This window comes from Nomascus leucogenys, chromosome 18 (genome assembly GCF_006542625.1).
Source record: "Nomascus leucogenys isolate Asia chromosome 18, Asia_NLE_v1, whole genome shotgun sequence".
Classification (NCBI taxonomy): Eukaryota; Metazoa; Chordata; class Mammalia; order Primates; family Hylobatidae; genus Nomascus; species Nomascus leucogenys.
The window spans coordinates 10853593-11141950 of record NC_044398.1 but is presented as its reverse complement, the minus strand read 5'-3'; the positions used below and the strand labels follow the sequence as shown (position 1 = coordinate 11141950).

General features: G+C 39.5%; 1 protein-coding gene and 1 pseudogene across 3 annotated transcripts; both read left to right on the top strand.

Annotated features, from left to right (window-relative positions):
- The first annotated feature begins 103435 nt into the window (after positions 1 to 103435).
- Positions 103436 to 219704, top strand: RHOBTB1 (Rho related BTB domain containing 1). Of its 3 annotated transcripts, none has more exons than XM_030798502.1 (11): positions 103436 to 103541; positions 147634 to 147684; positions 177679 to 177880; positions 178242 to 178345; positions 196141 to 196326; positions 199945 to 200918; positions 202896 to 203014; positions 211048 to 211198; positions 214068 to 214156; positions 216833 to 216938; positions 217472 to 219704. In XM_030798502.1, exons 3-11 carry the CDS (start codon positions 177689 to 177691, stop codon positions 217639 to 217641), a joined length of 2091 nt encoding a protein of 696 aa, XP_030654362.1. In that variant the 5' UTR covers positions 103436 to 103541; positions 147634 to 147684; positions 177679 to 177688; the 3' UTR covers positions 217642 to 219704. The 3 variants fall into 3 exon arrangements, with proteins under 3 accessions (XP_030654362.1, XP_030654363.1, XP_003258282.1); XM_030798503.1 differs by lacking the exon at positions 103436 to 103541 and adding an exon at positions 144725 to 144837; XM_003258234.3 differs by lacking the exon at positions 103436 to 103541 and adding an exon at positions 145302 to 145516.
- LOC115831394 lies at positions 176356 to 176515 on the top strand (annotated as a pseudogene).
- Positions 219705 to 288358: the final 68654 nt, after the last annotated feature.

Here is a 288358-nt window from a genome sequence, read left to right as displayed (position 1 = left end):
TGCATTTATATAACTTTGGGGTAAATAATGAAATTAACTCAGAAATAAAAATTTATTTGGAACTAATGAGAACAAGGATACAACATACCAGACTCTCTGGGTCACAGCTAAGGCAATGTTAAGGGGAAAATTTATAACACCAAATGCTTATCTCAAAAAGTTAGAATGATCTCAAATTAACAACCTAACATCACAACTTAAAGAATAGGGAAGCAAGAGCAAATCAACTCTGAAACTAGCAGAAGACAAGAAATAATGAAAATCACAGCTGAAATGAAAGAGATTGGGACATGAAAAGCCATTCAAAAAATCGATGAATGGCTTTTTGAAAAAAATTAATAAGATCAATAGGTCACTAGCTAGATTAATAAAGAAGAAAAGAAAGAAGATCAAAATATGCACAATCAGAAATGACAGAGGATATGTTACCACTAACCCCACAAAAATACAAATAACCATCAGAGACTACTACAAACAGCTTTAAGCACACAAACTAGAAAACCAAGAAGAGACAGATAAATTCCTGGACACATACACCCTCCCAAGACTGAGCTAGGAAGAAATTAAATCCCTGAATAGACAAATAACAAGCTCCAAAATTGAATAAGTAATAAAGAGTCTACCAGCCAAAAAAAGCCCAGGACCAGACGGATTCATAGTCAAATTCTACCAGATGTACAAAGAAGAGCTGGTACTATTCCTACTGAAACTATTCCCAAAAATTGAGGAGGAGGGACTTCTCCCCAGTTCATTCTATGAGGCCAGCATCATCTTGATACCAAAACCTGGCAGAGGCACAACAAAAACAGAACTTAAGGCCAATATCCTTGATGAACATTGTTGCAAAGCTCCTCAACAAAATACTTGCAAACTGAATCCAGCAAGTATGCTTTATCCCTGGAATGCAAGGTTGGTTCAACATACGCAAATCAATAAATGTGATTCATCACAGAAACAGAACTAAAGACAAAAATCACATGATTATTTCAATAGATGCAGAAAAGGCTTTCAATAAAGTTCAACACCCTTTTATGTTAAAAATTCTCAAGAAACTAGGTATTGAAGAAACATATCTCAATATAATAAGAGCCATCTATGACAAACCCACAGCCAACATGGTACTGAATGGGCAAAAGCTGGAAGCATTCCCCTCAAAAACTGGCACAAGACAAAGATGCTCTGTTGCACCACTCCTATTTAACATAGTAGCAGAAGTTCTGGGCAGAGAAATCAGGCAAAAGAAGAAATAAATGGCATCCAAATGGGAAGGGAGAATGTCAAATTATCGCTGTTTGCAGATGACATGATTCTATAACTAGAAAACCCCACAGTGTTAGCCCAAAGCCTCCCTCAGCTGATAAACAGCTTTAGCAAAGTTTCAGGATACAAAATCAATGTACAAAAATCACTAGCATTCCAATGCACCACCAACAGTCAAGCTGAGAGCCAAATCAGAAAAGCTCCCCATTCACAATTGCCATAAATAGAATAAAATACCTCAGAATACAGCCAACCAGGGAGGTGAAAGGTCTGTACAATGAGAATTACAAAATACTGCTCAAAGAAATCAGAAATGACACAAACAAATGAAAAAAAAAATTCCATGCTCATTGACAGAATCAATATCATTAAAATGGCCATATCGACCAAAGCAATTTACAGATTCCATGCTATTCCTGTCAAACTACTAATGACATTCTTCACAGAACTGGAAGAAAACTATTTTAAAATTCATGTGGAATAGCTAAGGCAATGCTAAGCAAAAAGAACAAAGCTGGAGGCATCACATTACTCGACTTCAAACTGTATTACAAGGCTACAGTAACCAAAACAGCATGGTATGCTATAAAAACAGACACATAGACCAATGGAAAAAATAGAGAGCTCAGAAATAGGACTGCACACCTACAACCATCTGATCTTTGATAAAGCTGACAAAAACAAGCAATGGGGGAAGTACTCTGTATTCAATAAATGGTAGTGGGATAATTGGCTAGCCATATGCAGAAGATTGAAGCTGGACCCCTTCCTTACACCATATACAAAAATCAACTCAAGATGGATTAAAGACTTATATGTGAAGCCCCAAATTATAAAAACTCTGGAAGGCAACCTAGGCAATTCCCTTCTGGACATAGGAATTGGAAAAGATTTCATGACGAAGACATCAAAAGCAATCACAACAAAAGCAAAAATTGACAAATGGGATCTAATTAAACTTAAGAGCTTCTGCACAGAAAAGGAAACTATCAACAGAATAATAAATAAAATGAGAGAAAATATTTGCAAACTATGCATCTGACAAAGGTCTAATATCCCACATCTATAAGGAACTTAAACAAATTTACAAGAAAAAAACAATCTCAATAAGAAGTGGGCAAAGAACATGAACAAACACTTTTTAAAATAAGACATACATATGTCCAAAAAACATATGAAAAAATGTTCAACATCACTAATCATTAGAGAACTGTTAATCAAAATCACAATGAGATATCATCTCTCACCAGTCAGAATAGCTATTTTTATTTTTATTTTATTTTATTTTATTTTATTATTATACTTTAGGTTTTAGGGTACATGTGCACAATGTGCAGGTTTGTTACATATGTATCCATGTGCCATGTTGTTTTGCTGCACCCATTAACTTGTCATTTAGCATTAGGTATATCTCCTAATGCTGTCCCTTCCCCCTCCCCCCTCCCCCCACCCCACAACAGTCCCCCGAGTGTGATGTTCCCCTTCCTGTGTCCATGAGTTCTCATTGTTCAGTTCCCACCTATGAGTAACAAAATAACAGATGCTTGGCAAGGTTGCAGAGAAAAGGGAACACTTATACACTGTTGGTGGGAGTGTAAGTTTCAGCCATGTGGAAAGAAGCGTGGTGATTTCTCAAAGAGATAAAAAAAGAACTACCATTTGACCCAGCAATCCCATTAGTGGGTATATACCCTAAGGAATAGATATCATTCTACCATAAAGACATGTGCACACACATGTTCACTGAAGCTCTATTCACAATAGCAAAGACATGGAATCAACCTAAATGCTCATCAGTGGAAGACAGGATTTAAAAAATGTGGTACCTATACACCATGGAATACTATGCAGCCATAAAAAAGAAGGAGATTATGTCCTTTTCCAGAACATGGATGGAGCTGGAAGCCATCATCCTTAGCAAACTAATGCAGTAACAGAAAACCAAATACTGCATATTCTCCCACTTATAAGTGGGAGCTAAATGATGAGAATACATGGACACAAAGAGGGGAACAACAGATACTGGAGCCTACTTGAGGTTGGAAGGCGGGAGGAGGGAGAGGATCAGAAAAAATAATTATTGAGTACTGGGCTTAGTACCTGGATGACAAAATAATCTATACAACAATCCACCATGACATGAGTTTACCTATATAACAAACCTGTTCATGTACCCCTGAGCCTAAAATAAAAGTTAAAAAAAAAAAGAAAATCTGTGGGGATATGATTAAGTACAGAAATAGAGGAATTGGTATTGAAGAAGTGGAGTAATATTTTGTCTTCTGAAATGGAAAGAAAAAAGATTAAACATTGCTATTGGGCTATATTCAGAGTTGTAGAGGAAGGAAGTTGATGAGTTTTTATCAATAATCAACTAAAATTTTCAGTTAAAATGTAAAGTAAATTTTTTGTTGGAAGAAAACAAAAGATTTGCTCTTGTAGCATTTTGAGATCTATAAAATAAAGTACCAGAAGTAAATATATCAAAATATTTGCACTGGACTTTGGGTAATGAGATTACGAGTGATTTTGTTGTTTAGCCTTTGCAGAATTTATCACACTTTCTTCAATAATCACATATTATTTCTTAACTTAAATTTGTCAGCACTTAAAATAAAAAATATAAACATTAGTATGTGTAGTATATATGATGTCAGCCAATCTATTTCCACATTTAACTTCCCCTTTTGTCTTAATCTAACCTGCCCATGGATCTTTGATTACATTAATTCTGCCTCAACCCAACTCAATCTCTATCCAGCCATTGGTAATTGGACCAGCAAACAGCTGTTTACCCAGGGAAACCAATTCATAGCCTTAGCTCAGCCAATCCAGTTCTCTAGAATGAGATATAGAGACTGTCATCCATAGTTTGTAGGTTCTGAGAGCTAAAAAGTCATGTATGTAGAGCAGCATTACCTAGAAATAGAGGAAGCCAGTCTGCAGAGAGAAATGGAGGGGTGTTTCTAGAAAGGCAGAAACACAGGACCATGTGGCTTCTGAAAGACACAGAGACAGATACTACAGTTCCCAATTTCTGGTTCTCAGGCCTGTCCCCATGAGCCCTAGGGGTAATTTCTTTCCAGTCATACATAATGTTTATGAGACAGCCAGTTGTATCCTTACTTCCACCCCCAAAAATTACATATATATACATACATTACATATATATGTAATTACATATATATATATACTTGAGTTTTGGAACCACAGACTGCTCACTTGAACAACATATGACCACTGACTTCATAAGAAGTTTGGTGTAATACTGACATTCTAAACCGAAAGGTGCAAACCTCCATCATTTTCTGCTTGGTCATATCATGTTTTTATGAATCTGGACAAGCATTTATATATGAGGAGATTTTACATAAGACCTGGATCCTCATCTTTTTTGAAAAAATGTCTTGGATGGAGCATCATTGAGCCCACATTTCTGCATGACCTAAATTGGGCTCTTTTTGAGCAGTTGCTGACCCTTTGGGGTATAACAAGTCACCTTCAGTTCACATCCTGCACCACCCAGGTGGTACTTGCTTAGTTATTTTCCCTGCCCAGCTGTGTTCCTGTCCTTTACCTTTTAGGCCTCTATAGGAGTTAAGTTGCCCACCCTCTCTTCCAAAAGATCTACTCTGAATTTTTTCCTTCTCCTTCGAGTGCTTCTAAAGGTCGGATTCCTGGGTTCTTCATAAGAAATTACAGGCAATCTCGCTCTATCGCCTGCATTTTCTCCAGAGCATCACTTTTTAACTGAAGTTAATGGCTTGTCATTAAAAGGTGATGTTGGTGCGCCCGAGTAACAAGGCATTTCATCTGCCTCAGCGGTATATCCATGGCAAAAGATAAAAGCTAGAAAAATCAAACACTTCCTCATTTCTCCAAAAAACCTTTCTTTTACTAAATTAAAAATACCTCCTTTGGAATATCTTTTATTTTTTCTGCAGAGTGAATCTTTGTCACCACATTATTATCCCAAATCCCAAACACAAGCCATGAGGTTGGAGGTTCTAATGAAGGATCCGATCTGAACATTAAAAGTACTAAACCTCAGTTATGAAATTGCCTGGCTTAAAGAACTAATGAGATATGCATTTTTTTTTTGGCCCTGAGAACCTGTTTTAAAGAAGCAAACAATGTGTCATGATTTTCCCTGCTTCAGATGGGAGCGGTGCATTCTGGCCTTGAGCATTGGCTGGCCCGAAGCCCTCTTCACGCTTTAATGTCCTTGGAATAAACCAAGGGTGATATGGATTAATGAGGAGAACTCACAGGAGATCTTAATCTCCAAAGTCTTGAAAATCTGAAGTCTTGGCATCTATTAAACCACAGAGGAAAATTTTTTGGTAATAATGGATACTTTTTGAAGACTATGTGTAAAGAAGCAGATTATTTCTTTTACTCTCAAGTTTTTGAAAGCTTTTGATCTGAACCATTAACATCTTTCTTAAGGAGCCCAATCCTTGGCCAACTAGCACATTTGGGAGGATAGTCTTTTCTCTTAAGATCTGAGTGAACTTCTCTAGCTTACCACTTGAGAGCAGGAGATCAAACCCAGAAATGAACATAGTTCAGGGTAGTGAAGAATGTCCCACCTTCGGCCGGGTGCGGTGGCTCACGCCTGTAATCCCATCACTTTGGGAAGCTGAGGCGGACGGATCACAAGGTCAGGAGATCGAGACCATCCTGGCTGACATGGTGAAACTCGTCTCTACTAAAAATGCAAAAAAAAAAAAAAAAATTAGCCCGGCATGGTGGCACATGCCTGTGGTCCCAGCTACTTGGGAGGCTGAGGCAGGATAATTGCTTGAACCTGGGAGGCGGAGGTTGCAGTGAGCCAAGATCGCACCACTGCACTCCAGCCTGGGCAACACAGTGACACTCCATCTCAAAAAAGAAAAAAAAAAAAGAAAAAGAAAGAAAGAAAAGAAAAAAAAAAAGAATGTCCCACCTTCTATCTATAAAGCCACACTTCTATGAAGTAGGAGGAAAAGGTGTCCGCTATGCCACCGCCTTCCATTAGTCAAGGTAACATATTTCTTGGCAGAAATATTCATAGTTGTGAATTTCAAACACAGTCCAAGTAGAGGTTCAGCCCAGGCTTACCTGTAGTCAATATTACCCATCCTGTAATCAGGTTTTTTTAATATTTTGTTAACAATAAAAATAACATGGATTGTGTATATTTATCCAATTCACCATTTTGAATCTCAAGCGGACACAAGGAAAGATTGGCGAACTGATCCAGCAACGCACTCCCTCAACAAGAATATTAGATGTTAACATACCTGACTTGAAGCTATAATTAAATGTACATCTGAAAGCCACTGCACAAGAATCTGGAGGGAATCAGACCCTTTCATTCTTTACTGACACCTTAGCATTCTACATTGAATATGGAATATCTCTGCTTGTATTCATCACTATCGAGATTTGCACAGAGCTTTAAATTATAACTTCATTTGCATAACCATAGGCTTGTTGCTAGGTATTTGTCTCATTTTTAGCAAAGTGAGAAATTAGGGACTCCAGTAGATAAAGAAGAAATAGCCGAGAGCCCCCTAGGATATAGCCCTGTGATTTCTGCCTGGTAACAACCATGGACACCCAAGACAACTGGATACTGCTTAGGTCTCCACTGAAGTTCAAACCTCAGAATTCCAGCTTCACCCCACAAAGAAAGAAGTTTCCATTTTTAGGAAGGGACATTTATAATGAAATGTGAAGCATGTTTTATTAGCAGTAAAGACCTCAGTGATAAGTAGTTGATTAAGTCAGTTTCTGATTTGCTGGTTTGCTAGAAAACAATGTTAACTAACAAAATAGAAAACAGATATTTAAAAAATGTATATGTACCACTGTTTCTTCCCTAGGCATACTCCTTCCTTCATGAAACATTAGATATTGGGGGAGATTAAATCATAAAATGCCATAATGTCTCACTTAACAGAAACAGAATAGTAAGTTACAGGTAAATGAATTTTCGAAATAACTGAAATTTACCGCATTAAGTATCAACTTCTTAAAAATACATCAGATAGAGAAATAAATTTTAAATTACATGTATTACAAAAATATAAATTACAACTTTATAAGGTTAATACATGTTATATAATTATAAACATACAAATCACAAATACATGACTTATTTTTTGCCATTTAAAGCAGAAGGTATTGACTGTGGCTACTTCTTGATAACACGGGCTCCCTAATCAGGAACATGTATCTCTGTGGCACTCTCAGTATCCTAATATTTTCATTCATTCATTTTGATTTGACTTTTTATAGTTCTTTACTTTCCTTTTTATTTTCGGCTGTTCAGCATCATTTCAGTCTGATGGTTCTAAGAATCTTTCTCAGCCACCCCAAATGCTCTTGTTCTGAATTCTTAGTTTTTGAATCCTGTTCTGAATCCTTAGTTCTATCTAATCTGCTATGTACAAGTAGACTAAATGTTAGGGAGTATGTGTGTGTGTGTGTGTGTATCATAGGATTGTAAATCAGCCTTTAAGGACTCTTCCAAGAGTAAAGTCAGGAGTTTTAGTGACTGGGCGTGATAGCCACACTTTTGATGGCTCAGAGTTCCCTTTCTTTCCCCTGGCTCTTAGCTAAGCTCCCAATAGTTGATGTGGCTGATTAAGTGGCATTCTGATAAATGAGGTATCAATGGGCCATGATGGTATATAAATTCTTTTCAACTGAAGCTTTAAGTACACAATTCAACCTTCAAGACCAGCTCATTTCCATCCCCACATTGTGCAACCTTGATGTGTGATGTAAATAAAATATTATTGAGCATAAACATCATTTAACACATAAAGAGCAAAGTATTAATTTTAGGATCATAAATGTTTGGAAAGAGAAAAAAAAGCAGCATATTAGCAAACACTCTTCTGATGAATCCTCAAAGAATTATACCAGTCACATGCTTCAGAGTCCCGGGTGGAGCTTGTTGGCTTGTTCACACGTGTCTGTGGGCCCCAGCTGGAGACTGTTTCTGAAGGTCAAGGAGAAACAGTGCCTCCCTGAGTTTTTTAATTTTCACAGTTAATTCTGACCATTGTAAACCACAAGAAATGAACCCTCCACATTTTCACCCCAGGTACTCCTTGTCTCTCTGTATGCTATTATTTTTCTCCTTTCTCTCCTCTTCATCTCCAACTCTGTTGTCTATTTCATCCCCTTTCTATTATATTTCTTGTTCCTTCTGCCCTTGCAGATAGCAGAGGCTCCCATGCTCTCTTCAAGAGCTGTGAGATCTTTTGGTTTACTAAGGCACTGATCTATGTTCTAAACTTTTTTTTGCTCAAAATTAATATATTCTAACATTCCTTGCCTTCACCACCCACACTGCTCTTTAATAATTATTTCCTCCTGCTTTTTGTTATAATGAATGATTTTTTCCTGTCAATATCCCCACTACATTTAAATTCACTGAGAACAAGCATTATTTCTTACTCACATTGGTATCTTCCATAACACCTACTAAACAGTAGTCATTAGATCTATATACATATACATGTAAATATAAACATATATATTTAATTAAATTGATGCTATTAATATACAGTAATAATAATTATATTAATATACTATATTTATGTGTTGTTTCCAAAGCACTTCAATATTCATTATCTTAAGTGTATAGTAAGCCAATGGATTTAATGGAACCAAAATGGACATTTATTATTTTGCTTGCCCAGCATTCATTTACTTTTCTTCTGACACCAATACTCTGATTTTCTCTGAAAAATAATCTCTACCCTACTTTTATTCCAAGTGTTAGACGTGGCACTAACTCCTGCCCTGAATCCAGAAACAGTCAAGTGTTGGATGTCTGACCTATCAGAGCACTGCATTCCCTGGACTGTAGTGATTGTTTCAGGAATGAACATCAGGTCCAATAAAGAAACAAAGGGATTAAATTCTGGGACTTTTGTAAAACTGTCAGTAACACAAAATAGCTCATTTCTAATTGGTGTTACTGTGATTTTTAGAATGTAAGCCAACTTGGCAGTGTAAAGAAAGAACCAACAGGGAGAACAGCAGAACTGAGGGAAGGAGAAAATACAATTGACTCTTGATGACATCATTTGAACCCCATGATCCAGCCATACCTAAAGCCTGCATAGAAGATTCATTGTTTTATGAAAACCAATACATTTCCTTTCACTACAAAGCCTTTTGAATAGGTTTTCTCCACTTAAAAAAGGAGTCCTGACTAATCCAAAACTAATATCCCTGAAGATTAAAATTGTCCCAAGATCCATCTAAAATCATATAATTAGTCCTCTCAGGATCAGAATCAGTTCTTAACTAGTGTTTTTTCTGATACCCTTCTCTCATTCATGGACTTTAAACTGCAAAATGTTTTGAGGACCATGCTAGATTTTTCGTCTTCTCCAATGCACCCCATATTATTACTTCTCTTTGACATAGTGTTAAAAAATACCAACCTCCCTTGGCAACATTCAAGGAGAGTCAGAAAACAACTTTCAAAATAAGTTAGTCAGTGGAGTTTTGAAAAAGTCAATTTCTTTGTATATAACCAGACTTGAGACTGCTAGATAGTATGGTAGTTCTTTATCTGCATTCCCATGTTTATTGCAGCAATATTCATGATAGCCAAGAAACGGACTCAACCTATGTGTCCATCAACAGATGAATAAAGAAAATGTGTCATATATACACAATGAAATACTGTTCAGCCATAAAAAAGAATGCAATCCTGTAATTCACAGCAACATGGGTAAGCCTGGGAACATTATGTTAAGTGAAATTAGCCAGACACAGAAAGATGAATACCATATGTTCTCACTCATATGTGGAAGCTAAAAAAGTTGACCTCATAGAAGTAGAGAATAGAATAGTGGTTACTAGAGGCTGAGAAGGGTAGGAGGAAGTGAGCATAGGAAAGTGTTGGTTAACGGATACAAAATTACAGCTAGATAAGAGGAAGAAGTGCTAGGGTTCTATGGCACTACAGGGTGACTATAGTTAACAATAACTTAACTATGTTTTCACATAGCTAGAAGAGAGGATATTGAATATTTTCAACACAAAGAAATGATAAATGTTTGAGGCAGTCATAATGCTAATAATCCTGATCTGATCATTACACATTGTATACACATATTGAAATATCATACTGTACCCCATAAATATGAACAATTATTATGTGTCAATTAAAAATAAATTTTAGGCCAGATGAAGTGACTCATGCCTATAATCCCAGGACTTTGGGAGGCCGAGGCAGGAGGATCAACTTGAGGCCAGGAGTTCAAGACCAGCCTGGGCAACATAGTGAGACCCCCCTGACCCTGATCTATACAAAAATAAAAAATAAAATAATAATTTTTTTAAAGTCCACTGTTGCCACAAATTTATTTTACACAGTTAAAATCAGTCTACCAAATATTGACAGCTTTCACAATTTTACTTATCCATAGTATGGGTGAATACAATCAGCCATGTTTCTTTCCATAGTTTCCTCCTGATCCCACATGTTAACACATGATTTGGTCTTTCCCTCCAGATCCAGGTAAGTCACTGTACCACGTGACAAGAATAGAAATTATTCAAGCAGAATAGATTTTTTAAAATGTCATGAACTGGGACAAAGAAATGAAATTGATCAAACCCTGCCTATGTGGCATGACTAAATAATTCAACAGCAGATGGTTCTGGCAATTCGGGCAGCTCACAGTAGTTAGAGTTTAACATCTCTGCCCCAGGCAGAAAGAGGCTTGCTTCGGCTGCTTCAACAATGCCTACCTGATATCAGCCCAAAATATTGGTCACTGTGTACTCACCTGTCTTCTTTCATAAAACAGAACCTACTGAAACAAGGAGAAAGGAAAACAAACCTGGAGGCTCCTGTGACATGTTGGCTGCCATAGCTGATAGGAATAGGAACTGTCCTTCCACTGGGTAAAAGGTCAAGGTCAAGGTCAAGCTTGTCAGTCTTTATGTACCTGTGAAGCTGAAGATGTAATCAATCTTGGGAGATTACTTTTGTTTGCTGTTTGCCCATAGTATACACACACACACACACACACACACACACAGAGGAAATCCTCATTATTGGTGGATTTACAGATTTTGTATTTGTAAATTTGCCGATGTGATAAAATCTGTCACTCCAAAATCAATACCTGTGATGTTTTCATAGACATAAGCAGAGTGACAAAAAATTTTAGTTGCCTATGCAGTCCCAACTGAGGTGAACAAGGCCACAACACTTTGCCTTCTTGTTTCAGCTCTCATACTGCTACCAAGCGTCCTTTCCACAGTCTATTCAGTGCCATGTTTTTCTCATTTTTTTGTGCTTTTTGGTGGTGATTTCACTGTTTAATATGGCCCCCAACTGTAGTGCTGAAGTGCTGTCTACTGTTCCTGAGTGCAAGAAGGCTGTGATGTTCCTGACAGAGAAAACATGTGTGTTAGATAAACTTCCTTTAAACATGAGTTATAGTGCTGTTGGCTGTGAGTTCAAGGCAAATGAATCAAAATATATATTAAATAAATAATCACATAAAGCAAGGTTACATATTGAGCAGTTGGTAAGAATGAATATTGTGAGCCCACAGGGAATCTAACTGTATACTCTTCCTAGAAGTAATGGTTCAGTATTTCATACTGAGTATTTACAGTGACCATACAGAATGTAACTACTTTGAATAAAGAGACTTGACCTTACAAACATATATAATATGCGTATGTGAATGTATATACACATTATTTCTTTTCTTATGTATTTATTTACTTGACAGATAAAAATGGTTTATACTTGGCTGTGCACAGTGGCTTATGCCCATAATCCCAGCACTTTGGAAGGCCAAGGCAGGAGGATCCCTCGAGTCCAGTAGTTAGAGACCAACCTGGACAGCATAGTGAGACACTCTCTCTACTGAAAAAAAAATTAGCTAGGCATGGTGTTGTGCGTTTGTAGTCCCAGCCACTCAGAAGGCTGAGGTGGGAGGATCACTTGAGCCCGGGAAGTTGAGGCTGCAGTGAGCCGTGGTCACGTCACTGCACTCCAGCTTGGGTGGCAGAGTAAGAGACTGTCTCAAAAAGTAAAAAAGAGATTTTGAAAAATTGTATATAATTATCATGTATAACATGTTGTTTTGAAATGTGTATACATTGTGGAATGGCTAAATTGAGCTAATTAACATATGCATTACCTCACATATCTATTATTTTTTGTGGTGAAAACACTTAAAATCTACCTTCAAGATTACAGTAAATTATTATTAACTATAGTCACCATATATACATAGATCTTTAATTGGCATCACATACAGGCAGACTTTCATTCAAATTGCCATTTCTTAGGAGAAAAGCTACACTATCCTTTCTGTATTTAACATGACATTCCAAAAATAGAGCTGTGGTCAGAAAACTCAGGGTCTATTCCATCCAGTGCCAGCAGATAAGAGGTTATAAAATACTCAGTGTGGGACAACCTTGATGAGGGTATGCAAAAGGAAAGACCTGACTTTGAGCCAGTCAATCACTGCTTCTGTTATTTGTCCCAGTAATGATAATTCACTGGGGAACCACGGAAACTGTTTATCTGAGAAATAACAAGAAGGTACAAGTTCTACCATGCTCCCTTTCTCTGGACCTGATCCTAACCTCTGAATCTCCTTCACCACATGTGGCAATTATGGTGGGATCTTTTTGCCTGCTCCCTACCTCCCAAGTTTAAGTGAGGCATTGATTTTTCTATCAAATCTAAGAGATTATAGTCATATTGACCAGAGTTTTATTGTCAGCCTCATAACCACAAACCCATATGGCACACCTGCCAGGGAATGTGTGATGCAAGGCAGTTTGAGGCAATACAGAGAAGTTCAACATAGGGTTAGTATTTTCAGAAATAATACAATGATCACAGGAAAAAAGCTGAGATAAAATTCCAGTTTTAAACTTTTAAGGACCTTAATTAATTTGATGTTTATGTGAGCTAATTCAGAGTTCCCATTAAAATAATTGAAAGAGCAGTAGCAGATCCAATGTCATGACTCAGGCAGAAAGTAGAGTCATGCGCCGATTAGCAATGTTTTGGTTAATGACAGACTGGGTATTCAATGAGAGTTCCACAAGATTATAATGGAGCTGAAATATTCATATTGTCTAGTGATATCATAGTCATCCTCACATCATCATAGAGCAACAAATTACTCATGCATTTGTGGTGCTGCTGGTGTGAATGAAACTGCAGTGCCAGTCCTATACAAGTCTACATACATACAGTTATTTTTTATTTTATTCTGCTTTAAGTTCTGGGATACAAGTGCAGAACATGTAGGTTTGTTACATAGGTATACATGTGCCATGGTGGTTTTCTGCATCTATCAACCTATCATCTAGGTTTTAATGCTCTCCCTCCCCTTGCCCCCATCCCCCAACAGGCCCCGGTGTGTGATGTTCCCCTCCCTGTGTTCATGTGTTCTCATTGTTCAACTCTCACTTATGAGTGAGAACATGCAGTGTTCAGTTTTCTGTTCCTGTGATAGTTTAGCACATACAATTGTGTATATTATGTAATAGTTGATAATGATAACAAACAACTATATTACCGGTTTATGTATTTGCTATACTTTTTAATCATTATCTTAGAGTGTACTCTTTCTCCAAAAAAAAAAAAATGTTAACTGTAAACCAGCCTCAGGCAGGTCCTCGAGGAGATATTCCAGAAGAAGGCATTGTTATCATAGGAGATGACAACTCCGTGAGTGTTATTGTCCCTGAAGACCTTCCAGTGGGACAAGATGTGGAGGTGGAAGACAGTGATATGGGTAATCCTGACCTGGGTAGCCCTAGGTTAATGTGTGAATTCGTGTCTTAGCTTTTAACAAAAACATTTAAAAAGTTAAAAAATAAATAATTTTTAAAATAGAGAAAAGCTCAGAGCATGAGGACATAAAGAAAATATTTTTGTGCAGCTGTACAGTGTGTCTGTGGAGTTTTTTGTTTTGTTTTGTTTTTTTGAGATGGAGTCTCACTCTGTCGCCAGGTTGGAGTGCAGTGGCGTGATTTTGGCTCACCACAACCTCCACCTCCCAGGTTTCAGCAATTCTCCTGCCTCAGCATCCTGAGTAGCTGGGACTACAGGTGTGCACCACCATGCCCAACCAATTTTTGTATTTTTAGTACAGACGGGGTTTCATCATGTTGGCCAGGATGGTATCGATCTCTTGACCTCATGATCCGCCCACTTCGGGCTTCCAAAGTGCTGGGATTACAGGTGTGAGCCACCGTGCCCGCCCTGTGTTTGTGTTTTAAGTCAAGTGTTATTACAAAAGAGTCAAAAAGTTTAACAAAATTTAAAAGCTTATAAAGTAAAAAAAAAGTTACAGTAACTAAGATTAACTTATGATTGAAGAAAGAAAAGATTTTATAAATTTAGTGTAGACTAAATGGTTAGAAAGCCTACAGTAATGAACAGTAATGTTCTAAACCTTCAATTTCACTCACCACTCACTCACTGACCCAGAGCAACTTCCAGTCCTGCAAACTCCATTCAAGGTATGTGTCCTGTGTAGGTGTACCCTTTTTTTTTTAATTTTTTATATCATATTTTTACCATACCTTTTCTTTGTTTAGATGTGTTTATAAACACAAACACTTACCATTGTGTTACAATTATCTGCAATATTCAGTACAGTAACATGTTGTATGGTTTTATAGTCTAGGAGCAATAGGCTATACTATATAGCCTAGGTCAGTAGTAGACTGCACACTATCTAGGTTTGTCTAAGTACTCTCTATGATGTCCACACAATGGTGAAATTGCCTAAGGATGCATTTACCTGAATGTAATTTCATCATTAAGTGATGCATGACTATATTAGCATGTAAGCATTGTGAGATAGAGTGTACTATTTTATTTTTTATTTTTTTTTTGTTTTTTTTTTTTTGAGACGGAGTCTTTCTCTGTCCCCCAGGCTGGAGTGCCGTGGCGCGATCTCGGCTCACTGCAAGCTCCGCCTCCCGGGTTCACGCCATTCTCCTGCCTCAGCCTCCCGAGTAGCTGGGACTACAGGTGCCCGCCACCACGCCCGGCTAATTTTTTGTATTTTTAGTAGAGACGGGGTTTCACCGTGTTAGCCAGGATGGTCTCGATCTCCTGGCCTCGTGATCCGCCTGCCTCGGCCTCCCAAAGTGCTGGGATTACAGGCTTGAGCCACCGCGCCCGGCCTTTTTATTTGTTTACTTTTCTTTCAGTGGTAATTATGTGGAATGCTAACAACGGGAGCACAATACATTGTTGTTGAATTAAATGGAAGGTGTCTGATATTGGCAGTTATAAATCTTTTTTTTTTTTTTTTTTTTTTTTGAGACGGAGTCTCACTCTGTCACCCAGGCTGGAGAGCAGTGGCAAGATCTCAGCTCACTGCAACCTCCGCCTCCCAGGTTCAAGCTGTTCTGTCTCAGCCTCCTGAGTAGCTGGGTTTACAGGCGCCCGCCGCCATGCCCGGCTAATTTTTTTGTATTTTAGTAGAGGCGGGCTTTCACCATGTTCCCTAGGCTGGTCTCAAACTCCTGAACTCAGGCAATCCACCTGCCTTGGCCTCCCAAAGCGCTAGGATTAAAGGGGTGAGCCACCGCTCCCAGCCTTAAATCCATACTGCTTTTTTCCAAATTGCTTGAAATGCTTAAGAAAAACAAATCTCTAATCCCAGCACTTTGGGAGGCCAAGGCGGGCGGATCACGAGATCAGGAGATCGAGGAGATCGAGACCATCCTGGCTAACACGGTGAAATCCCGTCTCTACTAAAAATACAAAAAATTAGCCAGGTGTGGTGGCGCCTGTAGTCCCAGCTACTGGGGAAGCTGAGGCAGGAGAATGGCGTGAACCCGGGAGGCGGAGCTTGCAGTGAGCCGAGATTGCGCCACCGCACTCCAGCCTGGGGGGACAGAGTGAGACTCCGTCTCAAAAAAAAAAAAAGAAAAAGAAAAAGAAAAACAACTCTACAGCACAAGTGTCCCCTGAACATGATATGAATATGATAGAAGGAATGAACACAGACAAGGAAGGAGAGAGAGAGATAGGATATTGGTAAAGGGAGGCAAGTTGGAAGACAAGCACCAAAGCTTTATTAGGCTCTGGTAATGTTGAAGCTAGTTTAGAGTATACCAGCCAGAACATCCAGCTAAACATTATGGATTGAACACGTGCATTTATTTTCATTTTTCTCCCCAAATCTATTATAAATAATTATAGACACACGAACCTAGCAGTTCACAAGTTTTTCTTCCTTGCTCATAAACTTTAAAAACTTTTTTTAGTTCCTCATTCCTTATCAGTAAGAGAAAAATTAGAATTACCAAGTAAATAAGAAAGTTCTCTAACATAAAAAGAGGGTGGAAAATACATTAAAAATGACCATCAAAGATGAAAAGATACAAAAATATTATCATAAGAAAACTTAGAAAATTATCATTATAGCATTAGAGAAAAGAGTAGATATTGAAACTGAAAGAAAGGAAAGACCACAGGAAAAAAAATAGAAGGTAGAAAATTATTAAATTAATAATTTGTAGCAAATTCCTAGAACTGAAAGACAAAAGTTTCCAGATTTGTTGGACTAACCTAGTACCCAGTATAATGAAAAAGACCAATTGAAGACCCATCACCAGTACACAAGCAATAAAAACTGCTAGAATGAAAAACTGTCATACAGAAGGAATCAGGAGACAAACCAGTATCAGACATTTTAATGCCAACACTAGAAGCTAAAACCCAAAGACACAGTATCTTCAAAATTCAGAGATCAGAGTGATTTCCAAAATTTTGTACTGCTATGGTTTAGATATGGTGTGTTTGCCCCTACTAAGTCTCATGTTGAAATTTGATCCCCAGTGTTGGAGATGGGGCCTAAAGGGAGGTGTGTGGGGTCATGCAGGAGGATGCCTCATGGATGTCCTGGTGCCATTCTTGCTGTGATGGGTGTGTTCTCACCCTATTAGTTCCCAGGAGAGCTGCTTGTTAAAAAGAGCCTGGCATGTCCTCCACCCTTTTGCTTCCATTCTTGCCATGTGATCTCTGCACACACCTGCCATGAGTGGAAGCAGCCTGAGTGCCCCACTTGAAGCAGACGCTGGCACTGCACTTCTTGTACAGCCTGCAGAACCATGAGCCAAATTAACTGTTTTTCTTTATAAATTACTCAGCCTCAGGTATGCCTTTATAGCAACACAAATGGACTACGACATTGACATGGTTTTGCTGTGTCCCCTCCCAAATCTCATCTGAATTGCAGCTTCCATAATTCCCATGTGTCATGGGGGAGACCTGGTGGGAGGTAATTGAATCATGGGGACAGGTTTTTCCCATGTTCTTGTGATAGTGAGTAAGTCTCATGAGATCTGATGGTTTTATAAAAGGAGGTTTCTTACACAAGCTCTCTCTTGCCTGCCAGTTTGTAATATGTGCCTTTCGCCTTCCTCCATGATTGTGAGGCCTCCCCAGCCATGTGGAACTATGAGTCAATTAAACCTCTTTTCTTTATAAATTACCGAGTCTTAGGTACGTCTTTATTAGCAGTGTGAGGACAGACTAATACAGACAAATATTTAGCCAAGTTATCAATAAGTGTGGAGATAAAGACTTTGTAAGCATGGGAGACCTCAAAACCTTTATCATCTATGCCCCCATACTCTAAAAGATGCAGGACAATGTTCTCCACCAAAAGGAATATATAAACCAAAAAAGAGAAAGACATAGAAAGAAGGAAACTCAGGATCCCACATAAGAGAGAGGCAAAGCAAGTCCTAAGATGGTAATGAAGTCCCAGTGTGACCCCTGTGCCCAGGCTCAGAAAGCACAAATCTAGACTGGAGCATGAGCAAAGAAGGCTCCCCAGAAGTTCCTTCTCCAAAAAAATAAATTAAAACAGATATATCACCTCATATGTTCCAATGTATTCAGAGTTATTTAAATGTGACAGAGACTGGAATACATTTTTTCATCCATAAAATTAAGGATTGGACTAGCAGATCTCTAAGTCTTTTTCACCTCAAACAACCTATGATCTATAGCCCGTGACCCTACATTCTTGCAAGATAAAAATTCATATTTTAGAGCCAAGGTCAAAGATGTAAGGTTCATGCACTTACCCAGGAAAAGAGCCAAACAATAATATTAAGAAAAACATTTTATTTATATCAGGATTTTAAAAGTGAGCTATTTAGCCATATAAGCTCTGCTTCCTCCAGTCAAACCACAGCCCATTTCCCCACCTTCTTTCATGCACAGATTCTTTTTCAAGGAGTTTTATCATATGTACTAATCAGGGTTCCCAGAAAGAGGGCTGTAAATAGGCAACAAGAAATACCTTTACTAATATTGGCATCTCCCATGGACAGACACACTGGTCTGCAGACTAAGAGAATCTAAGGATTAAGAAGCCACTTAAGTATAAGACTCTCATTAGCTAATTTATCCTTCCATTTGCTAATGACCAAAAATAAAACTTTAGATCTGTGTGAAGGGTTCTAAGTAACTAGAAATATGTCTATTTCCTTAGAAATCATTTTTTTCTCTTCAGCTTCCATATAATCCCAGGTATGAAGATTGGTTCACACATTTTATATCTAGTAGAAATGAATGCCCGACCTTAGCAGTAAGTATAAAAACAGACAAGAAAACTCTTCTTTCTTTTCACTTTCCACTCATTTCTAGTTTCACTTCCACTCTAGTTGTTGTCCTTAGCTGTACCTTTCCTGTGGCAGCCTTGGCCTGATCCTACTTGCCACAGTTTCTCCAACCTCCCCACTATCTTTAGTCTGTCTTTGTCCTCAGATCCCCTCTCCTTCCGGGATGATCTCCAACCCTGCTGCTCCTTATGCCAAACCACTGGGGAAGCACCATCCACAAGTCTTAGTGACAAGGACATTGGTCAAGGGCAACCTGTTCAGACATTTCAGGAAATCAGGACAAAAACCGAGTTAATCCTGGGGTTCCCTTCATACTTCAATACCGTCACCAGGAAAACACAATGCAAATTGCATGTAATCTGAAGAATCAGGAAACCCAGGAATGCACAGGGCACTCAAAAGGTAAATGACCACATATGCCTTGGGTTTAGGGAGATATTCATCTGAAGATGTATTTGCAAGATGTCACGTCTGCGTTAAAGCTGTAAATTCTTAAATCTGTCTAAACTGGGATTCTTAATGTCAGGGGGAGTCACCTTCTGCTTTGAGTGTTTGCAGTAGATTAAGGTACAACACAACAGCCTGAAAGTGTTCATGCAGACAGCAGAAGGAACAACTCATTACACTGGAAGAACCTAATCCTTCTAGATAAGTATACCTTTGTATACAAAACTTACATTTAAAAAAAAAAAAAGTTAAAGTCCAGGAGAGGAATTGCAAATTCACCTGCTTACGGGTAATTTGTCAGGAGGTAACAGAACTGACTGGCCGTAGGCACGTGTTATGGATGGGAATAGGGAACCATAGGGTATTAGAGGGGAAAGTTCCTATATAGGAGCAGTTGCTGCTTAGCTCCAGCCATTTGCTGTCATGCAATAACATAAGCCTAGTATCCACCTCTGTTTCACTCTTTAATTGTAAAATTTCCCAGATTTTAAAATGCTACAAAGGAAAAAAATATCTGTAAACTTACACCAATGTAACCTGTTACGTTATAGAGAGTCATGCAAATTTTTATCTTTCCCAGCCAAATGGCTCAACAAATGAGCGGCATCAGTAAGGTTTAGATAACCCTCTTGGCAACATTTTCAAATTTCAAATACTTCAAACGTGACCTCTGGCTCTTTACACATGCCTTTCTCTCTCATCGACGTCAGCAGGAGTTAAGAATTTATCAGATCAATTATATCAAGATTTTCAAATGTCGGATCTTCTTTTCATCTACCCTATAGCAAACACATTTATTTCATAATCCTTTGAAATATGGGATTTCAGCCTAAACAAAGAACATTGAATTGTTTCTATTTAAGAAAATATTTGTATTAATCGGAGGCCAAAAGAGACTTATGTGAGTTGACAAAAGATCAGTTCTCTGTGAGTTGCATTAAAAACGTTTGACATCAAATTAGGTAAAAGTGTCAAGAAGTATTCTTAAAGCTTGGCTGCTCAGGAAGGATTTAGGGATGTGAGTGTTCAGTTGAGCACTAGGACGTTATTGGTGTTTTTCCCCAGCAAGTGTTTGGCAGATACTGGTTCCTCAGGATATGATTGTCCAATTCCTTCTTTAAAATTAAGCTAGTATTTTTATTAGGGCACATGGATTAGAGAAGATCCATGTGCCCTAATAAAAAGAGAAATTGCTTGGCAAAAGATAAAATTCAAACACTAAGCAACATCTTAAATTGAATTGCCTTGAAATAACCTTACGACAAGGTTATAAAAGTTTAAAACATTTTAAGGGTCAAAAGCTCTGAATCCCATGGCATTTCTAATTAGCAAAATTCAGTTCATAGAGGGGAACTAAGCTCTCAAAATTAAATCCAGCTGACGCTCCCAACGCTCCTAACTAGTACACCTGACTGAGCCATGGTCTCCGTTTTCTCTGTAAGACATTTGACTGATGTTACAATGAACAATTACACTTCGTAAGTTATTTTCTAGAATGTCTACACGCGGGTTTTATGCTTACAATGAGTTGCTTACATTTTTCTCAAGTCTGTTTATGCCAGTTTACTTAGTATTAGAATTACACAATTAAATACACACAGACTGAGGAAATATGAATGTGGAAAGAGAGACTTTGGTTTCTATAAAAACCTAGTTGAGTAATTTAGAAAGAGTTCATAAAAGCAAGTTTGAAAGAAAATTAATCAACAAGATGTGGGTGAGATATCCATGAAAGAGTAGGATACATCTGTAAAAATTTAGACAGATTCTGCTTTCAGACAGCTTTACAATGGTGTTTAACTTCAAGCTCTGCTTTTAGTAAATGGAAACGAGTAGAAACGGTAGACAATGTATTGTGGGTATAATTTATACAAGAAAGATGAGTGAGCATTCCAATCAGTGCACCTACACTCAAAGGGAAGGCACTGGCTTTTCATCAAAAAAATATTGACAAATAACATAAATGCTTAAAATATGTATATATTATTTTCACGAATCTCTTTTCATTTACTGACAAATTTATCTGCCAATGGCAATCATATTAGATAATAGAGCTGCTACTATGGACATTTCAAATAAACCTTATGTTTAGTCTAAACAAGGTAATATTTCTAACAAATGTATGATGTTTTAAACCCTTGTCAACATAGAAATTATCTCCTCAACATACATTCATGTCAACCTATGGCAAAGTTTACATCGCAGTGGACTAAAATTAAGGTAATGCCTACGGAAAACTCTCCATTGTGAGGTGGCTTTTTACTCCATGATCTCATGAAAACTTTTATGTTTACAACTAATATAAACTGATTAAATGACTTTATATTTCTAAAGTAACTCTGTTATAGAAATCTCTGAAATACTAACAATTAGGGCAAAATTTCAAGATTTGGTCATCATTAGTAATATTATGTACCAGACACTTTGCTAAACACTATCCATGTTTGTACGTTTGTTTTGCACAGCACTTATTTTATACAAGAGAAAATTAAGTTCCAGAGATAACAAAAAGTTGTTCATGGTCACTGTGTGTGATGTATGGGGCAGAGCCAGAGCTTGGCCTCCAGTCTCTTGAGCTCTAAAGCTGGTGCTTATTATCGTTATGATGTTATCAGGAGTTCCACAGAATATGCCTCTTTGATGTTACTCAACTAAAGTTCCCTAGATTCTTTAGGCTATCCAGATTTTATCTTTAAAAGTTACCGCATACAGTTTTGAAATCACTGGTTGTAATGTGTAATTACATAATTTTAAAATACTAGATACTTCTTCACCAAATTTCTTCAGAACACAAAGGTATTCATTCTCATTATTAATAAGAAGTACTTCCAAGGAAGGATATAAAGGGAATAATTCTGGGATTTTATTTTAATTCGTTTATCCACACATCTACTCTGGGCCTTATGCTCAGCACCGAGAACACAAAGGTGTCTAAGACATTGTCACTGGATTTAAGAAACACATGGTCTGAGTGAGGAAGAGACAATGAAGTAGTTGTAACATAATCTGACAGCAGTTCTAACAGAGCTTCCATAGTAAATGCAGTAGAAACATGGAGGTAGTGAATTTGCAGGAGGGTCACCTAGGCAGGGGTAGCTGACACCTCCCACAGAGAGGAGTCTTTTGTCACTGACATTCTTTCAATTGCTGGTACCTGATTCTAATAAGAAGCAAATGATTTTACTCAATTTTGATATTAACTTTCTACAGAGTGCATTTACTACTTGCCATCTCTACAGAATGAATTCACTACTGCCCGCACCCAGGTGGAGCATTCCCACCACACTGCCCTCTCTACCCTAGGGCGCCACTGTGAATTTGAAGTAGGTCTTGCCAAATAGCAAAAATGGGGACAGTCATTTTAGGCAGAGAGAGAAGTCCTATATTTGAACAGGCATGGTAGTATGAAAAAACAACTAGGTAGGGCAAGACATTTGTTATACTAAGCACAGGATACAAGGAACCAAGTTACTGTAAAGATAACCTAAAGTCAAGCCTGAATCTGAGCAGACTGGCTCAAGAATCTGGATTTTATCCTATAGGCAATGGGCAGACTGGGTGGTCTGATGTCTGCAGAGTCCTGAGTTTAGCTCTTGGCTCTGCCATTTAGCTACCACACAATCTCAACCTGTGAACCTATTGAACCAAGGAAATGACATAAGGCCTACCTCATAGTGTGGTTATGTGGATTAAGGGAGATGATGAATGCTGAATACCCTGTTTGGTACTTGGAAATGAGTGGACAACACACGTGAGCTTATTGAAGGAGTTTAAACAAAAGAATGATGTAATTGGATCGGTGACTTAGGGAAAAAAGCCACTCTGGCAAGAGTGTGGAGTCAGGAAGATAAATAAGAGATTTATTTTTGCAAAACTACAAGTAAGGAATGGGGAACATCTGAATTCTAGGGAACATTAGTGGTACTTGAAGCAGGCAATAGGTTCTAGGGATATTTGGGGCAGAAAATGTGGACTAAGTACGAGGGAGGGAAGAGCTATTTTATTAGCAAACTGATAATCAAAATGATTCACATAATGTGTGTGTGTGTGTGTGTGTGTGTGTGTATAAATGATTTCTTCTACATTAAACTCATTTATTTTTACATCTGGGTTGGGAATCAACTATACCAAATCCAGTTCTGATTCAGCCCTAGCTGGCTCTATGACCTGTGCCTCAATTTCTTCATTCATAAATATGAACAAAATGTTCATTCTACCCAAACATAGGATTTTGAGAAGAATGAGGAATTGTATTAACAGTAATATTGCAAGTTCTGTAATAGGTATCGAATTAATAAGAGTGCAATTGTCCATGGTTATATACAGTGTTTTGGAGGAAAAAGTTAATAGGAGCTTTATGCTATTTTTTGCAACTTTTCTTTAAGTCTGAGATTATTTTGAAATAAAAAGTTAAAACAATGATAAAGGTGTGAATACATCTGAAACCCATGTGTGAATCTTAATAGCTGTCATCAGACATGCGGTTTGCGGAGAAATGGGCCTATCCAAGCTGAGTTTAAATGATGTTCCCCTGGTGGATTGAACGACTGCCCAGTGACACACTGACTCTTGGAAGCTCCCTTTTGGCAGCCTGCTGAAATTTGCTCTTGCCAAACATTTCTTTCTTTTCATGTAAGAATGACAGTAAACAGCCAATTCAAACAAGAACTGTTTGGCTTGTTTTAAAGAAGCCTTTGGAAAACTGCTTTGAGTTGCCATTTGTCATTGCCACCAAATCCTGGGGAAGTGGGGGGAGAAACTGCAGTGTCATTCCTCAGTCCATCTCCAGGAGCTTTTCTTATTTGTTCTTTCACACAGATCAGAAGGTCCATGTGGAATCTTTTTGGAACCAAAATCGCCGGCGCAAGAAGGGCAGATGAACATTTTTTAATTGAAAAGTAATACTGTTTAGCAGCTTCCATTTCCCTTTGAACAGAAGACTTTATTGAAGTTTTGATTAATAGGGCACATTAGTCAGAAAATAAGATTTATGTGTGTGTTCTACCATGCTGAGGTTACAGGTATGAGCACAGAAAAAAAATAAAAATAGTTGCTGCCTATTGCATGTTTATAATATGCCAGCAACTGGGCTATGGATTTTCCACATACAGTATTGCTTTGTTTCTTTCTAATAAACAAACAGGCAAACAAAAACACTTTACTAAAAAGTAAACAGGAGTTTAGCATGAAGCAACTTACTAAGAGTCTCTACTTTTAAACTCTTAGACTGAGTAGACTCTTTTATTTCAGAACAGTCATTCTTATCTAACACGATATACGGCAACTAGTCAGGGGTAGATCTGAGTTGTACTTAAAGTAAGAAAATAAATACATACAAACAGCCTTCATCGAAGTCATCTATCATTGCTGTGAAACTACTTCAGATGAGCCCATCTTAAAATCACCCACTCCCCCATCCAGCGACAGGAAAAATATTGTAAGGCACCAGCACTGACTGAAGCAGAGCCTCTCCCAACAACATAATCACTGGATTACAATTCTCCTCACACACATGTGCAAAGGAAGGTCTTTCGAATAGAGCAAATACTCCATTAAATACTCAATTAAAGCCATTTCCAGAACGTAAAAGAATGTGATTTAGGTCACACACATGATGTCAGAAGTATGGGTTGAATCTCATCAATGCAATGAAGCAGAAGAAAATAAGATTGAAACCCATTGTTTGGCTTCATGCAGCTAAAACAACTGCCTGATTAACTAAATTTTTCTCTTTCAAACCCATTGTCATGGTACTGTGCAGAGAGAATCTTAGACAGAGCCTGCAGAAAACAAAAAATTTGTGACATCTTGCCCTGACCCTTATTTTGCAATTATATTAGGGCTGTCATTCTGGGATGACGTAAAATCGCTACAGTCTCTTAAAAAATCTCAGAAATTCAGGAGAAAATAGTCAAGGCATCAGTTGAAGGCCATATTTTAAATTATTTTAAAGATGGCTTTATTATTTTCAAATATTGTGTACATTCAAAACTCAGATATATGTGAGTACTAAAAATAAATCCAATTAAGAAAATGAAAAAATGACAAAAGGCCTCTATTACAAAGTAATATATCAAAAATATACAGTTATTTCAGTACCCAGACATTGATTGCTTTACTCTGGGATAAAGGAACTACAGGTCAGGCACAATGGCTCGTGCCTGTAATACTAGCACTTAGGGAGGCCAAGGTGGGAAGATTGTTTGAGCCCAGGATTTGGAGACCAGCTTGGGCAACATAGCAAGACTCTGTCTCTATGAAAAATTTAAAAATTAGCCAGATGTGGTGGCAGGTGCTTTTAGTCCTATTTACTCAGGAGGCTGAGGTGGGAGGATCACTTGAGCCCAGAAATTGGAGGTTACAGTGAACTATAATCACACCACTGTGTCCCAGCTTAGGCCACAGAGTGAGACCATGTCTCAAAAAAAAAAAAGAAGACACTTTTACTCAAACAAAATTACAGTAATGATGATAGTCATTAATGTTTATTGGACATTTAGAGTATAACAGAAGTTTTACATGTATTTTCTCACTTAATCTCACCATAGCAATTTGAGATAGGGTCTAAGGTGATGATATTTTACAAACGAAGAAGCTGAGATTGAAGAGAGTAAGACTCCTGTCGAAGATCACACAGCTAGCAGCGATGGGGCCCCTGTCCACCAGACATTATGGCCCAAAGCCTTAACTCCACCCCAAACCACCTCTGAATGAGCACACTCTAAACTGATGGGTGTCATGGATATAGAGAGGGGAACGATAGACAATGGAGACTAGGAAGGGTGAGGAGGTGGGAGGGGGGTGGATGATAAGACATTATTTAATGAGTACCCTGTATGTTATTCGGGTGATGGATATTCTAAAAGCCTTGAGTTGATCACTACACAATCTATGCATGTAACAAAATTGCACTTGTATCCTGTAGATTTATATAAATAAAAATAAATAAACTAGTGGGTATCCTGAGCTGATTCTTCTCAGTTAAGTTTCTCATCCATCTTCAGCCCCTCTTTCCAATCTTACTAAAACTAGAGGGCTCTTTTCAAATAAAGACTCAATGAATGATAATCAATTAATAAGTTTAAAATGTAAAAGCAAAGCTCGAAATTTAAAGCAGCTAAGCTGAAATGCCTAACTCAAAATAAAGGCATTTTACTTCAGCAAAACCATTCAGGATTTTAATCTGCTTTCTCCATTGTTAAGAGACACATTTTTTCCTTGTTTACTGAAAGTATTAAAGTGAAGTATTTGGGTGATGGGCACACTAGAAGCCTAAACCTCACCATTACGCAATATATCCATGTAACAAACCTGCACATATACACCCTGAATCTATAAAAATAAAAAAATACTTCATAAAAATCTTGTTTAAAAGACAGGAAAAAAGAACACAGTTAATAATTTCTCTACATCTTGTTTTCTTATTTTGTAGAATGGTAACAATAAAACATAATTTTTTATAAAAAAAGAAGTCTTTAATGAATAGAATTCTTTTTGTTGTTGCTTTATACAGAAAATTTCTAGAAAACTTCACCTTTCGTTGTTCTCTGGGTTACATTATTATAGAGACCATAAGCATGCGTTTATGAGGGTGACAACCTTTCTTACAAAAGAATGGAGCAGCAAGTCTGTGGGAAATATTGGAAAACATAACTACTTAAACTCAAAAAGAATAACAAAGAATAATTTTTCTCTAAGCCAAGAAAATTCTCATTCTTAGGATCCACATTCAACTTGATACTTTCTGTAATATATTTTAGCGAGTGCCTTGGAGATGTGGGTAGCGACTGTGGAAGTCTCTCTTTAGTCTCCTTCCCCAGACCCTGCACAGCGAAGATGGCAGTAATCCCATGCCCTCCCATGCTCTGAAGATGCAAATAGACACCAAAAGAGAATTAAATCAGAACACACACTGCAGCCCAGGAACTGTGTTGTTTGCCCCCAGAGGTTCAAAAGTGGAAGATTGACAAAATATGCACCGTGTTTCCGTTGGCAGAAGTGACAACTCATTATTTTAGAACACAATTCCTAATGTTCATAACTTAACATTAAAAGGAAACGGGCAATAATTCCTCATCTGTAATGTGTTTGATAGACCATGGCTCTGATTTCCCCTCCCCACTGGATTATTAAGCAGAAAGTCAATATGAATATGCAATAGAGTTGTATCCTTTCTTTTTCTTTTTTTTTTTTTTTTTTTTTGGCAAACTGGTCTTTGCTCCTAATTCCCAGCAGTATCAATTAGCAACGCATAATTTTATAATAGAATGGTTGAAAGTACCGGGTTGGTGCTGTAAAAATTAATTGTCTTGAGTCGATTTCCTGTAGACACCATTAATCAATATTATGCCACCTCACAAGCAGCTGCTTGCCTTCTTCCCAGTGATTCAAGAGAGGAAGGAACGTGAATAAGGTGGTCACATGGTCTACAGGTGTGTGGGTGACATTTGAATTCTTAACATCTTGGAATATACAATCCTAGCAAGAAAGTGAATATTTTGGTTTTTAAAGCTGTTAGCTAAAGTTCTTAAGAAGTTCTCAGAGTGGACCAGGCGCGGTGGCTCACGCCTGTAATCCCAGTACTTTGGGAGGCCGAGGTGGGTGGATCACGAGGTCAGGAGTTTGAGACCAGCCTGGTCAACAAAGAGAAATCCCGTCTCTACTAAAAATACAAAATTAGCTGGGCGTGGTGGTGCATGCCTGTAATCTCAGCTACTCGGGAGGCTGAGGCAGGAGAATCGCTTGAACCCCAGAGGTGGAGGTTGTGGTGAGCCGAGATCATCACGTCATTGCTCTCCAGCCTGGGCAGCAAGAGTCAAACTCCATCTCAAAACACAACAACAACAACAACAACAACAACAACAAGTTCTCAGAGTGATCTAGATTAAATGACCGAATTAAACAAGGTATGAAGAAAGACTTCTCATAACAATGGGAACTAAAATTCGGTCATTTGTTGATGCCAAACTCTGGAAGTTATGCACAAATATGTCAAGAAGTGCTATATACAATCATTTGGTATATTCAGAAATAAAATGATGCAGTATATATCACAGAGGATTTCTTTAAATCTCTATATCAGCATGAGTATTTGAAAAGGGCATTCACTATAGAATGAGAAAACAAATTCCACGGCCCTGCCACCTTCTACGGGGCCACCTACATTCCATAAGACAATGTAGAAACTAATGTTGCCCCTTTCTGGATGAAGATTTTCTCATCTATATTCAGATGGAAGACGGGGGTAATCTCTAAAGCTCTAATTCCTTGATTTGAAAACAAAGGGTTTAGAGTGATTCACACAAGCTGGGTCTCAACCAAATCTTTTCACACATATTTGCCTAGAAAATATGGAATACCTGGGCATGCTAGTTTTCCAGGCCTGTGCTGCACAGTGCTGCAACCATGACACACATGTTACTATTGAGATGTGCTGTGTCAAATACACATCAGACTGCAGTCAGTATATTAAAAAAGAATGCACAATATCTCCATAATTTTATATTGGTAACATGTGGATATGCTATTATTCGAGATACATGATTAAACAAAATGTGTCATCAAAATGCATTTTCCTTGTTTTCTTCACTGTTTGTAATGATTCTTCTGCTATTGGACAGCCCTGATCTAGCTCCCTGCTGCTTAGCAGCAAGTGAAACAGACAAGCCCTCTCTCTTAAAGAGCTTGCACTTGAATGGAAGGAGAAAAGAATAAACAAGCAAGTAAATAATTAATTTTAGATAGCAGTGTATGAAGATTACAAAATATTAAATAGTTCCAGAATACTTATCTTTAGATAGAACAGTCAGGATAGATCTTTCGCCAGGTGACATTTAAGCTGAGACCTGAATGATAAGTCATGGCAGCTCTACGGAGATCTGGGAAAAGAATGCCCCAGAAGGCAAGAAAAGTAAGCCCAGAAGCCTTGAGGTGGGAGCAGACTTAGGATGTTTGTTTTTACTGGGCCATTAAATGCTTACATTTGTAACACAACCTTTACCAGAAGAATTATTTAGACTCCATAAGGTATTTATGGGGAAGTAAGAATTGTTTTAGAAACTCTCATATATATTACCTCTTCATGACTCTTTCTATATATAAAATTGTGGTGACCATTATACAGATGAATAAATTAAAGCTCAGAGCCACTGAGGGACCTGTCCAAGGATGTCCAACATGGAAGACAAGTGGAGATTGAAGCCCCCATCATCACCCCTTGGATCCAGGGCTCTTTCCTTCTGGCTGCCCTCTTTTATCTTCACCCGAAGTATACAGAGTACATAAAAAAGATCTCCCAGCAAATGGGTGATATCTTTGCCATTCTTTTCCTGGCCTGTTGTTTATTGCTCAGTGGCTCACAGAAGGAGAAGTGGGTTTGGAAAAATACAATCACCACCATCAAATACTTGACAAATTGGGGACGCATATTTGCCCTCAGGTCACACAATTATTACAACACTGTTCATTTGTAGAAATGAAGGAAGAAACTCTTAGTCCCTTTTCTCTTTCCTCTCCTTTTAATTATTGAACGTGAATCTTATCCATTACACTTGTTAGATGCCATAGCAAGCTTTGTCATTTGTGGTTCAAGATGGCCTTAGAGAGAAAGCTGATCGGTGCAGATCCGAAAAACAAAGAAACCTGGGTTTGAGTCATCTCAGCACCACCACTTACAGCCTGTATGAGCTCAAACTACATAACCTTGACAATGTAAGTCTCTGTTTCTTCAGCTGTAAAAAGGCCACGAAAGTACCTGCCCATAGGGTAGTTGCGAGGATTAAATTAGAGGATCTGGAGAAAGTACCCAGCCCAGAAGCCCATGGCAACCCCTCAATAAATAAATGCTGCTCAATTCTAAGTATGAACATACTTCCAAGGCTGCTTTTTGGAAGCAGGTAGGTTGTCCTTAAGGCTGTATATGAGGTTCAAGGGAGCTTTAGTATCTCCTTCCCCGAGTTACCTCCTTGCCTTCTTTACTGATGTGTCAGAATGGAGGCGAGAAGGCAATTTTTCCAATTTCTTCTTCTGGAATTCTGCAAACTCTTCTGGAAAACCCTTAAGCATCATCTTAGCTCTAGTGCACAGATCTGGGATCCCAAACTTACAAAGGACTCCAGAAATCTAGTACAGCATCCTGTTATGCACAAGTATGTCCTTAAGATAGCCTTTTCTCATGGAGTGACAGAGATTGCAGGGAGTGTGCTGGAAGGCCCATTTGCTTCTCAGTGGATATCTGTTTAGCTCTGAGGAGCATACACAAACTCCAGTTTGCTTAGAATTTGGACCTTATATTTTAAGTAGAATATCTAGCCTGAATTTCCAGTTTGCAACTTTGACATCAAAGACATGGAACTATCATTTCTTCTGAAGGCAGTTGCTTTTCTGGTTTGTGTGTCCATTTTTTTCATTTATCTTTCCCTCTACTGCCTCCACACAATTGGCCCCAAGATGAGTCATATCACTGAGAGCTCATTTAGCTAAAGGCTCCTATCAGAGTTATTTCTTAAAAGGTGGAGTTCTGGAATACTTAGGAGGTGCTCAATGGGCCTGACTTGGACCATTAACCCTTCCAGTCTTCCTGCTAGCCAACTAAGAGTTTTCTGCCATTCTTCATCTTTATGTCTAGATAAAGTACCTTAAAATGATTTGCAAGGACATCCAAAAGACGGCATGGATGGCAAAGAGAAGATAGGATGGAATTTAGAACAAGAATGGATCTTAGGTTCATCTACTCCAACTTCAGCATTTGTCTGTGAAGGAAATGAGACCCAGACAGATGATGACTTGTCCAGTAACACTCCACTCACAGCTCAGGAGCACGCCGCAAATCCCATGACTTCCAAGCTAATGTTCTTTTCCACTATCCAATTTACCAGCCCCAGGAATAGCTCAGACTCTTATCCTAAGACTATTCTCCAGCTGTCGGTGTCACAAAAATTTGGAAGCCTCAGCACTGTGAACTGAAAGGACCACTGCCCTTAGTGTGAGGAGATGAAGAGTCAAATCGAGCAGTGTCATCCCAGGAAGTAACCAGCAACCTCTCTGAGCTCCTGTTTTCCTATCAGTCAACTGGGGCTTATACCTACCTTTGTTGCTTCTCTGAATTGTTATGAAAATCAAATGCTACAAGGAATGTGAACTTGCTGTGAGAAGTGTTAAGTATACTTATTCTCAAATTCCACTGACCTAAAAGACAGAGAGCTCTGGATGCCTGAAGGGAAGGGATAGAGCATCTGCCAAGAATGTCACCATCCTAACAGATATGGAGCTAAGGCAAATGGCAGCTTTCGGGAGGGAGAAACACCAGGAGGGGGAAAGAAGAAGGAAAAGGCCTATGATACATGGTGTTATTAGGGTGACTAACTATCCCAGTTATCCTGGTTTCAGCACTGAAAGCCCCATGTCCCAGGAAACTCCTCAGTTCCAAGCAAACCAGGATGGTTGGTCACCGTAAAATAAAATACTATGTAAGGCCCTACAGTTTCACTCACTTGGTCATTATAATCACTTACAGGACATTAAAAATATTTTAACTTAAGAATTATTCAATAGCTGTGAACTTTACATTACTCCCTCTTCTCTGAGTTCAAGAATGTGAGGCAAACCTAGGTTAAGGTTTTTTAATACATTTTTCTGCATCTGATGGCCACTGGTTTATCTCCCACCTGATAGAACACTGTAAACAGCAGCAAAACAACAGCAAGGTAGAATGAGGAAGTAAAGAGCAGGGTAAGAAGATTAGAAAACATCAAAGAATACTATGATAGTCATTCTGTTCTACCGAACCAACTACCACCTTGCATCATGGTTGTCTGTGTACAAAGGTTAAGAAGCTTGTCAAAGCTCAACATCCAACATGTTATTTAATCTTACATTCCCTTCCCTCTCTACTCTTCTAAAGCCCACCAAGATTCGCAGTCTCGGAGTCCCAAAAACACAGAATATCTCTAACATCTATTGTTAAGTGTGCACTTTCAAAATGAAAGGCAGTAAAAGGTATTGTTTCAACTCTATTTATTCCAATTGGCTTTTCTGGTCAAGGCCCTTAGCGTATGATTTCTCTTGGCCAAGACTGGAAAGAGTGTCATATTCAATATTCTAAACTATTCATCCCAAGTTCTGAATTAGGAACGGGCAGTCTGCCTGAATATATACCAATTCTAAAATCTATTCCAAAGAGGTAATTTTGCAGTGGGAAGAATAACTTTTTTAGAACTGTGTGCAGAAAGCATACCAAGAAAACTGAAGGGCTTTGGAAAACTTCTGGTGTGCAACCACATTTCTAATTTTCACCAAAATATTTATTCTGGTTCCTCTTCTCTCTAGAGCAGATTTTTGAACATATGGCTTGAGGACATTTTCTCTATCTTTCTGTCTCCCTTACCACCTTGTATTTCAGTTTTGTAAGTAGAGACATATATGAAAATGATGTGTGCTTTTTTTCCTTCAAAATATGGGAAAAATTAGAAAATAAAATACACTAACAAGTGGCATTCCTAAAGAACCTATATAAAATGCTTGCAATGAATGCTGTTGCCATACAAGCTATAGGGAGCATTTTAGATTTTGGCCGATGTTATTCTCACCATGATTTTTTAAGATCATATACAATTATGCCCATGTGGAACTAAAAATAGGTTTAAATTCTGATGAGGTACAAAAGCAGGATAAAATGACAGGCATGGTACACTTACTAAAATAATCAATAGTACCCCATAGTTCTCAACTTTCAAATGTCCTTGAGAAAAAATGTTCTGTATATGTCAGAGTGAATTATTGGGGGGGATGACTAAGGGGATCAAAGAGGGCCCTATTTGCCTATATAAACATCTGATGAATTCAAAATACCACAAAAAAGACATCATTCATCTTTAAAAATAAATCCAGAAATTTGTGCACTACACATTCCATCATGAGGCGTTAGTTTGTGATGTGCCTTGAAAAAAAGGTGTTCTACTATATTTTATCTTTTTTAATACCTTATTTGTGACTGATTTCTCTGAAGTTCTATACACAGTCTGGGCTTGTGTATCTCTCTGTCTCTCTCTTTGCAACCTCGTATTAACAGCACTGGCTATGTAATGAGAGTATTTACTACATAAAAAGTCTTAAGGATTCTGCAAATATTAACTTAATAAATTAAGTTAATGTCAAGAATAGTTGATACTATTCTTATCCCCATTATACAGAAGAGGAAATCAAGCCCTGAGAAGTTAAGGGACTTGCCCAAGATCACAGACTGAATGCCAGAACCATGATTCAAACCCAGATATTTGCTGCTCATACTCCAGATACCCTCTTGTTTTCCAGTCCTTTGATCCCTTAGAGGCTTTCGCCAGCCTGGTGACTTTGTACACGGTCTCTTTGCCTGCAGAACCCTTCCCTGCTGGTATCTTCTCATCTTTTTGCTCAGAGCCTAAATGTTCCCTCCTTAGGAGGCATTCCTTTTACCCTATCTAAAGTTAAGCATCTCTTCCCTGTCATTCTCTCTCTCTGTTCCTTACTTGTACCTTTCACATAAAATACAGCAAAATTTGTAATTATTTTTTACCTTAGTCAGCTTGTTTGTTTCTCTCAGACTCCTGCACTAGAATATTCTCTTTTTTTAAATTTTGTTTTCTTGAGACAGGGTCTTGCTCTGTTATCCAGGCTGGTGTGCAGTGGCATGATCATGGCTCACTGCAGCCTCGAATTCCCTGGCTCAAGCAATCCTCCCACCTCAGCCACCTGAGTAGCTGAGACTGCAAATGCACACCACCACTCCTGGCTAATTTTTTTTAAAAAAATTTTTGTAGAGACTGGGTCTCACTATGTTGCCTAGGCTGGCCTCAAATTCCTGGGCTCAAGCAATCCTCCTACCTTGGATTCCCAAAGTGCTGGGATTGTAGGTGTGAGCCACCACACCTGGCAGAATATTCTTTCCACAGGTACATTGCCTGCCTTGCTCACTGCATTATCCCCAGCACTGAGTGCAGTACCTGGCTTATAATAGGAGTCCACTTATATTGAATGAATGAATGAGTATCAAAGAACTCTCTACATAGTCTGGACAGATCACCTACTTGAGGCAACTATCATCCTAAACTGAAGCTGTGTTCAGATTTTGGTTCAGGAAATGAGGTTCTGGATCAGGGTTATTTAGAAAACATGACTCCAGCATATTCCATGAAGCTGGGTCCAATCTCAAGATTTTGTAGATATCCATCTTCCTGCAAATGGCAATAGTCATGTTACAGTACCCTGCATCAAATGCCAAATGCTGCCTGGACATGCACCAAGCAACTGGTAAATTCAAACCTAGAAGTAACAAGGCTGGGCTGGAAGGGAGCCAGTCTTGCAGCCCCTGTCTTCTTGTGATGCCTGCAGATATATGTTTCTGCCTCCAATTCTAATTTTTATATAAAGCCCACCTAAAAGTTTGGTAGTGTACAGGCAGTTAGGTCCTCAACTATTCCCCTCAACCTCAGAATGAAGGTAAGACTAAGAAGTCTTACTTTTGAAAGCATTATCGCATAATTATCTTATCTGTGCTTCCAAATGGAATAGCGACTAGTCCAAAGACTTATGCTGGGCAGAAATTACTGTCTCTAATTATTGGCAATGTAGACCTTGTCTAAGATCAGAGGTTCCTTTACCTGGCTTCCCATCCAGCATGAAGAGGAAAAGTGTCCTCAAGTGAAAGCTCTGTTTGCTCTCACAGCATCCTCCAAAGCCATGCCATCACTTTGCCTGGGCAAAAGCCAGTTTAATCCCAAAGCGACATTGATCAACCAGTGACTGTCTCAGCCAGGGGTCTGACAGGAAACAGATGGGACTCTCAAACTGGGTAAATTGAAGAGAAGTTAATAAAGGAATTGTTTATAAAATTGTGGGCAGAATCTAAGGAAACAAAAGAAGAGATATTGCAGTATTACAGGCCCAGCAATAACGGAAAGCTATTACCACCCCTAGAAATGAAAAGACAAGAGGAACTGGTGGTTACCAGAACCAGAATCCGGGGTAATTAGCTGTGGGGAGTAGCTGCATGAAGATGACCATCTACAAGGAGTTGTGGCCCTCAGAAGAGGGATGTGACAGCTTCTGGCAGCAGTGGCAAGGGGGAAGCAGGAGAATAAATACCCTCACCTCTTCCTAATAATACCACCCATGATCCAGCTCATCTGGAATCCAAAGGGTAAGGGATCCCTTTTGGGAAACAGAACAGGGTAGAAAAAGGTGAAGAGAGGATCTAGGGGGTGAGGAAGCAATAGGAAGTTATTTAGCACAGTGACTCCTCAAGATACTGGGTGAGTAGCCTAGTGGGGGTGACCAACTAATCCTGGTTTGCCCTAGATTCTACTGGTTTAGCATTGAAAACCTTATACACCAAAAACCTTCTCAGTTGTGGGCAAAATGAGAAGACTCCTAATCGTAAGCATAGCTCAGTTGATTCCTCCAACATGGATTGGGATTGCCAGTTGGCCAGCCCACTGTGGCTCCCCACTAGACCTGGAAGAAGCCAAGCGGCAGGAAGAAGCTGTGTAAACATAAGTCACTGACGTGAGTCACCCCACTACGAGAGGCCTCCATAGATTCTCTCTGCATGCACAGAGTAAAGCAGTGAGAACCTTGGGCCAGAAATTGGGGAACAAGGCTCCCAAGGCTGCCTCTGCCAGGTATTAGTGTGTTACCCGAGCCTCTGCTCCTCTGCTGAGTCTTCAGCTGCAAAATGAAAGGGTGTAACTGGATCAGCATTTACAAAAGTACCTGCTACAAAGCACACAAATTGACAAAAGAATTCCTTGTTTAAATACCTATAAAGAAGTCTGCATACTGTCTCCTCTTGGAGACACTCAGAGGGCATTGACATCCTATGGTTTTTGAAAAGTCATGTGGTAAAGAAAAGTCATGTGGTTTAAATTAGCTGAACCCCATGATGTGACCAGAAATCTTTGCGCTGCAAAGTCACACCTCATAGCATTACACAGAAGTGGTGTTCCACAGAATGGGCTTTGGAAAATGCTGGAGAAGGTGACCCCTGTTGTCTCTTCCAGCTCTGGTATTTTGTGACTCTGTGACCAATAGTAAGTTGGAAAGTGTAGGATATATGTGACGAAAAGTCAAGTAATGGCATTATCATCTTGTGTTAACTGACACTACTTATATAATGACAGCAAGACCCACAATTCATGATGGACTTCTTGGCTGCTGGATTAACAACCATAGAGAGTGGGGAAAAAGTCTTTTTGGATAAAATAGCTGAAATTCCTCCAAATTTCTTTTTTAAATTAGGCTGGAGGTTACTGAGAACTCACAAGAACCTATTAATTGCCTTCCCAGAATCATGATTGTGACAAGAGGTTCATACCAGATGCTCCTAAATATAATGAGACTAATTTGTAAATGTTCCCATAACGCACTAATTCTGAAGGAGCTCGCTGTCAGGGAAAAGTTTCTCCTGACCTCAGTTAATGACCTCCTTACATCGTGAAGCATAAAGATTGATAGATCTTGTAATTTTATCCCTGTTAATTTAACTGCAGATGCTATTCTTGGGCAACCTGGTGATCACAAGATTTGAAATATTGATAAGAGTCTATAGGACAGCAGTAAAGAAATAGCGGTTTTTAACAGACTGTGAAGGAACGTACAGCTTGTTAAAGAAAACTGGCTGTAGCTCAAAAATGAATGGGAAACTGACAGAGTGGGAAGCATTTAAGATAGAGTCAAGGAAGTAAACCATAAAATTTATATTTATGAAGCCAGGAATGCCAAATGAGCAACAGGAACCGATGAGGCTGAGTGTGGAAGAGAAGACATAGACAGCAGCAGGGAAGCAAGGAATATTAGAAAAATAAAAATCACGTGTTTACTGTAATATTTCACCACCTCCAAATGTGCAGTTCAGAATTGTTGACAATATTCCCGACTTGGAGGCAGCTCTGCCTGGGAGAGTGATAGACTACACGGCACCCAAGCCACCCAAGCACCTGGGAAGGGTATTTACTGGTGGTCCCTACATTACCTCTGGACCAGCTCCCCTCATTCTGCCAACATCCTGGCTCCCGGGACATCTGTATATTGGAACACCCAGCTGTCACATTAGGAAATTCAACTGCACAACCTTCTGAGCTGTGATAGATAAACAGCCTTTGTGAGAAGAAAGCCTCAGAGTATAAGGAAATGCACTTTCTGTACAGAATACATTTCTTTTAAGTGTTGTCAGGTGATGTTGTTGTTCTCTTTAAGCTGTAACTTGCCCCTGAAATAGAGAGGGACTGCAGCTGACTGGCCAAGAAAGGAAATACCTAACAATCATCGGTTAAATTATCTGCCCCTCTGCTGAGAGGTACAGTATTATCTCTGTCTCAGAGATGAGGACACCAAAACAGACAGGCAAAGCCTGAGGACCAGGCAGTGAGCTATAGGGAGTCATCGTTGTAGCCAAGAGGGAGAGAATCTGTAAGTTTGCATGATTTCCTCTGAAGTCTTTATCCCTAGAACTTGAAAAAGGGAAGAAATAAATAAAAAATGGTACATTGAGCTCTTCTTCCATCTTACGTTACCTGTTTCTTGTGAATATGGGAAGGAAATGTGAGGAAAGAAAAGTGGAAGAGGACTTATAAACAAATTTGGAGGAGAAGGGGAAGAGACAGTTGGTATAAAAATCGAATGGTCAAACTGGTGGAAGATCCCTGTCATTGGAACTCTTTAGAAAAAGGCAAGAAACTCTGAAGTAGTGGAGATCTGCTCAGAAATGAAGACATAGAATGGCGTCTGCAATTAGGCACCATAACACCAAAGGGCAAAAATATTGGACTGAAAGTCCAGGGAGCCTGAATTCTAATCTCAATCCTGCTCCCCTCAAGAGCTGCATGATCATAGCATATCTCTGAGGTTGTTTGCCAAGGAATGGACGTTCGCTCCTTCTTCCGTCTCTGACCTCAACCTCTGTTCATAGCTAAAATATATTTAAGCCAAATGGTCAAACAGAACTGAGCTTCTCCAAAGTCTCCCTTCAGGCTGGACACAGTGGCTTATGCCTGTAATCCTAGCACTTTGGGAGGCCGAGGCAGATGGATCACTTGAGCCCAGGAGTTTGAGACCAGCCTGGGCAACATGGCGAAATCCTGTCTGTACTAAAAATACAAAAACTGAGGTGGGAGGATCACCTGAGCCTGGGGAGGTCAAGGCTACAGTGAGCCGTGATTGCGCCAGTGCACTCCAGCCTGGGCAACGTAGTGACACCGCTTCTCAAAAAACAAAAACAATGAAAGTCTTCCTTCAGATAGCTGACAAATCAGCTTCCTATGGCTTCTGCTAGCCAGCAGCTATACTCAGCAGTATGATAAGCCCCCTGGATCTTAACTGATGTTCTTCATTTTCCCAGGTTCTCTGAAATAACTGAGTTCCTGCCTGTCTGCTATGCCTTTAGGGACACAAGTTGCCTGAGAATGACCCAGGGTGAGAGTGCTCACACAGCTTCAAGAATCAAGACCAGGATGCCACAACATCCACCACTCCTATAATGGAGTCCAAACATCCACTCCATGTACCAGAACTAACAATAAATAAAATTGATAGACTGTTTTTGTCAATCTGTTTTCTTTGAGTTATAAATGTCTTGGATTCAATATTAGAGGTTTCCTTTGTTCGTTTGTAAAAGACATTGCCTGACAAGCACAGAGAAAAGTATAGTGACATGTTTTTATAGAACTTATCACCAAAGCCTTATTATGAAGCTTGAAGCATTAAGTTTTTGAATATATATTTTAAATAAATAGAAAAGTAATGATGGGCTCCCAACAATTGTAAAATTAGAGGTTCCAACATTATTCTAACAGATGGCATCCTGCTTTGTGCTATCGTGTTTGAGTTAGCAACAGCCTTCATTATACAGAGATATTCTTCATTGTATGATCTTCATAATAGGGATTAAGGAAAGGATATAAATGCAGTAATTTCGCAGATCTTATTGTTGGAAAGTGCTCATTTACTTCTAACTTGCAGCATGACTCTGTTGCTTAAAAAATGTTTTCCTGCTGTTTTTTAGCAGCAGGGAGAATACAACACATTGTTGTTAAGGTTGTTGATTCTAACCAGCTTTAATTAGGTATAAAAACCCATAAAGAATCAATAAATACTTTGTGTTTTTCTAAAGTGCATTCAAGGGTGGGTGCTGTTAATGTGTTCATTGTGTCCACACAGTATTAGCCCGAAAGAAATAATGAGGAAAAACATGACTAGAAAATGGAAAATACTCTATGTTAGTAACACTTTCCATGCAATAAAGCATTTCAAGTCAATAATTGCTTACTACTTACAGGCTGGCACAATATTTTTAAAATTCCCTTACGTAACTAGCCATCGATGTTTAATAAGATTTTCTGCACGAATATTATATAGTTCCTAATAGAACTATTAGCTGTTCATGGCAACTGTCCACCCTGATGCTATTCCTGTCAACTAGCCTTATCCACCCCATACCCATTCCCTCATTTAAAAAAAAATGCTACCAGGCAGGCACAGTGGCTCACACTGGTAATCCTAGCACTTTGGAAGGCCAAGGAGGGAGGATCACTTGAATCTGGGAGTTTGAGACTAGCCTGGGCAACATAGTGAGACCCCATCTCTATTTAATTTTTTTTTTAATGTTATAGCTTCTTCAGATCTATCTCAAGATTCCACATTGACCCTACAAGGGCTAGCGCAATGCAATGACCATGTTAGGTTTTCAATAAATGCTTCTTGTCTAGAAATAAATTCTCTCAAATTGTTTGTAGTGAAGCTGGATTCTTAGAAATGTTATCTGTGGATACTGGACCAAGACAATAAATAATATTTTTTAAATCCTTTTTATTAAATTTTTTGTAGAGGCAGGTCCTCACTCTGTTGCCCAGGCTGGTCTTGAACTCCTGGCCTCCAGTGATCCTCCTGCCTTGGCCTCCCAAAGTACTAGGATTACAGGTGTGAGGCACTACTCCCAGCCCAAAAGAATCATTTTTAGTGTTACAGATTCTTTTGCAAATTTGATGAAAGTAATGAACTCTCTTCCCAGAAAAATCTACATGTACACATACACATTTGATATTACATCAATTTTAGGTAATACACCTTTTAAAGTACTTCATTCCAGATTAAGAATTCCTGTACTTCCAAAGCAATAAAATGATCATGGAAATGTTGGTGATACACATGACATCAATTTTAGTGATATATACTAGACTGGATCTGAGCAAACAATGACGAAATTCTTTACAGTGTTTGACAAAGATTCTCTCCTTGACCAAACTTCAGCCAGGCTCCTCTGAGGTCTCTTCTGAACTAGGCTTCAACCTTTGCCAAAAAAGACTTCAACACACTCTAGTATCATTTCTAACAGCTCAAGGCCACATCCGTTAATGACCCCAGGGATGACCCTAGCCCTGCTTAAAGCGCCTGCCTGAGAAAACTCAAGACTGCCCAACGCATTTACTGTTTTTTCCAGCCACCATGTAGATACAAGTCCCGTCTCCAAAGTCTCTGGGGTGGAGAAGCAGGGAAAGGACTGTAGCTTGGATAAGCTACAATTTCTGAGCCCAAAGGGAATGAACATGGACCAACCTCATGCTGCTTTTTATAATTTTTCACTTCCCTCCCTACTCCCTCATTCTCCCTTTAAAATCCCCAGTCACCTCTGTACAAATTGAAATTGAGTTCAATTCAGGCTGGGTACTTTTCCCTGTTATAATAGCTATTGCTGATAAATATCTATACTTACCACTTTAAGTAGTTATCCAGTCTTGTTTATTTTTGACAGTTATGTAATTCAATTTTTAAAAACATCCAATATATGTATATTACAGAGCATTTGCATGTGAGGGCTGATTATTTGCTTCTCAAAAGACTTTTTCAATCTACCAAAGACAGTAAACATCTTGAAGACAGGAAGTCACTGTCTTTGAATCCACAGCCCCTGCCACATAGTTGGCATTCAGTGCTTGTTATGTTTGTTGGATGAATATATGGTTTTCTTGCAGTTTCTGAAAATAGTTATGCTTCATTTAAGGGTTTGCTTTTAGGTCATTAAATGCTTGCACAGAAGTGCAAAAAGTCTTTGTCAATAGGAGATTACTCAGAAAAGAAGATAAAGAGTCTCTCAAGTTGTAACGTGAGTCAATGGGAAAAGTGATTTACTTTACAAAAATGAAATTTACACAAAACTAGAGCATAAATCAAGATCTTCTCTCTCTCATGAATAATTTGAGTCACCTAGGAAAATTTATAGCCTTTGTCATGAAACCAATTTAAAGCCCTATTCCAATTGAGTATATATCCTCTGTTGAAGCTAGCACAAAGCCTGATGCAGAAAACTTGTTTGAATTGCAGAAAATTTTTTCTGGAGTAAGGGACACAAACTCTTTAAATATCAAGGATTTTTTGTTTTGCTTTGTTTTTTAGCCCTTTGCTGAGGCAAATTTTGATATTTGCTAGATCACTGTCACAAACAATTCTCTTTATGTGAAGGTAATACATAGCTAATAGTCTTTCCAACTAAAAAAGCAAGTGGCATATTGAGGAGGGTTCCTTCACTCTTCTGGAAATAGCAGCAAATTCCAACCTTCTGATTAGGGGAAAATATCCATAAGGGAGAATTTTACTTACTCCAAGCAGTAACACCTTATTAGGGTACAATCCCTTTACTGACAAACCCCTCAGCTTTTAGGTGCCAAACTGATTATCCAGGAATTTAGCATATTCGTTTGTTAGCGCTGCCATAACAAAATACCTCTGACTGGGTGGCTTAAACAACAGAAATTTATTTTTCAGAGTTCTCGAAGCTGAACATCCAAGATCAAGGCATTAGCGGGTTTGGTTTCTCCTGTGGTCTCTCTGCTTGGCTTGCGGATGGCTGCCCTCTTTCTGCCTCTTCACAGTCACCCTTTCGTGCACCCACATCCCTGGTGTCTCTCTATGCATCCTAATCTCCTATTCTTAAAAGGACACCCGGCTGGGCGCAGTGGCTCATGCCTGCAATCCCAATGTGTCCGGAATTGGTGGGTTCTTGGTCTCACTGACTTCAAGAATGAAGCTGCAGACCCTGGCGGTGAGTGTTACAGCTCTTAAATGCGGCGTGTCCGGAGTTTGTTCCTTCTGATATTCGGATGTGTTCAAAGTTTCTTCTGTCTGGTGGGTTTATGGTCTCGCTGGCTTCAGGAGTGAAGCTGCAGACCTTCGTGGTGAGTGTTACAGCTCTTAGGGCAGCGCCTCTGGAGTTGTTCGTTCCTCCCATCCAGAGTTGTTCATTCCTCCCAGTGGGTTCGTGGTCTCGCTGGCCTCAGCAGTGAAGCTGCAGACCTTCGTGGTGAGTGTTACAGTTCATAAAGGCAGTGTGGACCCAAAGAGTGAGCAGTAGCAACATTTATTGCAAAGAGTGAAAGAGCAAAGCTCCCAGTGGTAAAGGGTACCCCAGCGGGTTGCCACTGCTAGCTTGGGCAAGCCTGCTTTTATTCTCTTATCTGGCCCTACCCACATCCTGCTGATTGGTCCATTTTACAGAGAGCCAATTGGTCTGTTTCACAGAGAGCTGATTGGTCCACTTTGATAGGGTGCTGATTGGTGCGTTTATAATCCCTGAGCTAGACAGAAAAGTTCTCCACGTCTCCACTAGATTAACTAGATACAGAGTGTCCATTGGTGCATTCACAAACCCTGAGCAAGACACAGGGTGCTGATTAGTGTGTTTACAAACCTTGAGCTAGATACAGAGTGCTGATTGATGTATTTACAATCCCTTAGCTAGACATAAAGATTCTCCAAGTCCCCACCAGACCCAGGAGCCCAGCTGGCTTCACCCAGTGGATCTGGCACCAGGGCTGCAGGTGGAGCTGCCTGCTAGTCCAGCACTGTGCACCCACACTCCTCGGCCCTTGGGCGGTCAATGGGACTGGGCTCCATGGAGCAGCGGTTGGTGCTCGTAGGGGAGGCTCCGACGGTGAAGGAGCCCATGGTGGGCGGGGTGGGGGGAGCTCAGGCATAGCAGGCTGCAGGTCCAGAGCCCTGCCCGCTGGGGAGGCAGCTAAGGCCCAGCGAGAAATCAAGCACAGTAGCTGCTGGCCCAGGTGCTAAGCCCCTCCCTGCCCAGGGCCGGCGAGGCCGGCCGGCCACTCTGAGTGCGGGCCCACGGAGCCCATGCCCACCCAGAATTCTAGCTGGCCCTCAAGTGCCGCTCACAGCCCCAGTTCCCACCTGTGCCTCTCCCTCCACACCTCCCCTCAGGCTGAGGGAGCCGGCTCCAGCCTCGGCCATCCCAAGAAGGGGCTCCCACAGTGCAACGGCAGGCTGAAGGGCTCCTCAAGCACAGCCAGAGTGGGCACGGAGGCCAAGGATGCTCCAAGAGCCAGCGAGGGCTGTGAGGGCTGCCAGCATGCTGTCACCTCTCACCAGTGCTTTGGGAGGCTGAGGTATCACGAAGTCAGGAGTTCGAGACCAGCCTGGCCAAGATGGTGAAACCTCATCTCTACTAAAAATACAAAATTAGCCAGGTGCAGTGGTGGGCACCCGTAATCCCAGCTATTCAGGAGGCTGAGGCAGGAGAATCACTCGAACCCGGGAGGCAGAGGTTGCAATGAGCTGAGATTGTGCCACTGCACTCCAGCCTGGGCAACAGAGCAAGACTCCATCTCAAAAAAAAAAAAAAAAATAATGACACCCATCTGGTTGTATTAGGGCCCCACTGTAACATTCTCATTTTAACTCAATGACCTCTTTAAGGACCTTATCTCCAAATACAGTTATGTTCTGAGTTACTGCGCGTTAGAAGTTCAACATTATGAATTGTGGTTGGGGTTTGGGGCACAATTCATTCCACAACACTTAGAAATCCAGGAATTTGAGTTTGCCTTCTCATGTTCCTGTCAGCACTGACACCTCTGGCTAAATCTATTCTCCTAAGGTCAGGCTTAGACTCCCATGACTTCTCTGTAGCTTCTCTGATCCCATGGCCCATGCTGTCTGTGATGACATTGTGAGAGACAGGACCAGTTGGATTTCCTAGACTGACTAAGAATTCCTAAGCCTAGCTGGGGAAGGTGACCGTGCACCCACCTTTAAACACGGGCCTTGTAACTAATCTCTAGTGCGGCAGACATTTGCTAACTTGCATGCTAGAAGGACTAAGGAAAACTAAGAGGAAGCCTATGAATTATTCAATGATGTCCACTATAACACAGGGAAAGGAAGAAAATCCTACTGCCTGTCTGGATAGACTAAGGGAGGCATTGAGGAAGAATACCTCTCTGTCACCTGACTCTATTGAAGGCCAAGTAATTTTAAAGGATAAGTTTATCACTCAGTCAGCTGCAGACATTAAAAAAAAACTTCAAAAGTCCACCTTAGGCCCAGAGCAAAACTTAAAAACCCTATTGAACTTGGCAACCTCTGTTTTTTATAATAGAGATCAGGAGGAGCAAGTGGAACAGGACAAACGAGGTAAGAAAAAGGCCACCAATTTAGTCATGACCCTCAGGCAAGTGGACTTTGGAGGCTCTGGAACATGGAAAGGCTGGGCAAATCGAATGCCTAATAGGGATTGCTTCCAGTGCAGTCTCCAAGGACACTTGAGAAACGATTGTCCCAATAGAAATAAGCCGCCCCCTCATCCATGCCCCTTATGTCAAGGGAATCACTGGAAGGCCCACTGCCCCAGGGGATGAAGGTCCTCTAAGTCAGAAGCCACTAACCAAATGATCCAGCAGCAGGACTGAGGATGCCTGGGGCAAGCGCCAGCCCATGCCATCACCCTCACAGAGCCCCAGTTATGCTTGACTATTGAAGGCCAGGAGGTTAACTGTCTCCTGGTCACTGGCGTGGCCTTCTTAGTCTTACTCTCCTGTCCCAGACAACTGTCCTCCAGATCTGTCACTATCTGAGGAGTCCTAGGACAGCCAGTCACTAGATACTTCTCCCAACCACTAAGTTGTGACTGGGGAACTTTACTCTTTTCACATGCTTTTCTAATTATGCCTGAAAGCCCCACTCCCTTGTTAGGGAGAGACATTCTAGCAAAAGCAGGGGCCATTATACACCTGAACACAGGAAAAGGAACACCCATTTATTGTTCCCTGCTTGAGGAAGGAATTAATCCTGAAGTCTGGGCAACAGAAGGACAATATGGACAAGCAAAGAATGCCCGTCCTGTTCAAGTTAAACTAAAGGATTCCGCCTCCTTTCCCTACCAAAGGCAGTACCCCCTTAGACCCGAGGCCCAACAAGGACTCCAAAGGATTGTTAAGAACCTAAAAGCCCAAGACCTAGTAAAACCATGCAGTAGCCCCTATGATACTGCAATTTTAGAAGTACAGAAACCTAATGGACAGTGGAGGTTAGTGCAAGATCTCAGGATTATCAGTGAGGCCGTTGTTCCTCTATACCAAGCTGTACCTAACCCTTACACTCTGCTTTCCTAAATACCAGAGGAAGGAGAGTGGTTTATAGTCCTGGACCTTAAGCATGACTTTTTCTGCATCCTGTACATCCTGACTCTCAATTCTTGTTTGCCTTTGAAGATCCTTCGAACCCAACATCTCAACTCACCTGGTTCAGGGACAGCCCCCATCTATTTGTCCAGGCATTAGCCCAAGACTTGAGCCAGTTCTCATACCTGGACACTCTTGTCCTTTGGTACATGGATGATTTACTTTTAGCCACCCGTTCAGAAACCTTGTGCCATCAAGCCACCCAAGAGCTCTTAAATTTCCTTGCCACCTGTGGCTACAAGATTTCCAAAACAGAGGTTCAGCTCTGCTCACAGCAGGTTAAATACTTAGGGCTAAAATTATCCAAAGGCACCAGGGCCCTCAGTAAGGAATGTATCCAGCCTATACTGGCTTATCCTTACCCCAAAACCTTAAAACAACCAAGAGGGTTCCTTGGCATAACAGGCTTCTGCCAAATATGTATTCCCAGGTATGGCGAAATAGCCAGGCCATTGTATACACTAATTAAGGGAACTCAGAAAGCCAATACCCATTTAGTAAGATGGACACCTGAAGCAGAAGCAGCTTTCCAGGCCCTAAAGAAGGCCCTAACCCAAGCCCCAGTGTTAAGCTTGCCGACGGGGCAAGACTTTTCTTTGTTTGTCACAGAAAAAAAACAGGAATAGCTCTAGGAGTCCTTACACAGGTCCAAGAGACCAGCTTGCAACCTGTGGCATACCTAAGCAAGGAAAATGATGTAACGGCAAAGGGTTGGCCTCATTGTTTACGGGTAGTGGCAGCAGTAGCGGTCTTAGTATCTGAAGCAGTTAAAATAATACAGGGAAGAGATCTTACTGTGTGGACATCTCATGATGTAAACAGCGTACTCACTTCTAAAGGAGACTTGTGGCTGTCAGGCAACCGTTTGCTTAAATATCAGGCTCTATTACTTAAAGGGCCAGTGCTGTGACCGCACACTTGTGCAACTCTTAACCCAGCCACATTTCTTCCAAACAATAAAGAAAAGATAGAACATAACTGTCGACAGGTGATTGCTCAAACCTATGCTGCTCGAGGGAACCTTCTAGAAGTTCCCTTGACTGATCCCAACCTCAGCTTGTATACTAATGGAAGTTCCTTTGTAGAAAAAGGACTTTGAAAAGCAGGGTATGCAGTGGTCAGTAATAATGGAATACTTGAAAGTAATCCCCTCACTCCAGGAACTAGCACTCAGCTGGCAGAACTAATAGCCCTCACTAGGGCACTAGAATTAGGAGAAGAAAAAAGGGTAAATACATATACAGACTCTAAGTATGCTTACCTAGTTCTCCATGACCACGCAGCAACATGGAGAGAAAGGGAATTCCTAATTTCAGAGGGAACACCTATCAAACATCGGGAAACCATTAGGAGATTATTCTTGGCTGTACAGAAACCGAAAGAGATGGCAGTCTTACAAAGGAACTACCAAGCGGATATTGAAGCCAAAAGAGCCGCAAGGTGGGACCCTCCATTAGAAATGCTTATAGAAAGACCCCTAGTATAGAGTAATCCCCTCAAGGAAACCAAGCACCAGTACCCAACAGAAGAAATAGATTGGGGAACCTCACAAGGACATAGTTTCCTCCTCTCAGGATGGCTAGCCACCAAAGAAGGAAAAGTAGTTTTGCCTGCAGCTAACCAATGGAAATTAGGTAAAACCCTCCACCAAACCTTTCACTCACTGCACCTTCTCCATGCCGCTGTACTACCAGCAGCTCCCCTTACCAAGAGCTTCTATGGAGAATGTGGCTTCCCAGAAATATTGATGCCCCACTGTATAGGAGTTTTTCTAAAGGAAACCCCACCTTCACTGCCCACACTCATATGCCCCTGCACTTCAGGCCATACATTTCAATCCCTGTATCTTTAACCTCCTTGTTAAGTTTGTCTCTTCCAGAATAGAAGCTGTAAAACTACAAATGGTTCTTCAAATGGAGCCCCAGATGCAGTCCATGACTAAGATCTACTGCAGACCCCTGGACTGGCCTGCTAGCCCATGCTCCAATATTATTGACATGGAAAGCACCCCTTCCGAGGAAATCTCAACTGCACAACCCCTACTACGCCCCAATTCAGCAGGAAGCTCTTAAGAGTGGTCGTTGGCCAACCTCCCCAACAGCAGTTGGGTTTTCCTGTTGAGAGGGGGGACTGAGAGACAGGACTAGCTGGATTTCCTAGGCTGACTAAGAATTCCTAAGCCTAGCTGGGGAAGGTGACCACACCCACTTTTAAACAGGGGGCTTGTAATTCAGCTAACACCCAACCAATCAGGTAGTAAAGAGGGCTCACGAAAATACAAATTAGGCTAAAGCAGGAAGTAAAGAAATAGTCAAGTCATATATCACCTGAGAGCACAGGGGGAAGGACAGAGATCAGGATGTAAACCCAGGCATTCCAGCAGGAAGTGGCAACCCCCTTTGGGTCCCCTCCCATTTTATGGGAGCTCTGTTTTTACTCTATTAAATCTTGCAACTGCACACTCTTCTGGTTCATGTTACAGATCAAGCTGAGGTTTCACTCGCCATCCACCACTGCTGTTTGCCGCCATCGCAGACACGCCACTGACTTCCACCCCTCCGGACCTGGATCTGGCAGGGTGTCTGCTGTGCTCCTGATCCAGTGAAGCGCCCACTGCTGCTCCCAATCGGGCTAAAGGCTCGCCACTGTTCCTGCATGGCTAAGTGCCTGGGTTCTCCTAATCAAGCTGAACACTAGTCCCTGGGTTCCACGGTTCTCTTCTGTGACCCACGGCTTCTAATAGAGCTATAACACTCACTGCATGGCCCAAGGTTCCATTCCTTGGAATCCGTGAGGCCAAGAACCCCAGGTCAGAGAACAAGAGGCCTGCTGCCATCTTGGGAGCTCTAAGAACAAGGACCCCCCCCAGTAACAATTGCATAGTTACTTCTGCCAAAGTAATCAAGGTCCAAGAAAGGGTATTCTATACAGAATTCTGAGTGACTTGCTTGTCACTTTTGAGTGTGTGTGTACTCTTCTTGATATGGAAAACAAGCCTCCAGTCCCTTGTTTGAATTTAAACATCAATAAATTAATGACAATAATTCCACTTACATTTGTGTAGAGCTCTACAGCTCTTTAAAGAGAACTATGGAAGAAAGTTGAGCAAAAGATACTAAGAAAGAACAGCCAGGCAGAAAGTAAGAGAACACTAAGAGAATGATGTCAAAAGAAAAATGAGGAAGGAGAATCAAACATTGCATAGATGGCTTTAGGGATGTGGACCAATAAAAGGTTACAGAGTTTGGAAATTAAGAAATCATTGATGATCTTAAGAACTATTTCAGTGGAGGGGAGTGAAATGTTGGATGCCAAATACATTTGGTGGAGAATTTAATGAGTAGCTAATCAGAATAATAAGTATTAGACTATATCTTCAAAGCATAAAAAGATACAGAGAGAAATAAAATAGTAAATAGCTTGAAGGGTGACCACTGGAGCATAGGGTGGAAAGAAATTAGTTGAAAGGATGGGTGAACATTGAATGAGGTCATAGGCCTAGGATGAGGAGGAAATATAAAGAAATTTACTGAGAATTAGATAAGAAAGAATATGAAAAATGAAGCAAAGTTTGGGAAGAAGAAAGGCCATCCAAGGGATAAAGCACATATAAGAAAATCCTGGAATGCAGTATTGAAGACAATAAGGAAGAAAACCCACACCCTTTCTTAATAGGGTCTCTGTCAGGGAAGAATGATTGTCAGCATAGCTAAAAGGAAACATATCTAAGGCTCTCCTGGGGTGGGTAACACCCGGCCATTTTAGCAGTTCCCATTCAATGCCCATTTGAGATGATACATGACATGTTTCAGAAGGCAGCTTGGAAAAGGAGGCCTTTTGGGAACTAAGCAAGTTTTTAAAAATCATTTTGCTGAAAAATCAATTAAGCAAAGAATCAATTCACCAAATTTATCAATTCATTAAAAATGTTTTTCTCTTAACTATTTACAAGTTTACAGCAATTAGTATTGAATGAGATTCAGCTGATTTTTGAAGATTGGGGGGAGGTTTTGGTTGACTAATTATTTTTTGTTCTTCACACTACCATTTTAAGGAATATTTACTCTGTTAAAAACTAAGTATATTATGTCATGCTTTATGTATACTTCAATACCAGTAATCAAAATTTCAATGCTTCCCATGGAGTTTTTATTATACTGACTCAAATATACACTGAATAAAGCATATAATATCAGATTATACTGATTCAAATATATTTTACTTATTTTTTTGCCTTGCTCACCCTTTGCTATATTTAAGACCCTTTTGCCAATATATCAAGTGGAATAACCCAGTAATATTGTTATTATAGCAATTAGTGGCCAAAATTTAACTTATGTACATCCCTTAGCTGTGTCACTTGGGCTGTTTGTGACTGTGGAAGAGGCAAGTTTGAGATTTGCTGCAAGAGTACCTGGGGCAGCATCAGCTATTGGGAGACCTGCCCCGATAATCACGTAGGTTCTTTTCTCTTTTCCTAAGTGTCGGCTGGCTTGAGAAATAAAGAGACAGAATACAAAAGAGAGAAATTTTAAAGCTGGGCGTCCGGGGGAGACATCACACATTGGTAGGATCCGTGATGCCCCATAAGCCACAAAAACCAGCAAGTTTTTATTAGGGATTTTTGAAATGGGAGGGAGTGTGCGAATAGGTGTGGGTGACAGACATCAAGTACTTAACAGGGTAGTAGAACGTCACAAGGCAAGTGGAGGCAGGGCGAGATCACAAGACCACAGGACCCAGGCGAAATTAAAATTGCTAGTGAAGTTTCGGGCACCATTGTCATTGGTAACATCTTATCAGGAGACAGGGTTTTGAGATCAACTGGTCTGACCAAAATTTATTAGGCAGGAATTTCCTCTTCCTAATAAGCCTGGGAGCACCACGGGAGACTGGAGTTTATTTCACCTCCGCAATCTCGACCATAAGAGACAGTACGCCCCAGGGGACCAGTTCAGAGACCTACCCCTAGGTGGGCATTCTCTTTCTCAGGGACGTTCCATGCTGAGAAAAAGAATTCAGCGATATTTCTCCCATTTGCTTTTGGAAGAAGAGAAATATGGCTCTGTTCTGCCCGGCTCACTGGCGGTCAGAGTTTAAGGTTATCTCTCTTATCCCTGAACAATTGCTGTTATCCTGTTATTTTTTCAGGGTGCCCACATTTCATATTGCTCAAACACACATGCTGTACAATTTTTGTAGTTAATGCAATTCTTACAGTGTCCTGGAATGATATACATCCTCCTCAACTGACAGGATTAAGAGATTAAAGTAAAGACAGGCATAGGAAATCACAAGGGTATTGACTGAGGAAGTGATATGTGTCCATGAAATCTTTACAATTTATGTTTAGAGATTGCAGTAAAGACAGGCGTAAGAAATTACAAAAGTATTAATTTGGGGAACTAATAAATGTCCATAAAATCTTCACAATCCACGTTCTTCTGCCATGGCTTCAGCCGGTCCCTGCGTTTGGGTTCCCTGACTTCCTGCAACAGTCAGCCATAAGGTCACTGGGGGACCAATGATTTCAAGGATAGAATGTGTAATCAGCTTCCCAGAAAACCAGGACACCAGGTTACTGAAGCCCAGAAAAGACCTGAGCTGGAGTAACTCTTAGAGCACTGTTAACTAACATATTATTTGATCTCTACATCATAATTTTGTTTTTAGATGTAATATACTTCAAATTTAAAGTCCTAACCACATGATCCTTTATAATAATCCCATCTGAGCAGCCTCACTTTCTTTTTTCCTTCTTTGAATGGCTTCAACCTTTCCTTTTTCTGCCACTGTCAACAAGTCTATGCCTTCGGATGCTTTCTGTAGTAGCATCAACATCTCTTCCTGAAAGACTGATATCAGAATAAGTGAATGCCAAAATCAATTTTATTTGGGCCAGAAATAAATCTCTTTAATGAGAGAATAACAAATTGGATTATATAAGCATATTTGTAGAGCCCTTTGGGGATGGAAAAGGGTACTTGCTGGCCCATTCGTTTTGAGCATTGGCCCCATGAGGAAGCTGGTGCATGGCCCTGAGTCATTTTGCTGGGTCACACTCACAAAGTCAGCCACAAAGTAAGTAGGCAGAGCAGCTGTCCACAATGCTTGGAAAACTGGAGTTGGATTTCCCATGCTTAAGTTCTGGTCAGTAATAAGTTCAGATCACTTATCAGTTAATATTCGGCAAATGATTTAATCTCTCTCTGCCTTTCTTTTTTTTCATTCATGAAGCTAGGTGAGAATTCAGTGAGTTACGTGTGTGTGTATGTGTGTGTTTGTGTGTGTGTATTTCGTGCTTATGTGTGTGGCACATGATAGACACTGAATACATTTTAGTTGTTTTGTGCATACTGGAAAACAGCGTAGACTCACACTTTACTTTGTAAGTTCTTCCCTTGTTGTTTTGCGTGAGGTAAGCCTAAAAAGTGGAAATTAAGTTAAATGCTATTATTTCTCTGATGAAGGATTTATTTATTCATTCAAGAAATATTTATTGAAGGCATACCACATGTCATGCTTTGTGTTGAATGCATAATGAAATAATAGAGGAAAATAATTATGGTGTCTACCCTTGAGGAGTTTAGAGTCTAGTAGAGAGGAGCTCAAACCATAAATAAAGTGCAATTAGAATGCACGAGGTGAATGATATGAAGGAAAAGAACAGATGTAAAACAAATGTAAAATACAAAGCTTCCATCAGTTTAAAACTGTGCTTATGATAGTGGCAATTGGAATTACTGCTGGCAAGAATACAGGTACTTTATTCTCCTCTTCACCAAAGAATATCCTAGTAGAAAATTAATCATGTCCAGAGTTAGTCTCTTATATAATACATTTGTATCTCTAGATGCTGAGGTTGTTATAGTAGGATTCACTTATATCACCAAAGAGTTGGCTATTAAGCAGTGAATCTTTCCTCAAAAGGAAAATACAGATTGAAAGAGAAGTAGGCAATATGTACCATGAAAGAGGATGCACTATGAAAGAGGGAGAGAGGAAATTGAGGAGAGGGTGGAAAGTCTCCCTCAGACTCCTCTCCAGGCTAAGTGTCCTCTGTCTGAGCCATTTTTTTTTTCCTTTTCTTTGAGACAGAGTCTCACTCTGTCGCCCAGGCTGAAGTGCAGTGACATTATCTCGGCTCACTGCAACCTCCACCTCCCAGGTTCAAGCGATTCTCCTGCCTCAGCCTCCCAAGTAGCTGGGATTACAGGCATGCAATGCCACACCCGGCTAATTTTTGCATTTTTAGTAGAGATGGAGTTTCACCATGTTGGTCAGGCTGGTCTCGAACTCCTGACCTCAGGTGATCCACCAGCCTCAGCCTCCCAAAGTGCTGGGATTACAGGCATGAGCCACCGCGCCCAGCATGGAGCCATTTTTCTGTGCTATGTTTACGTCCTCATGGACACCAAAGAGGGCTGAAAAGTGTACTCCTTTAAAGGGTCTTGGGTTCCTCCATACCTCTGACTCCTTCTGGTTTGGGCTTCACAGAGATAACATGACAAGGGAGGCATCGATCTCTTGGACATAGTGGTGACAGGTTTTTCCATTCCCAAAGGAGACCTAGATTTGCACCAGCAGCATTTGTGACCAGTTGTTTCAGTTCGCCTGGAACTGAGATGTTTCCTAGAATGTGAGACATTCAGTGCTAAAACTGGGATGATCCCAGGCTAATCAGGATAGTTGGCCACCCCGATGGCAGAGAAGTCTCACGAAAGCAGATAACCTGATCTGCTTTATGCTCTGGAGCATCTCCATTTTTGGGCCCCTAGTAATGGAATGTGGTGGCTAAATATGGGGGATTTGGGGATCAGAAAACATGTATCCAAATCTGCCTTTCACCTACAAGCTGTGTAACTGTAAGCATTTTACTCTACCTTTCTGAGCCTCTATTTCCTCACCTGTAAAATCATGACATACTTCACAGGTTTTTATAAGGATTAAGTAAATAATGAGTGCAAACTGTTCCACACACCACCTGACACACCACACTGTCAGCACATTCTGTGTGTTAGTCATTAATTTTACTACTTTGGTAGACCTTCAGCAAATATCTGTTACTTGGCTCTATCATGTTTCTGACAGTTACAAATGTTTTTTTCCCTGGAATATGGGGGTTAGGGAGTAATGAATATGACACCCTCATTGCCTACTGCTATAGACTGAATGCTTATGTTATGTTCCCCCAAAATTCATATGTTGAAATGCTAACCCACAATATGATGGTATTAAGAGGTGAAGCCTTTGGAAGGTGATTAAGTCATAACAGTGGAGCCTCCAAGAATGGGATTAATGCCCTTATAAAAGAAATCCCAGAGAGCTTCCTTGCTTCTTCCGCTATGTGATGACTCAGTGAGAAGGCAGCCATCTATAAACCAGGAATCAAGCCCTCGCTAGACATGGAATCTGCTAGCACCTTGATCTTGGACTTCTCATCCTTCAGAACTGAGAAAAATACATTTATTTTGTTTATAAGCCACCCATTCTATGGTATTTTGTTAGAGCAGCCCAGATGGACCAAGACACCCACTCTCCCCATCCCAGACTACCTCACATCACAGCTATGATCATGCCTTCCTACATTCTTTGGAAACTCAGTCATATCCCTTTGCTGTCTCTGTATCTCACCAAGGAGTGTCTTGAGCAGAATACTTCATTGTCCCACAACAGACAGAGTCACATTCTCTCCACCTCTCCTTCATCTTTGGACCACCTCCCCAGGAAGACAGGGCTACCTCATACTCATTACCATTGTTAGCGTGGAAAATATTTGGCTGATTCAGCCAGGATTCAGGGGGTAAGCAGAAAGGAGAGGAGCACACTGTGCTCTTTCAAGGGTGTAGGGAAATGTACAGCCAGAAGCCAGGTCACAATCTGTCAGAAGAGAGAGGTTGAGTTTCACTGGGCAGCAGGCTGGCTTTGAATCAAACCCCAAATAATCAATACGGCAAAGGGCTCACTGTATAAATGAAACAGCCAACATATATTATATAAAAAGTAAGTCCAACGAGGAAGCATTTTAGCTTCCCAGGTAAAAAGATTTCTGGACTCCCAAGGAAAAGCTTAGAAGGTATAGAATGAAAGATTTGGGAAAAGCACAGAAAATGCATTAATGCTACTATGATTTTAAAAGAATAGGGGATTCCTTGGAGCATTTTAAAACTACACTCAGTAACCCCACCAAAATTCTGAGACACCCCCTTTGAGACATTCCCTCCAACACACATACACATGTCCCATGAAAATCTCTAGAACTGTGATAATGTGATTTTCCATGGAGTGTGTCTCATCCTCACATCCATGATGCCAGTGGGGAAGCAAGACTGAGACTTCATGGCTGGTGAATAGAGCACTGGGCTAGGAGACCAGAGATCTTCATTTCAACCCAATCCATTTGTGACAGTGGCAAATCAACCACTTCTTTGTTCTTCAGCTGTTCCAGCAGTAAAAGGATCACAGCCATTTCTGTTCATTTCTCCTGCAGAGGGTACTTGTAAAAGGGAATAAGATCTCATGTGTGGAGACACTCTTCAGAAGATGAGAATGTGTGCATACCTTATGTTATTAATAATAAAAATTGGATTCAAAAATTCTGCCTAGACACTGTTGTCAAAAGGCCAGGTGTGTGTAATTCCTCTGTAATGATACCAGTTATTTGCACTACCTAGGCGTTGGAAATTTGAAGGTACTTTTTTAAGCAACAGGAGATCACTATATAATCACTTATACTAAATATAGTAGAAAGAATATATTACATTCTTTCTATGATAGAGAGAATATACTATATTCTATAGTATAAAAAGTAGTAAAGAATATACTACTTTCTACTATACATAGTAGAAGAATATACTACTTTCCACTACATATATATATATACTATATTCTTTCCTCTATAGATTGCTATATAAGCACTTCCCACTAAATATTTCCAATATGATCTTTGTTCAAGCGAGTTTTAACTTTTTTAAAATAACAAGTTAGAACTTTACAATAGATATTAAAGAAATTTCATCCTATAGCATATGTTATATGTTTATTCTTCCTTGATAAAACATTTAGTTCACATTGAGAGAAACAAGTGGTTTCTGATTATAAAACATATTGAAAAACACAACCATCTTCAGATAGTGTATGTTGCATAAATAACAATCATGGGAGTCACCAACTACTGTGGATACAAATATATTTTTTGAGTCATGCTGGCTATTAGTCAGTGGTAACACCAATGAGCAGAACGAAAAATTTTATCCTAAGCTGACTATTGAAGTGTTGCTCATAATACTGCCCATTCATTCTCCATGTAATTAGTCACATTGCTAGTTTTGATAAGACAACTTGGTTTCCCATATCTTTTCTGATTTCTTGGTTATTGAACAGTGTTCTATGAAGGGATAAGGACGGAATCTGATATCAATTCCACTTGTGATTTGAAACTTTGTGCACATCAAAATCACACTTGGGAGAGGTGGAGCCATATTCTGAGTCTTTTATACACCTATCAGTTCAGTTATATCAAGTAAATATTGCCATTAGTAAAAAGTACACACTGTTTTCTGAATCACTGTGCCTGATGGCATTCTTTCGTAAGAATGTCAGCAGCCTAGGATCCATATCTTGACCTTTCAGAGCAACAGCCCAACTTACCACCTGATTGTGCTACTTAGCCTTAACTACCTACTCATGTCCATGTTCCTGAATAGTTTCCTCTTCTGAGTCTAAGTCCAGACAGAATCAACGATCAATTAATAATTGACAGAGCTCCATATTCACAAGCTGAGTACTAACTTTGGCTATGTGGATTTTGATTTTGCTCCTCTCTGAGATACAAGATACTGTTTCTACTTTCAAGAAAATTACAACCTCCGGGGGAAGTCAACACAAATACTTGGAAAGTTAAATAACCATGCAAAATATAATAACAAGGTTGCAGTGCAAGAAATATCAAAGGACAGTAACTGGTGAAGTGTTAAGTGAACAATACTGAGATCAGTAAGTTGCAAACTGTGCTCCAGCTAACCCCAAGTGTTGGGGTGGGAGTAGGGTAGCTCTCAAAGCTGCCACAGAAAATAAGAGAAGTATCAAATACATCGAGTTTCAGCCCAATCCCATATCCTGGCTTCCACCTCCACCACAGTCACTCTCAGGTTTTTTTTGGTTGGTTTTTTTATTTTACTTTCTATAGTGGATCTTCACACAACAATTCCATATCAGAAAAGGACCTTGAATTTATTTTTTGAACCACAGATATATTTTTAAATGCTATAAGTTTCAAAATTACATAGTATAATCACTATGATCTGTTGTGGTGTGAGGTTTCTTGGTGAAGGAGCAGTGAAGACTCTGCAGATGTAGATGATTTGTGTAGTTAGAAAGGTTCTAGTTAAATGATTTCATAGAAATAATAATAATAAAATAAGAAGGGTGATTTAAGAGGCATCATCTTGGAGAAAAGTCAAATCAAAATCCACACTGTCATCATTTTATAGGAGAAATCCATGTACAAATCCATGTATAAATATCTTTCTCTCGGAAAACTCAGAGGAGAAAGAGAAGTTTCCTAGTAAATGAGCAGAGACTTGACTGGCCCAACAAAGAGTCTGTGTGGGTGCAGTTCCTGGCTCAGCTAAGGCAAACACGACAGCTAGATCAGTTTCAGAAAGGACGAACGGGTGTCCTGGCTTGCCAAAAACCACTGGAACGGCAAAATAGGAAAATTGGGTCTTCTCTCAAAAACATTTTACTCTTGAATTGAGTAGGCACCCTCCAGACAGAAAGGTAAGCCGAGGACACTCTAGGAGGCACCACTTCTCTCTTCAGCTGACAATAGGACCTAGGAACAAATAGAATATCAATTCTCCTGTCATTGACTAAAGAGATAGAATGCGAAGAAGTCAAATTCATTCCTCTCAGCATTTGCAGTTAATAACAATGGAATTCATGTGTATTATTTGAGCATAGGTAATGTGTTGTTCTGTTATACAAATAGAGCAAAATAATATACCAAGTTATCATAGGTATTTGTTATGGACCACATGTTTGTGTTCCTCCAAAATTCATATGTTGAATACCCATTCCCCATTGCCATATTATTTGAAGGTAGGGCCTTTGGAAGGTGAAGCCATAATGCTGGGATTAGTACCCTCATAAGAAAAAGGACAGAACAGCTATCTACAAGCCAGGAAGAGGATCCTTATCAGAACCCAACCATCCTGGCACCCTGATCTCAGACTTCCATCCTCCAGAACTGTCAGAAATAAATGCTTACTGTCTAAGCCAGCCATTCTATGGTAACTTGTTACAGCAGCCCAAGCTGACAAAGACAGCGAGCATTCTTGGGCTGCAAGCACAAAACCGAAAATGCATAATTTAAGCCAAAAAAAGAAGAAAAATAGAAGAATGCGAGAGTTTCTTGTAGAATTAAAGATGATGACCGACCAAATCTCAGAAAGGACAAGAATAGGGCTGAGATTTGGGGAATCTCAGCCACAGAAGCCTGACAATCTCCTCTCTAGCAAAAAATTCCAGGCAATCAGCGATCATCCTTAGAGGGTATTGATCATGTGCCCTTGTGGATCACACTCATCTACTGAGAACTCTTAAGGCAACGGAACATAGGTTATAATGAGCTCTTTGTGTAACTTCTTTAAAAAATTGCTCTTTCTAATTAATTGTTAGACTGTGAGCAAAGCCAAAGACCCCTAGTGGCCACAGTAAAGGCCCACAGCGGTTGCAGCAAACAGTGCCTAGAGCCCAGAAGAAATTTCCTCTGTCCCAGTATGGAAGCACAAAGAGGGAATCTGGGTCAGGAGGCAGGCAGTTCCTGATAGTCAAAGAAAAAGATGAGAATATTATTAAATATAGTGTGAATACATAAAATGTAACAACACTTGAAACCAAATAGCAACTCTCTCCTTGAAAAAAAATTATATTGCTTTCTTGGGAAGCATATATCTAAAATTATAATTCAGATTGCTTTAGGTTCCACTCAGAAACATTTTGTTAAAAGATTGCCTTACATCAGATTTGAAAAACATAAGCAGACTTTTACCAAATATAGACACAAGGATCATAAAGTGAAAATAGAAACCATAAGACAGACTCTGGAAAGGAAGGGAATATTGACATTGTATTATCCTTGGCAGTAAAGAAATAGAAATCCATAGTGATTTACAACCTTTACATAAGAATAAAGGATTAACTGAAAAAATATTCAAACTATCAGAAATAGTAAGACACTTTTTAGCAATAAGTAAGAAAGAAGATTTATTTAACTTTGGAGGGGGTTTGCAGAAAAGGACTAAAATGAGAAACAATAATCTTACATATTAACTTTGTTCTTAAACATCCACATTTAATGTATCAACTTTGGCTGTTGTTATATGCCTTGGCAATTCAATAAAGTTACTGAAATGGAAAATTGAAAAATTTTATTGTGATTTTTCCAATTTCTCCACTAGTGGAATAGTTTAATAATAAACCATTGCATATGCTTACAGCATTCTCATTAAAATGAGTGAGCTATCATTTTTCTTTCTATTCTTAGTTATCAGCAACTTTATTTACCAGTGCTTATTAAGTAGAACACAAAGCTCAGCTAACCATTTTTGGAGGTACCTTTTGAACAAGCAACTATTATCTACTGAGAAAACATCGAGTATTTAAGCTGGAAGGAGCCCTAATAGTTTTTTATTACATCTGTCACATTATAAATGAGGAAACTGAGGCTCAGTGAGATTTAGTAACCTGTCCTAAGTCAACAGCTACTCGATGTCAGAGAAGATATCATGCTTCCAGACTGTCTTATTACAATAACTATCCTAGAGTCCTAATATTCTTTCTCTATCAGCTGTTGAATATAGGCCTACAGATTCCTGTGTGGCAAAAGAAGGAAAAGGTAGACAAAGAAGACATCCTTAATTTATTAAGAGCCTACTTTAGCCTTATCACAGGGAATTGTAGTTTGAAAAAAAAAAAGTTCCATTTGTATTCACCTCTGACTAAGCATGGAAATTTTCCTATTGGATTTATAAAACTGTCCCCAGCTTTTACATTTTTTAACATTCTACAGAATGTCTCTCAGCATTCACATCAGATTCATGTAGAATATTGATGACTCTCTAATTTGTAAGACAATATCTTCATAGAGTTGCATTAATTCCTTTGTTGGTCTTTGCAGAGTAAGTCTATTTCTAATCTAGTACCTGCTACTAAGCTGCTCATATCACTAATTTGTTTTCCTTTAAAATAGCCATTTAGGCATGCTTTCTTTGGCTCAGACTCTACATAAAACATTTATGTTAACTATTAACTCTCCTGAGGCAGTGGGCTTGATCAGAAGAGGAATGGATTGGAACTGAAAGAGCCAAATGTGGATCCAACTTTCAGTTCAGTTGCCAATAACCCATGTGACATTGAGCAAATCATTTATCTTCTCTGAACATTTTGTCTTGTGTAAAATGAAGAAGGTCAATTTTATGACCCCTAAGATTTAAATCTCTGTATTTCTAAATTGATCATTTTTAAGCCAAGCCTAACTACAATTATTATGCTTGTACCCTAAACTTACATCTCATTTGCCCCTATATACCTGGTTCATATTTCAGCTCTAGCACTGAGACAAGGAAATAAAATACAATAAAGTGTGATGTCTCTCTTACTACACTATGAACCCCATGAAAGGTTACTCATTTTTATAGGCTCAAAGCCTGGCAGAGCAGATATTCTATAAATGTTTGATGTATGGACGAATAAAGTCATGATTGCTACAATGTAATAGTAAGAAGAGCTTAAGTGTATGAGTTTACATTATCTCTGTAAATAGCCCAGAGATCATTATCCTGAATCATATCAGAAGAACTAGCACTTACATATAATTTTGCCTGTTCACAGCATAATGGACTTCACAGTACATCTCTTGGAATTTGATCTCTTCTTGCCTAATCACGTACTCTTAACCTTCCTTCTTGACCATAAGCTTTTTGAGAACAAGATCTGTATGCCTGATTAATCCTACAGTTACATACCTATTCATAGCACTTAGGGAGTCTTCCACCAATTTTAACTGATTAAGTGAATTTAAAATAGTGGTCAAATAAAATACATGATGTATTTGTAACAAAGTACTTTTTTCAGGGAAAAAGACTTGGCACAAGTTATCAGTGATGATAAAATTCTGACTTCTTACCCTTTCACTCTATATTAATCTCAAATTTTCATCTCTGAAAAGAAATCATTTATTCCTGGTTACTTTATTCTTCCTTCATATACAGTCAGTTCATAATGAATGTATCCAATAAGATCTCACAGAGCAGAGAAAGCATGAAGCCTGTGAAATTTCAGTTGTGATTTCAAAAAACAGTCTTAATAGAATTGTATTTTCATGTTTTCATTTTATATAAAATGCAGTGTTGTGGCATAAGCATTCCTCCTGACTTGCATGCAAATTATCTCTGTGTTGCTTCAATAGAGTCTTTGTCAAATGTTAATAGTCCACTACTCTGCATGTTATGAAAGAATACCACAATATTGACTCCCAGTGAGATATCTTGCCCTCTCTTGACTTACCATGTGATTCCATTTTCTTAAAGAAAATGTCTTTTTATTTTCAGGCGTGTCTATTTCTCTGGTCGAGGGTTGTTTTTCCTACATGCAGTTCTTTTTTCAGGCAACATAAGTTCCTTGAGTGTTATCTCCTAGCTTTCACACATTCGCAATTCCATATTGTCATAAACAATCTATATTAACATATATGTAATGTTAATATTTTCTAACTCACTTTTAAATAGTTATCACAATTCTAATTATGCTATTAATCCATTGTAATTAGACTCATTATTACAAGTATGATTTGTTCGTGGGGATCTTCATTATTGTAAGCAGTATTTTATATTACTGTTATAAATGCTACCAATAAACCACAATTGTTAGAAACATCCTTAATGTATTTAATATTTGTTTTATCAGGTCCCTCATAATCGACATGGACATATTTATGTCTATACAAACTTCAAAAGAGCCAAATGATCTTTTACTCCTGAAAAGTTACTGACACGTTAATAAAAACAATAGCTAAGATTTGTTGAGTTCTTGCCGTGTGTCAGTTACTCCTCCAACACTAAATGCATTAAGGTAGACTACCTCATTAATGTTCACGAGGTTGCTAGGAGGTAGAAGTTTCAATTACCCTCATTTTACAGATAAGAAAACTGAGGCTTAGACAGGTTAAATAATTACACAAATATTTAAACTAATAAGTGATAGAGGTAGATATGAAACCCATACCATTTCATTCCATGTTACTGTGCTTTGAGGGTGAGGATGAATCTGCTTATTTTGGAAGTTATCTATCATGTTTCTTGTATCTGCATAATTATTTCTCTAAACTCAAGTTTGCATTCATTTTAAAAGTCTGTCATAAAACCAAAAGTATGTAAAGAGTGCAAATTGAAATCTTTGCAATAGAAATTATAGGCTATCAAAAATATAATGAATTATTATTACTGAGAAATTAGCAAATAGAGTAAATCAAATAGGAGCATAATGTAAGTATTATATAATTATCAGCATAGTTTCCTAACTGTGAATTTGCTAGTGTTGACTGATTAATTTTAAAGTTAATAAGCTTATTCACTGTGTACCTTGGAAGCGTTTTCTCTTCAGTGTGTAAGGTTTAAAGTTTAATTTCTTTTCACAGAGATTAATCAAAGGTTTTCTAGCTGCCAAAAGATAATAAAGCAAAAATGATTAAAAGTAAATTTAACCACAAAGGTTTTGATAGTACCACATTACATTCCATCCATTTCAGGAATTGATTTTTGTAAAGAAGCAAATATATAAAATCTGATATTCATTGTTTCCTTTATTATTTTCCATTTGCTGTAGTCCAATTAGTATCGTATTCATGAGGATTATGTGCATAAAATAAGTATGAAACCATTTTCTCTCTGAAAGTTTAAAAACCTATGAGCCTTTTAGAAAATATGACTAACATATTATCTTAATAAAGATAGCTTACAATTCAGGAATACTTCCTGGTTCACTATCTGAAAACAAAACTATATGAAATTTAGCCAAAATACTCCTTGCTTTAATTTTGTTTTATGAAAATTAAAAAGTTTAAATATTTACACTGGGGAGCAAATTAAGTTACTTGAGAATATAAGGATTTCACCCAAATAGACTTTAGAGCAAAACAGTGCATTATGGTCTATTTCAAAACAACTGTTCTAGTCATGCATCAAAAACTTACTGAAGGTTTATCATATTCAAGACCCTATGAGGCATACTCTACGGGATATGCCTTCAAAGAGCTCATCTTTTAGACTATTTTATTTTTTTTGTTATGAAAATAATAAAACAGACATCGCTTTCACAGCAGCTAGATTTAAGATAGGTTAAATATTTATTAGCTTATTGTTATTATGTAAAAATCCAGTAGACATATCAACAACTCAGTTTTTCACTTAGAATTCTGTACACCCAAGCCTTCTGAGACATATGGCACTACAAACATTTCTGGTTTGCCAAACCATCTATTAAGACTTCCCTTCAATTGAAATAGAAATGATACTTATGTACAAGGGTGATTTTACAGGAGTACGTTTTTAAGAATTGTATTGCTTTTTTAAAGAAATGGAGGTGAAGGAGAACAGGGATAATGTGCTAAGTGGTTATGAACTAGTGGAGTATAGGAGACACAGCTGGATCCAATGTTAGTTTTTCCCTCTACCAAATACATAGACTTAGATGTGTTTTTCTCATCCATAAATAGACATAATTGTACTATTGCCCTAATAGAGTTTTTGGGAGAATTAGATGATGTAATTGAAGCACTTAACAGAATGCCAGGAACAAAGAACATGTTCAATAAATGCTAGTCATCTTCATAATTATTGGAAATGAAGTAACCTAGAGAGGAAGAGGTAATATGTCATTTTTCAGGGATGCTGTAACAACAATTTTTTTTTTTTGAGATAAAGTCTTGCTCTTGTCACCCAGGCTGGAGTGCAATGGCACGATCTTGGCTCACTGCAACCTCCGCCTCCAGGGTTCAAGTGATTCTCCTGCCTCAGCCTCCCAAGTAGCTGGATTCCTTCATGATTAGTGATTTTGAGGGCCTTTTCATGTGTCTGCTGGCCATTTATATGTAAGTTAGTATAGTCGTTAAGGAAAACAGTATCGAAGTTACTCAAAAAATTAAAAACACAACTACGGTTTGATCCAGCAATCCTACTTTTGGGCATATGTCCAAAGGAAATAAAATCAGTATCTCAAAGAGATATCTGCATTCCCAAGATCATTGCAGCATTATTCACAACAGCCAAGATACGGAAACAACGTAAGTATCCACTGACAGATGAATGAAGAAAGAAAATGCGAAATATATATACAACACAATATCATTCAACCATTAAAAAAAAGAAGGAAATCTTGCCATTTTCGACAATGTGGATGAATCTAGAGGACATTATACCAAGTGAAATAAGCCAGATGCAAAAAGACGAGTAATGTATGATCTCATTTAGGTGTGGAATGTAAAGAAGTCAGATTCATGGAAGCAGAGAGTAGAATGATAGTTGCCCAGGTCCGGGAAGAGGGAGAAACAGGGAGATGTTGGTCAAAGGGCTCACGTTCTCAGTTATAAGTTTTGGGAATCTAATATACAGCATGATGACTGTAATTAATCATACCATATTGTATACTTGAAATTTGCTAAGAGAATAGATCTTAAGTGTTCTCAAAAATAAAGGTTAACTGTGAGGCGATAGATGTGTTAATTAGATTCATTGTGAGAATTATTTATTGACATATATATCAAATCATCACATTTTTTCTTAAATATATAAAATTCTTATTTGTCAATTATATCTCAATAAACCTGGGAAAAAATAAACTTCACACATCTTTTATTACCATAAGCCATGTAGTTAAGAGATGTGAAATGAGTAGTTGACCTAAGGAAGAACCACATGTTCTGAAGAAACTGGGGATAATTAACTTGTTAAATAATTCACTAAAATTAACCATTGGTCATATTGTGAACCCTTTGGTCATGGTTGAAAAGGTTGTGTAAAACAGTGATGCTTACAATACAAAATTCTATGTACAAAATTCCTTACTTAAGCTCAAAGATCCCATTATAAGACCCAAATTAGAGTTACACAAATGCAAAAAGGTAAAATAAGGAAAATGGCAATATTCTAGTTATTTCTTTACCTAATATTAACTATAAAGATTAATCATATAAAATTGCTTTTGGTAATAAAAAATAATTAAATATCAGTAATTTCACCAGGCAAACTAACAAATAAATCTCCTATTCTTGTAGAGGCCATTGCCCAAGTGAAGAGGTTAGACAAAATAGTAAAGAACCAATTTTCTGAAGGAAGCTGAAGAACGTAAGTATAATAACATTATGAAAATATACTTGGCTATGTCACATCTGCCATAAGAATGTATTTTCTTTAGAGTAATTCTTGCACGATCCTTAGAATGTCAATTATCCTCAAGTGGCCAATAATCCAATTCTACTGGTTATAAATTTGTATGCATGTCAAACCCCCTCTTTGAATAATTTTGAGCTCTGAGCTAAATCCTTTACTTTAAAGAAAATAATTTGGGAAATGATAGACATAGCTAACCTATATATTTCAGGTTCCTAGCTCCTTCCACAGCACATGGAAAAGCTCACTTCCAATGCACTTGCAGTTAGGCAGGACCACAGGGCCTAGTTCTGTCCAGTGAAATGTGAGTAGGGCTGAAAAACTGAAAGGGCCCATATAGCCCCCTTTCTTCACTGTAACAGTCAAGGAAGTCTTGAATTGAGATTTTGAGATTACAGAGCAACAAAATCAAAAGACCTTAAATTGCCAAGTCACCTTGTGGAAGACAACGGAAGAATCACTCAAATCCCCTGGGTCTGCATGAGGAAGAAATTAACTTTTATTGTGTAAAGGCATTGAGAGATTGGAGTTGTTTGTTACCTCTTAATAACCTAATCTATCCTGACTACAACTAACTTCAAAAACATACAGGGCCCAAACAACTGGTAATTCCTCAGATACTCTGCTTATTACCAGGCTATTAAAGAAATGCATATAAAAACAATATTGAGGGTGGAGCCAAGATGGCCGAATAGGAACAGCTCCGGTCTACAGCTCCCAGCCTAATTGACACAGAAGACGGGTGATTTCTGCATTTCTGTTTGAGGTACCGGTTTCATCTCACTAGGGAGTGCCAAACAGTGGGTGCAGGACAGTCGGTGAAGTGCAGTGTTCGTGAGCCGAAGGAGGGCGAGGCATTGCCTCACTCGGGAAGCACAAGGGGTCAGGGAGTTCCCTTTCCTAGTCAAAGAAAGGGGTAACAGACGGCACCTGGAATATCGGGTCAGTCCCACCCTAATACTGCGCTTTTCCAACGGGCCTGGAAAACGGCACACTAGGAGATTCTGTCCCGCACCTGGCTCAGAGGGTCCTATGCCCACGGAGTCTTGCGGATTGCTAGCACAGCAGTCTGAGATCAAGCTGCAAGGCGGCAGAGAGGCTGGGGGAGGGGCGCCCACCATTGCCCAGTCTTGCTTAGGTAAACAAAGCAGCCAGGAAGCTCTCTCTGGGTGGAGCCCACCACAGCTCAAGGAGGCCTGCCTGCCTCTGTAGGCTCCACCTCTGGGGGCAGAGCACAGACAAACAAAAAGTCAGCAGGAATCTCCGCAGACTTAAATGTCCCTGTCTGACTGACAGCTTTGAAGAGAGTAGTGGTTCTCCCAGCACGCAGCTGGAGAGCTGAGAACAGATAGACTGCCTCCTAAAGTGGGTACCTCACCCCTGAGCAGCCTAACTGGGAGGCACCCCCCAGTAGGGACAGACTGACACCTCACTCGGCTGGGTACTCCTCTGAGACAAAACTTCCAGAGGGACTATCAGACAGCTGAATTTGTGGTCTCATGAAAATCCGCTGTTCTGCAGCCACTGCTGCTGACACCCAGCCAAACAGGGTCTGGAGTGGACCTCTAGTAAACTCCAACAGACCTGCAGCTGAGGGTCCTGTCTGGTAGAAGGAAAACTAACAAACAGAAAGGACATCTACACCAAAAACCCATCTGTACATCACCATCATCAAAGACCAAAAGTAGATAAAACCACAAAGATGGGGAAAAAACAGAGCAGAAAAACTGGAAACTCTAAAAAGCAGAGCACCTCTCCTCCTCCAAAGGAATGCAGTTCCTCACCAGCAACGGAACAAAGCTGGATGGAGGATGACTTTGACGACTTGAGAGAAGAAGGCTTCAGACGATCAAACTACTCTGAGCTACGAGAGGAAATTCAAAACAATAGCAAAGAAGTTAAAAACTTTGAAAAAAAATTAGAAGAATGGATAACTAGAATAACCAATGGAGAGAAAGGCTTAAAGGAGCTGATGGAGCTGAAAGCCAAGTTTCGAGAACTACGCGAAGATTGCAGAAGCCTCAGTAGCAGATGCGATCAACTGGAAGAAAAGGTATCAGTGAAGGAAGATGAAATGAATGAAATGAAGCGAGAAGGGAAGTTTAGAGAAAAAAGAATAAAAAGAAATGAACAAAGCCTCCAAGAAATTTGGGACTATGTGAAAAGACCAAACCTATGTCTGATTGGTGTACCTGAAAATGACGGGGAGAATGGAACCAAGTTGGAAAACACTCTGCAAGATATTATCCAGGAGAACTTCCCCAATCTAGCAAGGCAGGCCAACATTCAGATTCAGGAAATACAGAGAACGCCACAAAGATACTCCTTGAGAAGAGCAACTCCAAGACACATAATTGTCAGATTCACCAAAGTTGAAATGAAGGAAAAAATGTTAAGGGCAGCCAGAGAGAAAGGTCGGGTTACCACAAAGGGAAGCCCATCAGACTAACAGCTGATCTCTCGGCAGAAACTCTACAAGCCAGAAGAGAGTGGGGGCCGATATTCAACATTCTTAAAGAAAAGAATTTTCAACCCAGAATTTCACATCCAGCCAAACTAAGCTTCATAAGTGAAGGAGAAATAAAATACTTTACAGACAAGCAAACGCTGAGTGATTTTGTCACCACCAGGCCTGCCCTAAAAGAGCTCCTGAAGGAAGCACTAAACATGGAAAGGAACAACTGTACCAGCCCTGCAAAAACATGCCAAATTGTAAAGACCATCGAGGCTAGGAAGAAACTGCATCAACTAATGAGCAAAACAACCAACTAACATCATAATGACAGGATCAGATTCACACATAACAATATTAACATTAAATGTAAATGGGCTAAATTCTCCAATTAAAAGACACAGATTGGCAAACTGGATAAGGAGTCAGGACCCATCAGTGTGCTGTATTCAGGAAACCTGTCTTACGTGCAGAGACACACATAGACTCAAAATAAAGGGATGGAGGAAGATCTATCAAGCAAATGGAAAACAAAAAAAGGCAGGGGTTGCAATCCTGGTCTCTGATAAAATAGACTTTAAACCAACAAAGATCAAAAGAGACAAAGAAGGCCATTACATAATGGTAAAGGGATCAATTCAACAAGAAGAGCTAACTATCCTAAATATATATGCACCCAACACAAGAGCACCCAGATTCATAAAGCAAGTCCTGAGTGACCTACAAAGGGACTTGAACTCCCACACAATAATAATGGGAGATTTTAACACCCCACTGTCAACATTAGACAGATCAATGAGACAGAAAGTTAACAAGGATATCCAGGAATTGAACTCAGCTCTGCACAAAGTGGACCTAATAGACATCTACAGAACTCTCCACCCCAAATCAACAGAATATACATTTTTGTCAGCACCACACCACACCTATTCCAAAATTGACCACATAGTTGGAAGTAAAGCTCTCCTCAGCAAATGTAAAAGAACAGAAATTATAACAAACTGTCTCTCAGACCACAGTGCAATCAAACTAGAACTCACGATTAAGAAACTCACTCAAAACCGCTCAACTACATGGAAACTGAACAACCTGCTCCTGAATGACTATTGGGTACATAATGAAATGAAGGCAGAAATAAAGATGTTCTTTGAAACCAAAGAGAACAAAGACACAACATACCAGAATCTCTGGGACACGTTCAAAGCAGTGTGTAGAGGGAAATTTATAGCACTAAATGCCCACAAGAGAAAGCAGGAAAGATCCAAAATTGACACCCTAACATCACAATTAAAAGAACTAGAAAAGCAAGAGCAAACACATTCAAAAGCTAGCAGAAGGCTAGAAATAACTAAAATCAGAGCAGAACTGAAGGAAATAGAGACACAAAAAACCCTTCAAAAAATTAATGAATCCAGGAGCTGGTTTTTTGAAAAGATCAACAAAATTGATAGACCACTAGCAAGACTAATAAAGAAGAAAAGAGAGAAGAATCAAATAGATGCAATAAAAAATCAAAAAGGGGATATCACCACTGATCCCACAGAAATACAATCTACCACCAGAGAATACTACAAACACCTCTATGCAGATAAACTAGAAAATCTAGAAGAAATGGATAAAGTCCTCGACAAATACACCCTCCCAAGACTAAACCAGGAAGAAGTTGAATCTCTGAATAGACCAATAACAGGTTCTGAAATTGTGGCAATAATCAATAGCTTACCAACCAAAAAGAGTCCAGGACCTGATGGATTCACAGCCGAATTCTACCAGAGGTACAAGGAGGAACTGGTACCATTCCTTCTGAAACTATTCCAATTGATAGAAAAAGAGGGAATCCTCCCTAACACATTTTATGAAGCCAGCATCGTCCTGATACCAAAGCCTGGCAGAGACATAACCAAAAAAGAGAATTTCAGACCAATATCCTTGATGAACATTGATACAAAAATCCTCAATAAAATACTGGCAAACCAAATCCAGCAGCACATCAAAAAGCTTATCCACCATAATCAAGTGGGCTTCATCCCTAGGATGCAAGGCTGGTTCAACATATGCAAATCAATAAATGTAATCCAGCATATAAACAGAACCAAAGACAAAAACCACATGATTATCTCAATAGATGCAGAAAAGGCCTTTGACAAAATTCAACAACCCTTCATGCTAAAAACTCTCAATAAATTAGGTATTGATGGGACGTATCTCAAAATAATAAGAGCTATCTATGACAAACCCACAGCCAATATCATACTGAATGGGCAAAAACTGGAAGCATTCCCTCTGAAAACTGGCACAAGACAGGGATGCCCTCTCTCACCACTCCTATTCAACATAGTGCTGGAAGTTTTGGCCACAGCAATCAGGCAGGAGAAGGAAATAAAGGGTATTCAATTAGGAAAAGAAGAAGTCAAATTGTCCCTGTTTGCAGATGACATGATTGTATATCTAGAAAACCCCATCATCTCAGCCCAAAATCTCCTTAAGCTGATTAGCAACTTCAGCAAAGTCTCAGGATACAAAATCAATGTATAAAAATCATAAGCATTCTTGTACACCAATAACAGACAAACAGAGAGCCAAATCATGAGTGAACTCCCATTCACAATTGCTTCAAAGAGAATAAAATACCTAGGAATCCAACTTACAAGGGATGTGAAGGACCTCTTCAAGGAGAACTACAAACCACTGCTCAATGAAATAAAAGAGGATACAAACAAATGGAAGAACATTCCATGCTCATGGGTTGGAAGAATCAATATCGTGAAAATGGCCATACTGCCCAAGATAATTTATAGATTCAATGCCATCCCCATCAAGCTACCAATGACTTTCTTCACAGAATTGGAAAAAACTACTTTAAAGTTCATATGGAACTGAAAAAGAGCCCACATTGCCAAGACAATCCTAAGCCAAAAGAACAAACTGGAGGCATCACGCTACCTGACTTCAAACTATACTGCAAGGCTACAGTAACCAAAACAGCATGGTACTGGTACCACAACAGAGACATAGATCAATGGAACAGAACAGAGCCCTCAGAAATGATGCCGCATATCTACAGCTATCTGATCTTTGACAAACCTGACAAAAACAAGAAATGGGGAAAGGGTTCCCTGTTTAATAAATGGTGCTGGGAAAACTGGCTAGCCATATGTAGAAAGCTGAAACTGGATCCCTTCCTTACACCTTATACAAAAATTAATTCAAGATGTATTAAAGACTTAAATGTTAGACCTAAAACCATTAAAATCCTACAAGAAAACCTAGGCAATACCATTCAGGACATAGGCGTGGGCAAGGACTTCATGTCTAAAACACCAAAAGCAATGGCAACAAAAGCCAAAATTGACAAATGGGATCTAATTAAACTCAAGAGCTTCTGCACAGCAAAAGAAACTACCATCAGAGTGAACAGGCAACCTACAGAATGGGTGAAAATTTTCACAATCTACTCATCTGACAAAGGGCTAATATCCAGAATCTACAATGAACTCAGACAAATTTACAAGAAAAAAACAAACAACCCCATCAAAAAGTGGGCAAAGGACATGAACAGACACTTCTCTAAAGAAGACATTTATGCAGCCAAAAAACACATGAAGAAATGCTCATCGTCACTGGCCATTAGAGAAATGCAAATCAAAACCACAGTGAGATACCATCTCACACCAGTTAGAATGGCCATCATTAAAAAATCAGGAAACAACAGGTGCTGGAGAGGATGTGGAGAAATAGGAACATTTTTACACTGTTGATGGGACTGTAAACTAGTTCAACCATTGTGGAAGTCAGTGTGGCGATTCCTCAGGGATCTAGAACTAGAAATACCATTTGACCCAGCCATCCCATTACTGGGTATATACCCAAAGGACTATAAATCATGCTGCTATAAAGACACATGCACACGTATGTTTATTGAGGCACTATTCACAATAGCAAAGAGTTGGAACCAACCCAAATGTCCAACAACGATAGACTGGATTAAGAAAATGTGGCACATATACACCATGGAATACTATGCAGCCATAAAAAGTGATGAGCTCATGTCCTTTGTAGGGACATGGATGAAATTGGAAAACATCATTCTCAGTAAACTATTGCAAGGACAAAAAACCAAACACCACATGTTCTCACTCATAGGTGGGAATTGAACAATGAGAACTCATGGACACAGGAAGGGGAACATCACACTCCGGGGACTGTTGTGGGGTTGGGGGAGGGGGGAGGGACAGCATTAGGAGATGTACCTAATGCTAAATGACGAGTTAATGGGTGCAAGAAATCAACATGGCACATGGATACATATGTAACAAACCTGCACATTGTGCACATGTACCCTAAAACCTAAAGTATAATAGTAAAAATAAAAAAAAATTATATTAAATATAAAAAAAAGAATATTGAATGGAATTACTGTAAAATGACATCAGAAATTAGAATATAATATTTTTAATTTTTTAGTTCTTCAAATTTTCTCTACTTTGGAGAGCTGTTTAAAAAATTAAAAATAGAAAATTTAAACATCCCTCCCTACAGCATATGTCCCGTTTCCAGAAAAGACTTGGATGTGTAGGTATTTGGTTTTGTTTGTTTGTTTGTTTTCATTTTAAGGAAGAGTTACTTAGGGTTGCAGACTGAAAATTTGCAAATGGGACCTGAGATTTGAGATCTAAAATCTCCTGTTTTATAGAAATGTGTCTAGAGAGGATTGGATTAAAGCCTTTGGCAGCCCAAGCCCTGGAGATATTTTGTTTGGCCCTGACCCCTCTATCTATATGTAATTCAATATGGCAAAGCAAAGTCATAAATATGTGTAAGGAATTCTAAGCAAGTTTAGATGTTTTTTCTTATAACTACACTGTTGTTCCTTATTTCTCTTTCTTATTTTTTAAACCATCAAAGATTAAACTTTTTTCAAAAGAGATTTTTTTGTCCATTATTTTGCTATAGCCCTAAGCACTGTGCCTATATAACTTAGCACAAACTACCATCAAGTGATCAAATAAGGTTTATGTAGTCACTAAATTTCAGTATGAAATTAAGAAGAGCCATATACATATAAAAGAGGATAGTTTACCTCACAGAATAATCAAATTAGGCTCTTCTTAGTTATTTAGAACAAGATAGATATAATATCCAAAATAGTTTCAAAAGTCAACAAACAAAGTAATGTAAGTTTTATCTATAGAGAATCAGTTTCTAGCCTTGCTTCTGGAGTTTTAAGCCAAATAGAACTACTCATGTGCAATCCTGCCAATAAAAATGGACTAAATCCCACTAGCAAACACTGTCTTCAGCTTTCTCTCTTCCCTTCATCCTTGCTTCTTGCTCTCACCTACTCTACCCAAATTCTGAACTTTGGATGTTTGCACTTTTGAACTTGAACAAAAAGAATTTGTTCTCTGGTTTTTAAGCCCTGGCATTCCTCAGGGTTCTCAGTGTGCATGGCCTGCAGCCCATCCTGTTCCGCTCCTGTTTTGAAGAAAAACTATTACAGCTACTATTTAGTGAGCAATTGCTATATGCTAGGCATGTGCTGAATACTTAATATATATCACCTCAAAATAATATCCACCACAAACTGATTGATGAGTATTTTTACCATCTTGTCATGATTGGGGCAACAAAGAAACTTGAGAAAAGTTAAATGGCAAGAGACCAAGATTTGATCACAGATCTCAATTCTATACTTTTAACTACTACTTATATCATTTCTGCCACCATATTTTCACTAAAAATATATGTTTACCAAGCACCTACTCTGTTCTAGGTTCTATGCTAAATAATGATTATACAGATGTGAACATATAGACAGGGTCTCTAGTTTCATGGCAATTGCATTTTAATGGAGATTATGTCATAATGTGTAAATAAATAAATAATCCATTTTCAAAACTGGCATTTAAAAATAGGTTAAAGTGATGTGGAAGGACTGGAGGGGTATGTGGCCACACTAGATGGGTAGGGAGGAAAGGAACATTGAGAAGGAACCAGTCATTTGAAATTTTGGGCTCTGAACATCCCAGACAGAGGGAATCACAAGTTCACAGATGCAAGGTAAAAAGTGAGCAAGCTATCTTCAAGAAATGAAAAGTCATCTAGTGTCACCAAACTTAGTAATAAGAGAGGTAGATAGAGTTAGAGTTGGTCCTACAGGGCCTTGCCATGTATGCTAAAAGAATTTAATTCTAGGTGCAATGGGAGCCACATTTTAAGGAGGGAAGTGGCATAATTGTAACATAATTTTTTAAGTATGGGTAATGCATCCTTTTTAATAATGGAGAGAGGTGCAAGAAAGATATAAAAGTATAAGGTAAAAAGACCAAAGCACAAAAAGCCTAAAAACAAATAGACTTTTGTACCCTCAGCAATCCATTCTATCCCAGGAAATAATGGAGTATGTGGGAGATGAAGGATCACATTTTAATTTACTAATATTTAATGATATTAATATCTCTGGCTGTCATCTCTTCAAGCTTGGATATCCTCTCAGGATCAAATACTTGCTCTCATATTGGCACTCTAACATTGTGGTTTCAGAATTCCAGGTAACCCCTGCAATAAATTCCAGGGTCTACAGTTTCTACCCACAAAGCATGTTATAGGTGGAAAATGAATACATTACAACCATAACATAATTTGTTAGGCATTGCATATTGAGAAAGCAAAACAGACAGAATCCTTATAATCAAAGACTTATCTTCTTTTATGGAAGGAAAAAAGATGGTGCCCACATGTACAAAATCCATCTGGACAGAGTTTATAGAGATGTCATTTTACTATTCAATGTTTTCTTTTGTAATAAAACTCAGAAGGCATAGTACTGTAAAAATAAGTATTTTTTAAGCTCTGAGACTTTGCTAATAAGAAAATGAAATGAATCTTTTGCACAATCCATGGGAATTTGGTTACAGAATTTACAAGTCACCTTTGTAACAACTACAGATAAATTTCCAAATTCCTTTCAGACATCACACCATCCTATTGCAGCTTCCAAGGTTGAGAGAAAAAAAAGTATCAAAGTTAAAAAGATAAGACTACAACCAAATCTTAACAATTTTTTTCTTTAATCCATGGCATAAAATCTCATATTAACTAGCTTATGAGGAATATCATGAGAAATAACTAACAAGCTTAAAATCCGGAGTCTGGAGCCAGAAATTCAAATGTAGAGGGAAAACACAGGAACTAAGGTGACTTCCAGAATAAATATGAGTGTCCTAGAAGTAACAAAGAAAAATATTCAGTGTATTTTAACAACTAAACTGCAGGGTAACTTCATGCCCCTGGGAAAAAGAAAATCTTTATTTCTTCATAAAAGAATAAAGAACACACACAGTTTGAGAACAATAAAAGCTGTAACTACGGAAAGGCCATCTGGGCAACTAGATTCTCTCTACAATACACTCTTCACTATTCTATTTAGTCGTATTTTAAGTACCTCAGTAAATTAGGTTTCCATTCACTCTCCTTAAAAATTTTCTACCAAACCATTAGGTATTATTGCTAAGCAGTAACCAATAATCCCTACCAACTAGTTTAAAGTATGCCACATGCCTAGGTCTTACTGATATTTTTATTTCTATTTTTTTTTCACTAGGACCATCTTATCAAAATAATGTTTTTTATAAAGGTTAAAATTCTAATTGGGAAAATAGAAGCTGTCAGTGGCTTAGCGGTGAGTTAATTTCTAAGACTCCAAGGAGAAAAATAAAATAACCTATAAGGTCTCCTCTCATTTTGTGTTAGTTGTAAAATAAACAAATATCTAGGAAAGATCCCTTTTCCTTCATGGGCACCTTTTGGGGTTGGGGTATTTGGGGAACTGGAATTCCCTGGGCTGCCTAACACACGTATGTATGAGCACAGTGAGGCATAGCCGAAGGCTTCCCACTTTCTCTAACTCATACTCGACAAGAAAAACAACATTCTCATCAAGCTCACTCTGCAGCAGTGTGTTGCAGTAGAAAATACGCAGAATGAGAAGTCAGAAGGCTCGATGTCTGGTCTCAGTTCTGCCAGGATCTAGTGGTTTGACCATGAGCAAGCCCCTTGGGCATCTCGAAACTCAGCATCTTCATTCACACAACGAACTGTAGCCAAGGATCCGTCCAATCTCAAAATTTTATGATATGATGATACTCAGCTAAGAAACTAGAACTAAACAGTCCTAATTAAAATATTATACCAATAGTTACACAATACATGTGGCTGAATATGAAAATGTAAAAATTCATGCTGCCAATGAACATGTAAAATTTTAGAGTGGGAAAGAGTTTTTGATAGCTTGAAAAAGTAGGACAAACCTTTCTTATATGTGAGAAGGAACAGTGAGAAGAATTTGACCATGTTTGAATATTACTTCAAATCTCAAGTCCTATGGGTACATTCCATTGTAAGAGAAAAATCAACAAATTTAAAGAAGATGGGTGAATCTCAAGTCATATTATTATCATCTGTAAGAATTCAAAACTGAAAAACCCCTAAATAGATCTCAAACTTCTTTTATTTGGCAAATTAAATTTCCTCTCCAAATATCATGGTAAATTAACAAACTTTCTTCTCTTCTTATTTTTCTTGAAATTGAGAAATGATTAAAAGGCATAGGAGAGAAGAAAAATATAAAAGGGTGCTGAATAATCCATACCCTTAGTAGATATTCTGTAATTAAAATGTTGGATTTGGGCCGGGCTCCGTGGCTCATGTCTGTAATCCCAGCACTTTGAGAGGCCGAGGTGGGCAGATCATTTGAGGCCAGGAGTTTGAGACCAGCCTGGCCAACATGATGAAACCCTGTTTCTACCAAAAATACAAAAATTAGCTGTGCCTGTAGTCCCAGCTGCTCCGGATGCTGAGGCATGAGAATCTCTTGAACCTGGGAGGCAGAGGTTACAGTGAGCCATCACACCACTGCACTCTAGCCTGGTCAACAAAATGAGACTCTGTCTCACAAAAAAAAAAAAAAAAAGTTGGATTTATTTGTTCTTCTCCTTCAAGACCAGGGTTTTGTGTTCTAATAAATTATTTTACCCCTGTATATGTAAAACCGTGGTTTCCAAACTTTTCTGTTAAGGCACTGCATCAGTTAGAAATGTTCATTATATGTCCCCAATATTTATTTGTTAACTTATTAATAAGATTGCTTATTTATTACACACACCATTGTACATTATAAAACATACACACAAGTAAATTTGAAAAATCATTTGATGATTAAACATATCATATTTATTAATATTTTGCTTGCCACAATGTTTCATATTATCATTGGCATTGGCCTATGTATCGAAATACAATAAATATAGTCAAGGCAAGGTTCATCATTAATAAAAGTAAATGTAAACCTATATCTCAATGGAAGGGAGGAGCTGATTTCTTGTAAGTCAGAATTAGATAGATGATCAGTGTTGCTAACCTCTCCCATTAGGCTAAGAATACAGGAGGAAACCTGTCAACTCCACCGATTTCCTGTTGTTGCTTAAACTTGTATTACTAGTATTGTCTTCTCTGCAGAAATCCTTGTAAACCACTTTTCTATTCTGATACTTCTACTTGGTTAAAGTTGGATAATAGAATCTTCAGTTCCTTAAGTGAACACACGTAAACATCAATAAGAGGCAACACAGTGGAAATGAAAGAAGTATAAAGACCACATGGTAGCCCTTCCATACTGTGACTCTCCCAGTATTTCCTCAGGATATCTCTGAAAGGGAGGACAAGAGACCAGCTGACCTCTGGGCAAATAAGGGCACAAATTTCAATATGTTTATTGCACATTTGCAGAGGCTTAGTTTCTTTTTTAATAAAAAATATAAGTGGAAGCTCTAATACTTATTCCTCATGGCCTACTTTGGAGACCAAGAGTATAAACAGTTGTGGTAGGTAGCTGAAGCTCTTATTGGAAGCATTTGATATTTTGCTTGAATAGCAGCAGGTCATGGCTATGTTTTAGGCACCCAGCTGCATGTAACTCCTTCATTATGATCAGTTGGGAACTTTCATAGAGCATTTTTTTCCCTATTGTAACTAGATAATTCTTTCTCCTCTGAGCTTCAACCATTCATGACTTTAGAAAAAATAACAAAAAAAGCTGTAAAAAGTATTCATTCATCTTGAACACCTATTGTACTCTCAGGTTAAGATAAGAGAATTCTTGAAGGCTCAATTATTCTGAGAAGTGCTGCAAAGGGTTATTTATTGGTTAAAGGTCACACCATTACACCTTTCAATTGCATGAGTGATCCTGAAATGATTTGTGACACTATGTGACTGTAGATTCTATCTAAACTCCTTGTTTCTTTTGTACTATATTCTTTATAATTTGTCTTAGTCTGCTTGGGCTGCCATAATAAAATATCGTACACTGGGTGGCTTACATGACAGAAATTTGTTTCTCACGGTTCTGGAGGTTAGAAAGTCCAAGATCAAGGTGCCAGCTGATTCAGTTCAGGCTCCCTTCCTGGCTTGCAAGTGGTTACCTTCCCAGTATCGGCTCACACCACCTTTCCTCAGTGTATGCATATGAAGAGAGGGAGTGAGTGCTCAGATGTCTCTTCCCATAAGGACACCAATACTATCAGATCAGGGCCCAGTCACTTCCTTAAAGGCTTTATCTCCAAATACAGTCATATTTGGGGATTAGGGTTTCAACACATGAATCTTGTGGGAACACAAACCTTCATTCTATAATATAATTTATATGCTTGCTTTCAACAAATATTTATTGAATGCTTTCTATGTTCCTGGCACTATAACCAAGTTGCTGTTCTCACTGTAGGGGGAAAACAGCAGACAATGCACACACACATGTTAACTTGTGTATTAAAGGGAAAACTAAAGTAAATTAAGGAGACAAAGAATGAGGAGGTTGAGAAAGGGGGCTATTTGTAGAATGGGTGGTGACAGATTGCCTCTCCAATAGCAGATATGGGAGTAGACATCTGATGTAACTGAGGAGCAAGACTCTAAATATTTACAGGAAGAGTTCTAGCTCAAAGGTCAAGAGACAGGAGAATGAGGTTGAAAGAGCAAAAGGAAGCCAGAGAATCTGTGACAAGATGTAGGAGAGGACAGTGGTAGAGAAGGAGGTAAGAGAGGTGAGGTGGCAAGCAGGTAAGGCCTTGACGGACAGGGTCCTGTTGTATTGTCTTCTGAGAGCAATAGAAAGCCATTGAGGGTTTTGTTTTTTTTTTTTGAGCAGAGGATTGACATGAATTATGATACATACTTTCAAAAAGTGTCACTTTAAATGCTATCTGGATAACAGACTATAGGGGCAAGACTAAGAGCAGAAAGACAAGTTTAGAGGCTTTTTCGCAAATCCAAGTAAACAATGCTAGTTTGGAAGAGAGTGGACCTAGGATTTGAAATACCTTCGGAAGATGGAGGTATCAGGATTTCCTAATGGATTAGATATGGGATGTGAAAGAAAGAATAACAACAACATCAAAATCTTTGCTGGCTTGAAATAATTCTAGGGGCCAGGTGCGGTAGCTCACACCTGTAATCCCAGCACTTTGGGAGGCCAAGGCTGGTGGATCACTTGAGGCCAGGAGTTCGAGATCAGCCTGGCCATCTTGGGGAAACCCCATCTCTACCAAAAAATATGAAAATTAGCTGGGCATGGTCATGCTCCAGCAGCTTTGGTCCCAGCTATTCCAGAGGCACCTTGAACCTGAGAGGCGGAGCTGAGATCATGCTACTGCACTCCAGCCTGGATGACACAGTAAGACCCTGTATCAGAAAAAAAAAAAAAAAAAAGACAAAAGAAAAAATAATTCTAGGGTTCAAATCAAAAGAGGAATCTAAAATTAAAACCACTTAGAGGCTGTGCTCTCCTACCACTCCATGCCTCCACACACAGCTTTTCAAAGGTGCAATTAGTCATTTCTGTACTTGTCTGTTTAGCAGGTGTCTCCTCTCTCATTAGAATGTAAGCTCCTAATATCTATCTGGTTCCCCCTTATATTACCTGCACCAAGCTCAATGCCAACCACTTGCTGAGCCCTCATTATGTTCTTTAAAGAATGAACGGGACCAGCTGGGAGAGGTGGCTCACACCAGTAATCCTAGCATTTTGGGAGGCCAAGGCAGGTAGATCACCTGAAGTCAGGAGTTCGAGACCAGCCTGGCCAACATGGTGAAACCCTGTCTCTACTAAAAATGCAAAAAATTAGCGGGGTGTGGTGGTGCATGCCTGTAATCCCAGCTACTTGGGAGGCTGGGGCAGGAGAATCACTTGAATCCAGGAGACAAAGGTTGCAGTGAGCAGAGATGGCCACTGCACTCCAGCCTGGGCAACAGAGCTAAATTCCATCTCAAAAAAAAAAAAACAAAAAAAAGACTAAATGGGACCAGGTGTGGTGACTCACACATGTAATCCCTGCACTTTGGGGGGCCAAGTTGGAGGACGGCTTGAGGGTGGAAGTTCAAGATTATAGTGAGCTATGATAGTTTCACTGCAGTCCAGCCTGGGCCACAGAGTGAGACCTTGTCTCTAATAAAGAAAAGAAAATGAATGAGACTTTGTCTGTAACGAAGAAAAGAAAAAGGTCACTTCCAAGATGGCTGAATAGGAACAGATTTGGTCTATAGCTCCCAGTGAGATCAACACAGAAGATGGGTGATTTCTGCATTTCCAACTGAGGTACTTGGTTCATTTCACTGGGACTTGTTGGACAGTGAGTGCAGCCCACGGAGGGCAAGCCAAAGCAGGGTGGTGCATAGCCTCACCCAGGAAGTGCAAGGGGTCAGGGGATTTCCTTTTCCTAGCCAAGGGAAGCTGTGAGTGACTGTACCTGGAGGAATGGTACACTTCTGCCCAAATACTACACTTTTCCCATGGTCTTCACAACCAGCACACCAGGAGATTCCCTCCCATGCTTGGTTCGGCAGGTCCCATGCCCACGGAACCTTGCTGGCAGCTAGTACAGCAGTCTGAGATCAACCTGGGACACTGGAGCTTGTGGGGGAGGGGTGTCCGCCATTGCTGAGGCTTGAGTAGGGGGTTCTATGCTCACAGTGTAAACAAAGCGGCAGGGAAGCTCAAACTGGACAGTGCCCACCACAGTTCAGTAAGGCCTACTGCCCCTCTAGATTCTATTTCTGGAGGCAGGGCATATATGAACAAAAGTCAGCAGACAGCTTCTACAGACTTAAACATCCCTGCCTGACAGCTCTGAAGAGAGCAGTGGTTCTCGCAGCACAGCGTTCAAGATCTGAGAACGGACAGACTGCCTCCTCAAGTGGGTCCCTGACCCCCACGTAGCCTGACTGGGAGACACCTCCCAGTAGGGCCTGACAGACACCTCATACAGGTGGGTGCCCCTCTGGGACAAAGCTTCCAGAGGAAGGATTGGGCAGCAATATCTGCTGTTCTACAGCCTCTACTGGTGATACCCAGGGAAACGAGGTCTGGAATGGAGCTCCAGCAAACTCCAACAGACCTGCAGCTGAGGGGCCTGTCTGTTAGAAGGAAAACTAACAAACAGAAAGGAATACCATCAACATCAACAAAAAGGACATCCACACCAAAACTCCATCTGTAGGTCACCAACATCAAGACCAAAGGTAGATAAAACCACAAAGATGAGGAGAAACCAGAGCAGAAAGCCTGAAAATTCCAAAAACCAGAATGCCTCTTCTTGTCCAAAGGAACACAGCTCCTCACCAGCAAGGGAACAAAGCTGGATGGAGAATGAGTTTGAGGAGTTGACAGAAGTAGGCTTCAGAAGGTCAGTAATAACAATAACTAAAGGAGCATCTTCTAACCATTCTAACCCATCACAAGGAAGCTTAAAACCTTGAAAAAAGGTTAGATGAATGGCTAACTAGAATAACCAGTGTAGAGAAGAGCTTAAATGACCTGATGGAGCTGAAAACCACAGTACGAGAACTGCGTGAAGCATACACAAGCTTCAATAGCCAATTTGATCAACCAGAAGAAAGGGTATCAGTGATTGAGGATTAAATTAATGAAATAAAGAGAGAAGACAAGATTAAAAAAAAAAGAGTGAAAAGAAATGAACAAAGCCTCCAAGAAATATGGGACTACGTGAAAAGACCAAATCTATGTTTGATTGGTGTACCTGAAAGTGATGGGGAGAATGGAACCAAGTTAGAAAACACTCTTCAGGATATTATCCAGGAGAACTTCCCCAACCTAGCAAGGCAGGCCAACATTCAAATTCAGAAAATACAGAGAACACCACAAAGACACGCCTTGAGAAGAGCAACCCCAAGACACATAATTGTCAGATTCACCAAGATTGAAATCAAGGAAGGAATGCTGAGGGAAGCCAGAGAGAAAGGTCAGGTTACCCACAAAGGGAAGCCTATCAGACTAACAGTGAACCTCTCAGCAGAAACCCTATAAGCCAGAAAAGAGTGAGGGCCAATATTCAACATTCTTAAAGAAAAGAATTTTCAACCCAGAATTTCATATCCAGCCAAACTAAGCTTCATAAGTGAAAGAGAAATAAAAATCCTATACAGACAAGCAAATGCTGAGAGATTTTTGTCACCACCTGGCCTGCCTTATAGGAGCTCCTGAAGGAAGCACTAAACATGGAAGGGAACAACCGGTATCAGGCACTGCAAAAACATGCCAAATTGTAAAGACCATCAACGCTATAAAGAAACTGTATCAATTAACGGGCGACGTAACCAGCTAGCATGGTGATGGCGGGATCAAATTCCCACATAACAATATTAACCTTAAATGTGAGTGGGCTAAATGCCTCAATTAAAAGACACAGACTGGCAAGTTTGTTGGAGAGGCAAGCCCCATCGGTGTGCTGTATTCAGGAGACCCATCTCACATGCAAAGACACACATAGGCTCAAGATGAAGGGATGGGGGAAGATCTGCGGAGCAAGTGGAAGGCAGAGGAAAGCAGGGGTTGCAATCCTGCTCTCTGATAGAATGGACTTTGAACCAACAAAGATCAAAAGAGACAGGGAAGGCCATTACATGATGATAAAGGGATCAACTCAACAAGAAGAGCTACCTATCCTAAATATGTATGCATCCAATACAGGAGCACACAGGTAGGTTCATGAAGCAAGTTCTTAGAGACCTACAAAGAGACTTAGACTCCCACACAATAATAATGGGAGACTTTGGCACCCCACTGTCAATATTGGACAGATCAATGAGACGGAGAATTGGCAGGGATGTCCGGGACTTGAACTCAGCTCTGGACGAGGCAGACCTGATAGACATCTACAGAACTCTCCACCCCAAATCAACAGAATATACATTCTTCTCAGCACCACATCGCACTTATTCTAAAATTGACCACATGGTTGGAGGTAGAAAACTCCTCAGCAAATGTAAAAGAACAGAAATCACAACAAACTGTCTCTCAGACCACAGTGCAATCAAATTGGAACACAGGATTGAGAAACTCACTCAAAACTGAAAAACTACATGGAAACTGAACAATCTGCTCCTGAGTGACTATTGGGTAAATAACGAAATGAAGGCAGAGGTGAAGATGTTCTTTGAGATCAATGAGAACAAAGACACAATGCATCAGAATCTCTGGGACACATTTAAAGCAGTGTGTAGAGGGAAATTTGTAGCACTAAATGCCCACATGAGAAAGCAGGAAAGATCTAAAATCAACACCCTGGCATCACAATTAAAAGAACTAGAGAGGCAAGAGCAGACAAATTCCAAAGCTAGCAGAAGACAAGAAATAGCTAAGATCAAAGCAGAACTGAGGGAGCTAGACACACACACACACACACACACACACACGCACACACACACACAAACCCTTCAAAAAAATCAATGAATCTAGGAGTTGGTTTTTTTGAAAAGATCAACAGGATAGATAGACTCCTAGTAAAACTAATAAAGAAGAAAAGAAGGAAGAATCAAATAGATGCAACAAAAACTGATAAAGGGGACATCATCGCCGATCCCACAGAAATAAAAACTACCATCAGAGAATATTATAAACACCTCTATGCAAATAAACTAGAAAATCTAGGAGAAACGGATAAATTTCTGGACACATACAACCTCCCAAGACTAAACCAGGAAGAAGTTGAATCTCTGAATAGACCAATAACAGGCTCCAACAAAAAAGTACAGGATCAGATGGATTCACAGCCGAATTCTACCAGAGGTACAAAGAATAGCTGATACGATTCCTTCTGAAAATATTCCAATCAATAGAAAAAGAGAGAATTCTCTCTAACTCATTTTATGAGGCCAACAACATCCTGATACCAAAGCCTGCCAGAGACACAACAAAGAAAGAAAATTTTAGGCCCATATCCCTGATGAACATCGATGTGCAAATCCTCAATAAAATACTGGCAAACCGAGTCCAGCAGCACATCAAAAAGCTTATCCACCGCGATCAAGTCGGCTTAATCCCTGGGATGCAACGCTGGTTCAACATACGCAAATCAATAAACGTAGTCCATCACATAAACAGAACCAATGACAAAAACCACATGATTATCTCAATAGATGCAGAAAAGGCCTTCAACAAAATTCAACAGCCTTCCATGCTAAAAACTCTCAATAAATTAGGTATTGACGAAATGTATCTCAAAATAATAAGAGCTATTTATGACAAATCCATAGCCAATATTATACTGAATGGGCAAAAACTGGAAGCATTCCCTTTGAAAACCAGCACAAGACAAGGATGCCCTCTCTCACCACTCCTATTCAACATAGTATTGGAAGTTCTGGCCAGGGCAATCATGCAAGATAAAGAAATAAAAAATATTAAATTAGGAAAAGAGGAAGTCAAATTGTCCCTGTTTGCAGAAGACATGATTGTATGTTTAGAATACCCCATCGTCTCAGCCCAAAATCTCATTAAGCTGATAAGCAACTTCAGCAAAGTCTCAAGATACAAAATCAATGTGCAAAAATCACAAGCATTCCTATACACGAAGAACAGACAAACAGAGAGCCAAATCATGAGTGAACTCCCATTCACAATTACTACAAGGAGAATAAAATACCTAGGAATCCAACTTACAAGGGATGTGAAGGACCTCTTCAAGGAGAACTACAAACAACTGTGCAACAAAATAAAAGAGGACACAAACAAATGGAAGAACATTCCATGCTCATGGATAGGAAGAATCAATATTGTGAAAATGACCATACTTCCCAAGGTAATTTATAGATTCAATACTATCCCCATTAAGCTACCACTGACTTTCTTCACAGAATTGGAAAAAACTACTTTAAAGTTCATATGGAACTGAAAAAGAGCCCACATTGCCAAGACAATCCTAAGCGAAAAGAACAAAGCTGGAGGCATCATGCTACCTGACTTCAAACTATACTACAAGGCTACAGTAACCAAAACAGCATGGTACTGGTACCAAAACAGAGATATAGACCAATGGAACAGAACAGAGGCCTCAGAAATAACACCACACATCTGCAACCATCTGATCTTTGACAAACCTGACAAAAGCAAGCAATGGGGAAATGATTCCCTATTTAATAAATGCTGTTGGGAAAACTGACTAGCCATATGCAGAAAACTGAAACTGGACCCATTCCTTACACCTTATACAAAAATTAACTCAAGATGGATTAAAGACTTAAACGTAAGACCTAAAACCATACAAACCCTAGAAGAAAACCTTGACAATACCATTCAGGACATAGGCATGGGCAAAGACTTCATGACTAAAACACCAAAAGCAATGGCAACAAAAGCCAAATAGACAAATGGGATCTAACTAAACTAAAAAGCTTCTGCACAGGAAAAGAAAATATCATCAGAGTGACCAGGCAACCTACAGAATTGGAGAAAAATTTTGCAATCTATCCATCTGACAAAGTGCTAATATCAGAATCTACAAATAATTTAAAGAAATTTACAAGAAAAAAACAACCCCATCAAAAAGTGGGCAAGGGATATGAACAGACACTTCTCAAAAGAAGACATTTATGCTGCCAATAGACATAATAAATGCTCATCATCACTGGCCTTCAGAGAAATGCAAATCAAAACCATAATGAGATACCATCTCACACCAGTTAGAATGGCGATCATTAGAAAGTCAGGAAACAACAGAAGCTGGAGAGGATGTGGAGAAATAGGAACACTTTTACACTGTTGGTGGGAGTGTAAATTAGTTCAACCATTGTGGAAGACAGTGTGGTGATTCCTCAAGGATCTAGAAAAAGAAAGACCATTTGACCCTGCAATCCTATAACTGGGTATATACCCAAAGGATTATAAATCATGCTACTATAAAGACACATTCACACGTATGTTTATTGTGGCACTATTCACAATAGCAAAGACTTAGAACCAACCCAAATGTCCATCAATAATAGACTGGATAAAGAAAATGTGGTACATATACACCATGGAATACTCATGCAGCCATAAAAAAGGATGAGTTCATGTCCTTTGCAGGGACATTGATGAAGCTGGAAACCATCATTCTCAGCAAAATATCACAAGGACAGAAAACCAAACACTGCATGTTCTCACTCATAAATGGAAGTTGAACAATGAGAACACATGGACACAGGCAGGGGAACATCACACACCAGGGCCCGTTGGGGGGGTGGGGGGATGGGGGAGGGATAGCATTTGGAGAAATACCTAATGTAAGTGATGAGTTGATGGGTGCAGCAAACCAACATGGCACATGTATACCTATGTAACAAACCAGCAGGTTGTGCACATGTACCCTAGAACTTAAAGTATTATAATAATAATAATAATAAAAGAAAAGAAAAAAACGAAGAATGAATGGATGTCCAAAGCTTTCAGCAATCTTGACATTATATCTCATTAGAAAGAGAAACAGTTGAAGGAAATAGAGATATTGAAAAGGAAATAATTCATTAAATGGCAACTAGGACTGTAAAGGTCCTGTTTTCTAGCATAACCATTTGTATAATTTAAACCCCAAGACAAAACCAATTTTACTACTTCAAAGAGTTGTTGGATCTCCTATACGATCAGTTCGTTTCGTTCGTTCTTCTGTCAATGGAGTTTTACCCTGATCTGACATCCTAGCTATATCATACTTTTAATCTACTTAATTCTTAGAAAAGCATTATTTCCGCTAAAAATAATAGCTATCTCTAGCCCTTTATTATGCAAGCTTATGCAAAAAAAATGGTAAAACTGCAGTTAGGTGTACAGATAATTTTCTAATCTTATTTCCAATGATTGCAGACTGCCTCTCCCACCAGCTGTTAAAAGCTCTTTAAACTAATCTTGTTGCATCTTATTTTCACCTCTCCTTAATATCAAAGGGAAAATGAAAAAGAAGAGTAAAAAGACCAAAAGTTCTGGAAATGAGGAAGTGCAGGATAGTGATTGGCCTAGATCATCTTGACCACTGGAAGGTCTGAACTATTCAAAGGTGACCACACTTAGAGCCTGGTACACAGCAAACGTATAAATGTGCGGGTTTCTAATATTAATTGTTTATTTAAAAATTAAGTTCCTTACACCCTGTCGCTGAAATATCACTAGACTGGGGCCTCCAAAGGCGAACCTGCAGAAGGTTGCAGTACGGATGGAGAGTCTCTATGTAAACATGACAGGACCATGTGTAACGACTAAGTAACGACAGGACCATTAGTAAACGACTAAGCCATGTGTGATTTGTGATGTCAGCAGAATCCCCTGATGGAATCCTTGAGTTTCCATCACTTGGCTAGAGAACGTCCCTATAAGAAAAGGCTGACCCTTGACATCGCCAGAAACTTTCCCCAGACTTGGCGTCCATTTGCAGGAGACGCCCCGCTGCCGCCCCCCGCGAGTCGCAGAGGTGGGTGGGTCCTGGGGAGGCCTCCAGGAAGGGCGGCCCCTCCGGCCCTGAGAGGAGAATGGCGAGGCCGCAGGCACTGGGGCCACAGGGGCCGGGTCCAAAGACCGGGGTCCCAGCAGGGGCCCCACGCGCCAGCGGGTGACAGCCCTGGGGGGCGGGGGGAGGCGGCCCAGGGCTCCTGGGACCGCCTAGGCGTTGGGGCCCCGCCCGCAGGACTGTCCGGCAGGCCGCGAGGATGGGGAAGGACCCGTGGTCCCCGCCCCGCAGGGCGGCGGCTGCCGGGCCGGGAGCGAGGTGGCGGAGCCGGGACTGTGGCCTGGGATGCAGGCGGGGTAGGCGGCCGAGGTGGGAGAGGGCGGGGTCGGCGGGGCGGGGCGGGGTCGGCGCTGTCCCCGCGGCTTTACAAAGCCCGCGCCAGCCTCGGCCGCCCGGCGGAACCCAGAGCCGCCGCGGGAGCCTCCAGCGTCCTCAGGTAGCGCGGGCGTCGCGGGGCGTGGTAGGGCGGGAGCGCGCCCGGGAGGAGCCGCGTCAGGGTGGGCGGGATTATGGGGGGTCTCTGTGCCCACCCGCAGTCCCCACATCCGCAGGCTCATGAGGACGCGAGAGCTTGGAGCATCCCTTTGCACCCCTGAAAGGAGGGTGACCTGGTTACCTTTCGCTGACCTCCTCACAGCTAGCCCAGCTGCTCTGACAAAGCACAGGGACCCAGAGGGTGCTTGCTTCCAGAATACTCTGGGTGTCTTGAGCACCCTCCTACCTAAGCGTCCTCCAGCACACGCACACACACATACACGCGCGCGCGCGCGCACACACACACACAGGCGGAGGCGGGGGTGGCCAGAAGGATTAGAGAGATAAAGTCACTCACTGTCAGTCAGAAAAAATAAGAATCTGGGCTGGACGTGCCACACTGGGGTCTTCTGAAAGTAGGCGCAGCATCTGCAGCTCCTCATCCCCGGCCCTAAGGTGATGCGGGATTGATTTTTCTTGGTTTGTTAGCTGTGAAAGCCCCAGGCTGTAAAAAGGTCTGGTCAAGAACTAGACTTTGATTTATTGAGGCATTCTTTGCCCTGCTATGCCACACCTTGTGGTGTCTGGAGATGGGGTATTTTGGAGTACTCATACAAAGTTTGAACTGGTATTCAAGTGAGCTTGAATACTCACTTGATTTTTAATACTCGGGAATTAAAAAAAATGAAGATATACATTCTCTTAGTTTAAATTGAGTTTTATTTTTCAATGCACATGCATGTATTTTAAGAGAAGTAATCACTGGTGATGTCACTCAAATAATGAGTCCAGCAGGTGTGGCATTGTTAGAATTTGAATTTGAAGCTAAGTTTACCGTATAGTTTTAGAGAAATTGACTGCTTCTTTATGTGCCTTTTTATGAGCCGTATTACTGAGAGGTATGTGTGCTGAGAATCCTGTCACATCATCTTGCTCTTGGTGAGAAGGTCTCCCCTGGTACTGGCCACCAGATCTGGGAAAAAGCCCAAAATATATATTTTTTATTACTAGTGTTTCAGTGTGTGCAACTCTGCTTCTTGGGCCGCTAGCCTTAGTTTCTGGTGAGAAGAAATAGGTATCAAAAATGTGCCCTAGGCACATTTGGGAGCAAGGAGGAAGGCTGTAGATTTCTTTTTCCCCATTAAAGTTTTCATGTATTGGCAATTTAAACCCCAAAGCATTGTTTACCACCTGTCAGATGCACTCGGAAGTGTAAGGATTAACTAATAAAAGATTTGTAAAATGCTTCCTGAGTCTAAAATTCTATAAATATGCTAAACAGTAATAATCCACCCATTGTTAAATTTATGTAGCTGCTTCTGCCATGCATATAAGATGATTTAGATGCATGTTTCCTGTCAATTAAACAATGAGTTTGGAGCAAAATAACGAGTTCAATTCACATCCTATGAAACTTTGAAATAAAATTTCTCCCATAAAGCAGCAACAGCAGAGAATCATAAAATAAGCTGCATTTCAAAAAGCTGTATATGAAATAGCATTTACCTTATGGTTGGGTGAAGAGGGACCCAGTGAACTTCTGAAACTAAGAAATATTCAGCCCTGGTTCATGTGTGTCTGAACCATAAACATTCCCTAACAGGGAGGACATGCAGGTTTTTGTGGAACAGCCTCAGAGCTTTCTAGTCTAATCCATGAAATATGCCTCTTGGCATTTTAAGGTTGAATTCAACCTGTGGTTTTGTTCATAGACAATGAAGAAAATCTGTGTAGTTACTTGGATTAATTATTGATTCTTCCAATATCATGGGCTTGGTTTTGAAGCATCCTTAACACCAGCTATCATTTTAATATCCTGCAGATAATTGGTTTGTTCCCAGTTGATTTAGTGGCATATTAACACTTTTCTCTTAGCACATTTTGAATAACAAAGTGTGTCGTTCTTCTGTTTACCGACATCCTAGAGTAAAACCCGTTTCTTATATGCTACTTTTAAGTATAAATACTGATACAAGGGATCTTTTTTGTTGTTGTTTTAGGTAGACAGCTCTAGATTTACCATTAGCAGGTTAAGCTGTGACCTTAATGAAGTTGGGGATGTCTTTTTTTGACACTTGTCCACTTTAGTGGACTTTTCTTTTCATTTCCTCCACTAAAATTTGGATGCGCAGTTGCTAAATAGGCTCCATTCCAGTATTCTACAACCTTCCCTCTGCCGCCACTCCTCCTTTATCCAAGTAACTTAACCTCTGCTCTACTTTGTCTTGACTTGACAACAAGTTGGTACAGGTGAAAGTGCACTCGGTGAAAAATAAAAGAGCTTGCATTTCCGGAGCAGCTGTGATATACTAGGCACTGTGCCACAATATCTCATTAAATTCTTGTAATATTCTCGTGAGATAGGCATTGTCTGTGTTTCACAGAAAAGAAAACTGAGGCTCAAAGAAGCTTTCATGCCCAAGGATGAGCAGTTTATGAATAGAAAAGCCAGGATTTGAACCAATACAGTCTGGTACTTCCTGCTGCGTTGCAGTCTCTAAGAAGAGTTCACATTCTGGACTGAAGTGTGGAAGAGTTCTTCTATTAATTAGCCATTTGACCTCAGAGAAGTCCTTTAAACCCTCTGGGCCTCTGCTTTCCTTTCACTAGTTATGGATTAAATTATCTCTCAGAGATAGAAGAGACAGTTCCAGGATTTTGGATGCCAAGCACATGAGCTATTTCCCCCACAGGATCCCAGAATATGCTCTCCCTTCCCCTTTTTCCACCCCCTCCCTTCCCATTTTTCTTCTTTTCTTCCTTTAGGTCTAAGTAATTTGCACTTCCTCTAGGAGGCTTCTTCTGAACACCCTTTTGTTCTCCATCTCAGACCTCAGTTATCCTTCACGGAGCCGATTACAAACTGAAGTCTCTTGTTTATATTTGTTTAATATGATTGTTGTTTTTATCTTCTTCCCCATCACTCCTTACTTCCCCATCAGAATGTAGGCTGCATTGGCCAGAACTCTGTTTTCTGACTTTTTTCACTACTGTATTCCCAGGGCCTAGCACAGTGATGAATAGCACATAGTTGTCGGTCTGTAAGTATGTTTGAATAAGTAATCATCTCTTATAAAAGACATGTGTGAATGGCTAATATATTGTCCCTTCCTTGGGAAAGCCTAAATGAAGCATCATTGATCTTATAGTGTTAGAGAGCGTGAGCCTGAACTATGAATGGAGATCTGAGTACCATAAGGGAGACGACAGGGCCGCCCTCAGACACACAGGACAAATGGACACACTGCACCTAGTACAACCCCATATTTTACGGCAGAGGAAACTGAAGCTCAGAATGATAATAGAAATTTAGGTCTAGACAATATCTTAGAGATCAGTTAATAGTCTAAGCCATTGTTTCATTGATGAGCAAAATGAAGCCCCCCAAAACAGACCATAAACTATAGAACCTAAGCCTTCTGACTTATAAACCAGCATTCTTTTCACTCAGATCACAAATAGTGAGGACCACCCGGTCAACAGGAGTAAGGAGCTTTGGACAATGATGCTTTCTTTCAGAAATTCAAAAGAGGTTTAGGTTGCCCAGACCAATCCTGAGCAGCAGCATTAGAACATCTTAGTATGTATAGCCTATTTTTAAATTTCTTCTGGTCTCTATAAACTTCGGTGACACATTTACTATTTTAATAATCCATCAAGCAGCATTTTAATACCTATCATTAGTTTACCAGTTCTATTTAAATGCTTGGACAGTCCAAATAGAAAATTTACAGTGCTGAGCGTTTAACACTGGTGTGATAGATTAAAGATACATTTAAAAGATGATTGCTAGTTTGAACCTCAAAATATTGGTGGCTTATCTTTAAGCACCAAAATCATAACTTTTCTTCTCTAACAGAGACAGCAATCCTTGCTAAAGTATTACATTTTATAAACAAACAGTTCTTAAAGTTTAGAAGGCATAAAAATCATCTGGAAGGCTTTTTAAAATCACAGATTGCTTGGAGCCATTCTACACGGTTCTGAATTAATAGGTTTGAGACTGCACCCACACAACTGCATTTTGACAAATATCTTTGGTGATTTCTCAATCAAATGGTCTGAAGATCTCATTTTGATATCCAATAACAATTTTGGTATGGTTTTAATTTCCCCAGATTCTTCCTAAGAGGATATTTAAAAAAAAAGATATTTTGGGAGGAACTCAATGTGTTTGAATCCAGCTAATCGCAGAGATGATTAAAATTGTTTACTAGGTATGATGACATTTGTTTCATTGTAGCAAAAGCCGTGTGTGTGTGTGTGTGTGTGTGTGTGTGTGTGTGTAATCATGATATGGCTACTAGACTTGATATTGGCTCAAATCGAGCATGTTCAAAAACGTTTCTATTGGACCACAAAAATAAATTGATAAGTAGTAATAAGAGTTGAGTGTTAAGTTGCATGAGGAAATAGTGAAGTCCCTTGTTCTCCAGATGGTTATATTCTGTACAGTTGAGAGATAAGATTAATATCTACAAAACATTCAGGATAAGTTTGCAAATCGAACACAGGATGCCTAGTTAAATCTGAATTTCAAATACACAACAAATCATGTTTTAGTAAAATTGCGTCTCCCATATAATATTTTTATTTGCTAAATCTGGCATTCCTGATCAGAGAACGTTAGCGTTCAGTGTCATTAGTTTCTAGAAGTAAGGGTGCTGAGTGGTGGTTGTTAAGCTTAATGAAATTGATAAAAGCTCTGGACGTGCTCCTGAGAAAAATGCCCCCATGGCACATTCCAACAGGCCTCGCATTACCATCCCTTGGGTTCCACGCTGCCGAAGCTCTCGGGGACATCAGGTCATCTACAGTGGGGGACATCAGGTCATCTACAATGGTGGACAGCGAGGCAAATTCCTCAGGCTATTTTCTCTGGGCTGGAAAGGTCTGGAAGGTGACTGTGAAAAGTATAGTTGAACTAGGCCTTAAAGAGCAGTAGAATTTAGCTGGATTGTGGGTGGAAAGACATCTGAAGCTTTGAAAGGAGGCAGATTCCCTCAGGCCTTGAGGGTATTTAGTTCAGAATACTGATAAATCAGCTTGGGCAGGTAAACAACAACAACAAAAAGAACTGGAATGTGGACAGTCTTAACTTCTGAAGGGTTTAGACTGCCCATGTTGAAAAATAAAGTGTCTTCATTGGTATGTCAGTGGGGAGAACATGATCAAACAAAAGGAAAGAATAAGAAAAATCATAGGAAGCCCAAGCTCCAGAGTCAATCAGCCTGGTACGAGCTCCTCCATTTACGAGCTATGAGGTCTTTGACATGTGAGCAACTTCTGTGAGTCCCCATCTCCTGAGCTGTGAATTGGGAATAATAATAGAAGCTACTAATGGGGTCGCTGTGAGAATAAAATGAAGTTGTTTGGTGCTTAGTACAGTGTGTGATAATGCATAAATATTCAATTGATGGTGCATAAGTACTATGATATGCTCCTGCTGCCCCTAATATTGTTCAGGAAAGACAAGTCTCAGCAACCTGCTTGAACCTGGTTTTTTTTGGGGGGGTGGGGGCGGGGAATGAAAACAAGAGGAAAATGATTGATTTCTGGATTTGAATATAGCTTTAAAATCTCCCTTTTCCAAGTTGAAATTGCATTAACAAAAAACAATAAGGGCAGAAACAAGTGAGCAAAATGCTGTGTGTACTTCTGAGGTTTTTAAAATAAGTACATTCAACCCTTTATTATTTCTCCTAAGAGGAAATATTATGGATAATTCAAATAATTTACTCTGATCCAAATAAACATTTTAAAATTGTATGTGTTACTCTTAATAGCAGGTTTACCATGTTTTTTGGCCAATATTTAAATTAATCAGCATGTGATTGTTGTTCCCCAAAGCCTTTTAAACGTAAGATAAAATGAGGTTATCAGAGATAATTGGCAAAGCAGCCAGGTTTCCCTCGAGTAGGTAATAAGGCTGACCACTAATTTTGGAAATGATATCTTGGGTGGTCTGGAGCCAGACTGCTTAGGTTCCAATCTCTGATGGCTCCTCCCCCAGGCCAGTCATTTTGCTTCTCTAAACCTCAGTTTCTTCCTATAGGTAAAATAAAAGTAGTAATATCCCTTCCTCATAGGGTATGTGCACTGAGTCCTCAGTAAGGTGCCTGGTACACAGTAAGCATTTGCCAGCATGTAAGAATTTCGCAGCATGGAATTTTGTGACCAAAGCAGTATAGTCCTCTTACTGGTATATTATTTTCTTTAATATACTCATAAAGAATTTAGTTCAGGAAAGCATCTAATAATGTGGGAGCTATTTATGATCTTTAGTCACAGCTTAATGTATTGATGTACACAGCCAGGGTTGTTTAGACCATTTTCCAAGCCATGGAGTACAATGTTACTCCATGGCTTGGAAAATTTGAAAGAATTTTTAGCCGCAATTTTCATTATGGTTTTTTTTTTTTTTTTTTTTGCTTATCTATCTTCAGCTGTAACAGGGTGATTGGTGCCTTTCTAAAGAGCTTTGGGTTTCTTGTGCATTAAAGTGTCTGGGCCCTAGAATTTACTTGGCTCATAAACTTATGAGATGGAACAATACAAGATTGGTTTAAGGTACATCATAGTTGCATGTATGACAGTTATTTTTTATTTGGTTTATGCTAAGCACCTGGAGATCATCTCCCACAGTGCCTTAAAGATAGTAGACTCAAATATTTATTGAATGAATTTAATGTATAATAAAATGCATTGCATTTTTTTTCCTGAGGATATCTTTCCCTCACTTTAGAAAATCTAACTTTAAAAAAAGAGAGATGGGAAAGATCATGCAGATATTTCAAGACCGAAGTATTATGGAAAATGTGAACTTGGAGATCTACCATTTGTATTTTCTGGAAGTGCTATCATTTTCACAAGCCTATTTCTCCCATAGGGTCTTTGCATTATTAGCTGTTCCGTTTCTCTGGAATATTCTTCCTGCAGATGGTGCTTGGCCCAGATAAGATGTCACCTCCTCATAGAAGTCCTCCCTGACCACCTAATCTCACTCACTTTCTATTACATCATTTTGCTTTATTTATTGTAGTATATTACCATGTGATTATTTCTTTTTTTAATTGTTTATCCTCATCCTTACTGGACAAGAAGTACCCTGAGGTCAGAGGTCAAGCCTACATGTTTACTGTTGTCTTCCCAGGATCTATTATAGTGCCAGGCATTTCATAGATACTCAACAAATATTTTGTCAATTTGTTGAATTAATAAAGATCAAGGTATGGTTTTTTAGTGTTATCTTAACACATAGCAATAATTTCTAATCTTTTGGGTCACATTTACCTTTCAGAATTGGATTAAAATTTTGAAACTCTTCCTTAATGAAAATTTACATACACAATTTTTTGCATATAATTTAAGTTCATGGATCTCAGGCTAAGAACCTCAGCTCTAAAAGTGTATATACAAATATTAAGAAAATCTAATTGCACTATTGAGCTAAATGTCACCAAAAAATTAATTACTACAAAAGAATTATAAATTTTAATGCTCATATTTTTACAGTAATCAATTACATGTTGCCTTTGGAGAATTTTGCAACCCTCCAGAGGAAAAAAAAAGACTACCTATAAATGTTATATATTTTATCTATATGCTGGAAAGGATTTAGGGCCTACAGAAAAAGGCTAATAAAAATATATACCGTACAGCAATATAAAATGTATTTCAAATAGGTAAGAAAAAATGAGTCGAAGGAAAAAAATAAGGCTAAGAACATAAGATAGGGCCATGAGAGAGATTCATACTCAAAATTTATGCCATGAAATTCAACACTCTTGCTAGAAGACAGTAATAAATTTTGTTCTCAGTTTTTGAGCAGGCAATGCAAAGGAGAAAAAAATCAGTTATGCCTTGCAGAGGGTCATATTTTATATATACTTATGCATGAATATATGTATATGTATATAATAGAAACTACCTCTTAAAAGAAGAAAGCTTGAGTATTGTAATAAGGTATAAAGAGATATATTTCTGGTGTTTTGTTTTTGGTATGTGCCCTTGTAGGTGAGCCTGAAATAACCCATTAAAAAATGCTTTAAAATGACTAGCACTTTGAATGTTTATAATTAAGGTTTTATGGCTTATTGTAATTTTTGTCAGCAGTAGACCTTTGGAAGGAGGCCTCATTACACCAGTAAGGAGAGATGGAGCTGGTGCAATGAAGACAATGGGTTTTCTCCGTTTTCTTACAGCCCCTCTTTTTACCTAACCAAGCAGAGAGACACTTCCCCTCCATCATTCCACCATTTCCATTGTTACACACTATTTAATAAAATGCCCGAAGCTCTCATTCTCTTCTTAAAGAGGCATGCACCTAGGACATTGACTAAAGCAAGTTATTCCTGCTAACCTTAGTTTCCTTGGATAGGAGACTATCTGGGACTTCTACGCTTTCTTTCTTTGAGAGAGCAAATACAATAATTAGCTTCTTTAGAACATTATGTGGATTTGTGGCATTCTCTGAGGGGCTATAAATGGATCACATTGACAGCTTTATTTGTCATTCTTAAATGGAATGTGTTTTTTTCCCCTTTATGTTAGATCAAAATCAGATGGCATTTCTTATTTCAATGTGGAATGTTTTTACTCTCATAATTGCAAAAGTGCATTCATAACTGATACTATTCTAATTTACAAAATTTGTGTTTCATGATTTGGGGGCATGAGAAAAATGTGACTGAGGGAAAGCATCTTATGCAACATTTGAGTTTTGCCTATTTATTGAGATCCTGATACAGTTGCTAGAATTCTGTCACCATATGGAAGCAGAGACAATTATATTGCATTTGATGACATGAATTTTAGAAGCTGAGATATAAAAAGGCATATCCAGCAGAATATCTACAATCCAGAGACTTAGGCATTTTTGAAATATCTTCTCTCCTTTGTGTCCCCTCCAGCATGTCTGTGGACTTTGTCCTCCTTTCCTCCCCTTGCAATGACTCTTATTCAATATATACAGTAGCAAAAATGAAGATAATAGGTTTGGAAAATACTGCCTTCATATCTTAGCACACATCTTATATCATAAAACCAGTTGCATCTGCTCAGGTGAAGTGTTTCATTCAAAAACCCCTATCATTCCCATTCACCCACTACTAAGCCTGAATGAGAACGGAAATCTTCCTACTTTCGTTTCTTATATCCATTCAAAGCTCTCAATGCTCTTGTGACTGACCCCAACTCTGTGCAAAATGTACCCCTAGCCTGGCGTTTAAAAATCCTGAGTTGGATTTTTAAATGCCAGCCTAGAGGTACACGTTTCTCACTGAATTTATATCTTTTCATACTTATTTCACACACTCACACTTTCAAAAAAGTTGTCTTTATTTATAATCTACTATGTGTTAGACACCGAATTGCATCAGATACTCTCTGCCTCCATTTAGCCTATGGACTAGGAGGGGAAGACAGACAATAAAAGAATGACACATATGAATATGGAATCGAAACTGTTCTAAGTGCTACAAAAGAGAGATAGAAGGTTCTGTAAAATGGGATCCAAATGATGCACAGGCATCAACTAGACCAGGCATACACGCAGAAGGCATGCTACATGGGGAAGTCCTCTAGAAGGAGACAGAACAGGCAGCATGAAAGACTGAGGGAAGGTTGGGCGCAGTGGCTCATGCCTGTAATGCCAGCACTTTGGGAGGCTGAGGCGGGCGGATCACAAGATCAGGAGTTCGAGACCAGCCTGGCCAACATGGTGAAACCCCGTCTCTACTAAAAAAAATACAAAAATTAGCTGGGCATGGTAGCATGCGCTTGTAATCCCAGCTGCTCAAGAGGCTGAGGCAGGAGAATTGCTTGAACCCAGGAGGCAGAGGCTGCAGTGAGCCGAGATTGCACCACTGCACTCCAGCCTGGGTGACACAGCAAGATTCTGTCTCAAAAAAAAAAAAAAAAAAAAGTACTGAGGGAAGGCCACACTGTCTGGAATACAGAAGAGGAGTGAACTGCTTAAGTCTGGAGATGTCATCAGGCCCATCACCATGGGAGCTTTTTAGCCATATCAAGAAATATGCCTTTATCCCAGGACCAGTGAGAAGATTGAGGATTTTTGTTTTTGGTTTTTTTGGTGGGGGTGTGGGGAGTGCTGTAGTTAGTTACATCATCAGTTTTACATTTTGAAAATATATTTCTAGCTACCATGTGGAATATGGGTTGGCAAGGGGGAAAAGTATGCAGATCAGTGAAATATTTCAATAGAGAGATAGTGATACCCTGGCCTAAAGGAGAAGGATGAGGTGTTAGTGACTTCCAAAAGGTGAATGGATTCAAGAGATATGTAGGAGGTAAAATTGAAAGGCCACCTTCTGTGATATCTATGTGCACCCCATGAGGAAGTGTCAGGGAACAATGGAGGAGGAACATGTGTTTGAAAACAGATGCTAAGTTCAGTGTTGGATGTGTTGAGTTTGAGATGTCTTGAGACATCACGGGAGACAGCAGACAGACATTGGATTATGGGTGTGGGGCTTGTCAGAGATATAAACTTCTGACTCATCATGACGTTCATAGGTCTGGAGGCAGATAAGATTGCTTAGAGAAAGATAATGAAGCAAGTTATAGAAGAAAACACTGAGACCAAAATGCCTGGAGGAAATCAAACCCATAATGGCCCAGTAGTGAAAGATGAGCCCATAGAGGATGAAAGAATAGCAAAAGAAACAGAAGGAAACGCAGGGATTCCTGGGTCATGGGGGGCAGAGGAGCAAGGGTTCTAGGAAAGTAGCAGTGGTCAGCTGAGTTGAAAGAAGACTGAGAAATGTGTGTTTTATTGAGCACGGATGGAGAGTACTGGTCAGGGGAGAATTACTTTTGAATTAAAATAAAGAGAAATTGCTAAGTGATATGTACAGGAAATACAGTTGTAACTAGTTCTGTCTGTCGTCCTGCCTGTTTGAGAGTATTTTACATGTTCGTGTCTTACATCTGTCTCAGAAAGATTCTTGAGGAGTAGACAAGATAGAGAAAAAAAATCATTGGCCTATTGGTGACCACTAGAAAGAGAGAGAAACTAGGATGGAGTTTGAGTATAGAACAGTCTGAGGTTGGCCGGGCGCAGTGGCTGACGCCTGTAATCCCAGCACGTTGGGAGGCGTGGCGGACGGATCACGAGGTCAGGAGACCGAGACCATCCTGGCTAACACGGTGAAACCCCGTCTCTACTAAAAAATACAAAAAAGTAGCCGGGCGTGGTGGCAGGCGCCTGTAGTCCCAGCTACTCGGGAGGCTGAGGCAGGAGAATGGCGTGAACCCCGGAGGCGGAGCTTACAGTGAGCTGAGATCGCATCACTGCACTCCAGCCTGGGCAACAGAGTGAGACTCTGTCTCAGAAAAAAAAAAAAAAGTCTGAGATTCTGAGGTCTGAATTGGAGAGAAAAGATTGAACCTGAATACCAAGAGTATTGTATGAGCACAGCCCCACCTGTTTCTCCCATCAGTGGTGCTCCTACAGCCAGGGTAAAAAAATGTCACAAAGCAGTGCTGGCTTGCTTCTCCCACCTGCTTGCATTGCTGTGTGGGGAGCGGGGCGGGGGGTGGAGGGAGCCTGGGGCATCACAGAGCACATGTTTGGGGACTTCCGTGAGCTGCAGCCTCAGTTTTCCTTCCTGCTTCTGCTTCAGCACCAAAGTTGGTACCCCACCCAGAGTAGGGGCAGAGTGGACGTCACTGTCTCAGCACAGGAAACAAGGTGATAAGGCAGAGGTTAGACTGCACTGCTGTGAGCTGTCACTGGGAGGTAAGAGAAGAAAGATAAGTGTCTATGATTATTTGCAGTAGTTTGCCTATGAAGAGGAAGTGAGAGATTAGGGGGCAACTGGAGAGAGATAAGGCTGAGTAAACATTTATTCATTCAACAAATATCAACCTATCTTATATGTACTAGGCATTAGGACGAGGACAGGCACCAGGAAGACATATTCCATCCCTCATGGAAAATCTACCATAAAATATACTTATGCCATAAAATAAATTCATGTGATAATCTCAAATGCATTTTGTAATCTGATGTCTTTAAAACAAGTGCAACATTTTTTCTCAGATGTAAATACTTACTTGATTTTTATAAAATAGTCAAATTCGTGTTTTAAGAGAAAAATTGCACATCAACTTCTACTTTTTTCCCTCTCTCATTTTCTCTTTTCATTCTTTTTGTCTTTCAAATCAGACAGTCTTGCTGTTGTCACTTATTATTATAAAATATTTTCTAAAATGGTGTCCTTAACCCTATGTTCAGAGCCTTTCACAGTGCTATTTGACTGAAAAAAAATCCTTTAATCTCCTATAATTTTTAGAGCATTGAATATTACCCCATGGAAGTTAGAAATGTGAATAAAGCAAGGTTTCCCTAGCTAGACTGTAAACTTCCTGATAGCAAAGGCACTGCTGGTTGTATAGCTATCTAGAATAAAGCCAGAGTACTATAAATGCGACTTTCACAGGAAGGGTACAATTAAGGATCCTTGGTTTGTAGAAGAGGAGGGTACAATGAATTCTTAACCAAGGATTCAGGAAGACCCCTGAAGGAGGTGGCATTTAAACTTGCTGTTAATTCGTGTGTTCATTGCATCACTATTCACAATAGCAAAGACATGGAATCAACCTAGGTGCCCATCAGTGGTGGATTGGATAAAGAAAATGTGGTGTACATACACCATGGAATACTTCGTAGCCATAAAAGTAACAAAATCATGTCCCTTGCCGCAATGTGAATGCAGCTGGAGGCCATCATCCTAAGTGAATTATCACAGAAATGGTAAACCAAATACGGTAGATTCTCACTTATGAGTGGGAGCTAAATGTTGGGTACACATGGACATAAAGATGGGAACAACAGACACTGGGGACTACTAGATAGGGAGGGAGGGAGGGGCAAGGGCTGAACAACTACCTATTGGGTACTATGCTTACTACCTGGGTAACAGGATGATTTGTACCCCAAACCTCAGCATCACACATTATATCTATGTAACAAACCTGCACATATATCCCTTGAATATAAAATTAAAGTTGAAATTATATTTTTTAAAAAATAAAATCTTAGTTCTTTGAAATAAATACAACTGTGCGTTAAAAGTCGAGTATTTCAGGCTGGGCATGGTGGCTCACGCCTGCAATCCCAGCACTTTGGGAGGTCAAGGCAGGAGGATCACGAGGTCAGGAGGTCGAGACTATCCTGGCTAACACAGTGAAATCCCGTCTCTAATAAAAATACAAAAAAAATTAGCCGGGCATGGTGGTGGGCGCCTGTAGTCCCAGCTACTCGGGAGGCTGAGGCAGGAGAATGGCATGAACTTGGGAGGCAGAGCTTGCAGTGAGCCGAGATCACGCGACTGCACTCCAGCCTGGGGGACAGAGTGAGACTCCGTCACAAAAAAAAAAAAAAGATGAGCATTTCAGACAGCAGAAAGCTACTAACCAAGGTCTCAGAGGCAGGAAGCAACTTTTGGCAGGGGTTGGGGGTGGGGAGCATTTGATAGTGAGGGGAGATGGTTTAGAATGTCTAGAGAGGTTATGTGGAAAGTGATAAAACGTACTGATCTCAGATCTTGGAAAGCTGTGCTTGAAAAGTTTATCCTGTTGAGGTCTGTTGAAGAGCTGTTCGAAGTTTTCAAGCAAGGGGAGAGGCATGAGGTTTAAGAAAAAGACTAGAAGCACCCGGAAACCTGGGAAATGATGGGAGATTGGAAGCAGGAATACATTAGATGAGAGGTCATTGCCTACATGGGAGATGGAGGATGGTGGGTGAGTTTCTGAACTATGACGGTGACCTTGGATATGTCAATGGGAAATAGAGCTTTTTGTATGCAAGGTGGCCATAATCTAATCATTGGATATGTGTGTTTTGGGGAGTAAGAGAATGAAGATGATGCCAAGTGTCAAACCAGGGAGAGTGGCAGTGCCATTGATTTTAAGGAACAGGGAAAAAAGGCAAATTCAGGAGAGGATGGGGATGAAGATCTAGTTCACAAAAGCATCCAAAAAGATGTAATTTAAGATCTAGATGTGAATGAAGTTGCTGCCAAGTGGAGAACCTTGTGGAAGGCCCATATTTAAGGGAAGGCAGAAGAAGAGAAGCCAGAAGAAGAAAATTCAGGGGAGTTTCTTGAGATGGGAATTGAGGTTTCAGGGAAGTCAAGAAAAAGATGTGGATTTCAAGGAAGAGGCCTCATGCTGTGATTTGTTTCACTGATATAATCACTAGGTTGTGCCTTTTCTCTTTATCTTCCTTTCCCTGTGGCATGGCCCCACGAAATGGGCTGTGCAGCTGTCCGTTTTATCTCACATCTGGGTCCACACTTCATTTTTGCAGCTCTGCCCTTACTCATTAATGAGCAGCAACTGGCCTGGAGCCACTGGCAATCAACAATTTCCTTCAGAAACTCCTCCTTACTGTTGAGAAAATGACTAAGTAAAGAAGCTGCTTGTGTCTTTGTTAGGCACAGAAAGGGAGGAGAGCTGGATGATTTGCTAATTGGGAGTTATTGGTTTTGTATTTAAGGTTTTCCTGATTCAAGCTTCAGGTTTGTTTCTAGGAATAATACAGTTTTTACAGCAATAATAACTACCTCCAAGCAAAAGTACTGTTAAGTTTTTATATTAGGTAGTCAGTCATACTCATAAAATAGTCCATTTTATCTCAATGCCTCTATTTCAGGTTTTACATGAAAAATTTCTCAATGAATTTTTTATTAGGAGGATAAAATATTTGGTTTCTTTAGAGGAAGTGGTATGTTTTCTCCTAAGAATAGGACTTACAGGGTTTCTCCTAAGAATAGGACTTTGTTTTCCTTTCACCTAAATTACCAAGAAATTCAAATCCAAATTATAACTTTAATCACTTCAACTGTGTTGACCAGTATATATGGCCTATATATATAATATATATATCTTTTATTTATATTTCATTAATTTCTTGGAAAGCACCTCAAATCCTCAAGGTAAAAAGAAAGTCATGGCATAAATAAATAATTTTACTGTTAACTAAATTCCTTTCCAAACATTATCTCATTTGACTATCAAAACAGTCCCACTGAGTAACTGGTATTATTACTTCCACCTGGAAGATGAGGGCAGCATCACCACGAAGTTAAGGACTTAAAAGTTCACTCAGATGAAAACCATGAGTGCAATTTGAACCCAGATATTCTGTCTTCAAAGGCAGTAGTCATTTCAGCCTTCTTTGCTCTAACTTTTGTAAGCAGCTAGGAGATTTGTAAATGGCATGTAGTTGGCTGGCATACTTCTCATTCTCATGAGAAATAATCACTGACATGAAACTAATATTATTTGAGTGGTTTTCTTCTTGATAGTGAAACATTCCATGGTTGTATATATCTCTTTCCTAGGTTTTATAATAATCAAGAAGCACATGAAAGAGGCCTCTTCATCAAGCATTCTTGACTAAGTTATGAAAATGGAATTGAAGTTTATTTTCCCCCTTCATATGGTGAGTAACTACTAATTTAGGTAACAGAAATGGCTTACCCCTTTCTTACAATATTTAACAAAGAAATGGAAAAGCATCTTGTGTAAAGATGGCATAACTTATGAAAAATATCTAGATTGTCTTCATTATGTTTCACAAAAAATAGAAATATTTCATTTTTTAGTTCAATTATGGGTTTTATAAATTCTAGTTGAATATGTTTTATCTGGTTTAGAATTTGAGTCATTTGGACCTACATATGAGTTTTGATTACTAAAATAATATAACTCTTCTACGCACTTTATACACAGTTAAAATTCTTCAGTGCGTAGCATTTTGTCCAGGAAATTGACATGTGGACTCTGAAAAGTCATGGCCATATACAAGGAAGATTTAGAAATGACCAGATTGCTGTGCGTGGCATTTCTCTTTTTCCCAGATGCCTTAGCTTGGAGCATCCGCCCTTTTTGGCCTGGGCACTGAATGTCTTTAATTAGAAAATCTTATTAGAACTAGAGTCATCCCAAGTGAGTAAAATCAGCTTTTGAAAAAAGGTCCACATTATTGAGTTTTTTCCCCAGAGTATTGTGCCTAAAAAACGTAGAATTATTTGAAATGGACAGTTTACTCTCCTTTGTCCACCCATAATATTATTTGTTATTTTCACTCTTCATTGTATTTTATTTTTCTTCATATGTTTATATGTTCTAATGCATATTTAAAAGAAAAACTCTCTGTGTGTAGCTGCAAATATTGTAAAATTTCATTTATTCCAAAGAATTAAGATGGTGGGCATATCTGAATTTGTGGGAAAGCTGAATTATAGATAACTCTTAAACAAATGTGGCTTTTATTACCTTTAACTACATATAGTAACTTCAACAAATCATAATAAAGTAGAAGTCCTTAAGGAGACCTGTTATAATAAATCATATGAACATTTTGTTATTAGCATATAGATTGGATGTATGTAGGAACTTGTAAAGTGCCTGAGGTTCCTTGAAAATTGTTTATTCTGTGTCTAAAAAGTGTACATAAGACTGAAAATAAATGTTTAAAACGCCATATATTATTCACCTATAAATAAAGTATTTACAAAGCAAAAGTAAACATCCACCCAGCTCATGAACAAATTATCAAAAGATTTTAAATTTATTGAAGTCCCAAATTAATGAGATATTACCATGTGTGCATAAATAAAGAATAAAATTTGCTGATCCTTCTCTCATATGGGTATTTGTGCTAATGAACCAGGATCCTATTTACACTATTAGTCCCCAAAGTAATTGCTTATTTGAAGAAGTTCTGTCTTATGGGTTTTCAGTTAATTAAATCTATTTGCATTTTATGCACACATTTCAAATTCTCAAGCCCTATGTTTCATAAGCCAGATTCAAATATGTTCATGTAATAATATCTCTCATTAAGGCTGTAGTCTTTCATTTTTAAAGGAACATTCAGAATACCCATATGCATAAAACACTTATTAATAAAATCCTATCAATATTTTAGAAAAGTCAATCCATTAAATGTTATTTTTTTAGTTTAAATTTTCCTATTCGTAATGGTGATTACTATGCTGAACAGACTTCCAATCTCTAATGTTTCAGTTAACTTAATTTATTCAATGATTTTTTTCCTTTGATTTTGCATGTCAGTTTTTAACTTCTAATATGCCTTTAGAATTACAAGCACGCTTTTCAAGGTACGTGCATATTAACCAGTTGATCTTGCCTACCCAATTGGAGCAAAAATATGGAGCAAAACTTTTCTAATTTTAATACTGAGGAACAGAGTACAATAATTCAGAAAGTTAGAGAGATTTTAAATGGTATAGTTTTCAGGTAGTTGTCAAATGTTTGACCAAGAAGTTGGGAATTAAAGTACGTAAGTGATAAAAATTGTAAACATCTTCATTACATCCAAACTATGGAAATCTTTCATTGCTACCCTACCTTGGAAGCTTGAAAAAGATACTGAAATTAGGAGGTAGAAGAAGTAGAGGGACTGGCCAGAAGGAGGGCGGGGCCGGGAAGCTCTGCAGGGTCCATGCTGTGTAGCAAGGCAAGGCCAGACATTGGGGAAGGTACCCAGGGGCACAATTTGGAAAGCAGGTTTGAAATCTAGTTTTGAAATCATGCCTTACTAAACTTTCTTTAGGGGGTTATTACATGCTCACCTATTTCAGTGTTTAGTGTATTAGAGTGCATCTAGGTGTATTCCTCTTTGCAAAGATGTAAAATGCAAAATCTGAATACATTTAGATTCAAAAATTCCAGCCCAGTATTATATCTGAATCAATAAAGAGTAAAGTATCCAAGAGGAAAAAAGAAAGAAAGAAATGATATCCTAAAATCAGGACAAGCATGACACTTATTTTATTCTTTTACATAGAACAATATCGGACAATAATGTGCTTTTGTTCTCATCTTAACATGGGATTACACTATAACTATAAGAAGAAAAACAATTTTTGATACCCTGAAAAACTCATATGTCTTATAATAAGCAAATTTCATTCAGTTAATTGTTATTGATTCATTTAAGCAATGATCTATGTAAAGTGTAATACCAATAGTCTCCTAAGAAGATATCATTTTCACTGGAATTGCCCTAAGGAAGCATTTCTTCTCATTTAGAGAAAGTAGGGATAAAGCACTTGTATTACCATTTGTATAAATTTTTAATACTGAATAAAATATTAGTATTTAGCTTAATATTGATTCCCAACATAATATTCCTCCATAATGACATGCTAATTGGTTAGAATTAAATCAGACAGATTCAAGAACACTGAGAATAGACCATCTAGCACTTGAAATTTTTTTCATTAGTTTCCAGAATTCCAGTTAAAATGGAATTACTCTGTCGATTAAAAGACCATGGAACAATAAAAGTTCTGTGCCCTATGTCATGTGCACCGCCTTTCCCTCCCACTGCTCCATGTCCACCATAAGAAGGGGCAGAAGAGGAAAGAGGGCAAATGAAATGCACATGAAATTCACATGCGAATTTCAACCTCAATGTCACTGTGTTCAAGAGTGAGACAGTCTACATGCATTCTAGCTCTGTAACTTACTATCTGTGGGAACTTAGGCATTTTACATAAGTCTCTGGGAGCCACAGTTTCCTCATCAGTAATATTAGTCTAACAGTATCAGCCTCTTAGAGTCGTAGAGGAAGTAAAACAGAGGTTCCCAATAGGAGGAAATTTTGCCCGCCAGGAGACATTTGGTAATGACTGGAGATCGTTTTGGCTATAACGATTGGAGGGGTTGAGTGTGCTACTGGTATCTAGGGAGGCCAGGGATGCTTGCTAATATCCCTAGATGCACAGGACGGCCCCCAACAACAGAGTCATCTGGCCAAAAAAATCAGTGGTATCAAGGTTGAGAAACCCTGGAGTAATGTGAAGTAATATATGCAATGAGCACAATGCCTGATACACAATACACCCTCAAAAATATTAGTATAATTATGTTGTTACTGTTGTCATTCGAGAAGGAACTCCACATCACCCAAATGGTATCAGTACTGAGTACTATCAACAGTTCAGCAAGCCCATCCCAGTACAGTTAGTCATGCCTATCTGCTAAGTTATCTACTTGAAGTGGCCAATATATAGGTGCCTTTAGGAGTAGAGTGACTCGCTTAATACTTGACTAGTCTAGAAGGCAAATAGATATGATTATAGCGAAGTTCAGGGGCCGCCATTTAATTTCTCAGAAAGTAGTCATTTAATCTTCTTAGAAATTGGAAGAAATAGAAAAAGACAAATAAAAAGTAACTTACAGGCCAGGCACAGTGGCTCACGCCTGTAATCCCAGCCCTTTGGGAGGCCGAGGCCAGTGGATCACCTGAGGTCAGGAGTTTGAGACAAGCCTGGCTAACATGGTGCAAACCCATTTCAACTAAAAATACAGAAAATTAGCCAGGCATGGTGGTGCACACGTGTAATCCTAGCTACTTGGGAGGCTGAAGCTGGAGAATCACTTGAACCCAGGAGGCAGAGGTTGCAGTGAGCTGAGGTCGCACCCTAGCACCCCAGCTTGGGCAACAAGAGCTTGGTGCTATGCTAGCACCATAGCACCCTAGCTTGGGCAACAAGAGCGAAACTCTGTGTAAAAAAAAAAAAAAAGTAACTTATAGTACCAAGTGACTGTTAATTTTTTAACTTCTGCTGTTAGTAATGCATCAGGAGTCTCTTGATGATCATGTTTTACTTTATAAAATAAGCGAATATTTGGACAAATGGCTCAGAAATATGGTCTGATTAATATAAGATCTTGATTAATTGGTTATATGATACATGAATATTATCAATTTCAAAACCAGTTGAATGCATCAAAATAGTTTTGACTTGATGCTAAACTATTTTAAAGGGGGAAAAAAATCTTGGTTAATGCAAGAGTTTTGAGGTCAGAGTTTGCATTTCAGCTTTACAATCTTCAAGCTGTGTGACCTTGGATAATTGACCTAATTTCTCTGCACTCAGTTTCTTCATCTGTTTAATGGGCATAAGTTTACCTCGTAGGGCTCTTGAGAGAATTGAGACACAAAATATTTGGCATATATGAGAAGTGAGTAAATGAAAACAGTTATTATTTTCATCATCTTTATTATTTTGACTCTAAAGTAATTCTGGGGACTTTGCATTGCCTTGTAGTTCTAATTATAGCCTTCTCTTCTCACTGTAAAGAATGACAACTATGATGTTAAGTACTTTTTCCTGACAGAGAAACTTCAAATTACATTTGTTACCTCAATAAACAAAAATCTTAGACTCACTTCAAAAAAATTCATTTCTGAAGAAAAAAGAAAACTTACATATCAAACATGGAATTTCCCAGTAAGGATATTTTTAAGGAAATGGCAGATTTCCAAAATTAAAGAATGAATAATATACACATCTTTCTAGCATACTTTAATATAGTTGATAATCCACTTTTTAATTAGCCACTTAATTATAAACCATTACAAATTTCCCCAGGTGAATGTAGTAACCTACTTCAGAGAGGGAAGTGGCTCTTTGAATGGGTATTCCTACTGTGAAATTTGACACTTTTTCAGCCCCAGTTTGTTCTAAACTTAAACAGCTCAGGAGAGATGGGAAAGAGCTCTGTTTCATAACCTAATCATTTCTACTGCCAGGAAGGTTGAGTAGAAGGCTGAATTCTAAATTCACCTTTCATCAATGTTTAGATTTTTCCTTTTTCTTTATTCCCCAGAGAAGACCCCACTTTTTATGTGTGTTCCCATCATTCGTATGTTCTAAGTTTGAAAATAAAACATTCACAATTAATCCAAACTCTGGGTTCCTTCAATTTTCTTGGTGGTATGCCTTCTGCTTAGCTCATGTTTCCCCAACTTAAAACTCTCAATAAGCAAAGGACTGAAAGGTACCTGAGAAGAGCATCTCAATGTCATAATAGACACTGTTTAATTCCACAACCCAGACAATGTTAAGGAGGGACATTTTTAATCTATTCCTTAGCATTCAATGCTTGAAGTTCCCAAAGTTTAATCATTTTTTATCGTATATTCATAACCTTAGTCAAAAATGTGTTCAACTTACCAATTGGTCCAGTGGACATTTATTGATTTTTGTGTTGAATTCTCTCTTCCAGCTAGTTTTAGCTTTGTGTAGTTACAACTCTAGTATGTTTGCATTTAATTTTAAACTATCACCTATCATTAATGTCTTGCTCATATTCATTAAGCTAATGCAAAGAGGAGAGTTGAACTATTAATTTTAATGAATTTAACTGATCATTTTGCTTCCACCCTTGCCTCCTACAGTCTTTTTTCAATAAAGTATAAATCATATAATTTTGCTCCTTGACTCAGAATCCTCCATTGGCTCCCTGTTTCACACAGAGTCAGCCAGCAGTGACCTGCCTGACCTCACTTTCTTCCGGTTCCTCCCTCTCCCATTCTACTCTACTCCAGCTACCCTGCCAGAACATATAGTATGTTTCTGCCTTATGACCTTTTTACTTGCTGTTTCCTCTGTCTGGGATACTTTTCTTCAGTCACACATCCATGACCTGCTCTCTCACTTCCGTGAAGTCTTTTGTTCAAATCTCACCTTCTCAATAAGATCTTCACTAACTACCCTTCTAAAAATGTAATCTCTTCCCACACTTCCTAGTTCCCTTTTCTGATTTATTTCTCCCTTTGATACTTGCCAACTTCTGATAAATGATGTAATTCACTCATTGTTACAGTCTTTCTCCCTCATCTAAAACATAAGCTGCAGGCAGGCAATGATTGTTGTTGACTTTCACTGGTGTATCCCAACCATGTACTCCAGTGCCTGGTATTGGTTAAATTGAATTGAAGTCAAATTGCACCCTTATTCACCTCATTTCTTTTCCCTCAGAGCCTTAATTTGCCATTCTGCAATATAGTGATTGCATATTCTGGTGTTCTGCCTTTATTATAGTTTGTTTAGGAAAACTTTGATCCCCTTACCCACAGCTGGATTTATGAGATGGAGGGCATGGTTTCATTGTATTTTCTTTTTGACCACTGATAAACTTTAACTAGGTAAGTTTGCATTTTAGCCATATTCCTTTCCTTATTATTTTTCCTATTGGGCAAGACACGGTTATCACTAAAATGGTAAATTTACTGGGATAAATTAGAATCATGATCAAAACACTCCTGGGTAAATCCTGAGGCAAAAAGAGGTAGATACAGATGAAAATGACAAGCTCCACAAGCAATTAAATGAAAAAACAAATGAGGATTAGTTTCCTTTGAACCTAGGCACACTTTTCCTAGCACACATGTTCGTAGCGTAAATATTAGAGCCTTGAACCTGGTTCGAGAAAATACTTACCTACTGATGACGAGGAAGCCATAAATATAATTTATGACCAAAGATTAGTCACTGTTTATTATTGCTGGTGACACATGATACATACGGGGAGATTTGGCAGTGTTTCAGACATCTCCAGCCAGCCATTTATCATTTCATAGAAGAAGAGGAGGTATTTCTATATTAATGGCCTCTATAAAAGGAAGTGAGTGGAGGACCGTCTGACATGTTTTGTCATTGAGAATCAAAGGGACATTGACAATGTTAAAAATGTGTTGAGTGGATTACAGGTTTTGTATAAGTAGTTCTTCAAAATAACAATGCTCTATTAAAAAAAGAAAAAGAAGAAGAAGTAGAAGAAGAAAGGAACTATGTTCTACGTTGCTTAGCTCTCTCTTGTGCCCTTGAATGACATTTCTGGATGTGAGCTGAGAAGCAAAAGCTTGATTTATCTCTAGAGCCAGCAACATTTTGAGCAGCTTGATAGCCTTGAGACCCTGCTGACTCACAGCCATGCTGCTGTCCCAGCACGGGTTTACACCGCAGATCGTTTTGATACAATATGCAGAGACCCAACATACCCACTCTCACTCCCAACTTAGCATTAATTCTCTATCTCAGTCTATAATGTGGAATAAAACAATGCCCAAAGCATGTTAATAACTTCCACTTGATTGAGAAGTGCAAACCCATGTTCCCTTTGTAACTACTATGTCTATGCAAGTGGAGACACAAAGCCCTTTGGGAGAAGACTTTAAATATGGGGTTGGAGATGTGAACAGCCAGGAAGGAACTTTGTCTCAGAAACGGTAGGAATAAGCCACTAAAAAGTTGTTTTAATATGGCCAATAACTTCTGTGATGCTTTGCAGAATTCTGAAGACACCATTAAAAATTAAATAAAAAGCCTCAGCTGAGTTTTGTGTATGCTTCAGTAGGCAAAAATATATATTTAATGCAGAGGGTGTTGAATCTGAATTAGTACAAATATTATTAATTTAATGTTCATACTGCATTTTATGGTTTATAAACTGCTTAGCAATAATTTTATACATTTTTCCTCACAGCAGCTCTGTAAAATATATCAGCATTTTATTTTCCCATTTTATAGATGAGGCAACCTTTAATAAGTGATCTATTTCTTTCCTGTGCATATTCATTAACGGGTAAATGATTAATTTATGTCTACATGAACTTCAACATGCAGAGTATTTATTTTAGTGTGAGTTGGTATTTATTTTACCTGCAAAGCATTACAGTATCCAATTATATATGCATGTTTTAAAGGCAGTAAAGCAGCCACCAGTAGTTAATGCAACATTAAGTCAGAGATTTTAAAATCCACATAAATTCTGAGTTAGGGTATTTAAATCAACCATCCCTTTTTCACCCCCTTGGTTCACGTGGGTGAGAAATGGTCCTTCTATAAAATGACCACGTGGCATCTGGGGATTGGGACAGAAAAGATGTGTTGAGATTTACAGAATTTACAATATTAACAGTAAAATAAAGAACCAAGTGGTTTATAATTACATTTGGTGAGAACAAAGTAAACAAATCTTATCATTTGCCTCTTCCTGTGGAATAGCTTGTGATTGTGAGGCATCTTTTTTGGTCTCTTTCTTTTTTCACTTTCTGCCTTCATTTCTTCCTTTGTTTTCTTTATTAATTTTTGCATCAGTAAAATGGTTGCCTTAGCTGCTTGTGTGGAGGAGCATAAGCAGCCATACATAAGTGACATGTTAAGGTTTCATAAATAGGGCAACACCCCCTGAAGCTGTCGTTGGCATTATTTCTCCATATTGCATTATATTATATTGAGCTATAAGTAAAATTGCTTCCTTGAAAGTGTATGGTACTTAAAGGCCAAGGATCTGAAAATGCTCCGTAAGCACTGACTCAGCTAATACACTTCTAATATCATTCTACTACTCTAATCCTACAATTTAGAGAGGAAAAAGCACCAAAAATTTCAGTCATTTTATTCTAAGTCAGAATTTGTTTAATTAGAAACGTGCCTTCTTTCCATGATAATTTATAATATATAATTCTCCTTCATTTACAGATCTCAAGACTCTTAAATTTAGCCAATGAAGCTAAGATTTTAAAAAATTTATTGCAAGGAGTCCCTGACCTAATTCCACATGCAAAAGTTTCTGATAAAGTCTAAAGATTGGCTTGTTAGCTGAGCTGTCAAAGGCGCAGATGATTTAAAACACATTTTGTGTGTTAAATATTAAACTCTTTCTGAATCCAGAAATTCTCTTTCAAATTTAAAATGTATTTTTGAAACCAAAAAGTACTTACAAATCCAGAAACTGCTCTGATGTGAATTTAAAGGAAATATTTTTATTATTAAAAATTTTGTACATAGTGAAATATAAAACCCATTACATTAGATCTACCAATAAGACAACATATTAGGAGGTAATATTTTTAAATGTGTGATTTCCTATCGGGTCTGTTGGACAATATCTACTTAATTGGGGCATAGAAGTTTTAAAAACTGAATCTTTAAAACAAACAAGGGGCATTACTACAGAGCAATGTCACTGAAATATTCGTTTCAGACTTCTTGCATAGAGACTGGCTATAAAAGGAACAAGACGGGGCTGTACTTCAGTATACAGTTTCCTAACTCGGAGTTAGATACACTTGACCTGTGAGTGGGCATTGTAGATTATTTTTATATAATGAAGGCTTTTACTGTATGTATATAAATATGGAGATTTCGGCGATCTTACTCTCGGTGATAAAAATAGAAAATAATATATATATAAAATATATATACATATAGTCAAAAGAAGCATTTCAAATATTCGAGTACAAATTAAATATATGAAGTACATAAATTTTCTCCTTTAAAAAATCCTTCCAGGTAATAAAATATCCTAATGAAATGCTGTTACTGCTTTCCTTATGTGCCACCGTTGCAATATCTAGTACCCCTGGGCTTTTCCTAGTCCAAGACTTTTTCGATGGCATTTATTATCCCCATTTACATTTATTTGACCCATATTGCAGCTTCTAAATTGGATATATCATTTTCCCCTGAGAATTTCTTGTCCTTACCTAGCCTTACAGGAGAACTGTGAATTTATTTCACTTTCTAGTGCAACAATGAACTGACTGGGCAGAGAACCAGATAAGACTCCTCCCTTCCACTTCCTCATTTTCCACTGTCCCCTTATAGATCATGAGGTGCAAGTGAGCATCCCTTTATTGTAAATGTTGAACTGGGCTTGATTCCCAGGTTCTCAGTTTTGTAATCTCAGAACCCATTATTACAGTGTTTCTGTTTTCATTGATTGTCATCTTTGTATATATTATTCTGTTAGCTTTTGCCAAAATGAAACATTTCGAAGAGAGATGCTTATATGGAAAAACTGAAAAATCATTTTGTCCATGCTAAGTAAAAACACTGTATTCCCTTTCAAAGAGAATTTATATATAATCAGGTATTCATGATTTTTCAGAATAGCACATGGAGAATGTTACTGAAACTCCATCTTGCTTCCACATAAAGCCAGCACAGCACTTAGTCAATTATTACCTAGTATTTCCATGCAAGTGAATAAGTAGCATTTTAGCTTACAATTTCAGCATTTAGTTTACACATCACTTAAAAACTCTTATGAGTAAACATGCTTATCCATTAGAAATTGTTTTTATTTGATAGTGCAAGTACAGAAAAGGGAGATGCAAAAGGGCAAATGCAGTCAGTGTCTTTCCAGCAGTTGATAGGACAAGGAGATTCTGGGCCAGGAACACAAGTCTCTGGACCATGTAGCAAATGTGTCCCTGGTGAGAGAAAAATGCATTAGGTTGTCATGGCCTAAAAACACCAGCCATTTACACCTTCCGATGAATTCCCCTGATTCTGAACCCAGACTAACTTGGTAACCAGTTCATTGATTATGATTCTCCTTCCCATATACTTGGATTTATATCTATATCTATACCTTTAGAGAAAAATACGGCAATCAGTCAATATAGCTCATTAGCTTGATGGATATATTTTTATTGTAAATTAGTATATTGGCATGCTGCTATAAGGAAGCATTTTAATTAATGTGGTTGTTATCAATGAGGTCATTTTAAGATCATACAGCTCTCAGCCACACATACAGAGGTAGAAGTTCCATTTCTGGAACAAGAGATGAGTCATTTCTTATTCACATTTGCTTATAAAAAATACAGTCATCCCCATACATGCCATCATGATGCCTTCTCTACCCCACAGAAAAGAGAGCTAATGTTTATAAGAAATTACAGTCAGTTTACCACTATCCTCAGAGAAATGAAGTCTCTTCTGCAGGTTCCTGCAATCAGTAAGTAATTAGAGGTGACATTAAAACTCAGTTCTGACAGATGTCCTTTCAACTAAACTTGTGTCTCTGCCTAGAATCAACTACTAGCAACATGCCCTGACTAGGAGAAACAGATGAGAGTTCTTTGGCTGCTAGAGAATAAACACTGATCCTATTGGTTACTTCTTCTAAACAAGCCTAAACTCAGATCCCATGCCCAAGAAATGGGTGTTCTGTACCGGCCCCCCAATCTCGATGGATGTGTAGAAAAACCCTGTCTTATCATTTAGCTATGTATATTTTTTGGAGTCTGGTTTTAAAATGAATGACAATACAAAGGCATTTTGTTCATAGTGAACTTAAGTATTCATTGTATTCTCCTTACCTTGGAATTTGGAAAACAAAGAGAAACTATAGTTATTTTATCAAGCAGTTTGATAGTTGTCTTTCATGTCTATTTATATCTCTTGATTTAGTCAGAGTATGTAATTAGTCATGAACCCAGTTTCCCTTATTACGTTTTGTCAATTGAAATATTGTTTTGTTTCCAAGTATACATTTATATTATTTACCTATAACTAATTTGAAAATGGTTTTAAATATATGTATTTGAAACTGCTGGAAAGAGGGGTGACAACACTCTTAACTGATTATAGACTTAGTGATGCACAGGTAAAATATTTTAGATTTGTACCACACACTTTAGGTATTAGAAGTATTATATTTCATGTTATGGAGACAGAAAATTCTGATGACTATTTTTTATCCTAAAGAGTAACAGACACCAAATGGCATTTATTCAGTCATTTTGATTTAGTTTAATAAGGTCATTCTTCCCTATCAGGTAAACTATTTGGCCTAAACTGCTTCAAACATTAGAACCTTTACTTTGAGAAAAGATCGTCGTCAAAGATAAAATTGTATCACCTACATTGGGAGCTTATTTCAGTGTTTAGTGTCCCTCCTCACTTTGAAGAAATTCTTCCTAACATATAACTCAAGTCAGCCCCCAAATGGCCCATATGTTCTCTTCTGCAAGTAATGTAATAAATATTTAATTATTTTGCCTATTCTTGATTTTTCATCCCTTTAATGCTCAGTTTGAATCTATGTTCTTTTCCCATATCCCAGGCCACCAGGTTTCTCCTAGTCTAGTATTGCTTCATGGGCCTTCTGTGTTACTGATGGCATTATCTCAGTTGTTGGTGTTGTTTCTTTTGAATATGAAACTCAACAAGTGTTGCCCTCCTCATTTAGTTCTGATGTTTCTATGATGTAATCCCTAAATTACTTTTTTCAGAATTCCTTCAGAAATGAAGTGCTAATTAAAAACAACAACAAAAAAGAAGGCTGTTAAGAAGGCTCAAATACAGTTTATGCTAAAATTTTAAGGAAGACGATGGACAATTTTCTCTTTTGGATGCTGTTTTGCATGTAGACAGAAAGATAAACTAAATGACCCTTTGATGATCTCCTAGCTCTGTGATTTTGTAATAATCTTAGCTTGTAATATCTCATTTTCTGCAGCCACTAAAATCTTATCTGCCCTGAGATATGTGAGTGTTTAACAGATGAGAACCTTTTAATAGAGGAAAGACGCTGCTTGTTTTCTCAGAAGTAATTTTCTTAATAATTACTTACCTTTATATTTGAGGCAGCCCATATTGAATCCTTAAATCCAGAGAAAATCATAAAAAAAAAAATAACAGACATACTATATAATGATATGCAATCAGTCCTTGGCTTTTGCCTTTGTTGCCTGGCATTAGAAATATTTACTTCTATAGTCATGGTTTAAGGATTCATGAACCACATTTTTTCAAACTAAAATCATTCTTGCTTTCGACACTGCACTTGTTTCTATTTAAACGGGGAGTTTTGTTAACATCAGTGGATATTTTGCCTCCAAGTGAGGCTACCTTCCGAGCAGGGTTGCCATAGAGCAAATTGCATTTGACAAGGCTGTCTGGGGAAGAATTAGCAGTAGTTAGATTAAGCTTGAGCTTGCCATTTAATCCACCACTACTGGTATTGTGTACTAAGCCGATGATCATACTTAGAAGCACAACAGTTAGGTTATTAGTTTTCTTTCTTTTTCTCTTTTTTTATTATACTTTAAGTTCTGGGATACACTTGCGGAACATACAGGTTTGTTACATAGGTATACACGTGCCATGGTGGTTTGCTGCACTCATCAACACGTCATCTACATTAGGTATATCTCTTAATGCTATCCCTCTTCTAGCCCCCCATGCCCTGACAGGCCTCAGTGTGTGATGTTCCCCTCCCTGTGTCCATGTGTTCATTGTTCAACTCCTACTTATGTGTGAGAACATGCGATGTTTGGTTTTCTGTTCCTGTGTTAGTTTGCTGAGAATGATGGTTTCCAGCTTCATCCATGTCCCTGCAAAGGACATGAACTCATCCTTTTTATGGCTGCATAGTATTCCATGGTGTATGTGTGCCACATTCTCTTTATCCAGTCTATCATGATGGGCATTTGGGTTGGTTCCAAGTCTTTGCTATTGTGAATAGTGCCACAATAAACATACATGTGCATGTGTCTATAGTAGAATGATTTATAATCCTTTGGGTACAAACTCAATAATGGGATTGCTGGGTCAAATGGTATTTCTGGTTTTAGATCCTTGAGGAATCGCCACACTGTCTTCCACAATGGTTGAACTAATTTACACTCCCAACAGTGTAAAAACATTCCTATTTCTCCACATCCTCTCCAGCATGAGTTGTTTCCTGACTTTTTAATGATCGTCATTCTAACTGGTGTGAGATGGTATCTCATTACGGTTTTGATTTGCATTTCTCTAATGACCAGTGTTGATGAGCTTTTTTTCATGTTTGTTGGCTGCATAAATGTCTTCTTTTGAGAAGTGTCTGTTCACATCCTTTTCCTACTTTTTGATGGGGTTGTTTTACTCTTGTAAATTTGCTTAAGTTCTTTGTAGATTCTGGATATTAGCAGTTTGTCAGATGGATAGATTGCAAAATTTTTCTCCCATTTTGTAGGTTGCCTGCTCACTCTGATGATAGTTTCTTTTGGTGTGCAGAAGCTCTTTAGTTTAGTTAGATCCTGTTTGTCAATTTGGCTTTTGTTGCTATTGCTTTTGGTGTTTTAGTCATGAAGTCTTTGCCCATGCCTATGTCCTGAATGGTATTGTCAAGGTTTTCTTCTAGGGTTTGTATGGTTTTAGGTCTTACGTTTAAGTCTTTAATCCATCTTGAGTTAATTTTTGTATAAGGTGTAAGGAATGGGTCCAGTTTCAGTTTTCTGCATATGGCTAGCCAGTTTTCCCAACAGCATTTATTAAATAGGGAATCCTTTCCCCATTGCTTGCTTTTGTCAGGTTTGTCAAAGATCAGATGGTTGTAGATGTGTAGCATTATTTCTGAGGCCTCTGTTCTGTTCCATTGGTCTGTATATCTGTTTTGGTACCAGTACCATGCTGTTTTGGTTACTGTAGCCTTGTAGTATAGTTTGAAGTCAGGTAGCATGATGCCTCCAGCTTTGTTCTTTTTGCTTAGGATTATCTTGGCTATACAGGCCCTTTTTCAGCTATTTTGGAACCGGTAGAAAATTTTATAAATAATTTCTACAAATATAAAGTGAAAAAATAGACCTCTCATATATCAGATGGATAATTTACTTAAATTCAGGTGCTAATGTTATTATTATTAATTACATCAATAATGATAATGATGACGGTAAGAGCGTCCCATAAAAACTAGCTACCCTGAGCTAATCTGTGGCAAAGCTTTATATGTATGATTTTCACTGAATCTTCACAAAAGTTCTCTGAAGTTTTACCAAAATAAAAATGGTGAGTTATGCATATATTCTGGGACATTTTTTCTGATACTGACTTTGACTCTCCATGCATATTTTTACAAGGAGTTGTTTAGCATGCAGTTGATTTTTTTTTTGTTATTTGGTCCAACTGCAGTTTAGATGATATAGAATGAACATAGAAAACCATAGCATTAAGCTTACACTGTAAAAGCCCTATTTGTATTGTGACAAAAATATAAATGTGAAGTAAGCAGAAAAAAAAAGCTATGTAAGCTCTTTTCTGACCACGGTACTATTAAAAAGTATTTGAGTCTTATGTTGTTTGGTAACATTTCTATTGTGCTTACTATAAATGCAAAAATAATTATGCTAATGTCCAAAATGATTCTGAAGTTTCATGGTGAAATATTTTTATCAAAAATGTATTAGTTCCTCAGGTAAATGTGAAGCATTGAACTTAATACAATTACCAAGATCTATGAAATACAGAATTAATATTCAATACAGATCTGAATTATATGGATCAGTAAATATTTGATCTAAGGAACTAAAAAGGAAAAATGCATGTTATTATTAATATTCCTGTCTCTTGAATAAATACATGACTTCTGGGTGGAATAGTGAGTTTATATAACTGAAGAGAGTAGGGTTTAGTTATGCTGAATATAAGCTGTGACTACTACTCAAATCACCTAAGCCCCACTGTACTCAAAATGAGGAAGCATTTTTAATATAATAAGCAAAGTTGGAATAGACTTGTAACCACCAATAACCTATTTTTCTTATTATAGCATTGACAGAAAGGTTGCTATTTACTATTACAAGCAAACAATCGGTGATCACTGTGACATTTTGCTAAATGACAGCAAGCTTCATCCATAGCACTGGATGATGCCCTGGCCAGATACAATTGGAGAGTACAGTGGAAATCCAGTCTTTGAGTAATGATTTTACCCAGTTGGCCTTCTGTGTGTCAATCAGACAGTTGGCCCAGTTTGCCAGTTCTCTCCTTGCTGACATCAGAACTGAAATGTGTTGATGTTTGAAGTCCTATAGTCTTCTCTTAGGTGTCCACCTGAGAATGGAGGAAGGGATTATAAGCCTTATATTCCATTATCATCCAAGGTATTATTATTCTATTTCTTTAAATACTAAAAGCATAGCCTAAAAGTGATCCAAAAAGCTAAGTCATATTATGATGCAATAAATGCCTAGTAAACAACTCTAGAACTGAAGACTCTCAAGATGGAAGGGGACTTCAAAGGTCATAGATGATGATCCTAAACTCTTCTGACAACTGAAGTGATGCTAAAACACACAGAAAATAAGACTCTCTTGACCTTCCAAATTCAGGCTGTTCTGATTGATAGAAAATCCTAATTGAGCCATAATGTGTCTCTCTGTAAATTCCCCTTACTGGTCCCAGATGTAACCTTTGGGGCTAATGAACTGTTGACTTCTGCTTTGATGCCCTGACAAGCTCCTTTCCAACACTTCGCTATTTCTTCTGTTTTCCTTCCTTCAACACCCTACTCACTTTCCCCTGAACATACTCTGATTTTTAATGTTTTACAAACCCAGGGTATTGCAAAAAAAGGATAAAGCACAATTAGCAACAGCTCGTTCTAAGCACTGTCTTTCTCTTAACACCAAAGTTGCTTTTGTGGCTGCTATATCAGAGTGACACCTGAAATTCCTAAGTGCTTCTCAAATATCTAAGCCAAGTCATATGTGCCCCACCCTGTATCTGCACAGTTGGGTTTAGGTTTTTTGTTTGTTTTGGACCTCCATAGGAGACCTCACATCTATTTCCATTAATGTTACCTCATGAAATTTGTTCCATCTCAACTTCAATTTTATTTTCATTTGGAATGTAGAGTGTATTCTAATTCTGTCATCTCACTTACTCACTAAGTGAAATCCTAACTTTGCATCAGCTGTAAATTTAACTAGCATACTTATACTTTCTATTTATTCAAATACCTGATTTTTTTAAAATATTGACAATAACAAGAACACGGGCAGCAGCATTAGAAATGTCCTTTTAGACTGCCATCCATTGCCATCTCTAGCTGTGACCATTCAACAAACTGCCAACACCCCTGATGTCTCGATCATATTTTTTCATCTTAGCCCCAAGGATGCCATGTGATGCCTTGGCAAATATCCTGTAGAAATCCAGATACCCTAATAACCACCATTGGTTAACCTACTAACTCTTTCAGGGAAAGGAGATGATGTTTGTCCACAAGATCTGTTCCTTAGTGAATCATTTGGTGCCCGGCTGTCAGTCTCACCATGGTTTATTTGAGGCTCACTGATATGTAGGTTTTGAGAAACTATCTCCCTCCCCATTTTGAAAATCAGATCCACATTCAACAATCCTTTGTTTGTGTACGCCTCTCCTGCTTTCTGCAGCTCCTCAAATATGGTCAGCAAGGGCTCAGTAGGTTTCATTGATAGCAGGGACCTCAGCTTACTCATTGTCCCTAGCACCCAGCTCTGTGTCTGCAACATAAGAGATATCCTGCTATTGTTAAGAATCAAAACACTAAAAACTTGTTATTTTGGTGCTCATACTCCTGTTTTAAAATGTTGAACTAGGAATTACATATGTCTGGAAACAAAATTCATTTACACACTACCTTTGAATTTTGAATTGAACAAAGGAACACTCCTACACCTGACCACATGCCACACCCACTTACCACCCTTCCATGTCATCTTTCTGTGGTTTTAAATGACGTTCTCTGGGTTTCTAGAAAGATAATTTACATTTCTCCAGAGACACATTGAGCACCAGTTTTCTTGTAGAGGTGCAGACGGAGCTACATTTGAATTGGCTGGTGGAGAGGTAGGAGAGAAAAGCATGGGGCACTGAAGAAAACAAGAGGAAGGCAGAACAGGGTTCAGAGAAGTGGAGTTGTGGGGGGGTTTCCAATTCAGTCCCTCTGTCCTAGGACTGCAGTCCATCTGCTCCCTTCTTTCCCTCCAGCGCTAAATTCTCCTAGGACCAGACCCCTTTTCTACTAGCATAATGGAACTTCTCCCTTCCTAGTCTCCTTAAGTAAATTTAAGCCAGGACAGGGACATTTTGAGTGGAACAACTTCTGAACACAAGTGAAAGGATAATGATGACCAAATCTCACATTTCAATAAAATTCTGGTAATTTATTTGGATTAATCAAAATATAGAAACACCAGCATTGTCTCTTTGCCCTGGGGTTGCAATCATTTCTAAGGAATAAAGAAATGGATACACAGCGACACAGCTCTCACCCTTGAAGGCATTTAGAATGCAAAGTGTCCTCTTACACTCTCTTTATTCATCTTCTCTTCCCTCTCTGCAATAGTAGTCTATCATTTCCCTTCCAAACATCATTCTCTCCTTGATATAAACAACAAAAAGAAAAATATCTTACAGCTCTGTTCTTTTTCTTATCCATCAGGATTGCCATCCTGTCTCAGCTGCACGTCTGTTTTTTGAGGGAATGATGTGTTCCTTGAACCTAAAAAGCAAACAAAGACTGGACACAGTGGCTCACACCTGTAATCCCAGCTACCTTAGAGGCTGAGGTGCAAGAATCGCTTGAACCCAGGAGGTGGAGATTGCGGTGAGCCGAGACAGGGCCATTGCATTCCATCCTGGGCAACAGAGTGAGACTCTGTCTAAAAAAGAAAAAAAAAAAAAAAAAACAGGCAAACAAAGAAAAACCTAAATGTATTCTGTTATTTTTTTTTTTCTAATTGGTCTTAGATCATTTGAGAATTTTCCTTTTTACTTGCTATTCCCTTGCCCAGACTACTACTCTTTACCTGGATTTTCACAGGGCCAATGCATACGGTTCAGGTCTCCAACCTAGAGTCACTGCCTCCTCAAACCCTGACTACGGTGTCTGAAACAACCATACTGCATCGCTCCCTCACCCCCACCCTGCTTTATTTTCCCCAAAAGCACCGTTGTTAACTGGAATTAAAGATGTGCCTTGTTTATTTATAATATTTCTCCCCAAGAACTTTGTCTTGCTCACACTTGTATCCCCAGTGCCTGGCGCAGTGCTGCTATATAGAAGTTTCTTAATAGAACACTTGGACACAGGAAGGGGAACATCACACACCGGGGCCTGGTAGGGGGTGGGGGGAGGGGAGGGACAGCATTAGGAGATATACCTAATGTAAATGACGAGTTAACGGGTGCAGCACACCAACACGGCACATGTATACATATGTAACAAACCTGCACGTTGTGCACATGTACCCTAGAAGTTAAAGTATAATAAAAAAATAAAATAAAATAAAGAACCAAAAAAAAAAAAAGAAGTTTCTCAATAAACGTGTGCTCAATTAATGAAGCAAAATAGATAGCTTAAAGATTATGTAAAGCAAAGCTACACAGAAACTAGAAAGACCACATAATAACCACTGCAGTGGTTTCTTCATTATAGTTTCCAACTTTTTTTTTTTTTTTAAATTAGAGATAGGGTCTGGCTATGTTGCCCAAGCTGAACTCAAACTCCTGGTCTCAAGCAATCCTCCCACCTCGGCCTCCCAAAGCGTTGGGATTACAGGGGTGAGCTACCACCCCTGGCCTCCAACTGTCTTTCACTTCAGAATTATGTGCAACTACATGGTAGAACTTGCTATTTTAAAGTAACTTTTGTTTTATTTTTTAGAATATAATCAGAATTGCTTTGATCACCTGAAAAGTCACTTTGTAGACAGCTAAAAATATAGACAGATAAACTTGAAAAGAAATTACTCATAATCCTAACATCAGAGAAAACTAATATTAAAAGTTTTTTTGGTATGTTTAGAATTTTTGCAAACATCTCAAGACATTATTCCTTTCAAATTCTTATGCTATAGAATTCTTCTAGTCTGTTCTTTGAACTTTAAAAAAATCTGTTCTCATAAATTTGCCATATTTGTCTGATTTTTTCAGACCTATCCCCATCACAGTTTCTAAAATTATATATTTATTGTCTGTAAGATTCCTGTTACTTCCGCATGGCCAACCACTTCTCCCGATGAGTTAGAATTTGATTTTTTTTTTTAAATATCAGTTCCTCCCTTTATTTCCTCAAATTTTCGAACAATGAAATTGCCAACAAGGCAAGACAATGGCCTGTCAGATGTCCTGAGGTTAGCAGAAAATGAATTCCAGGATGGATGGTTAGAGATAACCATCATAAAAACACTTGTCTCATTTAGTCCTATGACTTTATTCCCCAACTATGGATATACCATGAGAATTAAGGTAATGGAAAAATCCTGAAGAATTGCCAAGAAACCTGTATTCGTTCATTCATTCATTCAGTTATTAATTTTTGAGGACCTATTTTGTGTCAAACATGGAGGCACTTGAAATACCATCTTAGAAGCAAAGAGCACATTACTCACAACAGGCACACCAGTTAATTATCTTACAAATATTTATTGAACACCTACTACATTCCAGGTACCAGGCTAGGCACACAAATAGGGAAGAATCATGATACCAACAATACAAACACACTTGAGTTTAAATCTACTACATGCTAGCTTATAAATTGCTGAAGCATTTTTTTCATCTATAAACTGAGGACTTAATAATAGTCCACTTAAAGGACTCTTATGAGACTTTAAAAAACTAAGTCATCCAAGAGTCTAGTGATACAGAGATGAGCAAAATAAATGCTCTATTCTCAAGGCACTAGGAGTTTGGTATATAATATATATAAAACCTAAGCATTCAATAATACTTATTGAATGCAATTAAATTTAATACATGGCAAAATATGCTGCTATAATATTTGTCTTCTCTACTGAACGGTAAGTTTCTTTGTATATGTACAACCCCTAACATAGTATCTGATAAGTAATGGCATACTCAATGAACGTTAAATTGTTGAACAAATAGATGCCTTATAAGTAACTTATTCTTCCAGAGTATCACCCCAAAGTTGTGAAATTCTCTCCCAAAGGCAGAGGGTTTATTTCCGGAGACTTCGTTTTAGTATTACTAATTTAAATTCTTCCTTAAGACTTTAGGAATGAAAGAGCAGATTAATTTCTGCCTATAAGGTAGGATTACATTAGCTATTATCCCTAATTTTTATAAAGAAGGTTGAAGTTTAATCCAACCTGTAGAAGTCACAAGTTGATCTTTGCTCTCCACTTGAAATTATTGAAGCTTCTCTTCCCAGAAATAAGTAACAATTTGGAAATGCTTGCATATTTTTCTCTGTACAAACTAACTTCATTAAGAAAGACTAAAAGAGCTGGAGTTTCTGGTTTCTGGGGCATTGAAAATGAAAAGCTGAAAGTCTAAACAATGACTAATGCATTAGTCATAGTAAGCAGCTGTTTTCTAATAGAACAAGAAATGACATGTTTAAAATGCTGCAGGAAAATTAGGATAGACATAATAAAGAAATTTTTATCTGGCAAGAGTGACTCCAAAGCAGGTGGCCTTAGAAAAGCATGCAGTGTAAAGTTTTTTAAGGGTTATACAGCGATCCTGGAAGTAATTGTAATTACTTTTAAAATTGTCTTCCTTAATACAAGTTGAATGGATGAGATGATTTCCCAAGGTCTCAAATTTTTGGCTTGAGAGACTTTGCTTATTTTCCATGTGTCCCCTAGAGGGCAGTGGTGGCCCAAAACCCAGGAGAGGATTTATAATCAGTTGTATCCTCTGTGGCGCCAACCTTCTCTCCAGCCTCTTTGCTAATTCACCTCACAAATCTGTCTTCTGTGAGCAAATTGGCAGTAACATGTTTATTCCTAAGTACCTAACTAGCAAAACCACTACATATTAGAAAATAACGTTACATGCATTATATTTTTACAAAGATGGAAAAGAAAAATCTCATTTTGCGAAGATTATATTTTATGTTTGCATGTATTGCCTGCCTTAACACATGCACCAAGCTTAGTAGGTCTTTTCTGTGCATTTTTCATGAATTTGGCGGTAGAGAATGTTGTGAGACAGTGGGGAAAGGTGACAAGATGTGTCAAGGCAAACAAATCAAGGTTTTTTCCCTTCAGTTGGAAATTCATTTTGAAACAATCCTTAAGTATTACTGAATGACTACTCATCTAATCATTTATTCACTGAGAAGTTCCCTAATAGTCTAAGAACCATTATTAGATGCTATCGTTGGTAATGTGTGGAACAAAGAAAATATTTCAGGGAACTTATAATTTGGAAAGTGATACTAAAGTACTTGATAACAGGTATAAGGAAGGATGACACAGGAAGGTATCCAACTTGTGAATTTTAGTAGCAACATAACACAAAAACCATTACTCCTTTTACAAATGCTTTGGATATCTTTTGGAGGACCACAGATCTTAAATATTTTTCCTGTTCCAATGGAACACATGACCTCATGTTTTAAAGGTGATGACTAATCATAGGAAGCTTCCTAGATAGACAAAGGGAGAGCCTGAATATGCATTTTTCTAAAGCAGAGGCCTTCTGTTGTAATGTTGCTGTCTAAATATTTTGTTCTTCTGACATTTTTATGCAAAGGGTGCAACTTTCAAAGGAGCCTTTTTGCAGGGTTGCCCTAAAAACCTCTTATAATACCTGAGAATTTATCTTTCAGGATCTCTTTTATCGTAGTCAGAATATTTGCTGATTAAATTCACTTTCATCATCTGAAATTGGGAGCAAGATACAAACCTCAAGTATGCAAAGGAAAAGATTGATGACATCAAAATTATAATTCAGTCAATATTTGCTGAGCCATTCGGGTTTCTGTATGGAGTGGAGGGCAATGAAAACTGCCTACCCGTACAGCAGTGAGTGGCTTTGAGAACATTCCTGCCATAACTTTCGGTCAAACCAAATGGTGTGGTTTGTTTATGTGATCACTTGTTTATGCAGATTGCTTTGGTTGCAAATTATACATATTTGCAATACTTCCTGGGAGAATTCTGCCATCATATCTGTAGCCGTGGTCTGTATTACAATCAAGACTATTTAGATGTTAGAAAACAGATTTTCAGTCCTAACAACATGGCTGGGGATTATTTATGATATTCTAACTCTAGATTAGGAATGGCATACATTGAAACTGGTAGATATTTTAAGTGGCATTGCTTTGAAGAGTTAAAGTAGTAGAATCACAGTATTGTCAGTGCACAGGTTATGCTTGGGAAACCAGAACTGATTCAGAAAGAAGACAAAATTTTTACGATGGGACCAGAAATCAGAACATTTTAAGAAACTATTTCTACTTCCCCAAAATTGACTGGGCCAGCAGTTTTTTCCAAGACCATGGTAAATTGTTTTAAGACATTACAAAGGACAGAAGCTTTAAATACTTCTAAAATGGAAAGCTTCTTTAGAGGAAAACAAAATTATGATAAAGACCTAGAAAATTATTTTATACAGAAAAAAATACTATATAATTTGCTTCTTCCTGAAGAATGGAAATTTCCCTAAAAAGTAACAAATATTATTTTGTATAAAGAGCATACTTTATACATAAGATCCAATTTGGACTTTATAAATACTTTCGACTTTATTTTGCATTTGCAATTTGAGACAAACCTGTAAATGGTTACTGTTAAATGATCATTCTTCCTCCCCTGTCATGTCTGCACACTTGTATTTATTAGTCATTGGGCATATTTTGATATATTATCTATTGTAGGTAAGTATCTCTTTTTCTGTTGGGAAGAGTTATATTGGTGGTCACAGACAACCAGATTATTTTAATTTTAGTTCCAACAAAGAATTACAGACTGCTAACTGCATATAAACTTTATAATGCATAGACATTTTCTAATTTGTGGCTCATTATGAAAATTTCCACTTACAACGATCCTATCATTGGATCTCAGGTACAAAAAAAAAAAAAAAACCATTATAAATGGGCCAGGCGCAGTGGCTCAGGCCTGTAATCCCAGCATTTTAAGAGGCCGAGGCCGGCGGATCAATTCGGGTCAGGAGTTCGAGACCAGCCTGGCCAACATGGTGAAACCCCATCTCTATTAAAAATACAAAAATTATCCAGGCGTGATGGTGCATACCTATAATCCCAGCTACTCAGGAGGCTGGAGCAGGAGAATCATTTGAACCCAGGAGTGGAGGTTGCAGTGAGCCAAGATCACCCCATTGCACTCCAGCCTGGGTGACAGAGGGAAACTCTGTCTCAAAAAAAAAAAAAAAAAAAAAAAGTTATAAATCACCACTGCATTAATAGCATTGCAGTAACATATTCATAGAAAAATAACTTATCTTCCTTAGAATGTATAGCTTGTAAAAGCACTTTCATATATACAGCAATGCGTTTGAACTTCATGCTGATCCTAGGTGGGTATGGTTAAGTCCCCCCATCTCTAAGAATTTGAGAGGTTGGGGGAACTTCTCAAGGTCACGTAGTTTGAAAATTGTTAAGCTGGTTCTCAGACAAGCTTTCACTCTGAATCTAGATCCATGTGACATTCTTATGAGGCTGTATTTACTACATCATTGTATTCATTTTATTGTACAAGGCAGCCTACTTATATGTTGATGTAAAATATTCACAATGGTGCTATTATTGTGTGAGCAGCAATATACTTTATGCACCGGTGTTATTTGCCCCCCTTTTGGAGAGGAGAAAGCGGAGCTTCCGCAAGGTCACATAATACATCCAGAATTGTACCGCTAGTAAGCAGTGGAGCCAGGATTCTAATCCAGATGTGTGCAGCTCTAGGCATACTGTGTCTCATAGTATGTTCTTCCTGAATACAAGGTTTCCTATGTGCTCACAAGGACATTTTTGTGAGCTCTATTTTGAGTGTAATTTGCATGGCATGCCACAGTGCCTTTTGAACATCAACAGAAGACCAACTGAAGTCACCTGGGAAGCCCCAGGGTCCTTTGAGAATGACAGCCCCACACCCCTTCCCTTTGGTTGGTTGAAGGGCTAGAAGAAAAAGAGGGGCTGGGTAAAGCACAGTTGACTCTCTGAGTACAGTACAGATAGAGTTAGTGAATCCTCATACTTACCACCCTCCACCCCCACGAACCCCAAGTCAATGAAAAGATAAAGAAGAGCTTTAGAAGGGGAGAGTTTGACAATGACCACAATCCTGCTGTCAGCTCTGTGGACATGATGGTGACAAAAAAATCTTCCTGAAGTGGTAATAACAAGCTCGTGGATATTAGCAGTGGTAAGCAACGGGGTAGCTGCCAAGAGGCAGCACCCACTGACATCAAAGGGTGCAGGCCAGTAGGGGTAGCTGCCAGGGCAGCCCAAGAGGCTACAGAAAATGCAATCTAATTGTAATCATTTCAAGTTCTTTACGACTTGGATTATGATCGCCCATAAATAAGAAAGCATCAGATGTATGGTGGGGACATGATCCAAGAGGAATTTAACTTAAACCCCACTCAAGAATATTTCGTGTTAATATTCCATCCAACCAAATAGTTCAAACTCTCAGACAGATACTATGAATATGACTTTCAGACAAAACAGTCATTTATTTGGTAAAATATATTATGTTACAAATACAGATTATTAAACTTCTAGTTCTCTAAGGGGGCATTTTGTTCATGTGAGTAGTTTATTTACAACTGGCAAGAACCGTATGTCTGACTAGACGTCAGACTCTTGTGTTACTTACGTAAACCTACTATTTGATTAAATTCACCAGCATAATCAATAGGGGGTTCTGGTTGTCACATTAATTACATTCTATGCAAATTCTATGGAAACATCATTTAATTAGATTTTTCACTTAGTACTTAACAGAGTATAAGAAATGTCATCATAGTTTTTTGCACATGGTAATGAAATCATTGGTACATTACCAAGATTAAATCATACAAGAATGTCTATCCTTCTGTTTTCCTCTCTGCTAAAATTATAAAGCTTCTTACAGTACCACCTGTGATGATAGGCAGGATACACAGAATTTCAAAGCTTTCTACAACACCTACCAATCTCCATGTCAGAATAAATTAGTGTTTCCAGCCTACTGTTTATTATTATGGCATTTTAGAGCTTAATAGTTCAATCTTAACATTAATACATCTGCCTTTATTGTGTGTTTAATATGTGCAGTGAATATGTTAAGTGCTCCATTTACATAATTGTATTTAATCTTCAAAGAAACACTTTGAGGTTTCTTTCCCATTATACAGAGGTGGAAACTGAGGTACAGATCACTTAGATGATAAAGAATCGAGCCAGGATTGACTCAGTTCTGATTCATTCCAAGTCCCATCTAGTTATTTTTTAGCTGCAGAAACAGGCCCAGAGAGATAAAGTGTCTTTCCAAAGTACACATAACTGGAAAGTGGCAGAGACAAAACTAGCACTCAGGTTTTCTGACTCCTGCCTGTTATTTTTATTGCCAGAGCCATCACTATAGGACTGAGAAGTTCAGCTATTTGTTTGTTTGTTTGTTCCATTTTTGTTTCAGCCAATAGCAGCCAGGCTCAGAGACGTGTGGGCGATATCCATTAGCACTGCTGCCTGTGATGTGTAGAGCAATCATATTTTTAATGGACTGTGTGTCTGAGTCCTTTCTTGTTCACCTAGCTTTTAAAGTGATCTGGAGTAAATCTATTGCTCACTTGGCAATCAATATTTGGCATTGTTCCTCAAATGGTGGAGTTAGATATCTGGATTTTGCTTTCTCCTACATCCCTGGAAACTTTTTCCAGAGAGTGCCATACAGTAGGTCCCTTTTCCAAGAGCAAGAACTGTGACTGTTTCATAAAGAACCTTTCAGTCTAAACAGCAAATATGTGGCCATGCCTTTCCCTTGCTTTAAACACTCAGAAAAGAGTTTGTTTTGTATTTTTTTAATCACAGATGGGTGTTACGTTTTACCAGTTGCTTATTTGTATCTGTTGAACATATGGTTTTCTATTTTACTAATGTGGTGATTTATGACTGATTTTTTAATGTTGAGGCAACTTTGCATTCCTGCCCACTTAGTCCTGATGTACTATCCTTTGTATATACTGGGAGGCAGGGCTCATTGGAGGCCACCAAAGTAATAGTTTACCAAAATGAAAATGCCACTATATTAATTACAAAAATGAAGTCTTTTTATTTAAATATCCTACTCTGGGCCACGCACAGTGCCTCCCACCTGTAATCCCAGCACTTTGGGAGTCCTAGGCAGGAGGATCACTTGAGCCGAGGAGTTGGAGACCAGCCTGCACAACATGGTGAAACCTCATCGCTACTAAAAATACAAAAATGTACTGGGCATGGTGGTGCACGCCTGTAGTCCCAGCTACTCAGGAGACTGAGAAGGAGGATCACCTCATCCCAGGCAGTCAAGGCAGTGAACTGTGATTGTGCCTCTGTACTCCAGTGTGGGCGACAGAGTGAGACCCCTTTTGGAACAAACAAACAAAACAACAACATAAACCCAAAAAGCTTCTACTCTGTCTTCTGTGTTGAAGATGTGGTTGATGGTTGATATTTTGTGAGATTCTCTTGAAAAGAAATGTTTCGGAAATCCATATCTATATAGTGTTTCAATTCCAAGTTTTGCCTTAAAGATCCATTTATTCCTACTCTTCAAATAAAAAAGAAAAATTTTAACTTCTCTGACCTGTGCGATATAAAGGTCCCAAACCTCTTAAAAACTAAAATCTGCCAAGTTCCTTTTGCGAGACAGTTGGCTCAGAAGTTTGGGCTTCTAAAGAAATGAGAATTTAACATTTTTATATTGCACATATTTTCAGAAAATTTGGAATCCCATTAGTGTTCTTTATAACATGCTGTGCTCAAAACTAAATTTTTTCAGGCTTCAACCTTATGCATATAAAAATGGGTTCACCTCAAGTTCCTTATGATTTCTTTCCTTTAGAGGTGCTTGGCTTTTCTGCCTCCTTTAGTTTGACATTGGCTGTTTTGTGTACTCAGTCTTTTCACCACATGTCCCGAGGACCCAATTACTGAGTTTTAAATGAGATTAACTGTGGAGTCTGTATCTGTTCTGGCAGACACTCACAAGTGGTGTCTGCTCACAGTAAGTCATTCCACTTTTCAGTAATACTGTATTATGGTTGTGAATTTGAGTTTCATTTAGACTTCCAGTTTTAATCCTTGAACTCCCCTTTCTAGGGATGTGGTATTGCACAAATGACAGCCTCCCATACCTCAGCTTTCCCGTCTGTACAGTGGGAATTGTAAATGAGATACAGCGGGAAAAGCACTGAACAGTGTGTGAGCTATGGAGTGAGCATTCAATAAATATTATTACCATTGGACAAGTAATTATGAATGCTCTTTCAGTTATTCAGAAGCAGGTTATTACATTTCCAGATTATCCAAAAACCTTTTTTTTTTCTTTTTACCTCTACTTACTCACTTGGATCTGCCTTTTAGCACTTTCAATATCATTTTAGCATTTGATTCCATTTGGTTGGTTTTGAGGGTGGGAGAAGAGGGGAATTTGTGTTTTGACCCTAAGGCTACACCAATTTGGGAACCATTTAAGTCCCTCAGAAGACTACAGTCCTGTACCACGTAATGACGTTTCAGTCAACTGTGAACAGTACATATGACAGTGGTCCCATAACATTATAATGGAGCTGAAAAATTCTTATTTCCTAGTGACATTACAGCCATCTGAACACCACACATTACTCACATTCTATGATGCTGCTGCTGTAAACAAATGTATGATGCTGACAGTCATACAAAAGTATAGAATATATTAATACGATTAGGTACAGCACATAGTATTTGATAAGGATTACAAGGGACTCTATTACTGGTGTATGTGTTTACTATCCTTTTTGTCATTATTTTAGAATGTACTCCTGTTTATATATATTTTAAGTTAACTGTCAAACAGCCTTAGGCTGGTCTTTCAGGAGGTATTCCAGAAGAAGGCATTGTTATCATAGGAGAGGACAGCTCCATATATGTTATTGCCCCAGAAGACAAAATTGTTATAAATATAACAAAATGTTTAAATGAAAAATACTTCATCAATCATGACAGCACATTCTTAGTGTTCAAGATAGTGATATGTTCTTTTTTCAAGCTGTAAACAAGTTTGATGCACATATGGGTTCCTGTTTCCCTTGCATTCAAACTCTGGATCCTTCTGAGTATCTGTAACTGACACATTGTAGACCACAAATTTCGACTAAGGGAATGCTTTCTAATACTGAGTCAGCTGCCTCTCTCCTACCCTAATTACTCTGTTTTATAATAACATTTTCCAGTGGGACAAAATGTGGAGGTGAAAAACAGTAAAATTGATGATCCTGACCCTGTGTAAGCCTAGGCTAATGTGTGTGTTTGTGTCCTAGATTTTAACAAAAAAAAAAGTCTAAAAAGTAAAAACATGAAAATAAAACACTTTAAAAAATAATAAAACTTATACAATAAGGATATAAAGAAGATATTTTTGTACAGCTATACAATGTGTTTGTATTTTAAGCCAAATGTTATTATAAAATAGCCAAAAGTTTTTTAAAAATTACGTTTACAAAATAAAAAAGTTATAGTAACCTAAGATTAATTTATTAATGAAGAAAGAAAAATATTATCTTAAAATTTAGTGTAGCCTGAGAGTACAGTGTTTATAAAGTCCACAGGAATGTGTAGTAATGCCCTAGGCCTTCACATTCACCCACTATTTACTCAGTGACTCACCCAGAACAACTTCCAGTCCTGCATGTTCCATTCCTAGTAAATGCCCTATACAGGCGTACCATTTTTTTAATCCTTTATTCATATTTTTACTGTACCTTTTCTATGTTTAGATACACAAATACTGATCATTGTGTTACAATTGCCTACAGGATTCAATCCAGTAACATGCTGTACAGGTTTGCAGCCTAGAAACAACGGGCTACACCATATAGCCTAGGTGTGTAGTAGGCTATGCCATCTAGGTTTGTGTAAGCACACTATATGATGTTTGCACAATAATGAAATTGCCTAAGGACATGTTTCTCAGAATCTATCCCTGTTGTTAAGGGATGCATGACTGTATTACCAGACTATTAACAAATGAGGCCCACTGTGATACTTTTGCAGAATACCACATGATAGTAGTTCAATGTGTTGAGTGAGAAAATTAATAAATAAAAGTTGTTATAAATGTAACAAAATGTTTAAATGAAAAATACTTCATCAATCGGTATAGCACATACTTAGTTTTCAAGACAGTGATATGTTCTTTTTTCAAGCTGTAAACAAGTTTGATGCACATATGGGTTCCTGTTTCCCTTGCATTCAAACTCTGGACCCTTCTGAGTATCTGTAACTGACACATTGTAGACCACAAATTTAGACTAAGGTAAGGCTTTCTTACACTGAGTCAGCTGCCTCTCTGCTACCCTAATTACTCTGTTTTATAATCAGCATTGCTGGTACACAATAGTCTGGCAATTTAAATGGAAGTATTTGTGCTATGTAATGATAGCTGGCAACTCTCTGTGGTTTGGGATAGCTCAGGACAGATACTCCTTGAATAATTACTCTGCTCAATCAGAAGGAAGCATTCTTGTTATGTTGCTGTGCATGATTGATCCATGTCTGTACAGCATTTTTTTGTTATTTACTCTGATGTTCACAAAGTGTGTTCAGTTAACACGTGAATTGAATTGTGGCATTTTAAAACCATAAAGAAGATTCCCCTTGCTGGCCAGGTGCGGTGGCTCACACCTGTAATCCCAGCACTTTGGGAGGCCGAAGCAGGAGGATCACGAGATCAGGAGTTCACGACCAGCCTTGCCAACATGGTGAAACCCCATCTACTAAAAATACAAAAATTAGCTGGAAGTGTGGTGCACGCCTGTAATCCCAGCTACTTAGGAGGCTGAGGCAGGAGAATCGCTTGAACCCAGGAAGCAGAGGTTGCAGTAAGCAGAGATGGCACCACTACATTCCAGCCTGGGCAACAGAACGAGACTACATCTTAAAAAAAAAAAAAAGGAAGAAAGAAAGAAAAGAAAAGGTTCCCCTTGTCAAATAAGTATGGGTAGCTCAAGGTGGACTATTTCCCTCTTATAAATGCATAATTTACTTTCACATATAAATGCCCTGAGAACCCTTATTAGAAATTATAATTTTCTTTAAGAAGAGGATAAAATATGAACCATTTCTGAAACTTGACCATTTATGTTAAAAAAGAAAAGGCTATTTCCCTTTTTTTAATAGTTTCACTCAGGGCTGGTACAACAGAACACACTTTGGGAAATGTTACATGACCAACTTATCTCCTTTTATTTATTAAATTCACTATTTGGGTAATTTCAAAAATGATTTTGTCACCTTTCCTTCCATCCAATTTTTCTCCTCTTTCTCATCCTTTTTTTCAAGTAGGTTTCCAGATTTAACAAATAAGAATACACTACACCACTGACACTTGAATTTTAAATAAACTGAATAATCTCTTGGTACAGGTATGTCCCAAATATTGCATGGGATATTTGAATGTAATTGGGTGTCCTCTATTTTATCTGGCAACCCTAAACCCAAGCCAAATGATAGCCATCAGTGAGTAAATAATAAAACTGTCAGTTTAATTTAATAAGAAGAACATGGAAAGAATTCATTCAGTGCTCATTGAATATGTTTTTAAATATTTCCAAAATAAAACTGTAAAGCCTTTTTGAGACTGCTATATCTTCTGTATTTTTATAATAATTTCAGCACGAAGAGTGTAATAACCCTGGTACTCTGGTCTGTCATAAACTCTTTTACTTCACTCAGAGCACTTTCATTTTACAGAGGAAGAAACTGGACTCAGAGAAGTGACTTGACTTGACCAAGGAAATTCTCCCACAGGAGCTGATAACTGCCAGGCTTGAGGCATTTTCTACTTTCAAGCCAATGATCTATATTCTCACCAGGCTAATGTTCATTGTATTTGTAGAGCCAAATAAATAAATAAATAAAACTACACACAAACACACACACACATACACTTTTAAAAAAGGTAATGGTTATAATTAGCCAAGTTTACCTATTTAATTGATTAAACCACAATAACATGGAATAGAGTTAAAGTAAATTTAAAGCTTAAAATTACACTGGATGTAACTTAATGTTTTTTTTAACAGGACATTTTACTATCTCCCAATATCTCAGTCCCTCATTAATGTGTAGTAGGAAAGAGTATAAACTAAAAGTGAATTTCAAAGGGTTTTTCATGTGTCTTTGTGTTTCTATTTATAAACTATTGTTCAGGATATATATGCTTTTTTTTCATCATTAGCCACCTCAACTGTTTTATCAAGAAGAAACATCAAGCCCAGAAATATTACAGTATAAACAAGATACTGTTATTACACTATACTGTTATCACTGTAATAACAGTATACTGTATACTGTAATTATGGTATAAATGATAATGCTTATAAAAACAACAGGTGTGATAGATTTCTTTCTATAGAAAACAGAACTCCTTATCTTCACAGTACATGGCATATCACCTCTGTTATTAAAAAGAGGAATTGTTTGGATTGAGGTATTGAAAACTGTTAAGACAAAAGTCGCTTAGGTACTACTTTTTGTTTCCTAGGAGTGTCTCATTTGGTATTCATCCCACACAAATGCCACTGTTTCTTCAGGTGCCATGTAACTTCAGAGAAAGGCATGAGAGAAGCAGGGTCTTCAGCAAGGATATGGGATTGGCCAAGAATTAAGAAGAAAGAAGCCTCACTTTAGAACTAATGGGGTCTTGTGTGTATAGCTTATTCCCCCACTGGATAGATATGGATACTTAAACATCGAGAAATCTTTATTCTCTACCTGAATAGTTGAGAACAAACAATACACTCACGAGGAGGCTAACCTTACCCATGTTGTCCATATATTTAAATGAAATTTTATAATAACTCCATCTGTTGAAATGGGCTGTGTGTTTTTCCACATGACTTTCCCATTTTATCTCATCAACCTGACCTTGCTGACACAAGGTACAATCACTGTAGTATCCTGCTTGTTTCATCAGGAAGTGGAGCAATAGTTTAATTTGTTAAGGAAATCGCAAGGAATGAACTAAAGATTGCATTGTGTATTTCCCACAAATTGTGTTTTCTTTGAATTCGTGGTTGTGAGGGCATGTCGCTCATCGACACCTGATCCACAAGTATTGGCTGTTTGTCAAGGACCCCGAGAATCCTGAAGTTGTCAGGTCATAGAGATCAGTTCTCTTCAACTCTACTCAACCTTTAATCTACGTGAAACTTTGGATATATAAAATACTAAGGTAGTTTACCTGAGTTTGATATCAGAATGTAAGATCAGCTGTAGCCCATTAGTCTTTCAAGTACACAGGGTGATGTCATGCATTGTAATCAGCAATACTTTGAATGAATAAGGACGGGTAAATATGAAATGCTAATTATATGAAAGTAGAACCTTTCTCTGTCAGTAGTACCTACTTTAAGATAAATAATACTTTCTAAGTATTTGACCTGTGGCAAGTGACTTGCTCTTTTTGATCCTCGGCTTCCTCATCTATAAAATGGGGATAATAGTGGTGCCTCCTTCATTAAGTCATTGTGAGGAGTTAATGAAAGTGAGTGTAAAAGCATTTGGCTCCATGCCCAGCACATAGTGGGTACTTACTAAGTGCTAATTAGTAATATTACAGCTTAAAAAGACAGGTGGTGATCTCGGTGTTTATTATTATCATGCCCACTAGTCCCATACTTGTTTATGACACTGTAATCTTTGTGAAACATATTTTATGATCTCAAAGTGCCTTTTCATGGGTGATCAGTGTTGACAGTGGTCACAGTAGAACAGATAACACCATAAAAGACAGTTTTAAAATTCCAGCTTTAAAATTCCAGCTTTGTCATAAATCATATAGCTGGCCTTTATATATGAGTGATTAGAATAAATTACAACTAAGGTGTCTTATAAAAGTTTTATCATGTACCATTCTTTTTTTGGGGGGGCGGGGGGTGGTGACAGAGTCTCGCTGTATTGCCCAGGCTGGAGTGCAGTGTCATGATCTCAGCTCACTGCAACCTCCGCCTCCTGGATTCAAGCAATTCTCCTGCCTCAGCCTCCTGAGTAACTGAGATTACAGGTGCCTGCCAGCATGCCCGGCTAATTTTTTGTATTTGTAGTAGAGACGGGGTTTCATCATGTTGACCAGGCTGGTCTCATACTCCTGACCTCAGGCAATCTGCCCGCCTTGGCCTCCCAAATCATTTACCATTATTAACAACCATTGACTATGCACTTTCCTGCCCAAAGTGCCATTTGAAGCACCATGGGGATGGAGAAGCATGAAGCTTCCGTGCCTCTCACCAAATCTTCAAGCTCCTCTAAGATTGATACCATGACAGGATGTGAGCCTTAGCCTCTGATCCCTGGAATCATCGGCTTATGTTTACAAGCTAAGTGATTGTGCACGTTCGATGCTGATCCTGAAGTGTTTAATGGCTTATGTTACCCACATGTGATGCAGTTAACTACTTGACCATAAAGGGGGAGTTTGCCAAATGATAAATTTAGGTCATGTGAAATATTAAAGTAGGCATAAATATTTACAGAGCTAAGGATACTCTGAAATTGTGTGTAGAGAGAAGGATATTATTGAGTCCAGTGCAAGAAGTGAGGTCATCTTTGCTTTTAGATTAGGAACCATTATGAAAGGAGGGGTGGTGCCAATTGAGGAAAGCCTCACAATTCAGCTTCTTTCCAGGAACTGATGGGTAGGTCTCCTTCCAGGACACTGGTGTTTCTAAAGCACTTGTATTCCTTTTGAAGCGGTATCTATATACAAGTTAGTGTACTATACACTAAATTACTTCAAAAGCTTTGCATCCACATAGTCAGAAGATCAGGGTTAGAATTTTGTATTAGTCAGAATTCTGGTTCCCCCTCTGCTAACAGAGAGCAAGTCATGTACCCTCTCGGAAATGTCTTTTCCCCATCTCTCCCATTTGGAATAATTCTTAAGGTTGTCATAAAGATTAAATGGCATGTATATTACAGATGCTTGGTATGCAGGAAAATGTGATATGAACATAGGGGAAATTATTTTTCTGAAATAGGGTGTTTGTGTATGTATTTGTAGTCCACTTATTTTCCTAGTTTCTGCATGTAGTTTAGCTAACTTGTACAGATGGGAGAAAACACAGCAGTTGCAAGTCAACGGCAGAGCAAAACGTTCAAACCTCAAATACTAAATTTTCTACCTCATACAATTTGGTGGAAGCTTTTATGTATAATACTTACAGTCAGCATTTGGGGAGGGAGGAGTTGGAGGAATGATACAGTTGCTATATTATTAATCTTTGGCACTCCTAAATTAAATGATACCCTATGCTGCACAGCATTGTTTAAGGGGCCTCATAATGAGCCCATTTTTACACTTACGAGTAGGTATAGAGCTTTACATCTTACAAAACATTTTCCACAAACATTATTTCATTTAGTCCCCTCAAGGACTTTTTGGAAAGTTATTATTCTTGTCCCCATTTGATATCTGGAACTTTGCGGTGCAGTGGGTTAAGGAAGTAGCACAGAATTACATCCTAGTTAGTGAGATGGCCAAAATACAATACCGTTTTCTTTCTCTTTCTGTTACCCTCTGATCCCTTTAATCTATGTTTCGTTTTTGGTTTTTTAAACTTGTTTCATAAAGAGAAAGTTATATGAAACAGGTGGTCAGGCAAGATAACCTTAAACGTGCTATGACACATAAATGTAATTTATTTTTAATTAGGTAAAGTTGAAATCTAGCATTAACACCTTTTGTAATATTAAGAATGTAGTTCATGAAATAAATTTCTCTCTCAAATGCAGATTTTTTCCAGTACAAAATCATATTTTTGCTTTTTAAAATGTCAAAGATACACATTATACATTAAACTGTTGTCTTTTTCTTTTCTACAGTTGTGACATACATGTTTTCCAATCTGCTATGCCATGCCTAAACAAAGTCAGACAGATGACCATAAAAACTGTTTGCTACCTCCTCTTATGCATGTTGAGCTAGACCAGTGGAACACCATCTTGGTAGGACAAATTTTGACAGAAAGACTGCAGTTAGAGTTGCAGATCACATTTTTACCAAACTCAGCCTACCCCAACAGAAAACCTAATGAATGAATCCACACAGAAAGGACTTTAGGCAAACCTACACAAATAATTTAACATGCTATAAGAAAAGGATACCTTTTGGTCTATTTTCAGTACATAGCCTACATTTCATTGGTGCCCAGTAAAATAGAAACTGCAATGGAAAAGTCACTTTGTCTTCACAGAACTAACAATGAAAAGTGCACAGTATCTAATGCTTCTGTCTTTAAATGGGTAATCATAGGAAATGCCAAGAATAGATCCATTAGGTTAGCCTGAGTATTTATCTATAAATTTGTTTCCAAAGTTATGCTTTTTTTAAAAAAAAAAAAAAAGCTTCTCCTGGAAACCACATCAATACCAACAGTCATAACTGGACTGCGAACCTAAGAGTTAATTTCCACCTGTAGCTTTTAGGAAAAAGACATCACTTTTTAGTTAATTCCCACAACCAAAACTTGCTCTGATTTCCCCCAGAACAGTGGGAAGAAAATAGGAGCTTTAGAGATCTGAAGAGTTGGTCTGAGTAATACCTGAGATAATTCCCAAGTAGTCAAAATCCTGCAGAGCTGGGCCACTCAGGCTGAAGGGTCTTTCACTTTTACCCAAGTGCAAAAACTATGAACACACAGATTCGTTCAAAGACAGCCTGTGGTATTTGGGACAGAAAGGGTTAGTGATGGTAGGTTATGCCTTGATGTTGACGTATCCATGACATGAAAGCTGGGGAAGGGATACTAGACGGAAGGCTGCACATCATCTTGTTTGAGACTTGTCTGACTCAGACGCACCTTGGAGAAGCATCTACTTTAGCAGGAATATTAGAGTAACTGAACACAATAAGGTATTTTAGGAGAAACAGAGGTCTCAGGAGGTCAAGTCATTTTCTTTAGGACCCGTCAATACTTAGCATTAATGAAGAGCCTCAGAACAGCCAGTCTCTCCTGTTTGTCATCACTAGCTGGAGCCCAACAGCCTATTAGGCCCGTGCTGTCCACACTGACCTCATTGCTAGAAGCTAACACGTAAAATGATTTGTACAAGGAAGTTGCCACTAAACCACTGCTAAAGGCCAGTGTCCAGCCTTCTTATTCTCCTCTGTAGTCCAGAAGCATTTCCTTAAAAGTCAGAAAATCCATAAGCATGAGCAGCATAAATATGTCACCAACCTCTTCCTCTTTAGGAAGCCAAAAAGTTGTCGGGTGTTATTAAAGCCACTGGCTTAACTGCAAGAATCTACTCCAACAACTGTTTCTCAATATACCTTTCTACCAAATACTTATTCTTTAAAATGGGCCATACATGAGCTTATTCTCTTTCGTGCTTCAAACCCCTGTTAGTACTAGTCCCCAAAATTTCTCTGTAACTTCTGGAACTCATCATCCAGGATAATTTCTTCTAAATAGCCAATGACAGCATCACATGCTGCATCCAGAGCAGAGAGATGGACGCATGAAGCTCTCTTCTTAGGTTAGGCCTGATTGGACAAAGCCACTGCTGTGACCAGCTGCATTGGCCCCAGGAGGCATCTGCACCTGTCACAAGGCTTAGCCTCGGCTACACGTGGCTAAGGTCTCCCTGTTCCTTACCAACCACTGAAATGCAGTCTTATAAAATAAACCTGAAAAGACTCTTTCTATAGGAGTTTTATGTAAGTACTTCTCTTACCTAAGAATGTTCTTGATAAAATTGATGGCAATAAAAATGTTGAACAATATATTTGAGTTGAAAATATACCTTGGGATGGTAGTACTTAATTTGCAATTTGAAAATTCTACCACCCCAGAATGTATTTTTTTAAACTCTTAAAAACTCAACAGTAAAAAGATAGACAATCCAATTATAAAATAGGCAAAAGACTTGAGCAGATATTTCAGCAAAGAGGAGATTAGAATGGCAAAAAAAAAAGCCAATGAAAATATATTCAACATTATTATTCATTAGGGGAATGCAAAGTAACACTACAATGAGTTGTCTCTACACAACTATTATAACAAGTGAAACTTTGTAAAAAATGATGATAATACAAATGCTAGTGAGGATGTGGAGATCTCTCATACATTACTGGTGGAAATGTGAACGGTGCAGCCATTCTGGAAAATGGTTTAGCAGTTTTTTATTTAGCATATGACCTAGCAATTGCATTCTTCAGTATTCATCCCACAGAAATAAAAACTTAGGCTCACACAAAACCTATACACAAATGTTTACGGAAGTGTTTTTCATAATATTAATAGCAAAATACTGGAAACTACTCAAATATCCTTTAGTGGGTGAATGGATAAACAAACTCTGATACATCCATGCAATAAAAATTTATTCAGCAATAATAAGGAATGAACTATTGATACGTTCAACACCATGGATGAAACTCAAGAGCATTATGCTTAGTAAAAAAACAAACAAACAAACAAACAAACAAAAAAAGTCAATCTCAAAACATTACATACTTACCTTCCCATTAATATAACAGTCTCACAATAAATAAACCTCTAGAGATGGAGAACAGATTAATGGTTGGGGATTGGGGGTGCAAATATAAAGAGGTAGTATGAGAGGATTCTTCTGTGATAGTGGAACAATTCTATGTCTAGATTGTGGGATTTTTTTTAATTCTATGACTTTGATAAAATATTTGCCATAAAAGCTAGTCACAAGTTTTAAAATTACCTTTGTGCAATAGAAACATGAAAGTGTTTAAAGATACAATGTTGCTTTAATTCCATGTAGGTACCATTTTTTATGTTTACTTAAAGGAAATGGTACTGATTCTATCAGCAAGCAATGATTTTAGTATACAAAAATGGATCGTTTCATGGAAATAACAAGAGGAGAGATACACTCATGACAGTGATTACAGGCATTATTTGATATGATTCCTTTTCTCTCTTTTCCTATTAGCAAAATACGGTCTGTACTACTTGCTGCATTTTCTCCAACTTTTCCACAGTCTAAGGTTTTATACGTAAAGTTTGGGGCTACATAGTACCATGTGGCAACGTCTTTCTCTGATCACTGCCCTTGTTTGGAGGGACTTCCCAGAACAATGACTTTTCCTCTGCTGTATCTGAATTACTGTTGATACCAACTTATTTTCTTGAAAGGTCTTCCAGTTTCCCTCAGATTTAGGCATTCAACTAGGTAATTCCAAGATGGCTGACTGTTCTTTATCCCCTTTAGAAGGAGCATCTTTTGGAAGCCTGTGAGCCTTGGTGTGCCCTGGGGGTGGAGGTCAAGAGCTGAAGGGTACCCTGCCAGGGGGGGTCTTTGTGTGTCTTTCTGGTATAGACGCCTGCCTATTATTTAAGAGAAGCATGACACTGAATTTTTTTAAATTTAGAACTGAGAAAATGGAAGAAACTGAGGAAAAGCAGGCTGTTAAAAAGCAGGTCAGTGATAAAATAAGACTTTGGCACAGACCACCCCAAGTGCAAATGCAACTGTCAAGACATCAGAAAACTAACTTCTCCATGCCTGTTACCTCGTCTGTAAAATAATTAGGATAATAATAGCATCTGCCTCATCAGTTGTTGTGGGGATTACATGACAAAATGTGTTTTAAGCCACCCAGCCCTGTGCCCGCCACATGTGAGGGCCGCGATACATGTTGATTCCCATTTCTTTTGAGTTTCTACCCTATTTTTTAGCTGCCAGGGCAGTTTGATGAGAAATGGCTTGTAATGAAGAGGACTGATTGCTAGGAGTGAACAGGGTTAATTAACTTTTCCCAAGAAATTTGTACCTAAAAAGAATGTATTTTGATTAAGACTTTCAAGATGGAGTCATTTTGCAAAATACTAAGGGAAGTCAGTTTTTTTGTTTTTTTTTTCTGAGAAGGAGTCTTGCTCTGTCGCCCAGGCTGGAGTGCAGTGGTGCGATCTCAGCTCACTGCAACCTCCGCCTCCCAGGTTCAAGCGATTTTTCTGCCTCAGTCTCCCAAGTAGCTGGGACTACAGGCGTGCGCCACCATGCCCAGCCAATTTTTGTATTTTTAATAGAGACGGGGTTTTACCATATTGGCCAGGCTGGTCTCGAACTGCTGACCTCGTGATCCGCCCGCCTCGGCCTCCCAAAGCACTGAGATTACAGGCGTGAGCCACCCCCGCGGGCCGGGAAGTCAGTTTTATGCCAAGTAAATGATCACCCACCTCTTGGATGTGTTCTTGGAGTAGACACCTGTACTTGACTTTTCACTACCCTCTCTTTCCGGTATCAAAGACTAGGGCCTTGGTAACTCCATTTTCAAAGATACTGCCGTGGGAATGGCTTAAACAAAGGAGGTTGCCGGTGATAACTTTCCTCATAAAAACATTGGATTCCACTATTTTCTGGGGTCTCTTGGGGATTCAGAGAGCACCAGGCAAGCCTTTGACTTCAAGAGAACATAAGCAAGTGAGGAAGAGTAGAAATATCCACTGGACTGGAATTCACCTGGGAATCTTGGCTGGAGGGTAATTAATCAGGAAACTGAAGACGGTTTCCTAGAAGAAACTGAGGGACCGAGAAGTGTGTTTGCTGTTAGAATTTTTTCACGCATCCTGTTTTTGGGGGAATAAGCCAAAGAAGTATCCCTTATAATAGGATGGACTCTCTTTTCCCAGTCCTTCAGTATCTCAGGAACACATTACCTGAGAACTGGTGAGGCCAAGAATGACATTGTTTCCATCTTTGTATCCCCAGCTCTCCGCACACAGCCTACTCAATAAAGGTTTATTAAATGAATATATTCATTCCTCTGGGTAGCTGAACACAGTTATGTCTTTATTCCCCAGTGATCTCTTGACAGGCTAGGAGTGATGGGTTTTGTAAGGCGTACTAATTTTAGCAAGCTGACTGAAAGCTCCCTGATGGCAGGGACCCGGTTGTTTGCTTTCACTGTCACCTCCGTAGAGCTTGGCAAGGCACCTGGCATCTTGTCACTCTATAAGCATTTATGCGAACGCATGAAAACTACCCCTAGTTCTGTCCTCAGAACTCACGGTCAGCCTGGAAGAGAGAGAAGTTTCGTGAGGCGGCGTGGGCTGTCTTGGAAGACCAAGACAGCCTATGGAGGCCACAGTCAATTTCGCCTCCTCACTCAGCCATTTGCAGGAGGTTGTAAATCACCTCTGTACCCGGGTCGGGTCAGCGGTGCGTCCCTACGCCCCCTGGGGGGACCCCTCCCGCCAAGTCGCGGAGGAAGGTAACCCAGAATGGAGGAGCCAGCCAGCACGTGCAGCCGCCCAGGGAGGAGGAGGCTGGGCTAATGCAGCCCTTAGTCAGCAGCTGGGCTCGGTTTTGAAACAAAAGCCAATGTCCTCCCTCGGAGTCCGCGGCCGGTCAGCTCATAGGGGGAAGAAAGCCATGCTGCCCAGCCGGTTAGTGGCCCAACTTACTTTTCCAGAGCCTGGGACAAAGGGCCAGCAAAGGCACGGGAGTGGGTGGGATGTTGGGGATGGGGTACGGGGACACAGATGGCCCAGACTCTCCCTTCCCGGCAGCGCGGGGAAAGGGCTGGGGTCTCCCATGCTCTGTGTCGGTTTGTCCCGGGCGATCCGCCTCCGTGCCCGGGCCCGTCGGGTCTGCGTAGAGCTGAGGCACCTTTGCCACCCGTGTCCCAGAGCACAGACACACCAGGCCCCGGTTTCATGAATGAAATCCAATCGTGTGGATATAAATAGCCGCGAAGCCTGCTAACGTCACAGTGCGAGCGGCGGCCGCCACGGCGGCGGAGCGAGGTGCCGGGTGCTCCGTTCCGCTTGGCTGCCCCGCCTGGGAGCGGGGTGGGGGCAGGCGAAGGGGAGGGCTGCGGGTGGAAAGGGGCGAGCCCCTCTCGCCCGGGACTGGGAAGAGCGGCCACGGCGCCGGGCGAGGCGGCAGGGCGAGGCAGTGCCATGCTGCCTTTGTGCAAAGTTGGGCGGCGGGCGGCGCGCCGCGCGCAGGGGCCCCGCACACCCGCGACCGCGCGCAGCCGTGGCTGCTGCTGAGTGGCGGGGGCCCCCCCGCTCCCCCCGGCCCTTGAAGGCGGAGAGAGCTCGCGTCTCGCTCGGCTTCAGGGTAGGTTCTGTGTCGTGAGTGCTCTATGCTATGAAACTTCTCCGAGCAGCCGCTGCGGAGCCCCCACCGCCCCGGCCCCAGCGGGTGGCAAGTGGGGGCCCCAGGCCGTGCCACGCGGCCAGCAGCGCCCGGAGAGAGAGTTGTGGGACCGAGCCGCTAGGGGGGCCTCCCTCGCCTCTTCGAGAGGCCGGGAACCCTCCCATCAGAGGCGAGCACAAGAGATTTCTAGGAGCGCCCGCACAACCGCACCCCTAACTTGGAGCTGAGAAAATGTACAACAGGCACCCTTAGCAGGCTGGCTGCGCCAGGGAGGGGGTGGTGCCGCGCCGACGAGAAGGCGCTTCCCCTTCGAAGGCCAGTGTGGGGAGGCCGGGCGGGGACCGGAGGACCCAGACAGGGGAATACGCTAGCCCCTTTGGCGCTTGCACCCTCTTGAGAGTTGACTGGCCAGCCCACAGTCGCTCCCCTCCCCTCCCCCGCAACCCCGTGTCTATGGAGTCTGTTGTGAGTTGCTGTGACAACAGGAGGAGCTGCCATGAGGGGCTTGCAGAGCACCTTACCTTGTCTGTGTGTGCTCAGCTTTGGGGAAAACAACCAAGGGGTGATGTGCAGACAGGATAATCCAGCCCTCTGCCCCCCGAAAAGAAGTGGAAGGCAGGCACAACTGTGTAGAAATATATCATTAGATCCTACTGTTAGCTGCACCGTTTCCATCCCTAGCAGTATCAAACATCTCAACTGAGGAGCAATGTCAATATTTAGACTTGGACAAGCCAGAAAGTTAGAAGGGAGCGCCAAGCACAGGGTTTTGACTTGGCTTTGCAAGTTAGCACACAAGCTGTGCCTTTGGAGCTGACTGTACACAATTGCTGGGGGCAAAAATGCATGAAGGTTAATATATACACAGAGGCACCCAGATCTAGGAAAATCTAGGAAGTTAAGACCAGAAGAGTCGCCCTGACTTTGAACTTCCCCATCCTGTGCTGTTCACTGAGCCTTGTTGAACTCCAGCCAGACGCTCAGCTTGAGATTTCACTGGTTTGGGGCTCCCCCACCCCCAACCGCTGCTGTGGTGTACGTTCTACACTAACATACTCTAAACCGAAAAAAAAAAATACCGTTATCAGTGGTTTCATCTTTGTATAAGTCCTCTGATGAGCAGCAGATAGTAAATAGTCAAGAGGCTGTGTTTGTTTGGTCTTAGCAAGCCTTAGACCTTTTTAAACATACTCTGGTAAGTTTGTTTACAAACCCTATTTAGAAATTTGGAACTACGTTTCATTTCCAGTAACCTTGTGGATGCCTAAGAGAGTCACTGGTTGCTAGAAAATAAACACAAGCTCTTTTCGGTATAAATAATGTCTGCATTCTGCTCCACAGGTGGAATGGGCAGTAAATTATTATATTAAACACGGTTTCCTCTGAGATTCCTGAATCGTATTTGGACATATTAATGGGAAAAAGGTTTAACCAGTTAATCCTAGTGCAGAAGGCTTTGGAAAATCATTAGGAAGCAAGAATATCATAGTCAATATACTAATTTTGCCCATTATTGTTTTCCCAGAGTTTGAAGGTAGTGTAAAATTTTTTAAGTGCACAACGCAGGCTGTATGATCACACAGGTGGAAATAGAAACACATGTAACAGTTTGATGTTATTGGCTCAATAATACAAATTATAAGCTATACAAATACAACAGGAAAAACCAAAATTATTTGGTCTTTTGATTATGATTATATTGTCTAAAAATGCTATTTTGAATAGGATGACCACATCTATGACTTCTGTATTGTAAAATGCCTGTAAGATTTTCATTGTTATCTATTGGTTTGTGGCCAAATGTTTTTAGGGTTTTGTTTTGTTTTGTTTTTTTAGTATCGTCCCAAGAGCTCAAAAATGTATTTTCACAAATCCTGCAAAATGTTAACCTAGCTATTTCAAGATGTATTTGACCCAAAGAAATGCCACATTAACACTGGCACTTAGCAGAAGTAAAGCAGATTCTTCCCTTTCTCGGGGGGAAGAAAAGAAAACAACGTATGTTGAAAATTTTAGTGGCTCCCCATGTACTCCTGGCAGGCAGTAGAATTTATAAAGTATTTCTCTCTTTTATGTAGGTAAGTCCAGCTGTGAGCAGAGTGTTCTGTTCTTCACTTCCAGCAAGCCAGGTCAGTGTCTTTGTGCAAACCCATGACTATAGATTGGTAACATCCTGTGTCTAATTTTGAGCATGCATTTCAGAACAGGTTTCTTAATCATTTGTCTTTTAAAAATTTTGTCTTTGACTTTTTTATGGACTCAGTTATGAATGTCATAAGTTCAATGATTATTAAAATTATTGCTTACTCTGGGAGTACAATGGTACAAATATGGGCCTCAAACCAGTTTGTCCTTCATACGACTCTTTATTTTTCACTTTAGGCATCAGAATAGTGCCCATGGTTGAGAATACTGGGGATCTGGATGCCTGCTAATTGAGGGTTTACTTCTATCCTAATCTTAGCACTCTGGGGCTGGAAGAAACTTGATATAATAATAATTGACTTATTGAGCATGAATCATGGTTCAGGTAATGTGCTGCATTCTTTATATTAATATTCTTATTCTGCTTCAAAAAGAAAAAAAAAATCTCTGGGAGGTGAAACCAACTGTCTTGAGTCTCAAACTATATGTGAGGAATTGGAAGTTCAGAGACATTAGATAATATGTTCAATTCTTACTTCTATTAAATGACACAAATAGGATTTTTTAAAAAGTTTTTGTCTTACTCTAAGACCTAAACTCTCTTGTTGAAAAATTGTTTTCCAGTAGGGAAACTGAAGACAAAGAAGGTTAAGTGACTTGTCTAAGATAACTTGGTAATTGCTAGCACATCTAATAACAATGGCCCAGCTGTTGCAAAATAATAAATTCTATTCTCTTAAGTAAATTAGTGAAATTGTAAGTATTCGTGTGTACTTTCTGGCATGACACTGTCAAAGATATAAGAAATTTTTTATTGTGGGGTCTCTGGCCTTGAAGATTTTATGGAAGATTTAAAAGGCAAGATGTTAAACATTCAGGTATGCAACAATAGAGAATAAATCAAGATTATGCTTGCCAGAAGGCTGAATTGGGGATCAATGGTACATTTATGAGGAATTCAGCATTTTCCACTCTGTGGAATTACTTTGCAATTCCATATATGCATGAAGAAAATTTCCAAGCACATTTTTCTGTCTGGATAGATGATTAATCAGTGAGAGTTTGGGAAAGGATAGAATGTAGAATTTCTACCCAAGAGGGAGAGATTATGTAGTCATCCAGAACCGCTAAATTGCAGTATCTCAAACTCAAAGATGTTATTGCTTCACAAGCATGGTAACCTAAAATCGTGAGCTGTTTGAATCTGCACAGCATCTTTGAGAAAGCATAATTTGGCATGACGTTTAAAAGTACTGGATTTTTCCTGGAACCTCAGTTTGTCTGAAAGGCACCACGTAGATGGATTTGGATACATAATAGATAAATCCTAACCAAAGTCCTGATAACAACCAAATATTAAGCAAGACTTTTTCAGGTTTTGCCTGAATTAACAGGCTTCTCTCTCTTCTGTTCCCCTACTTCCCTTCTCCCCTCTTTCTTTTTATAGAGTAATTTGTAACAGTTGTTAATCCTTCTTAGCTAATTTTATATAAAGGGGTACTAAAAAATGAAATGGAGAACAAGTTATTAAAGCAAACCTTAGGATATCATCTTTTTTTAATGTACTGATAACCCCCACTCAAGCTAATAGCTCTAAAATCTTAATTAGTGAAGATATTTTTTAAGCATTTAAAGGGATATTATAAGCTGTCCTGTAACACGTCTGTCCTGTGAAAGTTGTTATATAGTGGATCATTACAAAATAGGTCACATTCTATAACAGCACTATTATTATTGGGAAGATCCCATTACAGGCCAAGACCTCATCAACATGATTAGTTGTGATAATGGCATATAATAAAAATATCAGTAGAGCACTAAAATTATACTTTGAATCATATAATGTTATGAACAAAAGAGATCTAGGAATTAGCATGGTATCTCTAATAATAATCATTTAGCAATCATTTGTTTTCTCTTTTGAACTTCATAAGGCTTTGGTTAGTATGCGTGACTTACCTCTTTAAAAATGGCTGGAAACATTTGAAATTCTGCCATTTTTTGCTCAAGAAAACAGAGAAATGTTTAAAACTTTCTCTTGGTCTTCCTTTTCGAAAATAGGCCATTCACGTTTCCCTCTGGCTCCATGTTTTAGGGTTTAAAGAGCATAGGTGATTTGAATGTGGTTCTTTTGTTCCTCCTCTTCTCCGCCAGGCTTCCCACCAACATCACAACACCAAAACAAAACTTGGAGAGGGAGGGAAAAATGAGTTCCAAAAAGTGTGTGTAGACAAGGGTAGGAGATGGGCGAGTGTGTGGGCAGCAGGGAAGAGGAAAAGGGAAGGGAAAGCTTTTGGGGGAAGGGTCAAGAGGCAATCACTCCAGTGGATGGGATATTTACAGATTAGTTATTTGTTAGCATCATAATTTTTTTATTTTTAGTTTGTAAACAAATAGAACCCACTTCCTCCTCTTCCTGGCACCTTTTGTTTCTTGTGCCCATAGGACGGAAATTGGAAAATTGGCAAAAAGATGCCAAAAATGATGGATGTGTGAGTATGACTGCCACTATTTCCAGATGTCCCAGGACACTCCTGTCTTCAGATACTTCCTTGAGCTCTGTCATCAAATACATCAGCATGCCTCTGATCAGGCTTTATCCACTAAAGAACGAATTAGCAAGTTTTACAAAGAAAGTGATGCCAATAGGTCTAGAAGAAAGCAATTACATGTCTCCACTCTGCACCTGAGTTTACTTATTGCATAGACACAGGTTAATGGCAAGTTCCCAGCGTTAATGAGGTTATGATCTCAGGTTATGTCTCTCTGTGGAGAAATTTCCTTTGAATTGGTAACCAACTGTAGACCAAACCCCTAATGACTGCTGTAATAACAATAAACTAGCATTTATGCCCCTACTAGATGCCAAACACGTTAACTAAATTGCAGCTAATATTCATTATCAATTCCAATTTTGCAGAAGCAAGAAATGGAACTCAGAGATTTTAAAGAACTACTAGGAAACAGAGCTTGGATTTGTACCCAACGCTGTCTAAGAACTTAAATATATATTTGCTCTAAACAAACCCCGCCAAAAATACAACACTTTAAACCATTTCATTCCAGGTTACTCTTGCAGATGTTGGAGTATAGAAATTATTCTTCTGGGTTTGGTTCTACTTTCTAAATTTCGTATTTAAATTTGAACTACACAACATTTTTGCCTGGATAAATTGGCTAATTGCTTAGGTCATTTTAAATGTATTTTGATGGAAGTTGTCACAATCTTAAACAGTTGAGTCATAGAGAGTTGAATCATGGAGCCAGGAATGTCCTTATTAAGGATACTTAGCCCAACCTCATGTGGATGGAAAACACTGGCACCCAGAGAAGCAACATAACTTGACTACTCTCATAGTTAATAAGTGACACAGTCTAAACTGAACCCAGGCTTCCAAGTCCCAGCCAGAGCCCAGTTCCATTACATAACACTGCCTGAAAAGTGCCAAGTCTTCTAAATCTTCCAACGTAGCCTGAAATACAACTAGCAAGTGTGATATACATCTGAAACCCAAGGTACATCCAGAAATGCTGATAAGAGAATTCCAGTCATGTAAAGATATGGTGGGTACTAGGAGAAACCTCACTTATCTTCAGTGGTGTTGAGATAAAATAGTCTTTTTCTCTTATTCAAAACAGAACACCCTTCTAAGTTGTCTTTGTTACATGAACCCTTCCAAGCTGTCTTTCTTAAGTGATCTGTTTGATGCTTTTTCATTTTGACCAAACTCTGGCTTTTCATTAACTATGCAACTTAGGTGAAACATGACCTTACTTTCCTCAACTGTAAAATGGGAACAGTATTCCCTCCCCCATCAGAGGGTTATGGGGATGTTATAAAATCCTCATGCATGTAAAGCACATAGTAGGTGCTCAATAAGGGTTAGCTCTCTTCTTAGCCTTCCTAGAGTATCTTGAAAGAAAGTGTTTTAACATATTAGGCAGTTGTATCACTTTTGTCTCTAAATTTACTGGAGTCATTTGAATTCTGATATTGCAAGGAATGGTTATAGGAACCTTTTTTTCTTGAACACAACAGGCTGAGTGGTCTCTCTGGGTTCCAATGGCCCAGTCTCCATTACACTTGTTTTCTTCACACTCTAAGATTGCCAGAGTTTACTTGCATTGAATTATTTTATTGCTTTAGTTTCTGCTGCAAACTAATACCAAGCTTCTCTTGCAGATTTGTGGCTCTCATTTTCTTCCAGACACTGTTCCTAAGTAGCTAATGTGTTTTCTACATGGAACTTTGTATCTCAAAGCCACTATTTCCAGCCGGATAACTAAGAAATATTTCCGGAGAATATTTTTGCCAGTAGAAAATTTTTGCTTTCAATTTCGAAACATGAGACTTTCCTACCTTCATTTCAATTCACTGTAGTATTGAGTATTTGAGGTATGCTGCTCCTGTTTTTTGTCATGTGTTGCTGACTGATATATTGATAGGAAAAGCATAAACACCACAATTTCCCCATTTCACCTGCAGCACTTGATAACTACCCTGGCCTACATTACATCACTGGGAAGTGTTTTGTGCACTCCTCTCTGCAGCTGCCACATTTTGTCACGTGGCACTTGCTGCCCTGCTTTGGACTTTTGGAACCGAGTCCTTGCCAACACGTCCAATTCATCACACATGTGGAGGAAAGCTACTGCTTTGATATTTTTTTTAAATACTTGTACCTGTTCTTCCTTTTTTAGTAATAATCCAAGTGGCCTAGAATAGACTATATTATCCTGGTGGTGCAATTATCACTTTTAGTATTTGGTAAATGCATATTGCAAGATGGATGTCCTTTTCTTCAAATTTAGAAGTAGCAAGTATATGTCTTTCCCAGTGCTATGAAGTGGCTGAACTGCGGCTAGGTGCTGAGAACTCACCAGCTGCTATATTGTCCTTAACCTTCTACTAATCTCAAATTGATTATATGTAAGTTTTTATTTTTAACAAGGAATTAATTGCTTTTAGAGCTGTGCTCAAGCTTTCATGTGCATACAACAAAAATGGGCATCTTGTTAAAGTGCAGATTCTGATTCAGTAATTCTGGGATGGGGCCTGAGATTATGCGTTTCCAGCAAGCTCCCCTTTGATGCCAGTGCTGCTGGTCTGTGGACCACACTTTGAGTCATGAGGTTCTAAAGAATAGTGGTTACTATATCTTATGGTGAAATTCATGCTTAATAGGCCATAACCAGACCACCTTATTTTATTTGCTTGTTTCTTAAATCATAATAGAGTCATGGAATCTTAAACATAGGAGGGATGTAGGCGGTGATGACCTGGTAAATCAACCAGCTCTCCTGGAAAAAAGTAAAATGCATACACAAATTGACAAAAATTTTAATGACATAAAGAATGTGTAGTACACAGTTTAGAAATAATAATAAACTCTAGAATACTTGTTATTATAAATTCAATATAGCCAGTTGGGTCTCACAGAATGCTTTTGTTGTTTTTTGCAGAGCTCTTCTATCCATAGGCCAACCTATGTTGCAGTTGATTAAGGGGTGCAGCTCCCATATAAATGCTGGCAGGTATTTTCCTTCATGTTAATCAGTAAGACAAAAGTGAAACATCAAAGACATACGTCAGAACTCTACTCATTCATCCATGATGTGAATCACTTCCTTGCTGAACTGGATGATAAATTTTAATACTGAAAGAATATTTTTCAAATGTACTATTCATAGTGTAACACCTACACATATAGCACACTTTTAAGTTTAATCTCCATTATTAACACTTTTAAATTATTTTCTTAGATCTAGAACAATAAAGCAAGCACTGATTGGTAGTGGCTGCTGATTTCTGTGGTGTAAATATTCCCACCGCGGCCAATTTCAAGCTACTGATGTGGCTGAGCACAGAGTTGGAAAGAGATGATGCAGTGTCACACCATTATATTGTACTTTCACCATATAGATAAAATTGGCATGAATAGCCTCAAAATATAGTTAATAGTAAATAGAAATAACTAGAAAGTGTTGCATTTTGAGTACTTATTATCTTTGTTTTTAGTATAATTTATTTAATTGTAAATTTATATAATTTAATTTTTAATACTGGCACTAATGGGCCTGCAAAATTCCTAAAAATTTAGCAACTACTTCTTGTGGGCTAGTAGAGGCTGGCTTCTGGACAGATCTTATAGATCATCTGGTGTAGTGATTCCCAACCTTGCTTTACACTGAAATACCTCAAAGAATTTAGAGCCTACAGTTTTAGTAGATCCATGTTAGGGCCCAGGAATCTGAACTAAAAATGTTTTTATCGAAGCATATCTTATATTTAAAAAAAAAAAATTATAAGTATATAACAAAAAATTTTCCTAAATTGAACACACTCACGTAACCAGCACCTAAATACAGAAACAGAACATTACCAGCACCCAGAAGCCCTTCTCATGCCTCTATCCAGGCACTACCCAATCAATGTAACCCTTATCTTGACTTCTAATACCATAAATTAGTTTTGCCTGCTTTTGGACTTTATATAAATGAAATCATATCCTATGTATTCTTTTGCATCTGGCTTCAATATTATGTTTGTGAGATTCATCCATAATGTATGTAGCAGTAGTTCATTCATTTTTAGTAGTGTATAATATGCCATTGTATAAATAGTCCTCAATTTATTATTTTTTATCCATTTTACTGTTGATGGGTTGTTTCCAGTTGTTGGCTGTTTTGGATAGTGCTGCCAAGAACATTCTTGTACAGATAGCAGTATGCAAAACAAAACAAATCCCCCAGTGAGTCTAATGAGTAGTCAATCTCGACTGCCTTCTCTATATCTTCCCCTCCTCTCTATGTCTCATATAACATGTGCATGGCCGTTGATCCTTTCATGTGAATGTACTTTTAAAACATAAGCCATGAAGCCCATGTGCTTCCATTCATTAAAGTGTGTTCTTCTGGCTCTTTACAATACACATTCACCAGCTCTCCATTTTGTCAAGATATCTGCGTTTGCTCTCTCTAAATAGGGATGAGATTTGGCCTCACTTCAGTAAGCATGGGAGAATAATAGACACAGTGGACATGGAGCCAAAGGCTAAATTTGGCAGCTGATCATTAAGGCTCCTGGAAAGAGGCTTCAAGTAAAGGAACTTGTTTCCCTTTGTGTGTATCAAACAAAAGTCAACAATGAGCCCTTATATCAGATTCTAATATTCTTTAAACTCTATTTATTTGAAGTAGACCAGGGACTCTCTTCTGACATGACTACTGAAATCTCTCAAAGTCTCATGACTTGATCTGGAAAGATTAGAGAATGTTTTCCCGTGGTCTTGTTCCTGCGGCTAGCATTCAACAGGTGTATCCTTGTTGCATTGTTCTATGCTGAGGGGCTATGTAGGTTTTGTGGTTGGGACTATTGAGGTATTAGTTCCTTTGATATAAGTAAAGGGAGCTGAATAACCAGGAACTCCAAGATGATATATTGATGAGTGGGACATCTGCTTAGGATTGAAAAGAAGGTTCCAGGAGCAGCAAGGCTCTTCCCTACCATATGAAAGGCACTTCACATAAAGTTCTTAAGGTACACAGAGAGAAGGTTAAGAGTAGATGTTAATTTTACATAATGAAAGAAGAATGTTTTCTCACACATGAAGATATTTTATTTCCTTGTTTTCCTACCTCTTTGCCCTCTTTTTTGTAAAATTTCTTTGTGTCACAAAGAACACATGTTCACTATAGAAGAGATGGAATATATAGATGAGAAAAATGAAAAAAATTAAAATGAATTATAATCCTATCCTATAAAAGATGTTGGCATTAATATTTTAGTATATCTCTATCTCGATCTTTTTGTGTGTATTTAGGCACATAATTTTTAAGGAGTGGTGTTATTCTGTAAATTTTTAAATCTTTTTTAATTTAAAGATTTATCATGAACATCTTAATATAACAATGAGTGTACTCCTATAACACATTTTTGATGGACATATACTAGTTTTTCTTTAATCCATCTCCTGTGTTTGGACTTCTAAAGTAATTTTTGTTTCCACAAATACTGATATGATGATGAACATTCTTTTTTTTTTTTTTGACGGATTCTCACTCTGTCACCTAGACTAGAGTGCAGTGGTGTGGTCTCGGCTCACTGCAACCTCCACCTCCTGCCTCAGCCTCCCAACTAGCTTGGACTACAGGCACGTGCCACCACACCCAGCTAATTTTTGTATTTTTAGTAGAGACGAGGTTTCACTACGTTGGCCAGGCTGGTCTCGAACTCCTGACCTTGTGATCTGCCGTCCTCGGCCTCCCAAAGTGCTGGGATTACAGGCGTGAGCCACTGCGCTCAGCCGATGAACATTCTTTAAATGAAATCTTTTTCTATACATTTATTATTTTTCCAGGAATAAAACCTTAAAATTGGATGAAAGTTATGCCATTTTAAAGTCTTTTGCCTTAAAATCTCTAGTCACACTCCAGACTGGTATCATTTTCCACTTCTACAAACAGTGCTTCATCCTGCTTTTTAAAATTGTACAATCTTTCATGTAATAATTTCTACCTAAAGTTGGAGGGTATAGGAACATGCCCTGAAAAATACTAGCTAGAAACTATTTGTTGTTATTAGCCAGCAACTTCAAATAAAGTAAGAGATCTTAGGAAGTCTGGTTAATTTTCCACCAGCACTTTTGCGTTTATGGTCTAACGTTGCTGTGAAAACCTGAAAAACGGTTCTTCGTTTGCCTGAATCAAAGCATAGCCTAGTCCTAACGAGCATATGATAGTCTCATAAATGTTTACATACAATTGCTTGATTGTCATTGTATCAGAAGACCACAGCAGGTGGTCACGCTGCTGCTCCAGAAGCTAACCTGGTAACATCTTTAGAGAATGCTTTCAATGAGTAACTTACTGCAGAAGGTAGTGGACACTTTTCTTCATGAATATGGGTTTTTAAACACCCATAGTCTACAGCCTTGATATTAGCTATCTCAAATGAGCGCTTACAACTTTGCCATCTCTAAAGACTTGACCAATAGTTCGATTATTAATTCTTAACAAAGCTTCCCGATCCAGCCCTTAGCTAAGTCCCACCCCCATGAGGACGATAGGGCCTCCAAAATCAATGTGTAGAGTTTGTTTCTTTCTGTCTTTTTTTTTTTTTTTTTTACTTTAAGAAAGTATTGAAGTATAACACACAGAGAAATGTATGCAGATCGCAAATGTACAGCTTGATGACTTTTTGCAAACTGAGCATACCTATGTAACTGGCACCTAGATCAAGAACCAGTACATCACCAGTCCCCTACTTCTGGTCACCACCCCACTCCACCCTCAGTGTGTTTGAAACACCTCATATTTTATGTCCAGGGTAAGTCCTTCATTTACAGAATTCTATGTTCGCCTGAATCATTAGTTTATATGAGCTAGCTACTGTTAGCTTCCATCAAGGTGTCTCCCTTGTCACTGAAAATGTGTAGAAATCTGCCTTTCCAAGTAAAGATTACAACGTTAAATTTGGGCACTGAGTGTACATCAATATTTATGTGTTTGTGATTTCCAGGTACACAAATACATACATGGCAGGCATACCAACAAATCTGGAACTACTTTCTTCTCAATGAATGTAAAGCTGAATTATGCTATATTGATCTAAGCTTAGAATATCTTTAACTACAATTGATTGCCACAGAATATTTCATGTGCCCTGTTTCCAGTTTTTTAAAATTGCTCATTTCAGTTACCATAACTATTCCTTTTGAATGCTCAAGATTTCAAAGCCAAGAAATTTTCCTCTTCTGTTTGAGATAGAATTGTATGTGTTTGTCCTGAATATCCACAGCTGTCTTTTTATATGGTTCAATTTCTGTGTCTGATATTCAGAAAAACATCATTTTGATTCCTGGGGGTTTTTTTTATGTGAGAGCTTGAGTCAGAGAAAGAAACAGGTTTAGCAGGCTCTCTATGCTTTATATATACATATAGTTTTGAAAAAACAATTTATGTGTTATCAAAAATTATGTATTATTATTGGGTTGTATAAGTCTACTCTCAGCAGAAGTGACAATCAAGGGTTATACTTAATATACCCATTAGTTTTTTAAAAAGCTAAAACATCTTTCTCATTGTAGAAGTAATATGTCTAAGAGTATTATTCAGCCATAAAAAGTAATGGAGTACTGAAAGGTGCTACAATATGGATAAAAATTTAAAATGCCATGCTAAGTGAAAGAAGACAGACACAATAGGCCACATATTGCATGATTCCATTTATATGAAGTGTCCAGAATAGGAAAATCTGTAGAGACAGAAAGTAGATTCGCGGTTGCCAGAGCTGGGGAGAATGAGAATAAAGAATGACGGCTAGTGGGTACAAGGTTTCTTTGGGGGATAATGGAAATATTCTGGAATTAGATGGCAGGAATGGTTGCACAACCCTGTGAATATCATAAACATCACTGAATTGTATACTTTAGAAGAACGAGTTGTGTAGCATGTGGATTTTATCTCACATTTTTTTAAAAAAGTAAGACATGTGCATTGTAGAAAATTTGGAATCAGAAGAAAAGTAGAAAATGGCAGGAATAAGTTATAGCCTCATTGTCCAGCAACAATTACTGTTGCTTTCTAGTGTATTTCCTTCCAGTTTGTTTTGTTTTTCATGTATTGTTGTTGCAGAGGGAAGACGTCAATGTTGCTTCCTGTTACATGACACAGATACAGTTATTAAATGTTAAATAGTCACATATTAAAACCAACCCAGCCCCCTTAGAAAAGGGTAGGTCCCAAGAAAAATTCGTTTATTTGTCGGAGGGAATAATGGATGGGAATGCAAATAAGACAAGCAGAGAATGATGGCTAGCCCTGTAAGAAGGCATGAAGAAGAACCTGAAGGGAAGAGATACCAGGTCCTCAGAGGCAGAAAGACAGATTTGAGCAGTTGCCATGAAAGGTGAGACTCCAGAGGGAAACATTTCTAACTGACTTTTTTAGGAGGTTCACTGTAAGATGCATAATAGGTGAGGTAAGCCACGCCTCTCTATTCATAAGCAGCTACATGGTTCACAGCTTTCTAAGAATCAGTTTGTGTTTCTTTCTGCTATGTCACTGTGCTAAGACAGTGCTTCATGTGTATGCATGAGGCCCAATTTTATTTGGGTTACACATACTTATTTACTGTTGTTTCAGTCGAATGTATTTCACATTACTGTTCCACACTTTCCCCTCAATAATATCAGCATTTCTCTGGATTATTGCAAACTCATCCTAAGCATAACTTCTATGACAATCTTAATTGGTAAGACTTACTGATGTTCTCTTGATACCAAGCACAGAGATTGAAATATTTCACAAGCATTATCTAATATAATCTTCACAACAACCCATGGAAGGAGATAATTACCCCAGTTCACAGATAAGAAAATAGAGGCTCAGACAGATTAATTTGCCTAAAATCACTTAGCAAGTATCTTAATCATTCCCTCACTTGTCATAGGTTGTTTTCATTTTTTTTTCTTAAAGATGTGGTAAATATATTTGCTTTAAAAACATTTCCCATTTATAAAATTATTACCTTATATTAGAAAGTATTTTTTAAATTTCCAAGGGTTGAGATTTTTTGTTCATTTTATAGAGCTTTTCCTTTCAATTGTTTCATTTACTTCCTTGTGGCCAGAGAATTTGGTTGACAACAATTTACACTTTGGGGGATTTGGGGCCTTATGGCCCAGTATGTGGTCAGCTTTTTAAATGTGCCAAGAACACTTGAAAGAAAGCTGTCTTTTTATAGGTTTAAAAAATGTGGGATATTTATTAATTTAGCCTTAGTATTTGTTATTCAGATCCTCCATGTGTTGTTTATTTTCAATTTCTTAATCTGACATTGGTTTATTCTGATTTTTTGTCCCATATATTTGTTATTGTTGTGAATTTCTCCTTATACTTAAAAAGTTTTCTTCATTTTATTATATGCTTTTTGGTCTATGAAGATTCCTGTTACTTCTCTTATGAATTGGCCTTTTGTAACCTTCTAGATTATCTCTGGCAGATAATTTTTTATACCATTTTGTAATCAAATTCAAAATAACTATGTAGGTAGGATGATCTTACATTTTTATTGGCTTTGGTTTCCATAGTTCTTTAAAGCCTGGATGCCTTTAATTTGTTTGTTTTTAGTATTTAAATGTTCAATTATCTCTAGGTGTTTTGGCTAGTATCTTTGAGCAGTTACCTTAAGGGCACTTGGGTTTTTGACCTGAGTCTTTGATATCTAAGAACAACTTTATGTTGTTTTCACATAAATATTAATTTGGCCCAAGTCAGAAATGTATTATTATGTCCTTTTTCTTTCAAGAATCTGTTTTTTTTAATTTTTCATTTTCAATTATTATGGATGCATGTTAGTTGTACGTATTTATGAGGTACATGTGATATTTTGCTACAAACATAAAATGTGTAATAATCAAATCATGGTAATTGGGTGATATGGTTTAGTTCTGTGTCCCTGCCCAAATCTCATATCCAATTGTAATCCCCACATGTTGAAGGAGGGGCCTGGTGGGAGGTGATTGAATCATGGGTGCAAACTTCCCCCTGCTGTTCTCATATTGAAGTTCTCAGGAGATCTGGTTGTTTAAAAGTGTGTAGCACTTGCCCCTTTGCTCTCTCTCTCCTGCTGCCATGCGAAGACATGCTTGCTTCCCCTTCGCCCTCCACCATGATTGTAAGTTTCCTGAGGCCTCCCAAGCCATGCTTCCTGTCCTGCCTGTAGAACTGTGAGTCAGCTACACCTCTTTTCTTTATAAATTACCCATTCTCAATTCTTTATAGCAATGTGAGAACAGACTAACATATTGGGGTATCCATAACCTGAAGCATTTATCATTGTTTTGTGTTAGAAACATTCCAATTCCACTCTTAGTTATTTTTAAATATACAATAAATTATTGTTAATTTACTATAGTTGCCCCATTGTGCTACCAAACACTAGATCTTACTCTATGTAACTGTATTTTTTACCCACTAACCATCCCCTTTCTGCCCCCCTTTCCACTACCCTTCCCAGCCTCTGCTAACCACCATTCTATTCTATTCTCTACCTCCATGAGCTCAAATTTTTTGGAGCTCCCATATATGAGTGAGAACACGAAATATTTGTCTTTTTGTGCCTGTTTTATTTCATTTAACATAATATCCTCCAGTTCCATCCATGTTTCAAACAACAGGATTTCTTATCCATTCATCTGCTGATGGACACAGGTTTATTCCATATCTTGGTTATTGTAAGTAGTGCTGTAATAAACATGGGAATGCAGACATCGCTTTGATATACTGATTTTCTTTTTTTTGTTTTGGGTATATACCCAGCAGTGGGATTACTGGATCATAAGATAGTTTGATATTTAGTTTTTTGAGGAACATCCATATTGTTTTCCAAAATGGCTGTGCTAATTTGCATTCTCACCAACAGCTTTCAAGGGTTTCCCTTTCTCTACATCCTCACCAGCAATCATTTTTGCCTGTCTTTTTCATAAAAGCCATTTTAACTGGGATGAGATTATATCTTATTGTAGTTTTCACTTGCATTTCTCTGATGACGAATGATGTTGAGCATTTTTTCATATATGTGTTGGCTATTTGTACATCCTTTTCTGAGAAATATCTATGCAGTTCTTTTGCCATTTTTAAATTGATATTTTTTCTGTTGTTTGAGCTCCTTATATATCTGGTTATTAATCTCTTGTCAGATGGGTAATTTGCAAATATTTTCTCCCATTCTGTGGATTGTCTCTTTACTTTATTGATTGTTTCCTTTGCTGTGCTTGATGTAATCCCATTTGTCCATTTTTGCTGTGAGATCTCAGGAAATCTTTGCCGAGCCCAATGTCCTGGAGTGTTTCCTCAAAATTTTCTTATAATAGTTTCATCGTTTCAGGTCTTAGATATAAGTATTTAATCTATTTTGATTTAATTTTTGTATATAGCATGAGACAGGGGTCTAGTTTCATTCTTCTGCTTACGGATATCCAGTTTTCCCAGCATCATTTATTGAAGAGACTGCCTTTTCCCCAATGTATGTTCTTAGCACCTTTGTCAAAAATAAGTTGGCTGTAAATGTAGGAATTTATTTCTAGGTTCTCTATTCTCTTCCATTGGTCAGTGTGTCTGTTTTTATGCCAGTCCCATGCTTTTTTGGTTACTATAGCTTTGTAGTATGATTTGAAGTCAGATAATGTGATGCCTCCAGCTCTATTTTTGCTCAGGATAGCTGTGATGGTTAATACTGAGTGTCAACTTGACTGGATTGAAGGATGGAAAGTATTGATCCTGGATGTGTCTGTAAGGGTGTTGCCAAAGGAGATTAACACTTGAGTCAACTGAATCTGTAGATTGCGTTGGGTAGTATGGACATTGTAACAATATTGATTCTTCCCATCTATGAACATGGAGTATCTTTCCATTTGTCATGTCCTCAGTGTCTTATAGCTTTCGTTGTAGATAACTTTCACTTCTTTGGTTAAGTTTATTCCTAGGCATTTTGTTTTATTTGTAGCTATGATAAATTGGATTACTTTCTTGATTTCTTTTTCAGATTGTTCATTGTTGGCATATAGAAATGCTACTTATTTTCGTATATTGATTTCATATCCTGAAACTTTACTATTTATCAGTTCTGATAGTTTTTTGTGGGATCTTTAGTTTCTTCTAAATATAAGATTATATCATCTGCAAACAAGGATAATTTGACTTCTTCCATTACAATTTGAATGCCCTTTATTTCTTTCTCAGGTCCAATTGCTCTGACTAGGATTTCTAGTATTATGTTGAATAAAAGTGGTGAAAGTGGGCATGCTAGTCTTGTTCCAGATCTCAGAGAAAAGGCTTTCATTTTTTCCTCATTCAGTATGATACTAGCGGCCAGTCTGTTGTATATGGCTTTTATTATGTTGAGATATGTTCCTTCCATACCCAGGTTTTTGGGAATTTTTATCATGAAGGATGTTGAATTTCATTGAATGCTTCTTTGGCATCTATTGAAATGATCATATTGTATTTTTCCTTCATTCTGTTCAGATGATGTGTCACATTTATTGATTTGCATATATGTTGAACCATCCTTACATCCCTGGGATGAATTTCACTTGATCATGGTGAATAATCTTTTTAGTGTGTTGTTGAATTTGATTTACTAGTATTATATTGAGGAATTTTGCATCTATGTGTATTAGATATATTGGCCTGTAGCTTTCTTTGTCGTGTCTTTGTTTGTGGTATCAGGATAACATTGGTCTCACAGAATAAGTTTGGAAGTATTCCTTCCTTCTTGATTTTTTGGAATAGCTTGAGTAGGATTGCTATTAATTCTTCTATAAGTATTTGGTAGAGTTTAGCAGTGAAGCCATCAGGTCCTGTCCATATTTATTTATTTATTTGTTTATTTTGGACAGAATGTTTCTCTGTTGCCCTGGCTGGAGTGCAGTGGTGCGATCTCAGCTTACTGCAAGCCCTGCCTCCCAGGTTCAAGTAAGTCTCCTGCCTCAGCCTCCCAAGTAGCTGGGATTACAGGCATGTGCCACCACACCTGGCTAATTTTTCTATTTTTAGTAGAGACGGGGGATGGGGTTTCACCATGTTGGTCCAGCTGGTCTCGAGCTCCTGATCTCAAGTGATCTACCCACCTCAGCCCCCCAAAGTGCTGGGATTACAGGTGTGAGCCACCACGCCCAACCCTGTCCTGGCCATTTATTTGATGGGAGACTTTTATTACTGCTTCAATCTTGTTACTTGCTATTGGTCTATTCAGATTTTGTATTTCTTCATGGCTCTATCTTTGTAGGTTGCATATGTCTAGGAATTTGTCCATTCTAGGTTTTCCAGTTTATTGACATATAGTTATACATAATGGTCTCTAATGATTCTTTGAATTTCAGCAGTATTAGTTGTAACATCTCTTTTTTATATCTGATTTTATTTATTTGAGTCTTCTATTTTTTTCTTAGTCTGGCTAAAGATTTTTCCATTTTACTTATCTTGTCAAAAAAATTCATTTTGTTTATTTTTTCTATTTTTATCTCAATTTCGTTTATTTCTGCTCTGATCTTTATTAATTCTTTTCTTCTACTAATTTTGGGTTTAGTTTGCTCTTGCTTTTCTAGTTCTTTAAGATATATTATAAGGTTATTTATTGGAGGTTTTTCTACTTTTTCGATATAGGCATTTATTGCAATAAACTTTTCTCTGAGTACCATTTGTGCAGTATTCTATAGGTTTTGGAATGTTGTGTTTGCATTTTCATTTATTTCAATACATTTTTAAGGTTTCTTTTTAATTTCTTCAATGACTCAATGTTCATTTAGGAGCATATTAGTCTTTTCTTGCATTGCTATAAAGAAATACCTGGGACTAAATAATTTATAAAGAAAAGAGATTTAATTGGCTCATGGTTTTGCAGTCTTTACATGGAGCATGGTGCTGGCATCTCCTCAGCTTCTTGGAAGGCCTCAGGAAGCTTATAATCATGGTGGAAAGTGAGAGGAGAGCAGGAATGTCACATGGCCAGAGGAGGAGCAAGAGAGAGAGAGTGCATGGGATAGGGGAGGAGCCACACACTTTTAAATGACCAGATCTTGTGTGAACTGAGAGCAAGATTTCACTTATCACCAAGAGGATGGCTCAAGCCATTCATGAGTGATCTACCTCCATAATCTAAACACTTCCCACCAAGCCCCAACTCCAACATTGGGGATTACAATTTAACATGAGATTGGGTCAGGGAAAAATACCCAAACTATATCTAAGACCATATTGTTTGATTTCCATGTGTTCATATAGTTTCCAAAGTTACTCTTGTTATTGATTTCTAGTTTTATTCCATTGTGGTCAGAAAAGATACTGGATATAATTTTTTTTTTTAAATTTTTGAGACTTGTTTTGTGGGCTAACATATGGTCTATCCTTGGGAATGTTTCATGTGCTGAGGAGAAGAATATATATTCTGCAACTGTTGGATGAAATGTTCTGTAAATGTCTGTTAGGTCCATTTGGTCTATAGTGCAGATTAAGTCCGATGTTGTTTTTCTTGGTTTTCTGTCTAGATGATCTTTCCAATGCTGAAAGTGGACTACTGAAGTTGCTGGCTGTTACTATATCAGGGTCTCTCTCTCTCTCTCTCTCTCTTTAGCTCTAATAGTATTTGCCTTATATATCTGGATGCTCCAGTGTTGACTGCTATATCCTCTTGCTTAATTGACCCCTTTGTCATTATGTAATGATCTTCTTTGTCTCTTTTTACAGTTTTTGTCTTGAAATCTATTTTATCTGATATAGATATAACTAATTCTGCTCTTTTTTGAGGGGGTTTTATTTGGGTGGAATACCTTTTTCCATCCTTAAGGCTCTGTTATGTGTTTTTAAAATTGTCTTCAAATAGTGTCTTGGTGAAATTTATAGTCATTCATATCATTTCTATATGGAGAGGGTTTGTGTCCATTAGTTTTAGAAGATATTTTGATAAGATACAATGAGATTCTTATACAATTTGTTTGTCATTGATATGTAAACATTTTACTGAAAAAAAAATACATAGATTTGGAGTCTTCCATTGTTTTTCTCCTCCTTCTTCTCCTCCTTGCTTTTCCCTGCTCCCTCCTCTTTTTTGTAGTGGAAACATTTTGTTCTATTAAATCACACTTTGCTCCTTAGTTCTTCAGGAACACCTACTATATTAATCCATTTTCACATGGCCGATAAAGACATACGCAAGACTGGGTAATTTATAGAGAAAACGAGGTTTAATGGACTCATGTTCCACATGGCTGATGGCTGAAGAGGCCTCACAATCATGGTAGAAGGCGAAAGGCAGACAAGGAAAAAAATGAGATCCAAGTGAAAGCAGAAACTCTTTACAAAATCTTGATCTTGTGAGACTTATTCATTATCCCGAGAACAGTATGGGGTAAACCGCCCCCATGATTCAATTATTTCCCACTGGGTCCCTGCCACAACACATGGGAATTAGAGGAGCTACAATTTGAGATGAGATTTGGATGGAGACACAACCAAACCATATCGCATACTATTCAAGAGATTGCATTTTGACAGTCAGTCTCTTTATTGTCGTTGATCAATCATCAGTAAAGACAAAGAAAGATTGTCTTTACTTCTGTATTTAGAGAGAACTTCTTATGCTTGACCTGTACCTCACTAATTAATTTTACAACATTTTCAAGTCTCCTATATACTGTTGCCAGCACGGCTTTCAATTTGGTGACTTTATATTTCATTTGTACATGGTCTTTCTTTATCTTGTCCCATTAACTACTTATAATTTCATCTGCTATTAGTTTATAAATGTACATTATCTTCTTTTACATGATTAAGTACATGAATCAGATGTTTGAAGTTTTTCTTCTGCTGTTTTATATAGCATGTTTATCTAAGTGGAACACCTTTTTTCTGTGCCTTTAGGTAATTGCTTGTACATGTCTATTCTTCAAGGTTTTTAATAGGTCATATGTTGAATGGTCTCTGTTTACACTATCAATACACAAAAGGATTCACAAAGGCCAAGGATTGAAGTATATTCCAAATGCTGGGATAACCATAGGCTCTGTCAAAGATCAAGGTAGGGCTCTATGATAGCATCCCAGGAAACCACCCAGTTCCAGAGCAGACAAGCAAAGCTACTCAGTATAATGTGAGTTGAGAGAAACTTTGAGGGTGAATTAAGGACAACAGCGAGGAATGTGACCATGGAAGTTAGACTAATGTTCAGTCTTAAGAGGCAGCACCCCCTCACCTGACTCCCTCTTGCATTAACCCCACAAGATCAATCAGTTCTGTCATAGGCTCAAAACTGAAAGGGCCTGGTTGAGTGGGCTGGAGGAAGCAAAAGCAGAACTGAGTGAATCTTTTTCCATACTTTGTTCTCTCTACCTGGCCCATCCTCAGCAAAGGACAGTCAGCAAGGTTACTCCATGCTGATAGCAGCAGGCTGGTTTCCTACTGGAGCCACTGGGAAACCTTCTTCCTCCACCCTTCTTTCTTCACCCTTGTCCCAAGTCAGTGTGGCTCTCATTACTCCAGATTATGGGCATCTGTGGTGAAGAATGTCTGCCTACTTCCTGGGCCAATTCTTTCCCTTGTGGACATGGCAGTCTGCTGACCATCAGTGATGTTATCACGTGGCTCCATGGAAGTGAATTTGGCAGAAATCCTTCCAGTTTCTGGTATGTGGTTACTTTTTACCCTTAGTTTCTGGTACTGTTGTAGAGGCTGCTATCCGTACAGACTAAGGCTACTTGCAGTGAGATGATGGTAGAGGTGGGTTCAAGGCATCAGTGCCTTCATTGCCATCTTGCCTTGAAGTCCAGCTAATTGCATTTTGTGATGTGGCTCTTTTGGGCATAGAGTGAACTCGTTTATTCAAGACTCACTTTCATATTAGTTATAAATCATTATCCATATGTAATGAGTACATGTGCCTCCCTTTTTCCTTTCTTTCCAAGCCAAGTAGTGACTCACCAAAAAGTACTGAGAATCCCTTGAATTAGGATGTTTAAGTCTAAAAGTGGGTGAGAACTTTATGAGACCCTTATATGTAAATATTATTAAGATTTATAAATCGGCTCTAGAAACTAGAACAAAATAAACAAGCACTCATTTGTTTTTCTAAATCCAATCCAATCCTAAGCCCCTTCTACCTGCACATACTGGGGCTCTCCTCCCCACCACCACCTTCCCATTTGGTGAAAGGGTGTGGTCCTTGGTCTCTGGTGGTTCCCGTGGTTACTGATGCACTTCCTGTTAGGGAGCAATGGTTGGTGCAATGCTATCTGTCAAACACTGCTCTTGTGATGGGCCACACAGATGTCCCTCAAGGTGTTCCTCTCACCAACTGCAGGCTTAGCCACATGCTGCTGCTTTCGAGGCCACAGTGCTTAATGATCAGTCACCAGAGATAGCCGCATGCAAGTTCTCTGCCATCCCCAGTTGGAAGGTTTTCTAAGAAAGGTGGAGTGGCTGTATTTTTTATTCAATTCAACAAACGTTTATTGAAAGCTGCCTACAGGCCAGGCACTGTGACAAGATTTGAGGATTTAAAGATGAATAACAATTTCTGTTGCCAAAAATTTATAATCTCAGTGGGGTGGAAGTAGAATGCATATAAACATAATAATCAGTATTACAAATCAGAATTTGATAAACCCCCTTAGAGACAGTAAAAAGGAAGGATGTTTGCAGTGTGTCTTCCTCCAAAATGTAACTTGAATCTGTATTTGGCTGCATCTCTGCTGATTCTGCCCTGTCAGAGGCACCATCCTTTCTCTCCTGGAGAACTTAGGGTTTCCTCACCATTCCTCTGCTATTGCACCCCTGCCCCCATGACATGTTCTCTGTACATACAGCAGTCTCAGTGATATTGGGGATTCCTTTAAAAAGCAAATCAGGATCAGGCATGGTGGCTCATGCTGGTAATCCCAGCACTCTGGGAGGCCAAGGAAGGAGGATCACCTGAGATCAAGAGTTCAAGCCCAGCATGGCCAACATGGTGAAACTCCATCTCTACAAAAATACAAAAATTAGCCAGGCATGATGGTAGGTGCCAGTAATCCCAGCTACTCAGGAGGCTGAGGCAGAGAATCACTTGAACCCAGGAGGCAGAGGTTGCAGTGAGCTATTGCGTGATTGCACTCCAGCTTGGGCAACAAAGCGAGACACTGTCTCATAAAAAAACAAAAAAAGCAAATCAGGCCTGTAATCCCAGCATTTTGGGAGGCCAAGGTGGGAGGATCGGCTGAGCTCAGGAGTTCAAGACCACCCTGCATAGCACAGTGAGACCCCCATCTCTACCAAAAATACAAAAAATTAGCCAGGCATGGTGGCGCATGCCTGTAGTCCCAGCTACTCAAGAGGCTGAGGTGAGAGGATGGCCTGAGCCCTAGAGGTGGAGGTAGGGGTTGCAATGAGCCGAGATTGTGCCACTGCACTCTAGCCTGGGTGACAGAGCAAGACTTGACTCAAAACAAAACAAAACAAAACTTAAAAAAAAGCAAATCAGAACCTACCACACTTCTGCTTAAACACTGCAGTGGCTTCTCACTGCATTTAGAATAAGATCCAAACTCCTGACTATGGCCTGAAAGGCTGAGTATGATCTATCCCCACCTACCTTTCTAGCCTTCCTGCTTCCCCCCTTCCTCTCCCTCGGGCTCTCCAGGCCTGTTTCCTCTCCCATCTCTTGACTGGGCCCTTCTCATTCTCCAGATGGCAGGAATGAGGCATCTTCAGAGAGGTCACCCAGTCTGCCCTTCAGGCTTCCCATCCATTATTTTTTCTCGACATCCTTTGGCTTTTTTCAAGGACCCCCTCCAATTTGTGCTGATGTATTTGTCTGCCTGTTTACTTGTTTCTTTCCACCTGACTGTGAACCACCGTTGGCTTGCTTTACACTGTACACCTATAGGCCTGGCACTCATTCAGTGCTTAGCGTATAATTTTTAAATTAAGACTGCCTTAGTCCCACAGGTGGAGAACAATTTCAGTAGGTGAGTTAAGGGCACGAGGTAAGGGCCTTTGAGCAGAAGTAATGACATAGGCAAATTGTCAAAGGAGAGGTTCCCTGGTTATTTGTAGAAGAAAGTAGACCCATGTGTCTGAACCCAGCACACAGTTCACTTGTGGTGGTTTTGAAATCTGCCCTGGAATTCTCATGCACCTTTTAAATTTTTGGTTTATTTTTTCAAGAAATAAATGAAGTCTTTTCTTTATTTTTTCAGTGAGGGCAATGTTTATTAAGAACAGCACATAAGATAGAAAAGAAGGTTGGTTTCTAATCTTGGTTCATTTTCCCCACTGATCTTGAGTTTTAAAAGCATAGAGAGCATGATCTTCTGTGGGTCTCCACTGTCAGAGAGCCCTGGTGAGAATCATGAGCGGATGTAGTAAAAAGTGCTTCTTTCATATCAGCAGGTGGTTCTGTAGTATTTGCATCCATAGACTTCTATGCAGCATCCTTTCTGTTACTTATTCTTTTCTTTTTTAATCAAAACAGTCCATTGAAAAAATAATGTTGATTACAACAATGAATTCTGTTGATTTAAATGGTGGAAGGCAATGTTATCCTGGGGATATAATTCTGTGAAGTTTTGATTCAGGAAAGTCCATCCCAGCCCTTGCATCTCTTTCCTGGCTCTGGGACCATTCTTTATTCCAGCTGAGATGCTTATTTTATGTATGAAACAGCTCCCACCTACCTACAACTGCTGATTAAAAGCTCAGAATAATGAAATCTGCACAGTCGAAACTTGGCTGTTGGCTATAATTATTATGCAACTCTTAACATTTTCCTTTTGTTCCTGTCAATAATATAAAATTCTCAGTTTTTTATTTCAGGGCTAACTCTTCTAATACACTAAAATTTGTTGCACTAGTATTTTTTAATGGCTGAGCTAAATTACTTCTTAAAGTTCAGATTACATGCTTTTGGGAGGAATAAGAAAATGTAGTGTCCATCCAATAGCATCATTCAGACTGTCTGTGAACAGCTAAATGGAGATAAGAGTACAAAGGTCCCTCCATGGGCCTTCAATTTTTGTCTTTAAGCAGACTGCTCACCATGCCTTGATAGAAATAGCAAATATAGGGCTAGGCATGTTGGCTCACACCTATAATCCCAGCACTTTGGGAGGCCGAGGCGGGTGAATCACCTGAGGTCGGGAGTTCGAGACCGGCCTGACCAACATGGAGAAACCCCGTCTCTACTAAAAATAAAAAAGTAGCCAGGCCTGGTGGCAGATGCCTATAATCCCAGCTACTCGGGAGGCTGAGGCAGGAGAATTGCTTGAACCCAGGAGGCGGAGGTTTGCGGTGAGCCAAGATTGCGCTATTATACTCCAGCCTGGCAACAAGAGTGAAACTCCATCTCAAAAAAGAAAAAAAAAGAAATAGCAAATATAACAAGAGACATAGTGTAAGTGATAAGATGCAGCATATTCCAATAGCGGGACGATTCACAGCAATTAGGAGACCCCAGTGGTGTTTCTTAGACAAATGATAACCCTCTTCCTACCCACTCATCTTAATTTCTGAATTTCTAATGTTAGAGGAGTCTTGCACGCTTGCCTGAAATCAATTAGTGGCCCTACACTGAAATGCGCCTGTCTGAGCAAACAAGTACATCAGCCACAGTGCCCTGAGTTATTGAGTTATGGGGGCAGAACTCTAGAGGTCTTCTAGGTGTCTTGTGAGTGAGGGAGGGCACATGCGCAGAACTTCCTGGGAGTCTCTTTCATAAGAGAGGGACAGAACACCATGAAGGTCATCAAGGCAAAGACTGAAGGTTGGGTTGGGGCACCACCAAAGGAAAGGAAATGATTTGAAGAGGAGACCAGGCTAACTAAGGTCACATTTGGCTCTGTCCCTATTTTTCCGATGGGTGGCCCTCAGAGAGAGTCACCATTAAATTAGGGGACCTTTGGACCAGAGGGGTAGTCAAGAAAGGCTTTGCAGAAAAGGGGTGTTGTATAAGCATATATTCCCAGCACTGTAGCAAATAGCTATACCCCACAAACACTTGATGATTCGTTCAGTGTATGAAATGGGCACTCTGAAGGTATAACCACACACACGCACACAAATTCACAAGCTACCATTCCATGATTTGTTAATATAGGAAAAAATGTGTGTATAGATGCGTGTACATTTGTTTTTGTTTGTAATTGCTTCTCCTAGAACTCTTTATTGATACAGAGAAAAAAGTAAATTAGTTTATGAGGTAGAGGGTTAGTTAGGAAACCTTTCCAGTGGAGGTGATGTCTGAGTAAGGTTTTAAGGAATGACTAGAATTTGCAAGACAGACAAGGAATGGAGGAGGGTTGGCAAGAAGGAGTGATGTGTGTACAGGCACTGAGATAGTGCTACAGGGTGAATGTCTGCCTCCTCCCCCAATTCATATGTTGAAGCCCTAACTCCCAGTGTGATTGTATTAAGAGGTGGGCTGTTGGAGAGGTAATTAGGTTTGGATAAAGCCATGAGGGTGGAGCCGCATGATGAGATTAGTGCCCTTTTAGGAAGAGGAAGAGACATCAGAGCTTTGTGTCTCTGCCTGTCATGTGAGGACACCACAAGAAGACAGCTGCCTACAAGCCAGGAAGAGAGCCCTCACCAGAACCTAGCCACACCAGCACCCTGCTGTCAGACTTCCAGCCTCCAGAACTGTGAGAAATGAATTTCTGTTGGCTAAGCCACCTAGTCTGTGGTATTTTGTTATGGCAGCTGAAGCTGACTAAAGGGGTAGTTAGAAAAGCTTTTTAGAGGGTAGTTAGGAAGGCTTTTGTGACAGAGCTGCCACAGTAGGATATCTGAATATGGTTTTAAAGAATGAATAGAATTTGCCAGGCAGACAAGGAATGGAGGAGAGTTGGCAAGAAGGAAAGATGTATATAAAGGTAACAAACAACATTTAGAATTTGAGAAAGCCATTTTGTGTGGCTAAAGTGCGCTACGTTAGTTTCTTATTGCTGTGTAACAAACTATCAAAACTTAGTAGCATAAAACAAAGTTTATTTTCTTATAGCTCTGAAAAACAAAGGTCTGACATGGGTCTCACTGAGCTTAAAGTGTTGGCAGGCTGTGTTACTTTGGGGGCCTTAGGGGAGAATCTGTTGCCTTACCTTTTCTAGCTTCTATGGGTCACATACATTACCTAGCTTGCAGCCCCTTCCTTCATCTTCAAAGTCGGCAGTATAGCATCTTCATATTTCTCTCTGACTCTGATTTCCTGCCTACCACTTCCACATTTAAAGGACCATTGTGATTGCATTGCACCCACATAGATAGTCCAGGATAATCTGCTTATGAGGTCAGCTGACTAGCAACCTTAATTCCATCTGCAACGCTCTTCCCTCATGCCATGCAATGGAACATATTCACAAGTTCCACGGATTCCGTGGACATATTCAGGGAGGCCATTATTCTGCATACCACATATGCAATGCAAGAAATTGAGGGCGACCCTAAAGAGAAAAGTTGGCATGACCCATCATCCCTAGGTGGAAAAGATCATCCATTCAAAAGGGACCTATCATCTGACATTTAAAAATAAATAGAGGAGTGAAGGTACTGGAGATTTCCCTAAGGTATAATGGGTATGTTTCTGTTGACTATTGGTTCATAAACCCAAAACTTGGTGGCTTAAAACAGTAATAATTTATGATTTCTCATGATTCTGAGGGTTGGCTGGTGATTCCACTGCTGGTTTCACCTGGGCTCATTCATAAACTACATTCAGCTGTAGGATTGGCTGAGCTGGAATGTCCAAGATGGCTTTACATTATCCAGCACTTGGTGACAGCCATTGGCAGGGCTGCCTCAGTGGTTTTCAATGTGAACTCTCATCCGCTGCTGGGTTAGGCCACTTTCCTTACATGGCGGTCTTGTGGCAGCATTCCAACAGCAAGAAGGTGGAACTGCAGGGCCTCTGGAGACCTAGACTCTATACCTCACACAGCATCACCTCCACCACATTCTTTTGGGCGAAGCAGTCAGAAGCTTAGCATTAATTCAAGAGGAAGGGAAATAGATTTCACCTCCTGATGGGAGTTGCTGCCATGGCCTTATTTCATCCAGCACAGCCTGTAAAGGTAGGAGTTTTTGTTCTGAGAGTGGAATTTTGAAATTTGAGATTTCAGAGGCAAAATGTTTCTGGATGACAACAATATCCAGCACGTGTCCAAAAGGATGGATGGCTCAAGTAAAATGTGGTAAAGATCACTGGCACTGAAGGAGAGAAGAAATTGTGAGGCTAGGATGTGGGCTGCACCATCCTGTGGGCCCAAGAATGCTGTGTGGGCAGGGAGTGTGGAGGAGTGGCCTGAAGTCCAGGAGATGACAGCAATAATAGTGGGCAGGGATAGGATGACCAGACCAGATGGGGTGGTTCTGTAGACCACGAAGAGCATGCTCATGCTTTTCTAGGTCAGCCTTGTGACCCACCTGCCCTGTCTTGTTTATTTAACAGTTTTTCAAATAAGCTTGTCCCTTCTGACTTCTGAATACTGTGCAAGTGGATTCATCGGTATTGGTGAAAATACGAAATAACGTTCAAGTCAGTTTTGAGTAAGATGACAGAGCTGCCATAGTAGCAGATTACCAGTGTCCTTTCTTTCAAGATTTTCTTCTTTTTTTTTTTTTGCTACCTTCCTTGTCTCTTCAGGTATGTATCTAAGTATGAGACGGTCTCCACATCGATCAGCAGGATTTATAGTGGTGACATTTATTAATAGTGTTAAATGAATAATACTTATTACTCTCATTCTAGGTAAATAAAAATCAGAAACCAGAGTCATTATCCAGATGGTCCTAAGAGTACACTCAACCATCAGAATGCTAGATATGAATAAATTAGAGCCTATAACAAGTGCAGAAGGACAAAATTGCATATTTTTATAATTACTACCATAATTTAATGTTTCTTTGTTTATGTGTAACAAATGAACAAATGATTCACAACAATGCAACTGTAACATGAGTTTCCATCCTTGGCTGTGATTTCACATTCTTAAAATGCTTTTTAGAGTACCACAAGAGAAATTTCTACTGCAAATAAAAGATTTTCAGTATTGGGAAATTCAGTGAATGCTTCCTGGAAATTCCATATCTACAGCAAGTGATCTGGGCCATGAATATTTAACTCTGCCCTGCCTTTTATTTTCCCTTACATATTATCCCTTTTGCACAAGGGTCAGCACCTTTGGCAGTCACTTTGGTCTTGAGCGGACTGCTAGGGATTAGAGGTCCCACGGATGTTATTCTCACCTTTGACACAGAAATTCTTCTTAGGACTACTCATGAAATGTGTCTAAAAATAAGTGAAGTAATGATAGTTTTTATAATCATAGCCTTAATACAAAACTAGAAGGGCTTCTGTTACTCTCGAAGTAACCTTCAGTGAAAGCGACACAGCCATTCCATCAGTGCTGCTATGATTCAACTTATTTGGGGGATTCCTTCTTGGGGGCTGCTATCAGGGCTAGTTTGCAAGCCTACCAGAAAACTAATTCTGTATTATTAGTGTCCTATTCTCCATGTTTACTAAGTCTAAACATTCTCCCAAATTTTAGGGATTGGCTCTGTATGACATTTATCTATCAAAAATAAATAAATAAATAAAATTCACCCTTAAAAGAGTAAGGTTTCCCACCACTGAGGACATTTAAAGTAATGAACCTCCATTTCCAAAGTTGTGAGACTCCAGCTAGAACCTGTTTTTCTGATTCAGGCTACTACCCCATGCTAATGTAACCAGAAACTTGTCAAAGAGGGTTAATTATTCTGGAATTGAGAAATGCCTCAGGCAAGCATTTTTAACCCATCTTTCCAACTCTATTATCTTTTCTTTAACTGTGACCTCCTCCCTGCCCCCTCCACAACCAAAACTTTTTCTGTCTTCTTTGCTTAAGATCAGCTACACCACATCTTGTTTCTGTGTTCTTTAATTTTCAGTGAGTTACTGTTTGGTTAATTCTTCCAAGTTGTATCCTTTTTATATATCTTTGTCGTTATCAGGTTTATGAGTTTGCATCTGACTCTGGCCTTCCACCTGACTCAATTTTGTTGTCATCTGAAGGCATTCATCTTCAGCATCATGATTGTAATTTTTGAAACCATCAGTGTGTCAGACACAGCACTGAGGACCTAATCATCAGTTCACGTAATCCTCACAGCAACCTTAGGAGATGAGTATTATCATGATACCCACTTAACAGATGAGGAGACTGAGGCTCAGAAAGTACAAACAACTTGCCCAAAGTCCAATGACTGGAAAATGGGGGAGCTAGGATTCAAACTCACATCCTTCTAAGGCAGGGTTTCACAACCTCAGCCCTATAACATTTGGGGCTGGGTAATTCTTTGTTGTGGGGCGTTGTCCTGTGCATAGCAGCAGCGTCTCTGATCTTCTACCCACTAGAAGCAGAAATCCCTCCTCAACTCCCCACCAAGTGACAACCAGACACGTCTCCAGACACTGCAAAGTGTTCCCTGGGATTTGTTTAGGACCCACCAATCTAACACCAAATTCATGCTTTTGCTATGTTATACTGTTAGATGGGTAACTATGAAAACCATAGGAGTTTAAAGCTAAATTTTCAAGAAATCAATTTTAGGAGTCACCACGCCTGGCTGATCATCAGAATTGGAGATTTTAAAAGACTCTTTTTCCCCACCCAGGATGTTCAGGATAAGTATTCGTCAGGTGGACAGGTATCTGACTGTTTTAAGCCTCTCCACGGTGTAGGAATTAACAGATCCAATCCTAACCTAAGCACACAGCTGTTCCTTGAATCACTCTACTCCATTCCTGCCAAATCGTTCTCCAGCCTCAGCTTTAACACCTCCTGTGATGGCGTTACAGTTGACAGTTCCATACCCTTCACTTTCTGAGACAGTCCATGTTCCAATAGTGCTAACTGTGAAAAAGAATTCTTCTTAATATTCTTTCTATATATCCTTGTCAATGCCCTTAATCTCATTATCCAAGTTATCATTTTTCTCAATCAGATGAATTAAACAAACACTTGAGTCCCAATTATGTATTAGGCTTTACTCTGAACAGTTTCTTTACCATAGCCATTAAAATCATTACTGACTCCTTAAAAAGGACCGCCCACCCACTTTTCTCAGTTTAACAATGGACTTCCATTGCTTGTCGGCCTTTTGGCTAAGATCAAGTGTAGCATCTGTTCTTATTAGTTTAACAATAGACTCCCTCAAAAAGGCAATTACAATTAATGAAAATCTTAAAATCATACATGGCTGGCCTCCTGTCCAGCTGCTACTGGTAAGCAGCCTGCACCCCTGTTTGTGGAGGGTCCTGTCCCTGGGGAGACCAAGCTGGCAGGTGCTTTTTTTCTTCCTCTTGGCCTCTCATCAGCAACCCTGTTTAAACCTTCTTGGATGGTTTCAGGAAGATTCCAAAGTAACTCTCCTGGTAAAATTATTCTTTGCCATATGTTCCAGATTTCTTGATGAAAACACAGAAGATAATTTTTTTGAATCTTGCTTTATTATGGGCCCTCTTAAGAATATCTTTTTTATGGCTGGGCATGGTGGCTCACGCCTGCAATCCCAGCATTTTGGGAGGCCAAGGTGGGGAGATCACTTGAGATAAGGAGTTTGAGAATAGCCTGGCCAACATGGCAAAACCCCATCTCTACTAAAAATATAAAAATCAGCCGAGCATGGTGGTGGGCACCTGTAATCCCAGCTACTCAGGAGGCTGAGGCAGGCGAATCGCTTGAACCTGGGGCAGAGGTTGCAGTGAGTGGAGATTGCACCACTGTGCTTGTGCTCTAGCCTGGGTGACAGAGTGAGATTCCATATATATATATATGAATTATGAATTTGATTAATACAAATAAATATAAGTTAATTCGATTAAATTTAGACTTAACAGTTTACTCTTCTTTGACATCAGGTAGTCTTTCAGCCTGCACCTTTGATTATTCTCTAAGTCCCCATAACAGTTTTGAACCTATAGAACACTGCTTTTCAACAACAGATATTGGCTAATGGGCGATGTTGTGATGAAGTAGATGTGAGCATTGCCAAGGCTGCCTATTGCCCCAGTGTTGAAGTTCAGCCCTACAGGTGACCGGACTTGCTAGCAGGCCAACGTGAGTAGCCAGTAGGCTATAAATGTGTGCCAGCTGTCCCGACGGTGGCTGAATGGAGCTCCAGTAGGCAGGTTGTGTTTAGAGAAAACCAAGGAGAAAATAACAGTTAACGGGAATAAACTGTTTGGGGTCAAAATAACAGTCCCATGTTTTTGTACTTGTGTGAGATATAAAAAGAAAACTTGAGTGTCAATTAGGCTTAGTATGAACTTCCAAACATTCTTGCCTGCGCTCGTGCACCTCCAAGGAAGTGGCTGGACAAAGGCAAAACTCCCTGAACCTCTCACGTCTTTGATGGCTCTGGAAAGCCTTGGTGTCCTTACTGCGGTGTTCGCTCTCTTCTTACAGAGTTTTATAAATGGACGCTGACATGGACTACGAAAGACCCAACGTTGAAACTATCAAGTGTGTGGTCGTGGGTGACAATGCTGTGGGGAAGACGCGCTTGATCTGTGCCAGGGCGTGCAACACCACACTCACGCAGTATCAGCTGCTGGCCACCCACGTGCCAACCGTGTGGGCGATTGACCAGTACCGCGTGTGCCAGGAGGTAAGATGCACAGAGTGTCTTTAGCATCCCTAGGGCACATCATTGCTGGTTGCCAGTCTGATTTTTTCTAAAGGAGGAGCGTGGATAAATTGCACATTCAAAACAAAACTAACCTTTTTAGTGCCACAAGAGAAAACAAAAGCAAAATGCAAACCAGAGACTGTGGCTCTGGTATCCTGAATGAGGGTTGAGACAGTTGATTCCAAGAAGGGAATTAAGACTTAGCTTAAATCCTGTCAGATAGAATAAGGAAACTTAATGCAAGTGAGTTGATGGGCACTGAGGGTGCTGACCCGAACATGCTTCTCCTGGGGAACTTCTGACTGACACCGAGCACAGATGCTCTCTCTCTCTCCTGCAGGTCTTGGAGCGTTCTCGGGATGTTGTTGATGAAGTGAGTGTTTCTCTCAGGCTTTGGGATACTTTTGGTGATCATCACAAAGACAGACGCTTTGCATATGGCAGGTAAACCAAGACTAGTACAGCGTGGTTGAGCTTGAGTGCAATTTCCTTTTCATACCAGCAGCTGGTTCACAAATCAACAAAAACCACGTCATATGGCCTTGAAACGTGTTGGGTTCTGCACTGTGTCTAAGAAAAGAAAAAAGAAAAAAAAAAAGAATGGTATTGTTTCCTGATGTCAAGAAAAGCAGTGTGCCCTGCCAATGAGGAAGTACTGTATTGAAAACAACCAGTGGTCAAGCTGGAAGATTTGCTAGATTAGGATTCTGTAACACCCTCAAACTGTGGGCTGCTTTGATGGCTGGTTCTCTGAGTAACACTTCACTTGCCTTCTGTTAGACTGTTTTATTTTGGCACTTGGTCACCCTACTTCAGAAGGACTGTTTGGTCTTTTCATGACCATATTGGCAGAGTCTAATGTTATTTGCTTTGGGTTTTGTGTTATCTGAAAAGTCTATTATTTTTATTAGAAGGTCATTTTTAAAAAGAAAGAAAAATATCTCTGAAGTCCTTCGCAAGACATATTTCCAAAATGAACGGAAGCACTAACATTTAATTTTTATTTTTTAAAAAAGGAGAAAAAAACCTAGTAATGGGAAAACTCCTCTAGAAGGACATTAATATGGGTAGGAACATGGTCAAAGTGCCTTAAAATATTTAGCAACCTCTCCTTGCCACCATAACTTAACATCTCTCTCAATGAATGGGTTATAGCTATTAAATTCTGGATTAGTGGAGACTTTTTTTTTTACCACTTAATTATAAATGAATACATTTCATTTTAAGTGTAGAATGTAGATATCATGGCCTTGTTGTCTCTTCTTGACATCAAACATCATGTCACCTTAAGGATTTTATTAGTTAGGTACTCCAAGCACATGAATTACTCCTTGGTGTTGAGATAAGCATTTCTGAAGATTCTTCTATTTCTCCAAGCCAGTAGCTCTCTGAACAGACTTTTATTGTCATTTATCTAAGTGGCCTAAAATAACGAATAAACTGCTGAAAGAGTTTGCCCTATTTCCAGGAATTATTTCACACACTGCAAGAATCTGTGACTTAGACCACTTTTTTTCAAGGGGACTCAGAAAGAGAGTTATGGAAGCAAAACACGATTTTAATGTCCCCTTGGTAACAAGGACTTTTGAACTTAATATCCTACATCATAGATAGTTTTCTTTTCCTTGAATTTCCTGGATTTTTTTTTCTTTCTATAATGTTCTTGATTGTTATCTGAGGTGCCATTTTGCTTTTTTCTTTTGTCCAATTGTTCTACATGTAAAAATAACAATTATAAATGAACCTGCTTGTAACTGCTGGGCAGTCAGGTTTGTAACATCTATGGTTTTGAGGAAGCTTGATTTGATGACTTTAGGCAGTGTAAGGATAAATACAATAGATTTCAATGCAAAGGACTTTTTTATATCCCCACTTCTAAAACGGTGTTGTGAAAATGATGAGCCTAATGATGAGTTAATGGAAATATTTGGGTTTAGACTCTTGAAACTATTTCAACAGCTCAGTGGTTTGTTGCCACTAGAAATTTATGCATTTGTCAATACCTGTGAAAAAATATCAGAAAAAAAAGAGAAAACAACAATAATGAAATGTATTCGTTTCAAACAATGAATTTTAACATGACCCCTCAGCATAAAGCTGGTGCGATGGTAATAAAAGGGCTGCTTCATTATCTTGTGAGATTCCTGCATAGCATTTATTTAATGGCACGATGGCCTTCGTAGATCCACACTGGGCCCCGTTCAGCTCCCTGACATAGCTGGAGTCATTTTACAATACAGCATGCCATACCTGCGTGTGTGTTCCCTCCCAACAAAAATAAGCTGCTCTTTCCTGTGACTCCATCAGTTCAAAGTGCATTGTTCTGCTCCCTTGTTTGTAACATTTGGTTCTGTCAACTGTAACCCATTATCCCTTTGATAGAAACAGGAAGTGCTCCCCCAAGCCAAGTTTGATTCTCTGAGCAACATAGAGGGGCTTCAGGAACACTCCCATGTTTCTGGCCACGTTCTCCCTGGGGCTTTGCTTTGAGTGCATGTTTGTACCTTGTATTTCCTCTGTCTTTTCCAATTCCTCACAGCCTCCAGGAATCCTGACGCAGACCCCACCTCTAGTTAAAGAACATAAACCAGAGCTCCTCTCTCTTGCACTCCAGCATCTTTCTGTAAATGCTAAATATGTAATATCACATTGACATAATGCCAAAAAGTTACATTTTTATGGAAAAAACTGAGAGAAGTAGGAGTTCTTTTATTCACTGTAGGTCCCTGACCAGTACATTTCCCTGCTCTGAGAGAGCTGTTTAATTTCTTAATGACTTCAAGTTTTACCTTTATATCATTCGTGAAGGAGAGGAATCATAATTATAGCTTTTGCAAACCTTTTTTGTTTTTGCAAAACTTGTTTTGCAAACCTGTTTTGTGACTGACATTTTTACTATACTTAGAATTACAATTCAGTGGGATGTACTCAGACATAAACTTTGAGGCATGTGAAATACATTCCCTATACTTGGAAATGTATTTGAAACCTTTTTAAAATAGTTAATTTGATTCTTGTAGTGACGGTGAGAGAAGCCAGATTTAAACCAACATGTCTTAGACCTTGCCTTCGGTTTCCTCTGCTTCATAGCAAAAGGTAGTTAATAAGTTGCCCCTCAAACATTCTTTGGCATGGACAAGCTCTAGTTTGCAGAGAGGGTTCTGTGGGATGAGGAATTGTCAGTGGTAGGCAGTTGGCCAACTTGAATTTGCAATGTTCCTGATGTGGTATAACCACAGTGTTAGTGCGCTCTTATGATTTAAATGGAACTATTCTCCCATTTTTTTTGCCAATTAGAATAAAAGCTCCAATTTTTCAAAAGCCTACTGTGTGCCAGTCAACACATTAGGTGCTTTGCCAACATTAGTTAATCCTTTCAGGATCTGTAGGAGGCAGAGATCATCTTGGTGCTACCATTGAGAAAAAGGTTGAGTTCTTTTACTACCACAAATTTGCCCAACAAGTGAGTCTCAGAGGCAGATTCAAAGCCACTCTGCCTGACTCCTGGTCCTCACTCTTTCCACTGTGCCAAGCTACCTCAACCTACTGGGACCCTATATTGGTGAGCTGGATTTCTATTTGCTGTTTTGGATTTGTGCAAAGATTGGAACTAGAAGAGATTTCAAAAGGTCATCTGGTTGACCCCATGTCTTCAGGAAGGGAAATGATCCATCTATGCAAAAAAAAGTATGGATAAGAGCCCTTCTATTCCATGGAGATGAAGGAAACAGAGTAGCATGAGTGTTGTAATGCTCTGCACTTTGAAATCTGTCGACCCTCTCTTCTCTGGAGTAAATAACTCCAGCTCTCTTATGGCCTTTTTCCCACCACCTACTTTATATCCACTTTTGGATGAACTTTTGAAGTTCTTTTCTGGATCTTTTAAAATGTCAGGAACAAAACCGTACATAGTAACTGTGACTTTGATCAGCTGCTTTTTCGGCAAGGAAAGCGTGTCTTCTTAAAGGGATGTCGCTCAACTAAAGAGTTGTCTCCTGGAGCTCTTATAATAATGAAGTGTCCACATTTAGGGACTTAGCACTGAAAATATAGACAAACAGGATGGGCTCTGCCTTTATCAGGAATCTGGCCCTTCAGTCTCTTTATTAGTCAGTTCTCATACTGGTAATAAAGACATATTTGAGACTAGGTAATTTATAAAGAAAAAGAGGTTTAATGGACTCACAGTTCCATGTGGCTGGGGAGGGCTCACAATCATGGCAGAAGGCAAAAGAGGAGCAAAGTCACATCTTACATGGTGGCAGGCAAGAGAGAGAGCATGTGCAGGGGAACTGCCCTTTATGAAACCATCAGATCTCATGATACTTATTCACTATCATGAGAATAGCATGAGAAAGACCTGCCCTCATGATTTGATTACCTCCCACTGGGTCCCTCCCACGACATGTGAGAATCATGGGAGCTACAATTTGAGATTTGGGTAGGGAGACAGCCAAACTATATCAGTCCCTTTTGTCTAGTCACACATAGGTAAATAATTACAGATTCTATTGGTTTTTTTTTCCCTAGAAAATTGCCTTCATTGATCTGTCTGCAGGTCAGAGAACCTTCAGACACTGAAGAAAGCCTATGTTGCTGACAGCGATAACAACTACGGTTTAATCAGGGTGCCCCATGCACCACCCCTGTGCTATGGTGCTGCATGTGTCCTGTCCTGCTTCATTCTTGTGGCGAGCCTGCAAAATAGGCTCATTTCACAGTTGGACAAACAGGCACAAAAAAGGGCCAAGATCAGACAGCCAGGACAGAGGGCAGCTGGACTTTCCTCTTGAATCTGTCTGACTTCAAAGCCCATATCTTCCCCATCCACCATGCTGTTGTAGTTTGTGATGATGATGGATGACAAAATTACCAGAAATTTCCTCCTGGTACAGTCTGAATCTTACACAGTACTGTGTGGACCCTGAAGACCAGCACTCACCATTCTATTACCAGCTCTGATATTCCAGTGTTCCTCTTAAATTCTTTATTCCACAGCAAATAACTTAATTCTTTATATGCATCCATTAAGTAGCTGAGCATAAGTCCTTTTGCTTTCAGTAAAAATGATACATCCAAGCCAACTTTCTGAGAGTGAATGGAAAACTTGGCATGTTTTCCCCAAATCATTTAACTAAAACATTCAGAACCACTGTACTTGCCCTTATCCCCAGCAATTTCTGGGCTTATTTTGAGTCCAGTTGGAACCCATTTATTATATAGTTTATTCTTACACACTGATTTTTCTCAAACGTTGTTGGTTCCTATGAGAAGTAAAGTACATGTTTTAAATGATAACATTAATCAGAGCTACGGTTTCTGTATGTCTAGTTTCATGTTGAAGTTACCTGTAATCAGACACAAATGAACGCACCCCATTCTCAATGCACAGTTGAGGCCCTTTAAAAAATTCAGGACTGTAGTGACTGGTGTTTGTATCTTTGCCTGGGATTGGTTGTGCTTGTGTTTTATGGCAAGGGAAAAAGTAAGGATCAGTGAGCGTGTCTAGATAGAGCATTTTGAGTTAGCTCTTAATGTTCATAGCACATTCTAAAGGCTGGGCCAGAAATAACATTGTAATGATGATGTTAGGATGGCAAATAGCCCGTTGCACAGTGAAACTTCAAGTGGACCAGGAGGTGGATCAGGGCCAGGGCTAGGGCATACTGAGGGAGTCACTCATTTTGGGCATAAAATGTAAATAATAATAATCTTAAAAAGACAGGATCACAATTGCTGTTTTGGGTTTTTTTTTTCTTTCTGCCTCAGACACAATATGGCACTGTTATTGATGCTGACTTTATTTAAAATTTTGATACTTTGTCCACCATTGGTTTTTTTGCCTTAATATGAATTTTTTTTTTTTTTTTGAGAATGAGTCTCTCATTATTGCCCAGGCTGGTGCGCAGTGGCGTGATCTTGGCTTGCTGCAACCTACATCTCCCAGGTTCAAGCGATTCTCCGCCTCAGCCTTCCGAGTAGCTAGGATTACAGGTGCCCACCACCACACCTGGCTAATTTTTTGTATTTTTAGTAGAGCTGGGGTTTCACTATGTTGGCCAAGGTGGTCTCGAATTCCTGACCTTGTGATCTGCCTGCTTTGGCTTCCCAAAGTGCTGGGATTACAGGCGTGAGCTACCATGCCCAGCCTGAATTTTTTTTTTTTAAGTATTAGCTGGATCACTGAAGTTTTTTTGGTACCCTCTTACATTTTGCACTTGAAGAAGTGCTTCATTTTCTTCACTCAAGTCCTGGCCCTAATGGCAGACTTTATAAATAGATAGCAAAGTAACTAAGGGAAGAAAGTTAGTACTGCATGTGCTTTTTATGGAAAAGTAATCCAAACCACACTTTTAAATATATGGTACCAAGAGGTCTTGGAAAATTATTACTGGTTGTGTCTTAAAGACATTCAGTTCAGTGTGCTGCTGTAACAGAAAGAACTAAAAATTGCTCAGGTTATGGAAAAAAGTAGAAAGGCATGAAAGAAAAGCAGCAAACTCAACCAAGAGATAGAAATGGTTGTTCCCTAAGAGGTTAGGTTAAAACTGTTAGCTCTCCTATTTGAACAGAGCAGTCATTCGGATGTAAGAGTTCTGGAAGAGGTGAATCAGCCCATTTTAGCCAGCACCTAGATGACTCTGAGGCAGATGGTCCTCTGGCCCCACTTTGGTAAACACTGTACTGGAATTTTCTGATACTCGTTACCGAACCTCAGCCAGAAGAAAAGAATCTTTGACGATTAGAGAGAGAGCTTTTGAGTAAGGGACGCCAAGCAACAAAGAGCACATACTGTGTGATTCCAATTCTGTAACGTCCTAGAAAATGCAATCTAATCTATAGTGACAGAAAGTAGATCACTGGTTTCCTAGAGAAGAGGATGGAGGGGAGGGATGGATCACAAAGGAACATAAGGAAATTTTAGGGGTGATGGAAATGTTTGTCATTTTGATCATGATGATGGTTCAGGGGGAATACGTATGTCAAAATTAATCAAATTAAACAACAAATATGCAAATTTGGTATATTTCCATTATATCTCAATAAAAATTCTTTAAGAAGAGAAATAGGCCAGGTGCAATGGCTCACGCCTATAATCCCAGCACTCTGGAAGGCTGAGGCAGGTGGATCACTTGAGGCCAGGAGTTTGAGATCAGCCTGGCCAACATGGTGTAGCCCCATCTCTACTAAAAATACAAAAAATTAGCAGGGTGTGGTGGCTACTCGGGAGGTTGAGGTGGGAGAATCACCTGAGTGTGGGAGGTTGGAGGCTGCAGTGAGCTAGGATTGCACAACTGTACTATAGCCTGGGAAACAGAGCAAGATCCTGTCTCAAAAAAAAAAGAAGAGAAAAGAAATATCCTTATGGACAAAGTAGTCTATGATATATGAAGAAAGGTTTGCGTGTTAGACTATATATGTTTTAATTATTTATGGAACTTTAAGTTAGTCTCTTTGAAAACATAAATCACTATGTGAACTTAAAAAAATGGAACCAGATCCTTAATAGCTGAATATAACCCTGAAACTAAGGATGGGACACTGTCATACTGTCACACAAAATCATGCTGGTTCCCTTTTCTCAGAGATAGAATCCCCCTGCCTCAGTGGCTCATAGTCTGACCCAGTGGCCTTGTTTCTCAGCCTGTGGTTATGTTTATATCTTTTTCTAACAGGAAACATTTCACCAGATACCCTGTGATAGCCAAATAGAGAACATCACGTTCTATGAAAGTTTTCCATTTCTTCATCAGATAGTAACAATTTTGTCTTTTGTAGCTGGTTCGTTCCGGAACTTGTGAACATGGTGGTAATCTCTGGGAGCATGCATGTGACCTCCATTTTGTACCCAGTCACTCTGACTAGAAATTGGGTGCCGAGTTGGGTGATCAAGTGTGTCCTCTCACTGGGGTTGGTTACTAGACTCATGGGCGTGAGACTCCATTCTTATTTGTTTCTCCGGATTGAATCCCAGCCTGCCTTCCCAGCCTCCTGTCTTGGTCCAGACATAACAAAGTATTTGCAGGTCTGTGTCCTTTGTACCCTCCAGGCCCACAAACATGCATTATGTTAGAATTTAGGCCCCTGTCCCACCTATTCTCAAGCTAGCTAATCATTACTCATATGCTAAGAATTAGAACAAGTGTCATGTACTCCTAGAATTCCTCTCTGCACTCTTCCCACCCTCTCTGTCACCTTCGGAATCCAGGTGAGGTGTCTCTCCTTATGTTCCCGTAGGACACCTTTGCAAATCCCGATTGTAGCAATAACTATATTGTGGGAAAATTGGCTCCTTAATTTTCTCCCATTCCCCTTATCCTATTATCCTAGTATATTTAGGACAGAGATTTTGTCTTTCTATTCTCTATCCCTGATACATGGGCCTGTTGTCTTGTAGGAGCTTGATCAATGTTAGTTTAATGAGTTGACAAATCTCTCATATTTTCCAGGATCTTCTAAGTCATAGATAAGGAAATAGTCTTACAACAAATGCCAAATTATTTTACTAAGTTGAATTTTGTGTGTGCACTTTTATAATAAGAATAACAAGTGATGGATCAACCTGCAGGCGATGAAGATGGAAAATACTGGTGCTTAGCCTCTCCTTAGTGAATTAGCAAATGGAAAGATCAGCTGCCCCCAGGAGAAAAAGGAGAGAGTTACACTCAGCCACACCCTCAAATCCTCCCTTGTTTTCCCCAAGTTTTTGGACTTGTAAATTTTTTTAGTAATGCCTTTCATGAATGAGTATTCTTAAATAGTGAATTACTTGTATGAATAATAATGCTTTTCCAATTATAGGTTGTTTCTCCTCTGGGTATCATTTTCAAGATCTTTATAAGAATAATTTTTAAGAATAACTATATAGAGAGACATTTTTTAATCCATTTGCCTAAAGATGAGAGTGTTAAGTAGAACAATTAAAGGTGGATTATTGCTGTTATGTGATCATCCAGAACAAACAGAGACATGTTAGACTACATGCATACAAATAATTCAACAAATTAAATCTGTGGTGGAAGTTCAGGGATTCTGTACTAAAGAACTCAAGCATAGAATTGCAGTGAAGCTGAATCATCTGGCGCACAGAAAATACATGTACCGTTCTCTGTGCCACCCTCGGCCTGCTGTCCCACACTGTCCTTCCCGCTCTGAACTGGTACATCTTGTATTCTACCCAGAAGGAAAAAACAGAAGAGCTGGGATTCCTATGCCTGACCCAGCCTTGTCCCCAGGATGAAATTGTCCTTGGAAAGTGGAGTGCCAAATGAGATAGCAACAGGGCTTGATTGATGCCTGGGACTCACCCATGTACCAGGGCCAGGAAGGATTTTGGCTGCTGCCCAAGCACTGGTCACATGGCTGGGTTCTTTGTGGCTTAGCCCAGAAAAGCATTGATGGGCCCAAGAGAGTCCACAGGAGTGCGATTAATGAGGCCACTGCGATGGCCAAAGAGAATAAGGAATATATGCATTGTTCAGTACATTAATGTCTTATGTTCTGCATTCCTTTTACTTTTTTTCTATTACTGCTTAATAACAGGAAGTTTGACAAGTTGGGTCAAATACAACTAAGTATGTTGACTTTTCACGATGAAAGAAGAAAACATCAGTTTGTGATGTGTTTATACTGGAACTTTCTGATGAAGAAATATATTCCAGCCCATACAGTTTTTCCTTTTAAAGTATGTGGTGAAAAGAAAGAGACTGTTAAATAATTCTGCATATCTTCAGTGGATAATTCTGTCACCTATCTTTCAGCTATTCCATATCAATAAAGGACACAGCTGGTAATCCAAAAGGAAAGGATCTCTTGATGAAAGTGTTCTGCCATTCTTATTAAAGTCAACATACAAGATACATTCTTGGTGATTTTTGAACCCGTAATTATATTTGTCTGATAATAATTGGCACTTAACAGTTTATAGAACACTTTCACTGATATTTTCCTTAGTGAATCTTAACGACAATTCTACCAGTAATTTCTAATATTGGCCATGATTAGACTTTCAAAATTAGTCCACCACTTTATTCTCCCCCGAAAATGCCTCTGCCCCCAGCCTAGAGAGAATAAGTCAGAAGGAAGAAGTTCTGAATTACAGACACAGAAAGCACATTAGTGAATTCTTTTTTCAATTTATCATCTTGACTATCCTTTTAGTGATTTGTTTGTTTGTTTTGTGTGTTTTTTAAAAAGCAAGATGGTCTGTGCAATAGAGGGCTTTCTTAAGCCTTAATTCTGTTGTAACTTACCTGGAATTAATCCTGAAATAACCTGTCCATTTCTTTACATTTCCTTTGCTTCTGGAGATAATCTAATTCCTGGAAGAAATTATTAATGCATTATTATTCTGGTGTTATGAAATTATCCAATTACATGGGGTAAAGAGATTTTTTAGAGAAATTCAAATAATTAAAATATATAGAGATTAACCGGTTAACCTCTGCTGTATACCAGAGGCATTACATGGCAGTCTTTCAGCATTAACAGTCTGAAGAACTGTAATGGCTCACATTATATTTTCATTCTTTATTAAAGTTCCAAGTGATTCTCTGACTTACTTTCAGCCTAAATTCATCTCTTTTAGACTTTGAGTCTGCAGACACATTTGTAGATGCAGGTTTTACTTTCTGATATCCATAAGGCCTTTTAATTTAATAAAAATTAATTGAGGGCCTGTTTCCTTACACTGTGTGCGCACAATGAGGGAGAAACTAATAGGAACAGGACAAAATCCCTGAAAATGACCTCATAGTATGGTGGAAAAGACAGCTACATAAACCATTACAATTCAGTGTTAACAATGCTGAATTAAAGGTGTCAGTTCCCGGAACAGGGAAGCAAAAACTAATAGCTCAGGAAAAAGCTTAGCATTATTCTGAACTCTTTTGGTTCACATCACACATCTGATCCTCAGGCTATACCTTCAGCGTGTGTATACAGAATGCAGCCACTTCCACCTGTAGGAGACCCCTCCCAGGCTTAGCAGAGTCACCATCCTCTCTCTCGGAATTCTTACCTCTTAACTGGTCCTCTGCTTCTTCCTGCCTTTCCCTCCCTATCCCCTGACCCTCCCAGTCCTCTCCCACTCTTACCTTGTCACTAGTTTAGTCCATTCTCATTAAAGCAATGGACTGATACTGTTCAAACATAAATTATATCACGACGTTCTGCTGAAAGCCTTCAGTTTCCCCTCACAACTGTGCACCAGGAGAATGGCATGGTCCCTTCCTCCAGGGGGGCACCACAGGCAGGCTCCTACCTCGGGCCTTTGCTCTAGCTGTTTCCTCTTCTGCTAGGTTCTTCCCCCAGATACTGGCATACTGATTCCCTCCCTTCCCCCAGGGCTTCTGGAAATGTCACCTTCTCAGTGAGGCCCTCCCTAGCCACCTCATTTTCAACAGCAATTTTTGCTCCCCAATATCTCTGTCCTCTTTCCCTGCTTTATTTTCTAATTAGCACTTAGCACTACCTATTTTAAATATTTTTCTTCTTTATTGTCTATCTTCACTACAATGTAAACATAATGAGGACAAGTGTGACAAGGACAGCAGTTTGTGTCTTTTACTAATCACTCTATCCCCAATGTCTAGAAGAGTGCCTGGTACACAGTAGGTTCTCGGTTACTATTTCTGCAAGAAATGATTAGATGGTTGATGAATAATACTGGATAAGTGACTTGACCATTCCTGATACCTTTACTGATTCAAAGAGAGTTGCCAAGGAGGCTGGGTGGTGTCCCTTTGTCATCGTGGTCAAATGATCGTGCTGGTTTACCCAGTTTGGTCTCAGAAGAGTCGGGAAGGTTAATCCCAGAGACCTCCCATACAGCACAGTAGCTGACACCGAAGTTTTCTTATGCGTGCAACTTGCCCTCAGAAGAAAACATGAAAAGTATAGGAAGGAAGTTCCTCAGTCATTTAGCTTCAGGGAATGCCAAAGAGGAATGTGAACTCCAGATGGAGTTGAAAGAGAGTTTATTACCACAATTTCACCTTCGTCTGTTTAGCAAGCCTTCTTTACTTCAGTGCCTCCTGCATTCGTTGACCAGGAGTTAAGTAAGACTGTTTAAGCTGTTTCTTTTAATAAATTATTTGTGCTTCACGCAATTTCACATGCATTCAGCTTCTGATGATTATGTGAGGTGTAAGAATAAACTAACGGGAGTATGATTTGCCAAGTATAGAAAATGAGATTTTGAGTGGAAAATGGCCGGATTTCATTGGATGATAATCCACAACCTTCTTTAGCAAGGCCATTGCCCCCTATGATATTTGTACTATGATGGTAGAACCAACCATTTCTAAGACTCAAGTATTAGGTTGGTGCAAACGTGATTGTGGTTTTTGCCATTGCTTTCAATATTATCTACCTTAGGGTTTGGTGGCGTTGCTGGGATGTTGATGTGACTTCCCTGCACTTAAGAGCATGCATTGCTTTGGCCCCACTTTCAGAGGGTGGTGGAAGACTGGTTTAAAATATTGCTTCCTACTAAACATGCAGATACGGGCTTGGAAAAAAATAGTTGCACATGCTAATCACTCACAAATCTGGATATATTTCAGGATGTTTTGACAGTTTTCCCCACATAACATCTGTACTTAAGAAGCCTCACGCTATTGGTAAAGTATTAACTTGATTTCTCTGCTCACATCCAGGGCGCTGCATGGTTCTGCCCTGCTCTCCCCAGATCCCCTGCCAGGCGCTCCCCTACAGGCCTCTCCATCCTCCATGAGTATGAGCTTACACGGCCATTCATCTCCTGGTGGTTATGTGCACCATCACTGACAACTCCCTCTGCATCTCATACACACTGGGCTGCTCCCCTACTAAAATTTTCCAAAGCCACGTGTTACACATTCCTTTTCTCTGCCATGCTCCCAGCTGTTTTGTGCTGTTTTGATCTGTCTGTTTGCATAGCCCTGTCAGACTATATGCATGAAAGATATGTTGTCGACATGAATGGTTTTGAAAATGTTTCTGTAAAGAACCTACCTCAGTTACCAGCAGGGAAAAAGAAGCTTGAAGCCCCAAAGAAGGAGGTCAGACACTCCTACTTGAATCTTTGCCAGAGGGGGACTCATGTACAGTGACAAAGAAAAGAAGCCCATTAAAATGTGACCACAATGTCTGCCCATATACTGGATACGGGGAGTCTCTCCTAAAAAAATAAGTAATAATAGTCAGTGATGACATATAAAGAGGTGGGATCCTACCACGGAACAAAAGAATTTGTACAAATGTACATTGAAAGGAGATACTTCAAGCAGAACTTGGGTAAATATAATTATTAGCAGCCAGGCGCAGTGGCTCATGCCTGTAATCCCAGCGCTTTGCAAAGCCGAGGTGGGAAGATCATGAGGTCAGGAGTTCAAGACCAGCCTGGCCAACATGGTGAAACCCCATCTCTACTAAAAATACAAAAAATTAGCCAGGCATGGTCATGCGCCTGTAATCCCAGCTACTCGGGAGGCTGAGGCAGGAGAGTTGCTTGAACCCGGGAGGTGGAGGTTACAATGAGCTGAGATTGAGCCACTTCACTCCAGCCTGGGCAACAGAGCAAGACTCTATCTCAAAAAAAAATTATATATACATATAATTGTTAGCTTATTCTTGGTCACCAAGTGTTAATGTATCAAGAGACCCAACCAGACTCAGACAAACTGGAGAAGGGCACTTGGCTGTCCCACTCACAGCTTTCTGGAGAACTTGGTGGAGTCCACTGTCAGAATTATTCTTTCACTTAACCAGGTAAGAAAACCCAAGGCCCACAGCTGCTCAGCTGGATGGTAGTGGCAAAATAAATGAGACTAGAAAAGGAAAGTCAAACTAAGAAGTCAGTACTTTTGTGACAGGAAAGAACTTAGAAGAAAATTCATTTAACAATAAAAGTTTGTTATTGATTATCAATTCTTTTCCGACCACGTCTTCAAAGGATGAATCTGGTATTTCAGATTGGAAAAAAAGTTGAGCTTCTGGTTGCTTCTCCGATCTTTTCCCACCAACTCTGCTATATTTGACTGTAGACATTATAAAGACAGTCTCTGAGAACATGTGTGGTATTTTGCTGTTCAAAGTCTAGCTAGGGCCAAGATATGTGGGTAAGATGCACTTTTTTTGGATTTTTTTTCTTTAATCCTCCAACAAAGATTGGTCCCAACTTTGCATGTACTCCTTATGTTATTCAAATATCCTTGCCAATCTTTCACATGCTATCTTTGGCCAGTGTTCCCCTCAAAAGATAACTGAAAAAAAAATACACTTTTTTTGTTTGTTTAATATCTGAAGTAAAACTGATGCAACTGAGCTTGGCTTTATCAGCTCAGGCATTTTTGGATAACTTGGTCTCTCTGATTCACTCCCACTCCTCTAAGAAACAAGATCTCCAATTGTTTCAACATTTCAATTTATTTCAGATCATTTTTGACTTGACTAGTCAAAATATTATTTCATGGACATTATTTGATGTGTTAGTACCCAGCAAAATTTTTGTATTGATATTTTCTCCTTAGAAAGAAGAAGTCATTTTTCCCTAAGATATAAACATTCCGTGGGCAAGGGCAAGCAACTAAGACCATATATACTTAAGTCCTTTGTAATTCTGGCTTTCTCTAATAAAACTGTTTAGCCCAGTGAAGCATAAAATATTTAATAAAAGTAAGTACAATAAACATTCCAAACTCCTTCCTACCCCTTCTCAGTATTCAGGTTCTAGAGTTTACAATCTCATGTACCCTGTACTCTGCCTCTGCATTCTCGAATTCTTATGCTTTCTACCCCAAATAGCTGTAGGACTCCATTTAAATCCTATTTGATTCTTTTTACAGCTGAAACAGGACCGCTGAGGTCATTTCTAGACTAACTCTACTGCCTGATATGTGAGAATGTCCTCATCACACTCACCACTCCCAATTATTTTTAAACTGACTCTTCAAAGTTAAAAAATGTAACAGAGCCATAGAAATAGAAATGCTAGAACTTGCCTGTTTCTTTTTATCTTTCAAAGGAATGGTATTTTTTAAACACAAGCTTATGTCAGACATTGAACAGTCTCCACATGGGAATGAATGTTTTGATTAAAAGTTATTTAATATCTCTAGTTCCTTGGCATTCTGCCTAAAGCTGGAGATATTCTTAGCTCCAGGTCTTGTGCCTTCTTTGACTAGATTAAAAAAAAAATGGCTCGAAATCTAGAGGGAATAAATGGCATTCTGAAAATAGTTACTTGATTGTATATGTGTTTATATCACAGAGGATACTGGTGTGTTGAGAATTAGGAATTAGAAAAGAATGTTGGTAACGAGAAATGCATCAAAGCAGCATCTTTCTATAGCTCTGTCACTTCGTCCATTGATTCCTAATGCTTAGCCTTTTGGTTAAACTTGGTTTTAGGGAGCTACGTTCATATGGCAGACCTTAAGAATAGAATTCTATGTAATCTTTATGTAAAGTTTTCTTAACTTGCATTTGTATTTAGATCAACAAGGGTTAACCACAAGACATTTAAGCATTGTGATAGTTAAAATATGATCTTGGGCCAGGCAAGGTGGCTCACGCCTGTAATTCCAGCACTCTGGGAGGCTGAGGTGGGTGGATCACCCGAGGTCAGGACTTTGAGACCAGCCTGACCAACATGGAGAAACCCCGTCTCTACTAAAAATACAAAATTAGCCGGGCTTGGTGGCACATGCCTGTAATCCCAGCTATACAGGAGGCTGAATCAGGGGAATTGCTTGAACCCAGGAGGCAGAGGTTGCGGTGAGCTGAAATCATGCCATTGCACTCCAGCCTGGGCAACAAGAGCAAAACTCCGTCTCAAAAAATAAATAAATAAAAAATAATCTTATTTTTTAACTGCTTTCACTGTAAAATAATGAGCACAGATTCTCATAGCACCTAAATGTGAATATGAAAAAAAAGAAGACCTTTTTTCTGATATACAGATAGAATTTTGACTCAGTAAGTTATTTTATCTTCAGAGGTAGTATTGCTCTCAGCACAACCTCTTTTCTTTAACTATCATTATTTTGAGGTGAAATATTTACAGGACATTGAATTATTTTTCCAGCTTTCCAATGGCATTTCATGCATTTAGATATTGATGTGACATAGTTAGAAGTTGGGCCCTCAGGACCTGTATTGTGTGATGGCATTGTGCTACTATCATCACAAGATTCCTTTTTTTCCAACCCCCAAGGTCCTGTCTGTATTTGTTTACAGGTCATCTGGATAGCAACTAGTATGTGTTCAATACCATGAGTGTTATCATGGTAACCTTGACAACCAAGCTAGCTCTGATTTCAAAACCTCACATGCTGTATCATAAAATTAGAGAACAGAATTGACATTTAGCTACATGTCTGTCATATAAATTAAGCTCTGAGAATGATTCCCCTTAGAGCCATGTGTCTTAATAGGGAAATAGAAGGCACCAATTAGAACTATTTTATACATATTATAACACATTTAGGTGCCGGATATATTTCCTCAATTCTTTTTGTATAATTTTGAACCTCAGGTATTCTCATTCTATTCTCACTGTGCCAGAATTCATGGTGACTTTATTTTATGATCAGGATGAAGCTTATAGCAGAGTTTCCTCAGATACCTGATATAAATAGGATTATGAATAATAGAAAACTCAGCCCATAAAAAATGTAAAATTCAAAGCATTCTTGGCTTTACTGGGTACTGTTATTTATGCTGATTGTAAGTAAGACTGAGCACAGAATATTTCACTAAGTAAATCAGAATCCCAAAGACAAGACATATTTCCTTTTCATTTATATATTTATGCATATTTTCACTCATATTATCCCAGCATCCAGGAATCTTGATATCTTTATTCAAGATGATTCTGAACATTCAGATTAATACATTCATCTACTTTAAGTCTTAGGTCCTCTTTGATAATTTGGAAATATTTTAATCTCAGGATTTTCTGCTCTATTTGTTGTGGTCTGGTACAGCTTTTCTTGGATATAAATTTAAAGACACAGCTTGTGAATTAGATTTAATGTAAGCACCCTGCAGTTTTCTGCATTGCAAATGATTATTTTTAGAAATTTTATGGTTGCCTGCATATATTTGTTTGTCTTCATTGATATTAGGGGGGAAAGCTCATTAATGATTTAAAAGGAAGGTGTTTTGATTCATCGACTTGACTCTTCTCATTACGTAAACAATAAAGGCAATAAATTAACATCTAATGAAATTGTAAGAGTTTATTTCTGAATTTAGCCACAAGATAGTCTTGAATCCTTGGGTGTAACTTTTCTTATTCTTTATATCCTTTTGCCTCAGTGTTTTGAAAGTCATCATTCAGCACATTTTAACCTAGAATGATGGTTTATAATTCCTATGAAAGATTCCTTTTAGCAGCTATTTATCAAACACCATAATTGGACAACTGTTTTGTAAAATAGTTCTTTGACTCCTAGAATGGTAAGTTATTATGTAAAAATGGAAGACCCGTATGTCAAAATTTACTATAAAGCAGTTTTTCTTTTCCCCATATACCTGCTTTTTATCTCATGTAACATTTAAGAAATCTGCTTCCAATATTTTCTCATCTTGTTAGTCATCAATCTAATTCTTGCCTAGTTATATGTTAAATGTTACCTTCTTGCCTTACTTAGTAAAGAGTCAAAATTCCTGCAAATTCAGGATTTTTCTTTTTGGAAACAGATAAGTGGCTATGCTGTCTACATGTGTGCATAAGTGGGAAGAAGGGCAGAAATCCTTCTGTGTATTTGCTGACCCTGTACAGCAAATACTTGTTACATTTTCAGTAATGTTTAAACTGTTTGCTTTATCTCATTGGGATGAGTCATCATCACCTTTATGTTGTTCAAACTGGTGAAAGGTAGTTTGTATTATTTTCTTTTCTCTTGAAACTATTTCTTGTGATGAAGAGAAATAGTTCAGCATGTTGTGGTTCCAGGACTGAGACAAGTTTGGGTAATCATCTCTACCATAAAATAACTTCATCGGAAACGTCAATGCATCAGCATTCTGCAGTGCAATATGGAAATGAACTGTTAGGCTGTGTTGGTGCTGGAATGTGGGGGCTTATCAGGCTGTTTGCATGACTCCAAGATGTTTTTTGATATCTGGTCTTTTTTTTTTAATTGTGACATGAGATGACATTAGAAGGATGGGGTTTGGGAGGAACCATAATGATAAAAGAAAAAAAAAGTTAAAAGGCAATACAAGCTTCTTTTATGATTTCCTTTTAGGTCTGATGTTGTGGTCCTCTGTTTTTCGATCGCTAATCCCAATTCCCTAAATCATGTGAAAAGCATGTGGTATCCAGAAATCAAGCACTTTTGCCCTCGAACACCCGTTATCCTTGTTGGGTGCCAGCTTGATCTCCGCTATGCCGACCTGGAAGCTGTTAATAGAGCCAGGCGCCCGTTAGCAAGGTAAGCCAAGGGACTCAGTGTTTCCCTGTCCTGACCAAGTTAAAATTTACAGGCAGCAGGTGTCTCTGTAGCCTGGTGTTCTGCTCTTCAACACTCCTGGATCCCATCAATCAGCCATGGGCTTTAAGTTAGCCCATGAATCATGAGGAGTGTGCCCTGAGCCCTTCTAACAGGCACCATCATCTCTGGTGTCAGAACTCATTTTTGTCAAACGATTGGACAGCACTTGAAGTAAATTCTCTAATTATGAAAGCATGTGATTAAAAGCACTTTGGAAAGTATAAAGTATTAGACAAAATGTTGGTTACTCATAATAATGTCATCCTTGAAATTATAATTGTTACAATAAAATTAGTTAACACTTAGAGGTATCTGGGCCCCAGAGAACATCAGATTCATACAAACACACATATTGAAGCGTTTTTCATCTTCCTTGTATTCCTCAGTCCAACCTGTTACAGTATTTCATTCTCAAGATGACAGTGTCCACTTTTTGAAAATCATTCAGACCTATAGTTGCAAAACAAACAGCCACTACTTTTTAAATGTCTCTAGTGGTTATATTTTTAAATGTCACAAATGTAAAATACAACTTGAAGGAGAATTTGTTTCACTATATATAAAATGTAGATATTGATTTTGGTGGGGTGTGGTAGTCCATTCTCATGCTGCTAATAAAGAGATAATTGAGACTTATTTATGAAGGAAAGAGACTTAATTGACTCACAGTTTAGCATGGCTCCTGAGGCCTCAGGAAATTTACAATCATGGCAGAAGGGAAGAAAACACATCCTTCTTCAGATGGCGGCAGGAGAGAGAAGAATGAGAACTGAGCAAAGGGGAATGCCCTTTATAAAACCATCAGATCTCATGAGAACTTACTCACTGTTATGAGAATAGCATGGGGGAAACCGCCCCCATGATTCAGTTACCTTTCACCAGGTCCCTCCCGTGACACGTGGGGATTATGGGAACTACAATTCAAGATGAGATTTGAGTGGGGATATAGCCAAACCATATAGAGGGAAATACGTTTCTTTTAAAATGTGAGTTCCCTCAAATCCCCTTTATAAAAAAACAACTTTTTATGTTTTTTTTATGTTGAACTTTTTGGCTGGAGAGCACTCCTTTTCAAAAAATTTTGATATTAATACCCTCCTCTAGGCTGGGCACAGTGGCTCACGCCATAAACCCAACATTTCAGGAGGCCAAGGTGGGAGGATCGCTTGAGGCCAGGAGTTTGAAACCAGCCTGGGCAACATAGTGAGACCACGTCTCTAGAAAAATAAAAATAAAAAAACCATCAACCAGCACTGGTGGTGCACACCTGTTGTTTCAGCTACTTGAGAGGCCGAGGTGGGAGGATTACCTGAACCTGGGAGGACAAGGCTGCAATGGGCCGTGATTGCACCGCTGCACTCCAGCCTAAGTGACAGAGCAAGACCCTGTCTCAAAAAAAAAAAAAAAAAAAAAAAAAGCAAACAGCAACAATAGCAAAAATCCCTTATTTTGACATTTACCTAATAGGCTTATTACAAAATTTTATATTGACACAATTTTTTATGCTCTCCAAGCAATAGTAAATGGTACTTTCTTTAGACAATTTCTGATGTTCTAGGTATGTTTTGCATTAAATTTCTAAATACTCGTTATATTCAGTTTCCACAATCCTTCTGTTCTTCAATGCATGGAGTAGGAATTGACTATTAGGAGCCATGTAGAGGTTAGGAAGTCCACAGTAAATGAGAGACTGTCCTGGCCTTGGCAACTTTCTGTATAAAAAGAGTAGATTATGATAATCGGGCCTCACAATCATGGACGGGAGGAGAGTTGCAGAGCTGTAGAGAACAGTGGAGGGGACAGTGCCTTCTACAGAGCAATTCTAAGAAGATTTTGTGAAGGAGTTTGTATTTGAGCTAAGCCTTGAAGAGTTTCATCAGTTGGTAAATTTCAAGTCAGTCTGAAGAACAAGGAACACAATGCTCGCAGGAGCGAACTTTTGAGTTAAACCTTCTTCCCTGCACTTCCCTTCCACCTTTGTCAACACTATATAATTTTCCCTCCTTTTCATCTAAGTCGTCAAATCCAAATTCTATCCAGTATCATCTTTTTCCTCCTAAGACCAGTGTCTGTCCTATATATTACCTTTGGTGTTAAAGGCCAAATATTTATATAAGAAGATAAGTTCCTAAGGGTGTGTGTTGGAATCAACCCTTTGTGATGAGTGTCACAATAAAGCACTTCCTGCCTGTGTTCTGGAACCCATCTATGCCGTTACCATGGTTATGCCATAACCCAGCACTGTACTGAGTCTACTGTTCCCAAAGATTTGTCCTCCCAGGGTTTGATTAAATTATAAATGTGCCAGCCTAAAGGGTATGGACTTTATTCCAGGGGCTTTGTGAAATCAGAGGAAGTTAAAATAGAACTGCCACAAGGTCATAGTTGCGCTATGTAAGGACTTTTCTTGCAGCAGTGAGGACTGTGGACTAAAATGTGGGGAGTGGGTGTGAAGGAAGATTAGTTAGGGGGCTATTGCACCAGTCCAAGCAAAAGATGATGAAGGCTTGAAGAAGGGATTGGAGGAGAAAAGAAGGCGAAGATTTGAAAGAGAATTCACAAATCCAACAGAGAAGAGCTGTAGGAAGTGGATCATTTAACTAGGAGTGGGAAAGCCTTGACTCTAATTGCTTAATAGAGGTCTCTCAGCAGCCTGAAAATGTGACTTCAGACAAACCCTTTAACCTTTCTGCCTCAGTTTCCTCAGAATGTAGGACAGAAATAATACCTCACAGGGCTATTGTGAGGCTTACATGAAAAATGTGTATGAATGCATTTTAAAGTTATAAAGTAAAATTCAAGTATAAGATGCTGTTGATAAAGATGAAGGTGATGAAGAGAGTAGTGATAATGATGATAACAGCTAACATTTATCAGGCACTTACTGTGGACCAAATACTATGCTCAGCATAACCATGCTAATAATTTGAACATTTCAATAGTCCTTCAAAATATAATTACTCATTGTTATTATTATTCCTGTTTTACAGATGGAAAAACTAATGTTTAATGAGGTTAAGTAACTTACCCAAGATTAAATCGCTAGTAAAGGGATGATCCTTCAGTTACTGTGGTTACTGCTGAGAGCACTTTTTTTAAAGAAGTAAAACTCTATTTAGGCACATGGTCATGTAAATGAAAAGTTCTAAGGAATCTACAAAAAAAGCTGTCAGAATTAATATATTAATTTAGCAAAATAACAGGATAAAAGGTCAATACACAAAAATCAATTGTATTTATATAAACTAAGAAATGAACAATTGGAAAATAAAATTTAAAAAACAATGCCATTTATAATAACAAAAACATGGAATATTTATGGATAAGCTTCACAAATTATGTGCATTGAAACTCTGAAATATTTGAAAGCATTATTTTTTCCTTCAATCATAACTCCTTTATAGTTCAAAGACCTGAGGTGGTGGCAGATTTTTCCAGAGACTAAAAGCCTGACTGGAGTTTTCAGTGTATAGTTCCATTAGGTGCTTAGATAGGCCCTTGTTACTGTTTTTTTCCTAAAACAAGGCTGATTATAATTTTTAAAATGTTCTATTTCAGGCCCATAAAGAGAGGGGATATTTTGCCCCCAGAAAAAGGCCGAGAGGTAGCAAAGGAACTTGGCTTACCATACTATGAAACAAGCGTGTTTGACCAGTTTGGTATCAAGGATGTGTTTGACAATGCAATCCGAGCAGCGCTGATTTCCCGCAGGCACCTGCAATTCTGGAAATCCCACCTAAAGAAAGTCCAGAAACCTTTACTTCAGGCACCCTTCCTACCTCCAAAAGCCCCTCCACCGGTCATCAAAATTCCAGAGTGTCCTTCCATGGGGACAAATGAAGCTGCCTGTTTACTGGACAATCCTCTCTGTGCCGATGTTCTGTTCATCCTTCAGGACCAGGAACACATCTTTGCACATCGAATTTACCTCGCTACCTCTTCTTCCAAATTTTATGATCTGTTTTTAATGGAATGTGAAGAATCCCCAAATTGGAGTGAAGGAGCTTGTGAGAAAGAGAAGCAGAGCAGAGATTTCCAGGGGCGGATATTGAGTGTCGACCCAGAGGAAGAAAGGGAGGAGGGCCCGCCTAGGACACCTCAGGCGGAGCAGTGGAAGTCTTCAAACAAGAGCCTGGTGGAGGCTCTGGGGCTGGAAACTGAGGGTGCAGTTCCTGAGACACAGACTTTGGCCGGCTGGACTAAGGGGTTCATTGGCATGCACAGGGAAATGCAAGTCAACCCCATTTCAAAGCGGGTGGGCCCCGTGACTGTGGTCAGAATGGATGCTTCAGTCCAGCCAGGCCCTTTTCGGACCCTGCTCCAGTTTCTTTATACGGGACAACTGGATGAAAAGGAAAAGGATTTGGTGGGCCTGGCTCAGATCGCGGAGGTCCTAGAGATGTTCGATTTGAGGATGATGGTAGAAAACATCATGAACAAGGAAGCCTTCATGAACCAGGAGATTACGAAAGCCTTTCACGTCAGGAAAGCCAATCGGATAAAAGAGTGTCTCAGCAAGGGAACGTTCTCAGGTGAGTGGGCCGCAGGGCAGAGCCATTAATACCTTTGATTGTGTTTCATTGAATGTTAGCCAGACATAAGCAGGAGAAAGAAGAACCATAGCTAACATTTATATGTACTTGTTTTTTCCCATGTACCTTTCTAAGCTACAGGCATTAACTTCTTTAATCTTCATCAGACTTAAAGGTTAAATATGATTATCTCCATTTTGCAGACGGAGAAACCAAGGGACAGAGAGGTTAGGTAACCTGCCCATGGTCACACCAGCAATAAATGGTAGAGACAGGATTTGAACCCACGCTGTTGAGGGTATCTAAACCTGTTCCATAAACCACCATGGTACCACACTGCTCCTCAAGAGTGGATCAGGGACCCCAAGCCTATCTCCAGTGGGCTTGTTGCATACAATTCCCCTTCAGAATCTATTCTCTGACCAATTCTATTCTCCATTGACCCTTCAGCACTGACCCATGACAAAAATCAGTGATCTCGAGTCCTGAGGCCATTAAAGTCCTTGAGGCAATTTTGGTGGCCCTCCGTCTTCCTACAAGGGGTGTCTCATCTGTTTCCATCCCCTCTCCTTTTCTGTCCTCATGCTCCTTGGCCCTGCACTTCTGTAGTTTTCTTGCACCTCCTTTGCCTTTGATAACTATGCCATATGCTGCCCGCAGCACCCTTTCATAATTGTTAAGCACGATGGTGGCCCACATCCAATATGGATTATTGACCCATGCTTGTACTGTCTTACACTTGGACTATTTTTGTTCAGAAATTGTCCTCTGGGCGGGTGTGTGGGTGTGTGTAATTTCATTGTAAAATGTTGACTTCCTGACTTCTATTTATATGGATACCTCTACCTTTGTCTTTATCTTTTATAATCCCTGCCAGGGCACTACACATTTAGTAAGTGGTTCCTAAAGACTCAGTTCATTCATTTTAAATCTTATGAGTAGTATTTACTTCAAACACTGGCCATTGTGGTGCAGAAATAGTCTTGAAAATTAATGAAAAGAATATGTTACAAACCTACAGTAACTTAAACAGTGAGCCTTAGGTAGAGTTGATTAAGTCATCCCCTCCTTACTGGAGAGGCATAATAATCAAATACAATGTGAGAGTCTCAATTGGATTCTGTTTTTTTTTAAAAAAAAAAAAAAGCTATGAAATACAATTTAGGGATAATTGGAGAAATTTGAATATGAACAATATAGTGGATGATAATAGGGAATTATTTTTAATTTTCTCAGGTGTAATCATGGTATGGTTATTTAGGAGACTGTTGTTATTTTGGGAAAACTTGTGATAAGGTAGTTAGTGCCATGCTATCTGTAAAAAAAAAAAAAAGTCTATACACATATATGAAATTATACAAAAATTCACATATAGCCAGGCATGGTGGCTAATTTGCCCACAGTCCCAGCTACTTCAGAGACTGAGACATTAGGATTGCTGGAACCCGGCAGTTTAAATTCAGCCTGGACAACATAGCCAGACCCCCCCAACATCTCTTAAAAAAACAGTAATTTGGTTACATTTCGGTATAGCATACGAGTAGAGCATATTATAAACGTAAGGTTTAATTGAGTATTAATAAGTAAAATGGTATAAATTAAAAATATACGTAAAACAAACATGCCAAAATGTTAACAAGGGATAAATGAGTGGTCATCATACTGTTAGTTCCACTGTTTTATATGCTTGAAGTTTTACATAGTAAGGAGGAAAAAATATTCCCTCCTTTCTGTTACTTTCTGGTTCAGAGAGTTTGTGCCATGACTTTATGTATGATGATGTTAAATGCAGCATGGTCCCTTAGGTGGGAGCTGGGTGTGCCAAAGCTCAAAGACGGGGGTTGACATAAAATCAGTAAGTAAAGACACGCAAGAGAGAGTAAGGGAGATGCAGTTTGGTGGCTATGGGAGCAGAAGCCTTGGTTGAAGCTCTCAGCAAAGTTGGCTTATGGTTGTGTTTCCTCAATCCCTTGGCAGACGTGACATTTAAATTGGACGATGGAGCCATCAGTGCCCACAAGCCACTGCTGATCTGTAGCTGTGAGTGGATGGCAGCCATGTTCGGGGGGTCATTTGTGGAAAGTGCCAACAGTGAGGTACGTGCCTTCCTAAAAGCATAGTGGTGTCTTTATGAATGTGTGTGTGCCTGTGTATTTATATAAAGTGGGTAAATAGCCAGATGACTTTAATCTTTAAACTGGCTCCATGAGTGGTCAACATACTGTTAGTCATCATCATAAGGAGCTATTGCTCCTTAGCAGTGCTTGAGAGTTTGGTTGCCTTTTTCTTAGCTCTGCAGTTTTGAGGAGCTATTGTTTATTGGTCACTGTTGTGGAGGCACCTGGGTGCTTTACATGCCGTATATCTTTTCATCCTCAGAGCCATCCTCATCCGTGAAGACAAGATCAGCTGTACCTCTTGGCAAATGTCACTAGGCATGGTACTATCAAAACCAAGTACAAGAGGAGCATGTCTCCCAGTAGTTCAGAAAGTGAAAAGAGTTCTTCAGCCACCTAAGTCCTGGGCTTAGCTGTGCCCCTAACCTGACAGGGGACCTTGAGAAGCCACATTCTTGTGCCTCAACCTCCTCATCTGCAAGCTGAGGGATGCACTAGATTGTCCTTCAGGTTACCATGAGCTACAATACTAAGGCTCTTCCCTGACTCTGCCTGTGTTGAGGGGATATGAGGGTTTGTTAACTTTAGGGCAACAGTGATGGAGCAAATGTTTACTGTCCTGAACACACCTCTCAAGGTACTTAGGTCTAGTGGAAGTAGCTGCATCACTTGTCAGCCACTGGCTCTATCTCTAGAAGAGGGATATGCTTAGAGCAGAGCAAACAGCATCTTGGAGACCCTATGTCTTTGTCTTTCTTGTTGTTTTACTTTTAACTGACAAATAATAATAATTGTACATAGTTATGGGGTACATGATGTTTCAATATACATTACTGTGGAATGATCAAATCAGGTTAGTTAGCCTATCCATCACGTCAGATGTTTACCGTTTCTTTGTCATGAGAACATTTAAAATCCTCTTTTAGCTATTTTGAAATATACGATACATTATTGTCCACCATAGTCACCATATTGTGCAATAGAACGCCACAAAAAAAATTACAGGTGCATTAGACTATATGCAACTGTGGTCCTAGGTACTTGGGAGACTGAAGTGAGAGGAACACTTGAGCCCAGGAGTTCAAAGCTACAGTGAGCTATGATTGTGCCCCTGTACTCCACCCCAGGAGACAGAGGGAGACCCTGTCTCTAAAAAAATAAAAGACAAAAAAAAAAGTACACTAGAATTTATTCCTCCTATCTAAATGAAACTTTGTATATTTGACAGATGGCTTTCCTTTCCCCATCCACCCCCTAATCCCAGCCTCTGGTAATCACTCTTCTACTCTCTACTTTGGAGTTCAACGTTTTTAGATTCCACATATAAGTGAGATATTGTGATATTTGTCTCTCTGTACCTGGCTTATTTCACTTAACATAATGTCCTTTAGGTTCATCCATGTTGTCTTGAATGACAGAATTTTCCTCTTTTTTAGGGCTGTATAGTATCCCATTTGACATGAGCAGAGACATGAGCATACACATATATGTGTATAGTACCACATTTTCTTATCCATCCATCTGTTGATGGACACTTAGGCAGACTCCATATCTTGGCTATTGTGAATAGTGCTACAGTTAACATGGGAGTACAGCCTCTTTGTCTTTTTACAAACTGTTGGAAAAGAAAAAAATTCAATTCAAGCACTTCTAACTTTAGGAGTGAGCAAGCATTTTTGTGGAGTTTTGCAAGTATTTTTAACATCTTTTTTAAAAAAGTAAAAATAAAAACATGGGTACACCCATCCAGTTTATTGTCCTAAGTGGCTTGTTTTGCTTGTCTCAGCATCTTTCCAAACTTTTTAAAGAAATGCAGAAAACAATAGCTAACTTTTCAAATGAGGCACTAGCACAAGAAATTCGAGCATTCCCATTGTGACCCAGGAGCCTGCATTTGCATCCCCAAGTAGGGAAACAGAATCCTAGAATCACACGCCTTGGATAGCAGGGGCTGAGACGATCACTAGGCCACTCTCGTGCATCCATAACAAACTGCAGCTGCTTCTAAACCAACCCCCGCAGCAAAAGCCTATCTGCTTTTCAGGGAAAAAATATTAGAGTTATCCTGATGGCCTCTTATGTTGTCTAACAGCCTTTCAAAACCAGGAGACTCTCACCTGTGACTAATGAAAATCTCTCCTGAGCTTGGGTTAAAGGTGTTTTGGAGCATCATTACCGAGACAACTGCAGTACATGGAATCTGCACAGTTACAGGACTGTGGGACTCAAATCTCAACTCCTCCACTTACAAGTGACTTGGGCAAGTGACTTAACCTTTCTTGGCTCTAGTCTCCCCATCTGGAAAACACAGTTATAACCCATACTGTGGTTGTGGGGTGTAAGAGTCATTACTTGCAAAGCACTTCAGAAGCATTAAATAAATAGTAGCTGCCGCTGGACTTATTCTGATGTTGTTGGTAGTGATGGTATTCTTTCCCTCTTGTATCCAGGAAAAAGTTAGGGTAGCCACCAACTTGTAAAACCTCATCCAGTTGGTATTTGACTGACTTCAGCAATCTCTGGAGATAAAGAGCTGGGAGGATTGCTCCCCTTCTTTGTCCAGCTCACTGAAGTGCGTGCTGATTGTGCAGCAGAGGACCTGCTATTCACAGAGTAGGGAGAAGTTGATCGAGGTCAGGAACGCAGGCACAAAGGGACACTGTCAGAGCTGACCTCACGAATGCTAATCTCCTTTATCCCTTCCAAGAATGGACTGTAATCGTCTCCAGATTAAAATGTGCAGTAGAGGTGACCAAAACAAAAACTTGGCAGCAAATGTGAATGCACATGTATATGGTTGTTTGATAGCTTCTCCTGGAGGAGGCCACCTGTTTAGCACACCCTGCTGGAGAGATGAGGTCCCTCACCACTTAGAACTGGAGTTGAGGCTAATAGGTTTGTATAGAATCAGACCAGCTCAAAAGACAAAGACCATGGAACCAAGCCACTGAAGACCTGTGCCACAATTCCTTTAGCCAGTATATTGAAAATGCAATGAACTGTCGATATTCTTACCCCTTCCCATCCCTTCACTTTATTTCCTGTGTAAACTATAGTATAGTCTCAGCTTGAACTTGGGGAAGTGGCTCACCCTAAACCTATTTCCTCATCTGTAAAATGGGGATAACAAGAGAACCTTCATCCAAGGGCAGAGAAGGCATGAGAGGACATGTGTAAAGCATTGAATTTGATGCCTAGAACATATAAATGTTCAGTAAATGTTAGTGACTATTTTGCTAGAGTTTTCTTGTAAAATTCTTTCCATATGGGGTAAAAGGTATTTGTCCCTGGAAAACTCTAAGTTAAAAAGCGCCCAATTCCCTTTCTAAACAAGGAAAGTACAATACAAGTGGTTATAGTTGTAGGGGAAAGGCACTCAGTTAATGCTCCATGATTAACATAGGTCCATGTTCACACTTGGGATTTGGCTGTTGTAGGCCACCTTTTAACTTTCTATTATCTTGAGAAAATCTGAAAATCTGATGCCCGCCACTATCCCGCCCCCCACACCATGAATACCAGCCTTTTTTGTAGAATTAGTAGAATTAATGTGCATATCCAGAAAAGAGTGAAATATGCCTATGTCCATTGATTTTAATTTAACTTTTTTGTCATTTAATATTCGGGAAAACATTGTATCTTACTTATATTTTTTCTCATTACTTTTAATGTAGCAGTAAGCATAATTCTCTCCCCAGAGGTACTCAGCAAGTGGTTCATTAAAAATGCATGCCTGGGTTGTAGTAAGCAATGCTTTGGATCTAGGATACTTTCTCATTCTCTATGAGACTGCCTCTAATTATAAGCCTAATAGTCTCAACTAATCTTCACAATTAAAATTTTAAACCAACTAAACTGCAAGATGGAACATTGTTTAGGGTAGCATTATATTCTCTTTGATCACTCTTTTTTGTTTTTTAAGAAAAAAAAAAACTATATCCAGCAGGTAGGATGCAAACTTTTTATTCCATTATTTATGAAGCTTTGCTTATATTATTTTTAAAGCGCTATAAATAAAGGTCTTTCTGTTGTCATGCAGTTAATTATAAATGTTGAAATCACAGAAACAGGCTTTTTTAAAAAAATCAGCCATGAGGGGAAAAAATGCATTTTCCAAAAGTGTCCTTAGTTTATTCTAATTTGATGTTTTTTTTCTAAGGGTCCCTAACGTTGTTTGCCAAAAAGAGCCATCACTTCAAAAAATGTTAACATTATATTCAGCAAAAAGAAGATAGCAGGTCATAGGTGATTACAAACTTCAGAACACTTCGAGGGCATTGAGGGTGTTTGGGCAGGGCTGCTCACTGGAATCTGTCATCTGCTGCAGCCAGAAATAGTTTCTTTTTATTTAGGATGTTCATTTTGCTATTTCTTCTTTAAGCAATGACTTAGAAGACACTCTTGCCAAAAAAATGCTAAGGTAATCTGAAGATCTTCAAAACCCAGAGTTTCTGTGAAGAAGAAAAAACTTTTAATAGCATCTATTCCAAATTCCTCCCATGTAACGGATGACGAGACTGAGGGTGAGAGAGGGTGAGAGATGTATCAAAGGTCATGCAGCATTTTAGTGATATATCCCTGGGCCTGCCCCAGGATCTTGCACTATCACAAGAGGCATTGTTTTCAGAAGCACCAGACATCCCCATGTCTGAGAGAGCAGGTGTTAACAGGAAGCTCTGGGACTTGGTATATCAACAATTACTAACATCTGAGAACACTTAGCGCTTTGTAAAATGTGGATACTTTCTCTATTAAAACAGTTCAAATTTTAAAGTTTCACAACTTAACCTTCAATTATCTAAAAAACTATACTAATTGTATTAGTCCGTTTTCACGCTGCTAATAAAGACATACCAGAGACAGGGTAATTTATAAAGAAAAAGGTTTAATGGACTCACAGTTCCACGTGGCTGGGGAGGCCTCACAATCATGGTAGCAGCAGGCGAGAGAGAGAGAACCAAGTGAAAAGGGGAAACCCCTTATAAAATCATCAGATCTCATGAGACTTATTCACTACCACTAGAATAGTCTGGGGGGAACCGCCCCCATGATTTAATTATCTCCCATCAGGTCTCTCCCACGACACGTGGGAATTACGGGAGCTATAATTCAAGATGAGATTTCAGTGGGGACACAGCCAAACCATATCACTAATCCAAACATTATTTCATCAGAGAAATGAAATGTTACATGTTCCTACACAGAAACAAATTTGAATGCATATCTGTAAATAAATCCATTATTTGCGTAAGATAAATGCATATGTATGTAAACACATATGTATGCGAGCATACACGCAGTGTAACTGGTGCTAGATTTAGTTGAATAATTAATTATTCATATGTAGATACAGCTGGTTGAAGGGAAGAATAACATTCCAACATCTGTATATTGCAGATGATCTAGCATGCACAACAGCTACTTTATTTTAAAATAATCCCAGTAATAGTTTCAACTCATTGAGTTCTATTTGTTATCGAGGTTGTGCTGGAAACCCGAAATGATCATGCTTGTCAAATCGTTTGTGGTAATGACGTATGTAACTTATTTACGGAATCATAATCGTCATTTTCACCAACCATGTCTGAAAGTGGGGGATAAATTTCTTATTATTTCTAGGAATTTTTCTAAACCTTCCCTATGATATGTTAAGGGACAGGTCTACCTATCTGAAAGGATATTCCCTCTCTGAGGTGTCTGGTGGCTGCATAGGAGAATAACAAAGAAAGTTTCTATAGCTTAAACAGCTCTGGAGCCACACTGCCAGAGTGCATAAGCCATAAGCACCTTGTAGAATGTGGAGCCATTATACATACGTACATACATCCACTCTCTCTCTCTCTCTCTCTCTCTCTCACTCTCTCTCTCTCTCTCTCACACACACACACACACACAGTCATCCCTCAGTGTCTGTGAGGGACTGGTTCCAGGACCACTCCCCCGACTCAGACACCCAAATCCACGAATGCTCAAATTCCTCATATAAAATGGCATCGTAGTTGCATAGATCTGTGCACGTCCTCCTGTATACTTTAACTTATCCGTAGAGTGTTTCTAGTACCTAATACAATGCGAATGCTATGTAAGTAGTTGTTATACTGTATTGTTTAGGGAATAATGACAAGAAAAAAGTCTATACATGTTCAGAACAGAAGCAGTCATGCCTTTATTTTTCAAATATTTTTGATCTACAGTTGGTTGAATCCACAGATGTGGAACCCACAGATAGAGAGGGCTGGTTCCGTGCATGTGTGTGCCTGAGTGTGTGTGTGTGTTTGTGTGCACGTGCATGTGTATGGAGAGGGAGGTGCAATCATACAAATACATAGATGTAACCATATTATAAAGATGTAATCATATATAATATATAGATATATATCTTTATATGTTGTATAGATGTTTATTAAGTACCAGAATTAAGAAGTTCATAACTGGCTGGTCACAGCGGCTCATGCCTGTAATCCCAGCACTTTGGGAAGCCCAGGCAGGAGGATCACTTGAGGCCAGGAGTTTGAGACCAGCCTAGGCAGCATAGCAAGCCCGCCATTTCTACCAAAAAAAAAAAATTAATAAAATAAATTAGCCGGGCATGGTGGCGCTGCCTATAGTCCCAGCTACTAGGGAGGTGGAGGTGGGAGGATTGCTTGAGCCCAAGCTATCATCAAGCCACTGCAGTCCAGCCTGGGCAACAGAGTTAGACCCTGTCTCAAAAAACTAAAATAAAAAAGAAAGAAAAAGAAGTTCATAATTGTTCATCCTTTTGAAGTAGAATTCTTACAAACCATTAATAAAATATGATGCTTTATTGTTCTGTAACTCAAACCTTTGTTTCCTTGGCATTAAACGTTTCCAGCACCGCAGAGCAATTCTGAACATACACTTTCGCATCATACTCCCTGGGTTTAAATCCCAGTCACTACTTTCTAGCTCTGTGACCTTGGACACAAGATTTAAATTAACCTCCTGGAACCTCCATTTCCTTTTCTGTAAAATGGCAAAAGTAAGTCTCTTCTCTCTAGGGCAGATCTAAGCATCAAATTAAAGAATGTGTGTGGAAAGCTTAGTGCAGTGCCTGGTGCATAGGATGCCTTCAATTACGATTCATGTTTATAATTGTCAATATTCCAAAAATCCAAGTGGTACCATTCTGAACTACTCCAGGGCCTGTCTCATGGAGTTACAGACCTAAAATAAAGAGTAGCTGCTACACAGTGTACATCTCCATTAATCCATGCCCACCTCTACAGCTCTCCACCTCCCAGGCAGTGCCTGGCTCTCTGGCGAACTCCAGCATGCATTTATATGGACAACTACAGACACTCAGGAAGGAGACTGTGGGAATCCTACAGGGGACAGTTCACCCATACCCAGTCATACTCCCCTGGAAGTCCCAAGCAAGGAGTCCTTTGGATTCTCTGAATCTACTGATAACTGATAATGTTCCAGTAGTTCTGAATCCATGTGGTTATAGGAAAACATAATGAAATGTAGACGTTGTGTAGTACATTGTAATATATTGTGCATATACTGACAGAATTTTGAAATCAAGCTGGTCACTGTGGCAGCTGGGTGGTTGCTCATCCTCTCTTTTGACATCTTGGAGAGCTAGGCTCCATCACGTCAGCAACAGTGCGGTTTGCAGCTCCCCCCAACACCTGTCATGTTGCTAGGAGATTTCTTTCCCCACAATAGAGTATTATAAGGTGCTTGGCATGAAGGCCACTAATGTCATCATATATTTCCAGTCCATTTGTCTGATTTAGAAGTCCAAATAGTCATTTAAAAATTCCACATCAGGCTGTGTCAGGCAGCTCCACTCTTTTGTCATCTACAAATCAAACCATTATGTTTAAAGTCATAAATACTGAAGGATTCCTATGCACAGCCTCAAAGCAGGTGTCCAACACTCGCCAGTATCAAGTCACACAGGATATTTATAAGCAGCATAGCCTGAAAATGTGCCTACTCCCTGCTTTCTGCAGCAGAATTTAGCTTTTTGTATAACATTTCAGGTGTATCTCCCGAACATAAACAAGATATCAATGCAAGCAGTATTGGATTATCTCTATACCAAGCAGTTGTCTCCTAACTTGGACCTGGACCCGCTGGAATTAATTGCCTTGGCAAACAGATTTTGCCTGCCACACTTGGTTGCACTTGCAGGTAAGGCTGATGACTCAGGGCCATGCAGTGTCTGTCATATTTATCAAAATCACATTTAAATAAAAATATTCTTACAGAGAATAAAAATTGATTTTTTATCACCCAAAATAGAACTGTCTTGTGTAGAATGATATGAATTAATCAAATTGCATCAGACAGCCCAATTCAATTCAACAAATATTTCTTAAGCACCCACTCTGCGGTGGGCCCTGTTAGGTGATACAGCTATGAAGGTGAGTAATGCATGACCCCTGCCCTTGAGACACACGCTCTATGCATGCTGAGTCATTTGTGCACCCCAGAGTTTGAAATAAAACTATTTTGTCAACATTATCTCTATAATAAGCACACAGACACAGTCTTTGAGAAGGCAGTAGATGCACTGTTTAGGAAAACAGATGACAGAGCCAGATTGCCTAAGATCAAACCCTGACTCCATCATTTACTGACCAGGTGACTTTGTCCTGTAACCTTAGCTCTGTGTCTCAGCTTTCTCGCTCTTTAAAATGGGGCTAATATTATTCAGCCACAGAGCTGTTATGAAGATTAAATGAGTTAAAATATAAAGTCCTTAGAACAGCGTCTGGCACATAGTAAGCATTATGTAAGTGGTTTTCTTAAAGCTATTTTAGAAAATGTTCTGACATTGTCAAGTTCATTTTGGGAGAAAGAGAAAAAAGGGAAACTTGGCTTAACTTCACAAAATCTTATGTATCATTTCTAGATTTGTTCAGTTGGGAAGCTGAAGCAGGTCTGCATAGGATATGTGCACTTAAATGCTTTTCTCTGGAATTCAGATCTTCAGCCTCATTCACTTTACACCAGAGGAGTTAAGTTGCAAGCTGGGTGTTTATCACAATGTTTAGTTGATTCCTATTAACCATCAAAGCAGAGATAAACATTGCCTGTCTCGTTCACTGGCCTTTCTTCTGAGTGCCTGAGCACATTAGCTTCCGATAAATATTTGTTGAACAATTGAATGAATGAAGATGAATGTACGAACAAACCAACCAGTCCTATCTGCACTTGACTTTCTGGCAATGTCTTTAGAAAAAATAAAAGATTAATTTCTCTGTCCTCCAGGTTTCTACTGCACACAACCACCTGGAGATCAAAGTCCTCTCTTTGTCCTACTTCCTCCCCAGTTAGATAGAAAGAGTGAGTTGAGGCATCAATATTAGATTTATTTTTAAAAACTGTTTTTAACCAATATACTTAATAGATACAAATGAGTGCACTAGTTTTTTAAAATACTGACTCTGGGAGTCTTCAGTGGGCAATTACTTTTTTCAGAAACATGAGTTCCAAGCCATCTAACTATCCACAGGTTTTATAAATTGTTCCTGAGGATAAATTTTTATTTATTTTTGAAACTGTCAAATGTAATTTGGAGCCAAATCTGCCCAACAAGGTTTGTGATCAATCTCAGACTAGCACCAGTTTTGCTTAAATATTAAGTCTGGCAATGAAAACATGGGATTGATTGCTCCATGAAAGTTTTTTTTTTTTTTAACCGACCCAAATAAAGCTTTTTGTGTGAACTCTAGACTTCTATGAACATTTAGTTTAGTTATTAAATGCTGTTATTACTGTTATGATTATTTAATATACAGCTTCCCGAGATTATTCCTTTAATCTTTTATAGTATTTGCTTTGTACTGTCTAATGTAGAGTGTTTAGAACATGGTGTTTAAAAATCAGTTTCCAGAGTGACAATGCTTTGTGAGCCAGTGTTAAATAAATGTCAGGAAATGTTGCAGTTACTTAAAACGACAAAGCCCAGATGACTTCTCTGGGAAATTTAGTTCCAAATAGTTCAATCCAGTTGAGGAGGTTTGTGCCAAAGAAATCATTCCATTCCCGATACTATATTGACCAGATATAGGCATACTGACCAATAAGCGTGCAGAGCTGGAGCAGAAAGTAAGCATGATTTGGACAATGTGCTGGATTAGAGGAACAAATGCAATGCTACAGATGACATCAATGTCAAAGACCTAGAAATGCTGAGCCAAGGCTGTACCCTCACACGTCAGTCTCAGAGGCAGGTGACAGCCCTTACAAAGGCAAGAGATGGCCTAGCTTCAGGCCATAATGTAAATTCAGCTTGAAAGCCTTGGATTCAAGCTCCCAAGCAGACATGGCTCTTCCTACTTTTTTTTTTGTTACTTCTAACTGCAGGTCTCCCCAGTCTTTAGAGTCCAAGAGGCTGAACAATATGTCATCCATCGGTAGCTGTTGAGACAGATGTACGCAATCACATTTTTAATTCCTCAAACAGACTCATTCCTCTGTCATTCAACCTCTTCACCATCGGGGTATTAAGGATTGCAGTGATGTGAGTGGGGAAACTGTCAAACAGGAACGTGTCTGAAGTCCAGAGGACTCTAGGAAGGTGCTAGACTGTTTAGAGCCACTCCATCCAGTAGAACCTTCTGCAGTGGTGGAAACATTTCATATCTGGATGGTCCAAACAGTGGCCACATGTGGCTGTTGAGCACTTACTGTGGCTAGCGTGAATGAGGAGCTGAACTTGTAATTTCATTTAATTTTAAGTAATTTAAGTTTAAATAGTCTCGTGTGGCCAGGAGTTATTATCCTGCACAGAACATTGCAGGTCTGGAGGATTCTGGCTATTTCAGAGCCATGAACTAGAGTCCCCAGAGGTGTGGGTGAAGTGGCTGGCACCAGAACCCCAAGTAGTGAAAGAGCACACATCAGAGCAGCTTCTGGATTTAATTCAGATGCCTGCCCAGAGCTGTGTCCACATTTCCTCCCTTCTTAAGTGGTCCCAGACCAACCCTCCAGGCAAGCTACCTGGCTTGTAGGGCGTGGTTTAATGTTCTCCGGCCCCCTCTCTCTTCCCCAGAACAGCATGCCGTTCAGGAGTTGACCAAAGCCGCCATGAGTGGCGTGGGCATTGACGGAGAAGTGCTCTCTTACTTGGAATTGGCTCAGGTTTGTAACAGTTTGCTTTTCACCTTTTCAGTGTGTTCAATCAGTTCATTTAACGCTGATAAAACATTCCATTGTTGCATCTGTCTAAATAAAGATGTCACCACTGAGTCACAGAGGCCCCCTGTGTACACTAAGAAGATCTGAGGGTTTTACCTTTTATGTACCATTCAGCCTGCTGGGCTTCATTTGAATAAACAACACGGTCTCCACCCCCATGCCAGTCCCATTGTCCCCTAAGGCACCAGCTTCACATGTAGGAGAATCACTTGGTGGAGGTTTTGTCTCTCCTCCTTCTTTGAATTCTTGGACATGTATTTGGCCAAGAAGAGACAGTTTCTAGAATTCCATGAAGCCCCGTAGTGCCTCCCCTGTTAATGAACATCTCATTGCAGCTGTCCTGGAGTTTTCTAAAGTCAGAAGTTGCTAATATTGAGATTGTAATAACATAATCCCAATACAGACTTGCCCTCTTCTTCCAGAGAAGGTCCAAGATTCAGCTTCAGCTTCACCATGGAGTAACTTCCCCAAAGCACAAGCTAAACTCTGCCTCACTTTCCTCATCCACAGGAAATGGGATGACAATTTGCATCCTACCAACCTTACAGATTATTTTGAGAATGAAATGGGAGAGAATGTTCAAGAGCGAGCACTGAAGAGTGTAAGCCCTCTTAGAATGCCAGGCACATCTGCAGAATTATCTAGTTCCTGGCATAGGCTGATTAACAATGAATTTACACTCTGAGGGAACTAAGAATAAACTCCTCAGTCCTTTCTTCGGCCTTTTGGGTTTGGCTTCCTCTGCTGCCTCTTTCTGTCTCTCTGTTAAGACAATGGCTTACTAAGTCTTAGTTCAGTCCATTTAAATCAATATTTCTCAATCAAAGGAAAGGAGGTGGTTTCAGGGAGAGGAGGTGGCGTCTAGCAGGTGCTGCTCAGGCCCTTCCTACTGTGGCCAAAGGAGATGGCTCTGGTGCAAAAGTGGGAAAAGGCAGAATTGAACTTTATGGCGACCTATTCATTGTGACTTAGCATTCAACAAGTATTTGTTATTTTTCTCCCCAAATACCAGGCACCACCCTCGGCAAAGGCCATGTACATATAAATGGTAGATCCTCTGCCCCAGGGCAATCATAGGCAAGTAAGGGAAACAGACACAAACACAAATTATTAAAATCCAATTAGGGATTACAGTGAAACTGAGAATAGACATCTAATGCAGTCGAATCAGCAAGCCCCCATCAAAACTGGTTGTTCACACTTGGAATGTGGGGTCTTTTGAAACAGTTCCAGGGGATGGTTTATAACCTGTACTCTCTCCAGCAAGTATTCCTCCTAGAAAAAAATGTAATGATCGAGAATTTCATATCAGGACCATTCACTTGAGGGAATGATTTGCAGTTGTGTCTGTTTGTTGCACTGTGTTCCCACCTTACCCCCACACACACCCCCTACAAGGAAATAATATGATTATTGCTAAGCCCTGACAAGCCTTGGCAGGAAGAGCTCAGGATGGATTCTCCCATGCTCATTCATTGGACCCTAACCTAGTGATGTGCTGGTAAGTGTTTAACAGTCAGCTTGGGGGCAAGTGGGACCCCAATCTGTTGCATTTGCCAATTTCTATGATATAAATACTCCCATCATGGCTGATTATAACATATGAAGTCACTAAACTCAAAGTAGGGAAGAAATGCACACAATTGGCTCTCTCAAGCTGGAACAAACCCACCCGGCAGAACACTGCCCCAGTCTTGTTTTCAGAGAGAAATCTAACAGCAATAGAAGTTGGAAGCACCAGCTAAAACTGTCTCTGATGTTTGGGTTGTGATTTTCAGTGAGTCTCTTGAGTGGGTTTCTGAGGTCTCTGGCTTTTCTATTGGCCTCACAGTGGAGATATGGGGCCACAGAGGAAGCATGCTGTAGGTTCTAGGGTTCCACCTGACCAAAGAAACATCAAGAGCGACAGACAACAGAAGGGATGTCAGAGAAGGGCACAGACAGAAACAGTGAGGGATCGCAGCAGGCCCACCAGGTCTGGGGAGGGAATGGGGGAGTTGACAGTTGATTTTTGAGGATCTAGTCTTTTTTAATCATCTCTACCTCAGCTGCCACTTTCCTGAGCATTGCTTAGAATGGAAGGGTGGAGTATCTGGATCTCTCCACCCTGCCCATACCGCCTGCTCTTCTTATGTAACCAAAGGACAGGTATAGGACAGTCACACATTCTGCAGTCTCCTCTTTCGGATCTTGGCCCCAGCAAGCTGAGCTGTGACATGCGACACGAAGTATTCCATTGCCGAGGCTTCCTTAAACAGAGATGACATCGCTGCTTTCTGCCGTGGGCTGGTGCCTTCCAGAGGCCACGGTTGTTTAGTACTAGAGGGCCAGGTGGCAGGGGAGGGTGGGAGGGCGAGGCATACTTTAAGCTCGTGATTTGATACAGCAATTATTTTTGGTGCACCTATGACAGCAGGGAAGGGAGGGGTGTGCCCAGCACTACATTGGCTGGCATTGGAGCCATGGCCAAAGTCAAAACATTGAGGTCAAAACAAGAGGTTTACCGAATTAGTTATATAAGCCCTTCATTTCTTTTCACCCTTAAAATGGCTTCCCCAATTTCTTTGTAGCCCCTCTTTAGAAAATAGTCTTACCCTCCTTTTGCTCACTTTTCTGCAGTTTCACAATGCCCACCAGTTGGCCGCCTGGTGTTTGCACCACATCTGCACCAACTACAACAGTGTATGCTCCAAGTTCCGCAAGGAAATCAAATCAAAATCTGCAGGTGAGACTGTGTGAGGCCCCCATTCATCCAGCTCTCCTCATCTCTCATGGAAGCTTTTATCTTGTATGTCCCTGGAAAGGAACATGGTCAGCAGGCAGCTCATGGATAATTCCTTGAGACTGGCTGGTGGTCACATATTAATGTGAGATGACATAAGGAATTGAAGGCTGGGAATTCTCTTTGGAGAACTTGATGATGAGGGGAGTTGGGTGGGCTGGAGTCCGGGGTGCCCTGTTGCAGAGAGTGCAGAGGTGCTGGGCTTCCCCTTGTTTAGGGAGACAAGCTTAGGAGCAGGCTTCGACCCTGAAATCAGATGGTCCTGGGTTCAGGTTCTCTGTGCCCAGCTGCATGACTACAGGTAAGAGATTCTTCCTCTCAGAACGTTAGTGTCACCTTTCGCAAATGGCCCTAATCACAGTCTCTTCCACATCATGTTTTTGAGAGGATATTTGAGAAGCTTTAAGCTCAAGGCCTAGCACGTAAAAGGCATCAATGAACCGCAGGTCTTATGGTCTGCATCATTCCTTCACCAGACAATCAGGAATATTTCGAGCGGCACCGCTGGCCCCCTGTGTGGTACCTGAAGGAAGAAGATCACTACCAGCGTGTGAAAAGGGAACGAGAGAAGGAAGATATTGCACTAAATAAGCATCGCTCAAGACGAAAGTGGTGCTTCTGGAATTCATCTCCAGCAGTGGCCTGAAGAGGAAGAGAAAAAAAACAAAAAACAAAAACCGATCAGTAATCTGATCCACCATTTTTCAAAGCACTACTGTAAAATTCGTCTTGTTAGAGATACGACATAGTTCAGGTTTCAGGCACTGACCTTCCTCCACTTTTGTGCATTTATCTTTGTTAGGATCAAAGCACAAGCTCACCATCAATGAGCCTGGACAAAAAGGGAAGCTGACTCTCACTGCATTCCTTAAACTGATATGTATATTTTTTTTGTTAGGAGGCTTAATAAACTTTAGTCTGTTATTTTGTTTCTTTTTATACAAAGAAAAAAAATCCAGCTTTCATGTTTCTGATTCCAAATTGGAAAATATTTTTATATGGTCTGTTGTATTTTGTTGAAATGAAAATACTGTGTATTACTTTATTTTACAGGCCACAATTGACTATGAAGTCACCCTGTGATTCTCTTTGCCCACATGACCACCGAGCATTATTACGTAATTAGAGGGTTATCCTTTCATTGTGAAAGGAAGGAGGGGACTGAAATCTCCCAAAGTGCAAATTGGAGAGTGTTTAATCTTTGTTCTGTTGAATAACATCGGTATAATTACAAAGTCAACTCCAAGAATGTGTATTTACAATATTTGCCGTGTTAAGTGCTGGTAATTATATGGTTATATGTGCCATGTAAAATATAGTGATATCAAATATTCTGTTGTTTCCAATGTCTAGTTTCAAGAGGACAATCTTTACAATCATTAGAAGGGCTTATTAAATCCCAGCATTATCCAGGGCAAACTCACTGGTGGACCTGAATACATAAGATACCATTAGCGCGCTGGTGTTCGGATTGCTGTATTAGGGTTTACATCTCTCAGTATTCCTTGAACTTGCCATGCTTCTGCATGCAGATTCTTCACTGACTTGAATTGAGATGGGCAAGGGGAAAGGTCCCTGGACTCCCTCCTGCCATCTACAGGCTTGTCACATCTCACCACCAGAAACAGGCTTCCTCAGGCTTCTCACCTGTGGCCAACTTCACTTTGTAAGACCCGTATTTTTAACTCTTCCCAGGGAAAATTCATGTTGCTGCAGAAGTAGGCTAAGGCAGACCACCCACTTCTGCTGAAATGCATTGGGAGCCTGTGAAAGCACAAAGCTGGAGGCTGGGCGCCTGCGTTCTCCTACACGGAAAGGAATCTAATTCCAAGAGTCTAGGAAATGGTGCTATTGTGAGTTAGTTCTGACTCTTCCTCATTCTGAGTTTTCAGTGTTAAACTAGAAAGTGTGAGAGCAGGGGAGCTTTCGTGAGGCAGTCAGTCATTGCTTCTCTGTAAATTAAAATGTTACAGCACACACATACACACACAGAGAGCATTTCAAGGCCACAGCTCCACGCCTGCCATGGGATGTTAATGTGGCAGGGGATGGGGCTCATTCTGTTGGGAGGTCAAGTTACCAATGCCAAGGACTGTTGATTTTGTTTTTATTTTTATTTTTTCTTCTAGCTTTTCAGAAGATGGAAATGAGACAGTTGAGTCCAAACCCCAATGTTGACAGCCATATGCATTTGAAAATCTATCTAGATTACAGATGGGCATTTATTACTGGCGGTGGAAACACACCAGATAGAAGATCTTGGGAGAGGCCCAGAAATGCATCACCTTGTCATGACAAAAGAAGAGGCAGTAGAGTAGGGATAGTTATAAATGTATCCACCGTCATTTTTTTCAATAGGCTTGTAAATCTTATTAACGGAAGGAGAAAGGAGACAGGAGAGGATAAACGTCGAGATGCAGAAGAATTGACATGTATCCCATCATAAAATGGTAGAAGTTGAGTTTTCAACGAGTAGTCATAGTTGAAATTTTACAACCAAAGCTCCCATTTGATTGTAATCTTGCCAAAATGTAATGGACGTATAAATGAACTTGGGGTATAAGCAATAATATCCACTAGTGTTGTTATCAGCTACTGTAACCAAGTGGCTGGTTCATTTGGTTGATGCTGATTATGGCCTTTAACCATGGTGGTTTGTTGTGTGTTTTTTATTTCACAAAAAGCCAATAAAATTGTTTAGCTATAAAATGCCTCCAGTTTTGTTTTAAGGACAGACATTGCGTGTGTGATTTAACAGCTTTTTTTAAACTATCAAAACATTAAGGTGCCGGGTCATGGGGGCTTGTGCATGCTCCAGTAACAAAGCAGCTTGAATGACTTGTCGTTTTTGTATTTGGTATTGTCAGCAGAGATTCCAGTGTCATAATGTAAATAAAGTGCCTGGCCCTTTGCTCTTGGCTAATACAGTATGTCACTAGACATAGTGCTGCCTGGGGCCAGGTAGTGGGTGGGGGGAGAAACTAGAACTATCCTGAAGGACTTACTTAGTATAATCTGGGTTTGGATAATTTCTGCCAGCAGTTAAGTGATAGGTCTGAGTTGCTGAGTTCATGAAAAGTTTCCTGCAAAGCAGGCCTGAGAAAGCCTTTGTGAAAATGTCTGGACAATTTCTGGACTTCTAGGTAATACAGTGTTTACCCAAGCTCAGAGGGAAAAAAGTCTCCAGTGAGATGTCATTGAGGGACTTTTCTGAGTGACAGGCTACCCATAACTCTATGGGAAGGTGCTGACCACTGTAAGAAATAGCTGTGAAAAGAAAACAATGAGATTTCCAACACATTTCCACCTTTTAAAGGTGGGTGGTCCCAATCATGGCACCTTTTACATAAAGTATACCAGTTTCTTCTTACCTGTAGAAAGTCTTGGTCTAAGTTTCTGGGAGTAATGTCTGGCAAATCATCAGGGATGTCAGCACCCTTATGTTGGCATTCTTTTTCTTTTATACAACTTCAGCAAAGTTTCCTATACTGGCATTTTGAGAACCACAGAGACCCCACTGGTCTAGCTGGAACTCAAATATTTTCATTATGGACACTCAGAAGCAAAAGTCCAATGTTTCTAAGAGATTTTTCATGCTTGCTTCCAATGTATGGTATATTAGTTGTCAAAATTCAGTTTTTCATCACTATGACATTGGCTAGGCAGAAGAAATACTACTAGTCAGAGGAAAAAAAACAAAGTGAATCTTGAGTTTGGAAACAGTTTTATGAGTTCAGCACTTGTGAATGAATGCTTGTCTGCAAGCTGAAGATTTGCCAGCCCTTTTCATGAATTGGATTTTTTTTTAATTGGCACAGAGATAGATAGATAGATAGATAGATAGATAGATAGATAGATAGATGACAGATAGAGATCTCCTAGTTGGATGTTAGAGGGCAAATAGCAATATCTTCTCTTTTCTAGAAGAATGTGACTATTGCATAAAAGTCATAGAGGTAAAAGTTAGCCACAGAGAATGCATTTGTGTTGTATGTCTATGTGTGTGTAACCAGAAACAGCATAATGAAGAAAAGGGCAATTTTAAAAGAAAGAAATAAAAAAAGAAGGAAGGGAGGGAGGGAAAGGGCCACTGAGGATAGACACAGAGTTGAATTAAACACTGTAAGCCACAGATATATTATTTATTTCAAAGTGCTAAATTAAGTCGCAAGATTACTGCATATCCCTCGACTTAATTTATTGTATAATGAAGACAGCATTCTTGAATTTCCAATTAGGAAGCAGGTGATATATGCATCATGAAACGTTTAGACTTAGAAGTGAAGACACTGGTGTGGCAATACTAGTGACCTCCTTTAAAAGGTACACTTCTGTAGAAGTAATGCTATATCCCTTGGCTGCATTAGAAAATTCTCCCTTGTGCTGACAGTGTTTCTAAATTGGATATTTTTACTTGAGCCATTTAGATGCATAGTTTTTTACTGGGCTAATATACAGGTGCTTATCAGTTAGATATTTATAGACTGTAGTCTATGAAATATGAAAGTAATTTATGAACAGATAACTCTTGGGTGGAAACCAAGCGATCATGCAGTTGCATATCCACAGACTTGAAAGAATTATCAACAACAGTAGCAGACGTGAAGCGACTTGCCTCTCCTGTCGTTCAGTTCCCACAGCGACATGGATTTCCAACAGAACATAGATGAAATGGGTGCTACCTAAATGTGGCCCCATGCTTCGAAGGAGTATTTAAGTTCTTTGAATATGTTCTCAATCCCAAGCACAAGAATGGTTAGATATTACAGGCAATCAATGAGGACAGAGCTTGATTCATTTCTTTCCACTTGGAAGCCAACCAAAGTTTGACTATTCTTAAAATTCCCTCCCAATATGATAAAAAATAAATATATCCTTTGATTTGATGATTCATGGTAGTCCCAATTGGGGTGATACTCCCCTGGAAGGTTAAGTTCAACTGTCACATGAAAAGATACACAACTTCTCTAAGCTTTAGTCATCTAGAAAATGGGAACAGATATCACTGAGTTTTCAGTACAAGTTAGACGATTTAGGTAAGGCACCCATATGCCAAGTACCTTGGATATAATAAGTACTTAGTGAATGGAAGCGAAATATAAATGAAATGGAATCTGTGTGCTCAGCATTTTTGACCTTGGTTTTCAAGGCCAAAACCAAGACCAAAAATCCAAGAGAGAAGACAATCATGCATGTTGCAGAAGAGAGCAGTGTGGTCTTTTCCTGCCAGTCTCCTCAACCAAATGCTGACCTTGCTGCTTAGTGCTTCATGACAGTAGTTTAACAATTAGAAAATAAGAGCTATGGTAAGGTAAATTATTATTATTAATAATAATGGGCTGGAGGGAAAGGTGGGTGGTGGGAGAGAAGAAGAAAGGGTGACCCTTTCTAAGAGAACATTTCCCCTCACTAGGGCCTCCATGTTTTCTATTAAGTAAAGTCAGCCCACTTCAGGGCTGAGCTTGGCTGAACCACTGACTCACTCGGGAGCAATTCATTTTCATTGCTCCCAATCATTTTTTTCTTACTTTTCTTGAAGGTTGGATGCAAAAAGTCTAGTTAGCCATGCTTCTCGGTGCTTGTCACATTGTCATCCTCAGTCAACGCAAGGCCCTCTCTTTTTATATTTTCTCTTTCTTCCAAAATACCCACTCCCATCTTCTGTTCAATGTATGTCTTTAAACATGTGGGTTTCTTTATATACAGTGTTGTTTCACATGCATAATTGTTACACAAACGGTGTTACATAGCAAATTTCCATCTATCTACTTTTCTGACTCCACACTGTTCTGGAAATCCAGCTATTTTACAATGTGTGCATCTAGTCCATGGCTCTCCGGGGCTGCCTAGCCTCCCATAGGCTGCATCCACCCCATGTGGTTCCTCCATTCCACTGGTGATAGAACCTCTAGCCAATTCCCATTCCTTGGCGCTACAGTGAGCCTTCTTGTACATGCCTTGGGGTCCAGATCTAAAAACGAATTCCAGGCTGGGCACGGTGGCTCACTCCCACAATCCCAGCACTTTGGGAGACCAAGGCAGTCATATCACTTGAGGTCAGGAGTTTGAGACCAGCCTGGCCAACATGGTGAAACCCTGTCTCTACTAAAAATACAAAAATTAGCCAGGTGTGGTGGTGCACACCTGTAATCCCAGCTACTCAGGAGGCTGAGGCAGGAAAATTGCTTGGGCCCGGGAGGCAGAGGTTGCAGTAAGCCGAGATAACACCATTGCACTCCAGCCTGGGTGACAGAGCGAGACTATGTCTCAGAAAAAATAAAAATGAATTCCAGTCCCACTCCAGATGTACCGAATGAAAGCCTCCCAAGGTGATAGGCATGTGTGGGAAGAGAACACTGAACTCAATGACAAAAATCTTTCCCTACCTTAGCACTAAGACAATATGCAAAGAATCTGAAAGGCTATGGGCCAGCCCGGAGACTGGTTCCTCTGACCAGCAAGAAGAGAAACTAGGTTTAGCTTCCTGCCACCTGAGAGGCTTCAAGAGGCTTCCCTGGTTGTGAAAGTTGTTACCTATTACAATGAGTTATTCCATCCCATCTGGCCTTGGCCTTTTGTATCAGGTGACCCTCATGAAAGGCAAGAGGCCAAGATGACTTCTAAAGAGCTCCTTGAATATTAAGATGCCTGTTTTTCTGCATTTAAAAAACTTCCCTAGCTTGATTTAATCATGTCACAATGTATTCAGATAGCAAAGCATCATGTTACACACTATAAATATGTATAATTTAATTTGTCAATTATACCTTAATAAAGCAGGAGGAAAAATTCCCTAGTGAGATTGTGCACATGTGTTGAAGGATATCTTCTAATTTTATTTCACATATGAAATCTAAAGAAAAAGTGAGCTTCCAGTACAAATTTTGGAGATTGTTGAAACTGTCTTGGAAGTCCTGGATAAATTATTTATTGGAGATAAAACATCCCTATCTCCTAGTTTCCTGTCCCCCCACAGAGCACGCCACCTAATTAGATGGAGAGAGCTGAAATCACTATGTTTTCTCTCTCAGCCCCTCTCTCATTACCAGGTTTGGACCCCTTTGCCACTGTCACCAAGATATCACTTCTCTTTATATACCTGAGATTTCTTTTAAAATAAGTAGTCAAGCTGGGCACAGTGGCTGAAGCCTGTAATCCCAGCACTTTGGGAAGCCAAGGCAGGCAGATCACTTGAGGCCAGGAGTTCAAGACCAGCTTGGCCAACATGGCGAAACCCCATCTCTACCAAAAGTACAAAAATTAGCTGGGCATGGTGGCAGGCACCTGTAATCCTAGCTACTCAGGAGGCTAAGGCAGGAGAATCACTTGAATCGGGGAGGCGGAGGTTGCAGTGAGCCAAGATCACACTACAGCACTCCAGCCTGGGCAACAGAGTGAGACTCTGTCTCAAAAATAAATAAATAAAAATAGATACAATAAAATAAGTAGTCATCTGAAATTTTTAACTCTTAGAGAAATGGGCTTGACAATCTAAAAAAAAAAAAAAACGAAAGAAAAATTAATGTGAACTTTCTCCTCAGCAAATCCTGTTCTGCTGGTTGTTTTGCTCTTTTTTTGCTTATATTTGCATAGTTACCCCAGTGCAAGGTCTCAGGCATGTTAAGATGCACTTTTATATGCTCTTTCAGTTTTATTCAAATGTTCCCGTTTTATTCCATGGCCAACAGGATGGATCAATGCTGTAAGTCTTGGCACCACTCTGCAGAGTCCAAAAAACTGATGTGAGACTCATCATCATAATAATAACATTTGGAGTCTATGTTATGGCCATGCATTGTGATAAGTGCCTTGTTTGCATTTGTCTCATTTAGTTCCCACAACCGGGCCTTATGGGGAGGAGAGTGAGTTCCCCAGAAACAGAGCCTGAGGTGAAGATTCCCAAGCAAGTGGTTCACTTAAGAAATGCCCTTCCATGAGACCAGGAAGGAAGAGGGCGACTGGAAAGGGTGAGAAGCCAAGCCAGGAAGCCCCACTCAGTCTGGTCTCAAGGGGTGATCTGGAGTATAGACTATGCCATAGAGGGGGCTTATATATTCCTGCACTGGTGGTCGAAGGCTAAGTGCTCAGGCAGTGGAAGGGGAGGGGATAATGGAAACTCCGGGCATTTCAGGCCGGAGGCAGGGAAAATAGTTGCAGCAGCATATGAGGAGTCCTGCAATGGGAGTCTCCAATGTGGACTCTTAAAGACAAACCGAAGAACACAGAAGCTGGGGAGGGGCACCCAGACAAGTTAAAAAGGATGCAAGGGACCAGCCAGTGGATCATGCCTGTGGTTCCAGCACTTTGGGAGGCTGAGGTGGGCAGATCACCTGAGGTCAGGAGTTCGAGACCAGCCTGGCCAACATGGTGAAACTCCATCTCTACCAAAAATACAAAAATTAGCCAGGTATGGTGGCAGGCACCTGTAGTCCCAGCTACTCGGGAGGCTGAGACAGGAGAATCACTTGAACCCAGGAGGCAGAGGTTGCAGTGAGCCGAGATTCTGTCACTGCACTCTAGCCTGGGCAACAGGGCGAGACTTCAACCTAAAAAAAAAGGGGGGGATGTGAGGACCCCACGGAGGAGCTCAGATTGATCTGTGCGCTAACCACTATTTTGAAAATCTGAAAACAACCTAGACTATTTGATGGGACACACTAATGGAAGTTTTGTGTGCTATCAGCAGACAAAAAAGAAATATGGATGAAAAAAATTGCATCCTCTGTTGCCGCTGTGTAAAAACAAAAAAAAAGAATCAATTTAAAGATCAAAAAATAAATTCATTGTAATTAATGTCTCAAAGTTATAGAACCTAAAACATAATCATTTGTACTCCCCCGAAATAATGTATATAAGGCTTATTTGAAAGGGTCTCATTAAATTTCCTCTAAATTGGGCAGAACAAATGTCATGATTTACTTGAACCTAAATGAATTTCTGCCACACAGCATTTTATAGATCTACAGCAATATCTTTCTAAAAATGGCCAGGATGGCAATTCTAGTTCTCCACCACCCCCATCATCACCCTACACATGCATAGAATCAGTCCAGAAGAAATGAATCAAAAACTAAAAATGGGAGGTAGACTTTTAAAACTTGTATTTAAATACCAACAGCCTGATTTCCATGGGTTTTTCTGCCTGATTTTTATTTCACCCACCATATGACAAAAGAAGAAAGAAGAAAAGAAATAGGAGAGGGAGAGAGAGAGAGAGGAAGGAAGGAAGGAAGGAAGGAAGGAAGGAAGGAGAAAAAGAATGAAAGAGAGAGAAAAGAAAGGAAAAGAAAGAGAAAGAAAGAAAGGAAGAGAGAAACGAAAAAAGAAGGAAGGAAGGAAAGGGAAGGAGAGAGGAATAGGAAAGAAAGAAGGAAAGAAAGAAAAGAAAAGAAAGAAGGAGGAAGGAAGGAGAAAGAGGAAAGAAAGAAAGAAAGAAAAGAAAGGGAGAAAGGAAAAAGAGAAGGAAGGAAAGGGAAGGAGAGAGACAAATAGGAAAGAAAGAAAAAAGAAAGAGAAGAAAGAAAGAAAGAGGAAGGAAGGAGAAAGAGGAAAGAAAGAAAAAAAAGAAAGAGAAAGAAAGGGCGAGAGAGAGAGTCTTTTCTTTCTAAAAGGCTGAGCACAGTGGCTCACACCTGTAATCCCAGCACTTTGGGAGGTAGAGATAGGTGGATCACCCGAGGTCAGAAGTTCAAGGCCAGCCTGGCCAACATGGTGAAACCCTATCTCTACTAAAAATACAAAAATTTGCCGGGCATAGTAGCAGACACCTGTAATCTCAGCTACTAGAGAGGCTGAGGTGGGAGAATCGCTTGTACCCAGATGGTGAAGGTTACAGTTAGCCAAGATCATGCCACTGCAGTCCAGCCTGGGTGAAAAGGTGGGACTCCATCTCAAAAAAAAGAAAAAAAGAAAGAAAAGAAAAGAAAGAAAGAGAAGAAAGAAAAAAAGAAAGACGAAAGAAAGAAAGAGAAAGAAGAAAGAAAGAAAGAGAAGAAAGAAAAGAAAAGAAAAGAGAGAGAGAGAAGAAAGAGAGGAAGGAAGGAAGAAGGGAAAGAAAGAAGGATGGAACGAAGGAAGGAAGGAAGGCAGGAAGTCATTGCTTAGAGCCCATGTAGAACCAGACCTGACTCCTAGTTTTAATAAACTAACAAAGCTTTTCTCCAGCTCCAACTGCCCAAATTCTAAGCAACCCTGTCAGCTGCAGCAAGAAAAGGCAACATCTTTCCTTGGATCATCTTTCTGGTCTTATTCATGTAATTATGTTGGGAATAAAATGGTTTTATTGACCATTAGACCTTGCAATTTGCTGGGGGAGGGGCGGGAGAGTAAACATTTGAACTCATTTTAGTGGGTATCTTTTTATGTTCCTTCACAGTTTGGGTGAGCGACGGATACATTGGTAATATGGGTGAATGATGTTTCTATGTGTAATAGTAATCTTTGTTGAAACTAGCCCTTTCCAAAAATGGCATTTCTCTCTCAGTTTCAACAGGGCTGTTCTTCTCGACTAGGCATGTTCCGAAGGAGGAATGATTGCAATCACAACCAATTAGGACCTCTGTCCTGTATTAAAAACACTCAGCATGAGCAAGGCCTTCAGATGACAGTCATGAAAAGATTAAGAGGTAGATTCCATTGAAATCTACCCAGGAAGTGAAAGCCTGCCAGGTCAATTTCAGATCTCATTTCTCCTAAAACAAACCACCTAATAACACAGGCTCATTGATCTTCAAGTCTGGAGAATACATTACAGCTGTCGCTTTCCCCTTCCCACCTTCTGCCTCACCCCAAGCACCTAGGCCTGGCCCTGGAGAAATTCCATTTGACCAATATCACAGCATATACAAACAGATGATGCAAATGAAGTTCTAGATGTTTTGTGGTAGGATAAACTGAAAACGATTTCTAAATCTTACTGAGGTTCAAATAGAACGTCCTATATCCTAAAATCTCTGCCTTCCCAACTGACTTTCTCATCTTCACCCTATTTTGCAGGGAGCTAACTTTGGTTCTGTCAGTTCTGGAAATTTCTTCCACCTGTGTGGTGCCAATTATCTACCTCTTATCTTGGGAAGCCTGGTGATCATATCTTGATTGAGCCTTCCTCCTGCCTTGCCAAAGGCTTGATCTGAAAATTATCACAAACAATTTCAATTCATCTAGGACTTTTTGAACTTCTATATGCCAAAAATAGTATGAGACTCAGTCTTTGGCCTCAGAGAGCAACTAGTATCTGATTGTACACACCCAAATAACAATACAACAATAAATGAACATACCAAAATTAATGCTATAGACTAGGTATGGAAAATTGGTTTCATCTCATCTACTGACCCAGATCAGTAATGCATGATTGCGTTATGAGGGATTCTGAGGCACAATCCAAGGCAAAGTTTAAGGGCAAAGAGGGTTGAGATTGTACAATAGCATCTGATGTGGCCCTGGGAAAATGAACTAGCGGAATAATTGTCAAGTGTTTATTCATTCACAAATATTTATTGCACTGATACCTGCCTAATCTGTGTTGGGCACTTTTCTAGGCACCAACGTCCCTATCATTACAGAGTTTACATTCCTTTGTGGGAGGTGTGCAATGAAAACTAACAAACAAATATGTATTTTTATCAGGTAAGTGCTAGAAAGGGAAAAAAATAAGAGGATAGAAGATGATTAAGAATATCATTTTAAACAAAGGTAGTCAGAGATATTCTATCCAAGGAGGTATTATTTGAATAGGGACCTGAATTAAGAGAATTTGGAGAAGACACAATGGCGATAGTTGGTCTGTGCTCCACAATGTTTGTAGCCTCAGCTAAGACTTGAAGGCTCTTGGCTGAGCCTTCAGCAGGGCTGTTGACTAGAACACCTGCACAAGCCTCGCCACATAAATTAAGTGAAGAAGTGAGTCCAGCAAACAACTAGGAAAATGGCATCTGGAGGCTAAGTATGTGCAAAGACCAGAGGACAAGACCTGACTTAGTATATTAGAGGCTGCCCAAGAAGATCTGTGGCCTGGAGACAAATATGAGCAAGAGAAAGAATGGCAGACATATTTAAGAAGGTAGTCAGGACAAATCATATCAGACAGTTGTTCTCAATCAATGTGCAATAGAATTGCACAGTATGTTTTAAATGTATGGACATCCTGGCACCATCCCATCTGAATTTTTTATTGGCTTTAGGGTCCCCGGTTCCTTTACTGAATATAATATTGTTGCTGCTGCTGCTGTTGTTGATTATAAGGAAATTTTTTTTTTTTTTTGAGACAGAGTCTCACTCTGTTGGCCAGGCTGGAGTGCAGTGGCACGACCTTGGCTCACTGCAACCTCCATCTCCCAGGCTCAAGCAATTCTCCTGCCTCAGCCTCCTGAGTAGCTGGGATTACAGGCATGTGCCACCAAGCCTGGCTAATTTTTGTATTTTTAGTAGAGACAGGGTTTCACCATGTTGGCCAGGCTTGTCTCGAACTCCTGACCTCAGGTAATCAGCCCGCCTCAGCCTCCCAAAGTGCTAGGATTACGGGCATAAGCCACTGCACCTGGCCAGAAATACTCATTTTTTGAACTTTTACTGAACCAAAGACCACTATCTCAAGAAGTTAAGTCCCTCTCTGGAGAGTTTATAGGAGGGTAAGAGAGCATGGCCTTTAAAGTGGTTGTTTCTCACCTGGGAGATATTATAGAGAAACAGCTGGGTTGGTTAGGATGCAGGGTGCTCCACCTGGAGAGGTGACCATCTTAATGACCAAAACCTTGGGTGAGGAAGGCAAAGTTTCTTTTGGTTAAGTAGGCATAGGTCAATGCAAGAACCAGGGAAGAAAGACCAGTCAGTAGTTCTGGCAGTCACATTTCATGTGAAAGAAGACGTCAAGTAATAAGTGGCAGAGTTCTTTCTTGCTCTGAGCCCTGACACCACCCCAGGGACTCTTTCTCCCTTAGGACATAGAGTATCCTTCATTGCCTTTCCATCTCCTTTTCATCCTTTCTCCATTAAAAAGCAAGCTCTAGAAAACCATCAGACGGCCGGGTGTGGTGGCTCACACCTGCAATCCCAGCACTTTGGGAGGCTGAGGCGGGTGGATCACGAGGTCGGGAGATGGAGACCATCCTGGCTAACGTGGTGAAACCCTGACTCTACTAAAAATACCAAAAATTAGCTGGGTGTGGTGGTGGGCACCTGTAGTCCCAGCTACTCGGGAGGCTGAGGCAGGAGAATGGCATGAACCCGGGAGATGGAGGTTGCAGTGAGCCAAAATCACGCCACTGCACTCCAGCCTGGGCGACAGAGTGAGACTCCATCTCAAAAAAAAAAAAAAAAAGAAAAAGAAAACCATCAGACTCTTTCACTCTAAGGTGTTTTGGCAGGTGGTGGCAACAATATCTCCCGTTGCACATGTTCTTCTTACTAGGGGACCTTGACACTCCTCTCATTGAGTTATGGAGTCAGTGGCCCTTCCTTTTGACCTTGGATGGATCTTTTTTACTACCTCAAGCAATAGAATATGGTAAAAGTGACACCACATGACTCCCAAGGCTAGATCAAAACTATGCCATGTGCTTCCACTTTCTCCTCCAGGGACACACTCTCAGAATCTAGCTGCCATTCTCTAGGAAAGCCCAAATGAGCCCAGGCGGAGAGACCACACAGAAAGATCCAGTGTAAGTGTTCTTCTAGTCAATAGTCTCACTGAGGTCTCAGCCAGAAGCCAGCATCAGTCACCAAATATATGAGTATGGGCACCTGCAAACATTATGGAGTAGAAACAAGCTGGTACTGCTATGTCTTCTTCAAATGTCTGACCAACAGAATCCATGAGAATAATAAAATGGTTGTTCTATGCCACTAAATTTTGAGAGGTTGTGTTATCCAGTGCTATAGTTTGGATAATTGTCTCTTCAAACTTCATATTGAAATTTGATCCCAGTGTTGGAGGTGCAGACCCAACAGGAGGTATTTGGATCATGGGGGTGATGATCCCCCGTGAATAGAATGAACAGGATAATGCCCTCCCTGGGGGTAGAAGGGTACGAGTGAGTTCTCACTATTAGTTCCTGCAAAAACTGCTTGTTAAAAAGAGCCTGACTCCTCCCCCACCTCTCTCTTGCTCCCTCTCCTGCCATGTGATTTCTGCACACATTGGCTCCCCTTTGCTTTCTGCTATGAGTGGGAGCAGTCTGAGGACCTCACCAGATACAGCTGCTGGTGCTGTGCTTGCTATACTTCTTGTGCAGCGTGCAGAACCATGAGCCAAATAAACTTCTTTATAAATTACCCAGCCTCAGGTATTCTTTTATAGCAACACAAAATGGACTAAGACATCCAGCAATAGTAACTAGAACAAGTATTAATGACTAATGAGGTTTGAAGTGTCTTCCCTTCTCATTGAATAATAATAGGAAACAGTGCAGTTGGTGTAGAAGCTCTTAAAGTCAGGTTTGGGGTCAAATCCTGGCCCAGGCCACTTACTAGCAGTGTAAGTGCTGGGGCAGGTGATGATCTCTTGAACCTCTGTTTCTTTACCTGTAAAATGGTATTGGAGGCTGAAGTGAGGGATGAGTATATAAATGAATATGTAAAATAAGCCCTCAATCTCCCCCTTCCCCTGTGCTCCTCTCCCATCCCCACCAGAAGTGTGGGAGGTTCCTGGGTTAGTCCACGCCCCTATACCAGGGCCATAAAGCTTTGAGTAGTAGCTTCCTCCTCCTTGGATGTCCCACCACAAGGATCTCTTTGAGTTTCTGTCCACTTATATAACCATCTTCTTGGGGGCCCAAAGGATTGGTGTACAACTAGAAGCAGCCATCTCAGCTTACAGTTGAAAAGAATTCAGCCTTGAAGTTCTACAATTACACACATCACTGCTTGTTTGTCTATTTCACCATCAAAGCAAAGAAGCAACAACTTGGTCTCCTACATGTCTCCTTCTCTGAAAATTGTCTCTCAGTGATTTCTGGGTAATCTCATTGTTCTGCCTTTGAACCAGTCCTCTGGCCTGACTACAGTCCCAGCCACAGTCTGGTGGCTCCTTTTCCCTAATTCTAAGGAGGCTGGATGAATATGCAGAGGATGCAGGATGGGAAGACACGGCCAGCAGGGACACCAATTAGGAAGCCTCAAAGCAGTGATGGGGGCCAGAAGAAGGGAGTATTGAAGGAAAAAAAAGTCCCCCTTTCCCAGGGTAACCTTTCCAAAAACAGGCATCCTGTTTCTTACTATCAAAATCATATATATTCTTGGGCATCTGGCACTATAAAGCTTCAGATGTTCTGCCCTTTGCTTTTACAGATCTCAACAGGAACGGATATTCAGATCATTCAAGGTGAATGAGAACAGGACAGATTATGCCTAAGACAGGTGTTAGGATACTCATCCAATAGAATTCCTAGAGCCATCCAATTGTCTGACTTGGAAATATTTTGAGCCCAATCTCTTCACCGTAGTATAACTGATATTTTCATCACCACAGGCACAGCCATTTTAGGAGGGAACCCTCAGCCACCTGTCCATGCTTCAGCAGACAAGAGTTTTCACACCTGTCTTAGTTGGCTCAGGCTGCTATAACAAATTACCACAGACTGGGTGGCTCAGACAACAAACATTTATTTCTCAGAGTTTTGGCAGTTGATAGCCCGAGATCAGGGAGCCAGTGTGGTAAGGTTCTGGTGAGGGCTGTCTTCCTTGCTTGTAGAAAGCCATCTTCTCCTGGTATCCTCAGCCAGGAGAGAGAAAGAGGAAGCAAGCTCTCCTGTCTCTTCTTATAATGGGACTAATCCCATCATGAAGACTCTACCCTCATGACCTAATTAATTCCCAAAGACTCCATCTCCAGGTACCATTCCCATTGGAGGTGATTCGGGGGTAGAGGGAGCCACAAACATGCAGTCCATAACAACACTCCCTCCACAATTGTGAATTACTAAAACTGCAATTCCAGAGCCCCTCCATATATACTAAGCTTGTCCAACTCGCGACCCATGGGCTACATGAGGCCCAGGACGGCTTTGAATGCAGCCAACACGAATTCATAAACTTTCTTAAAACACTATGAGATTTTTTTTTTTGCAATTTTTTAAAGCTCATCAGCTATCATTAGTGTTAGTATATTTTACGTGTGGCCCAAGACAATTCTTCTTCCAGTGTGGCCCAGGGAAGCCAAAAATCGAACACCCCTGATTTACACTTACTCCTCCCTGTGGAGCAGCGGCCAACCTGGTTGGTGTCAGCAGGATACTCACTGGACCAGGTTGCTCAGTTTCTCTCTCCCTTGCCTTGAAGAAGTGCAGAACGGGCCAGGACTCTCTGGGTTGGGACTTCAAGAGGTAACCCACAGGCTGCCATTCTCTCACAGGACCTTCTCTATGTACCAGATGTGTGAGAAAGCCCCGGCCCTCCCTGAAGCCAGCCAGGTAGGGATGCTGGGATCCCACTGTGCCCCAATACCCTGAAGGCAGGGGCTAAGGCCTGGGTTTGAGAGGCAGCAGGAGGCTGTCACTTGGCCCAGGGCCCCAGGCCCAGATCTCCAATTCACCTTCACCAGACAGTCCTGAAAGTCAGGATTCCAGGGCACCTGACACCACTAGTATTGCTGAAACAGTGATCATGTTTTGGCTGCTTGTATCTTTTCTCCTCCAGTTAGAACCTGAAAGCAGGAAGAGATAACTAGGTGACTTCCAGAGCCCAACCATCTTTTTCTTTTCCACTTACTATGACCCTGACACTGTCCTTACAAGACCCTCGTGCTAACCCTGCTTTGAGGGGGGAGAGGGAGGCTCTAGAAGGATACATCATTTACACAAGGTTACAAAGTTAGTAAGCGGCCCAGACTTCTGTCTGAATATTAGATCCACTCTCCAGTGCTCTGCTATCTAGCTTCTCTTTTGTCTAACAACTGACAAAACAGACCCAGAGAAACTAAATTACTTACAAATTTTATGCAACTAGCACCAGAACAGGGATTTGAACTTGCTTCAGTACTCATTCACTCTTTCCTTTGCACCCCACACTTAGGTATAAGGATCCTGAGGTCTGGAGAACGTAAGTGACTTGCCCCAGGCCACATAGAGTTCATGTGGGGCTACTGAGTCCAAGGTCAGTTTATTTGGCCACGTACTCTTGGAATTTCTGTCTGCTCTCTGCCCTAATTCTCTTCATTACTGACAAACCCTCCTGCTCTCTACTTGAGTCGGTACCTGCAAACTGTCTCTCCCACCCACAAATCCCTCATCACTATGTGCACAGAGCCTGGGTGTTAGGTTCCGGGGTCCTTTTAATGAAATGTGCATCTCACTTTCCCTTGGCTAGTTGACTAAAGTTTAACCTGTGATGGGATTCTGGAGTCGTCCAAAGTTCACCAGCGTTGTAATCTGCGCTTACAGGTAGCGAGTAGATGAGCCCTGAGTCTGGCACCCGGGGGCTCTGAGGCTGCATCTTTGTTCTCTAGGGAGGCAGGAGGCCAGTTGGATGTAGGTGTTTCTTTGATAATCCCAGTTTAGAAGATAGATCATTAGGAGAGATAATAACATAGAGAACCTATTCCCTGCCCTCAAGTGTCTTGGCAGCAAATGCAAAATTAGGAGGATAGAAGGCACCTTTGAGCTCATGTAAAGCCACCCTCATCTTTCAGAAGGCATCAAAGTGAGCACAGTTGGAGATCCTAGGTAATTAATGAGAGCAAGTTTGGAACAGAACATACTGGGAGTTCAGGGAAGGGCAGATTAGAGATGAAGATACTGAGGCTGGAGAAAGAGTGTTACCCAGGCTCCATTCAGTGTTTACCATCCCCACTCCCAGCCCTAAGCCTCTTCCTGTACACAGTATTGCTATTCTAAACCTCATTGCTCACAGCAGGGCCTGTAGCCTGGGTTGGCACTTTGAGACTCCTCCTTCATCCTGGTCTAAGGAAACATGCCCTCAGGCACTGTAGGATTGGAGAATTTGGGAGTATCGTAGTCAGCATCATCATACTTGGCTGAGGAGTTAAAACTAGGGGTGAGTATCCAGTAATTTAGTCAAGTTCCTCAGGGTCACAGGGCAGAAATGCATTTAGAGCCTACAGATCCCAGCAAGCAGTGAGAGTTTCCTTGCAAGGATCTTTAGGCACACCATATAGGAGGAGAATGGATGCAGTCATCCCAAGTCTCACTTTCAGTTCTGGATGCATGTGGTTCACAGCACCAGGGAGGGGGACAGCAGCACCAGAGACTGACCTCCAAGCTGAGATGCCCTCTCATTTTCCACTCTACATTTATCTTTCCCAGATAAAATACAGTGGAGTTAGTTTAATGTCACTGGGTACAAAGTACCTCTCTTGGGCAGGGCCAAAGGCCATTTGCTTTTTGTTTCATATGAGTCTCCAATTCCAGCCACAATGGCCAAGAGAACAACTGATTTCATTTCCACAACAAAGCATTCTACATGAATTACAGACACCAAGGCAGGAAAGCAAAGCAAAACAAAACTGATGGGTCCACTTATGTCAAAAGTTGACTCTATATGTCAGTGAGGTGTCATGAACCCCTCCCTCTCTCTTCCCACTGCAGCCACCTTAGATCTTTTGCTTGTGTCCGAGGTTATTTTCTCTTGGGCCAGGCTCAGAAGAAAATGCCTCTTCCCTTTGGAGAAACCTAGTATCCAAGGCCTGACTCCAAGCAGCAAGCTTTGCAACCAGGATCCAATATAGAAGAAGACTTGGGGAGAAAGAACAGGGGAGAAGGGCAGGGTTAGCAGAGCCACGGGCTAGTCCAGCCACAGCCCTTTGGCACTGGATGTTACATGGCTCAGAGCTACTAATTTAGGCGATTGCCACACTCGGGCTTGGCAGCTGTCTTGGGACTGTGGTGTGTTGACTGGCTTCCTAAGCCTGCCCTGCTGCAGGGAGAAAGAAGATACGGACATATCCCTTGGATTCGCTGCTTCTCTTCTAAGGACATCACCCCCAGATAATGGTAGGATTTGATGGCTTTGACTCTTCTGGAAGGGCAATTTAAGTTTATCCTCTCTAACCTCTTTCTGAAAGTAGCAAGGTGCGGTGACTCCCCAAAATGTTTCAACGTTAGAATCACCCAAGGAACATTTGAAAATTACAGATTTTCCAAATCAGATTCATTGGAGAAAGAGGCAGCCCAGGATTCTATATTTTTGCAAGCTCTTCATGAAATTCTGATGATCAGCCACTTTGGGGAACTAGCTAAACTTAAAGTGAGATTGGAGGGAGGCTCTGGAGACCCTACCAGGTATCTATTTGCCCAAGTGATATACACGCGGGAAGGTTTCTCCTGAAATGGTAAGTTTATGGTCAGATGCTCAGAGGCAGGAAGCACTGCCCCAGCCTGCCCCCAAGAACTTTGCTGTGGGCCCCTAGGGAAAAGAAAGCTACGTGCAGAAACCAAGTGGCTGCTTTCATAGTGGACTCTGGAGCACACAATAGGGCTCTTGAATGTCAAATAGGCACAAAGTGAAAACTTACTTTCAGTGGTGTGCTGGTGCTTGTCTGCACCAGGTTAAGAGAATAAACTGTTAAATTGTCAGGAATTTTGCAAGCCATTTGACATCAAGTTGGTAGTTTGAAATCAGCCATGATGAGAGCATTTGCACCATAGAATTTGGAAAACACTACAAATCACAGCCTTTATTCTTTTTCCTGGAGAACCAGTGAATCTTACTACTTTCTTCCCATTCTTTGGGAATACAGTGCATTTGGCACATAGAGTGTTTGGCAATCAGCCACATAATCACAGAGCTGCCAACAGCAGTGATGGGCTTGAAGTGTCTTCCTCAAGTAACTTGGAGGTAGGTGACATCAAGAAGCAGGGTGATTCCAAAGGACATAAGAGGACTGATGTGAGTATATGCGAAGCACTGTCCCCTGACGGTACAAGAGCACCTCCATCATCATCACTTCTGGGACTTCTGCCCTGCTCATAATCCCATCTGGGAGGGTCTTTGCCTAGGTTTGTTTGTTTTCTTAAATGTTCCACTTCCAAGGGCTATGGTGACAAAAGAGTACTCTTACCAAACCATGTTTCTCTCTCTCCTGCCATTTAGTGTGATCTCCATTATTCATGAGCTCTTCTAATTTTCTTAATGCCAAAATCTTTGCTGCCAGAGGCGTAGAATTGATTTTGTAGAGTGGTTTGCTCACTTTGAGATGCTCTCATTTACTTATCTGAAAGCATTCCGCCCTGGGCTGGATGTCAAACTGGGCCACATAGTGCAGGGCACTGGGTTTCTGGGCCACATTACCTTGGAAACCATGGGGCTCTGAGATGACGCCCTAGAGGGGCCCACGGCAAACTGAGACCTCCTCCCCAGGGTGCTCGCACAGCCCTCTCTTGCCCTAGTTAAATGAGACTCCAAAGGCTACTGACAAATTCTGCTCTGGCCAGCTCCCAGCTGCAGAAATATTCAAACAATATTTGTAAAAATTGATTATACTGAGGACATTGAGGCTTCTAAACAGTCATGCCCCACTGGGCTCTATTTACTCTAAATGAAATGCATGTTGTGGTGTGAAAAGGATGGGCTTTGCAACCAAATACACTTGAGTTCAAATACCAGCCCTGCTGCTGGAGTAGCATCCTCATCTCTCTTGGCTTCTGTTTCCTCATTTGTAAAGTGGGCTTCTATGCAAATTAAATGGTAAAAACAATGGGAGGTACCTACAGTAGAGCTCAGCACAGATAAATGACATTTATCCAAGAGCTTCTTACCAATCTCTTTTGAGCATTAATAAAGGCAAAGTAAACTGCTACTGAGTCTCTTTGGCCCTTGTAGTAGGCAGAATAATGCCCCTCTCCACAAAATGTCCACATGCTAATCTCCAGAATCTTTGGGTGTTACCTTACATAGTCAAAGAGATTTTGCAGATGTGATTAAGTTAAGGATTGTGAGATAGGGTCTCACAGGATCCTCTTAAGGATCTTGGATTAGCCAGTGGGCCTACTGTCATCACCAGGGTTTTTATAGGTGAAAGAAAGAGGCAGGAGAATGAGAGACAGGAGAGGAGAGGTTAAGACCAAAGCAGAGACTGGATGATGCAGCATAAATTTGTAGATGGTAGGCTGCTGGCTTTGAAGCTTGAGGAATCGGCCATGAGCCAAGGAATACAGGTAGCCTCTAGAAGATGGAAAAGACAAAGAAATGGATTCTCCCCTAGAGCCTCCAAAAGAAATTCAATCTTGCCAATACCTTGATTTGAGCCTAATGAAACCCATCTCAGACTTCTGACCTCCAGAAATGTAACACTGTAAATTGATATTGTTTTAAGTGGCCAAATTGTGGTAATTGTTACACCAGCAGTAGGAAAAGAAAGCAGCCTTTAATTCCTCTCCAACCTTGGAGATCTGCCAACTCCCTCTTCAAGTCTGGGGACATCCCTGGAATCCCCAGCTTAGTTCTGGGCTTCCTGAATAGCACAGCCATCCAGCCCTACCTGGATGAAGGAGATATGAACTCTGACTTGGGACAGAACCACAACAATCGGTAACATTGAGTGCGTCCAGGTATGTTACACATATTAATTCATTTAATCCTCACCACACATCTATAAAGTAGGTACTTTATATGACCCTTTTACAGATGGGAAAACTGAGGTACAGAGATGTTAAGTAATTTATCTATGGTCCATACAACTGGCAAGTGATAGACACAGGTTTGAACCCAGGAAGTCTTTCTCCAGAGTCCAAAATCTAAACCATGGCCTGATGTGGCCAAAAGTCCACACCCTGAGAGTGGACTTAGATCAGAAATCTCAGATCAGGCCAATGGGGTGAGTCTCTGGCATGGAAAACCTGAGCAGGTGGTTTTCCATGCCAGAGACTCACCCCATTGGCCTGACCTGAGATTTCAAACAGCTATCTTTCCCCTCCCTCTAGAGTCCGAAGAATGGCTAGAGAGAAAGAGAGGATGAAAGCCAATCTACCAACCCATTTCTAGAATGCAATCACTATCAGAACCCAGAAAACTTTCCAAGATGCTTAGAAAGGATGATTCCACAAAGACAGCCCCTCACATGCAAATCTCCCCCATAGGCTGTGCTTTTTGCTGAGCCCCAGAAAGAGTCTGAAGTCACCTCCCAGCTGGCCAGGTGGGTGCCAGAGTTCTACATGACAGGACGCCTACTGCCCTCCTGGACACTGCAGTGTGGCTATGACATAGGCTTCAGGCAAGAGAAGAGTGCAATGATGTGGCTGATGGCTGACTACATGAGTTAATATTTGAAAGGTCCTTAGAACATTGCCTGGTCCACAGTAAGGCTATGTAAGCACTTGTTTAATTTATTAATTTTCTTTCCCTGGCCTGAAAAGTGCTGATGGAAGAGTTATGTAAGGTAGTACTTCTCCAACTTTAATGTGCATGCACATCACTTTGGAATCTTCCTAAAATGCAGATTTGATTTAGAAGCTCTGAGATGGAGTCAAAGATTTCAAGTTTCTAACAAGGTGATACAGACATGGCTGGTCTGCAGACCCAAGTTTGAATATCAAGGGTGGGAGATGCTGATAACACAGAACAGAAAGCCAGCCTCATTACGGGAAGGGGCCCTGAGTCCAGCATGTACCCTGACTGAGGCTAGAGGTCGGGCTTTGCAAACCTTTCTACCTTTCTGGGCAAGTGGCTCTGGCCAGGAAGTGTCCCTCAACTGGGCCAGGAGGGTGGCAATGGGCCATTTCCACTGAAGCTTCCAGCTATGTCTCAAGCACGCATGAGGCCCTTAGCCAGCAGGCTAAGGAATGCGTTGACTAGGAGAAACTCAAACCCTTCAAAGCCTCCTGTCCCCTAGAAGATAAGCACCAAGCTCCTTTGGATTCACACTCATGTCAACGTGACTCAAAATCCTGATCTCTATTCCACCACACCACAGGGCTTCCCAAATACTACTGGCTGAAAACAGATGGCTTCCCTCCCAACCTGATTAAATGATTTTTGCTATCACTAGGAAATCCTTCCCCAACTGGTCTTGTGTGCTCAGACAACAAGGTAAACTGCACTCCTCTCAGCCCCTCAAAGCCCATTTTGTGTCCCCTCCCACCTCCTAAGCCCTCACTTCTCAAAGTGTGGTCCATGGACTAGCCGCATCAGCATCACATGGGAGCGTGCTAGAGATGCAGCTTCTCAGGCCCCTCTCAGACCTGCTGGACCAGAAGTTGCATTTAAGATCCCAGGTGATTTGCATGCATGTGCAAATCTGAGAAGCACTGGCCTAGGCCACTTTTATTTATGCACTGGCCTCACAGTTATCGCTCAACCCTCCTCTCAACTTCCCTTTCCCGAGCAGGTCAGCGTGACCTAGATGCCGAGTATAAATTTAGCCTCCACTCCTGCTCTCCTAGGTCACCTCGGCTTTCAAATGCTCCCAGTGCATTACTTATCTTCGTCTAGCAGGGGCAATTTTGCAGCCCCACCCCTTTTTAACTTAGCCTCAACATGGTTCACTAGCCCTCATTTAAGAATCTTTGCAGTAATGTTTTCCTTTCTATAATAAATGAGAAGCTTTTCCTTGAAAGGCTTTTGAACTGTGACCAGACAGACGCTCTGCGCAACACATGGTTGTGTTATATTTTCTGCCCCGCTGTGAGGTTGCCCACACCTCAAGAGAAGGAATCTGCCTTGGTGGGACAAAGAGAGGGGGCCGCCCCTTGAGGACACCTCTGCATAGAGTTCTTGTCTTTGTAACACCTTGGCTTGTAACAGGGAGAACACAGCAAAAATTGCAAACAGCTGCTGTCCCTCATGAGGCAAGAGCCAGACTGACCCAGGTCATCCTGGAGCAGGTGTCATGATTCCAAGGAATCACTTTCAGAAAGGAGCCAGCAGAGGGTTCCTTTAAAGCCTGGAGATCCTGAGGACAAGTTTCTAACTTAATCTTGAAGTAATAAATGATCTCGTCCCTCTTTTTACCCTCCCCCACCCCATGAGAACAGCCTTAGCAATGCTTCACTAGGCTTTCTTAGCTTGTATTTTATTTTTTAAATTCCATCTCTCAATTTCTCTCAGAACATAAAAATACACGTATACTTCTCTACACAAATCCACAAAGGAAAAAAATACATGCAGAAAATTTGTAAGATAAAATACCGCAAAGAAAATAACAACTAGTTTACCAAGCAGAGATGATCACCGGTAACATTGTTTTCCTTCCTTAGACCCATACATCTAATATATACACACAATTATGTTTTATACACTAACATATGGGATGACACCACAGAGTTCTATACACTGCTTTTTAACTTAATAGATTAGCATTATCTTGTGTCATTAAATATTTTTGAAAACATTATTATTCAAATCATGAAATTCTGTCACACAGTTCTTGTCATGATTTACTTAGCCACCCCTCAATGTTGATGATTTTTTGGTTTCCATTTTTTGCTATTTTTAATTTTTGATATCTTCACATGGTTTAATAAAAAATTAGTTACTTAAATCTTTTATTTATTTTGCAAACATTTATTGGGAACCTACTAAGTCCCAGGCACTGTGTCAGGTGATGAGCTCTAAAGATGAATCCTTAAGGGCCTTGCCACAGCCCTTTGAAGGGGCAGGGAAGTAAACAAATTCACAGAGTGTAGTAGAGCCTGTAATAAATGATATACAGAGTAGGAAAAGAGAAGTCCCTGTCACAGATAGTAGGCTTCCCAGAGAATCCTTAGTAAGGATAATAATTGAAGAGAGAGCTGAGTAATATGTCTCCTCTAACATAAAAATGATTGTCACTTGCATATATGTCTTGCTTTATGCACTTCTGTGTTTATGATGGCAATGTATTTTCATGACATTTTCCATATCTATCAATACACACTTTTTTTTTTTTTTTTTTTTTGAGACAGAGTCTCACTCTGTCGCCCAGGCTGGAGTGCAGTGGCGTGATCTCGGCTCACTGCAAGCTCCACCTCCCGAGTTCACGCCATTCTCCTGCCTCAGCCTCCCGAGTAGCTGGGACTACAGGCGCCCGCCACCGCGCCCGGCTAATTTTTTGTATTTTTAGTAGAGACGGGGTTTCACCGTGTTAGCCAGGATGGTCTCGATCTCCTGACCTCGTGATCCGCCCGCCTCGGCCTCCCAAAGTGCTGGGATTACAGGCTTGAGCCACCGCGCCCGGCCCACACATTTTTAATATCAATACACAGCTTCCCAAATCTCTTGAGGCACCAACCACCCTCTGCAGTTCCCCACCACACTTACAGCCTTTTTTGCCAGTAAGTTTGAAACTAGTGCTGAGACAGCAAGGATAGGATTCATTACCCTAGAGAGCCAGGCTGGAGTAGCCTGAGTGGCTGGGGTGAGTTCTAGCCACATGGGCAGGGCCCTAGATAGGACTCCAGTTCCAGCATGGAACTAGCATGCAAGTCAAAAGCCGCAGCCCAATGCTATGAATTGGACAAATGGGATATGAGTAAGGGGGAAAGTCTACAGCTCACCCCGGTGCTTTGAGTTACCCAGGGTCTCCCTGTGCATCTGCAGACCAAATCAGACCCCACCACTGCAGCTATAAGGAAGAAATGCCCTACCACTGTACCTCCTATGCTGATTATAGACACATGACCTTATACATTCTAATATGGTATTCTTGTTGCCGCTTTGGGGTAAGTCCATACCGAACTGGATGAGGAGTAAAGAGAAGGTTTAACTTGTCCAATGGCAAGAGTTTGTATTTGAAATCTAATGTGTAATTCCTACTGTAAGTCTCCTAGAATGAGGTAGCTTCTTAGACAGAAACTGGAATTTAGACATTAAACCTTAGATGGGCAGGAAAATAATCATGTTAGCAATAACAAGATTGATTGAGAGACTGATATGTGCCAAGCACTATCATAAGTGCTTTAAATGTGGGAACTCATTTAAAGCTCACAAACTTAGAAAACAGCTCTTATTACTTTTATAGGTGAAGAGACTGAGACCCACAGAGGTTAAGCCCGCAGTGAGCCAGCTAGCCAGTTGCAGAATCCATTGCTCAGGCTCCCAATCATTACACCACACTGCCACCCTGGGGATTCTCAGGTCTTTCTAAGACTTGGAGTCTAGAATCTAGACCTCTAGGAGTCCCAACATGAATGAGAAAACCCCTAGATGGAGTGGGACAGATGGCTTCTGTCACTAGGAGGAGCTAAACAGGAAGTGGATGATGAGCAAGCTATATCCCCTACATTCCTGTTTCCTGAATGGCATGTTTCTGTGCCCAATCCCAGGCATGCTGAATCAGAATTCCCATGGATGGGGTCTGAAATCAATATATTTATTCCCCCCAATGATTGTGTTGCACCCAACTCATGAAGGAGTATTTAGGGACCATATTATCAGATTGCTCTTCTGTATATCTGCTTCCCTTCTGGTTTGTTTTTATTTGTTTATTTTTTGTAGAGACAGGGTCTCCCTATGTTGCCCAGGCTGGTCTCAAAACTCCTGCACTTAAGCAATCGCCCTGTCTTGGCCTTCCAAAGTCTGGGGATTATAGGCGTGAGCCTTGTGTTTTCAAGCATATCATAAAATCTTCTCAGAAAAATTGGGGACAATCTAGAGGCCAACATAGAGGAAGTAGAAGGAGTTAATATGAACTCCCCAGGGGGTAGGAAAATCTCAAAAAACAAGACTTAGAACTATAAGAACCAGTTGCCTGGAGCTGAGAGATTGGAGTTGTCTGAACTAACAGAATCAGATGGGAAATGTGCCCTTCCAAAATGGTCAGAATCCATGAACGATACCATGCAGGAGTGGCGAGCTCAGGCACAACTCAGACACCACCAAATAGAATTACGGACTATTGCATGGTCCCCGTCAAAATCACATCAATACTCGCTCTTTATCTACATGGAATTGCATATATAAATGTAATTACATATTACAAAATGGTCCCTGTAAAGAAGGCAGATTGATTAAGTCTAAAATATAAAATATTGTGCATAAAATCATTGTAGATCATGGTGGCATTTGTCAAACCATCCTTCCAACTGCCAGCATATTCTAACTATATGTTATGGGTTGAAATGTGTCCCACAAAAAGATGGTGAAGGCTTAATCCCCAGAACCTGTGAAGATTATCTTCTTTGGAAATTGGGTGTTTGCAGATGATCAAACTAAGATGAAGTTATTAGCGTGGGCCTTAGTTCAACATGACTGGTGTTCTTCTAAAAAGGGAAAATTTGGATAGATGCTGGGAGAAAAACATATAAAGGTGAAAGCAGAGATTGGGGTGATGCATCTACAAGTTAAAGAATGCAAAAGATGGCCAGCAAACTACCAGAAGCTAGATGAGGCACCAGGAAAAGATTGTCTCTAAGCCCACAGAAAGAAGCAACACTGCTGGCATCTTCCTCTCTGGCTCTAGCCACCAGAACTAGAAGACAATAAATTTCTGTTGTTTAAGCCACCCAGTCTGTGGCATTTTGTTATAGGAGTCCTAGCAAATATACCATTAAATGACCCCAAGTTGATAACAATTAACCAGATAATTCACATAATAATGAACCTCTTAGCTAGACCAGTTATTTTTTGTTTTCCTTCTCATTACAGAAATCTGGTCAATGATTTAGAAATGTGTACACTCTGGGTTTTGTGGGGGTATTTTTAGCTATACCTATTCTAAAGTGCACACAGCTTTGAGAATCATGGATTTTAGAGTCAAGCATCATTGTGCATATCTTTAATATGGAAAAACATGGAAAAGAAAGAGATGAACAGAAAATAGGGTTCTTACCAAGTCATTAGCTGCCACCATAGATTGGAGATGGGAGAAAACTCCAAGTAAAACATGCTGTAAATCTGAATGTTCTTGCCTGATGAGCTACATTGATTACACATGAGTTTCTAGAACTTCTTTTGTCCCTCTGGCTCAAGTCCTTAAAATTCTGGGAGGCAGGGACCCGGGCTTATTATTATATGCTCTATACTAGTGTTTAGGATATTTGAAGCTCATTGTTTGATGAATGAATATTTTTTAAATAAATATCCTCTTTATTTTCTTTTAAGCCCACAACCTATTCTTTCCCATCTTAGATCACTAGTATCCATATTTGAGCATGTCCCCTTAATATATGTTTACTTATTATAAACATATACTACTCTACAATAGAAATGGAAATATCCAAAAAATAAGATGGAAAATAAAAAATAGTTAGAAGTTCTATTACATTTATCTAAAGATCCCGTGGATTTTTATTATGTACTTCTTGAGCATCCTCAACCTTAACCACTTCTATGGATCTTACCGTTTAATGACAAAAAAGGCAAAATGCCATGAACCCAAGGCAATGAAGTCTTCTCCCTGAGGCCCAGATAAGCACCCCCTGTTCCCTCACCTCCCTTGCTACTCATTTGACTTTCTAGGGTAGGAAGGGGCAGAGTCAAAGGAGCAAGTCTTCCTCTTTTCAAAGCAAAAAGCGTCCATACCTCTCATGACCACGCCCATGAAGAATGTAAACTGTATGACCAAGTGATTTGTTAAGCAGATTTATTTAGCTAATGGGCTTTATAAGTTCCAAGAAGAGGCTGGAGTCAGGTCCCTTGAAACAGAATTTGGGAAATCATACAAACTGGGGATACTGGATTATATGATTCAATTTGTCTAGGCACTTTTAGCGTCACAAGAGGAAAGGTTCTTCTTTTTGCCCACTATCCCCTTGAGTGCTATATCACAAATTATGTCATAACAGAACTCTTTTTTGTGAATCCTTATTTTTAAATGTTTTTATTCTCTTTTTTTTAAAGAACCCACGAAATCCAGACTTATTAACATTTTGAAGGAAATTAGTTTGGATTGAGATAACCTGAGAAAATCATTATCTGAAAGTATTATATAACCCTCATTAGAAATATTTATTTTTTTCTTTTCTTTTTTTTTTTTTTCTTGACAAAATCTTACTCTGTCACCAGGCTGGAGTGCAGTGGTGCAATCTTGGCTTACTGCAACCTCCACCTCCCGGGTTCAAGTGATTCTCCTGCCTCAGCCTCCCGAGTAGCTGGGACTACATGAGCCTGCCACCATGCCTAGCTAATTTTTGTATTTTTAGTAGGGTGGGTTTTCACCATGTTAGCCAGGATGGTCTCGATCTCCTGACCCCATGATCTGCCCACTTCGGTCTCCCAAAGTGCTGGGATTACAGGTGTGAGCCATCGTGCCCAGCCAGAAATATTAATTTCTGATACATATATAACTAAAAGTTTATTTTCATTCAATTGAGTTGGGCATGTAATTACTTTCATCAAACAAATTTTCAGGAACTTTTAATGAACTTGTCATCAATTGAATTTAGGTCCATGTTTGAGAGGTTACCCTTTAGATCCTGAATACACAATTCATAAAAGACCTAAGAAGAAATAAACATATGCAAAAACATTTAACTCTGCTCACAAAGGAACAGAAAAGAGAGCTGTATTAAATTAGAGACAGAGACAAAAGGAAGGAAGGAAGGAAGGAAGGAAAGAAGGAAGGGAGGGACGGAGGGAGGGAAAAGACAAAATGCTAGCGAGTACAATGATGAATGTGCTGGTCTGAAACATTGTAACATTTTATTTCATTGTCACTACCATTTAGTAGAAAAAAAAATTAACAATTCACATCCAGAGCCAAGAAAATGTCCTATCCCCATTTTTACCCACTAATCCTACCTCATAGAAATAATTCAAAACTTGGAGCCAGGACAAGAGATGAAAGGGGGGCATTTCCCATATGAGTACATTCATTGCATTTTTATTTTAATGGCAAAAATTGAAAACAATCTAAGTGTTTTATCCTAGAGACTGCCATTAAGTTAATTCTGGCACAGTTCCTAAAAGGAACACCATGCAGCCATTAAAATTTTACATTAAAATACGGGGTATGTAAAAACATAAGAAAATGCTTATTTTATAATAAGGGGAAAAAGAGCATGATACAAAATTGCATAACAATATGGAAACCATATGCCCACAAAGGATTATAAAAAGAAAAGATGAGTTCTTGTAGTAGGCTGGTAAGATTATACATGACTTTTTTCTATTTTTCTAAAACTTCGTAATGTTGTTATATTACTTTTAGCATTTAACAATATTTTTAAGAACAGAAAAACAGTTTTCTGCCAATATGCCACTAAAGAAACATCCATATACACTTTAAAACTCAAATGTATTCCTGACAGGGTACAGAACACATTTTTCAAACATTATTTCCACTCATCTGTAGATGCACTGAAATTCTACTAAATTTTCAATGATACAAATTACCTTTCAACTTGAAAGCTGTGCTAAGGCCTTTAGATAAATATAACTATTGCTGGTGCCCAACACGATTGTTTTAAGTAATTTTACAAAATCTATTCTGCTTTTGCTACACCTGGTAATTAAGTTCAAACATCCTGAAGAAGGCCGCATCATCTCCCTAAGGCCCAGAAAGAATTTCAATTGCCATTTTAAGCTTCCAATTAGTTCACAACATAAAATTACAATTTACTTTTGATATATTTTCCTCTGGGCCTAACTTTTTTTACCACTCTTCTAACCCATATTGTCATTATGCCTGCTCAGTCTTAGGCAAAACATTCTTTCTTTTCATGCTAGGCTCACCAATATATAACCTGGCTACTTGGGCTACTGTCGTATTTAACCTATTTCATGGAGACAACTGTCTCTCTGTGCTTCTGGAAGAAGTTCTAGGACTGAAAATCTCCAGGTCTTGGCCCGGCCCCCGCCCCCTCCTCCTTGCCAGCAGGCCCTTAATGAAGCTGTGTTATTCTCAGGTAGGACTTTGGTAGTCTTCTCTCTAATATCTGTTCTCATTTCTCTAGCTGGTTTCCTGAATGATTGGCCCCCATTGAGATACAGGGGATGAAAGAAACAACTAAAACTTATTTTCCCACCACGTGGAAAGCAAGTCGCCATTGCCACTGTGGCAGGATAATTTATTGATATATTAATTTGTTTGTTTTTCCTGAATTATTCTTTTTTCCTATTTTATTTTATTATATTATATTTATTTTTGAGATGGAGTCTCTGTCGCCCAGGCTGGAGTACAGTGGTGCGATCTTGGCTCACGGCAACCTCCGCCTCCCACTTCAAACGATTATCCTGCCTCAGCCTCCCGAGTAGCTGAGACTATAGGTGCCCGCCACTACAATGGGCTAATTTTTGTATTTTTAGTAGAGATGAGGTTACCCCATGTTGGCCAGGCTCAGGCTGATCTTGAACTCCTGATCTCAAGTGATCTGCCCGAAGTGCTGGGATTACAGGTGTGAGCCACCGCACCTGGACGTCTTTTTTTCCTTTTTTTTTCTGAGACAGAGTCTTGCTCTGTCTCGCAGGCTGCAGCGCAGTGGCTCGATCTCAGCTCACTGCAAGTTCCGCCTCCCAGGTTCACGCCATTCTCCCGCCTCAGCCTCCCGAGTAGCTGGGACTACAGGTGCCTGCCACCAGGCCCGGCTAATTTTTGTTTTTGTATTTTTAGTAGAGACGGGGTTTCACCGTGTTGGCCAGGATGGTCTCGATCTCTTAACCTCGTGATCTGCCCGCCTCGGCCTCCCAAAGGGCTGGGATTACAGTCGTGAGTCACCGCGCCTGGCCCTCTCTTCCTGTTTTAAGCAGATTGCCAAACCTTCATAATTCCTTGACTTGGAGATTCTTACCCCCTACGAGGGGCAGAACTCTGAAGCTAATTAGAGTCAAAGTCTTTTTTATATACTTGTCATGAAAGAGATTATACAAATAGTGAGAGAGAGAAGAAAATCGCTCAGGAAGCAGCCTGAGTGATGGGTAGGATCGCCTTCCCCATCCCCTCAATGGAGAGAAGAAGTCACCTAGGAGACTGAACCCTGGGAATTCTGGGTAGCAACAGAATGGTCCTGTAGGGTATTATTTCTTCACTGGGTCTCCTGGTTTTAGACTCCACTTGTCATAGACACACACAAAACTATATACTGTGTATATATTCATTAGAGAGTGTCTTAAACATCCATTCTTGTCAATCACAACTTTTGGACCCCCGGGAAATGCTTCTCCCCATCTCTTGTTCTGTGTCCTCAAATTCACTTGTATCTGAATACCATGAAATCTTGTGAGTTATCCTGCTGATGATGTCAGAGATGGACATTGATTAGAAGTGTGAGGGGATTTGAGAGGAGGAAGAGTTTAGGTACAAAAAAAGACAACTTAATTCATTTGTCCGATCTTTTCTATCAATTAGCATGAATGCAGTAGAATCTCGCAAATGAAATATTAATTCTCAGTACTGCTAAGTACCCTTTTCTTGTGTGTTTCTTCATGTCCCAACTTTTGGACCCCCGGGAAATGGCTACAGAGCAAGCCAACAATTAGAGAAATATTTCTAATATTTGCACATTATAGCTGGGAGACATTTTATAATACTAAAGAATTCACATCAACCTTACATTTTTTACAATGTGTCTAGATTGCTTTGTGCACAAGATGTGATCCTGATATAATACCATGGCAACTAAAAGAATATTGAACACTGGAATTGTGAATCTTTTTTATTCAATAAGATTGAATTTCAATTTCAAAATTATTTTGAAATTTAAGCTATATTCATATACCTTTCATTTACACTTTTATATTATCTGTAATATGCATTTTTATATTTTATTTTAATAGACATAGCTTAGAAGCAAAACAACTGAAAACAGAAAAATATTGCTAATTCTTTAAAATGCATTTACCTTACTTCTGTATCTTGATGAAAATATATTCAAATTTTAAAAATTCATTGGATCATTATTGTAATATTGTAATAGAACAAATTATGTAAAATCTTGAGTATAAAATAGTTATTTTTGCTGTTATAAATTTTAAAAATACATTTTATGAAATAATTACATAATAATTTGAGATATATGTGTGTTCCCATGTGTGTTTATTATCCCTCTAATCATTGCCAGTATACTAACAGAATGCCCAATCATGTTCACAAAATTTTAATTCGTTTGTCTTTGACTATTTGATAATTTTCAATCACATAAAAATCATGACCTTAAACATATATTTTGATTTTGTCCTTATGAAATTAGAAAGATTATATATTGATTACCAATTTGGTGTCTTGATCATTTTTAGACACATGGTACAAAGCCTCCACCCGTGCCCTGCACATTTAGGGAAGGGTCTGCCTCCCAACCAACTGGCTTTCTGGCACAAACCAGAGAACTGAGTCTCTGCCTCTGATCACGTCATGTGTCCATTCCTGAATCATTCTCTCAAACCAGCTGATTGCAATGCTCCATTGGCCAGTTTGGAAAGACTTGCCCTTCCAGAGCCTGGGACGGAATCAGTCCCACCTGGACTCCACCATGGTGGATGACAAGGACAATTCCCAGAGGCAGATCAAGTTTTGTGAGTTCTAATGCTTTTTCAGTTTGCAGAGCCCTTTTTAAGAAAAAGAATAGAAAACAACAAATATAAAACTAGATATTGTAGGCAAATATTTCAAACAAGAAAAGAAATAACAAATCACAGATCCAGAAAAGCTAAGAAATACCACAATCATCACCAAATCCTCCCTGACCTATGTCCATAATGGCTTTTTTTTCCCCCACTACATTTTTTGGCTGAATACTCTTCAATCACTTCTTCATACAACAATAACCTCAAAGTATCATATTTTAAGGAAAATAGATAATTCAGTCCTTCCTCTACCATGTTGATCAGAATTCGTCAGGGTCTTTTGTTTGAGGTTTTATTGGTTACTGATGGCTTTTAAATGTTCTTTCAGCTTTACAACTTGTTATTGATACTTTTCTGTGTATTTTTATCATTGCTGCCAAGTTTGAAATCTCTCGTATTTCTTCTCCATATGAGCTGGAAGATTTCCAGACATGTCAAGTTTTCTTGTCCAGGAACTGATATTAAATATTCTTAGAATAGATGATGCTCATTAACCAGTTTGCTGTCAGTGTCCACTCATCACAACAGCAAGGCAGTCATCACAGGGTAACAGGGATGTTTCTGGAAGTCAGGAATTACATTAGGATGCCAGCACTAACTGAACTGTCATAGAAGTGACTGTGAACCACATAAATATATCCATTAAACTGAAACTACATGTATGATTCCCAACTCAACTTCCCTCAGTTGGATTCAAAAATAGGCCAACAGCCCTTCTAAATATCTCAAACACAATGGAAGTGTGAATGAGAAAAGGTCAGAACAAAAAGAGACAGTGGTCTTAACCAATGGAGGTTAAAGTATCTAACTTTTGCCCATTTTACAACACAAGGACTTTGTTTGAAGTCTTAGCTGCAGCCCTTTCACAGTATATCCACCTCTTCACCTCTAGTGGTTCCCCAAGGAAATTCTGATGCTGCTACCTGAAGAAGGGGGAAAACAGTAGCCATCCACTGCAATCATTTTGGCTTCTTTCCTTTGCATCAAGAAGGCATTTTTTTCCCCCCTGGAGACAAATATAACTTCTACAAACTATTTTTGCTGTTCTCAATTATAATAACACTTCGTTTTTTGCTTTTGCTCTTTTATGCTTTGTACCCCAGTTTTAGTTGATCAAGTCACTTCCCTCTTACAATGCCCAGCTCAACTGCTGTCTTCTTTATCTCTAACCTTCCTGTCCTAGGGTTTTCAAGATCTGTTCTTTAGAACACTAGCCTTTGAGACACTGTATTTTTTTTAAGTGTTTGAAATAAATTGCATGATTTCTCTCTCTCTCTCTCTCTCACTTTTCAGTTCAGAGTGCATATGAGCACTTCAGGTTCTGAGAAGTCCCCCACATTCAAAGAATAATTTTTTTGTTGTTTTAAAGAGTTGGGGTCCCACTTTTTCACCCAGTCTAGAGTGCAGTGGCATGAACATGGCTCACCACAGCCTTGACCACCCAGGCTCCAGCGATTCTCCTGCCTCAGCTTTCTACCAAGTAGCTGGGACTACAGATACGCACCACAATGCCTGGCTAATTTTTGTTTTTGTTTGTTTGTTTGTTTGTTTCTTGTAGAGACGGGGTTTTGCCATGCTGGCCAGGCCGGTCTAGAACCCCTGAGCTCAGGCAATCTGCCTGGCTCAGCCTCCCAAAGTGCTGGATTACAGGCGTGAGCCACTGCACCCAGCCAGAATACTCATTATTGAGGGCATACTCTATAGCAAGCTCTTCTAAATGCTTTACAGGTCTCGTATAATCCTTTCTACTACCTATGGAATAGATTGTTTTCATAGATAAGGAAATTCTAGGGTTAAATAACATGACCAAAATTTCACAATGGATAATTAAAAGATAACAGGATTTAGGCTGGGCATGGTGGCTCACGCCTGTAATCCCAGAACTTTGGGAGGCTGAGGCAGGCGGATCACGAGGTCAAGAAATCAAGACCATCCTGGCCAACATGGTGAAACCTCGTCTCTACTAAAAATACAAAAATTAGCTGGGCGTGGTGGCATGTGCTTGTAGTCCCAGCTACTTGGGAGGCTGAGGCAGGAGAATCGCTTGAACCAGGGAGGCAGAAGTTGCAGTGAGCTGAGATCGTGCTATTGCACTCCAGCCTGGAAGAAAGAGAGAGACTCCATCTCAAAAAAAAAAAAAAAGGAAAGATAACAGGATTTGAACCCAGAACCTCTTAGCCACTACCCATTTGATTTTGCTTAAATCAGTGCTTCCTGGCTGGGCACAGTGGCTCACGCCTGTAATCCCAGCACTTTGAGAGGCCAAGGCAGGCAGATCACCCGAGATCAGGAATTCAAGACCAGCCTGGCCAACATGGTGAAACCCCATCTCTACTAAGACCACAAAAATTAGCCAGGTGTGGTGGCGTGCACCTGTAATCCCAGCTACTTGGGAGGCTGAGGCAGGAAAATTGCTTGAACCTGGGAGGCAGAGGATGCAGTGAGCCAAGATCATGCCATCGTACTCCAGCCTGGGTGACAGAGCGAGACTTTGTCTAAAAACATAATAATAATAAAAATAAAAATAAAGCAATGCTTCCTAACATGTTCAATCACAGACTCCTTTTCTGCACGACCCTTATAAAATCACCCAAAACAATACAGTCATGCACCACATAACAATGTGTGTAACAATGGACAGCATATACAATAATGGTCCTATAATATTATAATGGAGCTGAAAAATTCCAGCAGCCTAGTGACATCTTAATGATATTGACCTTATGTAAGCCTGGGCTAATGTGTGTGTTTTAGTCTTAGTTTTTAACAAAAAAGTTTAAAAAGTGAAAAATAAATAAAAAGTTTTAAAAATAGAAAAAAGCATACAGAATAAGAATATAAGAAAGAAAATATTTTTGTACAGCTGTACGATATGTTTGTTTCAAGATAAGTGTTATTTCAAAAGAGTCAAAAGTTTTTAAAAATGTTGAAAGTTTATACAGTAAAAGTTACAGTCAGCTAAGGTTAGTTTCTTATTTAAAAAAGAAACAATTTTTTTTTTGTTTTGAGACGGAGTTTTGCTCTTGTTGCCTAGGCTGGAGTGCGATGGCGCGATCTCGGCTCACTGCAACCTCCGCCCCCTGGGTTCAAGCGATTCTCCCGCCTCAGCCTCCCGAGTCGCTAGCATTACAGGTGCCTGCCATCACATCCAGCTGATTTTTGTTATGGGGTTTCACCATGTTAACCAGGCTGGTCTCGAACTCCTGACTTCAGGTGATCCACCCGCCTCGGCTTCCCAAAGTGCTGGGATTACAGGCATGAGCCACTGCGCCTGGCCAAAAACTTTTTATACATTTAGTGTAGCCTAAGTGTACAGCATTTATAAGATCTACAGTAGTGTACAGGAATGTCCTTGGCCTTCACATTCACTCACCACTCACTCACTGACTCACCCAGAGCAACTTTCAGTCCTGCAAGCTCCATTCATACTAAGTACCCTATGCAGGTGTACCATGTTTTATCTTTCATAGTATATTTTTACTGTACCTTTTCTATGTTTAGACACATAAATATTGACCATTGTGTTACAATTGCCTGTAGTATTCAGTACAGTAAGATGCTGTACAGGTTTGTAGCCTAGGAATAATAGGCTTTACCATATAGCTGAGGTGTCTAGTAGGCTATACCATCCAGGTTTATGTATGTGCGCTCTATGATGTTTGCAAAATGATGAAATCGCTTAAGGTTGGATTTCTCAGAACATATCTCCGTCATTTAGTGGCACATGAAAGTAGTCCCAAAGGACTGCTGTCACTGCTACATCCCTATGCACTGCAATTGTGCCACTCCCAGACTTTGCCTTACTGTCTCACAGCAGTCATTTGTGCATGTTTCTCATCACCTCCAGCAGGTCGTAAACCCTGTTAAATGGGCCTTTATCTTTGTCATCTTGACCCCCATGCCTCCCATAGTATCTGACACTATATCATAGTATACTGATACCCCTGTGGTATCTGATACACACAAATCAATACATATTTGTGGACCGGATGTATGTTGATAGCGTTTTAAGCTTTCTCAACTTCTATTTCATTTCAAAAGGAAGGAAGCAAGTCCAATAAACTAAACGCTAGAAAATAGAAGGCTTTATACAACTTTTCCAAATCCTTTCATACTGCTCCACTTCTGATGTTTACCAAGTGAGTTAGGAAATTAAAAAGCAACTACAAGCTGTTTTAATAGTAAGACAAATTCAATTTGGAATCAGCACAGAGAAATATTATTTTTGAAGGCCCATAACTGAAAAAGACTGGAAAACGTATTAAATAAAACTCAGAAGAGAGTCATAGCCAATATTTGCAGCTTTGAGAGAGGAAATACACAACATTCTTAATAGTATCTAACAGTTCTTATACCATAGGGACACAAAAACTATTCATTCCGGATGACAGCTTCTCAATTCAGGTTCTTGTCCTTCAACCGAGAATAAACAAGGAGTACCTTTAGAATATTCTGTTGTAAGAGCTGCCAATGCAGAAGGAATTTTAATTTCAGAAAACTCAGGTTCAAATCATGAGTCATCTTCTCCATTTCAATCACCATTCTGGTAGACTTTTTATTGGTTGAAATGAATATTTCTTACTGCAAAAAGTAAAAATAAAAAAGAATCTAAGCAATTGGCACACTCATTTTCAAAAACTTAAGTTAAACACATTTTTGTACCAACGTAAATAAAACTTGCTCAGTTTTGCAATATCTTTTTAGAAAACAAAATGATTTAACTTAAAACTCCCTTGCCCATGTTATAAATACATCACATATCATAAATCCGCATTACACTATTTTGATTACAAGCAGCCAGTCCAAATATTTAAGGTGGAGTGCTCTGAAGAGTAAAATTCTCTGCGGGTAGCAAGATGTTGACCAAAGCTGCCTGCCAGGAAGAATCCCGGCTGTGGAACCAAACCCACCCTCTACATGATTTCCGGAGTGATCTTGCCCTGCCTTTCTTGAAAGCATTCAATGGCTCCCTAGTACCTTCCAAAGAAAGTATAGGCCAAGAAGCTCCTCCATAGCCTGAACTCTGCTTTCTTCTTTAGCTTTATTTCTCACCACATTCTCCATATAGAACCACTATGAGTTTCTTGCATATGCCTTTATATTTTAGACCTCATGGTTTTGCTAAAAATACAAAACATCCTCCCAATTCTAACCCCTCTTTTCTCCCTCCTCTGACTTTCCCTGCCTCTTCAGCTTAAAAACTGCTATTTATTATTCAAAACAATGCTTCTTAGCCCAGCAATCCCACTCCTAGGTACATACCCAAGAGAAATGAAAATATCCACACAAATATTTGTACATGAATGTTCATAGCAGCATTATTCATAAGTGGCAAAATGTGCAAGCAACCCAGCTGGTCAACAGCTAATAAACAGATCAATAAAATGTAGTATACTCACATAAGAGGATACTATTTGGCAATATAAAGGAATGAAATACTGACACATACTACATGGATGACTCTTGAAAACATTATGCTAAGTAAGAGAAGCCAGTAACGAAGGACCCTATATTGTATGATTTCATTTGCATTAAGTATCCAAACAGAAAGTAGATTTGTGGTTGACTGGGACTAGAAGGATTGGGGGAAGTGGAAGGTGACTGCTAATGGGTACGAGATTACTTTTCAGGGTGATGAAAATGTTCGAGAATTATTTGTGGTTATGTTTGCACAATTGTATGAATATACTAAAGCTATTGAATTGTACACTTTAATGAGTGAATTGTATGATATATTAATTATCTCTCAGTAAAGCTGTTACAAAAAACAGTGCTCAGATATCACCACTTCTGGGGAACTTTCTCTGATTTCTCCCTGAACATCTGTAACTCCATCATCTGATTCCTTCTATCCTTGACACATGAATTCTATCACCAATTTATAATTACTAACAGCAATCATTTTGTCAAATACTTTACACCCAGTATCTTAATATAGTTAAACCTGTGAGCTAAGTATTATTATATTGATTTACAATTAGACACATTATGAGTGCTTTGTCATTCAACAAGACAGTTTCCCAAAGACAGAAGTTGCACAAATGTGGCCCACAGTTCTTTAATTTTTAACTTTTATTTTAGGTTCAGGGATACAAGTGCAGGTTTGTTATATAGGTAAGTAGCACATCATGGGGGTTTGGTGTGCAGATTATTTTGTCAACCAGGTAATCAGCATAGCACCTGATAGGTAGTTTTTTAATTCCCTTCCTTCTCCTATCCTTCACCCTCAAGTAAGCCCCAGTGTCTCTTGTTCCCTTCTTTGTGTCTATGTGTTCTCAATGTTTAGCCCCCACTTATAAGTCAGAACATGCAGTATTTGGTTTTCTGTACAGGCGCATATGTCTTTATGGTAGAAAGATTTATATTCTTTTGGGTATATACCCAATAATGGGATTGCTGGGTCGAATGGTAATTCTGCTTTAAGTCCTTTGACAAATCGCCATATTGCTTTCCACAATGGCTGAACTAATTTACATCCCCACCAGAAATGTATGAGTATTCCCTTTTCTACACAACCTTGCCAGCACCTGTTATTTTTTACTTTTTAATAATAGCCATTCTGACTGGTGTGAGATGTATCTCATTTTGATTTTGATTTGCCTTTCTCTAATGATTAGTGATGTTGACCATTTCTTCATATGCTTGTTGGCAGCATGTATGTCTTCTTTTGAAAAGTGTCTGTTCATGTCCTTTGCCCACTTTTTAATGGGGTTGTTTTTTGCTTATAAATTTGTTTGAGTTCCTTATAGAATCTGGATATTAGACCTTTGTCGGATGCATACTTGGCAAGTATTTCCTCCCATTCTGTAGGCTGTTAGCTCTGCTGATAGTTTCTTTTCCTATGCAGAAGCTCTTTAGTTTAATTAGGTCCTATTTGTCAATTTTTGTTTTTGTTGCAGTTGCTTTTGGCATTTTGTCATGAAATCTTTGCCAAGGCCTGTGTCCAGAATGGCATTCCCTAGGTGATTGTCTCGGGTTTTTATAGTATTATGGTTTAAGCCTTTAATCCATCTCGAGTTGATTTTTGTATATGGTGTAAGGGAAGGGTCCAGTTTCAGTCTTCAGCATATGGCTAGTCAGTTACCCCAGCGGCATTTATTGAATAGGGAATCATTTTCCCATTGCTTGTTTTTATCGACTTTGTCAAAGGTCAGATGGTTGTAGATGTGCGACATTATATCTGGGCTTCCTATTCTGTTTCATTGTTCTGTATGTCTTTTTTTGTATCACCACCATGCTGTTTTGGTTGCCATACTCTTGTGACACAGTTTGAAGTTAGATAACATGATGACTCCAGCTTTGTTCTTTTTGCCTTGGCTATTCAGTGACCCAGAGTTCCAATGTAGCCTAATGAATTTTTTTTTTTAATCCAAAGTCATGGTATTTTTTAAAACTTTAAATTAGTCAACAGCATTTTAAAATCAGGAGAGTTAATGTAAAAATTCATTTTTTTAGCGTGTCTTGAAAGAGGATCCAGTGATAAGATTTGAGCAAAGCCTTTAAATCTGGAAAGCTCTCTCCTGCTTGCCATAGTCTTCACTATGCCCTATTGTGTCATATTCAGTCCACTTAACTAAATTATGCTACTTGCTTAAGGCAGCATGGGCGAGAACCATGTCCTATTCATCTTTGCATCCCTAGCACCTGGACAGCACGTGATAAATAGCATGGGTACAATAAATATCCCAAAACTGTTACCTCTCCCCTGTTATAGAAAAGCTGTGTTTTGGAGCATGTTCCTTATCCTTTTTTTTTTTTTAAATAATTTACAATAAATCCGCAGAGTACAGCCCTTGCATTGGGCCCGTGGTTAAAATTAGTTCAACAAGTGTCTATCAAACCCCGGCCTTCCAGAGAAACAAAAAGAGGTAAGATCTCATTTACTCACAAAGCCGTTAGCAAATGATACTAAACTGCTACGATTTTAAGGTTTGTCCCCTCCAAAATTCATGTTGAAACTTAATCCCCAATGTGGCAGTATCAAGAGGAGGCACTTTAAGAAATAATTGCATAATGAAGGCTCTGCCCTGATGAATGGATTAATCCACGGATGGATTAATGGATTAATGGGTTAAAGAATTAATGGATTAATGGGTTATCATGGGATTGGGACTGGTGGCCTTATAAGATGAGGAAGAGAGACATGAGCTGGCATGTTTAGCCTCCTTGCCATGTGATGCCCTACATCACCTCGGGATGCTTCAGAGAGCCCTCATCAGCAAGAATACCCTCACCAGATGTGGCCACTTGAACTTGAACTTTTCAGCCTTCATAACTGTCAGAAATAAATTCCTTTTCTTTATAAATTACCCAGTTTCAGATATTGTGTTATAAGCAAGAGAAAACAGACTAATATACAAACATAACTAACAAAATTTAAATTAGGTGTACAGATTATAGAGTTGGGCCCCCTGTAGCTACCCTAAGAAAAGATTCAAGTTTAGTGAGCAAGCTTTAAACAAAAATACTGCATATGAATAATAAAACCTGACTAATTTTTAATTATCCAATTGGAACCAATCTGGTCCAGTCTGAAACTGACCTGAGAGTTTTCTGTGAGGGTATATTTTGTCAAGCAAAGTAACAACATGAGTGGAAATTGCAGGAGTTTAACATTCTTAGCAAAGGAGAAAATTCTTAGGGCTTTATTGAATCTGTTATTGCTTATATGAAACTTGTGCTACTTAAAATGAATCTTTAATTATTTAAAATACTTCCAACAGGACCCCTTGAAGCATTTTATTGACTCCTGGTACTGACTTTAGCGATTATGTATACTGAGCTCCAAGTCAACCTTTCACTAATTCACTAGTGGTTCAGGAAATTAACCCATTTTTTTCACACATAGTTATATTAATCATGTACATACATTGAAATGCAATTAATCATGTATATATTATATATACATGTAAAGTCCTTAATCTACTAATGTTTTTAGATAAATATATCTTTAATTTTTTAAAATGTATACTCATTATAAAAATTAGAAGAAAAAGATACTAAATTTCTCATAATCCCAACCACCCAAAGACTAACATTTAACATTTTAGTAACTTTCATTAGAGTTTTCTAACCATATTTTTTGCATAATTTAAATTATGAAGCAGATACATGGGTTCCTATTTTAAATTTTAACTTAAAGTGTTTTTGTTTTTTTTTAAGACAGGGTTTTCTCTGTCACCCGGGCTGGAGTGCAGTAGTGGCCATAGCTCACTGAAGCCTCAAACTCCTAGGCTTAAGTGATCCTCTCACCTCAGCCTCCTGAGCGGTTGGGACTATAGGTGCACCCCACCATGCCAGGCCAATTTTTTAATTTTTTTGTAGAAATGGGGTCTCACTCACTAGGCTGGTTCAAGAACTCCTGACCTCAAGCAATCCTCCTGCCTCGGCTTCTCAAATTTATGGGATTACAGGTGTAAGCCACCATGCCCGGCCAACTTAAATTTTTAATGGCTGCATAATATTGTATTATGGGTATATACCCTAATTTATATAGCTATTTCCCTGTTATTAAACTTTAAATTGTGTCTTAATTTTTAGATTCATTAATAATGCTGCAATTTTTTCGGTAAACAACTTTTTTCATATTTCAAAATATGTCCTCAAGGTAAATTCCCAAGAATAAAATTGCATTGTTGGAATCTTCATCTGTATTAGCAAACTGCCATCCAGGTTGGATTGATTTTAACTCCTATCAGCAGTGGAGTCTCAATTCATTCTTTTTTCTTCTTCTGTATATAAACTTTTTAAATTGACACATAATAATGATACATATTTCTGGGGTACAGAGTGATGCTTCAATACATGTATACAGTGTGTAATGATCAAATCAGTGTAATTAACTTCTCCACCACCTCAAACATTTATCATTTCTTTGTGTTGGAAACATTCAAAATCCTGTCTTCTAGCTATTTGAAAATACACAATAAAGTGTTGTTAATTATAGTCACCCTACACTGCAGTAGCACACAAGAACTTATTTCTTCTATCTAGCTCTACTTTTGTATCTGTTAACCAACCTCTCCCTATCCCACCCCCACTCTTCCTCGCCTCTAGTAACCACTAATATACCACATTTTCTTTATCCATTCATCCCTTAATGGACACTGAGTTTGGTTTCATATCTTGGCTATTGTGAATAGTGCTGCAATAAGCATAGGAGAGTGTATATTTCTTCAACGTACTGATTTCCTTTCCTTTGTGTATCTACCCAGCAGTGGGATTGCTGGATCATATGGTAGTTCTATTTTTAGCCTTTTGAGGAACCTACCTAGTGTTTTCCATAATGGCTGTACTAATTTACATTTCCACCAACAGCGTATGTGAGTTCTCTTTTCTCTACATCCTTGCCAGCGTTTATTTTGTGTTTTTGATAAATAGCCTTTCTAAGTGGGGTGAGATGATATCTTGTTGTGGTTTTGATTTGCATTTCCCTGATGATTAGTGATATTGAACATTTTTTCATATACTTGTTGGCCGTCTGTATACCCTGTACCCTCACTTGCACCCCTGTAGAGGCTGCTGCCCATGGGAGAAGCTGGGTCCTACTTATTCCCTTTTGATCAGCTCCCAGAAACCTGCACTCAACTAGGTCACCAGAATTAGAACCAGAAAGGCAATTTTATCCCACATAAGCTCAGAGGGCTTTTAGCCTTGCAGACGGCCAGTTCTTCCCCTTTGTCAGAAGATAACACATTTCCTGTCTGTGTTTGGAATTCGGTGGTATTTCCTGGAATTCAAATACCTTCCTTTCTCAACAAGGGAAGAGAACAGTTTAGAAACCCAGGCTCCCCAGAATGAGGACAGAGTCATTGGCATAAAAGTCTTGATAAAATTTCCCTTGAGTGTCATTATCAAGTACCTTCTGTTTTGCTTCTGGTTTCTCGTACTTCTGGCCACACATTTGACTCAAGGTCAAGTTTATGACCTTTTCTTACATAACTTAGTTTTCACTGGATTCACGCAGCTTTCCCACTAATTTGTCCTTAGGAGACGGTATGGTGCAGTGGTTAAGAGCATGAGTCTTATGACAGAGCCTATGGGAGTGTGGCCATGGTGAAATAGGCGATGTCCTCTATAGCTGGTGGAGATGGTAAAGGGTACAAGTCCTTTGAAATGCAACTTGGCAAATCTATCAAAATTAGAAATGCACATGGCCTTTGATTCAGTAATTCCACCTCCGGGCATTTATTTCACAGATAGACTGCACACGCAAGAAATAAACATGTACTGGATATTTATTGCATTTATTTTATGACATTATTTTATTCTAATTATAAGTTATATTTTAATTATGTTATATATAAGTGCATAATTACGATATTCTATGTTGTTATCATTGTTATTATAGCAAAAGGTTTGGAAACAACCAAAATGTTCATCAATAGGAGACTGGTTAGATAAATTACACAACACTGGCATAACAGAGTACTATACAGATGTTTAAACAGATGTTTAAAAAGTGAGACAGCCCTCTATGTACTGACAGGGTAGGCATTTAACATTCCATACAGAAGGTATATAATTCACATAATATAAAAGACAATTGATTTTTTAATATGTGATCTGCATTATATATTCATGATATATTTTCTTTATATGTAATATGTAATATATAATATCAGAAAGGCAGCTTAGAGTAGAGAATAAGAACACAGACTCTGGAGCCAGACTGCCCAAGTCTGAAATCTGGTTCTTACTAGCTGTGTGATCTTGGACAAGTCACTTAACCTCTCTGTGTCTCAATATAATCATTTATAAAGTAGAGATAATAACACTACTTACCTCTCAGTATTGATGAGAGCATTAAATGAGTTAATATGCATGAAGCACTTAGAACTAGGTGTGGTGCACAGCAGAGAAGTTACTAATATATACCATAAAGTGAAAAGAGCAAAGCGTGAAGGTGTATAATAACATACAACTTCTGCAAGCCCAAGATTCTTCTCTTCTTATAAATTGTGCCCACTAGTAATTGAGATGTCCCAATAACGTATTTAGTGTGGCGCTGGCCCATGGTATGTGCCCAGGAAGTGTCATGGTACAAAGTACTGCTTGCTCTTCCCTTTCATTTTATTCCAGGTATCCCCAAAACACTGATTCTCCTCCGCAAGCTGCCTGCATTCCAGAATCTGAGACCAGATTACTTGTGGATGGAAGAGTAAGGCCAGACTTTGGGTGAGTGACACAGAGCAGCATTCGAATCTCAGACAAATCCATTACCACTAACAGTATGGACTTGGGCAAGTGGCATCAACTCTTTGAGCTTTAGTTCCCTTGTTTGTAAAACAGTGATGATGACAATATTAATTACCACCATCTTGTAGGGTTGTTGTAAGGACTAGAAATGACATTTGTAAAGTGCCTGGCACTGAGGAGGCACTGAGTCCATGGCCATTATCATGAAGAGGAGGAAAGGAGGGTCTGGAAGACAAGCAGAATGGCTTTTAGTCCCAGCTCCTCCTCTTCCAGTGTAATCACACAATGGGTTCTTCCTGCCTGCTGCACAGACAAAACCAATACACTGAGACCACCGTATTGAAGTAAAGACAGAGTTTAAGTAACATGCCTTGGGCCAGGCAGAAGACAGTTATTACTGAAATCAGTATCCCCAAGGTTCATGGGCTAGGGATTTTCAAGGATAGTTTTGTGGGCAGGGGGCTAAGGGTGCTACTGATTGGTTGGGGATGCAATCATAGGGGTCTGGAAAATGGTCCTTGTGCACTGAGTCCACCTCTGGGTGGCAGCCACAGGGCTGACTGAGTCGTGAGCCATAGGTCCAGGTGGGGTCAGTCAGTTGCCAGCGTGCAAAAATCTGTACAACATCTCAAAAAAGCAATCTTAGGCTCTTAGGCGCTACGATAGTGATGTTATCTGTAGGAGCAATTGAGGAAGTCACAGTTCTTGTGACCTCTGGCCACAGGACTCCTGAGCAGTCAGGGATTATGGGAATTATGCCTACATTTTAGCAGAATTTAGTCTTCTCCCATAATTCTAATACCGTGGCCTTTCATTAGTTTTACAAAGGTGATCTTTCATCCTGGAACAAGGAGGGGGCTAGTTTTAGGGAAAGACTATTATCATTCTTGCTTCAAAGTTAAACTACAAATTAAATCTTCACATGGTCAGCTTTGCCTATGGCCAAGAATGGGTGAGAACAACCAGCCTTTGAGGCAAGAAGCAAGATGGAGTCAGCTATGCTAGATTCCTCTCACTGTCATAATCTTTATGAAGCGGTTTCACTAGTGTTGGGGTTGGGTTAACTACTGAAGACCAGTTAGTGAGTCATGTCCTCACTTAGCCTCCTGGGGAAAAGAGAGCATCTGGGTTAAGTAGACACATTATCATTCTCAATTATGCCGAATAGAGCAATTTTGGCATAGGTCACCAGTCAGGAACTACACTGTGCAGTACACTAAACAAGTACAACACATTTTGAGCACCTACTGTGTGTCAAAGGTTGTTCCCAGTTCTAAAGATACAGCCACCGACGGGGCAGGTGAAGCCCCTGCTCTCATGGTGCCTACATCCCAGCAGAAGTGAGGCAAACCTAAACAAGCACAGAGAATGAGGACCGTGTTTGTGGGGTGCTGCCCGAGTGAGATGGTCTTGAAAGTAAATTGTGGAGCTCAGGAAGTTGGTTTGGGCTTTGGGTATGCTTTTTTCACACTGAGGATGTTCTAGTCTCTAGTTTTTGAAAGATTGAGGACTTCAGACATGTTTTTCATCCAAGAAGAAGGGGAGAGGTCAAGTTAAAGGTCCAGACACCACTTTAAATCCTAGCTCCGACATTCACTCGGGACTGTTCTCATTATTGACAGGGTAGCGAATGGGCTGGAAAATTGTTCATCATCAATGTCCTCTCCAATTCTGACACTCTGGGATCCCCCTGCTCAGTTAGGCATCAACCATAACATCCATGTGAGGTCACTGCAAAATTAACTTAGTATCCTTTTTTTTGCCTTTGCAGACTTTTATTTTTTCACTTTCCCTCTTGCTGAGAGTCATGTGCAGCTCTCAGCATTATGGAGTCAAGTTGTTACTATTCTGGAGCAAAAGGTTCAATTTTTGGCAAGATGCAAATAAGCAAAACCCTGTGTGTGTGTGTAAAACTAAATAGTAATTGCAAAGTATCTCTTACTATGAGCCCAAGATGTTTCCCAGATTTTTAAATATCCAGCTTTAAATTCATGATTCTTTAGAGAAATGCAGGAAAGTAAAATAAATCTTCTCTTTTATATACAAGTGCCTCAGGGAAAACAGAACTTTATGTAAATAGCTGCAGGTGGTGTTGTAATAGTATCACAATAAGCCCCTATAAATTTTGGAGTTCTCCAAGTGGGCTATGGAGCAATGGCTAAAACTTTGCAAATTCTGTTCCTTCTCCCTGGAGTACTCTCCTCCTATCTCCCCTCTTGCACCTGATTCACTTGAAGAATTTCTAATTTTCTGGCTGGGTGTGGGGGCTCACACCTGAAATCCTAGCACTTTGGGAGGCTGAGGTGGGCAGATCACTTCAGGTCAGGAGTTTGAGACCAGGCTGGCCAACATGGTGAAACTCCGTCTGTATGATAAATACAAAATTATCTGGGTGTGGTGATTCACGCCTGTAGTCCCAGCTACTTGGGAAGCTGAGGCCGAAGAATCACATGAACCGGGAGGTGGAGTTTGCAGTGAGCCAAGATCATGCTACTGTATTCCAGCTTGGGTGACAGAGCGAGACTCCATCTCCAAAAAAAAAAAAAAAATTTCTAATTTTCCTTCAGTTGCAACCGACACATCTCTTTCTTTCAGAAGCCTCTGTGACCTCCCAAGGCTGCATGGGTGCTCTCCTCTGTATTCCCTTAGCAATCTCTATCAAATGATTTAAATAAGCTTTACCACACTACTTACATAAAATTCTTTTTCACCCTTGACCTCAGATGCATGAAATCAGTTGAAAAATAATCCTTGGTTTGTAGTGAATGCATTATTATCACTGCTATGCTTGGCCTTGTTTTATAATCAGTATTTTATTTCATCTGTGTATTTATTTACAGTACTGCCGAAGAGAAATATAATACAAGCCACTGCCCAACAGAAATATAATGCAAACCACATTTGTAACTTTAAAATTGCTGACAGCTCTATTTTAAAATGTAAAAAGTAGCAGACAAAATTAATTTAAATGTTTTATGTAACCCAATATATCTGAAAGGTTATCCCTTCAACATTAATCAATTATAAAAATTATAAATGAGATATTTACATTCTTTTTTGCATATAAAAACTTCAATATCTGGTATATATTTTACCTTTAGAGCATATCTCAGTTAGATCTAGTCACACTTCAAATGAACAAATTAAACATCCATATTACACAGCACAGGTTTATAGTACAACTAACTCCCTTGAAGTCACAACCCAAAACAAGAAGTGAAATATTATCAATAACTTATATATACATCTGGACTCTTCCTTCAAATGGCTTTTGGTCAGCTGGTCTGCCTCTTCAACTAGGTTTTGAGTTCCTGGAGGACAGAACTTGTATAATATATAGATGTTAGTGTTTCTTTGTCTCTTCAAGGTTTGGTCCCCAGACCCCAGACGTCCCTGAGACACTTTTAGGTCAAAAAGATTTTTACAATGGTATTAAGACATTATTTACCTTTTTCACTGTGTCGATATTTACACATATTTCAAACGCAACAGCATGTAAAACTCCTGGCACCTTAATCAAGACAGTGATAACCAAACTTTATTAGTAGCCATTGTCATCTTCAGTGCTATGCACTTTGGGCTTAAAAAAAAGAAATTCAGGTTTTACTTTAAAATGTCCCCGAGGAAGCAGTAAAAATGTATTAATTGTATTAAACGTTGACCCTTGGCTGCCCAACTTTTTAAATAGTCTGCGTGATAAATGGGGAAAGTGCACGAAGCATTTGTGCTGAATACTGAAGCACAATGGTTGTCCAGGAAAAGCATTTGTGCAATTGTTTGAGTTGTGAGCTGAACTCATCACTCTCCTCATGTAACATCATTTTTACTTGAAAGAACAACTGACAGACAAGCATTGGTTATTCAGACTTGGGAATTTAGAGGATATTTTCTGAAAATCAACAAAGGAAACCTGCGACTTCAAAGAATACAACTAACAATATTTGTTGCCAATAATAAAAATTTGATCTTAAAGTGAAAACTCAAATTTTGGAAATTTGTATGTATCCCTGTAAATTTCACAGCTTCCCAATACCTAAGTGCTTTCTGAAGAGATCAGTGGTGATATTAACAAATGATTTATTTTCCGTGATTGTATAGAGAAGTGGCAACATTTGGATGATACGTACAACTCAGGGAGCCAATATTTTCCAAATGACCAATGTATGATGTTACAAAAGTCATGCCTAGGTAAAAGAAGTGCACAATAAACCAGTGGATTTTAATGTTAACAGCTAACAAAATGTTCATTGATATGGTTTCATATTTTACATTGTAACTAACCTTTAAGATACCACCACTTAATTGAGTTTTGAAATAGTATCAAAAAACATTATTCACAATTACCAGGCTACTAAAATATTCCTTCCATTTCCAATTACAGATGTATGTTTTCTTCTTCGTATATTTCAACCAAAAAATATATTGCAATATAGTGAATCCAGAAGTAAACATGAGAATCTAGCTACTTTCTATTAAGCCAGACATTAAAGAAGCTTGCAAAAATGCAAAACAATGACAACCTCTTCACTAATATTTTTTGTTTTGGAAAATATAGTTATTGTTATGAAGCACATATTGTTCATGTTTCTATGCAATAAGTATATTACTGTTACTTTCAAACAAGTTAATCAATATTTTTTAATTTCTCAGTTTTAATTTCTAATATACTACAGTAAATATTGATAGCTATAACTAACATCAATACAAGCTCTTTGAGAGCCACAATAATTTTTAAGAGTGTAAAGTATTTCTAAGATGAAAAGATTAAGAACCATTAGCCTAGCATATTTCCTAATACATAGTGAGTTTTCATATGTTTACACCACCTTAACAAGTGATCCAAGTTAATGTCACCAGTGACTGGGCAAATCAACATTATTCCTGATGTCAGGCAATAAGAAGACACGACATCATTTCCGTGGTATTCCTAACAAAAATGCACATCCTGAATCTAATCATGAAGAAACATTAGACAAACCCGAATGGAGAGACATTCTACCAAATATTTTGCTCGTACTTTTCAAAAGTGTCAATATCAAGAAAGACAAAGCAAAAGCAGCTTAAAGGAGACTGAAGAAACATGACAACTAAATGCCACATATTATCCAGTAACTTCTTTTACTAGATTTTTTTTTTTTTTTTTTTTTTTTTTTTTTTTTTTTTTTTTAAGATGGAGTCTTGCTCTGTCACCCAGGCTGGAGTGCAGTGGCGCGATCTCGATCTCGGCTCACTGCAAGCTCCGCCTCCAGGGTTCACGCCATTCTCCTGCCTCAGCCTCCTGAGTAGCTGGGACTACAGGCGCCCGCCACGGCGCCCGGCTAATTTTTTTTTGTATTTTTAGTAGAGACGGGGTTTCACCGTGGTCTGGATCTCCTGACCTCGTGATCCACCCGCCTCGGACTCCCAAAGTGCTGGGATTACATGCGTGAGCCACCGCGTCCAGCCTCTTTTACTAGATTTAAAAAATTAAATCTTATACACACACGCACACACATGGCAATTGGAAAAAAATCAGAATAAAGTCTATAGATTACCAATATGTTGTTCTAATATTTGTGGCAATTGGAAAAATCAGAATAAAGTCTGTAGACTGGACAGTATGTTGTTTTAATATTAATTTATTTATTTTAATCATTGTACTGCAGGTATGTAAGGGAGTGTTCCTGTTTTTAGGAAATACACACTCAATGGGAGAAAGGGTGTAACTTTTGCAGTTCACTTTCAAATGGTTCAGAAAGCAACATGAGAGAGTGAGAAGAGAGGACAGCAAACATAAAATGTTTACATTTGGAATCTGGGAGAAGGGTATTCAGGAATTTTTTGTATTATTTGTAAAACTTCTCTGTTAGATATTATGTCAAAATAAGGAGTTTGATTTTTTTTTAAGTTTACTAAATGAATACATTTCTGGAAACCCCACCATCTTCAGTTTTTGGATTTAGGCATTAGAAGGTGTTAGAAGGATGAAGTGGAGGAAAAAGAAAATTCTCTTAATGGTTAATAGTATATTCTTATATTGCATTAACCATATGAGCTAAAAGTGCCTCCAGAATTTACCTCCTTCCTTGTGATTTTTCTTAAAAGGGCCTTTAGATCCCTGAAATTGAGGTTTTCATTACATGAGCTCCAAATTATTTTGTTTCCACTTTGATGTAGGAGAAAGAGGATGTTTTACCAGCTTCTATCACTGAACCTAGAGGGAAAAGATAAATTATACAATTACTCTTGGAAGAATTGAGAGACACTTGAGTCGTATCTTAGCTCTTTAATCATCAGGAGTTGGGGCAGTTCACAAGGAATGTTAACAGAAGCTGCTTCTCAATTTGAGTAGGCCCTTGATGCCAGGGTCAGGGGCGAGACACTGAATCTGTGATTCTTCTTGCCTCTCCTCTGGTCTGAAAGCTCATCGCTTGTGGCTTGTGGCTTGACCGTTTTCAGATTGAAAAGGGGGCCTGGGCCTTCTGGGGTTGGCTGAAAATGTGTGTGGTTGAGAGTCTAGCCCTATATCTAATTAGAAGCAGACCATAAAAGTGAGCAAGAGCTTTTTTTAACAACGTGCCTTCAGTCTTAACATTTCAATTCTGCAAAGGTAGCCTCACTGGCCTCCCTCTAGTGGTCCTGAGTAAGATCATCTTGGCCAGAGGAGCCATTGTGTTTCTGATTAATGTCTTCCTGTTCAGGAAGGGGTTACAAGTGCTGGTTTCTTATTTTAAGAGCAAGAACCTTATAAATTATAGTTACTTGAACCCAAGCTAAGGATGTTAAAAATCTAGAGAGGTCAAGGAAATTTCCCAAGGTCACAGAGTGACTTAAGGGCTAAATCAGGACAGGAACATCAGTTAGCCCACAGGACATCTCGAGGGCGAACCTACTGGCTTCTCAAGCATACTTGAAACTCCTAAAGCCATACTTAGAATACAACACTAAGCCTTTACCCCCTTCATAGTGCACCTGCTGCAGAGCCCTTCATAGCCTGCTCAACTCATTTTCTACCATTCCCCTGACTGCTCCCAGGCTCCCTGGGCCTCAGCCACCTGCTTTATTTTTAGTATACGGCGTGCGGAATCTTCTGACAGAAGATTGTGCATCTATCCATTTATTTATTGTCTATCTTCCACATGAGAATATAAATGCCATGAAAGTAACATTTACATGTCCAGGGATTAGCCTACCACAGTGACCAAGACATAATGGCTGAATAAATGAATTATCCCACATACCAATTGATTTCAAAATATTTGAAAGCTTGTTCTGGATTATGCTAATAATAGCACAGAGAAATGTATTGATGAAGATGTGGAAGCCCTCAGCTCCCTACTTGGAAGTAGCTGCTCCTAAAAAGCTCTTGCTTTCTTTGTTCAGACAAAATAAGTTTGAGAAACACTGAAAACTGCAACCAATCCAATCCCAGTATCTTACTCTACAGCTGTTTAATGTGTGGGAGATGTGTGTAAGTGTACCATTTACCATTTTGCCGAGTTCTTCTTTGAATAGTAGGCTTAATAAGGGCAGAAAGCATCTTTCTCCACCCCCCTTGTAAAAATTCACAACCCCCATTTCAAGCAATCACCTAGAAAGGCCCTTTGACCTACATTCATTGAGCATGAACAGGAAGAAGATCATAGCTTGGACAGGAAAGGGGGTCATAACTTGGAGAGTCACTGGCACCAGCCCTACAAGTGGACACTTGCCTTCACTCTTCTACAAAAAGTTGCAGGTGAGACTAACTTGACCCCTTCATTCTTGGCTGACTTACAACGGGAACATGGGATGTGGAAGGAACATTTAGAGGCGACAAATCTGAGGAACAAGTGTGTGTTGAGCATTTACTATTTGGCTGGCTCTTTGCAAGGAGCTTTTTGTTAATATTTCACTTGATCCCTACAACATTCCCATAAAGTAGATTTTCTCTTTTCTGCAAATCAGGAATTGAGGTCTGGAAAGATGAAACAATTGCCCGTGGTCAGATAGATAACCAGTCATAAAGGCAGGGTTTGAACCCAGGCAGCCTGACTCCAGGGTCTTCTACCAACCTACAAAGGAGTCTGATGGGCAGCTGTGCTTTTGTGGTTCATGCTTGTAGATGAGCAGTTAACTCTCCTTCACTGACTAAGTCCTATTCAGGACACTGCAGGGATACAAAGAGATCAAGGGTTGACCCGAGTCCTCCAGGATGTATCCCTTTAGTTGGGGAAAAAAGGCTTAAAGGTAGTGGTTATCTTTTGGGAGTTGGGATGGGGGTGGGGATGACTGAAAGAGACAAGGGGGCTTCTGAGAGCTAGGAATATTGTTTCTTGACCTGGTGCTGGTTACAGTAAGCGTGTGAAACACTTTGTGAAACTCCACCTCTTTGTGTATATTATATTTTGCAAAAGGCATCAAATCAGGGCATTGAGTCAGGACTCTGGGAAATGTAGGAGCTTCAAAAGAAGCAACGAGGCAGTCTTTCCCACAGCACTGATATCTGGGCCATTCTCCAGATCTTCTGACTAAGGGCTAGACAGGTGAGACATTGAGATTTTGCAGGGTCTTTGGTATCAAAATTCCCAAAGTGGACCCACCTCAAACTCAGTTTGGCTGTAAAGCAGAGTTAAACAAACATCTTAAGTAACATTCTAAAATGTTGTAAATAAGGAGTAACTCCCCAAAATAAATCTATTATCACATATGCTTGTAAAATCCCAGGCTAAACAACTTCAGATTCCCTTTGTGACCGCATGACTTGTCAGAGCCTTTAATATATTGACGTGAATTGTGAGTCTCCAGAAGGGGGTTATATTTTGCAATTTTTCCCAAACTTATTTTACTATAGAATACTTTTTTTTTCTTAACATTTTCAGAATTAATGTTCTAGTGAACAAATTTTGGGAGCTGCTATTGTAAAGTTCTGATTTACAGATACAGTTCAACCAAAGATCATGGATGCTGGAAGTCATCTTTCAAAGCATTCCTTGAAGATTTTCTGGATTACCCCCACTGTCCCGCAACAAGCCAGGAGATCTGGTTCAAAGCACCAAATAAAATACCCCATAACCTAAATGCCTGGATAAATGATAGGGGAAGAGGAGAGTTGGAGAGCAGAGGAGAGTTGAGGTGCAAAGAGGAAAAATTACAGTTTATCTTGAAAGGTCTCTTCATAAATTAAGACTCTTTGGATTGCGACTAATTGCAACCACCAGAGTCATTTGGTTGAACAAATGATTATTTACGATGAAGGCTTTCTCTTGGAATCCAAGAGTGGCTGAATCTGGGTGTAAAGGACAAATTGGAACCAGACACCTGGAAGCCATCAAGGCTTCCTCAGTGCCCCCTCATTCTTACCTCTGTTTTTATTTTGTTTTGCTTTTTGCATCTTGGTCCACAAGATGGAAAATATGGTGACCAGCAGTTGCAGAGTTTGTCCTGTCATCTCGAGAGAGATTCAAGTGACTCAACTGCAAATTCCTGAGGAAGAGATTTTGGCCAGGCTACTGGCCACCCAGGAGGTGAGTGGATAGGCCACATCGTATGCCAGTCACACCAAGACCATGTGGATGGAGGGATGCATTATGGACATTCACATAAAGGTGGCAAGCCGGGTAGACCATCCAACAGGTGGCCGTTCAAATCCCAGGATTTATTTTATGTGTGCCTGCTTTTCACAAGTACTTCTTTGCCTTCAGTGTAAATAAAGAAATAGTGTTTTTGATGACCAGGGAACTTTCAGTTCCTCAGAATCATGATTGAGAACATCAACTCTCCTTTATTGACCTACAGATGTGTCTCATGGAGGGGCACTGCTGACTGTGCAGGTCATCTCTGAAAATCATCTTCCCCAAGTAACACGAGAGGAGTTTGCCCTTTTTAAAATGATTTGTTTCTTTCTCCTAAAATGTGAGTGTGAAGGGAAATGTGGTCAATTAACAATACACATTTTTGGAAACTGGTTATTTGAAGCTCCACTGTGCCAGATTTCAGTTGTTTTCAGCTCTTACATCCTCCATATTTAATGCTATCATTTTTGAAAACGGATCGACTTCAGAAGTATTTTTCTCTTGCTTTGGAGATTTTGCACATTGGCCCAAACAGGTTTTTATTTTCCATTTTAATTTATACAGTATAAATACGATGTTGGACTTCTTTGGAGTTAACGGTTTCACTGTGCAGATGTTTCTTGAAAGCCTTTTCAATTCATAGTGTTGGTTAAAAAAAAATTTTTTTTTATTAGCCTGGCTGCCTGCCAGAAAAAAAAAAAAAAAAAGTACTATTCCATTTTGCATAGAACTGTAAGATTTTCTTTCTTCTTGTTCTTTCCCCACCCCCAGCTAGCTACATGACTATTAGGATTAAAGATGCCATAGTGACATCTAGTGGTCAACCACCAAAGACACTGCAAAACATGTCACAGTGGGATGAGAGGAGTGACCTAGTTCATTCTCCCACAAGCATTTCTTGATTTACTTTACTTGCTTTTTATTTACCATTTGGCTCAAATTGCTCTCGATTTCCATGTTGTTTTGCTTTACAGAAAATATTCAACTTTGCCCCCATAGAAAGGATAAACACTCTGTGTTCTGGGAACAAAAGGAGCGACATAACTCTTGCTTTTGGCTTTTGTTAGACTCCTCATAAAAAGTGTTGTGCAAGTCACTCAGTAATGGCTGAAAAGTATTGAAATCTTTTTCCTAAAAAAGTGACAGGAAACGATGACTCTAAATGGGCTTTCATTCATTATTCTAATTCAGAAATTAATTGGTTTCTTTATGTCACTTGTATAACATTTAAACAGAAATGTATAGATAATAACACCACACTCTTTATCTAGTGTGGGGTTATTATTTATCTAACTAACTAGTGTCAGGGCAGATAAAATCTGCTTGTATCATTTTTGACTTTTAAAAGAAAAATACACAAAATATTATACAGTAATCAAAAATTGTGTTTACCAGAAATGTTGCATAACATGAAATATATGATATAATGTTAAAAATGCAAGACACCAAATTATGTATAATGTATGATCCTATATACAGATCAATATGAATAGCTACATGGGTGTGAATACCTACACAAGTGTGGATGTAAACATCAATATCAAGGTTCATGTGGACAGTGTAGACATAGAAATCAGCCCAGAAAGAAATATACACACTGATATATATTTTCGGTTTCATGTTTTCATTTATTTTGTTTTTCTCTATTTTTTTTCATTGTTTCTTAACTAAGCATATGTCAAAATCAAAATCAGGAAAAACACTCAGGACTTTTTAAAGGATCAAATTTCTCTTTGTTTATATATAGAATATCTCCCTTTTGGGATGACATAAACATAAAAAAAATTCCTGCAAGTGGAATGCATAGAAGTGCATTGAGGTGAGAGAACCTAAGTGAATCACAGGAGGGACAACAGCAAATGCTGGAGAACACTGAAATGCTTGGAATCCCGGAAATGTAAAGACCTGTCCTGTCTCCCAGGTGCTTTCTCCATGGAGCTGATGGGTGGGAGGAGGTCTCTCTGGAGTCTACGGGGACACTCTCTGCAGCAGAGATTTGCCAACGCCTTCAGAGAGACTATAAAGTAATTCAAGTTTGTCTTTGGTGGCAAAATGTACACCTGACTATTCAGTAGCTAACATATGCCATGTGCTGTGCTAGAATTTTGACATATTAATTATAATCCTGACAATTCCACAATGAATTTATAAAGGTGAGAAAAATGAGACTTGGAGAAGTGCCCCAAATCACACAACTGGTAGAGCTGGATTTAAACTCAGTTCTATTGGGCCCATGTTCTTTGTACTATACCTGCCTCTCACTGTCCTTTTCAGCAGATGAAATTCTCTACACACACTTTTAATGACCTACATCTTCAGAATCATAAGACCAAATTCCTTTAAGAGCCGTAGAAATACATCCTGAGGAAGAATCCCCATTAGGTGCTCTTCAAGGTCCAGTGTCATGGTGAGCATCTTTAGTCCACTTGTTGCTCATGTTTCCATGGAAGAGAGGTTTCCTGCACTACTCCCCAGGATGCAGTGGCACGGGTAACTTCAGCTTGTCCCTCCTCCCCCTCCCTCACTTGGCCTCTTAGGCAGAGTAGTGGTATGTTTGATTGGTGATCCTGGATCACACTAACCAAGGGTCAGGACCACCACACTGTGAAGCTATCAGGTCTCTCCTTGCAAATCAATAAGTGTACTATAGTACCAAGAAAACGTTAACAGTTTAAGCTGAATTAGTTGATTCTAAAGTTCCAATGGAAAAATAAACAAGAGTGAGTGAGAAAACTCTGAAAAAGAATAATTATGAGATTTTTTTCAAACAAGAAATTCAAGTATTTTATAAAGCTATAGTGATTAGAAATGTGTGATGCTGATGGGTGAATAGACAGAGATCAATGGAAAAGAATAGAAAGTCTAAAAAACAGACACAAGAGCATATGGAAATTTCATATGTCATAGAGGTTTAATGTATTTTAAGGAATAGAATCTCAAATTAATGAGGAAAAAATAGATTATTCAATTAAGGGTTTTAGAGTGTCTGGATGGCTATTTATTTATTTATTTACTGAGATGGAGTCTCACTCTGTTGCCCAGGCTGGAGTGCAATGGCATGATCTCGGCTCACTGCAACCTCTGCCTCCCAGGTTCAAGAGATTCTCCTGCCTCAGCCTCCCCAGCAGCTGAGATTACAGGCGCCCGCTACCACGCCTAATTTTTGTATTTTTAGTAGAGATAGGATTTCACCATGTTTGTCAGGCTGGCCTCAAACTCCTGACCTCAGATGATCCACCTGCCTCGGCCTCCCAAAGTGCTGGGATTACAGGGGTGAGCCACTGCACCCAGCCTTATATTTTATTTTATTATTTTATTTTATTTATTTATTTATTTATTTATTTATTTGAGATGGAGTTTTACTCTGTTGCCCAGGCTGGAATGCAGTGGTGCAATACAGACTGGGTGACAGAGCGAGACTCTATCTCAAAAAAATTAATTAATTAATTAAAAAAAAATAAAGTTGGAACCCAAACCTCACACCTTATACCAGGACAAATTCCAAATGGTGCAAAACTTTTAATGTAAAAAATAGCATGTTGGCCGGGCGTGGTGGCTCACGCCTGCAATCCCAGCACTTTGGGAGGCTGAGGCAGGTGGATCACGAGGTCAGGAGATCAAGACCATACTGGCTAACACGGTGAAACCCCATGTCTACTAAAAATACAAAAAATTAGCTGGGCGTGGTGGCGGGCGCCTGTAGTCCTGGCTACTCAGGAGGCTGAGGCAGGAGAATGGCGTGAACCTGGGAGGCAGAGCTTGCAGTGAGCTGATATTGCGCCACTGCATTCAAGCCTGGGTGACAGAGCGAGACTCTGTCTCAAAAAAAAAAAAAAAGCATGTTATAAGTGATATAAGAAACCATGAGAGAATTATTTAATAATCTCTTCTGGCTAAACTGAAGATTTATTTTAAAAATTAAAAAAATTTAAAAAGAATTAATAATCTCAAAGTGAATAATATATTTTTATTTATAACATACACAAAACACAGAAGCCACAAAATTCCACAAAACAATCAAGGTCAAAAGAGAAAAGACAGAACTGAAAGGAAGAATATATTTGCAATAGACACAGTGCTAAATTTCCTAAACATATAAAGAATTCTTAAAAATCCACAAGGAACAATGACTCAGTTGGAAATTAGACAAAGAATACAAACCAACTCTTGCCAGAAAAGACAACTCAAATGAATCTTAAAACATGAAAAGGAGCTCAACATCACTCACAATCAAAGAGATGTATACTGCAGCTATTGGGAGGTATCATTTTGCACGAAGCACCTTGGCGGAAACCAAACTTTGTAGCAGACAGCGTGGGGAAACAGGCATTCTCTTACATTGCCAGTAGAAGTGGGAATTAGGTTTAGAGCCCCATACAACAGAAATCTCTGTGAACGGCAACCTGTAAATGCATGCACCATTTGACCCAGCTATTACACCTCCAGGAATTTATAGTTCAAAATATTCTCACACGTACAAAATGACATATGTACACAGTCTACCACTGCAGCAACGTTTGAAATAACAAAAGGCTAAAAACATCATAAATATCCATAAAGAGAATATTGGTTAAATAAATTATAATGCATCCACATTAAAGAATACTGTGTAGCTATTTAAAAAATGAAGAAGCTATTTATGGGTTGATATAAATAATTGCCAAGATATATTGTCAAGGTAAAAAAGAAAAAAGCCAGGGCTTAGGACTGTGTTATAAGTGAAAAAAAAGGAATATACTGAATACACATTTCTGCTTATGTATGCACAGTCGATCACTTAAAAAAGTGCTAACAGGCCGGGTGCGGTGGCTCATGCCTATAATCCCAGTACTTTGGGAGGCTGAGGTGGGCAGATCACGAGGTCAGGAGTTCGAGACCATCCTGGCTAATATGGTGAAACCCCGTCTCTAATAAAGATACAAAAATTAGCTGGGCGTGGTGGTGCGTGCCTGTAATCCCAGCTACTCAGGAGGCTGAGGCAGAAGAATCACTTGAACCCAGGAGGCAGAGGTTGCAGTGAGCTGAGATTGCGCCACTGCACTCCAGGCTGGGCAACAGAGCGAGACTCTGTCTCAAAAAACAAAAACAGAAACAAAACAAAACAAACAAACAAAAAGTGTTAACAGTGGTTAGTTAAATACCCAGAAAGAATGGTATCTGAATGGCTCAACCACAAAGGGTCTGCTGCTTTCACCCAATCAGAATGGTGAGACCTTTCATGATGCTCAAAGCTGTGCTCTCCACCTGCCTGCTAGGGTTCACCTAATAGCAGAAAACAGTGAAAGATCCCCAGGAAGGCTTGAGCACTCCCTCACATGTCCTCCAAAAAAGGGGCCTTTTAAAAACACATGAAGTTTTCTTTTTAAGTGGCACTCTAATTAACAATATTTTTGTGTTAGTTTTAAGATAAAAGTTGGCCTTCTCCCCAACTTTCCCACAGGACCCAAAATCACCTTTAAATTGTCCACCTTTCGGTTCTTGATCTCTCCTCCTGAACTCCAAATAATAACAAAAACAACTGAGATTTGTTGCCCACCAGACTCTGCTTAGATGCTCACAGCAATCCTAGGATATGAAGATTCTTATTATCCTCATTTTTAAATGAAAAAGCAAAGGCTCAGAGTTTAAATGACTTTTCCAGAATCACACAAAGCTAAAAAGTAAAAAGGTTGAAATTGCACCACATATTGATCTGACAACAAAATTATTCTTCTTTCTCTGTATCAAGCAACTTCTCAATCCTCCCTCTACTCTTTCTTTGACACCCACTTAGCACTTCTTCTTTGATTATCTTCCTAGTCTTCCTCCCTGGAGCATTACATTTCATACATTCCTCTGGCTTCAGGATCTACAAATCTAGTGGTTCTCTATCCTGGCGGTGCATTGGATTCTTAGGGAGATTTTAAATGACACTTATGCCCAGAACTCACCACGCAGACAGTTCTAATTGGTCTTGGATGGGCTCTAGGAGTCAGTTTTCCACTCCCTACATCCACCCAAGAAGTGTCTTACTCAACTGTTTATTCTCAGTGCCTAGCAGGCACTAAGTATTTGGTGAATGAATGAATGAAAGAACAATCAAGTACAGGGTAAAGTAGAAGCCAAAACTTAAGTTGGACAATAAAACAGAAACAGCCATGAAAGACCTAAGCTAGTTGGAAGCTGGGTACAACTGCAGAGTCATTTTGATCTCCTCCTGCATCCCTGTAACCGAGTCCAGAGGAAGCTGCATCCCTGTAACCCAGTCTAGAGTCCCACACAATGGAAAACTATAAATAGCAGCCCTGAATCACATGAGGGTTATGTAATATAAGGTTCACAGAACACTGCTGCCTTTATCACTCAGGCTTAAGTTGCACTGAAATGGAAACTCAGCTGATGCCCTATGTATTCGTTTCTCCAAAAGATGAAAGTCTCCCTACTTTTGCCCATTTATTGGCCTGTATTTGTGGCAGTGTTCCTAGGGCCCTTCCTGCTAAGTGATTCCTGCTGTCTTTCCAGATAACAAGTGGGCAATTTTAGCAAAATAATTATTTTTATTTGTGAAGATAAGACCAGAATTTCCCCTGATCGCATGAGAAGCAGTGCACATGGGCTTTTCAGACACTTGGGAGCACTGAATCACAGGCTCAGACGAGGAGATGGGCTGAACTAGTTTGTACAGTTCCAGAGAGGTCACCCCTGCTCCTTCCTCCGATGGAGATTTGCTGATCATCTGAAAACCCAAATCAACTCTGTGACATTTAACTCTTATTAGAAGAGCCTTGTGGTCATCCCAGAGCTACCTCTGAATACACAATTGATTCTCACTGGTTGGTAAAGGGGGACTTTGAAATACATTTTTCCATGAGCAAAAGAGTGCATATACTGTGGCAAAGACCGGCACCCACATTCTCCTGTTCTTCCTCCGTGTGTAACTTGCCCTCATTCCTCAGCCTTGCTTGTAATTAGGCATGGTGTGTGGCTGTGTTCTAGCAGTAGAATGTGAGCAGAAGTGAGCGGCAACACGTCCAGACCTGGCCATGCACATTTCTCCATGTTTCATGTGCCTGCGGGATGGCTGCACTGGAGACACCTCCTGGGGAAAGTCTGGAAGCCACAGGTTGAAGATGCTAGAGCATCACCGGTCTGGATCCCTGAATGATTTGCTGCAGGAAAGCCATCCTGCCATCCTTTTTATTGCCCAGGGCTGTCATAAGAATAAAAACTAGGTTGGGCATGGTGGCTCACGCCTGTAATCCCAGCACTTTGGGAGGCTGAGGCAGGCGGATCATGAAGTCAGGAGTTCGAGACCAGCCCGGCCAACATGGTGAAACCCCGTCTCTACTAAAAATACAAAACTTAGCTGGGCATGGTGGTGGGCACCTGTAATCTTAGCTACTCGGGCAGCTGAGGCAGGAGAATCATTTGAACCTGGGAGGCGGAGGTTGCAGTGAGCCGAGATTGCAACCTTGCACTCTAGCCTGGGCGACAGGGTCAGACTCTGGCTCACAAAAAAAAAAAAAAAAAAAAAAAGAACAAAAAATAAACTTCTATTGTGTTTGAGCCACTATACGCCATAGGGTCTATTGCTTACAACAGTTAGCCTTCCCCATCTAATTATATATATGTTATTAACATGTCATTATGCTTGGGCTTCAAGGAGATGAATTCCTCGTTTGCTTTGGAGGAAATGATCACTCTGAATGACCTATCCAAAAGCTATTTTGCCAGCCTACCTTTGTCCCCAGGAGGCCCTGGGTTTGATAAATTCAACATTCTTAACACTCTAAAGCCAGGAGTGGATGTTTCCAAGGATCATCTAGTTCATCTCTGATGTAGATGAGGCAATTTCCCAAATTTCATATCAAAACACGGACACTCTAAGCAAAGGCTTTCATAATGGCCTGAACTGGAGGAAAGGGATACTTCAACTACACTGCATTACACAACATTTGCATTGCACAACAGATGGTTTCCTAGAACAGTCATACAAAGTTGAGATTTTTATGAGCCTGATGATACATCAAGAAGATTAAGAAGAATCTGTCTTTAAAGACCTTCTTGCAGTTCAGATCATGACAATCCACTTTCTCTACCTAAGTATTTTTTGAATTATCATAGATTTGTTTTGTTTAGTTTTTAGTTAAACACAACCTACATTTTGCAGAAGCCACAAATGATGATTCCACTGAGGCGTGGGCAGGGGCAGAATGAAGAAAAAGACAAGAGAACACTGGAGATCAGAGGTGTCCAATCTTTTGGCTTTCCTGGGCCACAGTGGAAGAATTGTCTTTATGTCTACACATAAAATACACTAACACTAACAATAGCTGATGAGCTAAAAATAATAATAAAAATCCCACAAAAACCTCATAATGCTTTAAGTAAGTTTACAAATTTGTGTTGGATCACATTCAAAGCGATCCTGGGCCACAGGTTGGACAAGCTTGCTTTAGATGAAAGTGAAAAATAATATTCAGTCCAGAAGTCAACAGTTGCACAGCAGAAAGGATTCCTGGGCAAGAAAGCAGGTAAGGAATATTCAATGAACCGATTAGGTTAATGAGAAGAACTTATACTTGTCAGTGAAGTTGGTAGAATGCTCTCTGGAATTGACAAATGGGGGACTCTATTGGACATTTTAAGCCAAATGTAAATGTCAGGCAGTATAAGAGAGGGGAACTCAGGACCCCACTGATGCTCCTCCAACTCCAGCTAGAAGAGGAATAGGGCTACAGGAAGCACTGATGATATCTGGCACTTGGGAAAATGGCTGGGAAGTAACTGTGGAGAAGAGCTCCAACAACAAAATAAATATAAAATGGATTCTCCAAGTAATAAGAAAAGAAAGTAAGTTCTTAAAACTCTGGATCCTGACAGGAAAGGGCAGATCCAGGTAAGAAGAAGTCTATCCTTCCTCTATGTCAGAGAGAAGATTTGGCACAGTCTACAGAACTTTCCCATGTTGTATTCAAACTTCACCATTCTAGAAACCTTATTTAATTATCTCCTCAGACATCAGGCCAAATCTGAACTCACTGACTTTGGGAAGCTTCCCAAATGAGCTTTTCAGCAGAGTTTTATATGCTGTTCGGAAAGAAGAGGCAGTGTAGCTGTGGCTTTGGAGCAGTAAACTCCAAATTCTTGAGTGCCTGCCTCCTCAATAAAATGCTATTGAGCACACAGCATAATAGATTTATTTATTCATAAAGCATATGTGTATACTACTGTACTAACATACTACACATGATGCAAAACATTTTCCCAATAATAGAAATATTAGAAGGATACATTAAAAGAAACATTAAAGAAGACACAATATTTTCTTCGTGTGCCTTATGTGGATTGTCTTGTGCACCTCACGTTGGACACCATGACCTTAAATCCTGGTCCCAGAACAGAGACCTTGTCTAAAAGAGTGATTGTTGTTTCAAAAAGAGATGAAAAACTCTTGGCTTATGTGACACTGAAGTGATGCTTTTATAGAGTCGTCCCTCAGTGTCTAAGTTGAAAGTGTGGATTGCATATTATCTACTAATGCTGTACTTGAAGTCTGTTGCCTGAGTAACCAGAAGAACGACATGGAAATAGAGATCCTTAAGGAGATAAGCCATGCTTTATTTATCTTGCCTCCCTCTAGGGCTAGCAGGGTGCCCTAGGGGACATATGGGTCCTCAGGGATGCCTGTTTAAATCAAACATGAATGAATGAATGACTGAATGTGTGAAAAACATTTTTAAGCCACAGGAAAAACACAATTAAGATGCAACTCTCACCTGTCAGTGAAAAGTCTTCATCACATGTAGAATGCACAACTTCTGCCTTGCCTGCAATTTAGAACTCCTGGGACCGGAACTCAGCCAAATTCTTCCCCATATCTTATCAGGAGCTCTCCTTCAAAGGCCTTCAGGGTCTGGGCAGGTACCATATATGCTTAAAGAAGATCAAGAAAGGTAACAGGGAGAAGTAGTGCAAACTGGCAAAATGGAGAGCGCTTAGGGACTGATGAGGATGGCCATCTTCTCCTCCATTAGGCTAAGTATTTTTTATCTGGGTGTCTAATGGTATTGAGACTTGTCTCATCAACTACATTGTAAGCTTAAAGAGGCCTAGGAATGTAGGGCATTTCTCCTTTCTTCTGTTCCCAGCATGGTCTAGTGGAATGAAAATTAGACTTGGAGTCCAAACCACCAACTCCTCAAGGCACTTAACCTCTCTTACCCTCAGTCTCTTCATCCAACCGATGAGAATAGTACTACCTCCCTCAAAGGAATGTTGAGAAAAGCAAATGACTTTTGTGACCTATGGTATTATATATCAATGTAAAGAATTACTATTACAATTAAAGTAGTGAATACATACTTGTTGAAGTACATTGCACTGAATAGAGGGGTGATGAAATTCCTTATACTATGCACATAATCAACATGTATCTCTATTTAAGACTCCTTTTAAAAATAAAATAAGGCCAGGCACAGTGGCTCATGTTTGTAATCTTAGCACTTTGGGAGGCTGAGTTGAGATGATCACTTAAGCCCAGGAGTTCGAGACCAGCCTTGGCAACAAAATTAGACCACCACCTCTATAAAAAATTTTAAAATTAGCCGGGCATGGTGGTGCACATCTGTAGTCCCAACTACTTGGGAAGCTGAGGCAGGAAGGATAGCTTGAGCCCAGGAGATGGAGGCTGCAGTGAGCCATCATGGCACTCCAGCCTGAGCCTGACCCTGTCTCAAAAAAATGAAAATTAAAATAAAGAGGATATATAAACAAAAATAAAATATAGAGAGAGCAAGTTAATACATATCAACAAACACATCACATTGCTGTCACCCATTAACTTGGAAATTTTGAACATTTGTGATTTCACGGTAAATTAATGCTTTTCCACTTTACAGTTTAAAGTAAATGTTAATTTTGTTTGTGTTTCATTGGGACATTCAAGATATCTATTATACAGTACCAGAGTCCTAAACACAGTAACAGTCATCATTACATATTTCTGAGTAGTAGAATTACTCTTTTTTGTGCTTTCTCTTTTCTTCAAATTTTCTTTACCAGACACACATAAACTTTTCTGATTCTGAAATAATAAAAACAAAGACACCCCAGACTTACTTGTCTTGCACTGGTGACTAACCACAGACCCTTAAAAGAAAACTTCAAAATTGTCATAGGAGATAAGGAAAAAATTATCCAAATGATAGTCAATTCACAGGAAATATCTAATTAAAAATTAAAATCTGAGTTTAAAAACTATCATTTAAACGTCACTTAAATCTGTAGTTTTTCTTTTAAACTGCCTGTATTTTTTATATAAAAATTGGGAAGTATAACAAGATATATTCAAATTTTCTTGAATTTGTGTAAAGAAAATGTTAAGGGGCTGGAGAGGGGAGTGAGAGGTGAGAACCTAGCTGATGAGAAGAATCAAGAATTTATGTTCTTTTTGTTATATTCTTTGAATTTTAAAAATACCATATGCAAGTATAACTATTCTAAAATACACATGTTATACAAGCACCTGACCTTTGCTCTGGGGAGTCAGTCCTCGCAGTGGGTTTGTACTCGAGGCTGCCATTGCCAGTGGAGAGATGAATGTCCAGGCCTATGCATCCAGGGAAGCATCAGGCAGATCCTAAGCTCATTCCTCAGCCTGCTGAGGAGTCGTGCTCAGCTCTCTAGGCTTCCCACGGCAGCACTAGGCTCTGGCCATACAGTGTCGGTATATTCTCTGCTCCAACTCAGCATGGCTCTTGGCTGCCAGTTGGCCACATTGCATGGAGCTGGTTACGTTTCAGGGACTTGCCCTATCCAATAAACTTTCCAAACCAGGCTCAGTAAAAACGGAAAGAAACAAGTTCCCATTATAGGCTTGAGTTCAGCTGAACCTGGAGTACAGTTAGGCTAGAAAAGCCTGGAAGTTGCCCCTAGTGAAGCTACACCTCCTCTAGTCTCCTGGCTGGGATCTGCAGCAAATAGAGCCTGATGTTAATCTTGAGTCCAGCCATCTATGTTCCTTGGCTAGCCAGCTATGAACCACTTCTCTGCACATGCCCTGTCCAGGGGATTGGGTTGCAGAAGACTTGTCAACACAGGTAGTCTGGTCTACAGCTTAGCTCATGATTGGAGGATCCTGTCTCATTAGCAATCTTCTGTACCACTCAGGGAAACATTAAAAGTATTTGAGAACCACACTAAAATTAGAAACTTCTGTCTGTGAAAAGATACCACTGAAAAATGGCAAGACAAGACAAAGAATGGGAGAAGATATCTGCCACACATATAACAAAAGATTTACATGTAGATATAAGTGACTCCTGTAAGTCAGTAAGAACCAAACAATCAAAATATGGGCAAACATGCAATTCGCCAAAGGGAAAACCTGAATGATCAATAATATATAAAGGAAATGAAATGAAAACTTCAGTGAAATATTGCTTCAGGCCAGTCAGATTAGTAAAACCTAAAAAGTGTGGCAATACCTAATATTGGTAAAGATTATAACAACGAGAACTCTTACACACTGCAGGCAGAGGTCTAAATCGGCATGTGTGGAGAGTCATTTGGAGTTGAAGATGTATACGGCCATACATACAACCATGAAAACAAAAAATCATTCCAAGTATTGAAACAGAAGGGGTTTAATCCACAGAATAGGTTATCTGGGAACTGAAAGAGTTAAGTCAAAGAGTAGTCAGTGAGGCAACCAGGAATGAGCAACTTCAGGAAACTGCTGGCACCCCTAAGACAAAAGGGTAGCCCCACCAGGAGTTAACTGGCATTTCTGAGAGAAGGCTAGAACTGGGGTGGGTCTGTCCAGTGGGTGCTAGATGTGCAGAATGAGGCCATCTGAGACTGGGAGATAGGGAGCCAAGCACTCTGGCTTCTCTCTCCCCTCTCCCACCAGTGCCTAAACCAAGAAACAAGCCAGGTAGATACAGGGGCCTGGGAAATGCAACCCATGTGGGTCTGGTCCCGAGATACAGAGTAGAGCAGGATAAGGGCAAGGAGTTGATCTGCAAAGAAAACAAACACAAGCTTGCCCAAGAAAATGGAGACATATCCGCTAGAACTTACAGCCTCATTTTTCTTAAAAGCAAAACAAGAGAAACAAGTGTCTATCAACAGAATAGATCAATGAATTGTGGTAGAGTCATACAGTGAAATACCCTAGAGCAGTGAAAGCAAATGAACTATAGCTACATTTATCAACATAGAGAACTCTCACAAAGCAGAGCCAGACAAATAAATTTCAAAATGTGTAGTGTAATACCCTTTATATGCAATATGATGATGACAGATAGCTAGATAGATTGTAAAAGCTGAAAAAGAATAAAGAAATCAATCTTTATTTTAAGGGCAAAAGGGGCATGTAATCAGGGAGAGAGACACTGAGGGTTTCAAATGTAATAATAATGAAACTGAATGATGGATACATGAGGTCACTGTATAGTTATTGATAATGTTGCATTTAAAATATTTCATAATACATTAAATTTTAATTTTACAAAGGAGCTTGGAGGAGTATGAGTGATGCGGGCCTGGCTACTCTAAATGATAGGAAGAGACTCTATTATCTTTGTTTTGGAGGCAGGACTTGATGCAATTGCCAAGGGCATCCCCTTTCCAACTCTCTGTCCCTCTTGGCCCCAACATGGTTAGGCAATTAAATACTGCCCCCATCACCTCTAGGCGAGCAGTGGCATTCTACCACAGTGGCACTCTCCTGACAGTCCTGTAGATCGTGTGGGTAGGCTTTACACCCCAGGCGAGTCTGAGTGTAAATGAGACCTCAAACAGGCATGTTTCAGAGCTCCTCAAGGGGTCCCTTTGAAGCACTCTCCATTGAGTATGTGTTAGATGGCAGCATTCTAAAGGCATGCAACAGCTTCCAAAAATCACCCTCCCCCAAATCTCCCTTCTTCACTCTAAGCCCTTTTCATTTTCTTTCTTTGGCTGAGGGATCCAAGCAGGGTGACACTTCATGGATGTCTGACCTGTGCAGTCACACAGGGCACTTAGAAGGGCCCTATGCTTGGTTTAATGCTCAGCTGTTGCTATCTGGAATTTCTTAATAGTTTTTTAACAAGAGGCCCTGCACTTTCATTTTGCACTGGGCCCCACAAATTGCGTAGCTTATCCTGAACCTACAAGTAGTGGCACAGGTTCTTAGAGCCATTTCCTTACAAATATGTATATCAGATATGGAATTCTGGAAACTACCTTACTGTCTTTAGTCAAAACTGAGGCAGGAAGAGTTCCATTCTAAGATCCTGTTACATGTATTCACTTGCATATAATCTCTCATGAATGGAGGTAAAGAACTAAAGAACTATAAACCTATTAAGTTCAAAACTATTAATATGTCCTCACGTCCTAGCACAGTATCTGACTCATAATAGGTGCTCAATACTCATTGGATGAACAAACATTTATAGAACCATTAAATTTCTGCTTGTCTTAGAACTGTTTTCTATTAACACTCCTTACATGAATATCATATACCAGATTTTATACAGAGAATATATTCTTGAAGAACTTGCATAATTCAACACAAATTTTTCCACAGTAAAGTATTAAGTAGGGAAACCCTTCCTTGAAATCTGTAACTATTGTATATGTGTACTTTAATGCAGCTTTTTATTTTTCTCAAGATCATCACTGTTGTATGGATTGCTCACTGTAAAATGTACTATGGAAGTTGTTTGGCCTTCTTTGTGACATTAAAATAACATCTCGAGTTCTTCAAAATTTCCTAATTCTCAGGCCCACTATGTCACCCACACTTAGTGAGTGCTCAGGTGAGATTGCTTTAGAATATAAAAGTATTTCAAATTATAGTAAATGTTAAAACAAGTAGAAAGGCATCACCACAGGCACTTGCAGGAGCTGTGATCCAAGGACACTGCAGGCTGATGCATGCAACACTGAAAAAGGGCTGCAGGAATTTCTCTTTACTGGCCAAAGTGCCATGTGGCAATAGTATAAACCACTTTGCAGCTTCTTTGGCTTGCTAACCTTGAAATGAATTTTCAGAAATGGAGGGTATTTACATTCATTCAAATTCTACACATAATTTTTAAATAAAATTTAAAAATTACTCATAAACTTTATATTTTACATTAGCATAATTAAATGTATACAAATGCAAACATCCTATATTATCATAGATTATCTAGATTTTAATGTATCCATAAACACATTGCTTTACATCGAACACAATAACTAGTGGATGGCAAGTAAGAAAAGAAGCAACAAATGCTATGCACTCCAGAAAACATAGAAGGGTACTGGCAGCACAACCAAACACAAAGGGTACTTATTTAAATCCATTTGGTCCACAAGGCAAGTGAAGGAAGAAGATAAGTATCTGACTAATACCTAATATTTAAATTCTAGACAAAACATTTCAGTGCAAATCAGGAAGTGCTTTATTTACTCTGATCCAAGTCAAAGGTAGCTGGATAATTAGTTTTCTTTAAACAACATTCAGCTTTGCTGACATCTCATTTTCCAAAAGCAGCTGCTAGCCAAATATAGTATTGTTTATTCACGCCCTGGAAGGCTGCTTTTAAAAAGCACTTCTTCTGCTAAAAATGTTGCATCACATAATTGGAGATAACAGGAAAAGTAGGAGTTGCTGTTTGTATTTAAATAAACATCTGCTCAAAAGTCCAGTTTTCTGTTTGTGAATAATCCTTTTATTTGATGCCATTAGGCACATTGAATTATTGTTTATTCCTTGCTTTTTGCACATGCTAGGAAATATTCCAAACATGGTAACGCATGAGATATTTCTCCTGAAAAAATGATAAAAGAGATGAAGTTGAGCTCTTTGCCTTTTTCCTTTACTATACATACGTTAGATGTTTCTGTGCCAGTGACTTTATGAATATGCAATATTAACTATCACAATACATCTTATCTGGTACATGCTTTTAATTAAACTGAAGTTGGATAAAGTTAGCTTTTTGTTGCTATGTTTGGACTATGGCTATTTAAAAATTCCTGTGGTATCTGAGTTAAATCTCCAATTACCCTCCAAAGAAAGGTAGAGAATGAAAATTATTGTTGCTTTTACAGAGAACACACCTGGTACTTAGCATTGCAACATGCTTGGTCTATAGCTACTTGCACTATACACTGTACATGCCTTTACACTTCAAATTTCACTGAAAACCCATTCTATGGAACTTTCTCTTCTATTTTCTCCTCACTGGTCATTTGGATTCTCTTTTGCCTGGATATTTTATCCTCAAAATACACAATTTCTTTCTTGACCTC

Coding starts and splice junctions, on each gene's coding strand:
- RHOBTB1 (XM_030798502.1), top strand. CDS start 177,689: ATGGACGCTGACATGGACTACGAAAGACCCAACGTTGAAACTATCAAG. Junction 177,881..178,241: donor AGTACCGCGTGTGCCAGGAG/GTAAGATGCACA, acceptor TCTCTCCTGCAG/GTCTTGGAGCGTTCTCGGGA. Junction 178,346..196,140: donor AGACGCTTTGCATATGGCAG/GTAAACCAAGAC, acceptor ATTTCCTTTTAG/GTCTGATGTTGTGGTCCTCT.